Consider the following 247,917-nt stretch of genomic DNA (forward strand, 5'->3'; position numbering starts at 1 on the left):
AATGAGCAAAATATCAATGAGATTTATAATTTCACTGTCAATCGGGTTGATCGAGCACCCAGGAACGAGGAGTCGACTAAGAATTCCGTCATTTCGATAAAGTGAGACTGGAAATGGTACAAAGTACTCAAAATTAGGTAGTTTTGCGTTTCCGTGTGCATTATCATGTCATTACTGTCAAACTGACGACTAAACGATAACTTCTGATTGCTGCTGACTTGTGACTCACTAACACACAGGAAGATATTTTGCTGAATCGGATTCATGACTGTAATGCTGAAACGCTCGCAGTCTCATCAGAGAAAAAACTTCAAGCTTTGTGAATTCTTCAATCGTTGTGGGATCTTCGTAGCCAGTGCGTGTACGGATGATTCAATTGACGAGGAAATTCGTGTATTCGGATTGATCCGGTCCCGTTTCGGCCATCGTTGTGAGTATTGTGATGGATTTCTGGAAAAAGTGAACTAAATCCGTGCGTGAATGATGATAACAAAAGGCCCATGGTCAACAACCAAAAGAAGTAGTGAAAAAAATTAAGCTGCGTTGCGAGCTCGGATGCAATTTTTTTACAGGTCATTCATTCATTTGTTCTCAAACGAAAAAGAAAAAACAGTGTGATGACGAGAAGGCAAATCGGTGAATCTTTGTATATACTGAATATTCACTGGTTGGCACTGATGTGACGCGATCTCTGCTTCTGGGTGCTTCCACGGTGAACGTGATTCTGCTGGCAAAGTAACAACAAAAACTGGTGCAAAATCTGAAGTGTTCCCGTTTGGGGTTACGCTTCGAATCGACAAGTTTGTTCTCTGCGACAGAAAATTCAAGTGTTCCTCATAGTTATCCTGAAGACGAGTGGCGGTGATGGTAGTGGTGTTTGAATGAAAGAAAAGAATTTGGTTTCTGTCATCCTGCCTGGTGATGTGAAAATGACTTGGTCCATTATCACTGAAATTTTATTTTCGTGACTGTGTTTTGGTAACAGTAATTGAATCATCATATCAAAATAGTTATACAGCAACGCTTGAGATCTGCTGAACAAACAAAAAAATAGGTGAGTAGGTAGTTGAGTTATGTTGAATCGATTTATGTTGACTTTTTTTTGCCATGTGAAAAGTATACGTGTGTAAATCCTTGTATTGGCAAGATGGACCGACATTGGTCTTAGTCAGTCTGGAGGGACAAGCACAAAAAAAATCCTGGTCTAAATGGTTTAGCCTCCATCTGCTCAGGGTGGAATAAACTATTATAGCCTATAAACAAGTCTTTCAAAAATTGCATATAAACGTGTGAGCTGTGAGATCATAGCTGGTCTAGCCAGGAAATGCATTTGGCAGCCTTTGTACAGCATATGACGAAAGACGGAAATGTTATTCCTAGTTAAAGCTTTACAGGTTACAAATAAAAAAAAAATCACAATTTTTGCGAGTGCTCTGTCGCAACTAAAATGAAAATTATTTGATTTTTTGTAAGTAGATTGATTTTGATGCTGTTCAGCATAGTTCCGTTGATAAACGTCGCAGAAGAATCTTTAGTTTTGCTACGTAAAATCATCAACTTTCAATTTCAACATTCGGTGAACAACTGTTAACTTTATATATCTGGTATCCGGTTTCTCATTTATCGCTAAGAATGTATAAATTCCAATTGTTGGTTTCTAGTTTTCTACAATTATTATTTAGTAATTTAATAACTGTTATTGTTTGAACTTTTCCTTTCTCAAGTTTTAATATCGAATTTTCAATTCAAAATCCAATTCCTACATTCCACTGTAGAAATTGCACAGACTAGAAAATAATGCCGGTTTGCGGCATCTCAAGCGATACTTCTTTGGATTTCAAATGTTTAGGTTTATTTTGCAATGTTAAATCTGTAGGTGTGCTACTTCGAAATTTGCCATTAAAAATTTGAAATATAAAATTCGAAATTTATAAATTTAAATTGGAATTTGAATTTGATATTTGAGTTTGGAATTAAAATTCGGAATTTCAAATTTTGCAATATCACTTTTCTAGTTTACGTGTATCGTTTTTCTGCTTTTCATTTTCCTGTTTTCTTTATTTCGTATTTTCTGTTCTCCATTTTTTTATTTCATTCATTTTTCATTTTATTTTTTTCGTTGTTTATTTTGAATTTATATATTCCTTTTTCTAATTTATATCTTCCAACTTCTAGTTATAATTTTTTAGCTTTTATTTTCTATATTTTATTTGCCATATTCCATTCTGTATTTTCTATTTCCTATGTTCTATTTTCTTTTTTCTATTTTTATTTGCAATTTTTCATTTATTTAGTTTTTTCTCCTTTCTTTTAGAAGCAAGAAAACAGTAATAAAGAAATTATACAATGAAAAATTGTAACTTCAATATAGAAAAGAAATAAGAATAGAAAATAGAAAATCGAAAAGGGTATACGAAGGATAGAAAGTAGAACTTCTTCTATTTGCTAATTTCCTTTTTCTATGTTTTTTATTTTCTGTTATCTATTTTCTATTTGCTACTTTATATCTTCCATTTTCTATCTCTTGTGTTTTTTAGTTTCTACTTTCTATTTTTTTATACCTTTTCCTGTTTTTTGTTTTCTATTTAGTATTTTTTCATAAATATCCTAATTATCATGCGTGTGTGTTAATTAGCGTGTTAATTGGCAATCAAATTTATGTGCTGGAAGACTTTAATCAGCTTTCCGGAATGTCTTTCTATACTATTATGCAACGGAAAGATGTAAAGGATCATTTTAGGACGTAGTAAAAGACCAAATTTTTACCAAAAAAAATTTGGTTTGGCAGACAATATGCAACTGTGGTCGAATAAGCCAAAGCTACATCACTACCGGAATGGTAAACAAGCGAATATATCGCGAAGAATGCCTAAAACAGCGATTGTTACAATTCCTACGCAGCCATGACGCTCCCTCGCTATTATGGTGTGATTTGGCATCTTGTCACTACGCCAAAGATGTTTTGGAATGCTATAAAGCGAATGGAGTCCATGTTGTACCGAATTAGACGAATCCACCTAACTGCCAGGAGTTGCGATCTATCAAGCTGTGTTGGGTTCTCGTGGAGAAAGACCTCTCTCAGTATAAACAACAAGCAACAACCAAACAAAAATTTCGAAAATCAAGGATAAAAGCAACAAAAATCGTATGCAGTGAAGTCTCTACAGATCTTAATGGCTGTAGTGAACTCAAAAGTTCGTAGTTTCTTCATGCAGCCTAAATAAGTAACTGTTTAGTTTAGTTTAAGATGGCTAATAATAATATATTGAAAGTAGTTTTGTTTTATTTAAATCTAATCTAATATTATTGCGCTATGAAACGAGCAGGGGTCCACTAGTATTTGTATAATTTTCCTTTGAATCTTGAATAAGAACAAAGAGTTTATTTGGGCAAAAACTAGCAAAACACCAACGCACTATTCTGACGGTGTTTCATTGCCATTTCTGCTTGAAAGTGCAAAACCAGAGCAATGCACGTCACGAGTTTTTTTTTAATGAAAAACACCATTAGTGTCTTGTCCGTGCACATGAGTTATTGCTCAGATGCAATAAGAGAATAGAAGGATCTGAGCTTTGTTGTTCTCTCTGTCACGTTTGGCGCTGTGAGAACTTGTATGCACACCTTCGGGAGGGGTTTCAGTGGCTTTTGCTAATGGCAGTTGAAAGAAAATTGCTGTTTGAGCTGCAACTTCGAAGCGGTTTTATTAATGAAACTATTGACTGGTTTGCTTGACGTGTTCAATTTTAAAATTCAAATCCAAAAGTATATCGTTATTTCATTGGAATTACGAATAGGACCACAGGACCTTTCATTTGAACCTAAGTTTGTGAAAATCGGTCGCGCCATCTATGAGGAAAGTTAGAACATATATTTTCTTTTTTTTTGCACATTTTACCCCATAACTCCCGAACCGGGAGTCGGATCCAAATAATATTCACGAATTCTTTTATGGGACCACAAGACCTTTCATTTGAATCTAAGTTTGTGAAAATTGGTTTAGCCATCTCCGAGAAAAGTTAGTGCAAAAAAACGTTACATACACACATACACACACATATACACACACAGACATTAGACGATAAATCATCATGTCAGATGAGGCACATTTCACATGAAATAGATGCTTAAATAAGCAAAATTGTCGGTTCTGTGCCACTGAAAACCTTCAATCAATTGAGAAAAAGGCCTCATCACGACCAGAAAGTTAAGGGGGAGTAAGGGATAATTTGAGTCAGAAAACACTTTTTGAAATTTTTACGGAGAAACAACTTAAACAAATTGAAAAAACTACTATAATATAAAAATGGAAAAATTTCAAAAATTTCGGGGGAGGCGTTTTATACCAAGAAAGTATGTTCCAAGTTTGAAAAGACTAGGTTTAGTAGGTTTTGCAGCATCGTGTTCACGGACTTCCAAAAATTGGTTTTCAGATAAACGCGTTCAATTTTTTTTCTCAAAAAGGATTTTGACAGTTTTCTGTTCCGATTGATTTGAAATTTTGACACAATATTTTTGAAATGTTAAACTACAAGAAAATGTAAAAAAAAGGATTTTCCTAAACTGTTTATTCCTTACTCCCCCAAAGTTTGGTGTGGTGTTTGTGCGGATATGATGATTGGTTCCTATTTTTTCCAAGTCGATGATGGAGCAACGAAAACTGTTGAAGGCGATCGTTATCGAGCCATGATAAATAATTTTGTGATGCTCATTGTTCGTGGAAATGGTTCGAATGGCTACTGGTTTCCACAGGACGGTGCAACATACCATACAGTTCGACTAACAGTCCATTTGTTTTCGACCATTGTTTCCCGGACGAGTCATATCGAAAAACGGTGATTTTGACTGGCCCCCGAGATCACCCGGTTTGACGCCACCTTGCTTTTTTGTTTTTATTTGAACAAGCCAAGCCAAAAACCATAGCTCAACTCATAGACAACATACGACGTGGAATCGTCGCCGTATCGACCGATACATTAGCTAAAATGATGGTTCTCGTATCATCGATGACAAACTTCAACTGCTCATTCGGTTGAAGAATGTTCGTCGACGACACTATCAACGTTCTCGTGATCCTGCTATGAAAAACATAGTTAAAGATTTACAAAAAGAAATTAAACATAGATTTACTCTTTTACGAAATGAAAATTTCGCTAAAGAAGTTGAACAAATTAAACCATATTCTAAACCTTTCTGGAAACTTTCTAAGGTTCTTAAGAAACCTCAGAAACCAATTCCTGCTCTCAAGGAAGGAAATCAAATACTTCTTACAAATGGTGAAAAAGCTCAAAAACTAGCTCAGCAGTTCGAGAGTGTCCACAATTTTAATTTAAACGTTGTGAGTCCTATTGAAAATGAAGTCTCACTGAAATATGATCATATTTCAACCCAAGTGTTATCACACGATGACATTATTGAGACGAATTTTGATGAAATTAAATCAATTATTAGGAAACTCAAAAACATGAAGGCTCCTGGTAATGATGGAATTTTTAATATTCTTATTAAAAATCTTCCCGATGTTGCCTTGAGACTCCTGGTTAAAATTTTCAACAAGTGTTTTTCATTAGCTTACTTCCCAAAAAGATGGAAAAACGCTTAAGTAATTCCTATCCTCAAACCTGATAAAAACCCAGCAGAAACATCAAGTTATCGACCAATTAGCTTACTTTCTTCTATCAGTAAACTTTTTGAAAAAATTATCTTGTTGAGAATGATGACTCATATAAATGAGAATTCAATTTTTTCACCAGAGCAGTTTGGAATTCGTCATGAACATTCAACTACTCATCAACTTGTCAGAGTAACGAACATGATAAAATCAAATAAATCTTCTGGGTTATCCACTGGAGTTGCTCTTCTAGACATAGAAAAAGCATTCGACACTGTTTGGCACAAAGGTTTAATAGCAAAAATGTCTGATTTCCAGTTTCCTATTTATTAGATCAAAATGATTCAAAATTATTTAACTGATCGTACTCTTCAGGTTAGCTATTAGAATTGTAAATCTGAATTGCTACCCGTACGAGCCGGTGTTCCGCAGGGTTCGAGTGTAGCTCCAATCTTGTATAATATTTTCACTTCTGATCTTCCAAATCTACCCGTTGGTTGTCAGAAATCGCTATTCTGTGACGACACAAGTCTGTTAGCCACAGGTAGAAATCTAAGAGTGATCTGCAGTCGCCTACAAAGAAGTTTAAATATTTTCAGTGATTATCTGTCAAAATGGAAAATTAAACCAAATGCAGCAAAAACGCAATTAATTATCTTTCCTCACAAGCCAAGAGCTTCTTTTCTTAAACCAAACAATAATCACATTCTCAAATTGAATGGCTTGGAATTGACATGGTCTGATCAAGCTAAATACTTAGGTTTAACGTATGACAAAAAACTCACTTTCAAGGATCACATTGAAGGAATCCAGACAAAGTGTAATAAATATATTAAATGTTTATATCCTCTTATAAACAGAAATTCTAAGCTCTGTCTAAAAAACAAATTGTTAATTTATAAACAAATTTTCAGACCAGCCATGCTTTATGCGGTACCAATTTGGTCAAGCTGTTGTTCCACCAGGAAGAAAACGCTTCAAAGGATTCAGAATAAAATTCTGAAAATGATTCTGAAGCGTCCTCCCTGGTTTAGTACAAATGAGTTACACAGACTCACAAATATAGAACCATTAGATGTAATGTCACATAATATTATAAGCAAATTCCGACAAAAATCGATGCAATCTTCAATTGAATCGATTCGCTCTCTGTATTAGTTAGTAAGTTAGTATATAAGTTCCTTTTCCCCATTACACAATACAAGCAGGTTTAGAATTTTCCCTACACAAAAATCTCAGAATTGCGGAAGCAAATGATGTCCTCATGGTATCAACCAAATCATATATATATAATAGGGCGGAAAAGTCACCACTTGTGGCTGAACACCCAATTTAAATCTTAATAATTTAATTATAACTCATATTCCAATAAATAGTTATTTAAAAAAAAAAAAAAAAGCTGAAATGATGGAAAACGCCGATCAATTTGGAACTACAATTGGAACAGTTTTGAACTTAGTTAAACCTAGACTTACCATCTCATGCTTTATTTCGACTAAACCAATTAAACGAAATCTAACAAACGAAGCAAACCGGCATTTCGGTTACTTCTGCATATGTAAGTCAAGCTGAACAGCATGAATCGGCAGTATAAAACATGTAGGACGATTATTATTATTATTATTATTATTATTATTGACATCACTACACAACTGGAACGGTATTACTGCACTACCGGCTGTGAAAATTGCATATTTTTTTCAAATAAATTTGAATTCAATGACATTCGTTTATTCTTTCGGTCACACTTATCACTTATCATAGAATAATTAAAATTTTCATCAAACGCAGCACCGTATTTTACCAATATCACACACCAGTAGCAGACATCCGTAACCGTTTCGTTTTCTTTATAGCGTGTATGAAATAGAATAAAGCACACATCGTTCGCTTTGTGTCTTCTTCTTCGACTGTACCACCACGTACCGATATTGTATATATTGTCAATCTATATGACGATTTGTAAACTTTAAAAATAAAATTTCACAGTAGCTTTGAAGATAATATGAGTCTTAATTCAAATCAAGATTTGTGAAAATCGATTCAAGCATCGCAGAGAAACCGAAGTGAGTTCTATTTTTGGAGTTTTTCTTCACCACTTTCGGTGCTTCCGGAACAGGAAAAGGGGGGGACCACTAGTGCCGAATTAAGTTTTTATGCCTAAAACTAACTAACTCAGCAAACTAGAAGAATTTATCAGTCAGTTTTATGGCCTTTGCACTTCTTTTTGACCATCGTTTATAAAAAAAAAAACTTCAGTTCCGGAACCGGAAGTCAGATCCGGATAAAATGTTTAAGAAATTTGTAGGAAACTATAAGACCTTTCATTTGAATCCTAGTTTGTGAAAATTGGTTGAGCCGTTTTAGAGAAAATTGAGTGCACACTTTTTCTCTAGTTTTAACATATTATCATGTAACTCAGGAACCGAAAGTAGAATTCGAATGATATTCAATGGCAGGCTATGGGACAAGAGACCTTTCATTTGAGTCTTATTTTTTTGAAAATCGGTTCAGCCATCTCCGCGAAAAGTTCTTGCACATTTTTGTTACATACATACACACACACTCACAGATATTTGCTCAGTTCGTCGAGCTGAGTCGAGTGGTATATGACATTCGGTCCTCCGGGGCTCGGTTTAAAAGTCGGTTTTCACAGTGATTGTGTATTCTTTCTATATGAGAAAGGCAAAAATAGCTGTAACATAGCTCCTTGAATCAAAATAAATCAATTTTGTACATTCGCCATATCGTTTTTGTTCGTGTGTTTTCGGCCTAACTAAAGCAAATAAACCTAGCTTTGTGTTGACCGAGCAAACGAGGCGGTTACAGGTTTGTATTCAAAATACCGTCGCTTCGGACAATAAATACTCTAAGGTCTTTTTCTATGCGGTTTTTTTCATGCGACTTTTTTATGCGAATATTCAGAGTTATGCGGTTTTTTTATGCGAAGTTTCAGAGTTATGCGGTTTTTTAATGCGAATTTTCAGAGTTATGCGGCTTTTTTATGCGGTACGTAAACTCGCATAAAAAAGACTTCAGTGTAAATATTTTTGATATATTGCCAAAATTTATAGTTTTCTTATTAATGTGAATTACCCTTTCGAAGTTACCCTTTCGGTGAAATGACTCATTCTGCGAAATTGCTTCCGGCGAAATCACCCGCTCCCGGTATGCTTGCTTTGATCAATTGTAATAAGCTGGCACGCTCGTGGTGACATTTCCCAGATTCTCTATCAACTCAGGGAACGTTTCAAACCCGTATTCATTTTTTCGTTTTGATTGAGTATTCGTATGAGCATGAACTTAGCGAGGGACCTCTCGCCGATGATAACGCAAATAGGTGAATAATTTGTTGCTAATTAGTTACGATAATTTCGAATTTGTTGCCCAATTTATTTTATTTTATTTAAGTATTCGTTCCGGTTTTCGGTGGCGAACGAACTTCGGTAGCACGGCTACACCACATCAAATCAATGGAATCCATCCAGTATTGAGTGCGGCTGGGGGGATCCGGGTAGTAGTTTTACGATGCCCATCATCGCAACCAGACAAAAAGAGCACTCCCGAGAGTCATGTCTATCGCGCATTGCAAGTGATATCGGTTTCCTCGCCAATTTTGCTGGTTCACGAATCAATGAAAGATTTTTTACGCGGTGGTCATGGCCTACATTTGTTAAACTCCAGGATGAATGATCAGTGAATGTGGGCTTTGCAGGATCGGAATATTTGATGAACATGAACTTAGCGAGGCACCTCTCGCCGATGATAACGCGAATAGGTGAATAATTTGTTGCTAATTTGTTGCTAATTAGTTACAGTAATTTTAAATTTGTTGCTCGATTTTTTTAAATATTTTTTGAGTACTTCGCTAAGTTCATATGAAGTTAGCGAAGCCACACTTTCAAATATGCTTCAAAACAGATCGAAACCCAGTGAATAATTTGTTGCTAATTAGTTACAGTAATTTTTAATTTGTTGCTCAATTATTTTTTAAGTTTTTTGAGTACTTCGCTAAGTTCATATGAACTTAGCGAAGCCACACTTTCAAATGTGCTTCAAAACAGACCGAAGCCCAGTGAATAATTTGTTGCTAATTAGTTACAGTAGTTTTGAATTTATTGCTCAATTTTTTTTTAGTTTTTTGAGTACTTCGCTAAGTTCACTTGTTTGTTTTGAATCATATTCGAAAGAGGGGCTTCGCTAACATCATATGAACTTAGCGAAGTACTCAAAAAACTTAAAAAATAATTGAGCAACAAATTAAAAATTACTGTAACTAATTAGCAACAAATTATTCACCTATTCGCGTTATCATCGGCGAGAGGTGCCTCGCTAAGTTCATGTTTATCAAATATTCCGATCCTGCAAGGCCCACATTCACTGATCATTCATCCTGAAGTTTAACAAATGTAGGCCATGACCACCGCGTAAATTTTTTTTCATCGATCCGTGAACCGGCAAAATTGGCGAGGAAACCGATATCACTTGCAATGCGCGATAGACATGACTCTCGGGAGTGCTCTTTTTGTCTGGTTGCGATGATGGGCATCGTAAAACTACTACCCGGATCCCCCCAGCCGCACTCAATACTGGATGGATTCCATTGATTTGCGGTGGTGTAGCCGTGCTACCGAAGTTCGTTTGCCACCAAAAACCGGAACGAATACCGCGATTGGGGTAGGAACTATAAATGGATATGTAGATGTTATCGAAACTTTTGCAGGTGGGCGAACCGACGCTTGCAGCGATTTGCAACGTGGAGGCTATAAATACAAACGCAAATAGCCGTGTGGGCTGATTCTGGGTGGAATATAGATCAATGTCAATTTGCTGATTAAAAGGCGATACGGCACCGTACGCCGGTTTTCTTCGATGGCGAATGCATCCGTGATTGGCCACATGGGAATGCCTAACAATTGCAGTATCCCAGTGTTTATCGATTGATTTATGTCTTCATTTTCAGATGTTTACACACGATAACATGCTTTAAATGCATTTTTTGCAGATGATTCATTACCTTTTAAATAGAATCAAGCACATAATCCAAACATTAAAATGAGGGCATTTGTTCGGTTCAGGGTTCAACAAAGAAATTCAATCCATTACTGATTTTTGTTTTTCGCGGCTTTTCTGGGGCAGCCTCTGCCTTGCACTCTCTGCCGCTAAAAGTACCATCGATCTCGTTCCAAGTAACGACTGCGGTTTAACGACCGAAAAAAAAACGCATCTCCAGTGCAATTTTTGCGCATCTTTTATTTTGCAAGGCAGCAGGCGCAAAAATAAACAGCTCTTTACGGGTACGCTATTATCCATTGCCAACAAACAGTCCGCGCCAACACAGACTTGTTTATGCAATCGCCTTGGCCGTCGGTTCCCACCTCACTTCACCCACATTTCAAAGGTTACTACTACTACTCACTAACTGTCTGTTTCAGGTGTTGCTGCACTTGTTTATTTTGAGCCGCCGCCCTTCTTCCCCGGCTGGTGCTGGTTTCCCAAACTCCTAGCTTTCATTTTGGCGAACGGTTCTGCTGTTTTTCTTTTTTTTTCAGCTCCCGCCCAATCCCAAAGCAGCTACCAAATTCGATACCATCATCTATCTTTACTCGCAGAATGAATGCGCCGGAGAGATCCACTTCTTTTTGGTTTTGTTCCAATTGTTTCGTCTTTCCCCGATTGTTTTGCCTGTAAAATAAGAAAAAAAAACAGTTAAATGAATGTGCTGCTTTTATTAGCAAGCACTCCATCCGTCACTTGTATCGTGGTTTTTTTTTCTTTTCTTCTAAAAACGCAAATTTCGGGTTTTGTTTGCTAGACACGATCGAACAATTTTCACATTTTACTGTTGAATTGTTGTGCATTCTTGCGTCGGTCAATGGTTTCCCATAGGAGTAAATTGGGTCGATTGAAGTACGCGATGACGGAATTAGCTACGGCCGGAGTTCGGGCTAGTGAAGTCATCCAATGATATAGTCAATGTGCCCTATTCAGACTAGTACAGTTATCCTAAAGAGTATTCCAAACTAAACTTTTTTCGTTGGTTGTATTGTCAAATGATATATTTATATCTTAGAATTATGTTATTTTAGAAATCTCCTCATTGATAACGTAATTTTAATCAGTCTAAGAAACTGTTTATATATTTATGTTAAAGTTCATTGTTTGATCTAGGTGAGAGGTTTCCAAACTTTTCTGGTCAAATGCCCATTTTGGATAAATAATTTTTTCTACTGCCCTTTAAGTTGAAAGATTTAAAATTTTGATGGATGGATTAACATTTAGCTTTTTTGCAGTTAACTTGAGTTTTAAATATAAAATAGAAAGAAAATATTATGTTTACAATTCAACAAGGTTTAAACAACATGTTAATCCAAGATTCTATCGAGCAAACATTTGGTAAGAGAAATAGAGACACAATCTCCAATATCTTTGCCTAGTCGGAGAATCAATAGATTTGATTAGTAGGGAAAAGGCTTGATAAGTGTTTGCGTACGGTATAAGATCACAGGCTTGAGATCAAAACCAAAACCGCGAACATTCAGATCTTAGGCCCTCTGCTATTTATTTTGTATGTTAATGACATGTTTCCTTCTCACTTAAATATGTAAAAGTAAAGAGTGATTTTCCAAGAGGTGTAAGATTTGATTTTCAAAAAAAAATACAACAAATTTGAGAAAGTTGATGAAATTTTTATTGGAATCGATTGAGCGATCAATATAATTTAATGTTTGAAGATTTTCAAATGTTAGCCGCGGATCCACTTTAGATGGCCCATGCCTTAACATGGTTCAACAAAAAAAAATCATACGATCTAGACTGTGAGAAACTGTTCACCGAAGGCGCCTCTTAATTTGGTCATGGTTTCGCGTTCCGTGTGGGATGTGGCACCGTCTTGTTGGAACCAAATGTCGAGCATGTCCAATTCTTCCGTTTTGACTAAAAAAATCGTCAAGCACACACACACGGTAGCGCTAGCCATTCACAGTAACGTAATTTACCCGCCCCATTTTGGCACTGAATTTCACCTTAGAACACGTTCATACCAAACATTTTAGAAAACTTAAATTATGAGTTATTTTTGGATATCTCATACTACTGAAAATTTTATCATAAATTGCTTAACATATTACCGATGCTATGGGATGCTGCTGCGTTTAATACAACAAGAGATATTCACGATTAAGCGCCCCGTACTAAAGTAAGTCGTATTCACAACAAAAGTTCAATTCAATATTGTTCAGTATAACAATTGAAACACAATCATTAAACGTAAATTTAGGTACTCAACAAGTAAAAACAAAAGTGCGTAATTTAGGTATTATTTTAGACTCTGAACTCATATTCACCGAACACTACAACATCAACTACATTCATCAGTAAAGCAAATAGTATACTAGGACTTTTTGAACGTTCCGGCAATAATTCTCAGGACCTGTACACTATTGAATTATTAAACATCGCGTACGTAATGCCAATTCTAGAATATTGTAATGTAGTATTGAATCCGAACAACGTCAATCATGAAGAACATAAACTTAGCGAGGCATCCCACGTCAAATAATTAGTTTTTGAATTACGGTAATTTTGAAATTGTTCAATTTTTTTTTTTGAGTATTTCGCAAATTTCATATGAAGTTAACGAAGCACATCCATTGGGTTATGATTTGTTTTCAAGTTTATAAAAAAAATAGCAACAAATTACAAATTATCGTAACTAATTAGCAACTAATAAGCAACACATTATCCACTGGGTTTCGTTTTGCTTTCAGCTTATTGAACCCTAACTAATTAACAACTAATATGCAACAAATTATACATTGGGTTTCGATTTGCTTTCAAGCTTATTAAAAAATTGAAAAAAAATATCAATGAATTCCAAACCACCGTAATTAATTAGCAACAAATAAGCAACAAATATTCACTGGGTTACAATTTGTTTTCAAGCTTATTTAGGAAGGTTGCTTCGTTAACTTCATATGAACTTAGCGAAGTACTCACAAGAAATGAGCAACAAATTCCGAACCAACGTAACTAATTTGCAATTAAGAAGCAACAAATTATCCACTGGGTTTCGATTTGCTTTCAAACATATTTATGAGGGGTGCTTCGTTAACTTTTTATAAACTTGATGAAGTGCTGAAAAATATAAAAAAATTGAACAACAAATTCCAGGGTTGTTACGGTCGCGCGGATTTCGCGGTTTTCGCGGATTTCGCGATTTTCGCGGATTTGGCGCGGTTTCTGCTAAGATTTTGATGCTATGGCGCGGATTTAGCGCGAATTTCAGAAAACATCATTCCATAAAATTCTTTGCAAATTTTTGAAACTTGTGAGTTTTATGAAACCCTAAAAAATTAAAGATGGGCGAACGTTTCAGCAATTGGTCGAGATGGCCGAATTTTCCCTTGATAAAACTAAAATTTACTAGAAGGAGGTTCTAGCCAATGTTTTCTTCAGTGGACAAAATTTCGATTTTATGCTTTTCGATCTCGAGTGATACAAGTTGCTATTTCAACATTTTGCACCCAAGGATATTGATGTCAGATGGAAGATATCGTCTCAGTGATAATACATTCAATAATGCAAAGATTGCGATTTGCGATGCGATTCTTCAATAATATGGTAACAAATTTTGTGTATGATAAAAATCGAATTCTTAAAGCAAAATTTACACGACATGCTTACGAAGCGAAGTCTGACAATAAAAGAAACGAAGAAGTTCTGGGATTCTATTCGTGGTGATAAGAAAGTGTTCTAATAGTTAGTTGGTTCCACTATCCAACATTTTCAATTGTTCTTTCCGTTCTGGAATTTTTCCTGAAATATGGAAGAAATCATATGTGAACAAGGGTATAGTATCCAACTACTTTGGAATTGTTGCTTTGTGCGCTGTATCGAAGCTGTTTGAAATTATAGTTCTGGATTTTATAACACATAGTTGCTCTGACTACATGTCAGAGACTCAGCTTGGATCCATGCCAAAGCTTTCAACTTCCCCTGCTGCGTTCGACGAAATAAATCATCACATAACGATCTCCAAGTTAGGTAGACTGGGATTAAATGGATCATTTTTTAATTGGCTTCGATCATATCTAACTGGTAATGAAATGATAGTGAAAAAAGGAGCCTGTTCAACCTCACCAAGTGCTGTTACATCTGGAGTTTCTCAAGGAAGTCACCTTGGACCGTTCATAATTTTATTGTATCTCAACGATTTAAATTTTTCGATCAAGTGTATGAAACTATCGTTCGCTGATGACTTTCGTATTTCATATTTCAAAATTGTTTAAATGCCACTAAATGCTCCGTCGTCTCTTTTTGTAGCAAAAAGTCTGTATTCAAGTTCGACTATAATATGCCACAAACTGTTCTCGAAAGCGCATCGTCTGTTAAGGACCTGGGTGTTCTGGATGCAAGTTAAATTTTAAAGAGCACATAGAACTTTCAATTGTTACAATTTGACATTCGACGTCGTAGTTTTCCTATTTTTTTCTTCGGATTCCCTATGTTAGAACTAATTATGGATATAACGAGCTCATTGCTAGCATGTTCCGCATATTTAACAAATGTTTCAATTCTTTCGACTTTCATTTATCACGTAATGTTATCAAGAAATCGTTTCTTATGTTACTGTCTCATTAGATGTAGTTACTATAGAAGCACTAGATTTAAGCAAATGTATCATTTGGATGATTTTGATCTATTGATGCAAAAGATGAGGAGTTTTTATGCCTGCTGGAGAACAAATTTGACAGAAACTAATTCCAGTGGGCTTTTCCCTGATTCAAATAAAAGAAGAAAAGATGATTACCTCCTCAGACATTCAGAGTGAAATCTGACAACAAAAGAAGGCGCTATTATAATTGCAACTGATACTAAAAAGAGTGAATCAGATCATCCTGATGTGGTCTACCTAAAAATTCTTCTTACCAAGAAGGAAATGTTTGCCGAGCAAAAAGATGTCGAAACAAAAAACAAATATCTTCGATGAAATGTGTAAGCATTTTTATTTTTACTGTAACATTTTCCGTACATCAGAGAGTATTAATTAAGGATCAAGAATAAACCAAGTTAGCTTGTGTATTACGTACAATTTATTCAGTACGTATGTTACAGATTAATATATGCAGTGCAACGAGTTTATTAAAGTGACTTGCAGGATTGAGTTTCAAACAATCTTTTTTAACAATAATTTATTCTCGAATGCATGTTAAGCCTGACATTTTGTATGATATATCAGTTTTAAACAATTTTTCACCAACGTTTGATGGAAAATTGCTTACATTTTATGAATATAGATTTTAATCCCTTAATAAAAAAAGTTGACAACACTGCTTCAAATCATTTGTATTAGATTGCGCTACACAAAATAAGCAAAACTAAATATTTTCTGTTACAAAAGTAGTAAAAATAAATAGTTTTACGACAACATGCCATTTCCATTGCCTTTCGCGTGTTAAATTAAAGGTTCCTATTTTACGGGTTTACTTATAAAAGCTACGGAAAAAAATTCTGCAAGAGGAAATCCATATAGGAATGTGTTTGTTGCTAATCAAATGTGTCAGTGGAAGTAAGCGTTAACTGAGACAATTTTTCTCGAGCAGTTTTAAGGAAAACCGAAGAGTCCTAGACTAAGACACTTTTCTTGAATTGCAATTTTAAGCAGAATGAACTGATTGGTTTATTTTTCAACCATATGGAAGATTTATTGATTAAAATCAGTAAAATAAGCGCCGGAATTTGTTTTTACGCACATATTGTTGACATTACTCATACGCTTGCAAAAAGTCTTGCTCCTTAACTAAGGGCATCGAAAAAGATGAAGAATAAAAATGAAATCGTTTTCATTGGGTTTCTCGAAGTAACGTGCTGTATGCGGACTTATTTATTGTGTTCATATGACAAACTTATGCAGATTTTTAAACTATATTTAAGTGAATTTTCAAGTACTGCGGAAAGTATCACCTGCATAAAAATAGTTGTCTAACGCTTCACTCGAATTTTAGTTTTCAACTTCGCGCGGATTTCGCGTGTTTTAGTGTTCGACTTCGCGCGGATTTCGCGCGTTTTGATTTTGAAATTTTTCGTAACAACCCTGAAATTCAAATTTACCGTAACTTATTTGCAACTTTTTACCAACAAATTATGCACCTATTTGCGTTATCATCGGCGAGAGATGCCTCACTAATTTCATGTTCACGTAACAATTGGTTTTGTACGCTATTCGTAGACTACATTAGGCCACATTTCCACTTCCCCGTATAAAGCTCGTTGCATGCTTATCAATATAGAAACACTTAAAGGAACGTCAAGAAATAGCAATGCTTTTCTTCATTACCGACATTATTTCGCATCGTATTCAATCTGCGACATTACTTCCACAAATAAATTTTTATGCACCTATCCGACACTCAAGAAATTTTTTTAGAAAAGTCTTTTAGTCTTATTTTAAAAGTCTTATAGAACAAATCATGCAAAAAATGGTCCAATCAACCGAATGATGCGTTGTTACAATCAAAATTGTGATAGAATTGAACTCATTATGTACAACAAATTAGTCAAAAAATGTGTAGTTCACATTTGTTTGACGAATAAATAAAATAAATAAATAAATAGATCATTGCCGGGAAGTCTTCTGAGTTGTGTTTCATCACATCCAGAGAAGTTGAATTGGCAGAACGATTTTCCCGAATCGGAGAAGAATTGAAAACAGAAATTGGTGTCGCAGGGTTTTGTATTCCGTTTTTTCTATTGTACAAGTCATTTTTTAGTCTGCTTTTCCGCTAGGTAATTCATTAAAACGAAACATTGGGTGTGTTATCATTTAACACATGGATCAATAAGTCCCGAGACCTCCCCAGAGATCGCGTTCGTAGTAAACCAGTAACCACGTCTTTCTAGATTTTAAGTCGATCCGACCAGAAACAGCTGAGTTATCGAGGATGGAGTAAAGTCGTTTTGTACTTTGTTTAAAAAATGGAAAAACCGAGTTTCGTGTTTTGATAAAACATTGTTTTTTAATGGGTAAAACACCGTGCAATCGAAACAATGGATTGAAAAATGTTATCCGGACTCTTGTCCATCAAAAGCAACGATTTGTCGGTGGTTCGCCGAGTTTAAACGTGGTCGTACCGACACAAATGACGCGGAACGCTCGGGTAGACCTGTTATAATGAAAGATCGTAAAGTGAAGCTCCGTGAGATTGCTGAGATGACACAGATAACATATGGAAGTATATTTACTATCCTTCATGAAAAATTGAGCATGAAAAAGGTTTTTTTCAAGTGGGTGTCGCGATTGCTTTCGATGGAACAAAAACAGCAACGAGTCCATGATTCAGAAAGCAGTTTATCGCTATTTACTCGCAACAAAAAGATTTCTTGCGTCGTTACGTGACCATGGACGAAACATGGATACATCACTACACTCCAGAGTCGAAGCGGCAGACATCTGAGTGGCGCACAGCTGGCGAAAGCCGTCCGAAGCGTCCGAAACGCAGCAGTCAGCTGGCAAAGTCATGGCGTCAGTTTTTTGGGATACGCATGGCGTGATTTTCATAGACTACCTCGAAAAAGGTAAATCGATCAACAGTGATTATTATATTGTCTTACTGGTGCGTTTGAAGGAGGAAATCGCAAAAAAACGACCACACATGCAGAGAAAAAAAATCCTTTTTCATCAAGACAATGCACCCTGCCACAAGTCGATGAAAACAATGGCGAAATTGAACGAATTGGGCTTTGATCTGCTTCCCCACTCCCCATACTCGCCAGATTTAGCCCCCAGTGACTACTGGCTCTTTGCTGATCTTAAAAAAATGCTCCAGGGAAAAAGATTTGGCTCAAATGAGGAGGTCATCGCTGAAACTGAAGCTTATTTTGAAGCGAAAGATAATTATTATTGAAAAATTGGAAAAACGTTGGAACCATTGTATCACCCTAAAAGGTGATTATGTTGATGAAAACAAAAGTTTTGCAAAAAAAAAAGTTGTTTCCATTGTTAGTCTCGGGACTTATTGATCCATGTGTTAAAGTTCGGCTTATACATATATGGCCAAAACTGTGTATTTTTTCTAGATACGTAATACCTTCCCTAAAACTTTGATATAAGACTCAGACAAAAATAGCTGACATTTTCATACAACCTATTAGCTTTCGCAACTAATCTTCCGAAAAGGCAGATTGCAGTCAGTATTATGTATTTGTAAATTATCTTCGACTTTATAGGTGAAGATTTTTATTAACAATTATTTTTGCATATTAACAAACATAACAAACAGGAATATCTAAATTTAAGATTTCAAATCCAAGTCCTGTTTGCAGTTTTCCTGTAGATCTCCATATTTAGTCTGTCATTGGGCGAAGATACGGAGCTTGTGTAAACTTTCGACATCCCATATTGTATTTAAACTTCAAAAGTTTGCATGTGAAGCTCAAAACTATTTGTCTTAATTATATTGTTCGCTTTGCAATTTCTAGTTAGTTAGAGTACGGTATATCGCCTTCAACCTCAACAAGCATCATGCCTACTGTTTAATTTTAATATTTGCTTCTCGGTTGTTAAAGTGGCATCGAAGCAAGTTTAGCAATGCGTCTCAATTTGGCTCGCGCATCTCGAAAATCGAAGCTACTCGCACGCAACGTAGTTGAAATTTATCAATGTGATCAAACTAACTGTTGCTAATGTAATAAAAGTATTCGGAGAACGTTTGTCGAACTGAACGGAGGGAAAACCGATCGCCGGATGTCGCAAAATCGTAGAAACGAGTAGCCCGAAACCCAACTTTTGCATCCAAGATGTTACAAGCAAACTTGATACGCCGGATACAACCGTGCATCGAAATAAAAAACTAACTGTCGACTTACAGGAATGTGAGGACTCCAAATCGGATGATTGGCAAATCAAGTCGGTCGGTCGCGCGAGCAGTTCTGTCGAAGTTTTATTACAGGGTACAGGATGATGAAAACTTCATCAGAACTTTCGAACTGGAATATTCTATGGCTACTGGTACGGATAGTTTAATGGGTAAAACAATTTTCCCGGTTAGGAGTTAGATACGGGTTCGAGTCCCGTCTCTGCGATAACATTTTCGCGGTTTTCATTACTTAACTGCATTCGCATGTGAATTTTCCAATCTGTTTTCCCCGTTAGATACTGATCATATTTAAAACTAGTTCATGACAGCTCTATGACTTTGAAAAACGACTAAAACAAAAATCGTTCTCCGAAGAATTTTTACGGTAAAATGTGCCGCATACCCAAATACACCAACATCGAGAATCGGACTTCGAAGCAGCACTGGGTGGATTTCACTGGATTTAATCACCTACGTCAATATCTCACATGTCGAAATGTAAAATATGATACGTAATTCGCCAGCGATGGTCAATACCGAAAAACTCCCGGCTCAATAGTGGTGGAAATATTCATACTTCGTATGTTTGCATAGTTATTTATAAACTGCGGCCGTCTGTAGAAACAGGTCAACGGCCAGATTCAACATATTCACCGGCATGCCAAAAACTCTCAACCGAAATGGATCCCCAAATCTTCATCTGCTGCCAATTCCTTTGTCCCGTTTTCAAACTGACATACTCTCCGGCTGTATCGCTTAAGATTTCATATTTTCTTGTTCCATTTCACTTTCTCCCGGGTACTATTTCAGTTTTTCCCGTTCATATGGACATAATTTTTCACAATAGGATCGCCCGCCGCCCCCTACTTTATTTGTGTGGTGGCTGGCAGGCAGATTGTCTTCGTCTATTCGAAGTTTCCACGTTTCTTTCATTCGTTGAACAACAACAACAACAACAAGTGCTAGACCGCTCACTCGTTCGCTCGCTGGCATTAGATTATCTAAGGCAGGCGGTGCAGTGTAGTGGTGAATGATAACTTAAATGAAAATGGAAATGCCAGACGCGGGAGTTAAAGTAAGGTCGGGGGCAGCCCCGATGCGGAAATCAACATGTTTGTGCTAGTTTTTCCGTTATTTTTCGTTCGACCGAACTGAACATGATCTCCGTACTGCTGCACCCCGAACTGTATGCTGTACTTTGCGGTTGACTATTTTAACAGCATCCGATAATGATTATAGCAGTAGCTCTGTATAAATAATGGCGGGGCAAACACCCCCCAATCGGGCAGTGGCAGTGAAACTGTAGTCGAGTTTCTTTCGATCTTCACGGGAAGTGGGAAGTGGCGTTCGAAGTGCACTCACGACTCGTCGAACGTTCACACAATTGTGCGAAGCTTGGAATCGGTTTAGTAGCAGCCAGCTTCGCTTTAGCCGACGTTGTTCGTCAGACACATGGCCAACAGACAATAATCGCAATTTGCATTAGATATAGAGCGACCGGAGACATGCATGACGTGGTGGGTGGTATGCGTGTGTGCGATGAACACAATCTGGCCTCGACTGACTGTTTCCGGCAGAGTGACATTGGATTGGGTTCAGTTTCCGTTTTCGAACACGGAGTAGTAAATCGCTTCGGGCACGGACACGGGAACAGATGGAACGGAGAAAGACAGGTTAGTGTGATAGTAATGCCCTTGGGAGCAATCGAGAGGGAGTCGACGTGGTTGTGTTTGATATTAAACCGATCCGCCCCGACCCGAGAGTAACGAGATATTCGGAGGGTAAATAAATCGATAAACAGATCCGACGGCAATGACTTGTCGCCGCTGGTATGGGTGGATTCTGCTCTGAATTATCCCTAGTGGATTGTATTATTTCGTTGATTGGCGAATATCCTCAAAGGTCAATGCAATCAATGATCGCTGTGTGTCACTGCTCCTATACACCGAGTGAATAATGTTTTGAATCATTTAATATTTATACTGAATCCCGTTTATTATAACATTTACTTCTCTTTGCTTGCTTCCCTCTATTTCACAAAAAATTCATCGCCCGAGAAAAGCTGCTTCAGTCGATGACCAACATGAGGGCCGGGTTTTTCGCGGACCCACATCCAAAAAGCATGCGAAACCACCATCGAAACGTACCAACGTCACCTGGACAGTTCCTCGTGATCTCATCCACCAGTCACGGCCGGCCACCAGTTGGAGGCTGGATCTCCCAATTACTAAATTAACCTAGATTCAAATAGTTATAAAAATGACTTTGGAATATTAGAACTAATGTAATGTGCCTTAATAAACATATCATAAAAATATAACCATACAGAAAGGAAAATGGGGTATTTTAAACCTTGTGAAGCTGAAGGAGACCGCTCCTAGTTCCAATTCGTGATTGACCGAAACAGTGCAAATGCACAACGAACCAAGAAAATTATGCTTTGGAGAGACACATCATTTTCACTGTGCGTACCCATTCTAAATTATGCTAAATGTGCTTTAAAAACGTCTAAAAACGTTTAATCGCCGTCGGTAATATCGACTATACCCGAGATTAGGGGATTTTTTTTAACTATTTTGTACGTACTCGATAAAAGTGCTGAGCTTAATAAAATTGTAAAAAAGCGAGCGGGTAATGTCACAGACATAACTGGAAGACGTGAATACAAATAAAACTGATATGCTTCTTCCGCACTTTCGAATATTGATAATCACTCGTATTAGTTGATTGATTGTGTCAATTTTGCAACTTTTACTGCTTCGCTTCCAGATTTGCAACGGTGCATCTATACTAAAGTATGACTTATTGACGTCGAAAAATCTTAAAATCATATATTAAGTTTTGTTCCGAAATTCTGAAATTGGATCCCTGAATTAGATTTCTGGATTCGAATTCCGAACATAATTTAAGGCACTAAATTCAATTCCAAAATGTAGTTCCAGAACCCTGTTTTAGGATTTAGTTCCATAGTCTTAGTTTTAAATTCTGAGTTTGACTTCTTGAGCTTAACTTTAAACATGAAGTTATGTTCAGAATTCAGAGTTTCAAAATTCAGTTGTACAATTAAGTAACAAAATTCAAGCCAAATGAGACTTTACACAACGCAGAAGGTATGTTGTTGCTGCTGGTGGTTTAAGGTCTGAGGACAGAGGGTCACGTGTTGAGTTTTGAATCGACCACGTGGCTCGTTCAATTCTCTTAGAGCATCGTATTTCTCTTGTACTCTCTCGTATATGAGCAAACTGTACCGGGTTGCCAGCATATATTTTATTATTTTGATGAGAAGTTTTATCACATTAATCTATCGTATGGGTTGGACATTACATGGATTCCAATGAACAATGAAAAAATATTCAACTTTCACAAAGATTGAATGTCTGTGTGTTTGGCAGCCTTGTCGAGCCAATTTAATTTCTCTCTCCTGTTTCAGAATGCTATCAGGAAACCAAAGCGAAAAAAATGGTGGATGCATTGAAACTGACTTTGTTTCACAGAAAAATACAAGACTTTCTTTTTATCGCGATAACATATATGTTTTTATGTTCTAATCGCATCTAAACTAAATTATCTAGACTTTGTCACGGTAGATTTATGATACAAGCCTTCAAAGCCGAGATATTCGATGAACAAGTAGAGGTATGCATTTCCGAGCGTTCCAATTTTCAGCAGTTCTTCAGCCAGAGAAAAACAAAACACGACTGCTAAACTCAATGAATCATTCTGAAAATTTCACAGAATATTCTCAACTAAATTTCGAAGACATTGTCAGGTGGGTTTTTCTATTTTCTGCACCGTTTCTAAGAAAATTTAATTTGAAATGGGAAAATAGCAAAAAACCTACCACTTTACGGCACTGTCCTCAACCCTTAAGGCCCTCATCACGACGACAAGTCCCGTCTAACACACTAGAAAAAAATATCGGTATTATACCATGGTTTATTTTTCAAACACCTTTTAACACCGGAACTGATATGTATTCGACTACCTCAAAACTGTCGTCTGTGTGTGAAAAAGGCTAGAAAAAGTGATGAGTTGTCTTTTTGTTTCCGAAATTTTAAGAAAACTCAGTGACGTCTCGTCCTCATGTGCACCTCGTGCACAGCACAACCGGTCAAACTGAAGGAATGAAATGATGAAGGAATGAAATGAAAAAAACATGAAATGATTTTTTTAGAACTTATTCGATGAAAGCAGGTCGGATGGTACCGAATATAAATTAATGAACGATTTTGTCCACAGCACAATATGGACAAATTCAGCCTAAGCTGCATGCGCTTGCTGGTCAATGACAGTCAAACGATCTTTTTATATTGCATTGTCGTAGCGCTCTGAACTCGAGCACTTTTCCTCGTGCACCGAAATTGCGCGTATTTAAATACTTCCAACATACAATTTCAAGTATCTCTTGTCGCTGTGTAAATGTTTTTTCCGTGCACATGATTTACTGCACAGATCCAAGAAGAGAAGGAATTACTCAGCTCAGCTCTGAAATTCGTTGTTCTCTCTGTCACGTTTGGCTCTGTGAGAACTTGTTTCTGAAAGAGGCTTCAATGGCTTATGCTTATGGCAGTTGAAAACAAATTGCTGTCTCCGTTGCTTATTGGCAGACTTTCTCGATGTTTGGAGCGCCGAATACTTCTGTTATATCGATGATACGAAATAAGTTAAATAACAAATCCCCATCCGAAAGTATGTCGGTATTTCATTGTATTGAAAAACACAAGCGAATCTCCATTCCTCAATCTTTAGTTTCCACTTACAACGAACTGTCACAACTGATTCTACCTCATGAGCAGTGCACAACTAGTCAATTTTGTCATGATCCGATGATAACACAAATAGGTTTGTTGCTAACTAGTTACGGTAGTTTTGAATTTTTTGCTAATTTTTTTTAACTATTTCAAGTACTGCACTAAGTTCATGTAAAGTTAACGAAGCACCCTTACCAAATAAGCTTGAAATCCCAAATCTAAACCCAGTGGATAGTTTGTTACTAATTATTTACGGTAATTTTCAATTGGTTACTAAATTTCGAAACCCCAGTTTATAATTTGTTGCTTATTAGTTGCTAATTAGTTCATCTTAGCAACTAATAAGCAACAAATTATAAACTGTTCATTATTCATCTTTTTTCGTATTTTTACGTGTCGGTTTTGCATGATACGATTTGTGCGATGATTCGTTCAAGTCATGCGGTTGGAATTTAGCGGCATTTTGACATTTTGACTCTGGATTTCTCTTTAGTACTCGTTCATACCAAAATTTTAGAGAACTTCAATTTTGAATTATTTGTGGTTGACTCACAATACTGAAAATTGTCTCATAAATTGTTGCACTCATTACGGATGGTATCTCAGAAGGTAGCAACTCAAATAATTCATGTTTTCATAAATATTACTAACGGATTTTTCAAAAAACTTTTATTTGAACCTTGAATAAAAACAAAAAAGTTTGTTTAAGCATGCACTACAAACTGAAACAATTTTGAGAAAAATTTAGAAGAATTTTTCCTTTGTTTCGCTCTAAATGACGGGTTATAATTTCATACACATGTAACCCTGTATTTCCGGAAATTCTATACTTATTTATGGGAACAAAATACCTTTAATTTAAATCCAAGTTTGTGAAAATATACACACAGACATTCTTCGTACTCGACGAACTGATTCGAATGGTATATGACACTCGGACCTCCATTTAAAAGTCGGTTTTCACAGTGATTGCATCTCAATCTATATTAAAAAAAAAAAACAAATAAGTTTCGTAGTATTTCATAGTGCTTTATAGTACCGCAATATGACATTAGTAGAAGTTGAACCCGAACCAGATCCGTGCCCGATTAAAAATAAAAACTCGAATCCGAATTTTTCCTGAACTCGAGCCTGACCCGTTCCTGTTCAAAAATAAAACTTCGATCTCTTCCGCTAAGAAAAAAAAAACGTCCAATGGAAGTCCTCCGTTGGTCCAACACGTTGAACCGTTGATCCAATGAATGCTCAATAAATCGTCCAACAGGAGGCCGATTCGGGACCTTCGTTTGCCGATTTTGAAGATCCATTGTTGCGTTATTTTCAATATGGAGGAGTTGGACTGGTTTTACTGGATTGGACTGGTTTACTGGAGAAATTTGAAAGATTTTTTTAATTAACACTACATACCTGTAGAATACTTCTACTTCGCATACATATTTCTACACTATTTTTGTAGGAAAGAAAACATCAACAAATCGTTCCAAAAAACTGAATGAGTATTTCGTTCAGTATGTGTTCTACAAACGCTCTATGACCAACCGATCTAACCGCTTTCTCAGTGGGCTGACCCGAATTCTCCGGGTTAGTTTTCGGGTCGGATTTCTGGTAATTCAATGTTCGAATTCCTAAACCCGAATCCAACTTGTATCCCTTGAAAAAAATTATCCGTTCTTGACCCGAACCCGAAAATTTATATTGGTTGATCTGGGCAGCCGGCTACCGAGAAAAAAATATTGTATTTATCAAACAAACAAGTATTTTCCTACTACTTATTGAATGGACCGATGTATGTAATCTCTGTTGTTTACATTGTAATATTACCGCATATCTGCGTAATAGTTGAACTTTATCATTCAGTTTATAATCTTGAAGAAGAAGAAGAAGAAAAATACCAAACAGGAACTTTTCTCCGAAACTAACCGAAAATTGATAAGTTGAATGAAGGGACAATTTTGTAAAATAGGGGTCTGTCGCTGACGATGTCCAGCCAGTGACTGGCACCAGTAAAGAAGGTGACAAGCGATTATAAATACACTCGCCTACTCAGTACTTGAGCGGAAAATAGGTATAAAGCGAGTAGACTGTGTTTGATGGACAGAGAAGATGTTTGGATGTATGGTATCGGTCGGGTGACGGCCAGGATGTAGACCATGTTCGATGTATGTCTGACTGCATTGTAGAGTGTCTTTGACAAGGTTATGACAATATGATTTGTAATATTGCAATGCTAGTACTATTTGGAAAGCAGGACCGATGATTACACCAGTCCCTAGACCGCACCAAAAATAACATTTATCGGAATGCATCGGTAATTGTGAACGGCATGTGAATTATCTTTGCTCCAAATACGGCAGTTCTGCATGTTGACGTATCCATTCAAGCAAAAAAGCGTCTCATCCGAGAGAACTTTTCGCTATAAACAGTTTTAATTGAACACTGGATTTGGGAATAGATTTCCACGATTTGGAAGCGTTGTTCTGGAGTTAACCTATTCATGATAATTTTCCTAACTATTTTGAGTTGAAACGTCACTTTACCCTGACAAAACAACTTTCAGACAGTAGAGTAATCCGTATTGAAAAAAAATATCCGTTACGGTTTGGCGATTTAATATTATTACCAAAGAACTAAAAAATCGACCGAAAAAGTTTGAAAATGACTAAAACTATAATCATTATTGGACACTAACGAATGATGGCAGAGCAGTTGAATGTCACTTGACGAGCCATTTCCGATTGTCTGAGCGCAATGGGAAAAAATCAAGAGGTTGGTAAATGGGTTCCACACAAACTAAACAAACGACATGTGGAGATGCGAAAAACTCATTGTGAAATTATTTATTAATTTTGGTTGGTTTGATGTAAAGGACTACATCAAACCAACAAAAAATAATAAATCGTTAAAAATAATTACGGTTTGATTTTCCCGTACCAATCTGCTTCTGGTAGGAAAGAGCAGACTATCAAACAGTCTTCAAAGGGTTTGTCGCTGATGATAGCCAGGCAGCGACTGGCACAGTAGAGAAGACAACAAAAAGCAACGTCTTGGCATTACATTCCTTTTGAGGAATTTGGCCTTTCTGTTTTAACAGACTTCGCCGCCGATTCTTAGCGTACAGAATCATTGCAATGCTAGTACTATGATCCTACTTACTGACACTATGAATCCTTTCAGATCGGGGCTTGAACATATGACAACTTGCGTTTAAGACCAGCGCCGTATACATTGAACTGCCAACCCGGGCAGCAAGTGATTGTAAATGTACTGTCCTATACAGTGCAGTGCTTGAGCGGAAGAATAGCGAAAGAATAGGTATTTGGATATATGATACCGGGAGTGAGGCGGCTAGGATTTAGACGATGTTCGATGTACGCTTACCAGACCCAGTCGTGTGATAGAGCCGTGTTTATCACAGCTTCAGGATGACGAAATGGTAACGCGTATGCACGGTTTGCGTAAAAGCGCAAGTTCGAGTTCAATATCTGAGCGTATCTTTTTCCAAAAAATAATCTTTTCTGTAAGTTTCTCATTCATTTGGCTTCTTCAATATATGTTTCCACTCAGTCATTGCAAAAACTCATTGTGAAATGTTTCTTTTACGTTTCGAATGATAGAATTTTTGGCATTTGTAGGTTTGTTCAGTACAATGGGAAAAACATATCAACTCTTGTCGGTACCATATCCAGTGTATTCGTATATCAGTCCCATTTATCGACAAATTTTCCAAATTGAATTGAAGACAAAGCAAAATCATTCTGCAGCATGACTACGCCCTTGTACATTCAGTCAAATTGGTTAAAGAAACAATTTCTACAACTTGATTAGGAACTCGCACCACACCCGCCATATTCATCAAACTTGTAACCTTCTGATTATAATCTCTTTTGACCGATGGGACAGCGACTGGCAGAACAACACTTCCAAACTTTCAAAAGGTGTACGGAATGAAGGTTTTTTTTTTGAGAACAGCATCCATCAATTGCCCAAAAGATGAAAAAGTGAGTTGAAAGCGAGGCACGATATTTCGCCAAATATTTTAAATTCTTCATATGCTGACACTGCCACCTACTTTAAATCCATCAAGTCCTCAACTTGGCTTGTAGATCAAACTGCAGACTGCCTCATTTCGTGCTTTCGCGGCAGTAAACGAAAAAGTAAGTTCACAGTAATGTGCTGATCTAGAATAAATCAACTTTCATGAATGCTGGTTCTGCTTATTAAAATGGTACTTTTTTGGTTCTTCAAAATGAAACCCATACCATATGGCTCAAAATTTTGCTTTTCAACCGAGCACATAAGCTTAGTAATTCATTAATTATGAAATCCATGCGAAGCAAAGAAATCAAATTATGATTCTTTCCAGTATCCTTGACCTTTTGCTTTACCACTTTTTTTTGAGCGTCAACATTTTGGTATGACCAGTTTGTTATTATTACACAAGTTTACGTGCATTTTTCTCAATGTAGACAAAATAAAAAGCATCCGCTCGTTCTCTTTTTGTTCACCTGCTCCATTGAAAATGTCGTTGAAAAAAGTTTATTTCTTACACCGAACTTTTTCCCTGTCGATACTGGTTTGTTAAACGAATCGTTTCTCATTTCATTGTGGTTACGTTAAACTTTTTCTCCGATCATAACCAGTATCATTGTTGATAAAATTGTTGTCTTAATATATTCCAAATACGAATAAAAAATTGCAGAATCTGTCGGAACGGAAGGTCAAGTTCCACATCCCAATGTAGTACCGGAGCTATAATTCTTACTCGCAAAAATCCTTTCCTCGATACTCGACATTGCAACCTACAAACACACACACACACCCAGTAGGCACCTGGTAACGAAAGCATTTCTGTCGGCCAACTGGGTAAGGGTCATGTCGGTGTTGCCGCGATTTTTGGGCCATGCCCGTCAACGATTGCACCATGGTCACGATTGCCGAAACTTGCTGCTGCTATTGTTGTTGGCAAGCGGTATGTGCGGCAGAGGTCTGGAAAGACGTAGACGAAATTTCCTTGCGGTGGGGCCACGTTTTACAAGGCTGTACATCCTTGCCCATTTCCGTTGCTTGTGCATCCTCGTCGTTTCGTTGGAACCCGTCTATCCAACTTTTCCTGGTTTCCTTGTTCATTCAAGCCGTCGCACTTCAAGCCAAGCTCTCGAATCTGCGAACACATACAGCGGGGATCCGTAGGGCGCATGTGCACTGTTTTGATTGAAAAATTCGTTTTGTTGTTTGGCTTCGGGTTTCGGGCTTTTATGTAATGTGCCAGTCAGGCTACCGCCTATTCGCGTCTGCGAGACTGATAGCCGAGGTTCAGTCTTCTGGTTCTGGCGTTACACTTCGGTCGTACACAGTCCGTTCGGTTTCCACCGCATCATAACTAGGTCGTGTTGTGCTGGGCAAATTATGAATGAAAGACACGGACACTTTATATGAAAGAACCTGTGTCCGTTTTGTTTATCAGTGAACTACGAAACAAAAAGAATGACGATGGCGGCGCTCCCTTGATTACGTAAGAAAAGGGATTTCCTCCTGTGCAGGTGAAACGGCGACCTGAACAACTGCGGCGAAGAAAAGGATTTCCGTGGTTTTCATCAACCACGCTAACTACGCTTTTGCTTCCGTGCGCTTGAAATTATCTAGCAGCTACGTGATTTGTGGGAAATACGCACGCGGGGGTGTCGCTTCCGTGAGCTTGATTTATCGTAAACAAACGAATTATTACACTTCCTGGCCCGTTTCTTCGGCTCCGAATATTAACCAGAACGGTGAGTAGGCATTCTATCATTTGTTCACTTTTAGCAGTTTTGTTTATCTATGATCGAGGAACCCACAATAAATAATCCATTTCACCGTGCGGTCGATTGTTGTTTACCGTTTGAATTAGATTTGCACATTTCGTGAGAAAGTTCAAGGATATTTCATGACCATTTTTTCCTATGGTAAGCATTGTAGACCATTGCAATAAGATTTTTATCTTATTTTAAATGATCTTTTGTCTCTCCCATATAGAAAGGATATGCAATCACTTGAAAAAAACGACTGCTAAAATTTATGTATTTATACAAATCGACTCATTTCGTCGAGTTGAACAATTTATGTGTGCGCATATGTCAATTAATCTCACTCAATTTTCTCAGGAATGGTTGAGCCGATTTGCACAAACTTAGATTCAAATACTAGGTCTTATGGTCCTGTATGAAATTTCTCAATTTTAAAATCCGACTTCCAGCTCTGGGACTACAGGGTGAAAGTGAGAGAGGAGCACAGGTTTACGGTGGGCTCGTTTAATTTCGTTTGAACGGGGTTTAAACCAACCAGCTGGAATTAAAACAAAATCTTTGTCTCTGTAATCCATATTCGAATAGACTTTTTTTTAATTTATTATATGTTGATCCATGAAGCTAGTCAATAAATTCTTCTTTTTTCGGTTTTTAACGATATCAAACTAACAAGAGATTATAAGAGGAGAAAGAATATGAGATCATAGAGCCATAGTACTCAAGGAAGAGCAAGGATGTGAAGAATAAAGTGCGGAAAAGTGAGACGTGACAAGGGTCATTTAAGTAAGCAGAAGGCTTCTCGTATCTAAACTTATACCTTCTACCAGAGGAGTCGAACTTAGGCATCTTAGCGATACGAGTCATCCGAGTCTCTGATATGTCAGAAAGTAAAGGCAAAGGTCGTTTGCCATTTACTGTCCGAACCGGCAAAAGTAAAGTTACGAGAAGTTGTCACATTCTGCCCACGACGGTTTCTCACACAATGTGTTTCATTGTGTTGATGTTTTCGCATACAGTTAGTTATAACACCGAATTGGAAGATTTGTCCGAAACTATTGCTTGAGTCCCTGGAGTTGTAGCGTATGGCTATGCGTCCCAGGGTGCAAGCGACACACGGACAGCGCTCCATTCATCGCTGTGTGTGATGGAATCCTATCAAATTTTTACTTATTACTTTTTTATTTATGACTTCTGGTCAGTCAGTAATTTTTATTTTTTTCGGTTTTAACGATATCAAACTAACTAGAGATTATAAGAGGAGAAAGAATATTAAATCATAGAGCCATAGTATTCAAGGAAGAGCAAGGATGTGAAGAATAAAGTGCGGAAAAGTGTAGAAGGTAAAAGTTTTTTTTTTTTTTTTTTAATTGCCCACCACACTCCCCCACACCAAAAAGCTCAACAAGGAGCCCCCTGGTAATGGACGCAACTAATCTCAGTTCATTAACACTGTCAAAATTTTAATACGAACAAAGAAAACCAAGAAGAACTGAGATTAAAACAATTTATTCTAAGATGTGCAATTAACAAATTTATTGATGTGGAATCCCAGTGGAAATAAGTTTCCTTTTAAGGGATCCACGTTTAATATCTAACATTGAATAATATAATACTGTTGACGTTTAACTAACATTGATATACAGATAGATTACGATTGTTTAAACTTTACGCTTATTGTATAAAAATTTCATTCAGTCTTTGTCTAAAGTAGTGCTTCAATCTAGATCTAAATATGGTACGGATGTTGATTTGTTGTATGTCAAGAGGAAGTGCATTAAACTTTGTAGGACCAACAAACAGAATACGCCTTTGGCCCAGAGTTGTGGTTGTTCGAATGCGTTGCAAGTGGCCATTACGGCGCGTCGCGTACAAATGGTTTGGAGTTGAAAACTGTATGTTACGATGTGTCGTGGCATGCAAGGTGTCATGAACGAACAACAAGGTTTGCATGTCACATAAGTAAGCTATTGGTAGAGCATTATGAGCTTGGTCGGAGTACAATGAAAACGTAGAGAACAGCAGAGATCTATTAAAAATAGTTTTAAGACACCTATTCTGAAGAATTTGTAATTTTTTCAGATGAGAGCTAGCTGCACGGCCCCAGACCGATACAAGATAATTAAGTTGTGAGTGAATATAAGCATAGTTCAATGACAATAAATTAGCGTTGAAATATTTGTCAAGGACATCTAGGTCACTGTTCATCGAGCTTATAATGGTACTGATGTTATGATGGGGATAGAATAAGGCTGTATCATCGGCAAAGAGTCTTGGAGTACCGTTAAGATTCAAGTTGCCTAAATCATTTATGTATAAGAGAAATAATAAAGGTCCTATATTACTACCTTGTGGTACACCAATTTTCGTAGGAGCGAGGTTGCTACGTTCCCCATCAATGGATACAAATTGTTGCCTATTTGTCAAGTAACTACGAATAACGCTGTTTGCAATGCCTCTGATACCATAACATTCGAGCTTTTCGAGTAAAATCGTGTGGTTTAACGTGTCAAAAGCTTTTTTAAGGTCAAGAAATAAGGCACCGACAATATTCTTACGATCTATTTCACTCATTATCTTGTCAACTAGTTCTATAATAGCAGTTTGTGTGCCAGAACCTTGTCTAAAACCGTATTGAAATTGGTAGAAGACGCTATGTTTATTTAAAAAGTCAAGCAATCTGGTGAAAGATACGAGAAGCCTTCTGCTTACTTAAATGACCCTTGTCACGTCTCACTTTTCCGCACTTTATTCTTCTCATCCTTGCTCTTCCTTGAGTACTATGGCTCTATGATTTCATATTCTTTCTCCTCTTATAATCTCTAGTTAGTTTGATATCGTTAAAAATCGAAAAAAATAAAAATTACTGACTGACCATAAATAAAAAAGTAAAAAAAAATAGAAAAAAATAAAAAAAATAAATTCTTCTACCATGCAGGTCTCATTAGTTTATAACCAAACAAACTCATTTAAGTCGATCCGAGTTCGATTTAAAAAAATCATATCTCATTGAATGCGGTTGACCTTTATCCAGTTTCAAAAATGAAGTATAATGAAAGTTCAGAATGTCCAACCGTCATAAAATTTACGGAATAGATATGTGCGAAATTTTCAAAACAGATTTTCAAGCAATTTGAACTCGTAGGGCTAACTTATGATCTAAAAAAACGTACTATAACTGTCACCAGGTTCCGGTTATGGAAACAGATTGCAAAAAGCTCCAATATGTAACTTGCATCGATTTCTCATGAAGTGTGAATGAATCCCAAAATAGAGAGGCCTTCACCTTGCCTGTCGATATTTGAGTCACCGAACGCCTTGATCGGTCCATTCAACTTAGGCATATAATGATGGATCCATGCTTCATCCATTGTAACATATGAACGTAAAAATTCCGATTTATCACGCTTAAACACAGCCAAACACATTTGTGAACCAGCGCACAGTGTTACAGATGCTGCGAAAACTCGGATTTTTTTACTCTTATGCAAAAATTATGTTATTTATTTGGATCAGGGTCATTTCGCCAAAAGCCGTTTCATCGAAAGCCATTCCGCCGAAAGGGTTTTTTCGCCGAATGGGCCACTTCGCCGAATGCCATTTTGCCGAAAGCCATTTCGCCGAAAATTTAAAATAGAGACAAATGAAAGATGATAGGCTTAACACCTGTTTTGTTGACCTACAATTGTACTTCTTGAATAAATGGATTTGACCTTGATTGTTTATTGTATTCTTGAATAAAGATTGATTCATGAACCTCAGAACAGAATTCCCAAGAAAGCTTGTTGACTATTAGTTACTAAGCATCAAAGCAATTGCATACACGTATTTACCAGGCAAATGTATGTGATATTTTCCGTTTACTAAGTGAAAATGAAAAAATATCTAACGCAGCTTCGCCACATTGTTTTGGTTCGTGTGCTGCTCGACTTATAGTCCCGGGTTGGCGGTTCAATGCATAGGGCGCTGGTCTTACAAACCAGTTGTCGTACGTTCGAGCCCCGACCTGGAAGGATTCGTAGTGTCAGTAGAATCGTAGCACCAGCCATGCACTGGTTCTGTACACTCCGAATCGGCTGCGAAGTCTGTTGAAACAGAAGGTCAAATTCCACTACAGGAATGTAATACCAAGGCTTTGCTTTGCTGTCCGACCTCGCTACTATTCGTTCGTACCTAACTAAACTAAAGAAACCTATCTTTGAGTAGTCCGGGCAAACGAGGCGGTTACAGGTTTGTATGCAAGAGGCCGCCGCTTCCGACGGCGGGTCGGCGGCCAACTCAGCTAGCGTCGCCTCGGCGGCTTTGTGCTGTCGAGCCATGTTGGCTTTGATTATACACACAAAAAAATGATAATATGATGTATTCGAAATTACCCTTTTGGTGAAATGTCCTTTTCGGCGAAATGACCCTTTCGCCGAAATGACCCTTTCAGCGAAACGACTTTCGGCGAAATGACCTATTCAGCGAAACGACTTTCGGCGAAATGACCTATTCGGCGAAATGATTCGCTCCCATTTATTTGTATATTCATTATTATCGGACATTACAGTCTAAATGATTTGAGTCACTTCCGGTGAAACTCTCAACGGGTGGGCACGTTGCATCGTGTTAGTCCGGAGAAAATTCGAGTATTTCGCAAGAAAGGATTTTCAGCCGTACTGTGACGATTCGACGCAGCCACACAGCGAGATTTTCGCTTGTAGTCAAGTGAAAATAAAGTCCATTGGACTATAAACGAAAATTAACTGGCAATATAGCCTTAGTTGCTGTGCCATCAATTCGGCGTCATCTCAAGTGAGGTGACGCCAACCAGAAAAAAAGAAGAAGAATGATTTGAGTGGGGAAAAGCCCGTTGAAGTTTACCAACAACATCCCAATTGCACTATTCTCAAAGAAGCATAAAAATCATTATCTTTTCCAAAACCTCAAACTAACGCATAAAACATACATAACTATTATTTATAAATAAAAGTTAATAGATAATGTACATATTACAAAAGTTGTAGTATACGTAGATCGGATGCGTAGACTACATCTACAAAACTTCAAGAAATCAAAAATCGTTGTTACAAAATTTTTGAATGAAAAGCTCGACAACAATTTTTCAAATTTGGGTTCTGTGATAGCTAGTTCGTTCCTTTTATAGAAAATGTATGACTCAAAGACGATGTTTTGTGTCTAGAGTTTCAAGTGGTCTGAATTTAGACGTAGTGTGATGTATTGATTATTTCTTAGATGTAGAGTAAAAGGACTTAAGTATATTTAATCGAACAAAAAAGGTTAAATTTGAAACAAATTGTATACATAAAACATGTCATTAAATGTGTTATCGAAGCAATTTTGAGTCATGGTTTTGCATGATGCTCTTTAAAGCGAGTTTAGGGTTCCCTCTTTGTATTTTTTATGCCTCTCAGTAGTAATTATTTTTACAAAACCATGTTTAGTTCAGCAAACAATGAGTGTAGATTTTGTTCTATTATTCAGCAGTAGCTCGGTAGTATTCACACAACAAAATATTAAAAAATATGTTAGAAATTCTCATCATGATTTTTGTAGAATTTCGAGGTTACTTTAGGGAGGTTTTGAATATCTCTAATTATTAATTTCATCATTCTGTTTTTGTAATCTTATTTTGGAGTATGTTTTTGACCAACATTTGATGTTTTATGGTGCAAAACTTATTGCATATTTTTGTTTTCATTTAACTATCTGAGGTGGAACCTACTTGATAATGAAAAAAACTGTTTTTTTAATTCTATTCTATGTATTTTGGTCGATACACCTGATGTACCCATCTCTTGAGGTTGGGGACATAAAATAGTCCGAGTGAGCCGAACCCGGCGAATAAGATAGAAGGGGAAGCATTTGAAATTCCAGGTTTTAGAGTCCCATACAAAAAAAAACAGAATATTATTTGAACACGATTTTCGGTTCCGGAATTACAGGGTGTTATGTTCTAGAAAATGCTGATATGTGCACTCACTTTTCTCGGAGATGGCTTATTCTATTTTTACAAACTTAGATGCAAATAAAAGGACTAAAGATGCCGTAGAAAATTCTTGAATTTCATATTGATCCGACTTCCAGGTCCGGAATTAAAGGGTGATTAGAAAAATTTAAATTTCAAATTACTTGCTCAATTTTCCCATAGATGTCGTGACCAATTTTCACAAATTTAGATTGAATTGAAAGGTTCCATTCCATATTTCTGATAATCATCTACATCCTATTACCGGTTCAGAAATTACCGGATAGCGTGTGAAAAAATTTTATACCTCCACTTAAAGCGGCGAAGCAAAAGAGAGAAAATTGATTTTTAATTGTGCTCAAACTGTTCCAATTTGTGGGCCATGTTTGGTTTGTTCTTCCGGAAATAGTGGTCTAAAACACCAAAATGTATTTGTCGAAATACGAATGGACTTTAGGGTCCTCCTACTTAGTATTGAACATCAGGAACTACAACTTTTTCAGGCACAAATATTCTGAATCAAATCAGCTATAATTAGCTAAAACTACGAATTTATACCTTTAAATTTCACGTCTAAATATCTTAAAATGCCAGTTTTATTGCTCTTGAGCTACAAAATAGTTTCTGGTGTTTGAATGAATTCATCGAAAAATTGAAGTTTGGTTAACACCTTTAAACTGGTATAAAAAGTGTTTTTAGAATGACACTTATCAAAATGACGATCATAGGTGGTTTATAACTTTTATTTAGTGAAACCACACTTTCACGAGTTTTGGTCACTATCTGTCGTGTGATGCTTAGTTGCATATAACCTTTTTCAATTCTTATTTACGATTCGTCTTCGGCTCGTCAGTGCATTGGCAGTTCATATTGTACTGCTGCACAGTGATGGGAAGTCGGACAAATCCTTAGAAACTGTTATTCTATACTTCACATTCACATTCTCTAACAGATAGCATAACTTAATTTTTATTCCAATAATCTTTCCAAATATGCGTTAGAAAGTAACTGTAATACCGCTTTAGTATCAGTATGTGCCATTTAGCTGAAGCGTAAACAGCAATACTTTGTTTTGGTAGGAAAATGTCGAATTTTGTGATCAATTAATTGTTTTTGTGGGGAGTTCTTCTTAATTATTTCCAAATGAAGAGACAGTCGCTGAAAGAAGTCATCGTATTTTTGTGGAAGTGTATTGTGAGCTTGCTCTAGCTGAGCGAACGTTATGAAAGTGGTTTACACGGTTTAGAAGTGGCAATTTTGATTTGGAAGACGAAGAACGAGCCGGAGCGTCACTGAAGTTCTAAGATGAAGAATTGGAACCATCGACAACGCAAGAAGAACTTGCAAAATTATTGGTAGATACTTAGCCAGTCATTCACTAACATTTAAAAGCAATGGGAATGATCCAAAAGGTAAGCGATTGGGTGCCGTATGCATTGACCATCCTGTGATTGGTAGAATCGGGAATTTTAGTGAAAAACCGGAAAAAAAATTACAAGCTCAAATATGAGTAACAGTTGTTAACATCATGATTTTTTTTCATCAAGTGTAAAGTAGGAGGCAGTTCTCAATTTTTTTTTTGTTCAGTAAAAGTCTTTGGGGCCTTCATGTTTTCAAATTTGTAAACGATGGCCTTATTTCATCACAATTCGCCTTAGTGATGTCATCTTGAGACAATATTTGTGTTATGCTCATATTTTTGTGAGATGTCAATAGATCTCACGAAATTAGAAAAGTTGTCGACTTTGATCTAATCCACGGTTAGCAGGGAGTATTTGAGTTCCTTCTTTTAGAGCTAAAACTGGCCCAGTATCGAATCTTAGAAAGATTATGAATATGGAATCTATGTTTAATTTTCTTTGGTCCCTAACTATTCCATAGTGGGATCACAAGAGCTTTAATATTGATGAAGATGAAGGAGAATTGAATTTAGTTTGAGCCTTTGGAACTGATAGACTCTTAACGTAATAACAATTCAAATTAGTCATGTGCATTTCAGCACAAACCGGTACCGAAGCGGTACCAAAATCCCTGAATGACTACAATCTGTTGGTCAATTTGTTTTGTTCTTTCGGTACGTCAGGATAGACGTCGGTGCAAATAAGTGATTTGCCAATAGCAGATACTTTACGTCTGCCTAGCGGATTATGTTGATCCGCGAGGTGGCATTAGCAATTCGACCTAATATGCTAATGCACTGATGAGCTGAATGCGAAACGTAAAATAAACCAAAATGTGGGCTTTAAGTTGAGGTTAAAAAATTTATTCAATAAAATATTAAATGGACGTTTTTTTTAAATTTTGTTTTTCAATTGAAATTTATTCAACTTTTTTTACAGCGTATATTTTTTCGTAAAAGTGCCCAATCGGTTTTCTACAATTTCTTCTGGGACATCATTTTTGTACAATTTAAGGTCTCGAGTCGAATTGGTCTTTGTGTCTATGCAAAATAAATGTTTTGCGATACTGAAAACGTTTGCAAAGCTTCATCCGAATCGGAGTATGATGAAGTCTGATGACTTGCCAATCATTTCTGGAATTGCTCTGTTTTTTTCTATATGAGTTATATTAACTGTAAATTCTTCATTTTTAAAAAGACCCTAATCAGATTTACGTTGATTTTCGAAATTATTTTTAAACGAAAATATTCCAAAAAACTCTTTTTAATCCACCTAGTGGTGTAATGATGCCTGATGATAGTTCCGGAACCGAAAGTCGGACCCGGATGAAATAAAACAGCAACCTATGAGAGTATAGGAACTTTTATATGAGCCTATGTTTAAGGAAATCGATCAAATCATCTCTGAGAAAATTAAGTGAGTCTCGTTTTAGAGCTTTTGACCACTATTCCCGGTACTTCTGGAGCCGAAAACTTGGAACCAGCATAGCCGAAGTCGGTTCGTATAGTAAGTAACTAATATAGCCTACGAAATAAAATAAGTTTTGAGTAAAATCTAGACAAATGTTATCCTTTCTTTTCCATCGTCGCTCTAAATGACGGTATTTTGAACACACTTTACCCTATGAAAACATGATGGAATTCAATAGCAATCTATGAGATTTTTTATTTTATGAGTGACATTATTTGACACATACTCACACACATACACGCACAGACACATACATTGCTCAGCTCAATGAATTGTGTCGAATGATATAGGACACTTTCTATATGAGAAAGGCAATAAGTGTACTTTTATAGAAAAGCATCGTTATCATGATTTTGTAATAACACTAATAAGTAGGTACAAATTAAATAAAAGATTCACAAATTTACATAATTTTCACCTGAAATATATAGATTTAAATGATTCAACTATGCACGCTATACGAAATTGAACAAAGCTCACTGCGAACGGAGCAAAGTCGCACGTATCGACGCGTACCAATTTTGCATCGTCATTTTGAATGACGATTTAAATGTTTTGACAATTTCCCTATAATTTCGGAACCGGAGGTCGGATCTGGACACACAGAATCTTTAAAGACAATGAGAGCCTTAATTTGAATCATGATTTGTGAAAATCGGTGGAACCGTTGGTGAGAAATTGAAGTGAGTTCCGTTTTTTAGAGCTTTTCTTCACTATTACCGGTGCTTTCGGAAGCGGAAACCGGGAACTAATCGTCCCCATATAGTTTTATATATTCACTAACTAACAAAATCTGTCAACTAGATGAATTTAGTAGTAAGTTTTATAAAAATGTGCACCTCGTTTCGCTATCGCTTGTGAAAAAATACTCATGAAATTGAAAATTTTCACTATTCGCACTATAATACCGAAACCGGAAGCCGGATCTGGATCAACTTTTTTCTTTGGATATTTTGAAGAATATCAGAATCTTTCATTTGCTTTTTAGTTTGTGAAAATCGGTTCAGAAATTTTCGAGAAATTACGCATTTTTTCATAAATTTGCACATATTTCGTTGTAATTCCGGAACCGGAAGTCGGATCCAAATGAAATTCAGGAAAATTTTATGAGATTATAAGATTTTTTATTTGAATCTAAGTTTGTGAACATGGGTTCAACCATCTCTGAAAAACGCGTGTGATTTTTTTTTTGTGCATATCACCCTGTGATTCTGGAACCGGGAGTCGGAAATTTAACAGCAGTGTATGGAACCACAAGACCTTTCATTTGAATCTGAGTTTTATGAACATCGGTTCAGCCATCTATGAGAAAATTGAGTGATATTATTTGTCACATACATACATACATACATACATACATACACACACATGCACACACACATATGCACACACAGACATTTTGTGATCTCGACGAAGTGAGTTGAATGGTATGCGACACTCAGCCTTCCTAGCCTCGGTTGTAAAGTCGGTTTTCACAGCGATTGCATAACCTTTGTATATGAGAAAGGCAAAAATTAAGGTGGAATGTAGCGGAATGCGAAAACCACCTCAATACGAAACAGCAGCGCGCAAGCAATAAAATAATGCGGAAAAGTTTACGTAAACTTTTTCAAATTTCGGTTGTTTTAGCTAATATTTTATTATTTTGAGTCGCATTTTCAGATTCTTTGTGAAATTCTGCTACAAACACTACTTTTCAGTTCTAAAATCATCCCCGTGGAACGGAACAGTAACCGTCTATACATTTCAAAAACCAATTACGGCTCGACAAAGCAAAATTTCAAAATTCTAAGAATACTTAGTTATGATAAATTTGATTTCGAAAACTTAAGTGTTTTTGGTTTTTCGAAAAACTGTCTAGTTTTTGAATAATAATGATCAATTATTCAAAAACTAGACAGTTTTTCGAAAAACCAAAAACACTTAAGTTTTCGAAATCAAATTTATCATAACTAAGTATTCTTAGAATTTTGAAATTTTGCTTTGTCGAGCCGTAATTGGTTTTTGAAATGTATAGACGGTTACTGTTCCGTTCCACGGGGATGATTTTAGAACTGAAAAGTAGTGTTTGTAGCAGAATTTCACAAAGAATCTGAAAATGCGACTCAAAATAATAAAATATTAGCTAAAACAACCGAAATTTGAAAAAGTTTACATAAACTTTTCCGCATTATTTTATTGCTTGCGCGCTGCTGTTTCGTATTGAGGTGGTGTGAGAAATGCACGGTGGGCACGGTGGCATTATATCGTGAGCAAAAATTTCATATAAAATAATGACGCGAATTTATGCAGCATTGAGTTTTGTGTTGAAATAAAAACGAGTTGCATGCAATACAATGGGTATTGTAAGAAATCGTTTATTTTCTAAGTAACTGTCACTTATAATGCTAAAAATGTCTAACTCTGTTGGGCTCAATGCATTGAAGCAAAAATGCTTGGCTGTGTAATATCATATAATAGGTATAATTTTAGATTGTAGCAATGTTTATAGCGAAACTAAAACTTCAACCTTGACAGACTATTGAATTCAATCGTTCTTTTAAAGAAGAATCCATGCTTGCTACTAAACTCAGGCATATACATGGTTAGCAAGTTAGTCAATACATATACATGTAACCTCATGTTAGTCATTCATAATTAATAATTATTCATAGCTGTAGTGTAAGAGTAATCACTATCAATAACGATTGAATTAGCATATATTCAAAATGTGAAGGATTCAAAAATCCATTACGTCCAGTCTTTTTTACAAGCCAACATAACGTGAGGTAAGCCCACTGCGCTCAATCACTGTAAAAAGTTCTGGTTTCAATGTGTCGGTTTTTCTTGTTACGCTTTGTGCGACGGTTCGTTCAACTGAAGCGGATAAAATTTTGCGCGCAATTTATGACGCTACATTTCACCTTAATGTTTCCTTCAACTCTTTTTCTATTAATTCTCTACATATTGAACATTTAATTTTTTTTCTGTGTATAATTTTGAGTGCCCAATCGACAACGCCTTTTTGGACACTATGTATGCACAAGTTTCCACTTTCAAGTTTCGAAGATTGGAATAAAATACTTGGAAAAATAAAAAAAAAAATTTTTAAAATTATTTTTGAGTCAAATCGGCTTTTCTATCTGCGAAAAGTAATAGTTCGCCATACTGAAGACGTGTACGAAGTTTCATCCGAATCCGAGAAAGTTGATCTTATTTTTGTCACTCTTTCTGCTGCTTAATTATTGAATTATTCTCCCGATTCAAATGAATTTGGATTCAGTACAATTTGATGGTTTAGCCAAACGAACGCTGTACGTCTGTAAATTACGTTACCTTTTTAATTATATAATATATAAGGTATGGCCTTTTTAGCGTGAATATTTTTCAGCGTCGATTTGGAAAAAAGGTACATTAAAAAGTGTCATGATTGCAAAAAATAGACTTCTGTTGAATAAGAGCAATTGTTGATGACAAACAGTCGGGGTTAAAGAAATAGCTATAAAAAAGTATATATCAACAACTAATACTGTCATTACTCATTTGGATCTTGAATAAATTATCGATTGTAAGTTACAATGAGATTAAAGTTGTTACACAACTTGTGTTAGCAAACCTCACATTAAGGTGATTACGGACTCATTCTAAATGTACATAAAAATGAATCGTATGAAAGAAATGATCGGTAATTAGTCTGTCGTCTAAATGTGCGGTAATTAGTCTGTCGCTTCCTTGCACTAATCCGAACGTAGAAACTTGGGTGCTCGATGACAAATTATGCAAATTTCAGTCATTAATTACTTCGAACAAATAAATGAGCGTCTTTCTTTCTCAGATATCATAAGAAGACATTTATGAATCTTTATTTATCATTTCAAAAATTAAGCAGAATAACAAATTAGTATATTTCATAAGTATTTAATTAGTACTGCTGTAAACGATAGTCAATTGAATGGCCTGACTTGAAACAATGAAGGGAATTTCTGTGAGTTAAATTAGCGGCGAAATTGGAAATCTCCTTTATAAAGGGTTGGACCAATCATTTTTCCAAACTATCTGCAGGAAACACATGAATGTCAGTAATTTATTGTTTGGCTTCGTTCATCAAAGGTACATTGCGGTAGACCATCGAGAACTCTCCATCCTGGGACTATAAATTATTACTGGACAACTGCCGCATTAGTTAGCCTCTTCATTTGACCTATCCTGTCCCAGTAACTTTCCGCCGGCAGGATTCTTCCGCCGTTCAAGTGCACCGGACGAAAACCTTGCTCCATAGATTAGTCGATTTATTTCGGGCAACAATGTTGGGCACGTTGCATGCTGCTCATGTTCATACAGTATTTTTCGGTTCTATTCACCGCGTCTTTTTTTTGTGTGTGTGCAGCAACTCACCTGACCGAAACAACGTTTTACCTTGACGTTCGTCGGTAAACATTGTTTTTTTTTCGGATTCGATTTCCCCCCACAAAACCCGATTCGTTCACCCTAGCGCTCAAAACGCGTGTTCTGTAGCCTCCGCACGTGCTGCGTTTGAGTGCTGGTAGCTTGGAATAACGATTGCGATCAATCGAGTGCAGCTTAAATATGTTGTGATTCGCAATAAAACATAGCTGCACCTTCGTAAACTTTCGGTACCAGTGCTTCTACGCATTAGAAATCGGAGTAATGTGAATAATGGGAACTAGTACTAGTTTTAAAAAAATCATCAAAAACTCAAGAAAATGAATTGAATAGATAACTTCAACGGGTTTGTCTAATTGTGTTTCACACTCACTACATTTTGAGGTGTACCGACACCAGCAGCGACCACCAACCGTGTGTTTCGATAGCCAAGGTCGAAAACAATTTGTTTGGTTTTGATCAATTGCTGGCTTCATTTTTCATTGCTTTCCTACGATTACTGCCGCTGCTACTGAATGCTTACAATCAACCTTACTACGGCACCATCAATTGTTTATTGTTTCCCTTTTCTTTGACCTTCTTCGACCCCCGCACATCGCGTGCTTTGTTTGTTTTTTTTTGTTTTTGTTTTTTTTTTTCGATGTCGAAGTCGATTGGCTGGTCAATACGGGTCTGTCGATTAGCCGGTTCACTGAATTGGTGTGTTTGATGTGTAGTAATAGTAATAATAGGATTTTCACGTTGGGAGGTTGGCGTCAGGTTGCTGTGTTTTCGCTGCGAGGAATAAATAAGCGGTTTCGAGAATTTGAACTGCGGAGATAATTATATTCGAGTTCACTTGCAATCGAATTCGTTTTTAGGTGAAAACTAATTTTGCAAAATAGAAAACTTACTTGGGATTGAGTTGAATTATTGGGAAAATATTCACATTTCTTTATGTCTTATTTCTAATAAGATCAAAACTCTAGTAATCTAAATAGAACATGACAAATTTTGATTTATCACTAGAGAGACTCTTCAAAAATTTACTAACACACAACGAGAAATAGCTTGAAAATATATAGACGAATAACCTGGACATTATTCAAATCTCGAAATTTTCTATAATCCTTAAAGCTGCTCTTACGATTGAGCTGCCTTGGAGATATGGAAAGTCACCTACTTTAGAGAAAAAACCTATTTTAATCTATCTAGTGGTGTAATGATGCCTTTCTCATACAATTCATTATCTCCTATATAATAAAGTAAGATTATTAAATTAATACAAATTAAAAAGCTCCACAAAGAAACCCTGACGAACAAAAATTTTATTACTACTACATTTAAATACTGCATTTGAATTTAAGTTAGCAAAAATCGATTCAACCTTATTAAAGAAAATAAAATGAGCTTCAATTTAAAGACTTTGACCACTATTTCCGGAGTTTCGAGAAACTAAAACTAAATAGATAACTGCTATATATTGTATCGTATTGTATTATATTTTATTATATTGTGTTATATTATATTATATTATATTATATTATATTATATTATATTATATTATATTATATTATATTATATTATAATATATTATATTATATTATATTATGTTATATTATATTATATTATATTATATTATATTATATTAAGCAGTTTAAGCTAGTACATCGAAATTCTTTATTATTTGGCCGGAAGTTTTTGCTGGAAGGCGTCGAGTCTTCAAAACCAATTCTGCCCTTCTTAACAGCAGTCATGAAAGCTATCTGATAATCAAAGCTGATGGCCATGACCTGCAAATTGTAACAGTTTATCACCTTGTACTATTAGTAGGGGAATAGATGGTCGGACAACATATTTTTATGGGTCTATCAGTTCTGTTAATTTGAGTTTGATTTGATTTATTAGTCAATTTAAAGAATTCGTTACTCGTCACATGATTAATTATGGACAGAATGCTTTTGAAATTAATATTTTTACGCCAAGCATCTCTGGAACCGAAAGTTGGATCTAAATAAAAGTCGAGACACTCAGTTGAATTCAAGATAGTAAAAATCGGTTGAGTCGGACCAAAAGACTTTTCATTTGAATTTAAGTTTATGGAAATCGGTTCAGCCAGTAGAAAATTGAGTGCCATTATTTTCACTTTTTTGGTGCATTTCACCCTGTAATTCCGGAACCGAATGTCAGATCCGAATTCAGGAAATTTGTATGGGATCAAAAGACCTTTCATTTGATTCTAAGTTTGTGAAAATCGGTTCAGCTATCTTCGAAAAAATTGAGTGACATTGTCATTTATTGGTGCATATCACCCAGTAATTCCGGAACCGGAAGCCGAATCCAAATTAAATTCAGAATGAAAGAGTGGCATTATTCTCACTTGTTTGGTGCATATAACCATGCAATTCCGGATCTGGTTGTCGAATTCAAATGAAATTCAAGAATTTTAGTTCAGCCATCTTCGAGAAAATTGAGTGATATTTTCATATTTTTTTCATATGAAATTCAGGAACTTTATAGAGGATCACAAAACTTTTCATTTGAATCGAAGTTTTTGAAAATCAGTTCAGCAATCTTCGAGAAAATTGAGTGACATTTTCATTGTTTTGGTGTATATCACTCTATAATTCCGGAACCGGAAGTGGGATCCAAATGAAATTCAGGAACTTTGCATGAGAGCATTAGACCTTTCATTTAAATTTAAGTCACCTTCGAGAAAATGGACGACAATTTTTATTACTGTTTTGGTGCATATCACCCTGTAATAACACCATACGAATTTTCACTTGAATGCAAGTGTGTGAAATTTGTTTCAACCATCTCTGAGGAAATTGAGTGACAATATTTGTCTCACACACAGACAGAGACATTTGCTCAGTTCGTTGAGCTGAATCGAATGGAATATGACATCCGGCCCTACGGGCTTCGGCTGGAAAATCGGTTTTTACAGTCATTGCAATTCAATTCTATATCCAAATGTCCGAACCTTCTACTTAATACTACTCATAAGGTATAGTACAACGTTAGGACCGTTGGGCCATTGCGTGAAAATACATTTTTTCTTCCTGCCTCCTATTGTGTGATCTTAGACGTAGAAGTAGACGCTTTCGGAATAATTTTTTTTATATATACGTGCTTATTGATCTTTGCTTAAAAATACATGAAAAACGGATCTCTCCACTGGTGACAACCAGTACCAATGGAGAGATCCGTTTTTCACATGTGCAAATTGATTGCCAAGTCATACATTTTTTGGCAAAGTTTGAAATCTTCTGCTTTCTAATGTCTTCTGGGACATGGAACTTACGATAGGTAGTTAAAAACATTCTCCTCCCAAGACACTTGTGGAGTGCGCAGTAGCATATACGGCCCCTAGTAACAGCAAGTGTTGGACTAAAAACTCTTCCCATGCCCTACCCGACCTTCACTCGGATTTGGCTGGTGCCGGAAATGATCATTCTATTCAAGGGTTGCCAGAAGATGTACATTGAAAGATGATTTGCCAATCCCTGGTCCGTTCATCTAGAAATTCTTTTCACAATTTTAGCAGATCCTGATCAGTAACGGATCAAGTAAACCCATATTGTGATACATTTCCGAGTATAACTGCTGGTAGCGTTTGAAATAGACTATTAGTCGTTAGGTGGATTCAAGCTTACCATTATATGCCTGGAATTGATTAACAATTAGAAATTGACTTACAAGTTGCGATTAACACATTCGTTTCGAACTGATCGGTTGAAGTTAAGCTCAACTACAAAAGAGAAAAATAAATTTCGGATGAGAGTCGTCGTCTCCAAAATATCTCAAAGCTTTATCATTTTCAAGTTTGTTGAGGAGACAAAAACATAAGATCGTAACACAAAACGGCCAGAGACAAGCCATTTTAAGTATTGTGCGCGAAGCTAGCTGTACGTGCATTTTTTTCATAATTCCACACAATATATGTTTTTTTTTTCTTTTTTGCGACATTCAGTTAGTCGTTTTAAGTTTGGTAGTAACAAAAAAAAAGTAAATAGTAGAATGATAGCAGAAAAAAAGAGTTTAAAGTTGAAGGAAATAATGGTACTCCAAATTTCTAATACTCTTCTTGATTTATTTTCTTTTCTTTCTAGGTAATGTATGCATAAACCTGAAAAGAGAGCACAATATATACAAATGTTTACAGTATTTAACTGTTTTCTAAGCCGTAAGTATGAAAAAAGTAACATTCTTTACATGAAAATAAAGTAAAACTCATATTCACAAGGATAGGCAAATTACTAAAAGTTCATTCAACTGATCGAGAGAACCGCACAAATGTTTGAAAAAATAAACAAATAAATAAACTTTATTGGAATACGCGCACTCACGCTGTAAAATTTTTACGATGTAGATTGGAAAATAATTATTCCACAATTCAATTCAAAGTGCTCCTGTGGCGTGTGCATGTGTGGCCTTGGGCCTTGTCTCGTTCCGCCAGGGTGGCGGTACCGTATCAAATGTCCGGCCCGGATTTATGTATTTGTTAACACAGTCTTCCGTTTTGGTGGATTTTTTTCCTGTGTGAATGTAAGCTTGTTGTGGCAAGTTGTGCCCTTGCATCGTAACGACCGTCGGAAGCATTGAAATGTGTCCGGAAAGTTCCACGGGAAAAATTTTCTTCGGTTCATTTTCGCGGTTGATTTTTCTGCTTCAAACCGGTCGGTCAGTCAGTCGGGCGCTTTCGTGTCGTGTGTCATGTGAGACGAATTAAGTGGGATTGTTTGCTTGTTCGTTCATTTCCGATTGGTGTGGCGAGCTGGAACTAGGTCATGACTAGGATACCGCATGGCGGTATTATCTACTAAAATCTAGGAATGACGGGATCAGTAAAGTACAATTTTCGCTTCCATCGCCATGTGCTTTCCTATTCAATGCCGAAAGCGTGTGTACTTTCGGGTCGCAACCAGTGACTGTTCACAATTTATTGCCAAGTAAGCCGTATAATCCAAACCTCTTTTTTAGGCTACAACTCGACAGTTTCTGAAAAGTGTAATTCAATTATCTCTAATTAAATATTTGGTACTGCACCGTTATTTCAAATCTCGAAACGTGCTCAATACGTTTCCTAAAAAATGGAGTCATTTATCAACTATTGAACAAAATTCAAATTCTTTTTTTATTTAGTTTCTCATGATCATCTGTTTCCCCAAAATGCAACCTAGCTTGATATGCTAAAACAGTCGAATTTCTCCGACTCGATTAGACCCGTAAAATCCAAATTTCGGCTAGCACCACCTTAACGAAGATAAATTATTCATTCGCTGTTTATGTATAAATTCAAGCACATTTTCTCCGGCGTAGCGTTTTGTCGTAAGTGACCCGAATTCAATGCATATATTTATATAAAGCGCTGGAAACTATGCATGACTGCTCTGCTCATCATACGTGCAGATCTAGCATTAGCAAATGATTCGCTGATATGTTTATGTGTGCGAGACCATGAAACCAGATTATTGAAATGATATGTTTATGGGTTGCATCATACTGACAGCAGAAATGTTGGTTAACGTGGCAGAACTTTAGTTTGATATATTCGCATGGAACTTGGTGTCACTTTTGCAAATATTTATTCACACCGTCACTTTTGCAAATATTTATTTGAACCGAGGCCAGGAGGGTCGAATGTCATACCTATTCGACTCTGCTCGACGAATGTCTGTGTGCGTATGTGAGTGTGACAAATATTGTCACTCACTTTTCTCGGAGATGGTTGAATGATAATTTTCACAAACTCAAATTCAATTGAAAGGTCTTATGGTCCCATACAAAATTGCTGAATATCATTCAGATTCGACTTCCGGCTCCGGAATTACAGGGTGATATGCACCAAAAAAGTAGATATAATGTCACTCATTTTTCCCGGCGATGGCAGAACCGATTTTCACCATCTTAGATTTTACTGAAAGGTCTTAAGATGCCATAAAAATATTTCAATTTTCATTCGGATCAAACCCCTGGTTTCGGAGGTAGAATAATTATTGTAAAAATAAATGTTTCAAGAATATTTTTTGCATAAGCTTCCTCTTCATATAAGCTAGTGAATTTCGCTAGTCAGTAACCAAACGAACATTGATAGTCCCACAAATTATTTGCTTATTTGGGTGTTTTCTAATTATAATTAACGACTAACTTAAAACTAGGATAGTATCATTAGGTAATGTCGTATTGCGGTCGCAGTGGTCTACTTTGACAGATCCAACCTTCAGCTGGCGATCGGCAGTGGAAGGTAAAATGAATATAGCATGAGAATCTTCCAGATGATGTTGGTAAATATCTTTGTTGGCCGCATCCTTCGGGCGGCTTGGGTCAACGGCCAACACCCCCAGGCTACGAAGACCCAGCGGGTGGCCCGTATGTTGATCGTCGACTGAAGCAGATTTCCGTGGGCGATGATGATGATGAAAATCTTGACTCTTATTTCGTGGCACAATATGTTAACATTCTTGTAAAAAACTACAAGAATCAGCCCCATGGGGTTGTTCGAGCCATTGACGTGGAACAAGGCAACCAAAATTTCTAATGATTGACATTTTCAATTATTCGTCACACTTTTAATCCGCAATTGCACGAGAGTCTGCATAGATTGATCTTTATTAGGAACCAACACCGAAAAAGCGAACCCAGATTATAGACTCTATTTGTCGTGATTTGTATTTGTTTTGTAGCCGACGAAATTACATCAGTAGCCCAAATGTATGAAATTATATGTTTGTGATACGGATATCGATATTTAAGCTTCTTTTCGCCAAGCTTGTGTTAAAGTTTTGTATGCAAGCAATTATTTTTATAGCGTTTCTTTACCATTACTACCATTTTGCGATTTCGGTTGCAGCGATAAACTTTTCCTCGTTATCAATCGAACTCATCTTATATAAATTAGAAATTAATCTTATGCACTAAAAATTTACCCTGGGGTAGTTGTCAATTTCTCAGGCTAAACGACATAACATGGAATTTCATCCGATCTTGCATGACACAAGATCAGAGCATACCAATCAAAGCTTCAAATCGTTGTATGGCACTTTTTGTCTTGCTGTCTAGCAACAAGCTACCTCTAGCATGCTACGCGTAGGGCTGAAACGTTAGCTATAATTTCGCTTCTATTTATAGGTTCGCGTGCTTCCAACAGCTTCGCTTTTGCTTCGATTGACCAATCAGAGCGATGCTTTCCCTTTGATATATCGCTAACTCTTTCAAAACCGTCGTCTATGGCAGGGAAATCCGATATGCCGGAGCAGACAAAATAGGACACTGCTCGCTACTAATCAAAATTGCAATCATTCATAATTGAAAATACGTGGCTTAATACATTCAAATCGAATCGTAGAAATATTTCCAATCAAATGGTGTAATAATATAAATAATTGATACAAAATATACTGAGCTGTAATTGTTCAAAACCTAACCACATTTCTACGTGTATTTTTCTTGAGTTTCTAATTTGCACCCCTATATAGAAAACAAAAATGTGTTCCACATTAAAAACTACCATAAAGGGCTGTGTTTTGTGTTTGCAAGTTATTAGACCAACGCTTGACTGAGAAAAATCCCAGTCTTTCTGTGCGAAATGTGACTTGTAAAGTCAAAACCATACGTACAAAAAGTTAAGCGGAGGCAAACGCTGAAGGTGTACAAAGGTGTACAAATGGATCATTTTCAACAGCTTCCCGGTCTGACTTTACACCGTAATGCAAAAAAAAACACGTCGCCTAGAATTTCTGGACAAAGAAGTATTTGATTTGGCAGGCCATATGTTGTCGTGGTCGAAAATCTAAAAGTTTCGCTTCCACCAGTACCATCCATGAGAATGTTTATGACAAAGAATGTCAGCGAAAGCGGTTGCTACCATTCATTAGAAGCCACTGTTTTGGCCTCTCATCACTATGCGGAATCCATCCAGGAATGATATGAAGTATGAGAGGTCAAATACGTACCAAAAACAGCCAATCGACCAATCTGTCCGGAACATCCAATATATATGACTACTGGGGTCCAGTGAAGCGAAGCTCTTTGAAACTGAGAAGAAAACAAAACGAAGCGATGATTTAAGAACGGATCAAGAATCGTAAACGCAGGCTTATCTGCGGATACCGGAATCTGAACCTAATGGCGGGTTATTCGAGAATAAACAACCGGTTTTGTTGTTTTGTGTGTGAAAATTTTGCAGCTATAATTTTGGTGTCCGAAATTTAACGTCAACTGTCTATATAGATGTATGTAAAGAGCAATGATAGCAATGCTTCTTGTTGAGCAGAAGATAACCAATTGTGGCTCTCCTAGTACGATGTCATCCTGACGATATGAATTGGTGTCTATTAGCCCCTCGGATCAAATAAAAATTCTGACCCTATACAAGGCAAGGTTGGTAACTAAATAAAGACCTAAATTTTTTGATAGTTGAATTTCATTATTCAGAATAGTAATATATTTATTATTCCGATCTCTCAGTTTTGTAACAATTAATTAACTTCAAATTTCTCTGGGCATTAACACAACCTTGAGACAGATTGAATGTTGTTGTCACGGTGTCAGGGCTTGTCTGTATCCTTACTCAATGGAGAAGGATGCACACCAATGGTGCCATGGGTGATGTCTGGCAAAAAGAGGTAACAGTACACAGAAGGGGTGCCAAACTTGACAGACACTAGCATTGCTAGAACAAATACTACGCTACGAATCATGTCTTTTTTGCTACCTTTGGAAGCCACAAACGGGGTAAATAACATCATCCAAAATCGGCACACCTAGTAATTTGGTTGCATGTGAAATGTAGCTCTCTCTCTCTCTCTCTCTCTCTCTTTGATTGGGTCATAGAATGCTTGGTACTTTCGCAGACATTCGTTATTTTCAATCAGTTCCATAGTAATACTACACTCACTCTCCAATTATCATTCATACTCTCAGGAATCAGAACAAATTGGCTCAAATGGCACGTTCCCCTTGATATTTACAGATTTGTGCCTATTTCCACTTTCAAGAATGTAGCTTGAATGCGTTTTTTTTAAATGTTGTGTATACATTTTCTGACATATTCTCATGCGTAACATCGACAAAGATAGAAAGAATTAGAGCAGATTAGAAAGGTTCGTAGACCAAACATTTTGATATCATTTCTGAATAATTAAAGTAGTAATCATTTCTGGATAGGTTAAGCAATAAAGTAATAAACGAAAGCAGGGTCAGAACCGAAACGGATACAATACGATATTCTCCTAAGTTTCACTAACGAATACATTAAAGTCAAGGAGACAGTAGGTGAAATGATGAAATACCGATACGATACAGACGGAGGAAACAATGATTGACTCAATGGTGTATCTAAGGGGGGGTTTAAGGGGGCACTCGCCCCGGGCGAAACGTTTATTGGAGTTCAGCTTTGTTTTTTTTTCTCACTAGGTTTAAAATTCTCTGATGAAATTGCAATAGAAGAAACTCGTACCATTCGTTGCAAATTGGTTTCCTCAGGGATCCTATCCTCCATTCTATTCCTCCTTCGTTACTAATGCTCATTTGGGCATAATAACCTAGTTCGTCGGGTATGGAAAGTGTGGAGCATTGCTCAGTGGTTCAAAAGCGCAATTTTACGCTCTTAATTGATAACTCATAGGATCGTGGTTTTTGAGGTACAGTATCTGCAGCAAAGTTACTCAGAATGATAGACGCCATCTTTTGGTAAATTTTATTTATGTGATTAATCCCCCTAAAAGTGAGATAAAAATTTGATTTTAGCTCAGGGCCAACATAGGGGCTAAGTTACTTCGACAAATTTGTGCAGAAAGTTATTTCAAACAAGTTTGCTGAAGGTACTATTCCCGTAACTTGAGTGTAATTCAAGATATAATGTATTTTCTGAAAAGGGTGTCCAAAAACCAGTTTTTGTAAGAAAACATATATATTTTCAATTTATATGAGTTTTTCATATTATACAAAGTTTTTCATCTTTAAAAACTACAAAACTTTCTCGAACATACTATGCTGCTATCATTTCAGTTTAATGAAATAGGGCAATTTTTCATGTTTTTTAAATAAAATTCTAACTTGTCTATTATCAAAAGGCGCAGGAAGGTGCAGATGAGACTACTTACATATTAAACTACTTCAAAAGAGCTTTCATACCGTGGTTGAATTACTTGTCTGCGATCGTCTGCAGGCGAGATATGTTCTTTTCAAATATCCTTGTCCTTGACATTTGCAATGATAAGGTTCATTATATGTCAGATCAGATTTCAGTATACATTCATTACTATGGTACTTGCCACAAAATATTATTTTTTGTGCACATTGAAGTCTATAAACTGAATAGCTTAGTAACTGTTTTGTCACGACTTTTAAAAAAAAGCAATCATCAAATCAAATGAGGTTATGTCATCTTCTGGTAGAGAAAAGTATGATCAAAATTCATTTTTTAGTTATTTGTGTTTATTTTATGATAGCTGACAATGTTCTTAACCAGCTAAAAGACTAACCAGCTTAACCAGCTAAGGACAAGGATATTTGAAAAGAACATATCTCGCCTGCAGACGATCGCAGACGAGTAATTCAACCACGGTATGAGAGCTCTTTTGAAGTAGTTTAATATGTAAGTAGTCTCATCTGCACCTTCCTGCGCCTTTTGATAATAGACAAGTTAGAATTTTATTTAAAAAACATGAAAAATTGCCCTATTTCATTAAACTGAAATGATAGCAGCATAGTATGTTCGAGAAAGTTGTGTAGTTTTTAAAGATGAAAAACTTTGTATAATATGAAAAACTCATATAAATTGAAAATATATATGTTTTCTTTCAAAAACTGGTTTTTGGACACCCTTTTCAGAAAATACATTATATCTTGAATTACACTCAAGTTACGGGAATAGTACCTTCAGCAAACTTGTTTGAAATAACTTTCTGCACAAATTTGTCGATGTAACTTAGCCCCTATGTTGACCCTGAGCTAAAATCAAATTTTCATCTCACTTTTAGGGGGATTAATCACATAAATAAAATTTACCAAAAGATGGCGTCTATCATTCTCAGTAACTTTGCTGAAGATACTGTACCTCAAAAACCACGATCCTCTGAGTTATCAATTAAGAGCGTGAAATTGCGCTTTTGAACCACTGTGCATTGTAACCCTCGACCAGAGTAAAAGGAATTAAAAAAATTAAATATAGTTTTAAATTTGTAATATTGTTCCCATATACCCATTTAAAGGATTTAGGAGAAGGAGTGGCAAAAACGGGGCCATTATGGTTTAATAATTGTTTTCACTTTTTTTAAAATGAGATATTGCGAATACAAATTTGCATTTAAGTGACTTATGTGAAGAATGTTTTATCGTTCTTTATAAACAATAATCGATACAACAAATGTTTAAAATGAATGAACCGAGGACATTAAATATAAGGAAAATTGATTTTTTTTTTGCCTTACTTGAATTTTTACAAAACGTTAACTGGAAACCACTGCAAGAAACGGATAACGTAAATGAAATGGCATCCTTTTCCTATAACACATTAAGTCAACGGCTACGGCATGCAAATTTGCCTTTCGTAAAATGGTCGACTAGCCCTCTTTGGACAGGACAGCACTGCTTCGTAAATGAAATCGGGTTCGCAATTCTTGGCAGCGCGAACATCGTTTCTGGCATAGCTCTGAAACAAAGCTTACAGTGAAAATTATCGTAGATTAAACGCGGTGTTGTACAAAGCCTACGTTCTGAACTTTTGTAAAGTCGAAACGGAAGTACTCATCAACTCCTTCAAAAGTTTGTCTCGGTGGTGTTGAATCCAGGCAACACAAAAGTTTATTGACTGGCTATGCTCTTGCTCATATGGTAAGATATGGTCGGCTCATGTGTATCATCCCCGTTTTCTAATCTATCCGGAGTTACTCAAAGCAGCAATATGGGCCCACTTTTGTTCGTGCTGTTCTTCAATGATATTCATTTGCAAACTTCAATTTTACTTAAAATTATTGTTTATCAAATGTAAAAAACTACAATGACTTCATTATCATGGAACACTTATCCACCGGGTGACGCTAATCTTCTACAATTTTCGGTGTCCACAAATTAACAAAATACTTGTAAAGTGTTATGAAATTACAAATGATACATAGCAAAAATACTTTTATCCTTTGAGTCAACTGTTTATTGAATTTAATATGAATTCAATTCATTTTATGTAGGAAAGTGAAGCTACAATAAATTTCTAACACGATGAAAATCATGTCAAAAAGCTCACACAATTCATGTTGTATTTCTCAACAGCAAGACTGAAGAGTTATTTCGGTGTAAGGAGTGTATCGATAAGTAGTTAGCAACATTCAAACAGTTATTACTCTGAAATGGCTCAATTTTTTGCAGCGTGTTTTGCGGTGATATGTTTGTTTACATGTCAATAACAGCTGCACAATCGATTGGTTTCGGTAAGACCCTTTCCATGAAGGATTTGCCTCGATCCGGTAGGAAAACGGGTCCCAGCCAGCCCGGCCGGGACTTAAAAGTGGTTGAGTACATCAGGAAAAACGCATCGGCGTCGACGCGGGATTTGGCCAAGCAGTTCAACACCAGCATCGGGATGATTCAACGGATCAAAGTTCTAATCTCCCTGAAAACGTACAAGAAACAGAAGGTGCCGAAAAAGTCTCTGGTACAGCAAGTTCAGGCCAAAACAAGAGCGCGAAAACTGTATAACCGGATTCTACAGATTAAAGACGGATGCATCCTGATCGACGACGAAACCTACTCTCGAGCGCTGCCCGGACCGCAATATTATACGAAATCGGTGTACCAGGACCTGGACGACGCTGACACCACGGTGGCGATGGAAAAGTTTGGGCAGAAGGTGTTGGTCTGGCAAGCAATTTGTACCTGTGGTTTGCGGTCGTCGATTTTCTTCACGAAGGGCACAATTAACGCCAAGGTGTACGAGGAAGAATGTTTGAAGAAGAGAATGCTGCCACTGTACAGAAAGCATAAGGCTTATCCTCTCTTCTGGCCGGATTTGGCTTCAGCCCACTACGCCAACTCCGTTCTACAGTGGCTGTCAAAAAATAATGCACAATTCGTGGAAAAGGACATCAACCCACCGAACTGCCCGGATCTTCGGCCAATTGAAAGGTATTGGGCAATTGTCAAGCGGCACTTTCGGAAAGAAGGTACAGTGTCCCAAAACATGCAGGAATTCAAAAATAACTTGACAGCTGCCACCAGGAAAGTCACAAAAGTAACTGTGCAGCATTTCACAGAAACTAGGATTTTCTTCAATATAATCAGTGAAATGCATAAAAATGTAATTTTTCTACAATATATCTAAAACTGATGTCAAAATATGTTTTTATTCGCTTTTTTATGCAATAATCAATGTTGCTATTTTTCGATACACTCCTTATTATGAATCATTCTTGTTTCTAGCCACATTGTACTTCCCCAATCAACAATTGTCCGCAGTAATCTTATCTTATGACGTTTAGCCGAGTGTTTGCTATCACTAAAGTTTCTATCATTGCAAAGAATGATTCATAGAGCAGTAATAATAAACTGGTTACGTGGAATGCGGATGGATGTCAGATATCGCTTTTATGTACTTAACGTTCGCGCTGAAAGCAATGTATTACACTTTTTTTAAATTTAAAAACGATTTTTTGATGTTCGGTTATATTTTCTGAATGCTGAAATCAGCTGATAAAGGTCGTTTTAACCAAAACTCTGCATGCATAAAATCCATTCTACACTAGTATGTGAGATCTCTTCCTATGAACTATATCCAAATCCAGAAATGGATAACAAATCATCAGACTTGACATACTCCAATTGATCTACCATCCATTGATGAATCTTTGTACGTGCATTCAGTGATAAACCATTTATTTTTGTGCGTGTGTATAAACCGATAGGGTTTAAAATAATAAATTGATTAAAAAATAAAATAAAAATGGTGGATATTTTTCAATGATCTTCTTTCGATTTGTTAAAACTCAAAAACTCTAAATTGTACACAAATGCACGGAACGACCGAAATTAGCTCTGCGCCTAATTCGTATTACTGTTTTTGAATTAGTTGATTTTAACAACAAAATTTCCAAAATAACTATAAAATTAGTTGAAATTTAGAATTTACTGTGCTGAAAAAAACTCTTATTTTTAGAGAAAGTGTTTAGTTAGCGAATATTTTGGACACAAACCAGCAATATTTCAATCCAACACGAAATTCTCATTGACAACTAATTTCGTTATTAAAATCAGAAACTTTGATTCTATTTATCTATCACCGTCATTACTGAAGGACAGCAGTGTCAAAGCAAAACAATCCATTAAAAAGCTAAAAGGGACAGTCTTGTTGAAACTGCTCGCAAATTGTTTAGATGTTTTTCGCATGTGCTACGATATATCCCTATATAATTTTCTAAACCGATATGTAAAAATGACGTAAACTGTTAGTGGAAAGTGTATTTATTCAGAATTTGTGCGCAGTTAAAGCGATTGTGGGTAATAATGTTTTTACGCGAAACAGTGAAGTGAGTTTCGAATGTTGCACTCTAATTGTACACGTCAAATGATGTTTTTTTGTATCTTCTCATTCCGGGCTACGCCGTCCGGTGTACTACTTGTATTCGGTTTTTGTTTTCCGAGTGCTCAAAGTTTTCAATGAGAGAGTCGATTTCGCGAAGTCGAAAGAAGAAAACAGCGATTTAGAAGTAAAATTTTCAAAAAGAAGTTTATGTTTCGCTTATGTCTTTTTCTCCAATACAACATCGTATTTATACCTGCAAATATAGAAAAGATAACCGCGACTGAAATTTTTTACGGTAGTAGTGTGCCATCTAGTGGCTAGTAGTCATTAACGTGTTAACGAGCGCCATATAGCTGCTAATTGCAGAAACCAATTCAACCATTTATGTTGGTTGAAAACAACGTTTTATTTCTCTAATTCAACTAAAAAATTAGTTGAATGGATATGAAGCGTGCCTTAGCTAAGAAATGACAGCACGTTTAATTGGTGAATTCAACTAAAAAAATAGCCATTTCAACAAATATTTTATTATTATTAAGAAAATTAGAATTAAAAAATCTAAATTCGCAAAAGTAAGATTTTTTTAGTTGTCTCAAAAAATAACTAACTAAAATCAGAAAATCAACTAATTTTTTCGCCAAAATGCTAATTTCGGTCTTTCCGTGCATGGTATTCAAAAGGAAGTTGCAGAAATTTGGTTAGGTACAGTAAAAATATACACTTTTTATGTATTCTTTTGCAATAATTAGAAAATAATCCGAGCAAATAAGACTGCATAAAAACACATCTTTAATTATGTTTTGAAATGCTTTTTTTTTAAACCTGGTGATTGAATAAACATTTGATGACCATTTTCTTCAATTTTCTAAAATGATTTAAATTTTTTTAGCTGTCACTTATTCATTTTCATAGAGTCACTAAACAAACAACGTTAAGTGTTGGTTTCAATAACAGATTTGAAATAAAAATATTCCTAACAAAATTAAAGGTGCGGTTTTATTAAACTTGTTTTTAGTGTATATTTTTTTAGAGTGACCAAATGATTTTTCCTGTGTTTTTTTCGTGGACACCATTTCTGTACAAGCAATGAGTTACCGATTTGAAGAAAGTGCTTGCAATAAATGCATGCACCCTGGTTTGCCATGCTGAAGACGTGTTCAAAGTTATTTCCAAATCGGAATGTGTAAAGTCTCATGGATTACTTGCACATTGCTTCGCAGAGCATTTCCAGAAATTAAAAAAGAAAAAGTTTCAGAATCAGGTCTGCTTAGATCCAATTTGGATGGAACTTTGTCCACGTCATTAGTATGGCAAATCATTGGAATTACACAGGTAAAGAGATTGAAGAATGTTTCTTTCAATTTATTGAAAAAAGGTCCGAAAAAAACAAATTTTTTTCTATATTTTTATTTTAACCCTGTTAGTGGAATCAACATTTTGATTTGAATTTGTCAGTAGAATCAACAAATTTTAACGCATTTGCAAAAGTCCAAGTTGCTGATTTTAACACTAGAATATAACTTGAGAGCAATGACCTTTCTCATTTAAGTATTCGTTCCAAAGATGTTTAGATATATCTTTCAAAGATATTGCGCAATTCATCCAATTAATCAACTAATGAGAATTATTTCGGTATACAGAAGTATGAAGCACACTTCCACCTAGTTTTATTCGTATATGTAATTTGTTTCGAAGGCTAATATTTTTTTTTAGTTCTCGAGACGAACAACAAGGTTGGACCTCATCTTTCTATGGCAATAGATATGATTAGCACTGTATTTTCTAAATTTAAATCAACCTGGAATTCTGGACCCGATGGCATCCCAACGACTGGTTTCCTGCTCCCAATATCAATACTGATCAATATCTCCTTGAATTTAGGCTTGCTACCAGACTTATATGTATTTCCAGTATCCAATCATAGGAATCATATATATATATATATATATATATATATATATATATATATATATATATATATATATATATATATATATATATATATATATATATATATATATATATATATATATATATATATATATATATATATATATATATATATAACAGATCGGCTGAAAAGTTCGTATCGTTTCTATGAGAGGGCGCCACTAGAATTAAATCTATACCATTTTCAGTTAGTACCAACCTTCAAAAGATACGTGTATAAATTTGACAGCTGTCTGATTATTAGTTTGTGAGATATTGCATTTTGAGTGAAGCTACTTTTGTTATTGTGAAGAAATGGAAAAAAAAGGAATTTCGTGTGTTGATGAAACACTACTTTTTGATGAAAAAAAGTGCCGCCGATACCAAAAAATGGCTTGATGAGTGTTATACAGACTCTGCACCGGGCGAAGCAACAATTCGTAAGTGGTTTGCAAAATTTCGTACTGGTCATATGAGCACCGAAGACGATGAACGCAGTGGACGTCCAAAAGAGGCTGTTACCGATGAAAACGTGAAAAAAATCCACAAAATGATTTTCAATGACCGTAAAGTGAAGTTGATCGAGATAGCTGACACCCTAAAGATATCAAAGGAACGTGTTGGACATATTATTCACGAATATTTGGATATGAGAAAGCTTTGTGCAAAATGGGTGCCGCGTGAGCTCACAATCGATCAAAAACAACAACGAATTGATGATTCTGAGCAGTGTTTGGAGCTGTTATATCGAAATAAAACCGATTTTTTTCGTCGATATATAACAATGGACGAAACATGGCTCCATCACTTCACTCCGGAGTTCAATCGACAGTCAGCTGAGTGGACTGCACGCGATGAACCGAACCCAAAGCGTGGAAAGACTCAACAATCGGCCGGTAAGGTTATGGCGTCTGTATTTTGGGATTCGCATGGTATAATTTTCATCGACTACCTGGAAAAGGGAAAAACCATCAACAGTGACTATTATATAGCGTTTTTAGAGCGTTTGAAGGACGAAATTTCAAAAAAACGGCCTCATTTGAAAAAGAAAAAAGTTTTGTTTCATCAAGACAATGCACCGTGTCACAAGTCGATGAAAACCATGCTGAAATTGAACGAATTTGGCTTCGAATTGCTCCCTCATCCACCGTGTTCTCCAGAATTGGCCCCCAGTGACTTTTTCCTGTTCTCAGACCTCAAGAGAATGCTCGCTGGTAAAAAATTTAGAAGCAATGAAGATGTAATCGCTGAAACTTAGGCCTATTTTGAGGCAAAGGACAAATCGTACTACAAAAATGGTATCGAAAAGTTGGAAGATCGCTATAATCGCTGTATCGCCTCTGATGGCAATTATGTTGAATAATAAAAACGAATTTAGGCAAAAAAATGTGTGTTTCTATTAAACGATACGAACTTTTCAGCCGAACTGTTATCTCCAGCATTCAAAAAAGGAAACAAATTTGACATTCGTAATTACCGAGGAATAGATACTAAATTCTGGATTTTCTCACTGATAACTGTAGTAATTACATATCTGAAACTTAACACGGCTTTATACTCAATCGATCAACTTCTCCACGAGCCTTATGTCTATTATCATCTGTTCGTTAGAAACCCGTAAGTAAGTAGATGCCCTTTACACAAATTTCTCGGCAGTTTTCGACTAAATTAACCACCTAATAGCAGTAGCTCTGTTCGATAAATTAGGATTTTCCTGTACATATTACCCTTTACTGTCCACTCTAGAGTTCCACAAGGCAGCCATTTAGGATCGTCCATGTTTTTACTCTAGCTCAATACCTTGAGCTTTTATGTAAAGTGTCTAAAGTTGTCGTTTGTTGATGATTTCATTTGATTGTATAAACCAGAAGGTACTCCTTCCTTACAATAACAGTTGGATGTATTCGCAAAGTGCTGCAATCTTTAATGCAACAAAATGCTCAATTATATAATTTACTCGTAAACGTATACAAATTTTGTATGATTAGAATCTACTGAAAATTTTTCTAAAGCCAGAACCCTTCGTTAAAAATTTGGGCGTGATTTTGAACACCAAGTTGAATTTAAAAATTACATAGAATGTATAATTTCCAAGGTCTTGAAGCTTCTAGGCTTCATCTTTCGTATCACAAAAAACTTGCCTATCATATATTGCTTGAAATTACTCGAAGCTGTGGTCTGGTCACCTCATTATCAAGTTGACATCAATCGCATCGAAGCCATCCAACACAAATTTGTTCACTTCGCATTTCGTAATCTACCGTCGAGAAATCCTCAAAATCTTCTATTTTATCAAGACAGTCGTAGGATTATTGATCTCTGCCTGCTATCTCTTCGACGCAAAGTTAGCAAGACAGTTTTCTTTGTTGATTTGTTACAATCGGGAATCGATTGTCCCAATCTTCTACAATTAATGAATTTCGATATCCATCATCGAAGCCTTCGTTTCACCCCTTCTTGAAAATTCCTCGTGCCAGGATCAACTACGGTTATAACGAAGCTTTCTCTAGTATGTGTTTCTTATTCAATGATTGCTCGAATGTGTTCGACTTTGACTTATCACAGAACACTATTAAACGATTATTTCTAAGTTAGTTATAGTTATCCATAGTGCCTAAGAAAAGTTTAGTGTTACGAATTAATTGTATCAATTCTCAACTGTTGATACTTCAAAAAATGATTAGGTTTTGTGCCTACGGGAGATGGACCGATTAAGAATCCACACTTTCGGGCTTTTCGTTTTGAATTAATCAATAAATAAATAAATATCCAGTTAAGTCTCTGACATTCATTCAGTAATAGCCGTTCAACCGAGAAGGTTGTGTATAGAAGCGTACAGTTTAATAACGCTGGTTGGTTTACACGCGTTAAATACGACAACGGTTGAACTACAGGTAGAGACCTGTTGGCAGCAGCCGTTAAAACGTATAGTCGTGCTGCATAAGAGAGCCCTAGTGCTGGGCCAAGCTGGTGAAGGAAACAACAAAGGGCGTTTCCCAAACTCTACCCAGGCCGCAATATACAGCCACAAGTGCTGAGCAGGAGAGTGCAAAGGCACATCGAAGAGGAAGAGTGCAAAGGCACATAGAAGCAGGAGAGTGCAAAGGCACACCGGTGCGAAGGCACTTCGGTGCAGAAGCATATCGGTGCGGAGCACTAGGAAGAAGGAGACAAGACAACTCGGTCTTTCCACTGCCATACAACACGCAGGTATACACCGGTGACCTGCGCTGGTTACAGCTGGCGAAGACGAAAGCAAATCGGAATTCGAGTGGTGCTGGATGTCAGGTAGCAGTAGCATCACATCATATTCTATCGCTACAGTGAGCTTCAGCATTGTATCAACGTCCAGATACATCCAACAAGAACATCTAGAGCAACGAGGATCTACACGGCAGTGCAACGGAGATAGACAACAATTTCAAGGTAGAAGTTTTTTCTTTTCCTTTTGATTGAGTGCTGTGTAGTGTTGGTTTTAAATTTTATTTTAAAGTTTAGTTAAAAATTTTAATGTAATGGATGAATCCATGGACGTAAATCCTAGCATGAATCCGATACCCTCACGAACGAAAAAATATCAGGAGAGCTCTTCTGGGCCTTGGATAGTCTTTTTTAGACGTATATCAAAGCCATTAAACATTTTTCAAATTAATAAAGGTTTGACATCACGATACTCTTCAATCAAAGAGATCATAAAAGTAAATAACGATAAAATTCGTGTTGTGGTAAATAATTTGAAACACGCGAATGATATTGTCTCTTCGGAACATTTCAATAAAGAGTATAAAGTTTACATACCCTCCAAAGATGTCGAAATTGACGGTGTTGTTACCGAAGCGAGTCTTTCGGTAGATGATTTACTCAAGCATGGTGTTGGTCGTTTCAAGAACTCTATGCTTGAGGGTGTGAAAATACTGGAGTGCAAACAACTGTACTCAGTAGTTCATGAAGAGGAAAAAAAAGTTTATCGCCCATCAGACTCGTTTCGAGTGACATTTGCCGGGTCTGCGTTGCCGTCCCATGTCTATGTCGATAAAATTCGCCTCCCTGTTCGGCTTTTTGTTCCAAATGTAATGAATTGTACGAACTGCAAAAAATTCGGCCACACAGCTACTTACTGTAGTAATAAACCAAAATGTATTAAGTGTGAAGGGCCTCATAAAGATAATGATTGCAACAAGGAAATTGAAAAATGTATTTATTGTGGGAATAGTCCTCATGATGATATTTCAGTATGCACTGCATTTAAAGTGCACAAAGACAAAATTAAGCTTTCTTTAAAAGCACGGTCTAAGCGCACATATGCAGAAATGCTTAAAACGGTCATTGATGTCCCCCCTTTGGAAACCGAAAACGGGTTTTCAAATCTAGAGGAACCAGAGGACTCTGACTCTGACGAAAATAGTGAAGGTAATTCGTTTATCACTACCCAAGGGTCAGTTAAGAGAAAGAAGTCTTCCTCCAAATTACCAAAAAAGACACCTAAAATTTCATCTTCAAAAAAAGATCCCCGTGTTAAACAAAAAAAGTCAAAACCAAAGACTGTGCCTCCTGGTTTGTCAAATTCACAAACCAATCCAGGATCTAGTACAGAAAAAGATAATAATCCAGTGGGCTCCATTTCACAGCCACCAACAGGATTACTGAAGTTTTCGGAAATTGTTGAATGGATTTTCTCAGCATTCAATATATCTGAACCCTTAAAGACCCTCATAATGGCATTCCTTCCAATAGCTAGAACCTTTTTGAAGCAGTTATCAGCTCAATGGCCAATTGTCTCAGGTTTTGTATCTTTTGATGGATAATTTATCACCCGTCGCAAATGATACAATCACTGTCCTGCAGTGGAATTGTCGAAGCATCATGCCAAAACTTGATTCATTTAAAATATTATTGCATAGTCAAAAATGTGATGTATTTGCTTTATGCGAAACATGGCTTACTTCAAACATAGCTTTAAATTTTAATGATTTTAACATTATACGTCTCGATAGAGACTCTCCGTATGGTGGAGTGCTTTTGGGAATTAAGAAATGCTATTCCTTTTATAGATTAAACATCCCTTCAACTTCTAGTATAGAAGTTGTTGCTTGCCAAATAAACATTAAAGGCAAAGATATTTGCATAGCTTCGGTTTATATTCCTCCAAAAGCACAAGTTGGACAGCAACAGCTTAATGAAATGGTTGAAGCCCTTCCTGCACCACGATTGATTCTGGGGGATTTAAATTCGCACGGTATTATGTGGGGTTCCGTTTACAATGATAGCAGATCATCTTTAATACAAAACATTTGTGACAATTTTAGCATGACGGTATTAAATATGGGTAGCATGACACGGATCCCAAGACCTCCGGCACGCCCAAGTGCATTAGATCTATCTCTTTGCTCAACATCAATTCGACTAGATTGCACCTGGAAAATACTGCCTGATTTACACGGTAGCGATCATTTACCAATCATCATCTCAATTAGCAGTAGCAATTGCATTGCTACTTCCGCTAGTATTCCATATGATTTGACAAAAAATATCGACTGGATTAAATACCAAAGTAGTATCTCTAGTATTTTGAATTCAATGGAAGAGCTCCCTCCACTTGAAGAATATGACTTCCTCATTTGTTCGATTCTGGAGGCAGCAGAACAATCCCAAACTAAACGCTTTCCTGGGCCAACGACTAACAGAAGGCCTCCCAACCCCTGGTGGGACAAAGAGTGCTCAGAGGCTAAACTCGCAAAACAAAATGCTTGCAAGACGTTTCTAAAACGGGGAGGAGGAACTCCTCAGAATTTTGAAAAACTTATGGTTTTAGAAACCAAGTACAAGAGCATACTTCGAGCCAAAAAATGTAGCTATTGGAGACATTTTGTCGAAGGTTTGTCAAGAGATACCTCAATGAGCACTCTTTGGAACACGGCCAGACGAATGAGGAATCGTAACGTGGGCAATGAGAGTGATGAATACTCGAACCGATGGATATTTGACTTTGCTAGGAAAGTTTGCCCAGATTCTGTTCCTACGCAGAGCATTATACGGGAATCTCCTCCAAATAATGGTTTTATTAATAACCCATTTTCAATGATGGAATTTTCTATAGCACTCTTGTCTTGTAACAATAACGCTCCAGGGTTGGACAGAATTAAATTCAACTTGGTGAAGAATCTGCCCAACCTCGCAAAAAGACGTTTGTTGGAATTGTTCAACAAGTTTCTTGAGCAAAATATTGTTCCACCTGACTGGAGACAAGTGAAAGTTATCGCCATTCAAAAACCGGGGAAACCAGCTTCCAATCACAACTCATATAGACCCATTGCGATGTTGTCCTGCATCAGAAAATTGTTCGAAAAAATTATTCTACGACGTCTCGACACTTGGGTCGAGACGAACGGTTTGTTGTCAGATACTCAGTTTGGCTTCCGTAGAAATAAAGGGACGAATGATTGCCTTGCATTACTTTCGTCTGACATCCAAATTGCCTTCGCTCAAAAGCAACAAATGGCATCTGTATTTTTAGACATTAAAGGAGCATTTGATTCAGTTTCCATTGATGTTCTTTCAGACAAGCTTCACCAAAATGGACTCCCAGCGGTTATAAATAATTATTTGCACAACCTTTTGTCAGAGAAACACATGCATTTTTCACATGGCGATTTGGCAACATTCAGAATTAGCTACATGGGTCTCCCGCAAGGCTCATGCCTCAGTCCGCTCCTCTATAATTTTTACGTAAATGACATTGACAGCTGTCTAGTAACCCCATGTACACTAAGACAATTGGCAGATGATGGCGTGGTTTCAGTTACTGGACCCAAAGCTATTGATCTGCATAAACCATTGCAAGATACCTTAGATAACTTGTCCGATTGGGCTGTTCATCTGGGTATCGAATTCTCTGCGGAGAAAACAGAGTTAGTCGTCTTTTCAAGAAAGCATGATCCCGCGCAGCTTCAGCTCCATATGATGGGAAGAATGATCCAACAGGTTTTAACTTTTAAATACCTCGGGGTGTGGTTCGATTCCAAATGCACGTGGGGAGGACACATTAGGTTTCTGATAACAAAATGCCAACAAAGAGTAAATTTTCTTCGAACAATAACAGGATCTTGGTGGGGTGCTCATCCGGAAGATCTAATAAAATTGTATCAGACAACGATACTTTCAGTGATGGAATATGGATGCGTTTGCTTTCGTTCCGCTGCAAACTCTCATATTATCAAACTGGAGCGAATTCAGTATCGTTGTTTGCGAATTGCTTTAGGGTGCATGCATTCGACACATACAATGAGTCTTGAAGTTCTGGCGGGAGTTCTTCCATTAAAAGATCGATTTTGGGAGCTTTCATCACGCCTGCTAATAAGATGTGAGGTGCTGAATCCCATGGTAATTAATAATTTCGAACGACTAGTCGAGCTTCGATCTCAAACAAAATTCATGACAGTATATTTTAACCATATGTCACAGGAAATCAACCCTTCAAGATATATTCCTATCCGTGTCAGCCTCCTAAATGTCCCTGACTCAACTTTATTTTTCGATACATCCATGCAGCGCGAAGTGCGTGGAATCCCGGATCATCTACGTTCGACGGAAATCCCAAAAATATTTTCAAGTAAGTTCAGGCATATTGACTCTGAGAAAATGTTTTACACGGACGGATCGCGAATTGAAGAAGCGACAGGGTTTGGTATGTTCAACAATAATGTTTCGGCCTCATTTAGGCTTCAAGAACCTGCATCTGTTTATATAGCAGAGCTAGCAGCAGTTCATTATAGTTTGAGTGTAATCGTCACATTAATTCCAAACCATTATTTCCTCTTCACAGATAGTCTGAGTGCAATTGAAGCCATTCGCTCAAACATGACTGGCAAGACTGAACCGTTTTTCCTGGGCAAAATAAAACAGTGCCTGAACGACATATTGAACAATAATTATCTAATCACTATAGTCTGGGTCCCGGCTCATTGCTCCATTCCTGGCAATGAAAGAGCCGATATTTTAGCCAAACGTGGTGCTATTGAGGGTGAAATTTATGAGAGACCAATTGCTTTCAACGAATTCTATAGCTCGTCTCGCCAAAGAACACTTGCCAGCTGGCAAGCATCTTGGGATAGAGATGATCTGGGTCGGTGGATGCACTCAATTATTCCGAAAATATCGACAAAGGCATGGTTCAGGGGACTGGATGTGAGTAGAGATTTCATTCGTGTGATGTCCAGACTCATGTCCAATCACTACACGTTAGATGCACATCTCCTTCGAATTGGGCTCTCCGAGACTAATCATTGTGCTTGCGGAGAAGGTTATCGGGATATTGATCATGTCGTTTGGACATGCGTGGAGTATCGTGATGTCAGATCTCAACTAATAAATTCTTTGCGTACCCAAGGTAGACTATCCAATGTCCCAGTTCGAGACATTCTTGTTTGTCGTGACCTTTCATACATGAAACTTATTTATCATTTCATAAAGAAAACTGGAGTTTCAATTTAATAAAGGCCCCTTTCAAGACTTAGTTCTGATCCCAGCTGCGTCCATGAGTTCAACCAATAGCTAAATTAGAATAAAAATAATGTAATGATACAAACAAACTCGAAACAGTTTATGAAATTATTAACAAAATGTCTGAAAATAACAGCTTATTTTATAATTTATAGAAGTTAATCGTTTGGTTCAAATAATATTTCCGAGTAGATTTCATAATTAATGACGAGTTACCTAAGATGATATTTAAGTAATAAGAGAATATGTTTTAATAAATGCAAAACGTTGTGACTATGTTAGAATTAAATTAGGATAAGAATATTATGTAAAAGTGATGCTACGGCGAAGAAAAACTTATGTAAACTGCCTTAAGAAATAAACGTATTTATGAAAAAAAAGTCTCTGACATTACCCACCCGCTTTCTTAATCCGAAATCACTCTGTTAAAATTCAACTGTGTGAAAAAGTGTTTAAAATCAATGCAATTTCGTGACAATATAGACACATGAAATAAGTTTTATGTCCTCTTCCGTGTGCAAAAAGTTTGATCGCAAATATACTTAAAAAGATTACACTAAAAAATGATTTATAGTCTTTCGCATGAAAACGCCAACGTCGAACTTATATGTCGGCGAGGGTCATTGCCGAATCATGCATAATATTTCTTTCGGTTCGTCAAAAGGGTAATTTTTTTCCAGACCGATCTCGCTGTCGTTTATTCGCCATGGAGTTTAGTTTTTGGGAAACCGAGCACAATGACACAGATTTCTACCACTCAATCTAACTAATACCGTTTTCGTTTTAAAACCTACACGCGGGCGACTCTGACTCCGAGTAAAACGAACACGTTGTACGCGCCCTGAACAACAACTCATGAAAAAAAGAAAAACCTGTTTTAATCCACCTAGTGGTGTAATGATGCCTTTCTCATATCAATCATACTATCATATATAATACTGTGGTATTCTTCAAAATAATTCTCTGCGATTCTTGAAAGAATAACCGAAACCGTTTGACCGTCTACTGATAAAAACTGTCAATTGGAAAAGATTTGAGGTCGATTTAGAATTTTTTTTAAAAGTTTTTCCCCATTATCAGTGATGGTATACAATTTTTAACACACTTTACCCTATATTTCCGGATCCGGAAGTCGGATCCGCATGAAATTCAGGGATTACGCATGGGACCACAGGACCTTTCATTTGAATCTAAGTTTGTGAAAATCGGTCGCGCCATCTATGAGAAAAATTAGAATACATATTTTCATTTTTTGCACATTTTACCCCATAACTTTCGAACCAGAGGTCGGATCCAAATAATATTCAGGAATTTTGTATGGGACCACGAGACCTTTCATTTGAACCTAAGTTTGTGAAAATCGGTTCAGCCATCTCTAAGAAAAGTTAGTGCATTTATTTTCACAATTTTTTTGCACATTTTACCCCATAATTCCGGAACCGGAAGTCGGATCCAAATAATATTCAGGAATTTTGTATGGGACCACAAGACCTTTCATTTGAATCTAAGTTTGTGAAAATCGGTTCAGCCATCTCCGAGAAAAGTAAGTGCAAAAAAAACGTTACATTCACACATACGCACATACACACACACACATACACACACAGACATTTTGCGTACTCGACGAACTGAGTCGAATGGTACATGACACTCGGCCCTCCGGGCCTCGGTTCAAAAGTCGGTTTTCACAGTAATTGCATAACCTTTCTATATGAGAAAGGCAAAAATAAACAAACTCGCATGGATGCGTGATGCGACCCGAGAAAATTTTCAGAGCGAAACTACGCGATTGGAGTCCGATCTAGAGCGACCCCAGGTTGCTAAAACAAACATCTCAAAAGTTGTTTGGGCGACTCTGGGTCATCTTTCGGGCTGCTCTGATCAATAAACGAAAACGGTATAAGTGTAAAAAAATTACAGGGTTGTGTGCGAGACACAACCGATCACGATGACATTAAAAATGCACAAGCAACCTTTTCTACGACATTATCGAATCGCACTGAGTGTGAAACGGCAAAGCTGCCATTTCAAAATCTGTGTTTCAAATTGAAAAATTTGTTTATCATCTGTGATGCATGTTTTCGTTTTAAATCTGTGAGAAACGTTCTTGAAATCTGTCAGTTATGCAGAATCTGTTTAGCAAAATTTAGGAAAATCGGTGGTTTTATAGAAAAATCTGTGAATATGGTAACCTTGTAAGTCGATTCGGTGTAATTGTTGTACCATTTCCGTAGGTTGACATTTTCCACAGAAACTCCAACGGTGTAAAACACGAAACGTACAAGACTGATTTGATTCATACTGTGCCAACGATGCGTTATTTTTTCATGCATTACTGAACGAAATGCGAGATGTCCAGCAACGATCAAAACCGTCGACCGTGTTAGAGGAATCAAGAGGATTGGCTCGTACAAACATGGGTCAATTAAGTCGATTTTTCAATGATGTACTATTGCAATACATGTTTAAGTTGAATGTTTCCGTTTTGATGGGCAGTTAAATTATTAGGTGCCTAACTTTGCTTCCGCCTATTATTATTGTATTATTCAAAGTATTGTTCGCGCTAGCGACAACTTTCTCCCATCTTTCCGGAAATTCTCGGATCCCGGCTCGAAAAAAGGAGTCCTTTTTTGACGCTATCCATGAAGCAATCCATTTTTCCAACTCTTCGAAGGATTGAAAATGTTGATCTGCCAGGCCGTGTGCCATCGAACGGAATAGGTGGAAGTCAGAAGGGGCGACATCTGGGGAATACGGCGGGTGGGGCAAGACTTCCCATTTCAGCGTTTCCAGGTACTTTTTGACCACTTTTGCGACGTGAGGTAGTTGTACACAGGATGTATAAATCCATCAACAAATAAGTGAGTTATTGCGATATGACAGGAAATCTAACGCGACTAGTTTTGATTTTTTCATTGATACCCGGCCCCGTAAAGTGAAGCGTAAGGCATTTTTAATGCCAAAACAGTATTGAAATAATAAATATTTTCATTCCAGAAATCAGAACTATAGAAATCGAAAATGGAATTCACGCATCAATCGTTTTTGTTAACATCACTCGAGGTTTATATCGCTGTTCATCAAAACAATTGTAATGAAGAGCTGCGAAATCTTACCACAGCGACAGAAAGCTTGCCAGACCTGATGTTTCGGACTGCGTTTTGGTTGCTTATGCTTCTCATTGGTTCGAAGATACAAACGTTCTTTAGTACGTAGAACAATTGAACGTTGTCCAAACGAGGATTAGCAGGATCGTTTTCTCAGTGACAGTCCAGGTTCTGTGCACCATGTATGCTACATTTTTCGACGTCGTGGTTGTTGGTAAAAATCGACGCATTCTTGAAATCAACTGATGGAGACCAATAAACGGCTACACAAGTGGTGAGAGAAAAATGTGAACAAAAGGACGCAGCCATGGAAATTGATCGATTTACAATTAAAGCCAACTGGCAGCGGTTTTCGGTTGTGTTCATACCTACTTCCTTGGACAGTTCAATAGTTTTAAATGCATCCAGAATTGAATTCAATTCTTGAACAAGTGGCTCCTGTACTAAAAAAAGTATCCTGTTCATATTAGACAACTGATATCCCAAATTTCAAGCTATATTCTAATGATTACTGCTATTTGTTTTGGTTGCTGAAATCAACACGGCTTCGAATCGTAACAATTTGAATGCAAAAGAAAAAACATGCAAGCACATTCATCAATTTCGATAAAAGCAATGAGCAAACAAAACACTAACCACTCGACTGAACGTCTCAACTTCGATATACATACAACAAATCATTAATTTTGACTATTCCTTTCAACGAATTCAAACATTTCTTCCTGCTGTCAGCGCAGGTGTACTTTGCCTCTCGTATAGGTATAACGATTTATGGGAAACGTGTTGAATCGCAATGTTGGACAAAAAACTTCAAGCTTGGCCTGGTCTACGCCTGCCACTAACTATTAGTTGCAGCAGCTGGGTAATGAATGGCCTGCAAACTACCAGTGTTGGTTGATCGGAAATGTGCACTCCTCAAATCGGCACCGTTTGTTTCCTCGATCCGACTTGATTGTATGGCATCCTGGCAGATTGAACGTACAACGTCCAACTGTACTATCATTTTAATCAAGAAAAACTTTGTTTCTGAAGGCGAAACTTTATGAGGCAAGAAAGTTCAATCTTCTCGTTATTCCTACTTGGTATAAACTGGCAAGAAAGAAAAAAAAATGAGAAATGATTGCGGCCGAAATTCAGTTGGCACAGTTTAAACAAGCTGTGCTCACATACAAAGGAATTCAAATATAGGCAATTTGGTGCGCAGTTATTACTGGGATATAAGTCAGCTAGCATTTTCAACACCTCTAACCTTCAATTATTCCAAAAAAGCTCCGCCTTGTTTAAAATTTATATGATTCAAAGCACATCAACATTCATCTCCGAGGTTGCCCCGAACTGCACATCTTTTTGCTTCCGCTGGAAGCAGATTAACATTCAAGGGTACCACCAATGCTGCATTGGTCAAAAGTGAAAAGGGGTACCCAAAAACGGAACGACGATATCGCAATGCGTCCCTCATGTGGAGGTCACATGGCCACTCTCTACAGTGCATTTATTATTTTTGTTGGCAAACATGTCTACTGTGGATGGGATGGTCAAGAACTGTGAACAAATTTTCCCTGCAAGGACATGCAGGTAGTAAAAGTGCAAGTCTGCAGTGTCACGTTCTCTGCAATGGAATTTGGACTTAGTCGGCACCATCACTCGTCGTATCTATTCAATAAATCTATGACATTATTGTATTCGTAGACAGGTATTTTGTGATATGAACGTAGCTCTTTTGGACTGTAGAGAATATTCACTGAGGCTTAGTTTTATGTAGGGAGTTACCAACATTAGGCAGATTTTAAACGAAAGAATTAGATTGATTGATATATTGATTTTATACAATTTTGACATCGTATTTTAAACGACTATTTGAAACCCTTACACACTTATCATCGTGTAATTCTAGAGCCGGAAGTCGCATTCGAACAAAATTCACGAGATTTGTATGGGATCTCAAGACCTTTCATTTGAACCTTGTTCAAGGTTTGTTTTTGTTCGATATAGGCATCTCCAGTGTTGCTAATAGAGCGAGAACCCAGTGCATGCAGTGCGAGGCGTATTCTATCTTACTCGCACTCCTCCACGTACGCTTATGAGTCGCTCACAAAAAGGTGCATTTTAAACACGGGGTTTTTTTTTTGGTACGATGGGTGAGAGTCAGCAGAAGTAAATACTTACTGCGAGTGGGTTACTGCTGCGAGTCAGCTCACTCTATTTCAGATTATGTCTGATCGCTCGCCGAACGTCTGAAATGTTGACTACAAATGCACTTGGTAGGACGCTCTATTCTTGCCACCGGGCTGGTTTGAAGGCTTGTTTGTGTTCTCTCCAGGCAAGTCCTGCGCTCCTGTTACTTCTGTGTATGAAGTTTAAGTAAATAATAACGCTATTATTATTATTATTATAATGTTGATATTTTTGAAACTGCTGCATAAAACGTAATGCTTTGTTATTGTTTTTCCTTATTGTCATTATAATTGTTTTTAATCACAGCATGATCGAGCTTGACCAGACTGCATATTAATTCTCCGCGCATAGGACCAAAACCAAAAACGGTATAAGAGTACTGCAAAATTGAGAGTGGGAACAAGAGTGCGGGTATGTATGAGGAACAGCGTTAGTAAGAGTGCACGCCGACGAGTTAGCCAACGAAAGAATGAGCGGTGGAATAAGCACCATAGGAGTGCTCGGTGTTTCATCGTCACTCACAGAAGAGCACTGAGATAAAAAAAGGATGAAAATAACCACGAAGAGCACACTCACACGAGAGTTTTAGATGTATTGATGGCACACGAGTGAGAACTATCTGCACAATATGAACGAGCTTGGCAACACTGGCCATCTCTGACCAAAGTGAGTGAGTTCCATATGACCACTATTTCCGGAATCGGATACCAGGAAAACCGGAAACCGGTTTGATTGGCCGACTAGTGGCTATCGATTAGAATAGAATTAGCTTTGATTGTTTATTACGTATTTTTGCTTCACCGATTTAAGTGACGGTATAGAATTTTCAACTCTCTTCATTCTGTAATTCCGGAATGAAATTCAGCAATTCCGTATGAGACCACAAAACCCTTAATTTGAACCTTATTTTGTGAAAATCGGTTCAGCTATTTGCGGAAAAGCCTAATGAGATTACTTGTCACATACACACACAAAAATTGCTTAACTCGACAAACTGAGTCGACTGGTATACAACACTTGGTCCTCCAAGCCTTGGTTCAAAGGCGGTTTTCACCAGCGTTAGTAATACCTTTCTATTTAAGAAAGACAAAAAACATTAAAGTATGACTTTTCTCGAAGGATTGGCTTCCTGTTCGTTCTGTTGTTTGGGTATGGTTGGTTTTGACAGTTTGATAGTTACTTTCCGATACTGATTCAGATCTTTAGTAAACATTACTTTTGTGCAATTTCTTTTTAAACGAAGTAAGTTTTTCTCAAAGTTCTAACGGGTGTTTTCTAGGAGTTTTGTTTTTTTATTCAACATTTTTTTTTGTAATAAAATTTTTATTCTGGCCTTTTTGCGTAAAAGCTTTACGTGGGCGATTGGCTTACATTTTTGTTACTTAAAATTTTGGATGAGTTTCCATTTCCATCCAACGAGGATCGGGGGTCACTTCGTCCGCGGCTTATCTCATCATCCATTGCTTCATCGTCGGCGTTGTGTGTGATTTCCGTTTTATTTTCGTTGTCCTTGTTGATCGTAGTCTTGGCCTCGTTGAGAGTTGCTGTAGATGCGCCTTGTTGTACATTGGTTGCAGTTGCTGGTTGGTTGGAGGGTAAGTTGTTAACTGCAGCTGGTGTACTTTGTTCTATAGGGGATACTGATGGTTTCGTTGAGGGGGTGCTTTATTGTTGTTGATGGCTGTCACAGGTGTACTGGGGTTGCTTGGGGTTGGTGTGAAGGAAGCACCGTTGTCCTTTGTTGTGGTTGTCTCCTTGTCCAGTTTATCACATGGCTTACCGTAGTGAACAGCTTTTTGGCAATATTGACATGTGGCCATTTGATTGTCATAGGTAACGAGTGATTTGCACGGAATTCTTGTATCTTGACCGAAAATCACATAAGAAGGTATAACCCTCTTCAAGTGTATACGTAACAAACGTACGCCATTTAGAACATCGGGGAAAAAGTTCTTCCACTTTTCTTTTTCGATAGAGAGAATCTCTCCGTATTGGGACATAGTTTTGCGAATATAAGAATCGTTGACGCTTGAGGGAAGATCATGCACACGCACTTCTATAGCACTATCTTCCATATATATTGGAATGTTGTACTTAATGTTCTCGTGCTCCACATAGTGCACATTGTTATTGTCTTTTGCGAATTGAATTGCACCCAACTCTTTATAAAACTGGATGTAAACAACATTATTCGTCTTATTGCATTGAAGTAAATGCACACGATTAATGTCAAGATGCATCTGTTCCTTAAGCAAACCTTCAAGTTCACGTATCGAAGGTCGAATTTTGCACTACCTGAAGTCAACAACAATTGTATTCTTTCGTGTCGGCGGTAGCTTTTGTTCGTTTGGTTCACTCATTTCGAGGTCGTTCTATTGTTCACTACACAATACTGTACTTGGATTCTTCCGTCCTGAACGTAAGCGGTTTTGTTATATCGACTGACTTGGATGCGATGTGAATGCGAACTCTTTTATTCAATATGTATTACTCTGTTATCGGAAAGTTGGTTTTGACAGTGTAACGTGACGTCTCTACTCCGTATTGTTTGGCAAATCATCACGATTAGGTTAACTGCAGAACAACACTTCCAAATCGTAGAAATTAAAACTGTTTATTGAGCACTTCGTGAATTTTATGATGCGTACAATCGTCCGTCTGAGATCGCCATAAAGAACGTAATTACCAAATTTCGCAAAGCTAATCCACACGCCGTCCTTATTTCTTTAAAAATAAGGAAGGCCGACGCGTTACCGTGAATGGAAATCGATACAGAACCATGATCAATAAACTTTTGTTGCCAAATCTTCAAGATTTAGATTTTTACGAAATGTGGTTTCAACAGGATGGTGTCACTTGACGTACTGCGGCCGAAACAATTGACTTATTGAAAGAACATTTCAACGACATTATTTTGAGAAATTGACCAGTGAATTTACCTCCGCGTATGTGTGATTTGACGCCACTCGATTCATTCCTTGGTTTATGTGGATAAACCAGCAACTATTGATGATTTGGAAACCAATATGCTTAAAAAGGGATCTAAAATTGGACTTCCACAATGACCTTCGTGAAAAATAATTGTGGCGACCATATGCCGGAAATTATATTCAAATGTTAGATGCCAATTATACACCAAATGAAAAAAATGGCCACATCATAGTTGTGTATGTGTTTTATTTAAATTTCAAATCAGCAAGCCCTTAAAGAAAACACCCTTTAATTTTCTCTGTATTGCAATTGTTATACCACTTGTTATCATTTTATTTTCAGTACATAATAAATCCAAATAACGTTCCATCCCTCAAATTATGAATAGATTTATTAAGGTAACTACTCAATAAAAAAAAACAAAAATCGAAATGTCAAATTATAACCAATCATTCGCAAAATGCTTCACAGCCTCCGATTCGGATGAAACTTTGCACACGTTGTCAGTATGACAAAACATTTGTTTTTCACTGATAGAAAGACCAATCCGACCAATTGAACAGTAAAAGCAAAACCTTGGTATTGGTTGGTGCTACAATCCTACTGGCACCAAGAATCCTTCCAGGTCGGGACTCGAACACCTGACAAGTAGATTGTAAGACCAGTACCTTAGGCGTTGAACTGCCAACTCGGGCGAATGTATTTTTACAGGCACTTTTCTGAAACCATTGTAACTCGAAAACTGCAAACTTTTCAAAACATGGTGTCCAAGAAGATGAATCCAGGAACCGGAAAAATAGTCTTCAAAAAGACGGTCCTAGGAATAAGAAATCGGTTGAGCACTCTGAAAAATATACATTGAAAAAAAACTGACTACTTTCTCGAGCATTCGAAAGTTTACAAAAAAAAGTTAAATAAAAAAATCGCATCTTAAATTTTTGCCTTTCTCTATAGAAAGATAACAGAATTGCTGGAAAACCTCGGTTTTGATCGCAGCTCCAGAGATTGTTGTATACCATTCGATTCAGCGCGACAAGGTCGGAAAATGTCTTAGTGCGCATCTTTAAAAAATGTCTATCCGTTCAATTTTTTAGGAGATGACTAAACCGATTTTACAAACCTAGGTTCGTTTGAAAGCTACTCTTGAGATGTCAATCTAGTTTGAAGATCAATTGGGTGTCGCTTCCGATCCAGAGATATAATAGTATAAGTAAGATAACCGACAAAACGCAACTTTTTCTCCGTTAATTTTTCCGGAGATGGCTGAGCCAGTTTTCACAAGCTTATGAACGTTCAAAAGCTACTTTTCGATTGTAAGTCAAGTTCGAAGATCAATTAGCTGTCATTTCCGATACCAGAGATATTATGGTATTAGTGACGTAACCGACAAAACACAATTTGTCCCTTTCTCTTTCTTGGCTCAGTTTTCTCAGAGATTACTAAACAGACTTCAACAATCCTTGGCTCGTTTTAAAGCTTCTATTGCATTATTAATCAAGTTCGAAGATCAAATTTCTGATACTTCCAGTCCCGAAGATATAATCGTATAAATGACGTAACCGGCAAATTGCGTTTTTTTCTATTCGCTTACATTTTCCATAATGTGAACAATTATCTAGTTCAAATGTATTATTACTGAAATTTTTTTTCGAGAATGGTGTCAGATATGCAACGTAAGCACAGTAGTCTGCTGTTAAGAACTAACCAAATCAATCTGGAAACCAACCCAAATTCGCGTCAGCAATGAAAATTATGCTATAATGAGATTGTTAGAATGACAAAATGAGCGCATTATCACATTACTAGGTGGATTAGGAAAAAGTTTTTAATACAATATTTTTGTTCTACAATCCCACTAGTTTATATGACTATTTGAAACTATGAAGTTATGCAAGTGTGAACTGTAATTTCGTGTTTTTGATGATAAATAAGGTAGTGAAATGTATTACGGTCCATCTAGCTGCTATTGCATTTTTTCCGGATCCAACTTCCAGTTCCGGAAGTAGATAGTGAACTGCATTTAAAGTTCCGCACCGTCACTTAGAGCGAATTTGCAAAAAAACTGATAAATTTTTATAAATTTGACTCATTTTTGCCTTTCTCGTATAGAAAGGCTATGCAATCACTGTGAAAATCAACTTTTTAAACGAGGCCATATGAAAATCAACTTTTTAAACGAGGCCATATATATGTCATATACCATTCGATTCAGCTCGACGAACTAAGCAAATGTCTGTGTGTGTGTGTGTGTGTGTGTGTGTGTGTGTGTGTGTGTGTGTGTGTGTGTGTGTGTGTGTGTGTGTGTGTGTGTGTGTGTGTGTGTGTGTATGTATGTATGCAACAAAAATATGCACTCTCTTTTCTCAGAGATGGCTTTTTTCACAAACAATGATTCAAATGAAAGGTCTTATAGTCGCATAGCCTGCTATTGAATTTCATTCCGATCCGACTTCCGGTTCTGGAGATATAGGATGATATGTACCAAAAAAGTGAAAAAATATGCACTCACTTTTTTCAGAGATGGCTGAACCGATTTTTACAAACTGAAATTCTAATGAAAGGTATTATGGTCCCATAGCTTGCTATTGAATTTCATTTGAATGTGACTGCCGGTTCCGAAGTTATATGATAATATGTGAAAATTTGAGAAAAAGTTTACACTCAATTATCTCTGAAACAGTTAAACCGATTTTCGCAAACTAAGATTCAAATGAAAGGTCTTAGTATATCCTAAAAATTTGTGGAACATTTTATCTCGATCCGAATTCCGGTTCCGGAACTAAAGCGTGATAAGTAGAAAATTGCCAATTTTATTAGTATTTTTCCACGAACGATGGTTAAAAACAGGTATAAATCCCATAAAACTGTTCTTCTAGTTTGCAGAGCTTGTTGGTGTGTGGGCATGAAAACTTAATTCAGCACTACTGGTCCCCTCTTTTCCTGTTTCGAGAGCACCGAAAGTGGAGAAGAAAATCTCCTAAAACTAAATTTACTTTGATTTCTCTGCGATGCTTGAACCGATTTTCACAAATCCTGATTTGAATTAAAGTTCATACTGTCTTTAAACCTACTGTGAAATTTCATCCGGATCCGACTTCCGGTTCCGCAGTTACAGTTAGAGTGGCAATATGTACAACAACGAAAGAAGAAGAAAACACAAAACGAACAAGGCGTGCTTTGTTCTATTTCGTACACGTTGTGTAGTGATGTCAATAATAAAAAAAATAATAATAATCATAATTATAATAATAATCCTATCTACATGTTTTATGCTGCTGATTCATGCTGTTTAGCTTGACTTACATATTCAGAAGTAACAGAAACGCAGGTTCATTCCGTTTGTTAGCTTTCGTTTAATTAGTTTAATCGAAATAGAGCATAAGATAATAAGTATGAGTTTAACTACGTTCAAAACTGTTCCAATTAGTAGGTCCTATTTGTTGGTCTGAATCCGGTTTCGGAAGAATTGGAAATAGTGATTAAAAACTGCAAAAAATAAGGATCTCACTGACTTTTCTTGGAGATGGCCAAATCGATTTTCACAAACTTATAGGTTCAAAAGAAAAGTCTTACAGCTTCATATGGAATTCCTTAATTTGTTGTGGATACTACTTTCGGTTCCGGAACTACAGGTTAAACAGGATTTATAGAGTTTGTGAGATTAGATCCGTACACACTTAGAAAATTTCGCAAAATTCGGTAATATTTTACCGAATTTTCAACAGCTGAACGTTCGGTAATCAGTTCGGTAATTAAATTGATTACCGATCGTTCGGTAATTGCTGAACTGTCAAACAACTACCGTAAACTGTAAACCAAATGGATCTAACTGATTGTTCGGTAATTTTTTGTTTGTTTGTTTTTCTTTGGATGAAATACTGGATTTCAAAAAACAACACAAATTTACAAAAACGAATGGAGAAAATTCCAACCTCTTGTGGCTATGGTTTTATTCCATGAAAAAAAGGGTCAAATGTTCCAGCTGACCGGAATTATGAGCGCCTTCCGAAACACGTCACAATCCGTCGAGTCCACCAGAAATTACCCTTGAACAATTTGTGTAGGCAGCAAGTGATACAAAATTATTTTCTGCCTATAAGTAAACAAAAAGCTTTTAGTGGTTCTAATGTTTCAAAAACTTTAGCACCTGTACCTCAATCCATTCGATGAACTCGTCAAGATTTTTCTCGTTTGGTTAATAGAAAATTTTAATAACTGTTTGACAGTTAGTTTCACAACAATCAGTTTTCACAGAAGTTCGGTTATTGGAAGATAATTTTACCATACGGACGGTATGGTTTTTACCGTACTCGACGACTATTCAGATTTACCGTATGAATTGTACATCTATTTACGAAATCCTGTAACAAAAATTTACGTAAAACTGATCGTCCGGTAAAAATTTGCATAATTATTGTAAAATAAAACTCATGTACCGAAATATCGGTAATTTCTATAGATTACCGGAATTTCTCGTCAAAAATATTACCGAACAATGGAATTTAATCTTAGTGTGTACAAATTATCCTATTTCTATTCAATAAACAATTGTTTTTGCGAATTTCACGGTTATATTTATGATGTAATGAGTAATATGAGAAAGGCATCATTACACCACTAGGTGGATTAAAATAGGTTTTTTATTTATTTATTTAGGAACAAGGGAAAAGTCCGCTGTAGCTGACATTTCCCGTACTCTTTCTCATACGGGTAGAAAACCTTCTCATCTTTTGTATCAACAAATTACACATGTCCAAATGATATGTAACTGTTCATAAATTAAAAAGGTTATTTTCGCTTATTCCAAAAAAAAACCTTTGTAGTTTTCATTTATGTTTCAAATGAATTTTCGGAAGAAAGTGATGTTAGTGAAAATGTGAGCAAAATGAGAATGTTATCATTACATCACTAGGTGGACTGAAACAGGTTTTCAGAATGTTCAATCGATTTTCTGCAACTTTTCATATGACACCATGCTTGTTCAAATAACAGCTTCCAAGTAACAAGCATTCAAATATAATGCGGCTCAATACAACAAAAACCTGAGTTCTTCGAATTTAAAGTATGAATATCTCGAGAACGGATCTAGGAGAAAAGGCATTATTTGCAAATTCATTGCTTATATATTAGGGTGCCAATAGAAGTATATGTAGTAATAAGTCTGTGCGATACATTTACTCTAAATGAAAACAATGATTAATAATAATGAAAAATCGTGTTTCATCCTTTCAATTTAATCAACTTAATTTTTCATCACGACACAGGTTTTGCAAATGTCTGTACCCTCCCATGGTTAGTGGGTTGACGGTATTGCATCAGATACGATTAATTAGCGTTACAATTTAATATAAATTCATGTTACTACTTTTAGCTTAATTATTGAATTTAATGAATGAGAACGGAACGGAATGGAATGTCTTGAATAAGATGTTGATTGCATTACACTCCAACATCCGGGGTTAGAGAGGCCGGTAGCGCTTAACTGTGCTCTGTTTTATTTTTCATTTTTATACTACCGGCCCTTATTACCAGTATCATGTGGAAATTAAATGAAGTTTCACACGATGACAACTCAAGTTCATCTTTGACGTTTATTGATAATATGAGTAGCATGGAATACTGTGAAATGAGATGGAATATTATGTTAAAGAATAAAATAATATAGACTGAACATGTGAGCAAACCACCGATAGCTGCCAAACGATGTTCATCGCGTTATTTTTTTTTTTTATTTATTTCTTCGTCAAACAAATGTAGATTGCAGACAAAAGAAAAGTTACAATGGTTTCTTATATGCTATACATTATTTCGACGATTTGGTTTCAATTTTTCTGTTATTTGTTTCCTGGACATAGTTAGATTTGTTTTATTTTTTTTTCGAGAATATTTGACGACTTCTGAGATGGCGACTAGAAGCATAAAATTTTAGTTGTGAAATTGAGAAATAATGTCGTTGATAAAATAAAGCATTGTAGCTTTGCGGCGTTTTTCGAGTGTTTGTAAGTTTATGAGCATACAACGCGCTTATACGATGGAAGAGGAAATGTAGTCCAGTTTAGTCTACGAAGCGCATACAGTAGAAATTGTTTTTGAACAGATTCGATGCGTTCTACGTGTACGGAGGAACATGGGTTCCATACTATGCTGCAGTATTTCAAAATTGGCCTGACGTATGTTGTATATAATAATTTTATTGTGTAAGGGTGACTAAAAACGTTTAATGAAGTCTAACATACTATTTGCTTTATTGACAATTGTATTAAAATGCTCCACGAAAATAAGTTTTAAGTCTAAAATTACGCCTGAGTCTCTAATAATTTTACATTTTTCTACAGCTTAGTTTCCTAAATATATGTTAATAGTAGGAGACATGATTTTTCTACTAAACGTTACTGAACTACATTTTTTAACGTTTAGTTGGAGTAAGCTTTTATTGCCCAAATGTTGAATACGTTAATTTCATATTGGAATACTTCAGCATCTACAGCATTTTTTATTTCCTTAAAGAGCTTCATGTCGTCTGCATATACAAGTACTTTTAGATGTTTGAGTAAGAAGGAAATGTCGTTTACGTACAAGATCAAAAGAAGTGGGCCTAAATGTGAACCTTGTGGAACATCTGAAGTGACATTCATTGTCCCTTTGCTGCGTTGAGGTTTTTAAGTTCATTGAATATTTCTTGCTTTGATAATTGATTGACAATGATGTCATTAAAAAGCTCCGATATAAAGGAAAAGTAGTCACGTTCACGATCTGTTTTGGCATATAATGTAGGGGAGACTGGGGTTAGTTGAACCACGGGGATACATGAACCATTAGGGATATTTCTTCACTGACTAAAAACTTTTCTACGATCGTAAGGTGTACCGGTAACCCTATCGGTAACCTAACCTCACACATATTTGTGCACGCTTCTGACGCGTGTTGTTACTGTTATTAATTATAAAAGATATGTTTAATGTGTTCCACCTGTGGTACATAACTACATAACATTAATTGTTATCGTAAATACATACAAATTCATTCATTTTCACAAAAAGTTTGAAAAGATACAAAATTTCTTGCCGTCTTGAAAACACTTCCAATCTGTTAATGATTTGTGGGGATACATGAACCACTTTTTGTGGGGTTACATGAACCACTTTCGTCAATGCTGCTGGAGGTTTTCTACCACATGCGATGGTATTTCCACGGGATAACTTCATTCCTAAAATGTTTAAAAACAGTGTGCCGAATACACTCGACCTTGCAAATAAAACAGGATGCATGAATGCAGAATAGTTTTTAGAGGTGTTGAATCATTTTATTAAATTTTCGAACGCGTTGAAAACAAATCTGAAATCACTAAATTTCGAAAACCACGAAGGCCCCCTGTACATTGGGATTTTTGGATTTAGCAAAGAAAAATGGCATTACAATTTTAACTTTACCACCACACAATAAGATGCAACCATTAGACAGAACCTTATTTGCAGTTCATTTAAAACAGCTTACGACCATTCTCTGCATGCAGATCTTTGCAGCACCCATTTACAATTTACGAGGTTGCAGAATGCGTGAATGCTGCGCATGACAATGCAATTAGTCCAACGAATATAAAATCTGCATTTCAAAAGACAGGAATTTTTCTTTTTAATCCACAAACATTTTCTGCATCAGACTTTCTAGGAAGTAAGTTTACCAACAGAAGCTTTAGCACCACATGCTCTTTAACATTGACAATATTCCGTTGGCATCCATAGTGCCAAAAAAAGCAATAGAATGCTAAATAAATGTGAATTTCTACAAGGACAATCTCCAGAAAACATACGAGGGTTTCCAATGGCTAAACCAAGAAAGTATAAAACTCGAGGAAAAAGTATTCTCAAACAAAAGCAGACAAAGTCATTTCATACGTTATACTGAATAAATCTGATTTTTTTTTTATTTTTTTAAAAAAGAGACATGTTCAAAAATATAAGAAAAAATTTTACATATATATTTATTCTATATATATTTATTCTTTCCTTAAAGGTGGTTCAATTATCCCCATCTGACATAATATTGTAAAAAGCTGCTATTTATGTCAAAAAGCGAATTTACATTTATTGATTACATTGAACATCGAAAAGAAAGGTTCGTTTTGATTAACCGTAGGTGAAACATATTTTACCCCAAATAGTTTAAAAGATATATCAATTAACAAAAAAGGTGGTTCAAGTAGCCCCACTCTCCCCTATATATTTCTTGGAAAAATTTGCAAATGAATTACAAATTTCAGTGCTATTATTTCCAGTAGTTCCGTCTAGGTTCATCTGGGAAGGAAGGTTGTTATTCTTCAGTTTTGTTTTAACAAAGCTAAAGAAATTTTTAGGATGTTCTTTGATTTCGACTTTAAAATTATATTCTTCGTGTGTCGAGTTGATTGCTATTTTCAGGTCATTGCAAATGTCGAGGTATTTTTGTAGATTGATAACTTGTTTTATCTTTTCTATAAGTCTTATGTGCTTTCTGCTTTCTGTTTTTCAGGTTTTTCAATTGCGGGTTGCTATTGTGATTTCTTCTTCTTCTTTTTACTGGTACAATTTCCGAAATTAAGTTGTTAATAATTAGATAGAATTTTCCACTTCTTCATTGACGTTTCCTTCTATACTCAAAATATTTTGCCAGTTTAATGTACTTAGTCTAAATTTTGCTTCTTCAAAATTTGTTTTGTGATATTCCGGCACTTCCTCGTATTCTATTTCGTTAGGGAGAGACATGTTATGCATAAAGATGGAGTATTGAATTGCTGTGTGAAATGCTTCATTTTTCCAGAGTGGGTTTGGTGAGGCATTCACACAGAAGTTTTCGGTACAGTTTGTGAAACGAAGATCAAGATATGAATTTTGTTTATTTTTAACCGAATTTATTTGATTCAAGCCGAATAAAGAGATTTTGTCGAAAAGAGACTGAAGTGTTTCATTTTCTCCTGCAATTGGAAGTAGAATGGATTCATTTTGTTCATCGGTGATGAAGTGAGCGTATGGGTAACTTTACTTCTGATTCCATATTCGACATAATTTTTTCTACGGTTTGAAAGAATAGCTCGAAAGTTGTTTTGTTAACATTTTCAGGGGAAAAATACACAGAGGCAAAAATATGTTTTTGTCATGATATAAATACTTTGGTCCAAATATCTTCAAATTCTTTGTGTTTATTTGTTTCAATTTTGTCGGATGAAAAGTCAGCACTTACTGCAATGAAGACTCCACCTCCAGATTTTTTGTTGGATAGTGCTAAGTTACGGTCATGCCGGAATACTTTATAGTTATTTCCAAAAATTTCTTCGCATTTTACGCTTTCGTCCCAACTACTTTCAGTTCCATGAATAACTGAGAAAGAAGATGATAAAATATTTTGTTTAATTTCCTTCATTTTGGCTGGGCTTTTCATGCGATTGAAATTCTGACAGCAGACAAGAATTTCAAACGCATTCTGTTGTGAATGCGAAGAAATTTGAGGATTTGAATGAAGTGTAGTGTCACTATGTATGTATGTATGTATGAAGGTATGTATACATGTATGTATGCATGTGTGTATGTATGTGAGTATGTATGCTTGTGTATGTATATGCATGTGTAAATTGCACGTGTAAATCAAATTTACTAACTCAAAATTTCTGTTCCATATGTACACTGAGAAAACTGGAGAATCGAACTGAAAAAAGCTCTAAAACTTAGAGAAGAATGATATAGAATATCTAGAGAGAAAGAATAAAGAAAAGATATATGTGAATAATGCAGAAATATTGCAAAGAAGATGAGTATGTAAAAATATCCCGGAATCAAACGAAGCCCGGCTAAGATTTTATGCGTTTCAAGAACCCGAAAGGTAAACCCATTTAAAACATTATTATTATTATTATTGTTATTACTATTACCATTATACCATTACTTCGGTATAACTGAAAACACTACCGGATATTCAAACGACACAGACCATTACAAGAAGTGATAGAAAACACGTGAACACAATACACATGATCACAAAAACAGATCTAGGACAATGACAAATACTACAACTAAATCCATCAGACATAAACATGAGCACAAATTATAGTAACAATTTTATTAAATCTGTGTTAATCAGCACAAAAAGACAAAGACCAAATGGGAACATCTGTGTGTTGATTTAAAATAATCTTATCAAGAGTTTAGTGTAGAACTGAAGCAAGGGTCTGCTGCCACTGTGACTACCTACAAAAAAAAGACACAGGTTTTGCAAAGGTCTGTAAATTGTTTCAACTGTAAGTTGTCTAGTGCAATAAGAAAAAAAGAATGTGTAGGTTAGGTATTGGTAAGATGCAATACTTTAGTAGAAGTCGTTACTAGACTGGTTGGTATAGATTTTGTAAACTTTAAAATTGGTCTGAGGACAAAGGACAACGGCATATTGGTCTAACTATGTTAACATTGGATATCGAAACCGAAAGAGATGGAAATTGAAAAAAGTCACGTTTCTTGTCTTATCATCCTATTTACACTCTTGGAGAGAAATAATGCCTAACAAACATATTCGCTATCGTTGGTCTTTCGCGAAGCTTGATGTTCAGAAGGAGATATGGCCCATTTACAAAATTTATTCAATTAATAAGAAATGTATTGCAGTCACAAACTCAAGATGAGAAATTGTTCAAAGAAAATATTTCGCTTTGCTAGAATAGAACCCTAAGATCGTTAATTGCTTTCATTGACATTTTTTCTTCTTTTTCTTCATTACAGAAAAAACACTTCCCGATACCGAGAACAAAGCCACGCAAAAATTTGCGGTTTAGTTCGGGCGAAGTTAATTTTCGCACCAAGTGAGATTTGTTGTTGTTTTGGAAGATAGCAGTGACGGATAGGTGCAAAATATGTGAATCGATTGCCGTAACAGCACTCGGTTGTGTGCAAGAAAGAAAACGAAAGGAAACAACCGAAGAGGCAGCTGAAGGAAAATGGTATTATGTGGTCAATTGTGCACCCCGTTCCGCCCCTGATGAATCAGCACTCGGAAATGCTAATGAAGAAGATACGAGAAGTGGTGTTATGATTCGGTTTTTATTACCGTTGTTTACCTGGGTCTCGTTTGGTGATTGTTGCCCGCAAGGTGAAATGATAATTACGCCAAGTGCAGCTAGCAGCACCGTGTCGAGCGAAAAACGGAAGCAGAATCCATCGATTGTCGGCGTCGACAGCAGCCACTGCGGTTCCAGGGACACTCCCAATCGCGTGTGAAACGTTTCCGCCTGGTATATCCGCAAGCAAGGCAACTAGTGAACCTCGAAGACAGAGAAGAAGAAGAAGAACAAGAAGAATCTGGTGCAGGATCTTTTGTGAAGCTTATATAAGTGTAGCTTGATTTTTTTATATTCCGATTCTAGTGGGTGAAAGCTGGGTACATTGTTTTTGCCAGAGTGAATGACACTGATAGGGCCAGGAGCCCCAGGAATGGCATTTATGATGAAGAAGAAAAAGTATAAGTTCACGGTGGAACTTCATCTGGAGGAACTGGTTGAGGTACCGTTCGTCAATGCGGTGCTTTTCGCGAAAATTCGACTGCTGGACGGTGGATCCTTTCAGGAGCATAGCAATAGGTAAGTCAATGTTATTGACACAACTTTGCTAAGAGGAGATACCTATAAATACCTTTTAAATATACGAGTACAAATTGATTCGGTCTTTTGGGGTAAAAAATGCAGTTTTTGGGGTCAAAAATGCATTTATTTCTAATTGAAGCACTTTAAGATTAATAAAAGTATCGTCCGTCGCTAGTTACTTCTTATTCCTCACCTCTCAGGTAATATTCGAACTCCATCTCGAAAAACTGTCTCGTCTTCTGAGGTGATCCAAGTTTGAAGCCAATTTTCGATTTCTGCGAAAGAAGTTCACCGATGGCCTGCTGCATCGTACAACCATTAATCAAAAGGAGCAATGTCAAGAGAATAGGGCAGGGCTGCGGCAAAATGTCCCACTTGAGGATTTCCATATATTTTTTCACGACTTTTGCGACATGAGGCCGAGCGTTGTCATGCAGGAAAATAACTTTATTATGTCTTTGTTCGTATTCCAGTCGTTGTTCTCTTAATGCACGGCTCAAACGCATCAATTGCTGCTTATACTGATCGCCCACAATAGTTGTAGTACACAACACTATTTTGGTCCCACCAGATGCACAACATGACCTTCGAACCATGAATATTCGGCTTTGGTGTTGATGTCGAGGTCGATGACAACAATTGACCGGGTATAGCGTAGTATTTTTTCTTCTTGGGGTTATCATAGAATACCCAGTAACAATACGATGTAAAAAAAAACTTTCTTTGTTGACGATTTAATAATTTTTAGTTGGTTTGACGTAAAGTCGCCATATCTAAGTTCAGTTTTTGCAATGACTGAGTGGAAACATACGCGCTACCATTTCGCCACCCTAAGGCTAGTGATAGACACAGCTCTAACATATGACAAAACAGATAACTAAAACTTCCCGCAAATGCTGCTTAATTACCACATAACATGCAAATAACTTTAGTCCTGGACTCAGGGAGGTTAAATTTATCGAATTTCGATGACCCATTTCGTTAACTCAATCGAAAGCATGTCCCGAGGTCACCGTTCCATCGATCAGCTCCACCTAAATGCAATGTTTGCATTGATTGGATTCAAACATTACATAAAGACTTGATTTGTATAAATAATGAACACAATCTTACGGATCTTACCAATGCTCCAGTTTACATCCAATGCCTGTTACTTACCTATTGTATCCAATCCTGCAGTCTTTGTAACCAGCCAATCACATCCTTGGGATATAATAGATATAGCACACATCTAAATATTTTAAAACACGAATAATAAGAATAAAAATTATTTATACCCTAACAATAACTCTCACTCATAAGACGTATTTTGCTTCAGACGTCAAATTATTCAAGGATGAGATGTAAATTGATAATTTATGGATAATGCAAGGAAGGCGGTTTTTATCAAAACAGGTTCATAAAAAGACTGGATAAATTAACATCAATTTAAAACCACTTCTTAGGACTTAAAGCTGATACACTGATGAAAGTTTCAAATACCGATCTACTAGCGGTATCTGTGTCTGTTACTATCTCTTGACATTAGTGGCAAAATATTTAAGATTTTCTAATGGAATTAATTTTATTTTGAAGCGATCACATCGAAGGGTTTGAAGAATTTTTAATAATTTTCACTTTTCGAAGGACCTATTACATACGAATCATTTCGCACCCTCTCATTCTGCTACTAACGCAGAAAGTGATAGCACCCAGTCGACACCGTTCCATTGACCAAATGTCATGAGATAGGAGCTTGTGAGCACTTAGTTATCTCACTTTTTGACGACTAACATTTATGGACATGTAGACATTGTCACAACAATACGCTTCAAATGCTTTTTTCCAACATTGATCTAGAATAATTTGTTGCTACTTAGTTACGGTAATTTTGAATTTGTTGCTCAATTTTTTTTATATTTTCGAGTATTTCGCTAAGTTTATATGAAGTTAGCGAAGCCCCTCTTCCGAATTTGCTTCAAAACAATTCGAAGGCCAGTGAATAATTTGTTGCTAATTAGTTACTGTAATATTGAATTTAAAGCTCAATTTTTTAATTTTTTTTGAATTTTTTTTAAGTACTTCGCTAAGTTTATATGAAGTTAGCGAAGTCCTTCTCCCAAATATTCTTCAAAACAAATCGAAGCCCAGCGAATAAATTGTTGCTAATTAGTTACGGTAATTTTATATGTGTTGCTCAATTTTTGCCTTTCTCTATAGAAAGGTATTAGAATTGCTGGAAAAACCGACTTTCGAACGGAGCCTCGGAGACCCATAGTGTTATATACCATTCGACTCAGCTCGACGAGATCGGAAAATGTCTGTGTGTGTGTGTGTGTGTGTGTGTGTATGTGTGTGTGTGTATGTGTGTGTGTGTATGTGTGTGCACTTTTCGAAGATATTTGAACGCGCTCAATTTTCTCAGAGATGGCTCAACCGATTTTAACAAACTTAGGCTCGTTTGAAAGCTACTATCGGGGCATTGATCAAGTTCGAAGATAAAATGGCTGTGACTTTTGGTTCCGGAGATATGATTGTATAAGTGACGTAACCGACAAAAAGCGTTGTATTTGAACGCGCTCAATTTTCTCAGAGATGGCTGAACCGATTTGAACAAACTTGGACTCGTTTGAAAGCTACTGGCGGGCCATTGATCAAGTTCGAAGATCAAATGGCTGTGACTTTTGGTTCCGGAGATATGATTGTATAAGTGACGTAATCGACAAAAAGCGTTGTATTTGAACGCGCTCAATTTTCTCAGAGATGGCTGATCCGATTTTAACAAACTTGGGCTCGTTTGAAAGCTACTGTCGGGCCGTTGATCAAGTTCGAAGATCAAATGGTTGTGACTTTTGGTTCCAGATATATGATGGTATAAGTGACGTAACCGACAAAACACGTTGATTTTTACCGCTCTTGTATATATAAGGGTGCCAAAATTTTGGGATCAACTCTATTTTCGTAAAGTTCTAGTGCTCAAAAGTTTAAGCACCTCGAAAAAAGCCTTCATGCAAAATTTGACCTAAATCGGACATGCTTAAGGGGTGCTGCCCGGTGGTAAAGGTTTGACAATTATCGATCTTGAAAAAGCACCATAGGGGGGAGTACATGAAATTTCCAAAATCGAAAATTTTTTTTGATGCCAAAACTCTTAAAACTGCATAAAACATCGAAATTTAGTGTCATCTCAAAAAAAATTTTTTTTGAAAAAATCAACTTTCTGGGACTTAGAAAAATTTTCATATTTTTTCTAAGTCCCAAAAAGTCGATTTTTTCCAAAAAATTTTTTTTCGAGATGACACTAAATCTCGACGTTTCATGCAATTCTAAGCCTTTTGGCATCAAAATTTTTTTTTCGATTTTGAAAATTTCATGTACTCCCCCCTATGGTGATTTTTCAAGATATATGAAAATTTCACTAAGTGGACTAAGAAGGCTTTTTGCCTTTCTCTATAGAAAGGTATTAGAATTGCTGGAAAAACCGACTTTCGAACGGAGCCTCGGAGACCCATAGTGTTATATACCATTCGACTCAGCTCGACGAGATCGGAAAATGTCTGTGTGTGTGTGTGTGTGTGTGTATGTGTGTGTGTGTGTATGTGTGTGTGTGTGTATGTGTGTGCACTTTTCGAAGATATTTGAACGCGCTCAATTTTCTCAGAGATGGCTCAACCGATTTTAACAAACTTAGGCTCGTTTGAAAGCTACTATCGGGGCATTGATCAAGTTCGAAGATAAAATGGCTGTGACTTTTGGTTCCGGAGATATGATTGTATAAGTGACGTAACCGACAAAAAGCGTTGTATTTGAACGCGCTCAATTTTCTCAGAGATGGCTGAACCGATTTGAACAAACTTGGACTCGTTTGAAAGCTACTGGCGGGCCATTGATCAAGTTCGAAGATCAAATGGCTGTGACTTTTGGTTCCGGAGATATGATTGTATAAGTGACGTAATCGACAAAAAGCGTTGTATTTGAACGCGCTCAATTTTCTCAGAGATGGCTGATCCGATTTTAACAAACTTGGGCTCGTTTGAAAGCTACTGTCGGGCCGTTGATCAAGTTCGAAGATCAAATGGTTGTGACTTTTGGTTCCAGATATATGATGGTATAAGTGACGTAACCGACAAAACACGTTGATTTTTACCGCTCTTGTATATATAAGGGTGCCAAAATTTTGGGATCAACTCTATTTTCGTAAAGTTCTAGTGCTCAAAAGTTTAAGCACCTCGAAAAAAGCCTTCATGCAAAATTTGACCTAAATCGGACATGCTTAAGGGGTGCTGCCCGGTGGTAAAGGTTTGACAATTATCGATCTTGAAAAAGCACCATAGGGGGGAGTACATGAAATTTCCAAAATCGAAAATTTTTTTTGATGCCAAAACTCTTAAAACTGCATAAAACATCGAAATTTAGTGTCATCTCAAAAAAAATTTTTTTTGAAAAAATCAACTTTCTGGGACTTAGAAAAATTTTCATATTTTTTCTAAGTCCCAAAAAGTCGATTTTTTCCAAAAAATTTTTTTTCGAGATGACACTAAATCTCGACGTTTCATGCAATTCTAAGCCTTTTGGCATCAAAATTTTTTTTTCGATTTTGAAAATTTCATGTACTCCCCCCTATGGTGATTTTTCAAGATATATGAAAATTTCACTAAGTGGACTAAGAAGGCTTTTTGCCTTTCTCTATAGAAAGGTATTAGAATTGCTGGAAAAACCGACTTTCGAACGGAGCCTCGGAGACCCATAGTGTTATATACCATTCGACTCAGCTCGACGAGATCGGAAAATGTCTGTGTGTGTGTGTGTGTGTGTATGTGTGTGTGTGTGTATGTGTGTGTGTGTGTATGTGTGTGCACTTTTCGAAGATATTTGAACGCGCTCAATTTTCTCAGAGATGGCTCAACCGATTTTAACAAACTTAGGCTCGTTTGAAAGCTACTATCGGGGCATTGATCAAGTTCGAAGATAAAATGGCTGTGACTTTTGGTTCCGGAGATATGATTGTATAAGTGACGTAACCGACAAAAAGCGTTGTATTTGAACGCGCTCAATTTTCTCAGAGATGGCTGAACCGATTTGAACAAACTTGGACTCGTTTGAAAGCTACTGGCGGGCCATTGATCAAGTTCGAAGATCAAATGGCTGTGACTTTTGGTTCCGGAGATATGATTGTATAAGTGACGTAATCGACAAAAAGCGTTGTATTTGAACGCGCTCAATTTTCTCAGAGATGGCTGATCCGATTTTAACAAACTTGGGCTCGTTTGAAAGCTACTGTCGGGCCGTTGATCAAGTTCGAAGATCAAATGGTTGTGACTTTTGGTTCCAGATATATGATGGTATAAGTGACGTAACCGACAAAACACGTTGATTTTTACCGCTCTTGTATATATAAGGGTGCCAAAATTTTGGGATCAACTCTATTTTCGTAAAGTTCTAGTGCTCAAAAGTTTAAGCACCTCGAAAAAAGCCTTCATGCAAAATTTGACCTAAATCGGACATGCTTAAGGGGTGCTGCCCGGTGGTAAAGGTTTGACAATTATCGATCTTGAAAAAGCACCATAGGGGGGAGTACATGAAATTTCCAAAATCGAAAATTTTTTTTGATGCCAAAACTCTTAAAACTGCATAAAACATCGAAATTTAGTGTCATCTCAAAAAAAAATTTTTTTGAAAAAATCAACTTTCTGGGACTTAGAAAAATTTTCATATTTTTTCTAAGTCCCAAAAAGTCGATTTTTTCCAAAAAATTTTTTTTCGAGATGACACTAAATCTCGACGTTTCATGCAATTCTAAGCCTTTTGGCATCAAAATTTTTTTTTCGATTTTGAAAATTTCATGTACTCCCCCCTATGGTGATTTTTCAAGATATATGAAAATTTCACTAAGTGGACTAAGAAGGCTTTTTGCCTTTCTCTATAGAAAGGTATTAGAATTGCTGGAAAAACCGACTTTCGAACGGAGCCTCGGAGACCCATAGTGTTATATACCATTCGACTCAGCTCGACGAGATCGGAAAATGTCTGTGTGTGTGTGTGTGTGTGTGTATGTGTGTGTGTGTGTGTGTATGTGTGTGTGTGTGTGTGTATGTGTGTGCACTTTTCGAAGATATTTGAACGCGCTCAATTTTCTCAGAGATGGCTCAACCGATTTTAACAAACTTAGGCTCGTTTGAAAGCTACTATCGGGGCATTGATCAAGTTCGAAGATAAAATGGCTGTGACTTTTGGTTCCGGAGATATGATTGTATAAGTGACGTAACCGACAAAAAGCGTTGTATTTGAACGCGCTCAATTTTCTCAGAGATGGCTGAACCGATTTGAACAAACTTGGACTCGTTTGAAAGCTACTGGCGGGCCATTGATCAAGTTCGAAGATCAAATGGCTGTGACTTTTGGTTCCGGAGATATGATTGTATAAGTGACGTAATCGACAAAAAGCGTTGTATTTGAACGCGCTCAATTTTCTCAGAGATGGCTGATCCGATTTTAACAAACTTGGGCTCGTTTGAAAGCTACTGTCGGGCCGTTGATCAAGTTCGAAGATCAAATGGTTGTGACTTTTGGTTCCAGATATATGATGGTATAAGTGACGTAACCGACAAAACACGTTGATTTTTACCGCTCTTGTATATATAAGGGTGCCAAAATTTTGGGATCAACTCTATTTTCGTAAAGTTCTAGTGCTCAAAAGTTTAAGCACCTCGAAAAAAGCCTTCATGCAAAATTTGACCTAAATCGGACATGCTTAAGGGGTGCTGCCCGGTGGTAAAGGTTTGACAATTATCGATCTTGAAAAAGCACCATAGGGGGGAGTACATGAAATTTCCAAAATCGAAAATTTTTTTTGATGCCAAAACTCTTAAAACTGCATAAAACATCGAAATTTAGTGTCATCTCAAAAAAAAATTTTTTTGAAAAAATCAACTTTCTGGGACTTAGAAAAATTTTCATATTTTTTCTAAGTCCCAAAAAGTCGATTTTTTCCAAAAAATTTTTTTTCGAGATGACACTAAATCTCGACGTTTCATGCAATTCTAAGCCTTTTGGCATCAAAATTTTTTTTTCGATTTTGAAAATTTCATGTACTCCCCCCTATGGTGATTTTTCAAGATATATGAAAATTTCACTAAGTGGACTAAGAAGGCTTTTTGCCTTTCTCTGTAGAAAGGTATTAGAATTGCTGGAAAAACCGACTTTCGAACGGAGCCTCGGAGACCCATAGTGTTATATACCATTCGACTCAGCTCGACGAGATCGGAAAATGTCTGTGTGTGTGTGTGTGTGTGTGTGTGTGTATGTGTGTGTGTGTATGTGTGTGTGTGTGTGTGTGTGTATGTGTGTGCACTTTTCGAAGATATTTGAACGCGCTCAATTTTCTCAGAGATGGCTCAACCGATTTTAACAAACTTAGGCTCGTTTGAAAGCTACTATCGGGGCATTGATCAAGTTCGAAGATAAAATGGCTGTGACTTTTGGTTCCGGAGATATGATTGTATAAGTGACGTAACCGACAAAAAGCGTTGTATTTGAACGCGCTCAATTTTCTCAGAGATGGCTGAACCGATTTGAACAAACTTGGACTCGTTTGAAAGCTACTGGCGGGCCATTGATCAAGTTCGAAGATCAAATGGCTGTGACTTTTGGTTCCGGAGATATGATTGTATAAGTGACGTAATCGACAAAAAGCGTTGTATTTGAACGCGCTCAATTTTCTCAGAGATGGCTGATCCGATTTTAACAAACTTGGGCTCGTTTGAAAGCTACTGTCGGGCCGTTGATCAAGTTCGAAGATCAAATGGTTGTGACTTTTGGTTCCAGATATATGATGGTATAAGTGACGTAACCGACAAAACACGTTGATTTTTACCGCTCTTGTATATATAAGGGTGCCAAAATTTTGGGATCAACTCTATTTTCGTAAAGTTCTAGTGCTCAAAAGTTTAAGCACCTCGAAAAAAGCCTTCATGCAAAATTTGACCTAAATCGGACATGCTTAAGGGGTGCTGCCCGGTGGTAAAGGTTTGACAATTATCGATCTTGAAAAAGCACCATAGGGGGGAGTACATGAAATTTCCAAAATCGAAAATTTTTTTTGATGCCAAAACTCTTAAAACTGCATAAAACATCGAAATTTAGTGTCATCTCAAAAAAAAATTTTTTTGAAAAAATCAACTTTCTGGGACTTAGAAAAATTTTCATATTTTTTCTAAGTCCCAAAAAGTCGATTTTTTCCAAAAAATTTTTTTTCGAGATGACACTAAATCTCGACGTTTCATGCAATTCTAAGCCTTTTGGCATCAAAATTTTTTTTTCGATTTTGAAAATTTCATGTACTCCCCCCTATGGTGATTTTTCAAGATATATGAAAATTTCACTAAGTGGACTAAGAAGGCTTTTTGCCTTTCTCTATAGAAAGGTATTAGAATTGCTGGAAAAACCGACTTTCGAACGGAGCCTCGGAGACCCATAGTGTTATATACCATTCGACTCAGCTCGACGAGATCGGAAAATGTCTGTGTGTGTGTGTGTGTGTGTGTGTGTATGTGTGTGTGTGTATGTGTGTGTGTGTATGTGTGTGCACTTTTCGAAGATATTTGAACGCGCTCAATTTTCTCAGAGATGGCTCAACCGATTTTAACAAACTTAGGCTCGTTTGAAAGCTACTATCGGGGCATTGATCAAGTTCGAAGATAAAATGGCTGTGACTTTTGGTTCCGGAGATATGATTGTATAAGTGACGTAACCGACAAAAAGCGTTGTATTTGAACGCGCTCAATTTTCTCAGAGATGGCTGAACCGATTTGAACAAACTTGGACTCGTTTGAAAGCTACTGGCGGGCCATTGATCAAGTTCGAAGATCAAATGGCTGTGACTTTTGGTTCCGGAGATATGATTGTATAAGTGACGTAATCGACAAAAAGCGTTGTATTTGAACGCGCTCAATTTTCTCAGAGATGGCTGATCCGATTTTAACAAACTTGGGCTCGTTTGAAAGCTACTGTCGGGCCGTTGATCAAGTTCGAAGATCAAATGGTTGTGACTTTTGGTTCCAGATATATGATGGTATAAGTGACGTAACCGACAAAACACGTTGATTTTTACCGCTCTTGTATATATAAGGGTGCCAAAATTTTGGGATCAACTCTATTTTCGTAAAGTTCTAGTGCTCAAAAGTTTAAGCACCTCGAAAAAAGCCTTCATGCAAAATTTGACCTAAATCGGACATGCTTAAGGGGTGCTGCCCGGTGGTAAAGGTTTGACAATTATCGATCTTGAAAAAGCACCATAGGGGGGAGTACATGAAATTTCCAAAATCGAAAATTTTTTTTGATGCCAAAACTCTTAAAACTGCATAAAACATCGAAATTTAGTGTCATCTCAAAAAAAAATTTTTTTGAAAAAATCAACTTTCTGGGACTTAGAAAAATTTTCATATTTTTTCTAAGTCCCAAAAAGTCGATTTTTTCCAAAAATTTTTTTTTCGAGATGACACTAAATCTCGACGTTTCATGCAATTCTAAGCCTTTTGGCATCAAAATTTTTTTTTCGATTTTGAAAATTTCATGTACTCCCCCCTATGGTGATTTTTCAAGATATATGAAAATTTCACTAAGTGGACTAAGAAGGCTTTTTGCCTTTCTCTATAGAAAGGTATTAGAATTGCTGGAAAAACCGACTTTCGAACGGAGCCTCGGAGACCCATAGTGTTATATACCATTCGACTCAGCTCGACGAGATCGGAAAATGTCTGTGTGTGTGTATGTGTGTGTGTATGTGTGTGTGTGTATGTGTGTGTGTGTGTATGTGTGTATGTGTGTGCACTTTTCGAAGATATTTGAACGCGCTCAATTTTCTCAGAGATGGCTCAACCGATTTTAACAAACTTGGGCTCGTTTGAAAGCTACTATCGGGGCATTGATCAAGTTCGAAGATAAAATGGCTGTGACTTTTGGTTCCGGAGATATGATTGTATAAGTGACGTAACCGACAAAAAGCGTTGTATTTGAACGCGCTCAATTTTCTCAGAGATGGCTGAACCGATTTGAACAAACTTGGACTCGTTTGAAAGCTACTGGCGGGCCATTGATCAAGTTCGAAGATCAAATGGCTGTGACTTTTGGTTCCGGAGATATGATGGTATAAGTGACGTAACCGACAAAACACGTTGATTTTTACCGCTCTTGTATATATAAGGGTGCCAAAATTTTGGGATCAACTCTATTTTCGTAATGTTTTGCCTTTCTCTATAGAAAGGTATTAGAATTGCTGGAAAAACCGACTTTCGAACGGAGCCTCGGAGACCCATAGTGTTATATACCATTCGACTCAGCTCGACGAGATCGGAAAATGTCTGTGTGTGTGTGTATGTGTGTGTGTGTGTATGTGTGTGTGTGTGTATGTGTGTGCACTTTTCGAAGATATTTGAACGCGCTCAATTTTCTCAGAGATGGCTCAACCGATTTTAACAAACTTAGGCTCGTTTGAAAGCTACTATCGGGGCATTGATCAAGTTCGAAGATAAAATGGCTGTGACTTTTGGTTCCGGAGATATGATTGTATAAGTGACGTAACCGACAAAAAGCGTTGTATTTGAACGCGCTCAATTTTCTCAGAGATGGCTGAACCGATTTGAACAAACTTGGACTCGTTTGAAAGCTACTGGCGGGCCATTGATCAAGTTCGAAGATCAAATGGCTGTGACTTTTGGTTCCGGAGATATGATTGTATAAGTGACGTAATCGACAAAAAGCGTTGTATTTGAACGCGCTCAATTTTCTCAGAGATGGCTGATCCGATTTTAACAAACTTGGGCTCGTTTGAAAGCTACTGTCGGGCCGTTGATCAAGTTCGAAGATCAAATGGTTGTGACTTTTGGTTCCAGATATATGATGGTATAAGTGACGTAACCGACAAAACACGTTGATTTTTACCGCTCTTGTATATATAAGGGTGCCAAAATTTTGGGATCAACTCTATTTTCGTAAAGTTCTAGTGCTCAAAAGTTTAAGCACCTCGAAAAAAGCCTTCATGCAAAATTTGACCTAAATCGGACATGCTTAAGGGGTGCTGCCCGGTGGTAAAGGTTTGACAATTATCGATCTTGAAAAAGCACCATAGGGGGGAGTACATGAAATTTCCAAAATCGAAAATTTTTTTTGATGCCAAAACTCTTAAAACTGCATAAAACATCGAAATTTAGTGTCATCTCAAAAAAAAATTTTTTTGAAAAAATCAACTTTCTGGGACTTAGAAAAATTTTCATATTTTTTCTAAGTCCCAAAAAGTCGATTTTTTCCAAAAATTTTTTTTTCGAGATGACACTAAATCTCGACGTTTCATGCAATTCTAAGCCTTTTGGCATCAAAATTTTTTTTTCGATTTTGAAAATTTCATGTACTCCCCCCTATGGTGATTTTTCAAGATATATGAAAATTTCACTAAGTGGACTAAGAAGGCTTTTTGCCTTTCTCTATAGAAAGGTATTAGAATTGCTGGAAAAACCGACTTTCGAACGGAGCCTCGGAGACCCATAGTGTTATATACCATTCGACTCAGCTCGACGAGATCGGAAAATGTCTGTGTGTGTGTATGTGTGTGTGTATGTGTGTGTGTGTATGTGTGTGTGTGTGTATGTGTGTATGTGTGTGCACTTTTCGAAGATATTTGAACGCGCTCAATTTTCTCAGAGATGGCTCAACCGATTTTAACAAACTTGGGCTCGTTTGAAAGCTACTATCGGGGCATTGATCAAGTTCGAAGATAAAATGGCTGTGACTTTTGGTTCCGGAGATATGATTGTATAAGTGACGTAACCGACAAAAAGCGTTGTATTTGAACGCGCTCAATTTTCTCAGAGATGGCTGAACCGATTTGAACAAACTTGGACTCGTTTGAAAGCTACTGGCGGGCCATTGATCAAGTTCGAAGATCAAATGGCTGTGACTTTTGGTTCCGGAGATATGATGGTATAAGTGACGTAACCGACAAAACACGTTGATTTTTACCGCTCTTGTATATATAAGGGTGCCAAAATTTTGGGATCAACTCTATTTTCGTAATGTTTTGCCTTTCTCTATAGAAAGGTATTAGAATTGCTGGAAAAACCGACTTTCGAACGGAGCCTCGGAGACCCATAGTGTTATATACCATTCGACTCAGCTCGACGAGATCGGAAAATGTCTGTGTGTGTGTGTATGTGTGTGTGTGTGTATGTGTGTGTGTGTGTATGTGTGTGCACTTTTCGAAGATATTTGAACGCGCTCAATTTTCTCAGAGATGGCTCAACCGATTTTAACAAACTTAGGCTCGTTTGAAAGCTACTATCGGGGCATTGATCAAGTTCGAAGATAAAATGGCTGTGACTTTTGGTTCCGGAGATATGATTGTATAAGTGACGTAACCGACAAAAAGCGTTGTATTTGAACGCGCTCAATTTTCTCAGAGATGGCTGAACCGATTTGAACAAACTTGGACTCGTTTGAAAGCTACTGGCGGGCCATTGATCAAGTTCGAAGATCAAATGGCTGTGACTTTTGGTTCCGGAGATATGATTGTATAAGTGACGTAATCGACAAAAAGCGTTGTATTTGAACGCGCTCAATTTTCTCAGAGATGGCTGATCCGATTTTAACAAACTTGGGCTCGTTTGAAAGCTACTGTCGGGCCGTTGATCAAGTTCGAAGATCAAATGGTTGTGACTTTTGGTTCCAGATATATGATGGTATAAGTGACGTAACCGACAAAACACGTTGATTTTTACCGCTCTTGTATATATAAGGGTGCCAAAATTTTGGGATCAACTCTATTTTCGTAAAGTTCTAGTGCTCAAAAGTTTAAGCACCTCGAAAAAAGCCTTCATGCAAAATTTGACCTAAATCGGACATGCTTAAGGGGTGCTGCCCGGTGGTAAAGGTTTGACAATTATCGATCTTGAAAAAGCACCATAGGGGGGAGTACATGAAATTTCCAAAATCGAAAATTTTTTTTGATGCCAAAACTCTTAAAACTGCATAAAACATCGAAATTTAGTGTCATCTCAAAAAAAAATTTTTTTGAAAAAATCAACTTTCTGGGACTTAGAAAAATTTTCATATTTTTTCTAAGTCCCAAAAAGTCGATTTTTTCCAAAAATTTTTTTTTCGAGATGACACTAAATCTCGACGTTTCATGCAATTCTAAGCCTTTTGGCATCAAAATTTTTTTTTCGATTTTGAAAATTTCATGTACTCCCCCCTATGGTGATTTTTCAAGATATATGAAAATTTCACTAAGTGGACTAAGAAGGCTTTTTGCCTTTCTCTATAGAAAGGTATTAGAATTGCTGGAAAAACCGACTTTCGAACGGAGCCTCGGAGACCCATAGTGTTATATACCATTCGACTCAGCTCGACGAGATCGGAAAATGTCTGTGTGTGTGTATGTGTGTGTGTATGTGTGTGTGTGTATGTGTGTGTGTGTGTATGTGTGTATGTGTGTGCACTTTTCGAAGATATTTGAACGCGCTCAATTTTCTCAGAGATGGCTCAACCGATTTTAACAAACTTGGGCTCGTTTGAAAGCTACTATCGGGGCATTGATCAAGTTCGAAGATAAAATGGCTGTGACTTTTGGTTCCGGAGATATGATTGTATAAGTGACGTAACCGACAAAAAGCGTTGTATTTGAACGCGCTCAATTTTCTCAGAGATGGCTGAACCGATTTGAACAAACTTGGACTCGTTTGAAAGCTACTGGCGGGCCATTGATCAAGTTCGAAGATCAAATGGCTGTGACTTTTGGTTCCGGAGATATGATGGTATAAGTGACGTAACCGACAAAACACGTTGATTTTTACCGCTCTTGTATATATAAGGGTGCCAAAATTTTGGGATCAACTCTATTTTCGTAATGTTTTGCCTTTCTCTATAGAAAGGTATTAGAATTGCTGGAAAAACCGACTTTCGAACGGAGCCTCGGAGACCCATAGTGTTATATACCATTCGACTCAGCTCGACGAGATCGGAAAATGTCTGTGTGTGTGTGTATGTGTGTGTGTGTGTATGTGTGTGTGTGTGTATGTGTGTGCACTTTTCGAAGATATTTGAACGCGCTCAATTTTCTCAGAGATGGCTCAACCGATTTTAACAAACTTAGGCTCGTTTGAAAGCTACTATCGGGGCATTGATCAAGTTCGAAGATAAAATGGCTGTGACTTTTGGTTCCGGAGATATGATTGTATAAGTGACGTAACCGACAAAAAGCGTTGTATTTGAACGCGCTCAATTTTCTCAGAGATGGCTGAACCGATTTGAACAAACTTGGACTCGTTTGAAAGCTACTGGCGGGCCATTGATCAAGTTCGAAGATCAAATGGCTGTGACTTTTGGTTCCGGAGATATGATTGTATAAGTGACGTAATCGACAAAAAGCGTTGTATTTGAACGCGCTCAATTTTCTCAGAGATGGCTGATCCGATTTTAACAAACTTGGGCTCGTTTGAAAGCTACTGTCGGGCCGTTGATCAAGTTCGAAGATCAAATGGTTGTGACTTTTGGTTCCAGATATATGATGGTATAAGTGACGTAACCGACAAAACACGTTGATTTTTACCGCTCTTGTATATATAAGGGTGCCAAAATTTTGGGATCAACTCTATTTTCGTAAAGTTCTAGTGCTCAAAAGTTTAAGCACCTCGAAAAAAGCCTTCATGCAAAATTTGACCTAAATCGGACATGCTTAAGGGGTGCTGCCCGGTGGTAAAGGTTTGACAATTATCGATCTTGAAAAAGCACCATAGGGGGGAGTACATGAAATTTCCAAAATCGAAAATTTTTTTTGATGCCAAAACTCTTAAAACTGCATAAAACATCGAAATTTAGTGTCATCTCAAAAAAAAATTTTTTTGAAAAAATCAACTTTCTGGGACTTAGAAAAATTTTCATATTTTTTCTAAGTCCCAAAAAGTCGATTTTTTCCAAAAAATTTTTTTTCGAGATGACACTAAATCTCGACGTTTCATGCAATTCTAAGCCTTTTGGCATCAAAATTTTTTTTTCGATTTTGAAAATTTCATGTACTCCCCCCTATGGTGATTTTTCAAGATATATGAAAATTTCACTAAGTGGACTAAGAAGGCTTTTTGCCTTTCTCTATAGAAAGGTATTAGAATTGCTGGAAAAACCGACTTTCGAACGGAGCCTCGGAGACCCATAGTGTTATATACCATTCGACTCAGCTCGACGAGATCGGAAAATGTCTGTGTGTGTGTGTGTGTGTGTGTGTGTATGTGTGTGTATGTGTGTGTGTGTATGTGTGTGCACTTTTCGAAGATATTTGAACGCGCTCAATTTTCTCAGAGATGGCTCAACCGATTTTAACAAACTTAGGCTCGTTTGAAAGCTACTATCGGGGCATTGATCAAGTTCGAAGATAAAATGGCTGTGACTTTTGGTTCCGGAGATATGATTGTATAAGTGACGTAACCGACAAAAAGCGTTGTATTTGAACGCGCTCAATTTTCTCAGAGATGGCTGAACCGATTTGAACAAACTTGGACTCGTTTGAAAGCTACTGGCGGGCCATTGATCAAGTTCGAAGATCAAATGGCTGTGACTTTTGGTTCCGGAGATATGATTGTATAAGTGACGTAATCGACAAAAAGCGTTGTATTTGAACGCGCTCAATTTTCTCAGAGATGGCTGATCCGATTTTAACAAACTTGGGCTCGTTTGAAAGCTACTGTCGGGCCGTTGATCAAGTTCGAAGATCAAATGGTTGTGACTTTTGGTTCCAGATATATGATGGTATAAGTGACGTAACCGACAAAACACGTTGATTTTTACCGCTCTTGTATATATAAGGGTGCCAAAATTTTGGGATCAACTCTATTTTCGTAAAGTTCTAGTGCTCAAAAGTTTAAGCACCTCGAAAAAAGCCTTCATGCAAAATTTGACCTAAATCGGACATGCTTAAGGGGTGCTGCCCGGTGGTAAAGGTTTGACAATTATCGATCTTGAAAAAGCACCATAGGGGGGAGTACATGAAATTTCCAAAATCGAAAATTTTTTTTGATGCCAAAACTCTTAAAACTGCATAAAACATCGAAATTTAGTGTCATCTCAAAAAAAAATTTTTTTGAAAAAATCAACTTTCTGGGACTTAGAAAAATTTTCATATTTTTTCTAAGTCCCAAAAAGTCGATTTTTTCCAAAAATTTTTTTTTCGAGATGACACTAAATCTCGACGTTTCATGCAATTCTAAGCCTTTTGGCATCAAAATTTTTTTTTCGATTTTGAAAATTTCATGTACTCCCCCCTATGGTGATTTTTCAAGATATATGAAAATTTCACTAAGTGGACTAAGAAGGCTTTTTGCCTTTCTCTATAGAAAGGTATTAGAATTGCTGGAAAAACCGACTTTCGAACGGAGCCTCGGAGACCCATAGTGTTATATACCATTCGACTCAGCTCGACGAGATCGGAAAATGTCTGTGTGTGTATGTGTGTGTGTATGTGTGTGTGTGTATGTGTGTGTGTGTGTATGTGTGTATGTGTGTGCACTTTTCGAAGATATTTGAACGCGCTCAATTTTCTCAGAGATGGCTCAACCGATTTTAACAAACTTGGGCTCGTTTGAAAGCTACTATCGGGGCATTGATCAAGTTCGAAGATAAAATGGCTGTGACTTTTGGTTCCGGAGATATGATTGTATAAGTGACGTAACCGACAAAAAGCGTTGTATTTGAACGCGCTCAATTTTCTCAGAGATGGCTGAACCGATTTGAACAAACTTGGACTCGTTTGAAAGCTACTGGCGGGCCATTGATCAAGTTCGAAGATCAAATGGCTGTGACTTTTGGTTCCGGAGATATGATGGTATAAGTGACGTAACCGACAAAACACGTTGATTTTTACCGCTCTTGTATATATAAGGGTGCCAAAATTTTGGGATCAACTCTATTTTCGTAATGTTTTGCCTTTCTCTATAGAAAGGTATTAGAATTGCTGGAAAAACCGACTTTCGAACGGAGCCTCGGAGACCCATAGTGTTATATACCATTCGACTCAGCTCGACGAGATCGGAAAATGTCTGTGTGTGTGTGTATGTGTGTGTGTGTGTATGTGTGTGTGTGTGTATGTGTGTGCACTTTTCGAAGATATTTGAACGCGCTCAATTTTCTCAGAGATGGCTCAACCGATTTTAACAAACTTAGGCTCGTTTGAAAGCTACTATCGGGGCATTGATCAAGTTCGAAGATAAAATGGCTGTGACTTTTGGTTCCGGAGATATGATTGTATAAGTGACGTAACCGACAAAAAGCGTTGTATTTGAACGCGCTCAATTTTCTCAGAGATGGCTGAACCGATTTGAACAAACTTGGACTCGTTTGAAAGCTACTGGCGGGCCATTGATCAAGTTCGAAGATCAAATGGCTGTGACTTTTGGTTCCGGAGATATGATTGTATAAGTGACGTAATCGACAAAAAGCGTTGTATTTGAACGCGCTCAATTTTCTCAGAGATGGCTGATCCGATTTTAACAAACTTGGGCTCGTTTGAAAGCTACTGTCGGGCCGTTGATCAAGTTCGAAGATCAAATGGTTGTGACTTTTGGTTCCAGATATATGATGGTATAAGTGACGTAACCGACAAAACACGTTGATTTTTACCGCTCTTGTATATATAAGGGTGCCAAAATTTTGGGATCAACTCTATTTTCGTAAAGTTCTAGTGCTCAAAAGTTTAAGCACCTCGAAAAAAGCCTTCATGCAAAATTTGACCTAAATCGGACATGCTTAAGGGGTGCTGCCCGGTGGTAAAGGTTTGACAATTATCGATCTTGAAAAAGCACCATAGGGGGGAGTACATGAAATTTCCAAAATCGAAAATTTTTTTTGATGCCAAAACTCTTAAAACTGCATAAAACATCGAAATTTAGTGTCATCTCAAAAAAAAATTTTTTTGAAAAAATCAACTTTCTGGGACTTAGAAAAATTTTCATATTTTTTCTAAGTCCCAAAAAGTCGATTTTTTCCAAAAAATTTTTTTTCGAGATGACACTAAATCTCGACGTTTCATGCAATTCTAAGCCTTTTGGCATCAAAATTTTTTTTTCGATTTTGAAAATTTCATGTACTCCCCCCTATGGTGATTTTTCAAGATATATGAAAATTTCACTAAGTGGACTAAGAAGGCTTTTTGCCTTTCTCTATAGAAAGGTATTAGAATTGCTGGAAAAACCGACTTTCGAACGGAGCCTCGGAGACCCATAGTGTTATATACCATTCGACTCAGCTCGACGAGATCGGAAAATGTCTGTGTGTGTGTGTGTGTGTGTGTGTGTATGTGTGTGTGTGTATGTGTGTGTGTGTATGTGTGTGCACTTTTCGAAGATATTTGAACGCGCTCAATTTTCTCAGAGATGGCTCAACCGATTTTAACAAACTTAGGCTCGTTTGAAAGCTACTATCGGGGCATTGATCAAGTTCGAAGATAAAATGGCTGTGACTTTTGGTTCCGGAGATATGATTGTATAAGTGACGTAACCGACAAAAAGCGTTGTATTTGAACGCGCTCAATTTTCTCAGAGATGGCTGAACCGATTTGAACAAACTTGGACTCGTTTGAAAGCTACTGGCGGGCCATTGATCAAGTTCGAAGATCAAATGGCTGTGACTTTTGGTTCCGGAGATATGATTGTATAAGTGACGTAATCGACAAAAAGCGTTGTATTTGAACGCGCTCAATTTTCTCAGAGATGGCTGATCCGATTTTAACAAACTTGGGCTCGTTTGAAAGCTACTGTCGGGCCGTTGATCAAGTTCGAAGATCAAATGGTTGTGACTTTTGGTTCCAGATATATGATGGTATAAGTGACGTAACCGACAAAACACGTTGATTTTTACCGCTCTTGTATATATAAGGGTGCCAAAATTTTGGGATCAACTCTATTTTCGTAAAGTTCTAGTGCTCAAAAGTTTAAGCACCTCGAAAAAAGCCTTCATGCAAAATTTGACCTAAATCGGACATGCTTAAGGGGTGCTGCCCGGTGGTAAAGGTTTGACAATTATCGATCTTGAAAAAGCACCATAGGGGGGAGTACATGAAATTTCCAAAATCGAAAATTTTTTTTGATGCCAAAACTCTTAAAACTGCATAAAACATCGAAATTTAGTGTCATCTCAAAAAAAAATTTTTTTGAAAAAATCAACTTTCTGGGACTTAGAAAAATTTTCATATTTTTTCTAAGTCCCAAAAAGTCGATTTTTTCCAAAAAATTTTTTTTCGAGATGACACTAAATCTCGACGTTTCATGCAATTCTAAGCCTTTTGGCATCAAAATTTTTTTTTCGATTTTGAAAATTTCATGTACTCCCCCCTATGGTGATTTTTCAAGATATATGAAAATTTCACTAAGTGGACTAAGAAGGCTTTTTGCCTTTCTCTATAGAAAGGTATTAGAATTGCTGGAAAAACCGACTTTCGAACGGAGCCTCGGAGACCCATAGTGTTATATACCATTCGACTCAGCTCGACGAGATCGGAAAATGTCTGTGTGTGTGTGTGTGTGTGTGTGTGTGTGTGTGTGTGTGTGTATGTGTGTGTGTGTGTATGTGTGTGTGTGTGTATGTGTGTGCACTTTTCGAAGATATTTGAACGCGCTCAATTTTCTCAGAGATGGCTCAACCGATTTTAACAAACTTAGGCTCGTTTGAAAGCTACTATCGGGGCATTGATCAAGTTCGAAGATAAAATGGCTGTGACTTTTGGTTCCGGAGATATGATTGTATAAGTGACGTAACCGACAAAAAGCGTTGTATTTGAACGCGCTCAATTTTCTCAGAGATGGCTGAACCGATTTGAACAAACTTGGACTCGTTTGAAAGCTACTGGCGGGCCATTGATCAAGTTCGAAGATCAAATGGCTGTGACTTTTGGTTCCGGAGATATGATTGTATAAGTGACGTAATCGACAAAAAGCGTTGTATTTGAACGCGCTCAATTTTCTCAGAGATGGCTGATCCGATTTTAACAAACTTGGGCTCGTTTGAAAGCTACTGTCGGGCCGTTGATCAAGTTCGAAGATCAAATGGTTGTGACTTTTGGTTCCAGATATATGATGGTATAAGTGACGTAACCGACAAAACACGTTGATTTTTACCGCTCTTGTATATATAAGGGTGCCAAAATTTTGGGATCAACTCTATTTTCGTAAAGTTCTAGTGCTCAAAAGTTTAAGCACCTCGAAAAAAGCCTTCATGCAAAATTTGACCTAAATCGGACATGCTTAAGGGGTGCTGCCCGGTGGTAAAGGTTTGACAATTATCGATCTTGAAAAAGCACCATAGGGGGGAGTACATGAAATTTCCAAAATCGAAAATTTTTTTTGATGCCAAAACTCTTAAAACTGCATAAAACATCGAAATTTAGTGTCATCTCAAAAAAAAATTTTTTTGAAAAAATCAACTTTCTGGGACTTAGAAAAATTTTCATATTTTTTCTAAGTCCCAAAAAGTCGATTTTTTCCAAAAAATTTTTTTTCGAGATGACACTAAATCTCGACGTTTCATGCAATTCTAAGCCTTTTGGCATCAAAATTTTTTTTTCGATTTTGAAAATTTCATGTACTCCCCCCTATGGTGATTTTTCAAGATATATGAAAATTTCACTAAGTGGACTAAGAAGGCTTTTTGCCTTTCTCTATAGAAAGGTATTAGAATTGCTGGAAAAACCGACTTTCGAACGGAGCCTCGGAGACCCATAGTGTTATATACCATTCGACTCAGCTCGACGAGATCGGAAAATGTCTGTGTGTGTGTGTGTGTGTGTGTGTGTGTGTGTGTGTATGTGTGTGTGTGTGTATGTGTGTGTGTGTGTGTATGTGTGTGCACTTTTCGAAGATATTTGAACGCGCTCAATTTTCTCAGAGATGGCTCAACCGATTTTAACAAACTTAGGCTCGTTTGAAAGCTACTATCGGGGCATTGATCAAGTTCGAAGATAAAATGGCTGTGACTTTTGGTTCCGGAGATATGATTGTATAAGTGACGTAACCGACAAAAAGCGTTGTATTTGAACGCGCTCAATTTTCTCAGAGATGGCTGAACCGATTTGAACAAACTTGGACTCGTTTGAAAGCTACTGGCGGGCCATTGATCAAGTTCGAAGATCAAATGGCTGTGACTTTTGGTTCCGGAGATATGATTGTATAAGTGACGTAATCGACAAAAAGCGTTGTATTTGAACGCGCTCAATTTTCTCAGAGATGGCTGATCCGACTTTAACAAACTTGGGCTCGTTTGAAAGCTACTGTCGGGCCGTTGATCAAGTTCGAAGATCAAATGGTTGTGACTTTTGGTTCCAGATATATGATGGTATAAGTGACGTAACCGACAAAACACGTTGATTTTTACCGCTCTTGTATATATAAGGGTGCCAAAATTTTGGGATCAACTCTATTTTCGTAAAGTTCTAGTGCTCAAAAGTTTAAGCACCTCGAAAAAAGCCTTCATGCAAAATTTGACCTAAATCGGACATGCTTAAGGGGTGCTGCCCGGTGGTAAAGGTTTGACAATTATCGATCTTGAAAAAGCACCATAGGGGGGAGTACATGAAATTTCCAAAATCGAAAATTTTTTTTGATGCCAAAACTCTTAAAACTGCATAAAACATCGAAATTTAGTGTCATCTCAAAAAAAAATTTTTTTGAAAAAATCAACTTTCTGGGACTTAGAAAAATTTTCATATTTTTTCTAAGTCCCAAAAAGTCGATTTTTTCCAAAAAATTTTTTTTCGAGATGACACTAAATCTCGACGTTTCATGCAATTCTAAGCCTTTTGGCATCAAAATTTTTTTTTCGATTTTGAAAATTTCATGTACTCCCCCCTATGGTGATTTTTCAAGATATATGAAAATTTCACTAAGTGGACTAAGAAGGCTTTTTGCCTTTCTCTATAGAAAGGTATTAGAATTGCTGGAAAAACCGACTTTCGAACGGAGCCTCGGAGACCCATAGTGTTATATACCATTCGACTCAGCTCGACGAGATCGGAAAATGTCTGTGTGTGTGTATGTGTGTGTGTATGTGTGTGTGTGTATGTGTGTATGTGTGTGCACTTTTCGAAGATATTTGAACGCGCTCAATTTTCTCAGAGATGGCTCAACCGATTTTAACAAACTTGGGCTCGTTTGAAAGCTACTATCGGGGCATTGATCAAGTTCGAAGATAAAATGGCTGTGACTTTTGGTTCCGGAGATATGATTGTATAAGTGACGTAACCGACAAAAAGCGTTGTATTTGAACGCGCTCAATTTTCTCAGAGATGGCTGAACCGATTTGAACAAACTTGGACTCGTTTGAAAGCTACTGGCGGGCCATTGATCAAGTTCGAAGATCAAATGGCTGTGACTTTTGGTTCCGGAGATATGATGGTATAAGTGACGTAACCGACAAAACACGTTGATTTTTACCGCTCTTGTATATATAAGGGTGCCAAAATTTTGGGATCAACTCTATTTTCGTAATGTTTTGCCTTTCTCTATAGAAAGGTATTAGAATTGCTGGAAAAACCGACTTTCGAACGGAGCCTCGGAGACCCATAGTGTTATATACCATTCGACTCAGCTCGACGAGATCGGAAAATGTCTGTGTGTGTGTGTATGTGTGTGTGTGTGTATGTGTGTGTGTGTGTATGTGTGTGCACTTTTCGAAGATATTTGAACGCGCTCAATTTTCTCAGAGATGGCTCAACCGATTTTAACAAACTTAGGCTCGTTTGAAAGCTACTATCGGGGCATTGATCAAGTTCGAAGATAAAATGGCTGTGACTTTTGGTTCCGGAGATATGATTGTATAAGTGACGTAACCGACAAAAAGCGTTGTATTTGAACGCGCTCAATTTTCTCAGAGATGGCTGAACCGATTTGAACAAACTTGGACTCGTTTGAAAGCTACTGGCGGGCCATTGATCAAGTTCGAAGATCAAATGGCTGTGACTTTTGGTTCCGGAGATATGATTGTATAAGTGACGTAATCGACAAAAAGCGTTGTATTTGAACGCGCTCAATTTTCTCAGAGATGGCTGATCCGATTTTAACAAACTTGGGCTCGTTTGAAAGCTACTGTCGGGCCGTTGATCAAGTTCGAAGATCAAATGGTTGTGACTTTTGGTTCCAGATATATGATGGTATAAGTGACGTAACCGACAAAACACGTTGATTTTTACCGCTCTTGTATATATAAGGGTGCCAAAATTTTGGGATCAACTCTATTTTCGTAAAGTTCTAGTGCTCAAAAGTTTAAGCACCTCGAAAAAAGCCTTCATGCAAAATTTGACCTAAATCGGACATGCTTAAGGGGTGCTGCCCGGTGGTAAAGGTTTGACAATTATCGATCTTGAAAAAGCACCATAGGGGGGAGTACATGAAATTTCCAAAATCGAAAATTTTTTTTGATGCCAAAACTCTTAAAACTGCATAAAACATCGAAATTTAGTGTCATCTCAAAAAAAAATTTTTTTGAAAAAATCAACTTTCTGGGACTTAGAAAAATTTTCATATTTTTTCTAAGTCCCAAAAAGTCGATTTTTTCCAAAAAATTTTTTTTCGAGATGACACTAAATCTCGACGTTTCATGCAATTCTAAGCCTTTTGGCATCAAAATTTTTTTTTCGATTTTGAAAATTTCATGTACTCCCCCCTATGGTGATTTTTCAAGATATATGAAAATTTCACTAAGTGGACTAAGAAGGCTTTTTGCCTTTCTCTATAGAAAGGTATTAGAATTGCTGGAAAAACCGACTTTCGAACGGAGCCTCGGAGACCCATAGTGTTATATACCATTCGACTCAGCTCGACGAGATCGGAAAATGTCTGTGTGTGTGTGTGTGTGTGTGTGTGTATGTGTGTGTGTGTATGTGTGTGTGTGTATGTGTGTGCACTTTTCGAAGATATTTGAACGCGCTCAATTTTCTCAGAGATGGCTCAACCGATTTTAACAAACTTAGGCTCGTTTGAAAGCTACTATCGGGGCATTGATCAAGTTCGAAGATAAAATGGCTGTGACTTTTGGTTCCGGAGATATGATTGTATAAGTGACGTAACCGACAAAAAGCGTTGTATTTGAACGCGCTCAATTTTCTCAGAGATGGCTGAACCGATTTGAACAAACTTGGACTCGTTTGAAAGCTACTGGCGGGCCATTGATCAAGTTCGAAGATCAAATGGCTGTGACTTTTGGTTCCGGAGATATGATTGTATAAGTGACGTAATCGACAAAAAGCGTTGTATTTGAACGCGCTCAATTTTCTCAGAGATGGCTGATCCGATTTTAACAAACTTGGGCTCGTTTGAAAGCTACTGTCGGGCCGTTGATCAAGTTCGAAGATCAAATGGTTGTGACTTTTGGTTCCAGATATATGATGGTATAAGTGACGTAACCGACAAAACACGTTGATTTTTACCGCTCTTGTATATATAAGGGTGCCAAAATTTTGGGATCAACTCTATTTTCGTAAAGTTCTAGTGCTCAAAAGTTTAAGCACCTCGAAAAAAGCCTTCATGCAAAATTTGACCTAAATCGGACATGCTTAAGGGGTGCTGCCCGGTGGTAAAGGTTTGACAATTATCGATCTTGAAAAAGCACCATAGGGGGGAGTACATGAAATTTCCAAAATCGAAAATTTTTTTTGATGCCAAAACTCTTAAAACTGCATAAAACATCGAAATTTAGTGTCATCTCAAAAAAAAATTTTTTTGAAAAAATCAACTTTCTGGGACTTAGAAAAATTTTCATATTTTTTCTAAGTCCCAAAAAGTCGATTTTTTCCAAAAAATTTTTTTTCGAGATGACACTAAATCTCGACGTTTCATGCAATTCTAAGCCTTTTGGCATCAAAATTTTTTTTTCGATTTTGAAAATTTCATGTACTCCCCCCTATGGTGATTTTTCAAGATATATGAAAATTTCACTAAGTGGACTAAGAAGGCTTTTTGCCTTTCTCTATAGAAAGGTATTAGAATTGCTGGAAAAACCGACTTTCGAACGGAGCCTCGGAGACCCATAGTGTTATATACCATTCGACTCAGCTCGACGAGATCGGAAAATGTCTGTGTGTGTGTGTGTGTGTGTGTGTGTGTGTGTGTGTGTGTATGTGTGTGTGTGTATGTGTGTGTGTGTGTATGTGTGTGCACTTTTCGAAGATATTTGAACGCGCTCAATTTTCTCAGAGATGGCTCAACCGATTTTAACAAACTTAGGCTCGTTTGAAAGCTACTATCGGGGCATTGATCAAGTTCGAAGATAAAATGGCTGTGACTTTTGGTTCCGGAGATATGATTGTATAAGTGACGTAACCGACAAAAAGCGTTGTATTTGAACGCGCTCAATTTTCTCAGAGATGGCTGAACCGATTTGAACAAACTTGGACTCGTTTGAAAGCTACTGGCGGGCCATTGATCAAGTTCGAAGATCAAATGGCTGTGACTTTTGGTTCCGGAGATATGATTGTATAAGTGACGTAATCGACAAAAAGCGTTGTATTTGAACGCGCTCAATTTTCTCAGAGATGGCTGATCCGATTTTAACAAACTTGGGCTCGTTTGAAAGCTACTGTCGGGCCGTTGATCAAGTTCGAAGATCAAATGGTTGTGACTTTTGGTTCCAGATATATGATGGTATAAGTGACGTAACCGACAAAACACGTTGATTTTTACCGCTCTTGTATATATAAGGGTGCCAAAATTTTGGGATCAACTCTATTTTCGTAAAGTTCTAGTGCTCAAAAGTTTAAGCACCTCGAAAAAAGCCTTCATGCAAAATTTGACCTAAATCGGACATGCTTAAGGGGTGCTGCCCGGTGGTAAAGGTTTGACAATTATCGATCTTGAAAAAGCACCATAGGGGGGAGTACATGAAATTTCCAAAATCGAAAATTTTTTTTGATGCCAAAACTCTTAAAACTGCATAAAACATCGAAATTTAGTGTCATCTCAAAAAAAAATTTTTTTGAAAAAATCAACTTTCTGGGACTTAGAAAAATTTTCATATTTTTTCTAAGTCCCAAAAAGTCGATTTTTTCCAAAAAATTTTTTTTCGAGATGACACTAAATCTCGACGTTTCATGCAATTCTAAGCCTTTTGGCATCAAAATTTTTTTTTCGATTTTGAAAATTTCATGTACTCCCCCCTATGGTGATTTTTCAAGATATATGAAAATTTCACTAAGTGGACTAAGAAGGCTTTTTGCCTTTCTCTATAGAAAGGTATTAGAATTGCTGGAAAAACCGACTTTCGAACGGAGCCTCGGAGACCCATAGTGTTATATACCATTCGACTCAGCTCGACGAGATCGGAAAATGTCTGTGTGTGTGTGTGTGTGTGTGTGTGTGTGTGTGTGTGTATGTGTGTGTGTGTGTATGTGTGTGTGTGTGTGTATGTGTGTGCACTTTTCGAAGATATTTGAACGCGCTCAATTTTCTCAGAGATGGCTCAACCGATTTTAACAAACTTAGGCTCGTTTGAAAGCTACTATCGGGGCATTGATCAAGTTCGAAGATAAAATGGCTGTGACTTTTGGTTCCGGAGATATGATTGTATAAGTGACGTAACCGACAAAAAGCGTTGTATTTGAACGCGCTCAATTTTCTCAGAGATGGCTGAACCGATTTGAACAAACTTGGACTCGTTTGAAAGCTACTGGCGGGCCATTGATCAAGTTCGAAGATCAAATGGCTGTGACTTTTGGTTCCGGAGATATGATTGTATAAGTGACGTAATCGACAAAAAGCGTTGTATTTGAACGCGCTCAATTTTCTCAGAGATGGCTGATCCGATTTTAACAAACTTGGGCTCGTTTGAAAGCTACTGTCGGGCCGTTGATCAAGTTCGAAGATCAAATGGTTGTGACTTTTGGTTCCAGATATATGATGGTATAAGTGACGTAACCGACAAAACACGTTGATTTTTACCGCTCTTGTATATATAAGGGTGCCAAAATTTTGGGATCAACTCTATTTTCGTAAAGTTCTAGTGCTCAAAAGTTTAAGCACCTCGAAAAAAGCCTTCATGCAAAATTTGACCTAAATCGGACATGCTTAAGGGGTGCTGCCCGGTGGTAAAGGTTTGACAATTATCGATCTTGAAAAAGCACCATAGGGGGGAGTACATGAAATTTCCAAAATCGAAAATTTTTTTTGATGCCAAAACTCTTAAAACTGCATAAAACATCGAAATTTAGTGTCATCTCAAAAAAAAATTTTTTTGAAAAAATCAACTTTCTGGGACTTAGAAAAATTTTCATATTTTTTCTAAGTCCCAAAAAGTCGATTTTTTCCAAAAAATTTTTTTTCGAGATGACACTAAATCTCGACGTTTCATGCAATTCTAAGCCTTTTGGCATCAAAATTTTTTTTTCGATTTTGAAAATTTCATGTACTCCCCCCTATGGTGATTTTTCAAGATATATGAAAATTTCACTAAGTGGACTAAGAAGGCTTTTTGCCTTTCTCTATAGAAAGGTATTAGAATTGCTGGAAAAACCGACTTTCGAACGGAGCCTCGGAGACCCATAGTGTTATATACCATTCGACTCAGCTCGACGAGATCGGAAAATGTCTGTGTGTGTGTATGTGTGTGTGTATGTGTGTGTGTGTATGTGTGTATGTGTGTGCACTTTTCGAAGATATTTGAACGCGCTCAATTTTCTCAGAGATGGCTCAACCGATTTTAACAAACTTGGGCTCGTTTGAAAGCTACTATCGGGGCATTGATCAAGTTCGAAGATAAAATGGCTGTGACTTTTGGTTCCGGAGATATGATTGTATAAGTGACGTAACCGACAAAAAGCGTTGTATTTGAACGCGCTCAATTTTCTCAGAGATGGCTGAACCGATTTGAACAAACTTGGACTCGTTTGAAAGCTACTGGCGGGCCATTGATCAAGTTCGAAGATCAAATGGCTGTGACTTTTGGTTCCGGAGATATGATGGTATAAGTGACGTAACCGACAAAACACGTTGATTTTTACCGCTCTTGTATATATAAGGGTGCCAAAATTTTGGGATCAACTCTATTTTCGTAATGTTTTGCCTTTCTCTATAGAAAGGTATTAGAATTGCTGGAAAAACCGACTTTCGAACGGAGCCTCGGAGACCCATAGTGTTATATACCATTCGACTCAGCTCGACGAGATCGGAAAATGTCTGTGTGTGTGTGTGTGTGTGTGTATGTGTGTGTGTATGTGTGTGTGTGTGTATGTGTGTGCACTTTTCGAAGATATTTGAACGCGCTCAATTTTCTCAGAGATGGCTCAACCGATTTTAACAAACTTAGGCTCGTTTGAAAGCTACTATCGGGGCATTGATCAAGTTCGAAGATAAAATGGCTGTGACTTTTGGTTCCGGAGATATGATTGTATAAGTGACGTAACCGACAAAAAGCGTTGTATTTGAACGCGCTCAATTTTCTCAGAGATGGCTGAACCGATTTGAACAAACTTGGACTCGTTTGAAAGCTACTGGCGGGCCATTGATCAAGTTCGAAGATCAAATGGCTGTGACTTTTGGTTCCGGAGATATGATTGTATAAGTGACGTAATCGACAAAAAGCGTTGTATTTGAACGCGCTCAATTTTCTCAGAGATGGCTGATCCGATTTTAACAAACTTGGGCTCGTTTGAAAGCTACTGTCGGGCCGTTGATCAAGTTCGAAGATCAAATGGTTGTGACTTTTGGTTCCAGATATATGATGGTATAAGTGACGTAACCGACAAAACACGTTGATTTTTACCGCTCTTGTATATATAAGGGTGCCAAAATTTTGGGATCAACTCTATTTTCGTAAAGTTCTAGTGCTCAAAAGTTTAAGCACCTCGAAAAAAGCCTTCATGCAAAATTTGACCTAAATCGGACATGCTTAAGGGGTGCTGCCCGGTGGTAAAGGTTTGACAATTATCGATCTTGAAAAAGCACCATAGGGGGGAGTACATGAAATTTCCAAAATCGAAAATTTTTTTTGATGCCAAAACTCTTAAAACTGCATAAAACATCGAAATTTAGTGTCATCTCAAAAAAAAATTTTTTTGAAAAAATCAACTTTCTGGGACTTAGAAAAATTTTCATATTTTTTCTAAGTCCCAAAAAGTCGATTTTTTCCAAAAAATTTTTTTTCGAGATGACACTAAATCTCGACGTTTCATGCAATTCTAAGCCTTTTGGCATCAAAATTTTTTTTTCGATTTTGAAAATTTCATGTACTTCCCCCTATGGTGATTTTTCAAGATATATGAAAATTTCACTAAGTGGACTAAGAAGGCTTTTTGCCTTTCTCTATAGAAAGGTATTAGAATTGCTGGAAAAACCGACTTTCGAACGGAGCCTCGGAGACCCATAGTGTTATATACCATTCGACTCAGCTCGACGAGATCGGAAAATGTCTGTGTGTGTGTGTGTGTGTGTGTGTGTGTGTGTGTATGTGTGTGTGTGTGTATGTGTGTGTGTGTGTGTATGTGTGTGCACTTTTCGAAGATATTTGAACGCGCTCAATTTTCTCAGAGATGGCTCAACCGATTTTAACAAACTTAGGCTCGTTTGAAAGCTACTATCGGGGCATTGATCAAGTTCGAAGATAAAATGGCTGTGACTTTTGGTTCCGGAGATATGATTGTATAAGTGACGTAACCGACAAAAAGCGTTGTATTTGAACGCGCTCAATTTTCTCAGAGATGGCTGAACCGATTTGAACAAACTTGGACTCGTTTGAAAGCTACTGGCGGGCCATTGATCAAGTTCGAAGATCAAATGGCTGTGACTTTTGGTTCCGGAGATATGATTGTATAAGTGACGTAATCGACAAGAAGCGTTGTATTTGAACGCGCTCAATTTTCTCAGAGATGGCTGATCCGATTTTAACAAACTTGGGCTCGTTTGAAAGCTACTGTCGGGCCGTTGATCAAGTTCGAAGATCAAATGGTTGTGACTTTTGGTTCCAGATATATGATGGTATAAGTGACGTAACCGACAAAACACGTTGATTTTTACCGCTCTTGTATATATAAGGGTGCCAAAATTTTGGGATCAACTCTATTTTCGTAAAGTTCTAGTGCTCAAAAGTTTAAGCACCTCGAAAAAAGCCTTCATGCAAAATTTGACCTAAATCGGACATGCTTAAGGGGTGCTGCCCGGTGGTAAAGGTTTGACAATTATCGATCTTGAAAAAGCACCATAGGGGGGAGTACATGAAATTTCCAAAATCGAAAATTTTTTTTGATGCCAAAACTCTTAAAACTGCATAAAACATCGAAATTTAGTGTCATCTCAAAAAAAAATTTTTTTGAAAAAATCAACTTTCTGGGACTTAGAAAAATTTTCATATTTTTTCTAAGTCCCAAAAAGTCGATTTTTTCCAAAAAAATTTTTTTCGAGATGACACTAAATCTCGACGTTTCATGCAATTCTAAGCCTTTTGGCATCAAAATTTTTTTTTCGATTTTGAAAATTTCATGTACTCCCCCCTATGGTGATTTTTCAAGATATATGAAAATTTCACTAAGTGGACTAAGAAGGCTTTTTGCCTTTCTCTATAGAAAGGTATTAGAATTGCTGGAAAAACCGACTTTCGAACGGAGCCTCGGAGACCCATAGTGTTATATACCATTCGACTCAGCTCGACGAGATCGGAAAATGTCTGTGTGTGTGTATGTGTGTGTGTATGTGTGTGTGTGTATGTGTGTATGTGTGTGCACTTTTCGAAGATATTTGAACGCGCTCAATTTTCTCAGAGATGGCTCAACCGATTTTAACAAACTTGGGCTCGTTTGAAAGCTACTATCGGGGCATTGATCAAGTTCGAAGATAAAATGGCTGTGACTTTTGGTTCCGGAGATATGATTGTATAAGTGACGTAACCGACAAAAAGCGTTGTATTTGAACGCGCTCAATTTTCTCAGAGATGGCTGAACCGATTTGAACAAACTTGGACTCGTTTGAAAGCTACTGGCGGGCCATTGATCAAGTTCGAAGATCAAATGGCTGTGACTTTTGGTTCCGGAGATATGATGGTATAAGTGACGTAACCGACAAAACACGTTGATTTTTACCGCTCTTGTATATATAAGGGTGCCAAAATTTTGGGATCAACTCTATTTTCGTAATGTTTTGCCTTTCTCTATAGAAAGGTATTAGAATTGCTGGAAAAACCGACTTTCGAACGGAGCCTCGGAGACCCATAGTGTTATATACCATTCGACTCAGCTCGACGAGATCGGAAAATGTCTGTGTGTGTGTGTGTGTGTGTGTGTGTATGTGTGTGTGTGTATGTGTGTGTGTGTGTATGTGTGTGCACTTTTCGAAGATATTTGAACGCGCTCAATTTTCTCAGAGATGGCTCAACCGATTTTAACAAACTTAGGCTCGTTTGAAAGCTACTATCGGGGCATTGATCAAGTTCGAAGATAAAATGGCTGTGACTTTTGGTTCCGGAGATATGATTGTATAAGTGACGTAACCGACAAAAAGCGTTGTATTTGAACGCGCTCAATTTTCTCAGAGATGGCTGAACCGATTTGAACAAACTTGGACTCGTTTGAAAGCTACTGGCGGGCCATTGATCAAGTTCGAAGATCAAATGGCTGTGACTTTTGGTTCCGGAGATATGATTGTATAAGTGACGTAATCGACAAAAAGCGTTGTATTTGAACGCGCTCAATTTTCTCAGAGATGGCTGATCCGATTTTAACAAACTTGGGCTCGTTTGAAAGCTACTGTCGGGCCGTTGATCAAGTTCGAAGATCAAATGGTTGTGACTTTTGGTTCCAGATATATGATGGTATAAGTGACGTAACCGACAAAACACGTTGATTTTTACCGCTCTTGTATATATAAGGGTGCCAAAATTTTGGGATCAACTCTATTTTCGTAAAGTTCTAGTGCTCAAAAGTTTAAGCACCTCGAAAAAAGCCTTCATGCAAAATTTGACCTAAATCGGACATGCTTAAGGGGTGCTGCCCGGTGGTAAAGGTTTGACAATTATCGATCTTGAAAAAGCACCATAGGGGGGAGTACATGAAATTTCCAAAATCGAAAATTTTTTTTGATGCCAAAACTCTTAAAACTGCATAAAACATCGAAATTTAGTGTCATCTCAAAAAAAAATTTTTTTGAAAAAATCAACTTTCTGGGACTTAGAAAAATTTTCATATTTTTTCTAAGTCCCAAAAAGTCGATTTTTTCCAAAAAATTTTTTTTCGAGATGACACTAAATCTCGACGTTTCATGCAATTCTAAGCCTTTTGGCATCAAAATTTTTTTTTCGATTTTGAAAATTTCATGTACTCCCCCCTATGGTGATTTTTCAAGATATATGAAAATTTCACTAAGTGGACTAAGAAGGCTTTTTGCCTTTCTCTATAGAAAGGTATTAGAATTGCTGGAAAAACCGACTTTCGAACGGAGCCTCGGAGACCCATAGTGTTATATACCATTCGACTCAGCTCGACGAGATCGGAAAATGTCTGTGTGTGTGTGTGTGTGTGTATGTGTGTGTGTGTGTGTATGTGTATGTGTGTGTATGTGTATGCACTTTTCGAAGATATTTGAACGCGCTCAATTTTCTCAGAGATGGCTCAACCGATTTTAACAAACTTAGGCTCGTTTGAAAGCTACTATCGGGGCATTGATCAAGTTCGAAGATAAAATGGCTGTGACTTTTGGTTCCGGAGATATGATTGTATAAGTGACGTAACCGACAAAAAGCGTTGTATTTGAACGCGCTCAATTTTCTCAGAGATGGCTGAACCGATTTGAACAAACTTGGACTCGTTTGAAAGCTACTGGCGGGCCATTGATCAAGTTCGAAGATCAAATGGCTGTGACTTTTGGTTCCGGAGATATGATTGTATAAGTGACGTAATCGACAAAAAGCGTTGTATTTGAACGCGCTCAATTTTCTCAGAGATGGCGATTTTAACAAACTTGGGCTCGTTTGAAAGCTACTGTCGGGCCGTTGATCAAGTTCGAAGATCAAATGGTTGTGACTTTTGGTTCCAGATATATGATGGTATAAGTGACGTAACCGACAAAACACGTTGATTTTTACCGCTCTTGTATATATAAGGGTGCCAAAATTTTGGGATCAACTCTATTTTCGTAAAGTTCTAGTGCTCAAAAGTTTAAGCACCTCGAAAAAAGCCTTCATGCAAAATTTGACCTAAATCGGACATGCTTAAGGGGTGCTGCCCGGTGGTAAAGGTTTGACAATTATCGATCTTGAAAAAGCACCATAGGGGGGAGTACATGAAATTTCCAAAATCGAAAATTTTTTTTGATGCCAAAACTCTTAAAACTGCATAAAACATCGAAATTTAGTGTCATCTCAAAAAAAATTTTTTTTGAAAAAATCAACTTTCTGGGACTTAGAAAAATTTTCATATTTTTTCTAAGTCCCAAAAAGTCGATTTTTTCCAAAAAATTTTTTTTCGAGATGACACTAAATCTCGACGTTTCATGCAATTCTAAGCCTTTTGGCATCAAAATTTTTTTTTCGATTTTGAAAATTTCATGTACTCCCCCCTATGGTGATTTTTCAAGATATATGAAAATTTCACTAAGTGGACTAAGAAGGCTTTTTGCCTTTCTCTATAGAAAGGTATTAGAATTGCTGGAAAAACCGACTTTCGAACGGAGCCTCGGAGACCCATAGTGTTATATACCATTCGACTCAGCTCGACGAGATCGGAAAATGTCTGTGTGTGTGTATGTGTGTGTGTATGTGTGTGTGTGTATGTGTGTATGTGTGTGCACTTTTCGAAGATATTTGAACGCGCTCAATTTTCTCAGAGATGGCTCAACCGATTTTAACAAACTTGGGCTCGTTTGAAAGCTACTATCGGGGCATTGATCAAGTTCGAAGATAAAATGGCTGTGACTTTTGGTTCCGGAGATATGATTGTATAAGTGACGTAACCGACAAAAAGCGTTGTATTTGAACGCGCTCAATTTTCTCAGAGATGGCTGAACCGATTTGAACAAACTTGGACTCGTTTGAAAGCTACTGGCGGGCCATTGATCAAGTTCGAAGATCAAATGGCTGTGACTTTTGGTTCCGGAGATATGATGGTATAAGTGACGTAACCGACAAAACACGTTGATTTTTACCGCTCTTGTATATATAAGGGTGCCAAAATTTTGGGATCAACTCTATTTTCGTAATGTTTTTTAGATTAGCATCACTGATTACAAATAGGCAACGCAAATGTCAAGCACTGGTTTGGAAAAATGATGCTGACTGTGTGACATAAACACTGAAGCATGCTTTTGTGAACTACTCGAATCAATCTGAATCAATTGGTGTCAAAATTAGTATCCAAAATTATTTAATAAAAGTATGAAACATATTTTCATGAGACTGTTATGAAAGAAGAGAAAGGCATTATCACACCACTAGGTGGATTAAGAAGGGTTTTTTAGATTAGCATCACTGATTACAAATAGGCAACGCAAATGTCAAGCACTGGTTTGGAAAAATGATGCTGACTGTGTGACATAAACACTGAAGCATGCTTTTGTGAACTACTCGAATCAATCTGAATCAATTGGTGTCAAAATTAGTTTTAATAAAAGTATGAAACATATTTTCATGAGACTGTTATGAAAGAAGAGAAAGGCATTATCACACCACTAGGTGGATTAAGAAGGGTTTTTTTAATATATTTTTTTGAGTACTTCACTAAGTTCATATGAAGTTAGCGAAGTCCTTTTCCCAAATGTATGTTTGAATTTGAAGCTCATTTTTTTTGATTTTTTTTTTAATTTTTTTGAGTACTTCGTTAAGTTTATATAAAGTTAGCGAAGCCCTTCTTCCAAATATTCTTTAAAACAAATCGAAACCCAGTGAATAATTTATTTCTAATTAGTTACGGTAATATTGAATTTAAAGCTCAATTTTTTAAATATTTTTTCAGAATTTTTTTGAGTACTTCGCTAAGTTTATATGACGTTAGCGAAGTCCTTCTCCCAAATATTCTTCAAAACAAATCGAAGCCCAGTGAATAATTTGTTGCTAATGTGCTGCTAATTAGTTACGGTAATTTTAAATTTGTTGCTCAATTTTATTTTGAGATCTTATGAAGTTAGCAAAAGAGGGGCTTTGCTAACTCAAATATGCTTCAAAACAAATCGAAGTTAGTTAGTTACGGTAATTTGAAATTTGTTACTCAATTTTTTTTTAATTTTTTTGAGTGCTTCGCTAAGTTCATATGAAGCTAGCGAAGCCCGTCTCCCAAATATTCTTCAAAACAAATCGATGCCCAGTGAATAAGTTGTTGCTAATATGTTGCTAATTAGTTACGGTAATTTTGAATTTGTTGCTTAATGTTTTTATGTTTTTGAGTACTTGGCTAAGTTTATATGAAGTTAGCTAATCCCCTCTTCCATATATTTTTCAAAACAATGCAAAGCCCAGTGAATAATTTGTTGCTAATTAGTTACGGTAATTTTGAATTTAAAACTCAATTTTTTTAATTTATTTTTTATTTTTTTGAGTACTTCGTTAAGTTTATATGAAGTTAGCGAAGCCCTTCTCCCAAATATTCTTCAAAACAAATCCAAGCCCAGTGAAATATTTGTTGCTAATTAGTTACGGTAATTTTGAATTTGTTGCGCATTCTTTTTAATTTTTTCTTGAGTACTTCGATAAGTTCATATAAAGCTAGCGAAGCCCTCCTTCCAAATATGCTTCAACACAAATCGAAACCCGGTGAACAATTTGTTGCTAATTAGTTACGGTAGCTTCACATGAACTTAGCGAAGTAATAAAAAAAATGATAAAATTGAGCAACAGATTCGAAATAACCGTAACTAATTAGCAACAAATTATTCACTGCGCTTGGATTTGTTTTGAAGCATATTTAAGAGAAGGGCTTCGCTAGCTTCATCTAAATTTAGCAAAGTACTCAAAAAATAAAAATAAAACTGAAAAAAATTGAGCTTTTAATTCAAAATTACCGTATCTAATTAGCACCAAATTATTCACTGGGCTTCGATTTGTTTTGAGGCATATTTGAGAGAAGGGCTTCGCTAGCTTCATATGAATTTAGCGATGTACTCAAAAAATTAAATTGCAACAAATTCAAAATTACAGTAACTAATTAGCAACAAATTAACAACAAATTATTCACCTATTGGCATTATCATCGGCGAGAGGTGTCTCGCTAAGTTCATGCTCATGTCGAAAAAGTTTACTTTTTTCAAATGACAGTCTTGATCAATTTTGGAAAAAAAAAAACGAAGTATACAAACTGGCTTTTTTGTGACAAAGTCTACATGTTTAGAAAGTTCCCTTAATATCTTAGAGAGTGCTGCACACTCCGAGTAGGGTTTGACCAAAAATTCGTCTAATCGAGTACTACACTGAAAAATCGATTTTCGAAATTTGAAGTCGATTTACAAAACATAAAAATACGATCTAGACCAGAGGTTCCCAAACTATTTTGAGTCATGTACCCCCTTACTAAAATTAACTCAGGCCTCAGACCCCTTCCTTTGAAAATTCAATTTCTTACTTTTTTAATATTCATGTAAAATACTTACCAATTTCTGCGCATGGTCAAAAAAACACAACTTTTTGAGCGTAAATATTTAAAATAACAACTTATATCAAACAATAGAAGGTCGATTTCTAGATCTCGTCGACCCCCGTAGTCAGTTTTCGTTTACGTAGACTCCCGCAAAAAGGATATCGACCAATTTGGGAACCCCTGATCTAGACGAACTGATGTGAATGGTATGTGACACTCTGGTCCTCGGCTCAAAAGTCGGTTTTCACAGTGATTACATATCCTTTTTTATGAGAACGAAAGAAAAATTCCAAATTGAGCTTAAAACTTTCCCAACTTGTAGGTTATGTTAGTTGCTGACCAAACCATGCGACTTCGGCTATATGGGCTATCGGAAGAACGAATCTCACTCCATTTTCTCAAAGATGGATCAACCGATTACAAATTTGCTTAGGTCTATGATCCCACAGGCTTCCATTGATTTTTATCCGGATCCGACTGCCAGTTCCAAAACTACATGATAAAGAGTGTTTAAAATCACAAACCGTCGCTTAGCACGACGATGCAAAAACGGAAAAATTCTTCTAAACTGGGTTCAACACTGCTTCGATTTCGAATCACGCCTGATCTTACCCGTTTCTATTCAATGAAGTTTTTTTTCTTCGAAGAACCCTACAGTGATATTTATGATTAAATGAGCAATATAAGATGGGCATTTGTATGGTTGCTTCATAAGCGAATGGCAACAAAGCAAAATGACACTATCACAGTTCTAACGCAGATTTGTAAAATACGCTACCAACTCCATTCACTGCAGCACTGCTGAGTGATCCGGTTTGCTTCAAGATATTTCTAGATCTCGCTGCCCGAATGATGGATTCAGTCATCCTTCATCGGTAACGGCACATCCGTTTTATGGTTTTAATCTGAACAAAATTTTCCGCAATCTCATATGTGCCACAAACGGCATGTTGTTTTCTGCTTCGACGTTTCCACCATAAAAATGAGTTATGGGTTCGCGAACTAGTTCAACCGACAACGCTTCGGCTGCTTCATATATGATGTCCCGTAGAGCGGGTCAGCGAGTGCCATTCGTGCACGGATGTTTTTAATGGACCTCGGATTTCACAAAGCTTCCTTCACGCTGCGAAACATTAAACCTTGCGCGAGGCAAAATTAGAACCAGGCCTTGTCTGCCATTCCCAAACAAGGAAACGGGCTAGTGAATGCAATAACGCACACAGGAGATGTGTTTTTTTTTCACGGACCAGTTTGGTATTGTTTTTCCCAAGTAGACAACGATGTTTGAACAGCAATGTGGTTTATTGAAAAAAAAAAAAAACGTAAGGAAAGTGCAAATATTATCGAGTCCATCTCTATGGACCACCGACCAGTGCACAAGATGCTGCGCTCGGAACGTTGCGAACATTGCCAGCAAAGTTGTTATTCACTTTTCGATTCGATTACTATGCCAAACCGAGTGCAACCGGTGTTTCATGGTCTTTGCAGTTTCATCGAAACATTGAAATTGCTCAGATTCACTTTCCATTAACGACGCTGCGAGCGAATTCTTTGTTCGTTTCGGTGCAGGTTCAGTTGAATATCAGCAGACTGTTTGCAGTGCAATGCTGTTCGCAACAGTCCGCAGTGAGTTGCATCAAATGCTGAAAACAGCACTGAAATTCATTTCACCTACATTCTGAAACGAAACTCGTAACGGTGGCGAGAATGGCTGACCGTCGCCAGTCGGCGGAGAATGGTCCGAATTGATTTAATATTTATTGCAGACAATCAAGTTTAATTGAGTTTGCTTCGAATACGAAATACAATATCGTGCTCGATCCCAAACAAATTTGATGTGTTTCCCCCTCCTGGTGTGCGTATGTGGGATGATAATTTTATTGGTCAATAATCATAATTTCACTGTTGTTCGCTACAACCGTCGGGGGTCAAACGCTGCTGGAACCCTTCGCCAATGTCAAAAGCTGAAAGGGTGCGCGATATTAGATATTTATAGTAAATTAGTCCTACAAATGATGGATATAATTTTCGAACTTTTGAAAAACGTAACGTAAACACGTAAGCGTATTTTGTATCGCAATATGGTTTCAAAATTCAATAATTCCAGTATTTGTATTATGCACGAGTTTCATGTTTCCTTTGTTTTGGTTGCCAGAATATGCCAAAGTAGAGTTTAAACGACATCCTAGATTGTACAACAAGTTTGAGAACGGATTGAGTCAACTTTGACTTCTGGCTAAATGGCCTTGAAATGAATCGTTCTCATCGCTTTTATACAATCTGATAAAAAATAATTCTATTCAACGTAGTACAAGAGAAAGTATTTTTTCCCAATTTAAAAATATGTATTTCTTATTTCGCAAAAAATAAACCTAATATGCTGAAAGACTAATCAAATACACTGAGGTCTTTATTTACGTAAATTTTAGGCGGTTTTTTTACGCAGCTCTTTCACGCAGATTTCTGAAGTTACGCGGATTTCCGAAATTACGCGTTTTTTACACGGATTTCCGAAGTTACCCGTTTTTTACGCAAATTTTTATAGTTCTCTTGTTTTGTTTTGGAAATGCGTGATCGATTGTTCATGCATTTCCAAAACAACACAATAGAACAGAATAACTTTGCAAACTTGCGTTAAAAAAGCGGATAACTTCGGAAATCCACGTAATTTTGGAAATCCGCATAAAAAACGGGTAATTTCGGAAATCTGCGTGAAAAAGTCGCTTAAAAAACTCGTCTAAAAATCGCGTAAAAAAGACCTCAGTGTATTTGATTAGTCTTTCAACATATTATTATTTTCAACCCTTTCAAAAAAATATTTTTCGAGATTACACTAGATCTCGACGTTTTATGCATTTCTAAGACATTTTTCATAGAAAAAGTCAACTTCGTCGAGTACCAAAGTCGATTTAATTCAAAAAATTTATTTTGATATTACACCAAATCAAGACGTTTCATGCATATCTAGGACATTTGATAATTTATTTAGTTTTGCATTATATCCTATGCGGATTTCCGAAGTTTACGCGGACTCCCAAAATCCCGAAGTCGATTTGTTTTTCAAAAAACATTACACCAGATCTCGACATTTCAAGCATTCTCTTAAAAACCGCTCAAAAATAACCGCGTAATTACGGAAATCCGCGTATCTTCGGAAATCCGCATAAAAAAACTGTAAAAACTAGTAAATTTTTTTTTTTGATACCAAATGTTTTAGAAACACGAATAAAACGGGTACGATGATTAAAAGTTATGAAATCATGAAACATATCTATCCTGAATAATAAGGCATGATGAGAAAGCATGTTTCATGATTTCATGATTTTTAATCATCGTACCCGTTTTATCCGTGTTTCTAAGACATTCGGTATAAAAAAAATTCCTAGTTTTTACAGTTTTTTTTATGCGAATTTCCGAAGATACGCGCATTTTCTTAGTTACGCGGTAATTTTGGAGCGGTTTTCAAGTGATTCGTATCCCCCGCGTAAAAAACGACCACAGTGTAACACATGGATCAATAAGTCCCGAGACTAAAGCAGAGATGGCGCTCGTAGTAAACTAGTAACCACGTCTTTCTAGAGTACTAACCTTTGCTTGAAACGGGTCAAAATTTTAAGTCGATCCGACCAGAAACAAGATCAACGATCAACAGTGATTATTATATTGACTTACTGGTGCGTTTAAAGAAGGAAATCGCAAAAAAACGACCGCACATGCAGAGAAAAAAAATCCTTTTTCATCAAGACAATGCACCCTGCCACAAGTCGATGAAAAAAATGGCGAAATTGAACGAATTGAGCTTTGATCTGCTTCTCCACTCCCCATACTCGCCAGATTTAGCCCCCAGTGACTACTGGCTCTTTGCTGATTTTAAAAAAATGCTCCAGGGAAAAAGATTTCGCTCAAATGAGGAGGTCATCGCTGAAGCTGAAGCTTATTTCGAAGCGAGAGATAAATTTTTTTATAAACATGGTATTGAAAAATTGGAAAAACGTTGGAACCATTGTATCACCCTGATTATGTTGATGAATAGAAAATTTGCAAAAAAAATGTTGTTTCCGTTGTTAGTCTCGGGACTTATTGATCCATGTGTTATGTTGAAAAATCTTCAGTATCGCACTGAACTAAAAAGTCTTTGATTTGCTAAAAATATGCTGCATAATTTATTACTGCATAATTTGTTGTTGCATCAATCCATGGTCATAATTGTTTCAATTGTTAAAACTTTTAATAATACTGTTTCTTGTGAGAAAAAAAATTATTAAGTACTTGCTCACAAATTCATATTTTCACTAGTCTAAATATCGTAAATTATGAAAATTATGGTGTATAACATCATGCTAGTAAAATTGTAAAAAAATAAATTATTTGAAGCAAAAGGTTTCTACACTTGACGCAGTACATTCACTTCACTGCGTTTTTTTTTACAGATTTCTTGGTGGTAAGATCTTCTTACGACTAAATTGTTTAAGACTAAATTTATCGAAATTCGTTGAGTCATCTTCGAGAAAATTCAACCGGTGAAAAATGTGTGGTTACTCGGTTACGTCATTTATACTATTATGATTTCAGCACCGGAAGTGACAACCATTTTATTTCTGAAAAAATTCATACAAAATTCAATAGTAGCTTTCAAACGAGCTTAGGTTTGCTCAAATCGGCTCACCAACGCCTAGAAAATTGAGCGTTAAAAAACAACGGGTTTTGTCGGTTACGTCACTTATACCATTATATCTCCGGAACTGAAAGTGACAGCGATTCGATCTTCGAACTCGATCTACAATGTAATAGTAGTTTTAGGCTTGCTAAAATCAGTTCAGCCATCTTGGTGAAAATTTAGTGGTAAGAAAGTCTTTGAAAGGTGCACACTTAGAGAAATTTTCCGATCCTGTCGAGCTGAGTCGAATGGTATATAACACTCTGGGTCTGCGGAGCTCCGATTAAAAGTCTGTTCATTCAGTAGTTCTATTACCTTTGTATAGAGGAACGCAATACTTACAATCTGTCAATTTAATGATAGAAAATCCTGAAAGCGAAATTTTAGTAAAAATATTTTTTATAATAATAAAAAATATTTTCTCTTGCTCCTAACTTAGGATTCTTGCTATTATAAAGAAGTGGAAAGTGTTCCATTAGTTTACATAACATATAATTTGGGACTCGAACCTGCGTTCTTGTGCATACGCGCTACTATTTCGCCACCCTATGCCTTGTGATAGACACAGCTCTAACACACAACTAGGCATGGTACAGCGTACATCGAACATGGTCTACATCCTAGGCGTCTCAAAACCATTTTCTCTGTTCATCAAACACTAGTCTTCTCGCTCTATACCTATTTTCTGCTCAAGCACTGAGTAGGAGACTGTATTTATAATCGCTTGTTACCTTCTCTACTGCTGCCAGTCGCTGGCTGGATATCGTATCTTTTTCTAAAAAATCATCTTTTTTGTAAGTTTTTCATTCATTTGGCTTCTCCAATATATGTTCCCACTCAGTCATTGCAAAAACTGTACTTAGTTATGGCGACTTTACGTCAAACCAACTAAAAATTAATATATCCTGTATATTGTTGTCTGTAAAACTATGTTGATCCCTCATTTAAAATATAATTTAAATTACATGAGAATTGTGAGAAAAATGATGCGGAAAAAATACCTTGTTACTAAGCCGAAATAATAGAATAATAGATTACCATATTTTTTTCTTTCTTGAGCTTGAGCTTGAGCTTGACCGACCACCCCTGGGTGCTACTCCGTTACTGATCGAGATTAGCTGAAATTGTACAGAGAATTTCTAGATGATCCGACCTGGGACTGGTAAATCATCCTTCAATGTACATCTTCTGGTAACCCCAGAATTCATTGATCAGTACCGGTGCCGGCCAGGTCCGAACGTAGATCGTCTAAGGAATGGGAAGGGATGTTAGTCCAACGCTTGTTTTTACTAGAGGCCGTATATACTATTGCGCACTCCACAAGTGTCACGGGAGAAGGATATTTGTTGGTAATATTCGCGCGCGACTCAGTATGTTCCGGTTTCAAGATGCTCGGATGCACCACTAAACTCACTAACTTCCCGAGTGAACGTTTCAAAAATATCCGACACTGAAGTCCCAGAAGAAGTCGGGAAGTGATTCACAGTTCTTATTCGTGAAAACTAAAGCACAATTTGAAATACTATCGCGTAACGAATAAAAACCTATTTTTTCTTAATGGAATTATCTGCTACAAAATAAACGAGTGAATAGTATTTAGACAAAATAGTTGCTTCATTGTAGTGATATATTTTGAAAGTTTTTGTAAAATCACTTCAAATCACCAGACAAGGGTCAACAGATTTCACACGCGACTTGATTTTTATTATTTCCGCTTCATTATTTAAATTATTTACTAAAATTACCAACATATTTCACTGTCACATAAAAAAGGCTTCTTAGAAGATTGTACACATATTTTTCATGCATCACAGGAAGGGGTTGCTTGTTAATAAATTTTCGAATAATATGATCCCGTTCATTGCTCTGGGTAGCCGACTACCGAGAATACGTTGCAATTTTATCGCGTTTTGTATTAATATGTAAAAAGCAAAGTCATTTCATTTCTTTTGTGGAATTTGGCCTTTCTGTTTCAACAGACTTCGCAGCCGATTCTTAGTGTACAGAATCATTACATGGCTAGTACTATGGATCCTACTGACACTGAGAATCCTTCCAGGTCGGGGCTCGAACATACGACAACTGGCTTGTAAGACCAGCGTCCTATGCATTGACCCGCCAACCCGGGACGTATTAATATGTGCTTTCTACAAATATACGAAATTTCTTCCGAAACTCGTAAAAATTCAGACAGCCATAATGCTAGCGAGATATAACTCGATCACCATGAATCGAACAACAACGCCTAACGCAATTCGAAGTAATGTCGATGTCTTCTCCCTAACCAAAATAATAAAATAACAAATTGATCTTTAATCGCATTCTGAACTATACTTACGTACGTCCTTGTTGAGCACGGTCGCAAGAAATATCTGCACGGTTATAAACTTTACGCGCGCATTGTAAACTTCGCGTTCAACCCGAATAAAAATAGATCCATTGATCAAACGTTCCCCGACTAATCGTTGGAGTTTAGTCTAGCTCGAACCACCGCCTTTTCAATGTTGGGTTTCTTTCGTAGACACACATTTATAGCCGGAAAATATTATATAGTTCAGTTGTGCGTAGTAACTTAGAATATACCGTACCGGAATGGATATCGTTTCGTAATGTTCACGTAAAATCGAAAGCGTACAAAAGTGCTCCATGCATTACGCTCTATGTCTGTTACCTTGGTCCGATTTATTCTTAACATTCGAGTTTTATAAGATTTTCACCAAATTTTCAGGCCGTAAGGAGAAACAATCGAAATTAGTTTTGGTGTTATTTCGCTTTTAAATCTGCATGCGTGAACCTTGGTCTAAACCCCAGCCTAAAGTTTTTGCACGACTTCAGAATCGACAGCTTTTTTTTTGCATATTCATCATTTTTCATGTTTGAAATTAATACTCGATTTTTCATGTTTGAAACTAATTTGGCATTCCGGAGCAGTTGCTGTCTTCGAAGCACTTTTCATCGACGTCTTCGACGCACCAGGCGTCGCACTTTTCATCATATGAATTAAAGTGCATCCCCCAGCTGATGCTCGTTTGGCTGGAACTTGTCTTGACATGTATCTCGAAAATTAAGCAATAAAGAAAGAATTGCCCATAAGTTATGATTGGATGCTGTTGAAATCCAATCTTTCAATATGACATATGAAATCTAACAACCTTGTTCGACATCTACTGGTGTAGAAAGCGGCACCATCTTCTGTGAAACGCTTGGAACTTACTTCTAATCCCGATACATGTTACAATGCAAAATAGACGCATGTTATATTATTAAAGATCAATCTCATCTCCCCTATGCTCAAAATCGCTCATGTGATTTAGTATCTATATTGAACAACACAGAAACCTATTCGTTGATATCCTTTTAAAAACGTAAAATGTTAAGACACACTTTTCTCGCACGGAAACTGCCAAACTTCTTCTAAGCTGTAATTAAATTCAAATTTCCCTAACTCACCTCTAATTAGCTTTTTTTGTCATCACCTGAAGCCAAATTGATCATACTCTCAAGTGCAGCTAAATGCGACCTTGTGAAATCGCGCGCTTCTCTATAATCACCCGTTAAAGGTGATCTCACCAGCCTAATCCGCCCTCCTGTGCCGGTGAGAGATCGTTGGCTTTGTACATAAGTAGTTTGAAACACTTGCCCGGTGCGGATATTTTATCGGTGCGTGTATGCTGGTACGTACGTACGAGTAGATAAATCGACTTTAATAACCCGCTTGTCTCTGTTGATGCGGTGTAAGTAAATCATTAAGATTCAGTCTGGATACACGTGACCGGACTTGAGCGGTCGGTTTTACGGTGATGCCAGTTCATTGCTATCGGTTACGACTGCACATACACGCACACGGTGATTTGATGGATGAACTTAATCTTGATAAATGTAGTGCTGCTCGACAATGACTGCCAGGCTGATGCATAGCTCTAACCGTAATTATTAATATTTAATGGCATTTATTGAAGTTTGACGAATGCATAAGGAAAAAAAACAATGTTTTGATATTATCTCATGATGATTCAAGCTTCCTAAGATAACCTCGCGGTGATGCAATGCTTGCATCGGTTGATGTCACTGATCTCAGATCAGAAGCATACACCGTTACTGTCCGAGATATTCTTGGTTAAAGGGTAAAATAATATTAGTTTGTAGTTCAGAGTTTTAAATATTTTTACGGCTAACAGTATTCCGAGAATCTTTTCAGTTATCGGGTGCAGTCTCGATTTATATTTTATCAAACAATACTTTGTGTCTTTTATCAAACAATACAAACTTCTTTATAAATTCTTTGTAATAATAAGATAACTGTTTCATCTGGATTGGATTAACGAAGCGTTGGAAATATGTACCTAAAAATCTATGAAACAAATTATCGAAAAATTAATCTTCAATATTTTTGTCAGACACGTAATTGCTGAGAGACTAGTCCTCTAAGTTTATAAAAAATTCCTAAACCAATATACCAACAAACTTTTGTGCGTGCTCATAAAACCTTTCGTGAAAGAGCATCAAAATCGGAAAGTTCGACGAAATCAACATAGTTTTTTTTTCTAATTAAGAAAACCGCATCGCTCCTTAATAACGCATGATAAAATCTCTAACTTTAGAAATCCACACAGAATGAATTGAAACATTCAACAGGAGACCAGCTCCTGTGCATTACCAAAAAAAAATTCCGTAAATACGTTTATTTCATAGGCAATATACATAAGTTTTTCTTCGCCGTGGCATCCACAATACATAGTACTTTAAACCTAATACATTTCGAATGTCATATTAATATTTTGGTATTCATTAGTTAAACCGTGTTTAGTTTTTATCAAACGACTTGCTATTATAAATTACATAAAGTAAAATACATTCATTTTGTACATGATCTTATAACTATTTCAAGTGTGTTTGTATCAGTTCATCACTTTTATTTAATACAAGATAGCTGGCTATTGGTTGAACTCATGGAAGAGAAAACAGTCTAACATAAAATAAAATTTAGATTGGAACTCCAATGGACTTAATGAAATGATAAAGAAGTTTCATGTATATAAGGTCACAACAAGCAAGAATGTCGCGAACTGGGACATTGGATAGTCTACCTTGGGTACGCAAGGAATTTATTAGTTGAGATCTGACATCACGATACTCCACGCATGTCCAAACGACATGATCAATATCGCGATAACCTTCGCCACAAGCATACTGATTAGTCTCGGAAAGTCCAATTCGAATGAGATGTGCATCTAACGTGTAGTGATTGGACATGAGTCTGGACATCACACGAATGAAGTCCCTACTCACATCCAGTCCCCTGAACCATGCCTCTGTCGATATTTTAGAAATAATTGAGTGCATCCACCGACCCAGATCATCTTTATCCCAAGAAGCTTGCCTGCTGGCAAGTGTTCTTTGGCGGGACGCGCTATAGAATTCGTTGAAAGCAATCGGTCTCTCATTGAAAAAAATTTTAATGTCTTGAAAGTTTGCAATATCATTCAAAAGCTTGATTTTTTAAAGTTTGAAAACAAATATAAATCAAAATAAAAGTACTACCATAAATTAATATGCAAGTTTGGAGGATGACTTTGCTTCCGCCTTTTTTTTCAAAATTTAAAGCTTTATTGCGAAAAAATGCTTACGGATGTATTATTCAAAGTATTGTCCGTCGCTAGCGACAACTTTCTCCCATCTTTCCGGAAATTTTCGGATCCCGGCTCGAAAAAAGAAGTCCTTTTTTGACGCTATCTATGAAGCAATCCATTTTTCCAACTTTTCGAAGGATTGAAAATGTTGATCTGCCAGGCGGTGTGCCATCGAACGGAATAGGAGGAAGTCAGAAAGGGCGACATTTGGGGAATAAGGCGGGTGGGGCAGACTTCCCATTTCAGCGTTTCCAGGTACTTTTTGATCCACTTTTGCGACGTGAGGCCGAGCATTGTCGTGTTGGAGGATGACTTTGCCATGTCGCTCTTGATACTGTGGCCGATTTTCTTTTAGCGCGCGACTAAGGCGCATCAGTTGCGTTCGGTAGCGATCTCCCGTGATGGTTTCACCCGGTTTTAAGAGCTCGTAGTAAATTGTTATTTCTCTTTGAAGGTTTTTTCTCTTCCATCATCATGTTTGTCTTCGACATTGAAATCACCATTTTCAAAATGTTAAAACCACTCCCGACACGTTCTTTTACTCAGAGCAGCATCACCGTAAGTTTCTGAAAGCATTCGATGCGCTTCAGTTGCATTTTTTTCGAATTGTAACAGAAAAGTAAAACTTCCCGCAAATGGCGAGAATTGGGCACATAAACATACATTTTCGAGCGTGAATAATACGAAAACATGAAACAACTGTCACTGAAACGGCAATGACAATTCGTTAGGCACTGTAAACCCTCACTTTAAAGGCATTATCATCTATGTATTTTGACCAACCTCAGCCGGTACAGTCACCTATCGGAAAACGGCGGAAGCAAAGTTGTACACCTGATAGTTTCAAAGAAATAATTGTATTGTTAAAAACAAACAAAAATGTATGATTATTACAAACAAAAGCGTTAGTTGAAATAACTAAATTTAAGTTAATTTATTTCAACTAAAAAGTTTGTAAAGTTGAAGCGCTACAAGTATTAACTTTATCTAGAGTTCGTTCATTTAAAACTAATTTTTCAAATTGAATTTATTGTGAAATTTTTGGCAAAAATTAAAAGATACATTAAAATTTTAACTTTTTTCCGAACTTTGATTGAAACAAATTGAGAAAAATCAATTATCATGTTTTGTAGTTTCAAGTAGCAATATTTGCTATATCAAATCAGTTTCACTTTTTTCAAATTTCAAATTTATTTGTCTTCGATTAGAGTAAAAACTATCGCACAGACTTATTATTATCTATCTAGTCTAAAAACATTAACTTAACAATATTTTCGATTTAAATGTGTCTTTGTTCATAGTAAAATCAAACAGATGATAAACTCTATTGAATTGATTACAGCAAACATCCATTGGATTATTTTGTCCATACTGTGTGCGATGAGCTGATCGTCGTATGAAGTCCATTCTTCGCAAAGATCTTCCCGGAACATTGATATGAATCCTTGCCAGAAGTGTGGGGCAGTCGATGTTATTATTAAGCAAATCAAAAACGAAAAGTCGTTGATGAAATATCCGCCGGTTTTGCAGCGTGGGTAAGTTGATGAGAACACAGCGATCTTCGTAACGTGGTAGCTGAAGCCGATTAAGCCAAGGAAGTCTTCGAAGCGCGAATCGGACAAAACATTTCTGCACTCGTTCGATCCGGTCGATGTGAACGTTGTGGTATGGAGCCCAGATTACAACTCCGTATTCTAGAATACTGCGCACTAGAGCAATGTAAACAGCCTTGAGACAATAAACGTCGTTAAAGTCTTTAGTGTTGCGTTTGATAAGTCCCAGGACGGCAAAAGCTTTAGCAATAACCATCGAAAGCTGTTCGGTGAAGCGTAACTTACGGTCGAGAACTACGCCTAAATCTTTTACCGAAGAAACTCTTTTGACTGGATTCGCCATCATTGAGTATTCAAATAAAATTGGAGACTGAACTCGTGAAAATGTTATGGTATTACATTTATTAACATTAACACTCATGCCGTTTCTATTACACCAATCTATGACACATTCAATGTCCATTTGTAGCGCACAACAATCTACAAGGCTTGTGATGATTCGGTAAATTTTTAAATCATCGGCATACATTACTTTAAACGACGACAGTTCATTGCAAAGATCATTCACAAACAGCACAAACAGAAGTGGTCCGAGATGACTCCCTTGTGGAACACCTGATGTAATATCGAAAGGATCAGAATGTACAGTTCCGACTCGAACTGAAGCACTACGATCTGTAAGATACGAAAGAATCCAGTTTGTTATCCAGTCAGGGAATCCATTTCGTCTCAATTTTTCAACAGCGAGTACATGAGGAACACAATCGAAAGCTTTAGAAAAATCGAAATACACCGCATCAACTTGTTGTCGTTTTTCAAGCTTGTCAATCAGAGTAGAAACGTAGCTCATTAGATTCGTAGTAGTTGATCGTTTTTTGACAAAGCCGTGCTGATCGGTTGTGAGGATGTGCTTTACTGACGGGTAAATAATATCCAACAGCATACGCTCGAAAACTTTTGGAAGGCAACTAAGGATAGAAATGCCTCTGTAGTTCGTGACGTCATGTATGTTTCCGGATTTGTGAACTGGTACTATTACAGCTTCTTTCCATTTCGCAGGAAAATAGCCTTCAGCGAGAGAACGATTAAAAATAAGAGATGCCGGCAAGGCCAAAGCAGATGAGCATTGCTTTACAAAAGATGGCGGAAGGCCGTCCGAGCCCGGTCCCTTTGATCCATCAACTAATCGTAGATTATTATGCACCTCGTCTTGGGTGAAAACAGCAGCGGGTAGATTCACATTATACAACGGTAGACTATTCAAGTAAGATTCTGACAAAGGTGGTGAGTTGTTACTTAACACGCTTTGAAAGAAAGACGAGAATAGATTGGCTGAGTCAATAGATGTTGTTGAAGATTGGTTTCGATAGTAGATGCTTTCTGGAAATCCTCGGGAAGACTTTTTACTTCGCAGATAAGACCAGAACTGTTTCGGGTCCTCCTTAAAACTGTTCTCCAGTCGAGAAACGTAGAGTCGAAAACACGATACGTTCAATGATTCAAACTGATGCTCTAATTCACGCACCAACAGTTTATCTCCTTCACTTTTTGTCCGAAAAAATCTTCTACGAGCCTTTCTTAACCGATTTCGAAGGTTGCGCAGCTCATCATTCCACCAAGGCCGCTTGTTGTTCGAGTTGCACACGCGTCTCCTACGCGGCACGAGATTTTGAAAAATAAAATCTAATTCACGATAAAACAAGTCTACTGCATCATCCAAAGCGCCCTGTCTGAGTATATCCATCCAATTTACACGAGAGATTTCCGCATTCAGTAGTTGATAATCGCACTGATTGAAGTCATAATAAAAGTCTGCATTGTCATTCGTCAATAAAGTGTATGAAGCTTGAATTGTGAGAACAAAAGGGTAGTGGTGCTGATCCAGTTTCATCAAAGGTAAGGGCGGTTCAAAAATTTCACAGTCAGTGGAGCAACTAACAAATGCCAAATCTAAAAGTTTTCCGTTTAAATTCGTCAAATTGTTAATTTGTTGCAATCCTGTAGCGATCATGGATTCAACTAATAACAATTCTTGTTCTGAAGATGCGTTATTAGGAAGAAAACTTCCAACTTCCTCGTCAAAACTCCAACGCAACATTGGTAAATTATAATCACCTACTACTACAATTCTATCACGGTCAGTCAGTTTATTAGAGAGCTCATTCACACAGGCTGCATGTTGCTCATATAAAGAGGGTTCGGAGTTCGGTGGTAAATAAACAGCACAAATAACAAACGAAATCCCTCCGCACGTAATACGAACCGCTATCTGCTCAAGACAATTCGCTCCTTGGACAGTCATGATACTGCTCTGATTGCCTTTCTTAATTGCAATCAGAACACCGCCACCTCGAAGATACCGGCTTGTAAAATTGTTGCGATCACATCGGTAAATGATATACTGGTCAGTGAGTTCTGCATCAAGTATATTCTCGTTTAGCCAGGTTTCTGTAAGAACAATGACATCGTAGTCGGAGGCAGAAAGAGACGAAAAAAGTTCATTTGTTTTGGTGCGCAGACCACGTACGTTTTGATAATATATTGATACAGATCCATTCGAAGGGTTACTTGAGTTGTTTAAAACAGTGCTATCATGTATCAATGGAGAATATGAAGTTAAGTTAGCGCATCTAAGCGGACTGGATCGCGAGTCTGCCGTTGAATCACTATTACTTAGCGGGTTGAAAGTGAAAAGTTGATCGTGCTTTAAACTCGAATTCCCGGAAAGTAATTCCCTTCTGCCAGGTTGATGTTAGTAACGAAAGAGATTTAAACTGCATACCAACTCCGACTTTGAATGACACAAAGGAAAGTTCGTCAAGATTTTTGCCTTTGGGAACTAACTTGTGCACTTCGATAGTCTCATTAGTGTCCAGGTTTCGTTGTACTAATTTGCGTATATCCTCCTCAGTGGCTTTAGGATCGAAACCGGACAAGTACAGCCAAAACAAGTCATCATTAGGCTTGCGTACTGCCAAAGGTATCGTTAAATTTGGATCAGCATCTTTAGTGCCTACTGATGTATCCGAAGCTGACTGATCGAAATCAATGTCTGTCCGGGGGCGTTTCCGGGGATTATCACTAGACATACCTTTTTGTCCGGTTTGCTGAAGGATGGTTGGAATTTGCTGCAGAATTTGATTTATTTTCAAACTGTTTTGTTCCATCTCGTCCTTTAACTCCAAAAGTGCTTTGTTGTGTTCTACACTCATGGCGGCTATGGCATTGTTTGTTGACGAAACTGTATGACGGAAAGTAGCATTTGCCATCATCTTAGTGCAAGCGTTGCACATCCAGAAAAGATTGGAGCATTTGACGATTGAATCACGAATCGCATTTGATTGTTTCACACACTTAAGATGGAAAGACGATCTACAAAATCCACTGCACACAATTTCTTCTGCTTTTGATACTTCGCAGGCGCAAGCACAACAAGCTGAAGCGGAATCCATTGTTAGGTTAAGGATGGATATTCAGTTCTAAAATCTCTCTGAAATTGCTGGTTCGATGGCTTGAAACAAGTGTACTCCAGATGAAATTGATGATACGTAGATCGGCGGTTTTGATGAAAACGTAAGTTGTGATGGAATGGATATAAACATGCAAAAAACACTGATTAAAAAGAGAGCTCGATATTCAAACAACCAGACTGTTTACCTCAACTGTCAAAAAGTCTTTTGTCACTATTTCAATAAAAAATCATTGTGTGAAATCCAAATTTGATCATTTATACTTTTTTTTCTCTGCGTATGAATTGTTGCATGTGTCAGATACAACAATTTGCCGAATATGTTTTGAAAATTCCCAAAAATACAAATATTTCGTGTTATAAATTGAAAATATCATTTTACTTACGCACTTAAATATTTTTCTATTTTGTTTGTTTACCTTTATTATAATAAATAGGTATAGAATTCAGTCAACCGAAAGAAAAATGTGCGGGAAAACATGTCAGTTTTATTCGTATTGCATTAATTATGGTTTCGGCTTTAGCGGTCTGTTAAAAAAAACGGCTGTTATATACTGTCCGACGTTTCGACCACTGGTTATGGTCTTTTTCAAGGGAAACTGTAAGTTTATTGGTTATAAAAGATATTACAAAAATATTAAAAAACATAATAACAAAGCTTCTTTCGTCACTTTTCTAAAAAATACAAAAATCATATGTGCGATCACAAAAACCTGTTCATTTACAATCATTAAAATATTTTAATTAAACTGATTTCTTACGTTGCACTAATAACGTTTGTTTTAAACATTAGCCTGTTTTACCACTATGCACTACCTAACGTCACTTTCAAAGATGGTGGGTAAATGATGAGATGGCGCTGAATTCAGTGGACTTATTTGCGTGACTGAGCTTGAGCGAGAATGGTGAGATGATAATTTATCATTCTGTTGTGCTTTTGATCTAGAGATCTTAGAGTGGATCTTAGAAAGACCTTAGACGAGGAACGATAAGATAGTGAGTTTTTTAATATTTTTGTAATATCTTTTATAACCAATAAACTTACAGTTTCCCTTGAAAAAGACCATAACCAGTGGTCGAAACGTCGGGCAGTATATAACAGCCGTTCTTATTAAACAGACCGCTAAAGCCGAAACCATAATTAATGCAAAATATTTGTACGGTCGTACTAATCATCTTTATTCGTATTTACATCATCCAGTTATGTCTCTGCCTTTACTCGCCCGTCTTATTTTGCTAGTGTAGTAAGTATAGTGTGTCTTCATTCATACATATCGGTCCGGTATTTCCATTAAATATTTTCTTCAAACATGCTTATCACACGTTACTAAACCGTTTTGTAATAATCGCGGTGGGAATTCACTCTAAAACATTTCCACTTCGTTCAAGCGAAAATCTGAAGTATAATGTAACCGGAGCGAGAGGTGTAATCAAAAGACTGCAACATGCATTTAAAGATAAGTGAATTGAGCACCGTTTGATGGTTTGCATGGGAAGGTAACTCGTCGCTTTGTGTTGTACAATCATCGAAAAGAGATCAAACTAACATTGAAAATTATATATTTTGTGTACTTTAACTCATGACAGCTTAAACCAAAGTACAACATATTTTTTTTGTTTTGATTCAGTTAGATTTGAATGTTCAAATGATTTGAATGTTCAAATGATAAAACGGAATTGTAAATGATCCATTGTCATTGAAAAGTTTTTTCGGGTTGAGCATTTCATTAACATTTTATTATTTTTCCCTCGTATTCCGGATAGATAAGTATTTCGTTTACCTACTTGTAGGGATCTTCAGTGTTTGAATCAGAATCTGATTCAGTATACTAGACGAAATACGTATCTGTTAGAATGAAAAAATAGAATATATACGCTCAGAGACAGGACTTGAACCTGCGTTCTTATGCATTCCGTGCATACGCGTTACCATTTCGCCACCCTAAGCAGTGTGATTGTGTGATTGTCTATCGGCTCTAGCACACGACTGGGTTTGGTTAGCGTACATCGAACATGGTCTAAATCCTAGGCCGCCTCACGACCGGTATCCCATACCAAAACATCTTCTCTGTTCATCAAACACTAGTGTTCTCGTTCTATACCTATTCTTCCGCTCAAACACTGCTCAAGCGACTTTATGTCAAACAACTGAAAAAATAATAAATCGTGTTATATTTGATTATGGACTTTTTGACTTGTTTAGAAAATTTTATTAGCAGGAAAGCATACCAAGAAAATATAAATTAACGTGATTGTTGTGATAATCTCGGCGACACTATCGTTGGAACCCAAGGGCAGTACACGAACAACTATAAATTGCCACCTGGAAGTACAAATCCCATCGAAAATTCGCTAAGCATGCCTCACCAAACACACGCACGCCATCAATCTTCTGAACAACCGATGAGAGCAGAACACGATCGAAAACACCACAAAATATGCAACCGATTTGACACTAATTTCACCGTTGGAATGTGCTCTTTATACACCACTTGACGCTCTACACCATTCCGGCTGGCGATGGACGCACGCGAATCGAATGCAAGGCGCAATTGAATGTTCCGGGCCGCTTTTTCCTTGGAAGAAGTATTTTTAGTTTGTTGCGAGGAAAATCTCAACGCGGAACGAAATTCCTAGTCACGTTCGTGTAGAAGGAGGGAACATGCTGTTTGGGCGATCTACCAAACATCATTTTCCGTTTCGCATTAGTGAAGAAGATCGATCCAGCGCTCGGTGGGTGAAACCCCGCGGCACCACTCTCACAAGGTGTCATTGATGCGGTTACTACACGCAACACAGTTTTGCGTCCGTTTCGTAGTTGATTGAAAGTGATTTGTAGTTACACGAAGATAGCGAAGCTTGTTTGGTTTATTCGATCGTGTTTTTTTGTCAAGGTCTTCACTAACACTGACGGGAATGGCAACAAGCGTTCGATTCAGCGATTTTTTTTTTAAATATTTCGATTGTAGAAGTTTTAACCTCGTGGTCATTCGCTTTTCGTAACTTTAATCGTACGTTTTAAGGTTTAGACAAGATGTTTTGCTTTGCCTTGCTGGTCCTGTATTTCCTTATGACCGCATAGTGCAATTCACCGTTGTGCTCATCACGAACCGCTGAGTTTCTGGTACACAAAGAAACGACTTCTTAAATCACTGCTTTATTCATTTTTTATTCAATCATGAAAAACCGAAGATTTCAGACGGGAATTTTTATAAACATGTCGATTATGAACATTTTGATAGTTTCTAATGGTAAAAGTAAAAATATATATCGATCTGTTTCGAATATCCACGAAACTTTTTTTTTTTTTTCCATACATTTTTTCTGTCACAATATATAGTCCTCGATAATAATTCTCTGAGAATTTTTATGACCCTGAGAAGAGCCGTTTAGCATGGTCCTGCACACGGGCCTGGGATATCATATGAATACTGGTTCGTTATTTATGATTGGAAGAAATTAATTACTTCGTATAAAAACGGATATCACGCTAGCTTAATTTTAATATTCGTTCTTGTATTGATTACTTTATTGTCGATTAATTTACTTAGACAGATATCAAATCCTCAGTTATTCTTAGGGATCGATTTGCTGGTCCTGAAAAGAACCAATTAGTTAATCAGTCTATTGGAAGTACATTGTATAAAACAGGAGTGGGTCATTTCGCCGAAAGTTTCATGTCTCCTGTATACCGGATGTGGCGCAGCCACATAACCGAAGTAGCGAGGTCGGACAGCACATGAACCAAAATGATATTTTCATTTTCACTTAATAAACGGAAAATACCACATACATTTGCCTGGTAGATACACCTATGCAATTGTCAACAAGTTTTCTCGGGAACTCCGTTCTGAGGTTCATGAATCAATCTTTATTCAAGAAGTACAATTGTAGGTCAACAAAACGGGTGTTAACGCTATCATCTTTCATTTGTCTTTATTTTAATTTAATTCCAATTACGACTTTAAGATGATTTCAGGATTCGGCGAAATGGCATTCGGCGAAGTGACTAATTCGGCGAATTAACCCTTTCGGCGAAATTACCCTGATCCGTATAAAACATGTTAATCAAAGCGTATATAAATAAATATTACTTGAGTCGGTAAATTGAAAAGATCGTATTGGAATAAACCAACTTCGAGAAAAGTAAGGGACATTATTTTCATTTTTCAGAACACATCACCCTTTAAGTCCGGAACCGGAAATCGGATCCAGGTGAAATGCAGGGACTTTGTGTGGGACATTAGCTCTTGCTAACTCAACTTCAACGTTGTATGGAACCTTGACACTTCTTTTTTTTATTAAAGCTTGTGAAAATTGGTTCAGCCATCTCCGAGAAAATTGAGTGACATTATTTCCAAATATTTCGTGGAACCCTGTAAATTCAGAGCCGAAAGTCGAACCGAAATTAAATTCAGGGATTTTGTATGGAACCTTCCTTCCAGACCTTCCATTTGAATCTAAGTTTGTGAAAATGAGTTCAGACTTATCCGAGAAAATTGAATGACAATATTTGTCACATAATCACACATTCATACATACATACATATACAGTTTTCACAGTGATAATAAAAGGTGATTAATAAAAGGATTTTATTAAAAAAAAAACACAAACTTAAGAAAATTGATAAAACCTTTATTGGAATAGATAGAGCGATCAATATAATTTAATGTTAAAAGATGAATTCATGCAAATATTGGCCGCGGCTCTGCTTTAGATGCGTAAAGTCCAATTTGGGAACACTCTATCTAACATATTGATCGGTATTTCACTAATAATGCCACCGACTCATAATTTTCACCAAACAGTGACTTTTTTGGGATGCCTTGTTAGCTCTTGCAATACTTCTGGCTGGTCTTCACTCCAGATGTGGCAATTTTGCTTGTTGATACATCCATTCAACCAGAAATAAGCTTCGTCGCTGAACACAATTTTTCGATGAAAAGGTAGATCTTCCTTCAATTTTTCCAGCACCCATTCATGATTAAATTATAGTCCAAACGACGGTTCATGATTAAGTTATAGACCAAAACTGAAAAAGTTTGACAATGACACAAGACACGATTCTCGCGTGATCTGTCAAAAATAGTTTTGTTTAAAAGATACCAGCAAATAAATCACCCTTAATAATCACTTTGTATGAAAAAGGCAAAAATGTTTTCGACTTCAAGCAGTGTCACATTCGACCTTCGCTCCACAATCTGCAAACTTTGCTTAAGAAGCAAATCCACCTCGGTATGAAGTAAGCACGTTTGCTTCAACCGAACAAAATCAATAACGTTATATACAGTCAACTCTTTATGAATTGCATTTCGCTGAATAGAACAATAATGTGCGTAGAGCATGGACAGATAACGTACGATACTATAAACGCGGCTGACAAGGAAATTATTTGAAGTACTATGTCATAGTGTAACTGCTATTAAGAAGGCCAAAATGGGTTTTGAGGACCCGGCGACTTCCAGCAAGAACATCCAGCCATATAATAAAGAATTTCGCTGTACCAGCTTAAACCCGCCTGATGGTTTGTTTGTTAGAAGGGTGCGTCTTACTCATTTCAGACCTTCAGGAAGAAACACAACTCGTGACTTAGGTTGGCAATCCACTCCATCATCCAGTCATTCACTTGTAATTGAGCATAATACAATATAATATAACATATATAATAATATAATATAATACAATATACTATAATATAACATTACCATTATAACATTATAACACATGGATCAATAAGTCCCGAGACTAAAGCAGAGATGGCGCTCGTAGTAAACCAGTAACCACGTCTTTCTAGAGTACTAACCTTTGCTTTAAACGGGTCAAAATTTTAAGTCGATCCGACCAGAAACAGCTGAGTTATCGAGGCTGGAGTAAAGTCATTTTGCAGTTTGTTTAAAAAATGGAAAAAACCGTGTTTCGTGTTTTGATAAAACATTGTTTTTTAATGGGTAAAAACACCGTGCAAGCGAAACAATGGATTGAAAAATGTTATCCGAACTCTTGTCCATCAAAAGCAACGATTTGTCGGTGGTTCGCCGAGTTTAAACGTGGTCGTACCGACACAAATGACGCGGAACGCTCGGGTAGACCAGTGGAAGCCGTTACACCGGAAAATGTGAGTGAAGTGACAAAAATTATAATGAAAGATCGTAAAGTGAAGCTCCGTGAGATTGCTGAGATGACACAGATATCATATGGAAGTGTATTTACTTTCCTTCATGAAAAATTGTGCACGAAAAAGGTGTTTTCCAAGTGGGTGCCGCGATTTCTTTCGATGGAACTAAAACAGCAACGAGTCGATGATTCAGAAAGCAGTTTATCGCTATTTACTCGCAACAAAAAGATTTCTTGCGTCGTTACGTGACCATGGACGAAACATGAATACATCACTACACACCAGAGTCGAAGCGGCAGTCATCTGAGTGGCGCACAGCTAGCGAAAGCCGTCCGAAGCTTCCGAAAACGCAGCAGTCAGCTGGCAAAGTCATGGCGTCAGTTTTTTGGGATACGCATGGCGTGATTTTCATTGACTACCTCGAAAAAGGTAAATCGTTCAACAGTGATTATTATATTGACTTACTGGTGCGTTTGAAGGAGGAAATCGCAAAAAAAACGACCGCACATGCAAAGAAAAAAATTCTTTTTCATCAAGACAATGCACCCTGCCACAAGTCGATGAAAACAATGGCGAAATTGAACGAATTGGGCTTTGGTCTGCTTCCCCACCCCCCATACTCGCCAGATTTAGCACCCAGTGACTACTGGCTCTTTGCTGATCTTAAAAAAATGCTCTAGGGAAAAAGATTTGGCTCAAATGAGGAGGTCATCTCTGAAACTGAAGCTTATTTTGAAGTGAAAGATAATTTTTTTTATAAACATGGTATTGAAAAATTGGAAATACGTTGGAACCATTGCATCACCCTAAAAGGTGATTATGTTTATGAATAAAAAAAAATTGCAAAGAAAATGTTGTTTCCATTGTTAGTCTCGGGACTTATTGATCCATGTGTTATTAATATAATACCATACAATATAATATAACGTAATATAAAATAACGTAAGACGATAATATAAGAAAATAATATGCTATGATGAAATATAACAGTGAATGTCGCTGTGCAGTACTGCAGGAAATATGATTTCCTTTTAATAATAACAATAATAATGATAATAATAATAATAATAATAATAATAATAATAATAGTGATAATAATAATAGTAATAATAATAATTAAAATAATAATAATAGTAATAATAATAATAATAATAATAATAATAATAATAATAATAATAATAATAATAATAATAATAAAAATAATAATAATTAAAATAACAACAATAACAACAATAATAACAACAATAATAACAACAATAATAACAACAATAATGACAACAATAATGACAACAATAATGACAACAATAATGACAACAATAATGACAACAATAATGACAACAATAATAACAACAATAATAACAACAATAATAGTAATAATTATATATAATATTTTGTAATATACTATGATAAACATGGCACTTTTGAATGGACTTAAGCTTATAAGCCATTTTGCACCCTCTCATTCTGCTACTAACGTAGAAAGCGATAGCACCCAGACGACGCCGTTCTATTAATCAAATGTCATCATAAACACACGGTGAGGCATGAGATAAAAACTTGTGAGGACTTAGTTATCTCACCATTTAACAAGCATTTGAAGTACTATGTTATAGTACGGATAAATTCTTTCCATCTAAAAGGGAGTATAGAGACAAATAAGCGTCATTGGTTGGAAACATTGGTTGAATTCTTCAAAGAAAAATGCGACGGAGGCTTATGATTTGTTTCTGGAAACTCATAAGGCAGAATATTTTGATAAAAACGGCTTGTCGCGGAAAAGAGACTTACGTCATTCGAATACCACTAGCTTCGATCTATGCGGAACACTTTTACCGGAATACGCTTCACTCTATTCCGCTTCACAAAATTGACTCTATTCGTACGTGTGTTGTAAACTTTTTTTTTGTGCCGTAATTTTTAAACGGTAGTCACCAAACCATTTCCGATCGTCTACATGCCATGGTTAGAAATAGGTTTCTTTTGAGCTAAATGATAGACAGCAGAAGAAACGAAAAACGATAAGTGTAATTTTGCTTTCTCAGCAGGAAACGAAGATGCACCGGATCGTGCCGGGAGATAAGAAATTGATTTATTTCGAGAATCCCATGCACATCGACATCCACTGCGAAACCTAATCACTTTGGAATGGAAACGATTCTGTGCAAAAAGATGTCTTGTACTGTAAACCTCTGAAACCAGGGGCAATTGTAAATACTAATACGCTACCGACATCAAACGATGAAATTAAATTAAGCATTGTTTGAAAATAAAACAAAGAAACACAATCGTTTCACAGATTGTTTCGAAAGACATCAGAAAGTCATTTTGTAGCACTGAACTCAGGTAGGAACTTTTGACCCACTCACCATACTCTCCAGACTTGGCCCCTTTTGACTCTCATTCGTTTTCATTGATTTCTCACGCACTTAACTGGGCCGCTTCTAAAGGTGAACAGTTTTTTCGAACTCCGTGTTTGTGAGTTGGTGAAAAATGTATATCTTTCGAGGGCAACTACTCTGATTAAGGCATCTTAAACCTATTATATCAAATCAACATGTATTTTCATTCAAAGAATCTCGCATCATTACCTGACACACCTGGTATATGAAAATGTAAAATTTTTATATCTACTGTGCAATCTGTAATCTGGTGATATTTATATTGTTATTTTATCTATTGTACAAGAAATGTTCGCTTTGATATTACTTTCGAATCGAGTAGATGTCATTCAAACACTGCTAAGTCATGATATTTATAAACAAAGAATTCCATTTGTGGTTCTGTTCATATATGCTAGAGTGAAAACTAAATTTGTTTACACTATTTTTTCTATCGTACAAATGGCATACGCTACGATCATGTGTAAGTTTACTTTTTGCGAGTAATCGCAAGTATAAAAATAGCTTTCATTTCTTGTTTATTTTTAAAGCACTAATGTACAATGTAAGATCGTAGACACGAGTTGTGATGAATCGGACACCGATTCCGTGTATTGATTTAAACCAACGGCACACGTTTCGAATCGTCGTCATTTGGCTAATATTTTCGTGATCGATAAACATCAAACCACGTGTTTTGATAGTGGATAGCATCGTTTGTCTCAAATTAGAAAATAACTCAGAAGATTTGTCCTTGGGTAGTACGGTCCAATCAATTCCACATACCAGAGCAAGGATGGAGCGTAATCATACAGGACACGATTGTGAACAAAAATGTGTTCTGGGAAATACACGTAACCGAATGGATCCATTGTTTGCTATAATCCTTGGTGTTTAGTTTCTCTACATTCATCTGGTAGACGATTGAGGTTGAAGCGAACAGTGTGCTCTTACGTGACAATCGCACCACATGGTATTTATTCAACTTAGCGGTGTCTTTTTTGTATTAAATTGTAAGTCTGTCAGGTGTGGTGTTTGCTTAAAATATCGGCAAACACGTTTTCCTTATCAACGATTGTATAACTAGCTTTGGTTAGACGACGATCAACGTGTATGTAAGTTCAGATGATTGCTATGGCTGAGCTTCTTTGGCAAGAAAATCCCTGTGTCTTTCCCGTTTTACTTCTATTTACTCATTATTTTACCTGGCAAGTTTAACTCCGGCATTCATGACCCTCCTTATCCCTTTACTTTAGTGTGCCAAAAATAGTTTCGAAACTCCCTTTCGCGTGTTTGCTGAGTTGATTTTAATTTTAAAAGAAACAAGCATTCTGAAAATTTCAATCCTTCCACATTATGTGGTTTTCTCTGTTGTGCGGCTTACATACCTTTATTACCACCTCTATACATAGAACCTTGTGTGGAAGTTGTTGGTTGTGGAGAACCACCTGACACAACCATTTCTTCTTTGGCAAATGTGCAGGCAGCATTCTCTGGAACCCTGCCTACCATGGATTATTTACGGAGCAGAAACATGTATTTGTACAACTAACCAAATAGCATAAAACCCAACCACTGGATAGCCTTGAAGACAACCTTGCATCATTGGTAGATATTACCGAGTGGTTAAACCAGTTTGCTTCAGGCACACTTATGGACACATTGGCGCAGCCTCAAATTGAAACGTTGGCCAACGTGGTTGTGTTGTGCTGTGAGCATTGGTTCAACTCTACACAGAAGCTCAAGACATGCCGAAACCAATCTGCATCTACACGTTCATCTGTGCCATCTACTGTGCAATGCATTCGTTAATTTGAACGGCAGTCGCGCTAGTTCTTTCGCTGTCTGGGGGGTTATTATCTACAGTTCAGTGATTTCTCGAATATCGTAGTCAGGTTTCATGCAAAATTTTTTAGCTCCTAAATGAAACGACAGTCACTGTTTGCCGTTTTTGAAAATATAATAGTTTACTAAGCATGAAACCATCGCTAGAAGCCGATCAAATATCCGTCGAACTTAATTATTATCAAATTACTTTAATAAGATGTAGTCGGGTCAATGAATGAAATAAGAGCTCTGATCATTTTGTGATCACCATCATTTACACATGTCACAAATATTTCAAAAGCCAGTTATCTATGTCCTTGGCCATCCTAACCCTTTTTAATATTATTGTAACCCTTGAAAATAATCTTAAACTATTACGAATTTCCAACGTAATAGCGATAACGACAACACTTCAAATTGAGCTACTAAGTTACACTAGTAGACCAACTTTAACTGTTATGCGTTGAAGAGTCGAAGACGAAGAGAGAATGTGGTTCGTATAGTTGTAAAATAAATTCGACAGATCTGCAAAATGTTCCCTGCGTTTTAAGGTTTGGTTTGGGAGCAGATAGTCGTAGGGAGCAAACATGTGGTTAGTAAGGTGAATTGAACAGCAATCGGAGCCTTAAACTATTGATTTGTAGTAAATGTTTCAAAAATTCGTTAATAATTTCAAGTCGAAAATTCTGTGTTCGGTTTAGACTCATATTTTTGTCCGATTTCGCCCCGCACAGACTGTTCATTTTCGAGACTCAATAATAATTTTATTTTCCACGTAAACGAAAACACTCAATAATCACTGGTTTCGGCACGAAATGAACTTTTGAAAGTCAATCCATGGATCAAAAAAATCGCGGATTCTTGAGATATTTATTGAATCTCTATCTACGCTGTTTAATGGGTCCAGTATTCATCAACAGTTACCAATCAATATAAATAGTTCCCCATCAGTATGGCCAAACACGCTTCCGAATTGCACTCGAGTTCATATTTTAGTGTCGGAGTCAGTATGTACAACGCATAGTGCACAGTGGTCCGAAACAGGAAATTAGCGAGACGAAAACATTTTCTCTATTAAATATTATTTTTTGATGGTTGGTTTCTTCACAAAGCTTGTTCGTAATCAAATGACGCTTTTTTTATGTAAAAAGTCATGTTTGGATTGAAAGCTTGAATCGAACTTTTTTACTTAAATTTAAAATAGATGGCAATATTACTACAAAGTTGTAGGAAACTTGATTTCGACTGGGGTGATAATCGTGAAAAAACAGGAAAACGTCTGTCTCAGTCTTATAATACAAACGAATGTTGTTTACTGTCCGACATTTCGGTCTTTGGTATAGTTTGGAGAATAGTCGTTAAATTAAGTAGTTGTGACACTGTACGTAATTCATGCAAATATTTTTGTTACGCAGTCAATATATGTTAAAGCATGTTCTTAAATTGACGAGACAACGTATCGTCAGACATCGACATTTTGACTATAAACGATAGACTTTATTTTCCTTGAAAAAGACCTACACCGAAGGCCGAAACGTCGGGCAGTAAACAACATTCGTTTCTATTATAAGACTGAGACAGCCGTTTTCCTGTTTTTCCACGGTTGTAGGAAACTTCATTTTAAGCAACTTTGTTGAGGAAGCCATTTTCTTAGCTCTTCATTTGATCGAGCTACGTCAATTTTTCGAAGTAAATGTAGGGTGGCTCTTAAGAAATCACTTTTTTCTATTCTAACTTTTTTGTGAGCAGTTTTATAAGAGAATTGTCTTCCAAAGAGTTGTCAAGCTAATTATTGCGAACAATTTTGCTAAACTATTTTTTTTATATAAGCTATCAATAAAAAGTTTTGATTGATTTTTCATCAAAAACTACTCAATTTTTTAATATAAATATTCAACAGATGCAAGATTGAATCTTACACGGTTTCTGGAAATTCATAAAATAAGGAAAGTTCGAAGAGACATCTGAGATGGTGTTATTTTTTTCACTCGTTTAAATTAGTGTTTAGATTGCCTTACAAAAAATCGAAAAAGTCAAGAAACTTGTGAACGCCAAACGTAGCAACATACCATCTTCAGCAAAACGATGGTTTCAAATGAGCCCTAGAAGTGTTTTATCGAAAAATAATAAAAAAGTAATTTCAATCGAAAATAGATTTTTTGTTCAACAATTTGAATTATGTAACTTGATCAAATAAAAAGCTAGGAAAGTGACTTCTTCAGCAATGTTGCTCGAAATAAAATTTACTACAACTTTGCTGCAATAATTCTGAAAATCAGTTTTTCCAGATTCCAGATTTTAGTTCTAATATGCACCTAATATGCATCTCATGATATCCTACATCAAAAGATGCGTCAGTTGATTGCAAACAAATTTTTTTAACACACCAACTACAAAAAATAATATTTAGTAGCGAACATATTTTTGTTTCGCTTATTATCTTTTTCGGACCACTGAACAGCGTCGAAAACAAGACAGTAATGGCATTTCACTAGTGTGATACACCAGCGTGTAAGTTTCATATCTACACTGGAGATTCAACCGGTTAATAATGCACAAAAAGAAATCGCACTTCTTCTCAGTGTCGAGTATACAATCATGCCCCCACGTGCTCTCGTCCAAATACACCGAAGTGACCACTGGCGCGTGCTGGTGAGGAACACTTCTGTGATTTAGTTTTTTTGATTTATATACGGTAGCGCTGCCTTACTATGAGAATTTTTCTCGCAGCAAGGAAAAACGAAATTTCAACGATAAATTGTATTTTTGCTGAATATGCGTGCCCCACGTTTTTCTTCTTTTTAGAAATTTAATAGACATATTGGAAAATCCGCCTTTTGATCGGAGCTCCTAAGACTGGTGTTAAACGTGTTCAACACCATTCGACTCAGTTCGACGAAATCTGAAAGTGTGTGTGTGTGATCTTGTGTGAACACTTTTCAAAGATTTTTCTATCCGAACAATTTTCTCGGAGATGGCTGAGCTAATAGGCTCTCAAAACATTTGGGGAAGTCGAAGCAGTTAGTAAGCACCTAGGTGAATGGCTACACGGAAAGAAATCAATTATATGTGGTATGATTAGCAAATCTTAAAATCTACTGTACTTACTTGTAGAAAGTAATTCATTAGAAACTTGTAAATCCTTTTGAGAGGTAAATGTTTCATATTAATCTTTTGAAATGATGATTTTAGAGATTTTTAATGCATCATAAAATTTGCCTTATGATTTTCACTACTAATTTTGTTTATTGATTCACCGACTGATATAGTGAATAGACATGATAAGAAATCATGAACGAACTAAGCACGGCTACACTCTTCTGTTGCAATTACCAAAGTAATATTTTGTATAAATACATCTTGTATATTCGATGTTTTTGCTGTTTGGAATAACATTTTGAGAACTAGTAGAAACTGCAAAAATATTCGATTATAGGATTAGATGAAAGTTATATTATTACCTTGCTCAACCACATTGTTCAATTTGTATTGTATTAGTCTATCTAATTTATTTCCTATAAACATCTAGATTACATGGTTTCCTACATGGTTCAAGATAAACCGCTAAGCAGACGTTAATTTAATAATATTGGCCAAACATTATTAGTACCGCACCGAAGTGCTATGTATAATCTGACGTCTCGGATTAAAAGTGCATGAATGGTTGGAATGACTTTTTAGAATAGCTATCGTTTCCTATATTTAGTAAATATAGTTAGTAAATTGTGTGTAATTGTTGTAGCATATGAAAAGTATTGAACAAGTACCAAAGAAATAGGACCAAGAATTTCTAGAATAGCGTTGTTCGGAATCGTTATTTGAATATGATGCAAACCATTATGAAACATTTTATCGTTTAAATATTAGGTATGGAATAGCAGTCCAGTCAAATGTTTTACAGAATTCAACCATGACCGCCACATATACTGAAACTTCTCATCTATCAGTAACCGGTGCTCTTTTAATTATTTACTTATGATAGCAGAACTGTCTGGGAATATCATTTGCAAAAAACTGACTAAAAGGCAGCGTCATCTGCAAATGCTATTGAATCATTAATTCATTTTACACATGTGACATACTAATTCCCCAAACACTGCTATGCACTGCAGATCTCCTACTCGGAACAGCCGCAGTGACGCTCGGACGTTTTTCGTCTCTTCCCGCTTGGATGGAAACAGTATTCCCTAGTACGGTTCATTTTAATATCGTGTGTTAAACAGAAACAAACATTTTAATTCTGGTAGCATCACGCAGCCCACCTGGGTTCGATTCCCAACCCCGCACATATGATCAGAAAGATTTTCTGGTCCGAAGAGGTGAATGACCTTAAGGTGTTAAAACCTCTATAATTGAAACAAAAAAAAAAAAAAAATTTTAATTCTGGTTGAAAGAAGGTCGCATTTTTTTATCGTTAAAAAAAGTCCACTCCCGGAGCACAGAGTAAGAACATTCAACGATATTGGGAGCGCAGATCAAGCCACAATAAAACAAAATACTTAGTTGTAGCTTTGTTGAAATTCTCAATTTGAACAAATGGCATGTTTGTATCCACACGAACATACCAAAAGGGCAGTTCGGGAATTTCGCTGTGTGAATCTGTTCACTCAACACTACTCATCGACCGGAGAATGGGCAGCTATATCTCCTCGCCACATTAGCGCTTCGCAATGAATAATGACTTCAACAAATTATAATAGAGGCTGAAATATCGTTCATTGCGGCACGATTTGCTCAACCCAAACAAAGTATGTTTGCTTTCGTGCCGTTTACGTTACGTTTGTTCTGAGTTTATCATATTTTCTTCAAAGAATAATAAATATAGCCTGGATACTATGAACGTCTTTCCCGGTGAAATGATTGTTTTTGATTTGTGAAATGGAAATTTGTGCGCGATCATTTATTCTTTGTACGGAAACATTCGTTAAAATTTCTAAATGCATACAAATCAAACCTGAATAACATTGCAATTCGGCAATCATAGAAATCTTCATTTTGTTTATTATTTTTAATATTAATATTATATTTAGCTCATTTTTCGTTTTGTCTTTGAGTACTCAGTGCTTGAGCAATCCATATTGAACTGCGATGAGTTAACTAGGCTTACAGGTTATCCAGAATACAGTCAGTGCCTATTAGTTTTTAGCTGAGTTCCGTAACATCATCTGTTGGGTCTAATCATTCGTTCAATTGCTTCGGCAATTGCTTTTTGCAATCCTTTCGGTAATCGACCGCGTATTTTCGTAGCATTCCCAAAAATTAATTCTGTTCTTAATGCATGTTTCTGTTTTTGTATTAGTTAACTTTAACAACAAAATTGCCCAAACAACCGATGGATTAGGTATAATTCTGTCTTTATATATATATATATATATATATATATATATATATATATATATATATATATATATATATATATATATATATATATATATATATATATATATATATATATATATATATATATATATATATATATATATATATATATATATATATATATATATATATATATATATATATATATATATATATATATATATATATATATATATATATATATATTTATCATCATCGGACATTACAGTTTGAGTGTAGCAAAACATTTCAATTGACCTATTTTCAAAGAATCATAAAAACCACTATATTTTCCAATACTCTAAAATTTACATATAATACATAGATAATTGTCGTTGTTAATAAATAAAACTTTTCATTTATCATTCGTTAATCATACAAACACCAATAGATATAGACAGTGTTGGTGATTGCCGAAAATTTGACAGAAGCTGCTATATTGCTTTCAATATTTTATACAACATTTTCAATCCGGTAGAAGATGCTACAAGAATTTTGCAACATTTCTTCGCTCCATTTCATACTCAGAGTATTTCACGTCCTTAAAAAAAAATTACAGTCTGGTAATGATCGTTGCTGTGTGAAATTTCCCAAGAGAGAATCGCAAGTTGACAATTACTGCAGAAAATCGAGTCGATGATTCAACTTGATGATTCTCTTACTAGGTTCCAATATTTCAAAACCCTTGTGTGGAACATTCACAGACATTTTCGTAGACACAACATATACAAAGGTTATATGCACATAGTTAGAATAAGCGGTAATAGTGAAATGATTCAATCGCAATTATCAACTGCCTGTATAGAATCGGATCGCGATACGAGAATAAGTGACCGTTTGTTGCTTCAGAGAAGATCCCCATAGCGGCGTGCCAATCTTTGATTCTCAGAAATGTCATCGAGAGAAATTCGCTCTCGCACTGGTGTCGATTCTATGTTAAATGAGCCATGCGGGGTTTTTGTTGTTTCGATGATTTCCGTCTCTCTTTGATGGCACTGATTCAATCGTTGAAGAATTGCCAGTGAACGTTCTTTGATACGATAAAAGCCATCCTTGGATATAGATTAAGAAAAGATAAAGGTACAGAAAAAGGACTCAAATAGACTTTTTCAAACAGATCCCACTCATCAACTTGTAATTCCCGAATCGAAACTCGGTTACGCACATATAAAGACACATACACATATGTTTGTCAGTTTTTATGATATTTCACTCGGTTATGTAAGTTACAAGAAATTATTTCAACTTTCGGTTCAGCAAAAAGGAGAATTTCGACTCTTCAAATGAGCAAAATGACTCAAAATTTCGGGTAAAGATTGTAGATCTATTTGTACTTATTTTGTTAAAATTTCAAGCGTAACGCATCTAATATTGATGTGTATATAACTTCAGGGGTATTTCTGTTATGATGGTTTTCCTAGAAATGGAACCTAGGCATTTTGTCCCAAAATAAGAAATGATTTTAAAAACGAAATGAAATAAAATGATTAATTTTTATTTCTAAGAGTCGACTATGCATTTGAAAGAAACGGAAATTGTGTATCTGAAAGCAAATATATGTTTGTCTAAGAAAAATATATCCAAGTTGAAAGTTTTTTATTTAAATGCCTAGTTATTTGAGAAGTGTAAAGTTTTGCAACAAAGCCCACAAAATAATCATACAGGCAGCACTGGCAAATGGGCTTGTAAAAATCGTTCCACACAATTCCGAAAGATACAAACGAAAGATCTTGTGGTCCTATACAAAGCTCCTGAATTTTATTCAAATCCGATTACCGGTTTCGTAATTACAGGGTGGTATTTGCAAAAAAATGAAAATTTGTGCATTAACTTTTCTCAGAAATAGTTGAACAGATTTTTACAAACTTAGATTGGAATGAACGGTATTAAAATACCATACAGAATCGATGATTATGTTCTTGATACGACTTCCGGTTCCGAAATAACAGGGTTCTTGGTGATTACTGTAGCAATGTTTGCTTTTAAGGGTGTTTTTCCATGAATGACCCTGCCATTCCTTAAATTAAATTACACTAATTTGTAGATCAATTGTGTCCAAATCAACTAAATTCAGTTATATCGGTCTCCAGTTTCCGGTTCTGGAAGCATCGAAAATAGTGGTCCAATATGGTCCAATGGTCAGAAGTGGAGATCAATCCGATTCCTCAGAGATGACTAAATCGATTTTCATCAGTTTAGATTCAAATGAATGGTACCTTTCATCATATGTAATTTTTGGATTCATTTTTACACCACGATCTTAACTGTAACGTTGCTAACAATAAACTGTCAAAGTTAGGATTCGATCAGTGGCGCGACATGTGTCGACAAGTTAAGCCCGTATTCGAGTGAGTTGCGCTGCGGTACACTTCGCGTGTGCGGGTCGTGATTGAAAAATTCACTGTTCCGAAAGTATTAATCTTTCCACCCTGAACCTTTGCCAAGATTGAGTTAAGCCCCAAAGGTTTCTTTTCTCAAGTAAAAAAGAAAAACAAATTAGGCCCAAGTTTGAAATTTTGTCGTGAATACGACTTACTTTACTATGGGGTGCCTTTTCAAAATTTACCCTCTGAGAGAGTGATAAGTTTTTGATCGTGAATATCTCTTGTTGTATCTAACGAATCAACATAATTTTTGCTACATGCCATCGGGAATATGATCACAATTTTATGATAAAATTTTCAGTTGTGTTACATAATCTCCAATAATTCAAAATTACACTTTTCTGAAATGTTTGGTATAAACGAGTATCAAAGAGGATAATTCATAAGGCGCGTTTGCTTTTCTCGTATTTTTAAAGCTCATAGCTCAGTGATCTGTGAAGGGATTTATATAATCTAACTACCAATAGAATCGAAATTTTTCAACTTAAACGTGTATAGCAAAAGCATTGAAGTATTTCAATAGTACACTATTGAAAGACTTGTTTCATTTGACCCATGTCAACACCAGCCAATCAGAACGCGTTCTGAGGAAGAGATCAAAATATCTGCTGCTGTACAACAAATGTTGAATGAAAAATGTTCCGAAAAGTGACGAATATCGTAGTGAGTTCCTCAATTTGGTACTTCTGAATGCTAGAAACGAATCCCTACAGCATATTGATAGTTGATTTCAATAAATTATGCAAATCCGAAATGAAATAATCAACATTAAAATTCTGAATGCGGCTATTTTTATAGCCGTTAGGACCGCCCATTAGTGAAAAAGCTACAAACGAAATCAGGTAAAAACAAGCCTCTCAACAAAAATTGAATCAGTTTGGATTCTATCGCCACTGCGAGCAGATGTATTTGTGTCGTCTGCACAACTAGTTTCGCTTTCGACAAGAGCGATTACGTCATAGCTGCCAATCATTAGCATTGGTGAAAAAACAACGGTGGAGAGCATTACACAAAATCAGTCGTTCTAATGGCTCTAAAAGTTTTCTAAAGAACTATTAGCATTTGTTGTTCGCAAATCGAAAGGAAATATCCTCAGTTTAGTGCAAATCTAGAACAGTTTGGTTAGATTTTTGCACGTTTCGCTGTGTGAAATTCACAGTAATCGAGATCAAGTGAAGCCTTCTTTGTTTTTTGCGAAAAATGTTCCAGAGTTTAATGTTGAAGAGAATTACGCAATTTGACCCTTATGAATGCTAGAAAAGAATTCCTACAGCATATTGATAGTTTCTATCAATAAATTATGCAAATCCGAAATGAAATAATCGACATTAAAATTCTGTATGCGGCTATTTTTATAGCCGTTATGACCGCCCATTAGTGAAAAAGCTACAAACGAAATCAGGTAGAAACAAGCCTCTCAACAAAAGGTGAAGCCTTCTTTGTTTTTGCGAAAAATGTGCAAAAGGGGAATGCTTGCATAATTCATACAATTGATCAACTAATTGATATTAGGAAGTGTTAAGGAACATGTCAGTTGTTTTCGTAACTTAAAAACTTAAAAAAATCATACTAAGGAAACTAAAGAAAATTTTGCAATACTATCGCGTAAAGAATAAAAACTTCCCTATTTTTTTAAATGAAATTAAAAACAAAAAAATGTGATACAAAATGAACGAGTGAATAGAATTTAGACAAAATAGTTGATTCATTGCATTGACATGTTCTAAACAGTTGTTATAAAATCATTTTAAATCACCAAACAAAGGTCAACAGATTTAACGCGCGTCTTGATTCTTGATTATTTCCGCTTTATTATTTTAATTATCTATTAAAATTATTAATTGGTTATATTGGTTGATCTGGGCAGCCGGCTACCGAGAAAAATATTAATTTATTGTTTGAAATATTATTTTCAAGTGTTTTTTACTATGTATTCAATATACCGATATATGATATCTCTGTTATTAACTTTGTAATATCAACGGATTTGCGCAATAGTTATCAATTCAATTTATAATTCTGAAAGACAATCAATAGCATGGAAGAAGAAAACATTCCAAATAAAACTTTTTTCCGAAGCTAGATGTAAATTGATAGGTTGAATGAAGAGATAATTTAGTAAAATAGAGTAATCAGAAGTGAAACATTGAAAATATCTGATAACTGAAAGGAAAAAGAAACTCCTGCAATTATCGCCTTTTACGACATGAAAGCAGGATCCCAGTGGATCTATTCTTGGTTCATTTTTTTCCGCCGGATTCCACACGGCATCTAGGCTGGTACTGTCCGGAGAGAGCTAATAGGTACTATCAATCTCCTAGTGGACCTCAGCCCCTTAGTGGACCCCAGCTCCTATACCTCGAAAATTCCACATACTATATAAAAATAAAAAAATACGTGTCGAATATTTTCGAGTTCTTTACCGAAAAAAAAAGTTAGATGAAAAACAAAAAATTTTTTGGGTGGCTGATTTTGCGTGGAATGCCCCATATACATTCCGGGTTTTTCTAACGATTTTTTCGTTGATATAGTAACAATAACAGTTCTAATTTGATTCAATCAATGTTTTTCTGAAACTACCAACATTTGTTTGGAACAACCATATTCTAGTTAAAAACAATTGTTTTAAATCTTCGATATCTCGAATTACAACAACTATTATTTTGATTTGACCGGGATTTTTCGGTGTGTTTAGTTTCAGTACCATTTGTAAAACAGAAACGATCAATTATTTTACCTAAGCTTCCATCTACTTCGATCGTTCTACCATGACATTGTAAATATTTGATGTATCACTTTGAATAATTTCATCCCAAATCTGTATGTTCACACTTACTAATAACAGCAGTTACTATAAAAAATGTCCGTTCCTTCGACAACACTGTTTCTTATTATCTTTCCCTTTCCTTATTCTCTTTCCCTCTGACGTCTGCTTTTGATAACAACTAACGTTTTACTTTTTTTTTCTCTTCCATCCACAGGTAAACTTACGCCTGTTCGTCAAAGTATCGCTAATGCAAGTTTTTTTTGCGTATCGTTCTCGATGGAGACCAAGTGCTGACACACTGTGAGTAGCAACAAATCTCGTACGGACGATACGAGAACAAATACGAGAAAAAAAAACATCGAAACACAAACAAAATGCATCGAAGCTCTCCACCCGATACAGCCTCAAGTTCAAGGCAGTACACCCACGGTGCTGCCCGGTACAACATACACTCAACATGATGAGTAGTAGCCACCCATAGTTACCTCGATGGGGTTGCATATTTAGATTTTTTTTCCGTTGGTTCCGGTTCACGGGGAAGCCCGCTGCCGTAGTATGCCATCAACGTATGCAAAATTATTCAAGAACACCGAATGACCTTAGAAACGCGTGCGCGGTTTATCAGCTGTCAGTGCCATGGCAGTTCGGCTAATGGATCGACGCACGGTTGCACCGCCAAGTAAGCAGATGGCCCTGCCGGTTCGCACGCCAGTCTGTTGCTGGGCTGTTGTGAAACTGTAACAAAACAAGGAAGGTACCCGGATGGGTTGTGTCAGTATGTCAGTCCGATATTTACAAGATTAAGTCCGTCCATGGTGAAGGCTGCCATTTCCTTCGTGAAGATTTTCTATCGGTTCGAGTCGTATCTTTACTCAATAAATAGCAGGATTGTGTCATACACCACGAACGAATAGCGAGGAATTTATTTGTTTTTCATCGATAGGGGGTGACCGTTGAAGGCTATTTGTGCTTTGTATTCGCAATGCACTTTCGGTCCGATGTGTAGGAACTGTTCACAACAGTGCATGTTTGGATGTATATGATGCATATGTGCATTCATTTTACTTGTTCGACAGCGAATGATGTCACTGGATAGTAGCATCATCGCGTGAACAGCGGTGACGAATTAATTTTATTGTCTGCTCCAATCAAATATGCATTGTATTTACGCTGCACTTATATTCGTTTTTTTTTTGTAATCGATCAAGATATTGATATTAGTAGCTATCGTATTAAAGCATGAGTATTGGCACTAATTCAATTGGAAGTAGCATTTCCTCGCTGCTAGAATTAAGTGAATAATAAGCGTGTATTATTATTAGACGATGATTTAAGTTCAATTTTTTCCCCTTTATGGGCTACTCTGGCCGAGGGGGGTATTAGACGATGATTTAAGTTCAATTATGTGTTAATTACAAACGATTAAAGTATTGTTAGGCTGATTAGGTTGTTTTCATTAGGATCACAATTGCATCTCAAGTTCAGTGATCATTGTCATTGTAAAACTTATAAACCTTCATATTGTATTATATAGTTGTAGTTGCATACTACTGCACAATTGGTTTGAACTGCACACTATGTTTTAAAGATAACGTATTGAAGTCTTTTCTCTTTCCATTGTTTAAAAACATAATATTTTAGGAAAAAATAAAAGCTGAACTTTTATTTAGATTTCATTGTTATTAATGCTTGTCCTGTTTGCGAACCTTACTTTTTTGAGTTCATGGCAGAATAACGATTAATTAACCATGAATCCACATACTTTATAGGATCAACGATGTTTAGTGATGGCCCATTGATCTTGATAACCAATAGTGATGAAACTTTTTTGGAAGAGAAGAAGCTTTTTGTTGAGTCATCATTAGATTCTGTATTGATGAGGGAAGTTTAAATGAAAGGTTTCATGGTCGGGATCACAAGATGATGAGTGTTAACAATTCATGCAATCATATAACCAACGTCTTAAAAAAGTTACAAAATTTTCCTATCTGATCTAAAAGCTCTTTCGAAATTCAGGTTTTGTAAGTTGTAAAATGTAGGATAATGGATGTTGAAAATTTTCAACTTCCTTATGGTTGATGATGCGAAAACAGACATGTCTAGTTAGTTGATGTTTAAACTCAATTACTGACTGATAAGTATGATCATTTTGATATTATGTGCCCCACAAAAAAGTTCAAGTTGTAAAAAACAAACCTATAAGGTAAGGTGTAATCTATCAAAATAATCCCTCCTTGGAAAACTGTCAGAAATATATCGGCCCGCAATAAAAATATGTTTATCATAACACAAATGAAATTAATGATGACCCATTCGAATTTTAATACTTGTGTGCTTGTACAGATTAAATTTACAATTCTGAAGGATGTCTGAATGAACTAATATAATTTTGTTTGCAAAAACCAAAACAAATCTTATTTAATATCGAATCAAAAATTGCATCAGTACCATAATTCATCATTGTCAATCGCTTTCGAGTTGCCCGTTTTCGTAAGTCTGTAAGCAATAATTTTTCATAAAACTTAACTTTAAAATCAAAATAGTGTGTATCTCAGAGACCGTTGAACCGATTTTTTTCAATTCATATTCAAATTGAAGGCTTCATAATGCCATAGGCTGCTATTGCATTTCATCTGGATTAGACTCCTGGTTCCGGAGTTACGGGGAAAAAGGTGCAAAATAGATTGAAAAAGTGCACTCGATTTTCTCAGAGAGCACTCATCTAATTTTCACAAACTTAGGTTCAAATGAAAGGTCTTGGAACCCTACCGAATTTCATCCGGGTACGACTTCCGGTTCCGGAATTACATTAAATTGTTTAGCTGAATTATGCGCAAGATTTAGCTTGAAAACTCCGGAAAACAATTTTCTCGTAGTCAAGCAATATTAAATAATTATCAATCTATTTTCTTGTAAAACGGCCCACAAAAAAGTTAAAATTAAAAAAGTGGTTTTTTAAGAGTTCTTTACAGATTTCCCTAATGGAAGAAAAGACACAAGTTGATGCAATCTATACCGATCTAAAAGTTGCATTTGATCGAATAGACCACGGAATACTTATAACAAAACTATCTCGACTAGGCGCTTCGAGAATGATTTTAAAATGGTTTAGCTATGCGACAGCATAGATAAGATATATGTGCAGCTTGGCTCTTGTACTTTTTCTGCGTTCACGTTCACTTGTGGCTAGAGTAATCAACGGCGATATTGGCTCTCCAAAGATTTTATATCTTTTCGACTTCCGTGCTTCTCAGCGATCTCTACGCTCGACTATTCTACTTTAACTCAGCTTCTATCTTAATACATTCGGACTACCTATAACATCAGGTATCCGAGCATTTTCCAAAGTTGAGCATCTATTCGAATTGGATGAACCATCGCATAAACATTATCAAGTGTTTCTTTAAAATTGACCGTTTGTATCTCGTATTATTCATTAAGATTATTATTGGTCAGTAGAATTATTTTAACAAATAAAAAAATAAACAAACTGATGGGCTTCGAGAAATTATTCAAATCCAGTTTTTGCATATTATTTCTGTATGAAAAACGTGTTTAATCCATCTAACAGTGAGATGATACCTTCTTTTTATAAATCAGCATGTGTTTTTCGCGTGAATATTTTTCGTTATGTTTCGTTTTCATGAAATTATTTCAATGACCGTCGTTTTAAATGAATTGTAATTAAAAGTTTGGAACTGCAAGACGAATCGAAGATAGAAATTGTATGAAACCTTAATGTTACTATTTTCAATCTAAACGTGTGACGATCGATTAAGCCTTCCATGAGATGTAAAAGTCTTTTAAGTTTTGCCTTTCTCATATAGAAAGGTTATGCAATCACTGTGAAAACCGACTTTTGAACCGAGGCCCGGAGGGCCGAGTGTCATATACCACTCGACTCAGTTCGTCAAGTACGCAAAATGTCTGTGTGTGTATGTGTGCGTGTAACGTTTTTTTGCACTAACTTTTCTCGAATATGGCTGAACCGATTTTCACAAACTTGGATTCAAATGAAAGGTCTTGTGGTCCCATCCAAAATTCTTGAATATCATTTGGATCCGACTTCCGGTTCCGGAATTATGGGGTAAAATGTGCAAAAAATTGTGAAAATAAGTGCACTAACTTTTCTCGGAGATGGCTGAACCGATTTTCACAAACTTAGATTAAAATGAAAGGTCTTGAGGTCCCATAAAAAATTCCTGAATATTATTTGGATCCGATTTCCGGTTCGGGAGTTATGGGGTAAAATGTGCAAAAACAAAATATATGTTCTAACTTTTCTCATAGATGGCGCGACCGATTTTCACAAACTTAGGTTCAAAAGAAAGGTCCTGTGGTCCTATACGTAATTCCTGAATTTCATGCGGATCCGACTTCCGGATCCAGAAATATAGGGTAAAGTGGGTTAAAAATTGTATACCATCACTGAAAATGGGGAACCTTAAAAAAATTTCTAAATCGACCTCAAATGTTTTCCAATCTATAGTTTTTATCAGTAGATCAAACAAACCGATTTCGGTTATTCTTTTAAGAATTGAAGAAAATTATTTTGAAGAATACCACAGTATTAAATATGATAGTATGATTAATATGAGAAAGGCATCATTACACCACTAGGTAGATTAAAACAGGTTTTTTTTTAATTATTTATGGTACTTCCAGAAACGATGTTCAGAGACCAGCATAACCAAAAATAGATCGTTTGTCCATGAATTAGTATGACGAATAAATTGAAGTAGTTTCGAGCCCAGCTTTGAAGATTTTTTGGTATCGTCATCTTCTATGACGGTTTGAATTTTAAAACTCTTCCCCCTGTGATTTCAAAATTGGAAGTCGGAATCGGATAAAATTTATCAATGTTGTATGGGACCATCAATTATTTCAATTTGACTTTCGGACACTGTTCAAATGAGTCTAAGTTTGTAGTAATAAGTTAAGCCATCTCCGAAGAAAATTATTGAAATTATTTTTCCCACAAATTTGTTTATCTCGACGAACTTCTTCGAATAGTATAATGGTGTAAGAAGTTGTGTTCTTCTTGCAATTATTGTTGCTAGCAGTATAAATCAATATAAATATGAAATTGTTTTGAATCAGAAAATACTGCCATCTTTCTAATACACACGTTCGAACGATTATGCTGCCAAAAACGAACCGTGCTAAAATAGGAATGTCATGAAATAGAGTGCTGTGCATAGTCCTTTAGGAGCTAAAAAACAATTGTTAAACAGCATTGAAAATCGTATTTCGATTTTCTCCGAAACATCACTTTATCATAACATAAAACTTTGTTTAACTCAAAAAGTAAACATCCGATTCTTCCGATCTTCAATAGCGTTCAGAGTGACGGGAGACCTTTCATTTGAGACTAATTTGATCAAAATCGGTCCAGTCATCTCTGAAATTTCAACCTCTTTGTTGACAACACACACACACACACACACACACGGACATTTGTTCAGTTCGTCGAGCTGCATGGATTGGTATATGAAACTCGGCCCTCCGGACCTCGGAAAATTTTTTCTAAAGTTTGAGCGATTTCTATACCTATTTTTTGCCTTTCTCATATAGAAAGGTTATGCAATCACTTGAAAAACCGACTAGTGAAAATTGACCCCGAGGGTGTGTGTGTGTGTGTGTGTGTGTGTGTGTCCAATAATCTCACTAGGTTTTCTCGGAGATGGCTGAACCGATTTTGACAAATTTAGATTCAAATGACAGGTCTCATGGTCCCATACAGAATTCCTGAATTTCATCCGGATTTGACTTCCGGTTCCGAAGTTATAGGGTAAAGTGTGTTACATATTGTACACCGTCTCTCAAACCGGCGAAACAAAAAACGTAAAAAAATTTCTAAACTGGTCTCAAAACTACACAAATCGATAGTCATTATCAGTAGGCAACTAAACAAACCGATTCCGGCTATCCTGGTTCCCGGTATCCGGTTCCGGAAGTACCGGAAATAGTGGTCATATATACCAAAATGGATCTCACTCACTTTTCTCAGCGATGGTTTGATCGATTTCCACAAACTTAGATTCAAATGAAAGGTCTTGTGGTCCCATACGGAATTCCTGAATTTCATCCGGATCCGACTTCCGGTTCCGGAGTTATAAGGTAAAGTGAGTTACATATTGTACACAAATTTAAATTTAAACCGGCGAAACAAAAAACGTAAAAAATTTTCTAAACTGATCTCAAAACTACACAAATCGATAGTTATTATCAGTAGGCAACTAAGCAAATCGATTCCGGCTATCCTGGTTCCCGGTATCCGGTTCCGAAAATACCGGAAATAGTGGTCATATGTACCAAAATGGATCTCAATCACTTTTCTCAGCGATGGTTTGACCGATTTCCACAAACTTAGATTCAAATGAAAGGTCTTGTGGTATTCCTGAATTTCATCCGGATCCGACTTTCGGTTCAGGAATTATAGGGTAAAGTGTGTTCAATATTGTACACCGTCACTTAAAATATTTTCGGATGCAACAAATATTTAAATCGTAATTAAGAGTGCGTACTAGAAGAGTTTGTGTGTCATGTTAGTTGGTGGCTGTACGAACCGACTTTGATTATATCGGTTCTCGGGTTCCGGTGCCGAAAGTGCATATAATAGTGAACCCATTTCGTTTTCTTAAGGATGACTTACTCAATCAAAGCACTGTTTTATTCTGCATGTTATGCATGTTTCTTTCAAAAATCGAAGAGAAAAATTTTGAATAGAATACCACAATATTATATACATGGGAAAGGTATCATTACACCACTAGGTGGATTAAAACAGGTTTTATATTTATAAAAAAGGTCAAACGAAAAGGTTTCTATTTGCGTGGTATCCATAAATTTTCAGGAAGGCGGTCATGATTTGTAGAAAGCATACTTTGAATATTTTTTGTCATTACAAATGCCTTACTTTTCACTATACGGGGTCGGGTGTCAATTAAAAAATACAAAACTAGCCGCATAACCTTTTTCTGTCATAGTTTTGAATGATAATAACTCAGTTATTTATTGATGGATTGAATAATTTAGCAATCAATCGATTCGGAAACATTTAACTTGAACACGTATGGCAACGTCGTTTCAGTATTTCAATAGCATCATACTATTAAAAAATTGGTTTGAAGCGACCTATGTTTTCACGAGTCAATCACAGCATGCCATAAGATGTCATCCGTTCGATTTCTTCCACACGGCCGACGGTTTCGATCGTTCCTTTACACCTCGAATTTGCTCAGTAACAGTTCTCCTTCGGTTGTCATAGGAAGATTTCGCATCATGTATAAAAAAAATACCGCATCGTTCTGCGTAGTATGAAGTTTGGCACAAAGAGGAATCTATAAATATGTACTATGGCACTATTTCCACTTTCGTTGGTGGCTCCCTGCGAACGAAATATTTGGACATTTTTGTACCAATCACTCTGTATCTTCGGAACCGGGAGTCGGATACGACAGAAACTTCATTTGAACTTAAGGTGGAGAAACTCGGTTCAGTCATCTTCGGAAAAAGTGATATTATTTCAATGTTTAAACACGCATCACCCTGTAATTTCGTAACCGGGTGTACAATATACCCCATAATACCTTTATTTTGATTCTAGATCTGTGAAAATCGGTTTAGTCATATTTGGGAAAACATTATTTGTGATATTATTTTAATGCTTTTATGCATATCACCCTGTAGTTTCGGAACCGAAATTCGAACTGAAATGAAATTCAGGAACTTTGTATGGACCAGAAAATCCTTCATTTGAGTCAAAGTTTGTAAAAATCGGTTTAGCCATCTCCGAGACAATTGGGTGACATTATGCGGCACGGCCCTCCAAGCCTCGGGTCAAAATTCGGATTTCACAGTGATAGCATAATGTTTCTTTGCGAGAAAGACAAAAAAAAATCGTTTTGAATCGCTCATCCAGCTGATCCCTGCATATAATGTTATGAATATGAAAGCAAGTGCATAATCTCGGTTTAATACTTTATGGGAGCGTTTTCTATACTATTTATCGTGCAGCGTAATATATCAAAGTAAATACTTCGGCTCCGAAAATAGTGATGCCATTGTATCGAAATATGGGTGGGGAATTGATCTTAAAAGAATCAATAGAGAAAAGTGCACCATACCATACCATGGGTGTATTTATGACCCAAGCTAGTCTGTTGACACATTCGAGTAGATTTTTCCTTATCATGTAGTTAGCTCCTAAGCAACACCCAGTTTCGAATCGACCCTTTCACCATTCCGCAAGTTTGGTTACTGGATTATCCATAGTTTGACCTAAACTCAATAGTAAAATTGATCCAATTCCGTTCAACAGGTCCAAATAAGTGTCTCAAGTTTTACCAAACCGGTTACCGTCTACAACATGTCAGCTTGTACCTTTCACACAATGCCAAGCGGCGCTGGCGGGCTGACTTGGATGGCTGGCTGTGTCCATTCAGAAAAGCACGGTAGAAATATAACGGCGCTGCTGCCACCCCTGGGCGCGTTGAACCCTGCGAGACATTGAACTCTGCGTCCACCGGTAGAAAATATGTTTTCCTGTGTTATTGATAGTGTAGTTACTGAACGTTCGTTCCTCCAAGTAGGTGCATCACACTAGGCGAGTGCCATTTCGTTCGGTATCAGGCGTAAGCATAGGAAATTATTCACAGCTTAGCATACCAACTTGACCGTAGAATGGTGTGCTGCTGGTACGAGTTGTTGTTTGGTTTGATACAATTCTTTTTCGGTTGCAAAGTTACATGTTTACCTTCCGTTACGGTTGCAGTGTTCATTACAGTTGTCGAACCGTCGAAGATAAATTCACTAACACCGTCTAGGAATACAGAGAGTAAAACACGACGGGTGAGGCGATGGTGGTGCGACGCGTTAGATAACGACATTGCCAGCTACGGTAATCCGAACGACACAGCGAATCGTCACGTGATGTCGCAATTAAATCGTATGCATGCGGGACAGTTACGTTGATCATATCCCATCCGACTCGGTCACGATGGCAAACAATCTACCGAGCATGTACTTTCAGCATCGGCTGATGTCGTTCATTGATGGAACACATGCCGAATGATTGAACCTTGTTTGCATTAGTTAGCCGGATACGGTTCAGATAATAAAGCTTTAGCTGTTCTGCTGTAGGCTGAAGCTGGTGTTTAGGCAGTACTTTACGATTGAAAACATGTTTTATGGGAAATTTATTACTTTCAAGTGAACGGATAAACAGCTCAGAAACATAATGTGACAGGCAGAGCACAAAACCTGTCCTCACTTTTTCCGTTATCGGGCAATACATCTAGATTAGATTCGCATGTGTATTAGGAGGAAGCCTTCCAATAAAGATTGGAATGTCAAACTCGACAGTGTATTGAACTTCGGCATTTATTGGGTTGATTGTTTATCAATATTTACTCATGGCAAAGGTAAAAATCGATAGGTTGTTCAGGACATCGTTCTGGTGAGCTGATTCAAACCTGCACAGCATGACCAAAATTTTACAATTAGTTGTGATTTGTAGCATGAAAAATTTACTTAGAGACTCGTTTTTACTTTTTCCCGTATCTTTATGTTGCCTGATTTTTTTTTAATTTTCAATTGAATTACTCTGAATGTGATAGAAAACCACTCAGAATGTAACCCAATTATGCAGAATTTCGTACATATTTACCTTTTTTAACAACTTTCCTTTTTTTATTTCTTCCGAAAGTCTATTTCCAGTCGGATATTGATAAATACTACTTTAAACTTAGTTGGACCTTTTATATGAGTCAGAAATTCATTCAAATAAATTGAAATCAATCGGTTATTTATAGTATGTTATATATTCAAAGATTCAATACTGATCAATATTAACTGTATCGTGGTAACATCACATTCCAAAAACCTGTTTTAATCCACCTAGTGGTGTACTGATGCCTTTCTCGTATCTCACATATTCTAATATATAAATGTGTTATATTCTGCAAAATAATTTTATTTGATTCTTGAAAACAAAAATGATTATCCATAAACTAACAGTTCGGCTGAAAAGGTCGTATCGTTTAATAGAAACACACATTTTTTGCCAAAATTCGTTTTTATTATTCAACATAATTGCCATCAGAGGCGATGCAGCGATTATAGCGATCTTCCAACTTTTCGATACCATTTTTGTAGTACGATTTGTCCTTTGCCTCAAAATAGGCCTCAGTTTCAGCGATTACCTCTTCATTGCTTCTAAAATTTTTACCAGCGAGCTTTCTCTTGAGGTCTGAGGACAGGAAAAAGTCACCGGGGGCCAAATCTGGAGAATACGGTGGATGAGGGAGCAATTCGAAGCCCAATTCGTTCAATTTTAGCATGGTTTTCATCGACTTGTGACACGCTGCATTGTCTTGATGAAACAAAACTTTTTTCTTCTTCAAATGGGGCCGTTTTTTTTTTTAAATTTCGTCCTTCAAACGCTCTAATAACGCTTTATAATAGTCACTGTAGATGGTTTTTCCCTTTTCAAGGTAGTCGATGAAAATTATACCATGCGAATCCCAAAATACAGACGCCATAACCTTACCGGCCGATTGTTGAGTCTTTCCACGCTTTGGGCTCGGTTCATCGCGTGCAGTCCACTCAGCTGACTGTCGATTGGACTCCGGAGTGAAGTGATGGAGGCATGTTTCGTCCATTGTTATATATCGACTTTCTCATATCCAAATATTTGTGAATAATATGTCCAACACGTTCTTTTGATATCTTTAGGGTGTCAGCTATCTCGATCAACTTCACTTTACGGTCATTGAAAATCATTTTGTGGATTTTTTTCACGTTTTCATCGGTAACAGCCACTTTTGGACGTCCACTGCGTTCATCGTCTTCGGTGCTCATATGACCAGTACGAAATTTTGCAAACCACTTACGAATTGTTGCTTCGCCCGGTGCAGAGTCTGGATAACACTCATCAAGCCATTTTTTGGTATCGGCGGCACTTTTTTTCATCAAAAAGTAGTGTTTCATCAACACACGAAATTCCTTTTTTTCCATTTTTTTCACAATAACAAAAGTAGCTTCACTCAAAATGCAATATCTCACAAACTAATAATCAGACAGCTGTCAAATTTATACACGTATCTTTTGAAGGTTGGTACTAACTGAAAATGGTATGGATTTAATTCTAGTGGCGCCCTTTCATAGAAACGATACGAACTTTTCAACCGATCTGTTAGTATAACCTAAAGAGTGCAACAGTACTCAGGTCTGTTAGGCCATTTCTGAGTAAACGAAGCTCCACTGGTTGCAGGTACTTCCGAAACCGGAATCCGGGAACCGGTATAATCGAAGTCGGTTCGAGAAAAGTGACTGGGATCCATTTTTGAGTCTATTGCAACAATTTTCGGTTAATTCGGTTCGGTTGAAAGGAAACCGGCCGAAATTAATTTGTCAGGCCGTCTGCTGACAATGACAACCGATTGGAATAGTTTTGAGGCGAGTTCAGAAATTATTTTACGTTTTTTACTTCGTCGCTTTTAGTGACGATATACATATTTTAACAATCTTCACCCTGTGATTCCGGAAGTCAGATCCGGAAGAAATTCAGGAATTCAATATGGAACTAAAAGATCTTTCATTTTAATTTGAGTTTGTACAAATAGGTCAAGCCATCGCTGAGGAAAGTGAGTGAGATCCATTTTGGAATATATATGCATTATTTCCGGTGCTTCCGGAATCGGAAATCGAGAAATAGGATAGCCGAAATCGATTTGTTTGGTTGTCTACTGATAATAGCTACCGATTTGAGTAGTTTCGAGGCCAGATTAGAAATTGTTTTACGTTTCATGTTTCGTCGCTTTAAGTGACGGTATCAAATTTTTAACACATTTTACCCTATGATTTCGAAACCGAAAGTCAGCTTCGGATGAAATTTGAGAGTTTTATTTGGGACTATGATTTGAATCTAAGTTCGTTAGAATCGGTTCAGCTGTCTCTGAGAAAAGTTAGTGCACTTATTTTCATTTTTTTGCACATATCACCCTCTAATTTCGGAACCGGAAGTCGGATTCGAATAAAAAGAACTTTGTATGAGGTTACAAGACCTTTCATTTGAATCTAAGTTAATGGAAATCGGTGCAGTCATCTCCGAGAAAAGTGAGTGCACAAAAATTTTACATAAACACACACACACACACACACGCATACAGTCATTTTGCATACTCGACGAATTAAATCGGATGGTATATGACACTCGACCCTCCGATTTTCAAAGTAATTGCATAACCTTTCTATTTGAGAAAGCCAAAAAATATTACTGTTTTGTCTATTGTAAGTTAGTGTCATGTGCATTTAGTGATAGAACCATGTCGAAATTCTTGCAAAGTAAAGAGCATTTGCAGAAATTCTTGATTCGTAACGTTTTTTTTCAGAAATGTTCTGATGAATCCCATTAAAATCCTATTGAATCCTTTTCGACTTGTGAACATTGGTTCAAACGGTTCAAATGTGGAGATTTTAATGTAAAAGACAAATAACGCACAGGTCAACCCAAAAGATTTAAAGATGTCAAATTGCTAGGATTTTTGAATGAAAACAATACCCAAACTCAAAAACCAAGGCCGGAAAGGTTAAACGTTAGTTGCAAGCCAAATCTGATCGACTACTTGTAATGGGAAAATGGGTTCCTCATGAACTGAATGACAGGCAGCGAAAAACGTTGAGCAGAACTTGCTTTCTCGGCATGAAACAATGGTGTTTCTGTTCCAGATCCGTGATCGCGAGATGAGAAATAAATTTATTTTGAGAATCCCCAACACCGAAAAGCATGTGTCGATTCTGACCAACCATCGACATCAACTGCAAAACCCAATCGCTCCGGAAAGAAAATAACCCCCCCCCCCCCTCACACACACAGTGAAAGCGGTCGAGAACATCATTTCTGAACTCAGATCAACTTTTGCCTCACACGCCATTCTTTCCAGACTTAAGTTTAACGTGACCATTCAACATATGTCAAAAATATTACATTTTTATAGCAATATTTCGTTGTTATCTTCTTCCTTAGAAGAGAGGCACTCTCAATGCTATCCAGCGCATGAAGAGGGGCAGCGATACGTTATTGACGCTTCCTTCCATTGATTCGGTGTCTCTGTTGTTAGCATGAACATCGTTATTGCTTCTATTTGCCTAACTAGACGTTGTGTTGTTATCTGGATCTGACATACCTTATTCTACGTTGGTTGCAAGTGATGGTTTCGTTGATGAGAGTGTTTCATTTTTGTTGATGGTTGTCACAGAAGTACTGGGCTTGTTTGGGGCCGGTGAAGCCGAAGTACCGTTATCCTTGAGTGTTTACCATAAAAAACAACGTTTTGACAAGTAGCCATCTGATTATCATAAGTGACAGGTGATTGACACGGAATCCTTGGTCACTGAACGAAAGTCACATATGAAGGTATAACCTTTTTTAAGCGCATGCATAGCAAACGTATGCCATTCAGAATCCTGTGGAAAAAGTTCTTTCACATTACCCTTTCGATGGAAGGAATCTCTTTGTATTGGGACATCATTTTCCAAATAAATTAATCGCTAGTGACTGACGGAGGATCATACAAACGAACATCTACAGCATTCTTTTTAGCATTAGCATTAGCATTAGAGACCGCCCGTGTGTTGCTACTCCGTTATTGATCTGGACCAATTGAGATTGCAAAATGATTTTTTGAAGTAACATATTTGGGAATAACACATTGTTTCACACTGTGCAAACTGTATTGAACCATGCATGCTGATCAATACCGACGCCGGCCACGTCCGAATGCAGATCTACTTGGGAGGGAAAGTATTGTTAGTTCGATGCATGTTGCTACTAAGAACCGAGGAATCCTCTGCACATGCATCACAGGAGAGGATACTTTGTTAGTAAATGTTTTAATAATGTTATCATGTGTTTATTGCTCTGGGTAGCCGGCTACCAAGAATGTTTTAAAGTATTATCGTTTTATGTGTTACTTTGTGCTGGCAATATAATGCACGAAACAGTCAATCTCCGAAATTGACAAAACTCCGGACAGCCGGCTGTCGAGTATGCAGTCACTCGTTTATGCATCTACCTTTCGCGTTTTTTTTTTAGTCATGCAAAAAAAACACATTCCGATTGATAAAAAAAAGGTATCATCTCACTGCTAGGTGGATTAAGCACGTTTTCATTAATGAAACTACGTGATACAAAATAAACGAGCGAATAGGATTTAGACAAAAAAGTTGATTCATTGCATTGAAATATTCTAAACAGATATTATAAAATCATTTTAAATCACCAAACAAAGGTCAACAGATTTCACACGCGTCTTGATTCTTTATTATTTCCGATTCTTTATTATTTTTATTATTTTAATTGTTTATTGAAATTATTAATTGGTTATATTAGTTGATCTGGGCAGCCGGCTACCGAGAAAAATATTAATTTACTGTTTGCAATATTAATATCAAGTGTTTTGCCTTTCTCATATAGAAAGGCTATGCAATCACTGTGAAAATCGACTTTTTAACCTAGGCCCGGAGGGCCGAATGTCATACACCATTCGACTCAGCTCGACGAACTGAGCAAATGTCTGTGTGTGTGTCCGTCCGTGTGTGTGTGTGTGTGTATGTGTGTGTGTATGTAACAAAAATATGCACTCACTTTTCTCAGAGATGGCCAAACCGATTTTCACAAACAAAGATTCAAATGAAAAGTCTCATAGTCCCATAGCCTGCTATTGAATTTCATTCCGATCCGACTTCCGGTTCCGGAGATATAGGATGATATGTACCAAAAAAGTGAAAAAAATATGCACTCACTTTTTTCAGAGATGGCTGAACCGATTTTCACAAACTAAGATTCAAATAAAAGGTATTATAGTCCCATAGCTTGCTATTGAATTTCGTTTGAATGCGACTTCCGGTTCCGGAGTTATATGGTAATATGTGAAAATTTGAGATAAAGTTTACACTCAATTATCTCTGGAACAACTCAACCGATTTTCGCAAACTTAGATTCAAATGAAAGGTCTTATAATATCCTAAAAATTTGTGGAACATTTTATCTGGATCCGACTTCCGGTTCCGGAACTAAAGCGTGATAAGTGGAAAATTACCAATTTTATTAGTATTTTTCCACGAACGATGGTTAAAAACAGGTACAAATCCCATAAAACTGTCTGATAAATTCTTCTAGTTTGCAGAGCTTGTTAGTTTGTGGGCATAAAAACTTAATTCGGCACTACTGGTCCCCTCTTTTCCTGTTCCGAAAGCATCGAAAGTGGAGAAGAAAATCTCCTTAAACTAAATTCACTTCGATTTCTCTGCGATGCTTGAACCGATTTTCACAAATCTTGATTTGAATTAAAGTTCATACTGTCTTTAAACCTACCGTTAAAATTCATCCGGATCCGACTTCCGGTTCCGCAGTTACAGGGCGATGAGTGTCAAAGTTTTCAAATCGCCATATAGAGTGACAATATGTACAACACCGAAAGAAGAAGAAAACACAAAACGAACAAGGCGTGCTTTGTTCTATTTCGTACACGTTGTGTAGTGATGTCAATAATAATAATAACAATCCTACTACATGTTTCATGCTGCTGATTCATGCTGTTTATCACGCAGTAGTAACAGAAACGCAGGTTCGTTTCGTTAGATTTAGTTTAATTGGTTTAAACGAAATAGAGCATGAGATAGTAAATATAAGTTTAACTACAGTTCGTGCTCGCATCGCATCCGACGCAGTCCAAAATTTCTTACGGTCGCGACGACAGAAACAAAGACAATACAGTGCAGTGAACAATAGAGTGTACGAAATGGGCAAATACGATTTAACAAAGCCTGAAACTTGGCCTACAAGGCCAAATTCAATTTGTATTGATTTCAAGCGCTGCAAAGTTAGACCTGCAGCAACCGAAATTGAAATCTTGCTTAAGGATCGAATGCATCTAAACGTTAATGATGTTAGTGAGATTCAATTCAACAAGGCGTCGAACTGTGTGTACATTATGTTTAAACGTGAAAAAGATGCAATTGCATTTGCTTCGGTTAATAACGGGGTGCACAGTATTGACCATGACAATGTTAAATATAAAATCCCTGTGTACATGGTGGACAATGCCATAGAAGTACGCGTGCACGACCTTCCCCCGCAGACCAGCGAGGGGTATGTTCGGGAATGTATGTCGCAGTACGGTGAAGTTCTTTCCATCGAAAGGGAAGTATGGCGGAATTTTTTTCCGGGTATCCGGAATGGCGTGCGAGTAGTACGTATGCAACTACGTAAAGCAATTCCATCTTACATCATTTGTGGGATACATCCGTGTAAAACGTTGATTACGTATGAAAATCAATTGGTTACATGTCAGTTTTGTGAACAACCTGCACACTACGGCAAACCTTGCACTGAAACTGCTAAAACAAACAAAACAAACAAAAACAAGGACAACCGCTCAACAACGGAAACTAGTGAATGCAGTGCTCCTGTTTCAAAAACACCTTCACCATCTAACCAACTATCAACTGCAATCAATGTACAAAGCGCATCTGCGGCAACTGCAAATGAACCCAAGACGGCGATCAACAACGAAAACAAGGAAACGGAAACCGCTCACAACTCCAACGATATAGCAATGGATGATACGAGTAACGGACAAAACGACCTCCAATCTTCGCTAGAAGGAAATGGAAGCTCCTCTCCCCCTAGAAGAAGGGTGACAACGAGATCCAACAATAAAAAAATAATTTTATGTAACAAAAACATGGGTAAATCGGCCACGTAAAGCTATACGCAAATTGGCCTGAATAAAAATTGTTAAAAAAAAAAAAAAAAAGTTTAACTACGTTCAAAACTGTTCCAATTTGTAGGTCATATTTGTTGGTTGCAAACGAACCAACTTCGGCTATTCCGTTCATCTGAATCCGGTTTCGGGAGAATTGGAAATAGTGATTAGAAACTGCAAAAAGGATCTCACTCACTTTTCTTGGAGATGGCCGAATAGATTTTCACAAACTTATAGGTTCAAGAGAAAAGTCTTACAGTTTCATACGGAATTCCTTAATTTGTTGTGGATACTACTTTCGGTTCCGGAACTACAGGTTAAACAGGTTTTATAGAGTTTGTGAGATTAGATCCGAACAAATTATCCCATTCCTATTCAATAAACAGCTGTTTTTGCGAATTTCACGGTTATATTTATGATGTAATGAGTAATATGAGAAAGGCATCATTACACCACTAGGTGGATTAAAATAGGTTTTTTACTATATATTCAATATACCGATATACGTTATCTCTGTTATTAACTTTGTAATATAAACGGATTTGCGCAATGGTTGATTTTTATCATTCATTTTATAATCCTGAAAGACAATCAATAACATGGAAGAAGAAATCATTCCTAATAAAACTTTTCTCCGAAGCTAGACGGAAATTGATAGGTTGAATAAAGAGATGATTTAGTAAAATAGAGTAATCAGAAGTAAAACATAGTAAAATAGAGTAATCAGAAGTGAAACATCTTATAACTGAAAGAAAAAGGAAACTCCTGCAATTATCGCCTTTTACGACATGGAAGCAGGAACCCAGTGGATCTATTCTTGGTTCATTTTTTTCCGCCGGATTCCACACGGCATCTAGGCTGGTACAGTCCGGAGAGAGCTAGTAGGTACTATCAATCTCCTAGTGGACCCCAGCCCCTCGAACATCTACAGCATTCTTTTTCTATACAAACTGGCATGTTTTATTTGATGTGTTTATGCTTGAGCCAATTTATCGAAAATCATCCCTGGGTTATGGAGCTACTGAATGAAGAAATGGTTACCCAATTGTGTGCGCGTTATACAGTCCTGAACTTGCACTCAGAGACGACTTTCGATGCTTAGAAATTTGAACGTTTTCATTGTCTTTAGTGAATTGAGTTGCTTCTAACTCCTTATAGAGCTGAATGGGCACAACATTATTTGTCTTCATTTAGAGGTTAGTCAAATTTTGTGCTAGGGCACATAACCGTTTACATTATTTTTACGTTTCGTCTTTAACTCATCAGTGCAGAGCAGTTCAAATTGATCTGCTTAGTGCTAAACTCGGCAGTTCAATTTGAACCGCTAAGCAGACGTAAAGTTTCTGCTATTTACAGCGGTAAAGTTTCTGCTATTGCTTAGCGATTCAAATTGAACTGCCGAGTTTAGCACTAAGTAGTTCAATTTGAACTGCTCTGCACTGATGAGTCAAAGACGAAACGTAAAAATAATAAAAACGGTTATGTGCCTTATCACAAAATTTGGCTAACCCCTAAATGACCAAACCTGCATCGGCCAAAAATAGTCGAAAACACGTTTTCCTTCGGCACGTCAGAAAAGACATTGCACTCCGTTGCAAAACAAAAAGTGTTCTGTAAATAGCAGAAACTTTATGTCTGCTTAGCACTAAGCAGTTCAATTTGAACTGCTCTGCACTGATGAGTCAAAGACGAAACGTAAAAATAATTATTCGTCTTGTTCAATTCGAGCAAATGCAGTTGTTTAATACCAAGATACATTTAATCCCTAAGCAAATTTTCAAGTTCTCGTATTGAACATCAAATTTTGCACTGCCTGAATTTGTGTTCTTTCAAGGTAAGTCCAGTGTCGGTAGCTTCTGTTCATTTGTTTTGCTCATTTCGAAATCGACCAATACACACACAATATTGTATATTGTTTCTGCCGTTCCGACCATTAGCGGTTTAGTTTTATCAGCAGATTGTCTTGGATGAGATGTGAAAGCGAACCGAAACTTCTAGAACCTCGAAACGTCGCTTGTGTTACAACTGAATAAAACTAACGATGTTGTGTATATATCAATTTTTTGTCATGAAATTTTCCAATCACACAATATTACATATTCTTGCACGCACATTCGCGTGAACTGTGAAGGTGACGCTCTGTGTAATAAAAATTTAATATAAATTGCTTTTATTTTCAAACGAAATAAAGTTCGTTTCGGTTAAAATTTCCATTACTTTTCGGGCCCAACTCATAAGTATTATTCTAGATACATTGATCTCAAACTATTTTTAGATACACCGGGACCAAATCACACCCCTTCGGTTATGTTTCTGTCAATAACGTCCCGATTTTTGTGTTACCAACGCAAAAAGTAATAAATTGAAACGGTACCTTCAATTTAGTTATCCGTGTTAGTAACCATAGAAATGAATTAATCGGTTACGTGCTATTGTCGTCAACCATAAACAACTCGTACTTATTTTTTTTATTTTGTTACAACCGTAGTGCTGTAGCGTGATGGGGGTCTTCTGCAATTAATTGGTTCGTCGAATACACAATACATCAAAGTGTCGCTAGCTAGTCACATGTAACCGCTCTGCTACCGTGACCAACAAGTCATCGTCCGAACGGGCCGCTATTGTACCTCGAACTCTACGCCACGATGTGAGCCCTGAATGGCTTTGCGGCATCCATTTACCATCAGAGACACATGCCACACTGTACAATTACCGATGTGCGATCAAATCCAATGCGATTCCATAGTACTCCTCTATTTTGATGTGCGTGATTGAATATGCTTCCGAGGTTTCTATTATTTATCGTCCTGTCTGTTGAGCACTACGATGTTTTATGCATCCTGTTTAATAATGTAATCTGCCGTACTATTCACAATCTGTTCGCATATTTACAGAGAAACTAATGAAAATGTGAGCTGACCTGACAGTGTCACAGATGTGCAGTGAACTGTGCCTCAATTATCACGTCAATCTTGTATCGTACGTATGCCATAAAATCATAATTTTTCCATGCAAACTTTATAGAAATTATCATAATTCTGGTATTTGTATGCTCGAAAAATTTGAAATTCTTTTGAAGAAAACTTTCAGATGGGGTACGTAGCTTATTTTATCAACAAATCATTTGAGGTAGTTTACCAATGAGCTAATCCTTTTCTGCCTAAAAAAATTCATCTAAAGAGATAACTCTCGAATAGAGCATCCGTTATAACCCGTAAAAACTTGTGCATATCTGTATGTTTACTAGTCGTTCAGCTGTTGCTTAGATGCAGTAGTGATTTGCCTATCTGTGCATACAATAAACTATGTCCAATCAGCTGAAAAGTTGGCGATTTTATAAGTTTTTTTTTGTGTGTGTTTAACTGCTTGAGCGAATTAATCGAAAATCTTGCCAGGGTTTTGGACCTACTGATTGAAGGAATTGTTAGCTGCCTTCATCACTATACAGTCCTGAACTTGCACCCAGAGACGACTTTCAATGCATACATTAGAAAAAAATGGCTCGGTGCACGAAGCTTCGAGAAAAACGGTGAGATTTTATGCAGAGGGGTTAAGGAATTCGAAGCAGCGGAACAAAAAATGCTTCGAAATAAATCAAAATTACGTGGAAAAGTAAAATAGACCCAAGGATGGCTTTTATCGTATCAAAGAACGGTCACCGGCAACTCTTCACACGGTTGAATCAGTGCTATCAAAGAGAGACGGATATCGTCGCAGCAGCAAAAAACAGGCATGGTTCATTTAACATAAAATAGACACCACTGCGAGAGCGAATTTCTCTCGATGACCTGTCTGAGAATCGACGGTTAGCTCGCTGCTGTGGGGATTCTCTCTGAAGCAACAAACGGTCGCTTATTCTCGTTTCGCAATCCGATTCTGTATGGGCAGTGGATAATTGCGATATAATCATTTTACTATTGCCGCTTATATAACCTTTTTTAAGCTGTGTCTATGAAAATGTCTGTGAATGCTCCACACAAGGGTTTTGAAGTATTGCAACCTAGTATGAGAATCATCAAGTCGAATCATCGATTCGATTTTCTGCGATAATTGTCAACTTGCGATTCTCTCTTGGGAAATTCCACACAGCAACGATCATTATTAGACTGTAAATTTTTTCAAGGGCCGTGAAATACTCAGAGTATGAAGTGGAGCGAAGAAATGTAGAACAATTCTCTCGCGGTTCATGCACTGACAGACTCGAGTTCTTGTAGCATCTTCTACCTGATTGAAAATGATGTATACATTATAGATAGCAATATAGCAGCTTCTATCAAATTTTCGGCAATCACCAACACTGAATAGACCGATTTTATTGTTTTTATGACAAGAAGGCTCGTACTTTGCAATGTGTCTCGTAAGAAAAAAAGCACTCAATAAGTTTAACGCTTCGAATGTCAAATTATATAAATACCATAATTTAAACATAAATTTCATTCCATAAGTATGCAATGTAATAAAACATTCATGTGTAATATTTCATTTAATATTCGAGAACCAGCAGAACAAGTGCGAAATGCAGACTTTGATTTATTACTGTGAAGCAATGCTGTTACATGTTCATGGTCCGTAAGCCGCATGGTGTAGAACTTCCCAGTTGAAAACCTCCAACCAGCTTTTGTCGTATGTGAATCGAATTAACAGTGCAACATCACCCTAGATTTATCATTCTAATTGAAAGTTTGGTGTATGGGAAAAATTCTACCAAATTTATTTTCAAATACAACTTATTTTAAGCGACTCAGTGCATTAGCAGTTTATTTCCAACTACTAACGCCACCTAACGGTTTAACGTATACCACTTAGCAGACAATAATTAATACTAATAATTACTGAAGTGACGAAAAAAAGAATCTTAATGACGACTTTTGTAGTGTAATAACATAATAGCTTTCAGCAGCTAAACATATTAGATACAAGCTACAACAAAATCAAAGAGAATTGATTTTTGTCATTTCGATTAAACATTACTTCTGCATATGTAAGTCAAGCTAAACAGCATGAATCAGCAGCATAAAACTTGTAGTAGGATTATTGTTATAATTGACATCACTACACCACCGGCACGGTATTACTGCAGCTATGAAAATTGTATATTTTTTCAAATAAATTTCAAATCATTGACATTCTATTATTCTCTCGGTCGCGCTTATCATAAAATAGTTGAAAATTTTACCAACCGAAGCACCGTCTTTTACCAATATCACACATCAATAGCAGACATTCGTAACCTTTTCGTTTTCTTTATAGCGTGTACGAAATAGAACAAAGCACGCATCGTTCGTTTTGTGTTTACCTCTTTCACGTTGTACGTACCGATGATGTACATATTGTCATTCTATATGGAGGTTTGATAGCTTTGACACTCATCGCCCTGTAACTGTGGAATCGATCGTCGGATCCGAATGAAATTTCACAGTAGCTTTTGACACAATGTGAGTTTTAATTTAAACTAAGATTTATAAAAATCGGCTCAAACATCGCTGAGAAATCGAAGTTAGTTCTATTTTTAAAAGTTTTGCCTTTCTCATATAGAAACTCATGTAGAAAACCGACTTTTGAACCGAGGCCTGGAGGACCGAGTGTCATATACCATTCGACTCAGTTCGTCGAGTACGCAAAATGTTTGTGTGTGTATGTGCGTATGTGTGTATGTAACGTTTTTTGTATTAACTTTTCTCGGAGATGGCTGAACCGATTTCACAAACTTATATTCAAATCAAAGGTCTTTTGGTCCCATACAAATTCTGATCCTGAATATTATTTGGATCCGACCTCCGGTTCCGGAGTTATGGGGTAAAATGTGCAAAAAAAAGAAAATATGTGTTCTAACTTTTATCATAGATGGCGCAACCGATTTTCACAAACTTAGGTTCAAATAAAAGGTCCTGTGATCCCATACGTAATTCCTGAATTTCATCCGGATCCGACTTCCGGATCCGGAAATATAGTGTAAACTAAGTTAATTTTTTTTACCATCACTGAAAGTGGTGGAAACCCTTGGAAAGTTTTCTAAATCGACCTCCAATCTTTTTCAATTGATAGTTTTTATCAGTAGATGGCCAAACAAACTGATTTCGATTATTCTTTTAAGAATCAAAGAAAGTTATTTTGAAGAGTACCACAGTATTATATATGATAGTATGATTGATATGAGAAAGGCATCACTACACCACTAGGTGGATTAAAACAGGTTTTTTTACTACTTTCGGTGCTTCCGGAACAGTGAAGAGGGGGGGGGGGGGGGGGTTCTGTAGTGCTGAATGAAGTTTATATGCCCACAAACTAACAAGTTCTGCAAACTAGAATATTTATCAAAGTTTTATGGGATTTGTATTTTTTTTGAACATCACACTTATCACGCTTTAGTTATGAAACCAGAAGTCGGATCCGGATAAAATGTTGTAAAAAAGTTATCTATAAGATCTTTTATTTGAATCTTAGTTTGTGAAAATCGGTTGAACCGTTTCCGAGAAAATTGATGCTCATTTTTTCTTTAATTTTCACATATTACCATGTTACTTCGGAACCGGAAGTTGGATCCAATATTCAATAGCAGGCTATGGGACTATAAGACCTTTTATTAGAATCTAAGCTAATCGATTCAGCCATCTCTGTCAAAAGTGAATGCATATTTTTTCCATTTTTTTGGTGCATATCATCATGTATCTCCAGAACCGAAAATCGGATCGGGATGAAATTTAATAGTAAGCTTTGGGACCATGACATGCCTTCGACTCATTCGTGCATTAGAAGCTTATAAAGCAAAGTCTTGGCATTACATTCATTTTGTGGAATTTGGCCTTTCTGTTTCAACAGACTTCGCAGCCGATTCTTAGTGTACAGAATATCATTGCATGGCTAGTACTATGGATCCTACTGACACTAAGAATCTTTCCAGGTCGGGGCTCGAACATACGACAACTGGCTTGTAAGACCAGCGTCCTATGCATTGAACAGCCAACCCGGAATTAGAAGCTTATGTTGAACTGTTAATGCCACCTCGAGTTTTAACATTCACTAAGCAGAAGTAATGCTCTTTTGTAAACAATTTGTGCTACAAAGTGGCTAACGAAAACAAGTGGCGATTTTTTTTATTCTGTACTGATGATTTCAAGACGAAACATAAAAACAAGAAAATTAGTGATGTGTACTTCGCACAGATCCATGTGGAACCAATATTAAATAAAAATAAATAATAAAAATATTTTAAGTTACTGTCTCACTTGTGGTGCCTCCTGAAAATGGATTTAATTTAATTTAATTTATATCGTTTATTTATAACGGCTTTACGGTTACGGTTTCGGTCGTTCGCCGGGAAAAATAGATTTCATTTTCACAATTTGCGAGTGGATCTCACAGTACCTGTATTAAGTTTTCGTGATTTTAGCCTGTTTTGAATAAATAATATAGCTTTCACCTACCGATTTTTTTTTAGGAATATTTGTTCAAAAATTAGAAGTTTAGTTTTAATCGCTACCAACACGAAACAGATCGAACTGGAAAATTATGAACGAAAAGTTGCGAAAAGAAAAGAATGGACTATTGGAATGAATAGTTTAGCTGCTTTCCCAACATTTCACTAAACTAACATGTTATCTCTTAAATGTCGTAGGTGTTCATGGTTTTTTAAATATCAACAGAACTATCTTGGCGACATATGAAGGAGTGGATTTAGATTAAATTGTAACATTAGGTATGCAGTTGTCCTGTATGCTGAAAACCGATTACGAAATCTGTCCGAGCGGATGTTCTACTGTGGGAAGTAATACCTCGACTAGATTTTGCTTTTACACTTTTGGTAAAACGGTACTTTTTCCACATTTTCTATCCATTTCTGTTCTATTTTCTCTGAGATGACAAACAATCCCAGACGAGCCGATAATGGTATAAGTGACGTAAACGACATATCACACCTTTTCTGTCTGATAAATTTTCTGGAAGATGACTGAACCGATTTCGATAATTTTAGGTTTGTTTGAAAGCAATCCACAGATCAATAATCAATTTCTGAAGATTAATGCTGAACAGCTTCGATTCCGGAGATATAATCGTATAAATGACGTAACCGAGAAACCGCACTTTTTTCAATCGCACCGTTTTCTCGGAGATAATTCAGACGGTTGGAACAAGCTTGGACTCATTTTGAAATTACATTTTGGTAACAGATCATGTTCAAAAAGATTATTCGGAGTTCTTTTAGTTCTGGTTATATAATCGTATAAATGACGTAACCGTCAAATTAGGGATCATTTGTGCAGCTTACAAATGGATCAAAGATCGTCTGTAAGCGTTAGAGCATGTTTATGAGAAATCCTTGTTTTAATTTGGAAATTATTGAACGTGCCTACTTTTGATTCAAAAATAGCTCAATTGTGGAAATGTTATGAATGACTAGAAAAGGGCATTATCCCACCACTAGGTGGAATAGGAAGCGGTTTTTAATTCGATTGTCCCAATAATGTGTTCATTGCTCTGGGTAGCCGGCTTCCGAGAATGTTTCGAAATTCTTTTGCATTCTGTAAAGTCTCGGTATAGCTTTTCATTGTTTGGATTTTGATAATTTAATTTGTTTCAAAAGCCTCAGCATTCGATTGTTACCATACAAAGCAATCGGCTGACTAATGCCACTACGAATCCTTCCAGGACTCGAACATACCTCAAACGGTTTGTAAGACCCGCACCCTTTGAGTTGAGCCGCCAACCGATATATGACGGTAAGATACTACATCCATCATAAAAGTCAATCTTTTTATATGAACCTGTATAACAAGTGTATAGAAATTTACATCGTACATTTACAATCAAATAATTTCTACGATTGAATTTCCCCTCAAGACTTAAATCGCTACGAAATCCTTACACAGAAAACAGTCCGCAGTTGCAAATTGAATTCTCATTTCCTTTTGCTACGCCGTAGGAAATGCTTTGACAATTATCTTTTCATTAGTCTAATTTATGTGCTAGCCCTCTCAACGTAACAACATTCGTGCAGCAAATTGTCGTCACGTTGCTATCTGAATGTTTACCCTACTGTAGCGTAAACGGAACTCAGCACTGTATCGCGTATGATTAACGGTAAATCCAATTTAATCCCAGCGATAAAAAAATATTTTTTTACTGCCAGGCTCGCTTTGCAATTCGAACAATTTGTTCGGCTAATGTTAGCCTGTCTCAAAACTGGCATTCAGTTGAGCTAAAAATTATAACGCCTGGAACGGAAACTCACCTCAACTGTGTTGAGAATTTTTCTCAACTATTAAACAACTAGCCTGACTTATCTGGTTCACAGACTATCGTTATCAGAGCATTGTGAAGTCGGCTTTTAACTTCAATTCATCGTGGAGAACTGATCTCCGTTGATAATAATACATTTATTATTGGTTCATAAATACAAACTAAAACCGCAATTCTGCGTTTGACATCCGAGAACATCGCATTCGCGGTATCGTTCTCATCGCTGTTATTATTTTTTGTATTACAATAATATTCTTCTTTCACCGGTCCCCTTCCACCAGCGAACCCCGATCCGACGAAATCGGTATCATCTTACATATCATAGCCGTATTCATTGTTGTGTTCAATTAAGAAAGAATTTATATCAATTTATTTCACCCAGTGCCGGTCGGGCACATGGAACTGAGCGAGTAGCGCCTTGACACAATTCGAAGCATATGCATCCTCTCAAGTAGAGTAGAGTTCGCAGTTCGGTTTGATTGTCGGATGATGCTTCTACACCCGATGCAAAGTGCTCCACAAGTGGACTGCACTCTTGGTAAGCATTCTTGATCCCAAACGATAAGAGGAGTTTGCATAATGAGAAAATGATTTCTGTATGCCAGGTAACAGTGTGGTTTTACGGTAGATTTATATCATCATTACTCAGTTGATTTTCTACGAGTATTTGTTAGAGTTTTTTGAGAGGATGTTGCCCCACTTAGGATGTTTGAAGTGATTTGAAGAGCTTTAGCACTTGCAACACTTTTTAGAATGTTCTGTGTAACTTATATAGTTCCGTACTGTTGGATTATGTAGTATTTAATTATAAGGATAATTGAAAGTACAAAGTGATATTTTAATTGTAATTTTAATTGAAGGGAGCTTTTCCTATAAAAAGGAGTTTTTGCACGAAATGAAGGAAGCGTGGAATAAAAAATAACCATTGGTTTTTGTATTTTTCCATTTTTATTTAGGTATTATTCTTTAGTAGAGACTGCTACCGCGAAAATTTTATGTAAAACCATTGAGTTGTTCCTGAGATATGGTTGCTCATGTTATTTTCGCAGGGTGTGCATTGTAATGTCTCAAAAGTTGATTCTGGAACAAACAATATTTTATGATTTTATTTGTTTTCTTGTACTCTTGGAAGCGCCGTTTTTGTTTTTCCATGAATTTTTTATGAAAACTACAAAAAAATTGGATAATTTTGATTTTTTCCCGTTTCTGTTTTCAATTAATAATCATTTCTATTTTTTTACAATTTTCTCACAGATGTTCCGTTTAAAATTTCACAAACTTTCATCCGATTTAATTTTGTTTTAAATCGGTCAAGCTTTAATGATCGTACATACCAATTTGACAGTTTCTCCCACTTTGAGTAACCATATATCAGAAACAACTCGATATTTTTACATAAACTATGCGTTGTTGCAGTTTCAAATAAAGAATAATAACTACACAAGAATTTAAGATTACGAATTTCGCGGGAAAATACAAAAAATGCAGTACATTTGGTAGTACGAATTTTATCTAACAACTGCGAATAAAAATCATAAGCAAATAATTATCAGATGATAATTATTTGCTTATTAAATCTCAATAGGTTCTCCTTTTAATTCCCTTTTTTCGAAGGTAATTTATAGTTCAATATGAACTGGAAAAATACACAAATTATTTATCAAACATATTTTGCACAAAAACGGATATATTTGACGATGGTTTTGATATTCTGTATTCATTCATTTTAAAAAAGACAATTTTGTTTTGTTTTGAATCAACAATATTTAGCAAAATTGTTGTGACGTGCTCTGAACAATAATGAATAATGAAAAAACCAAAATGAAAAAAAGAGAAAGAGACAAATCTTTTTATTTGTTTGCGTGTATTTCTATTCGCTACGTATTGTCACTGCTCATTCCGACACTTTGTATTGCGGCAAATAAAAATTCAATGCATTAAAGATTTGAATTTCTTCATTGTTTTTTATGTGATAAATTTAGTACATTTGAACGGGAAAATACAGTACATTCAAGGGGAAAAAACAGTAGGGGAGAACGAGGCAAAAATGGCCACTTTTTGTTTTGCACAAAAAAATGTTGCGGAACATATTTTCACTCGGAATGTTTTATACTGTTCGAAAGCTAACAGAGGTATTTTGGATACTTCATATATTTTGGCCTACCTAACAAACTTTATGGATTTAATCGATGTTAAGTAACCCATGTTGCATCAATTTGAAGGTAATCATTACCTATTGCGGAAGGGTTTTTCAAAGATATTACAACATTTGGTGGATATTTTTACAAGGTGGACCAAAATAAAATTAATTCTAAAGTGGGCCAAAATACCTCTGTCACCCTACAACCTTCAGTTACAAAACGCATTCGGTTTGTGGTACAGCTCCCCACTTATACGGACGCAATCTGGCTCGGAGTGTACCAACCTCATCTCAAAATGGGTGGAGCGGAAATGGCAGTCACATTTTGACACCAGAATCAATTATTAGACATGACCAAATATTCTGTGTACATGAAATTTATTTGCCTTAACTATTTCGTTCATTAAAAATGACGTTTCATTTCAAAATTACTGATTTTGTCTCGAAGAAGTTGTAGGAAATCGATAAACGTTAAATTAAACAGTATGTGCCTATACAAATAAAAGTTTTTTTTTTATTCAATAATGTAATATAATTTTAGGCACACTGCTTAAGCTCTAAGATGCCAAGGGTATTTTCTAATCTTAATTAACGACAAACCTAAAACTAGAATAGTATCATTAGACTATGTCATCTCGGGTTCTTGTAAATTCAGCTTTCAGCAGGCGAGCGGCAGTGGTCGATGAATTGAGTGTTGCTTGAGTCTTCCAGATGGCGTTAGTCCGTGTGGGTCCGCGGGAAACACCCCCAGGCTACGAAGGCCCGGCGGGTGGCCCGCATGCTGGTTTTCGACTGGAGCGGTCTTCCGTGGGCGGTGATGATGATATTGCCGAAGCGAAGAGAGTTAAAGAGAAGTAAATATTGTGGAAAACGTGGTAAAAAGGGGATGTGGGAACAAAATGTCTGAAAACGACAGAGATCTTATTAGTTCCCATCGAGATGGTGAAGAGACAGGGAAGGGGGAACGAAAAAGTTAGTGAAAAAAAGATCTTGATGGTGGACAGGGACGAGGATCGAGAAAATCGGGCGGATGTTAATGTCAAACCTGTACGTGGAGATTATACTTTCTGAGCGAGGAATAACACATTACACTTGTATATCAATGTGTTTAAGGTACTGGTATATGATAAGCATATATAAACTATCCCGACTCGCCAACACATCCCGAACCGGAACCTCAGGCGGTCTACCTCGGGCCCTAAGGGATTCCAGTAGCTCCGATCTGACGTCGCGATACTCTACGCACGACCACACGACATGCTCGATGTCCTGATAACCGTCGCCACAGGTGCAGAGACCGCTCTCCGCAAGCCCAACACGCCGGAGATGTGCGTTGAAGGTGTAGTGGTTTGACATGAGCCGCGACATAACACGAATGAAATCGTGGCTCACGTTCATCCCCCTGAACCAAGGTTTCGTCGATACCATAGGGATAATGGAATGTAGCCATCGTCCCAGTTCGCCATTGCTCCATGAAGTTTGCCAACTTTCGAGAGTTTTCTGACGAGAGATACTGAAAAATTCATTGAAGCAGATTGGTCTTTCATAAATATCACCTTCTAATGCGCCCATCTTAGCCAATGAGTCTGCCTTTTCATTGCCCGGAATGGAACAATGCGAAGGGACCCAGACTAACGATATTGAATAAGACCGTTCAGATAAAGTTCGCAAGTGTTCTCGTATTTTCCCCAGGAAACATGGCGGATACTTTCCTGGCTTCATTACCCGGAGAGCTTCTATTGAGCTTAGACTGTCCGTGACAATGAAGTAATGGTCTTTGGGCAAGGTTTCAATGATCTCGAGGGTGTACTGAATAGCAGCTAATTTTGCGACGTAAACTGAAGCCGGATCACTGAGTTTGTACGAAGCGGTGATGTTCTGATTGAAGATGCCGAAGCCTGTGGACTCGTTGATGTTTGATCCGTCAGTGTAAAACACTTTTTCACAGTTGACTGTCCTAAGTTTATTATAAAAAATATTAGGGGCTACTTGAGGGCGTATGTGATCCAGAATTCCACGAATCTCTTCTCCCATGAATGTGTCGAAAAACACAGTAGAATTAGAAGTATCCAAGAAATGAGCACGGTTGGAAACAAACAAAGAAGGATTAATATTCTGAGCCATGTAATCAAAATACAAGGACATAAACCGGGTCTGAGAATTGAGCATTGTCAAAGTCATTTACGAATTGATAAGTATGATAAGCTTAAAAATGCTCAGATGAGTCAGGGTGATATTTTCGAAATTTTCTTTAGGAGCACTGCATGTCTTTCAAAAAAAACCCTGTATGTATGTATGTATGTATATATCTATCTATGTATGTATGTGTGTATGTATATATGTAGGTATGTGCAATATACATATTAACTAAATAAAACAAACAAATACACGATGATGACGAAAACTGCAACCAAATTCATAAAGCTTGCTTCAGATAGAATTGGAACAAAGACAATTGCCTGTATTTCAGTTATTTATTATTGAATTCAAAATCTTTTTTTATACAAATGTACGGTTTTCTTCATACTTTAAAAAAAAATACGGATAAAATTATTCGTCACGGTTTCGAAGGAATTCTCGAATTTTTCCTGTAACACGGCTCATTAGGCGGCGCACACCTACATCTTCATCAACATCTGATTGATGTCTTTGACAACCTTTCCCTTTGCCTTGAGAGTCTCCTCTTCATGGTTGCCCAGTATTTCTCAATAGGGCGGAACTGGGAGCAGTTGGGTGGGTTAAGGTTTTTCGGAACGACTTTGCTGTTATGACAGCTTGCCAAATCTAGCCAAAACATTACGGGATGGTCGTGGGATCGAATGAATGGCAAAATTCGTTTTTGGAGACACTCTTTTTGGTATAGTTCAATAACATCGGTCTTATTTGTAACGAAAACTTTCGTTTTTTTGTCACAGCTGCAAATGCCCTGCCAAATCATAAATTTTCTTTCAAATTTGTCGGCAAAAAAAAATTAAAATTTGGCTGGAACATCCCCCCGAGCCGTTGCCCAGTACAATTTTTGACCTGGGATTAGCCCGAAGTTAGTCTTGACATAGGTTTCATCGTCCATCAGAAGACACCCGTCGAACTTGGTCAGCCCCTGATCATATAGTTTCCGAGCATGAATTGTGACCATACTATTCTGTTTTATGGTCCGATTTGGCTGTTTGCTAGCTCGATTCGACTTGATTCCTTCCCGGAGTCGAGTTCTCCTCACGGTACTATGGACAGCACCGAATTTTCTGGCCAAATCACGGTCCGACAGATTAGGATTCCTCTTAATCGTCTTCAAAATCTTACCAAGCAGTTTCCGGTCGATAGTTCCACTCCGACGATTGGCTTGAGACTTCCGAATCGTCGTCAATGTTTTTTTATACCGTTTGATAACGCGCCATACGGTATTTCTGGGCGATTTTAGGACACAAACATGAACACACTTATCAACAATTTTATAAAATCTGTGATGACAGTGACTGTGACAGTGACCAAGTGGGCACCATAGCCTAGGAACGTCTGTGTGTTGATTTAAATAGAAGCTCATGGAAGCAAAGCTTATCAAGGGTCCAGTGTAGAACTGAAGCAAGGGACTGCTGCCACTGTGACTACTTACATATGAATATTTTGCATTATATATTTTGAAAATATGTGAACATGTAACATCTTTATTTGAAAGAAAAATACACTAATCAAATTAACGTCAAATGTTGGTTTTACGTTAAGGCTTAAAACGACATTTTCAAAAAAATATATTGTTCTGCACGGATAAAAATCTATTGCCGGTACCATGATTTTTTAATCATGAACCATGTGTTCTCATGAAATTTCATGAGCAAAATGATTGATAACAAATGATGATAATTTACATGAAAGATGTGTTATTGTTCATGATATCAATCATTTTGCTCATGAAATCATGACTTATTATTCATGACAGACATTTTATCATGATTTCATGATTTTTTATCATCTCTTCATTCAAGCAACACTAATGTATCCATCTAAATCGAGGCAAGTCAATTTTGATTTGGCAATATTATCTGTTGTTAATTTATAGCATCGCTTACATGCAATCATTACACTCTAAACTAAACTTTTGGTTTACCAAAAATTCCATCAATGTTTACTCATGCAATGAAAATGTATACACAAAGCCTACCTTGAGCCCTATATTCCTCCGAAAGCCCAATTAAACATTGAATTGATCTGAGTTATTTATTTCCTATACTGTCACAACATGCTCGCCAAACCGACCGATTTGGCTATTATCTCGCACAGCATTGGAATGTCAGCTTCTCCGAACGAGTATCATATATCAAACTTGTCGCCAGCATTGCTACTTTAGACACATCACATTGCCTCCCGATTTGCTACCAGCAGTCAGCAGAAAATGACACGACGGTGCGCCACATAAATTATAAACCATTTAATACACGCAGCAACTTGTGCCAGCATTCATTTTTCCTTCTTGGGATTACCCACCTTGCCTGCGATAGGCATGCAACAGTCGGTATCTTGTGCACTTGCAGGTACCGATTTCCAGTGAAGACGCGCACTAGCAGTGTTTATGTTGCAAAAAGCGCGCCAATTTCTTCGCTGGAACCGGGTGCTACCTGATGCGGTGGTTTCTAATAGCACGTGCTTTTGCCATACAAGTGCATCCATTCCAAGGTATCGCGGTGAACAGCTTTCACTTTCGATGTTCCTTTACTTTACTAAATGTACTCGCCTTGCCAGACAGCTAATCTAATACGACTTTCGTTTTCTGTTCCGTTTTTTTTCACAGAGAGGAGGTGAAGAATCACACCGTCAAATGGGGCCAAAAGTTCGAGTTCCCCTGCAAGATGACATCGAATGCGTCCACCGGGGTGCTGGATCCTTGCACGGTACGAATATCGGTGCGGAAGGAGATTAAAGGTGGTAGAAGTTATCAGGTACGATTCGGAGCGTTACGTTTCATGTTATTATACATTACTATAACTGGTCGATCGTAATTTGTCCGTTACAGAAATTAGGATTTATAGATTTAAATTTAGCTGAATTTGCGGGTTCTGGACTAACGTCCCGGAAGTGTCTCCTGGAGGGTTACGATACCCGACATCGACAGGATAACTCCATGTTGAATGTGTCGATACGAATGCACATGATTCAGGGTGATATTTTGTTCAAAGTGTAAGTAGTGTCGTCGACGCGGTTGAAATAGAAAGAATAGTTTCATTATTCGAACAATTTCTGTCATCTGCAGTCCTTCGCCAAGTCCAAAATCAAAAACGACTCCCCAGGATAATCTCGGGCTTGGTCTGCAATCTGTGTCCGTTGGGGGTTCACCTGCGGTGGTAGCACCGGTAGCTGCCAATCGTGTCTCTACCAAAGACGATTCATCGATCACGTCTGGTTCGTCCGGCTTCGATTCGTTAACCAAGAAGAAAACTCCCCTGTTCGCGACAGCTGGTAAATATCAATTCTATCATAAAAGGAAAAAAACAAATGAGACCTGTCTGACTTCCTGACTTCTTAGATTATCAGCAATCCATCGAGCTGGATCCACAGTCCTTTTTGGTGACCGATTCCGGTATATCTGAATCTTCCGAACCGCCATCGTCACTGTTAGACTCCACTGCCTCTCAGGCGACACTTCCTTCCCTGCAAACGCACTCCATGGTCAACAACGCGCAGTGTCCCGTGGGCAGTGGATCAGTAGGATCTGGTGGAGCAACGTGCGCAACGGTAGCCACGGCAACGTCCGGAACGGTACCCGGGAACATAGAACTGGGTCATTCCCGTAACTCGAGTAACACTAGTCAAGTATGTTCGGTAGCCATACCATGTCCGGCAGAGTTTCCGGTACAACGTTTATTTCCGTTTCTTTTAGATGTCCAAAGGGTCCGGTTACAGTAGTTTCTCCCAGAGTCAACACTCGCGGCAAAGCTCCGAGGGCGACTCGGGACATCAAAGGTAAGTTGGTAACGATTCAGTTTTCCGTTTCAAGTTCAAACATTTTACGATTCCTCTTTCTTCAGACACTGTGCAAAACTGTTATTTATCTTTGTGTTTTTTTTCTGTTTTGGTTTGTACTTTCTCACTATCTACTGAACAAAGCCTCACACGATTTTTTACTCCCACCAGATTCGTTTTTATTTTCTGTTTTAAACAATTCTGAATTTCGCTTGTATCATTGAGAGATCGAATATTTTTAGCAGTCAAATTGTATAAAATCGCGCTTGAACGATCCCGCATTTTTCGCCCATTCGAGATCGTCTGCTGCTTCTCGCTCGCAGTTAAGCAGGTGCTCCATACAAAATTAAGCCACAAACTGCCTTTAAGCGAATCCAATCCCACCTGTCGGAAATTGACTGTAGATTTCGCTATACCCTCGTAAACACTAGTTTGCACCTTGTATGCTCGTGGTACCCATCTTTCTTCTTTTCTCGTGTACCGGCAGTCTATGGTCTATGAAATGTAGGCCCATATTTGAGCTTAGATAATAACCATAACCATCGAACAGGGTCACATGTTTTTTAATTTAAATTACTGCAGAATGTGTGTGTGTGGGAATAAATTTCGAGAATGATTTTTGCTAAAAAATAATGCTAATTTACTAACTCTAGACATACGCATAAGCCATGGAAAACGTCCTACTAGTAAGCCAAATATTAAGTGAAGAAGTAAGTTTTCATCATTTTAATACGAAGTTAAAAATTTATGATTAGTGAAATATAATTCATTGTCCATAAACTTCGAATAAAAAACATTCTCGTTTCTATAACATTTCTAAGGCATCTGGAATTTAATAAAATGATTTTCTAGAATACTTGAAGGTTGGACTCGAACATACAAATAACTGGTGTGTAAGATCAGCGCCATATGCGCCGAACCACCAGCCAACTCGTTACTCAGCTTTCTAACCAGAAATTCACACTTTATAACAAAAAAAAAACGGGTTTTGTGCACTAAAAAGTGTTCGATTTTTGAATGAAATGAGATACATCATTCGAAACCAGTGGTAATCGAATGACACAGCATACAAACTACAAGACAGGGGAGGTAGAATTTCTCAACCAATATTTCCCAAATAGATTCAGACTAGGATGGTAATACGTAGCAAAATGCTTTCGTGATGCAAAAGTTCCTTTCTGGTAGATACCAATTGAACAGAAAAAATAGCTTTTTGTATCACGTCAGATAATGTCCTTTTGCCTCTAGCAAGGATACTCGTGCTGTGAAACTTTCAGATCCTGGATTTTGACGCCAAATGAACACGAGCCTTTTGAACTGCTCCCACACTTATATGTTCCACCCCATATATAACAGAAGACTTGGCTCAACCTTACTTCGTTTCATAATAAAGATTAGATTCAAAAATTCATTTTTGTTGAAATCAAACGTTAAGAGATTTTTGCATCTGGTAATTGGAAGGTATTAAATTGAGACAACAAGCCGGGTGAGGAAGAATTTTTCCAACAAATGTAAACCAAATATGTGGCATGCAGTCAAAAAATATCGTGATGAAGTGCCTCGAACTTGGACCTCACGAACATTCCATTTGAGTGAATCCCAACGACCTTTTGCGAAGGTTCCAATTTATCGTATTTAAACATTTCCGACGGTCTTTCCCGTCAACGCCATATTAGCACTATTGAACCAATCAAGTCACTTACGACACTTCGTATCACCAATTCATGCCATTCTATCAGTCTACACGAGCAAATGACTTGCTTCGACTGAATTTTTCAACACGTTTAAGTTTCCCGCTGGTTTGGTTTAGAAAACAGAAATGTTCCGAACTTTCAATATGTCACATCTTTTGTAAAACGTTACTTATAGACCTTGTGCCCGATTTAGCAAATTTCGCAATGGAACTTTTTTGAGTAGACCCAATTTGCGAGCAAATTACACAACCATACAAAGTGCTTTTGATCTATTCTCCCCCACCATTATTTGGCTAAAGACATTTGAGGTATATTTTGGCATTAAAACCAAACAATGGGTTGTGGTTGGTGCCAAAATATTTAGACTAAAGCTTAGCAGTTCTAAGTTTAGGAGAATGTCTGCAAATTCGTTTCCTGCTACGGTGGTAAATATTTTTTTGCACATATCTCTCGTCTAACTTTTCCTATTTGAGTGCTTAACACAAATAAAAATGCTTCAAGAATTATAAGTTTTGAATTTTGAAAACAAAAATGCTTCTTGGTTCACTATTTTCCATTCTATATTGAGAGCAAAAGTAAGCGTCGATTCAAAGTTGCAGTTTACACATATTAAATAATAAATATTATATCGAGCTTTCGAAGGTTGGCAATTTAGTATACATTCTGCTTTTAAACTTTGTACATAAAATAAGTATCAAACTGTTACATGAATACAAGGATTGCCAAATTAACCCCCAAAACACACATTCTGCAGTATATTACGAATAATCTATCTTTTCTACCCTGTGAATACCGTATCCTTAGGGTATTGAATCTGGTGTCGCCGAAAGTACAACCAAAAATCGAGAATATCGTCCACTCTCCACCAACTGCAACCTAACACTTATGAATAATTAATACATGAACGGTTACCAATTTTATCTTTTTGTTCGAATTATGTGTGTGTGTGAGCGTACATAAATAATCTATCCAAACTATGAACAATTAATATTCTCTTAACAGTGCTCATCTGATTAATATCACTATGAAATTAACTCCAGTCTACATCGCAATAACTCAAGGGCCAATCACCAAACCTGTAAATGTGTGCACAGTGAGTTGAGCGCAATACGGATCGGTTACTAACTCTGACATCATTTCAGCATACTAAAACGGCAGAGCTAAAATGTCCTAGATATGGATATAACTCTGGTTGATCTAAGCAGAAGCAATCTATTTTCTCTCTACTCACATCGTCTGGCGGGTCGAGTTTCGAACGACAAGCCGAGTCGGCTTGGATACTCCCTAAATCTGGTTGGCGGTGCATCAATTCTCCATTGACGTCATCGTTGTCATGTTTTGGTCCACTGCAACTCCCTTGGTTGTCCTGCTCCACCAGCACCAGGACCACCTATGACGGATGGTATCCCATTTAGAGTGTAGACATTTCAGCTATTTCATCATTTGACGCTGGTCGTCGTAGTAATATTTTCATCCTATACCACTCGGGACCAAGTGCAAAACTACACCAACCATGATGACGTTAATAGAAAGTAAAGGCGACACTAACGACGACGACGACGACGACTAGGAAGAATGCAAATATGAACCGTGGAAATTGTGTGCAATAAAAAAAGCAGTGCCTTTCGCTCTCCTAGTGGAAAGTTTTATCTCATCAGCAGCGAGTTCCTTTGGGGAGTAAGATGCTTCATCAGCATCATTCCGAAAGCTGCTTGACTGTCATGGTAACTTGGTATAATATGAAAGCATTACTATCATGTAACATGTTGTGTTCTCTGAGGATTGGGCTTGGACAGTCGAATCATTTTTTTTTTTAATGTCATTTTTTTGTTCCTTCGTTTCCCGTTGCTGCTACAATTTAATGAACCTTTTATTTGGATGAAATCAAGCCTTTTAGTAAATGTCATTTCATCTAAGTCGAAGGATTGTCGTTCAATTGATTCAAACCATATAAACATTATTTTTGCGGAACCGGTAAAAAATTTCATAAATTACACTATTTGGACGTAGATCGTTTCTTGATATCACTACGACAATCGTTCATCAATCAAAAACGAAAACCAGTACGTGGAAAAACAAGACGGAAAAATGTGTTCTTAACATCAGCGGAATCAAGAGGAGTGATATGTCTTTCAATTTCAGTATTAAGCAAATAAAAAGATCCTGAAACGTGAAGATAACAATTTAACATTCGTAAGTCGTAGTTGTAATTGAATGTTTTTTTAAACGGTTCTTGCATCAGTTTGGCAATGACTGAGTGGAAACATATATTGGAGAAGCCAAATGGATGAAAAACTTAACAGAAAGGATGATTTTTTTGGAAAAAGATACGCTCAGACACAGGATTCGTGCATACGGACTACCATTTCGCCACCCTGAACCTTGTAGTAGTAACAACTCTAAAACACGGTCAGGCATGATAGAACGTACATCAAACGTGGTCTACATCCTGGCCGTCACCCGACCGGTACCATACATCCAAACATGTTCTATGTTAATCAAACACTAGTCTTCTCGCTCTATACCAATTTTCCGCTCAAGGTTCTTGCATGTAAAAAAAATTCTCTCATATATTTTTTTCATATGCTCATTAGATCGCAAAAGCCTCATATCATAATTTACTTTGTGATAATTCTTGAAATAAAGGGTGATTTTCAAGATCGATAGAACGATCTATATAAATTAATGTTTAATGATTAATGATTATGCATGCGCAAGATCCAATCTCCAACATATCGGCCGTTATTTCACGAATAAAGCCACCGGTCCATAATCCACACCAAACAGTGACTGTTTCAAACTTGACTTTGTTTGTTAAAATGGAAAAAAAATGTTTCAAACTTGACTTTGTTTGTTAAAATGGAATAAATAATTTTCTAACCTTCAATTATTGGTTTCACAAGCGTTCTTAAATATATGTTTATGTAAACGGATTAATGTTAATGTTAAATATTAATATTATCGTGAGATTTTATAAAGTACCTCCTACATAAGGCAAAGCGGGAAAGGAAAAACCTTTTATTCAAAGCGTTCTGAATAATTATTTAACGTAACGAATATTAATGAATATTTCATTGAAAATGTAAAAATAGTCATTAAACCAAAGTGTCCCCGCTTTGTCCCACATTCCCCTACTAAACACCATTCTGTGATTAGAAAGGAATTCATCAGATTTGAAAAGGACTAAGGTGATTGGATTTGGTTCCATTTTTTCGACTGTCTTCGTTCCATTTATTCGACAGATACGACTGATATAAACAGGTGGTGACGACAACATGGCTTGCTTGTATTGGTATCCAAAGCTTTGATTCAATGCTAACTAGTTCGACCGGTGTGACGAAAACAAGCATGTGGCGTAGTTTTTAGTTTTACCTGGCTTGCTGAAGAGAAATTGATTTCACTAACACAAAAGAGCTATGTTTGCCTCACCTGTTTCTAGCTCATTGCCGCTGAGTGACATTTTACTTCATACCGCTCTGTTGGATAGGAATAAAACAAATTTGTTGTGGGAAAAACCTTTTAATGGACAATGTTTTCTTTTGCTATAATAAATAGTTTAAAGTTTTTGCAAATAATCGATTATCTGATGCTAAACAATTGATTCAAATCTTAAAATTATTCAGTTTCTTTCTCCAGTACAATCACTACTGTCTCTATACTGACATCTTTTCAGAATGATTACAACACTTTTGTTTCGAAAAAAGATCTTGATGAAAAATTATTTAAACACTCCTATCCTTGATCAACATTTCCGTTCTTCCGAAAAATTGAAAAAGTACTCTTTGCAGTGTTTCTAATCCATTTTAATTTTTTCGAATTAGCCAGTAAATAATTGTGAACCATATTCTTCAGAACACATTCAAATTAGTTCGCAATCGTGTTTCGTTCGATACAGTAAACCGCTTACTTATAGCCGAAATATGACAGAAAGCAATAACATATGTAGTGAACACTTTCAATTTCTAGATGAGTATGTTCTATAATTTTTTTGATCAAATTCAATCATTATTTATTTCAAGCATTCGACCTTTGACACGAGTAATAAAAGTGTTTCTTAAGCGAACACGTTTTGATTATAAGTGAGAGCACAAAATTTACCAAACGAACACAATTTTCCACCGATTTGGAGGTAACTGAATTCAGAGCCGATATCAACAATGTACACTATTTCGAATATGATCATGTCAAGTGTAACTTTTTAGTGCTCCATTTGCTCTACAGAAACATAAGGCAGTGTATTTAATAGTAAAATTCAAAGTATGTCAATCTACTTTTCTCTGCAAAATCATACACCCTCATTGAACCAAACTCAAAATTGAGTGACACACCAAATAAAAATTCATAAACAGCTCACGTACTCTAAACTTGAGTTACCACCTATCTATTCATTTTTGAGTTAAGGGACGAAGCTGTCAAAATTTTCTACTGAAAATAAGAAATTTTTTTTAATCTATGGTAAGTTTAACTCAAAATTTGAGTTCTTTGCAATCAAAATGAAGAAATTCTTATTCGTAAATGTTTATACACAAAGTCATTCTTTTTTATTTCAAATATGACACAACAAAAAGATTTCGAAACATTTCCTCTTCACTGGTTTGGAGTCAGAATTGAACGATTTTGAAATTCTCATTTAGCATAATTGATACCACAAAATTTCTGTTGAAATCATGGATGTCTTGAATACGTAAAAACTGACACGCTCCCATCACTTTTCCGAATATCAGTTAGTTGATTGATTGTATGAATTGTGCAAGCTTTCTCCTTTTTCACAAATAGAGTTTGAAGCGATGCACCTACATTAAAGTACAGATTAGTTACATTAAACAGCTACTATTCTACAACTATATATTTCAAACTTGAAACAATTCCTTTTTAATTTACTGTAGTTTATTTTTAATGAAGCTATGAAGTTCGAAGATATCAGATTCTTCTGAAAAATGAACCACTCAACTTTTATATGGATGCTCTTGTATAGATGCAGACATCTCGCGTTCTGATTGGCTGGTGCTATCATGGGTTAAATCACACAGGTTTTTCAATAGTGTACTATTGAAAAACTTCAATGTTGTTGCAATACACGTTCAAGTTGAAAATTTTCTATTCTATTGGTAGTTAGGTTATATAAATCCTTCTACGGATCACTGAGCTATGAGCTTTCAAAATACGAGAAAGGCAAACGCGCCTTATGAATTATCCTCTTTGACACTCGTTTATACCAAACATTTCAGAAAAGTTTAATTTTGAGCTATTTGAGATTATGTCACACAACTGAGAATTTTATTAAAAAATTGTGATCATATTTCCGATGGCATATCGCAAGAATTATGTTGATTCATTAGATACAATAGGAGATATTCACGATCAAAAACTTATCACTTAAAGTAAGTCGTATTCACGACAAAACTATGTATTCCTGCATTCTTAAACTCGATAAGAATCAGCCGATATCAGTAATGTGTACTATGCTGACCATACAAACGTTGAGTGAAATATAGCAGTGTTTCGTCTGCCCCACCAGAAAAAATGCGAGGTTTTTTCACAATCTAGTTTATTATAGTCCAATTTACTTTTCCTTTCGGGTTCGGCTACGACTACTGTTGCTAATTTACCTTTGTGTTTCTTAAAATTTTGATACCTGATAGTTGTCTATCGAAACAACACAGAAAAAAATTATGAATTTTACATGTGACATAAACCTTCAAACAATATAATTCATAACTACACTCTTAGAAATAATGAAATTTACGCTTGACGTAAACTCAAGTATGCCGTAATTTCTTCAGTGATGGCACAATATTACATCTACTAACATGTAAAAATAAACTTTGCGTCTGTATCGATGTAAGCTTCAGCTAAATTAACTGTAAAGTTAATGATATGAGTTATTTTCACATGATTTAAATTGTGAAAGTAAGTGAATCGCGACGCTCCTTTTAAGATGTAAACTGCATCTATTAAGATGTAAACTTTTCTAAGTGTGTACTTGATTTTTTCAAATGACGCAATATTCAACGCGCACAAAATTTTACACGCTCCGACTGTAATTTACACTCGGCTACCAATGACCGCAGTATGGATTTTTATGTATTAATTATTCAGCCAGCACATATGTGTTTCTGTGGTTCAGTCGATTAATCGATGTGCTTCGTGATCTAATTTTCCTCGGTTCAAGTCCCGTTGTTGATGTCGATTTTTTGTTTTTTATTTTATTCGAGTTCAAGCCATGTAATTTTCAAATCACACAATTTACATGTTCTTGAATATAAATTTGCGTGAAATATGACGCTCTAGTTATGTACATCGTATAAAATGTAAAACCACAAGTTTTTTCGAACTGTGTAGTTTCGAATACGCAAATCGCATTGAGAATGTCACTCGTCCATAAGGACCGAAATTATCGTATTCTGCGGCAGCTAAAAATATGTAAAAAATCCTCACTAATGGGAAGTAAGTGAAAAAAGTAATATAAGACAAAAACTGTTAGGGGAGACCGGGGCTAATTGCGCTCATTGATTTTTCTTAAGATTTGGCACCCTACAATATTCGTTCTTAATTTTTCTGTGAACCTTTATAGTCCGGTTTAGCTCTCTTGAGAGTTCGGTTTAGCCCCGTGGTTCCTAAATAATGGATTAGTCACTTCATCGTAATTTGGTACAACAACTAATGCGTGTTTTTCTTAGTCAGAAATTGGCAATAGTAGCTGAAGGTTGAAACTACATAACAGTATAAATAAATTGGAAAAAACCTAGATCTACTGAGTGTTTTTTTCAATTTCGGTTTCACGCCATAGGGTGTCCGGTTTAGCCCTACCGTTTCCGAAATTTTGAATTTTATGTTGGTCGCTTGACTCTTACTTTTTCTAATGCAAATTTTTCAAAACCACAAATTGGGAATATTAGTTGAAGGTTGAAGAAACACAACGGATCAGATAACTTGGGTCAAAATTGTGTTGCAATGGATGCTTTTTTCCCGGTCTCCCCTAGTGACAAAACATGAGTGAAAACGACACAACCAAGTGATAGAGAAAATGTTTAGAAAAAAACCTTACTCTGGACCTGCGTGAAACCCCTGTTAAACCTATCAGAAATGAAATTTATGTTATTATAAACGCGATAAGGAAACGTAAAGTCAAGTTGAAAGCCACTCTATAAGCTCGAAATTTTGGTTAAACTTTTTGGCTTGGGATCGTTTGAAGTGTATTTGGTTACGAAGCAGTATCAATTTTGTTCATTTTTTTTTCAAAATGCTATGTACGAACACGATAGTTCGTTACAGTTCACTGGTACCGAATGCTGAAACGATTATTCAACATTGGATGGTTTTTGTTAGGTATGCTGTCAAAATTTCATATTTTCAAAAAAAAACAGGCAACCAAAAATCTAGAAGCTGAAATAGAATTTTTACATTAACCTGTTAATGGGAAATATTCCTAAGCATTTTGGTCGTTTTTTGCAGTTCAAGTCTTAAGATGTACATCGTTTGAGTGCACGACTTGATCGTTGTAATAATGATTTGTAAAATGAGAACGCTTCGTTTCAATTATAGAGGTTTTAACCGGGGTTGGGAATCGAACCCAGGCGGGCTGCGTAAAAGGCATCAACTTACTCATCACGCTATACCCGTCCCCTTAGGTTTCCTTTAAAACTGAATGTTTCAATCAACTTGCTTGTATCTTATCGGAACACTTGCGATAACGGTTTTAATGCGGAAGTGCGAAGCCATAAACATTTTCTTATCAGATTAGACGTAAATTTCGTCATTTGTGAAAAAGCACTGATAAAAACCATTCAATAAACGAATATCCGCTGATAACCTTAATAATGAACGTATCAAATGAGTGGAATGAACTTAATCGCTTTAAAAGAAAATAAATTTCATTTGATTCCACTGTATTAAAAAAAAACTTTGCTATCACGCCCCTAATGTCACGAGATAATAACAGACACAATTTCGGTGTGCTTTTTGCAACTTTCAGCAGTGTATCAGTTTTAAGTCTCAGCATAAATACTGCATTTTCCAATAATGGTCCTTTAGCTAAGGTTCTCAATGAGACGATTCAGGTTCACGAAGCCGGAACTTTTACTTCTTTCACAATCGGATTGTATGGAAAATAAATCTTATGTTTTTGTCAACTAAATTCTGAACGCTATAATCGTTTCTTCTTCATTCCCAACCAACCACTAAAAGCCCTGTTCGTTCTCTATAAACTATATATCTAATTGTGTCCCAGTTTTATAAATAAATTTCATCCCAATGCGATCGATAAAAATGATACTCTTCACTCTAACTTATGACAGAACGAATCCAGACCAAGTTCCAGACACATTTAGTTTTATGTGTCTTATGTTTCTCGTGGAAGACACGAGCACTGAGCTGACATCTTTCGAGGCAATCGATAAAATGTCGTAGCGAAATATTGCTTGAATCAAGTCGATTGGTGTCCTTTTCTTACACTGTCAAAAGCAGTCTCCCAGAAGTTCACCAGGGTGTCGGTTCTGTGCAATCTATCTAGTCTCAAGTTTTTGTACTGATACCAGCAAATTTAAAGTGGGTGTGTGCAGTGTAGGTTGGATGGTTCTTTTTCTTAGCTTGGCTAGAAAGCATCTTTCTTCTGTGCACTGGCTGATTAACAAAGGATGGACTAGTTTTCACAGAGCAACGATTTGTGCTTCGAAAATTGCGATTTCCGTCAAACACAGCTTCTAGTATTTCCCATAGCTGTGTAGGTTCTGTAGAGCTCGTTCTCGATACTCATCACATCGAATGGAAGTCGTTCTTCTGCATTACACAAATATGATTGTTGAGAAATATTGCAAGCCTTGCACTCAATAAATTCTGATTCACCCAGGACATCTTTCGAACATCTTGAAATTGTATACAGTACGGCGATTGGGATATTGGGATGAGTAAATTGATTCCAGAAATTCAGTTAATTTTCTTTTTATGTGAGACATATCCTTGCGTTCATTATGGGAGTAAGCATAATGGAAATGGTACTCAGGTTTCAAACATTAAAATAGAGAGGAAGCGCAGAGCAAAGTTTAATTAGGAAAAAAGTTTTTGCATAATAATGCTACATTTTCCCATGACGAAGTACCGATAAAATTAAATTAGAAGTGCGTAATTTTTAACGCTGCAGTTGTTCATATAATGATTTTAAACAAACTAATAAACGTTATATGGAATCTATTCAAATAGATAATGATCAGTATATAAGAACTGCTATAGTACAATTTATTACTTATATTGTCTGTAAAGGGAGACCCGGGCTGGCGGTTCAATGCATAGGGCGCTGGTCTTACAAGCCAGTTGTCGTATGTTCGAGCCCCGACATGGAAGGATTCTTAGTGTCAGTAGTATCGTAGTACTAACCATGCAATGATTCTGTACACTAAGAATCGGCTGCGATATCTGTTGAATCAGAAAGGCCAAATTCCACAAAAGAAAAATAATTCCAAGACTTAGCTTTTTATCTGAAAAGGACATTCTCATATTCGACACAGAGCAAATTATTATTATCGGTTGGGAATCTGATTTCTTTCTGCTCTGAACCGAATCGGATTTATAGTACTTTTCCAATTTCGTATACTATTGGTTGAGTTTTACAAAATTAAAAAAAAAACATTTAAAAAAGATTGACGATCAACTATGTTCGTCCCAAGTGTCGGTGAATCAGGAATCAGAACAAATTGGCTCAAATGGCACGTTCCCCTTGATATTTGGAGATTTGTGCCTTGCCATCAATTTGTTTTTAGCATCATTTTCCCGATATATAAGAGGGAAGGATTGAAAGGAAATGGTAAGGGTTGGACTAGGAGGATGGGAAAAATTGACGACACAAAAACACATAAAAGCAGAAGTAAATTCTGCACCCCTAAGGGATGCTGAACAATCTGCTGAGGATCACATTTAGTGGAAGCAGAAGGAAATTCTGAACCTCTACGAGGTCCCGAACAGTCTGCTGTTAATAAAACCTCCAACCCCCGAGAGGATTTAGAGATCTTACAAAAGCGACACCATTCTCGGAAGAATGCAGAACGACTCGCAGTATGTACGAGCAGAAGTAAATTCGGCACCCCCCAAAGGATGCCAAACAATCTGCTAAACCCTATTTAAGGTGAATACAGAAGGGATTCATTCACTCCAGGAAGAACGATGAACCCTTCTGACTATAGCTCCTTACCACATTGGGTGAGAAACGAGAGAATATCCTTCAATTTTAGCTCCGCATACACAGACTCAACCATGTATGGAGAACCAAAAACCCGGATACGTAGCTGCGTCAATGCGGGACAGTTACATATCAGATGATATGAAGTACCATAATCGCATTCACACAAATCACACGAATAATACTCAGCACGTTGAATAGTAGCCATGTGATAAGTGAGTTTGCAATGTCCAGTCAGAGCTCTGACCAGAATACTGCAATGATACTTGGAGAAATGCAGTAGACACTTTGACATTTTCAGATTTAAATCTGGTAGAAATGCTTTTGTCTGAGCGCAAGTTTGCAAGCTGCGCCAGTAAGACGGTATGCACAAGATAATGCTTCTTGTTTTAGGAACACATGTAGTGGTTTAATGCACAGTAGCGCCTCTAGAGCAGCATTAGGAGTTGTCGTGAATGCTCCTGTCATCGCCATTAAGACCATCCTTTGGAGATGATTTAGCTTCGACTGAACTGTCGCGACTTCTCCTTTCTGCCACCATACAAGACAACCTAAGACCTGCTAAAATTGGTCTAACAATAGTTGTGTAGATCCAATGAATATATCTGGGTTTGAGTCCCCATGATTTTCTAAAAGCTCGTCTGCATTGGCCGAAAGCCATGCAAGCTCCTTCAATCCTGAAGTCAATGTGAGCAGACCAATTCAGTTTTGAGTCAAGAATAACCCCGACGTATTTAACTTGATCGACCACAGTGACCTCTGAACCAAAGAACTGCAACGGACGAGCTCCTGTAATTATCCTACGATGAGTGAAAAGCACCATTGATGTTTTGCCCGGATTTACAGATAATCCAACCTGACAACACCATTGTTCAACAGATCGCAGGGCTTGCTGCATTAAATCAAAGAGAGTGTTAATGCTTATACCGGTCATCAATATATGATAATCGTCGGCAAAACCATAAGTCGAAAATCCAAGGTTATTAAGTTTCCTTAACAAACCATCACCGACTAGGTTCCATAAAAGTGGGGATAGTACACCACCTTGAGGACACCCACAGACACTCAGCTTTCTAATCTCTGCTTGCCGAAGCGATGAACAAAGAAGTCGATTGCTAAGCATTGCGTGTATCCAGTAAGGGAAAAACCCAAGATATTCCGTTCACGACTGCAATGTTTAACCTCCTGCAGCCATTCAGCCATCGGTACGGAAATACACCTTGACTTAGGAGTTCCTATTTTTGTGGCCTTTTACGACATGGAACAGGAAACCAGTGGATCAATTCTTGGTAAAAAATAATTCCGCCGGATGCCACACGGCTTACCTGTTTGGTGGACTTATACCATCGGTACAGGTGGACCGTAGCGTTATTCTTAGCCAGTTGGGAAACCGCTACCGACACTACACGGCTATCTAGGCTGCTCAGAGAGGGAAAGTTGACATTGATGGTCAACTTCCATGGATGGCCGAGCAGCCTGTACTTTTCCAATTTCGTATACTATTGGTTGAGTTTTACAAAATTAAAAAAAAAACATTTAAAAAAGATTGACGATCAACTATGTTCGTCCCAAGTGTCGGTGAAGTCGTTGGTGTTTTTCGTTCTTCGTTCTTTATAGTGATATTCTAAAATTTGTATTAAAAACCACAAAATTTTAAAAATCTGCTTAAAAAGGCGAAAATAGAAAATAAAAATTTGATGCCAGATGTCTGTTTCAGAAATGCGAGAATCTTACAACCTTGATCAAAAAATTCCCGGAAATTAACCAGAAAATTAAAAATTACAAAATTATTCATCAATATAAATATTGTCCCTTTCAAAGTACTCCCCATCGACTGCGACACACTTAGGCCAGCGCAAAGTGGGGAAAAAACCCAGGAAATCCTCAAAGTAATCGGGAATCATGGAAAAAAGCAACAAACAAGAATGTTTCTTATGTAAAAAAAATCCAATTCCATGGAACGGTTTGTAATGGCTGCACGAATCGCCATCTTGCTCGTTTTATCCCAAATGCCCAGTAGTTTTAGGGTTTTCTTTACCATTTGTTCTGTAGCTTGAAAAGAAATCGAGTGCGGTCTACTGAAATTGCTTGATTTTATGTAAAAATGTCTGTAGAATCGAATGGAAGAGTGTACACTGGCCGCACGGAACGTTTTGGTGGCTGTTTTACCCCATTTCCTCCAATTCGATGATATCTTATTGTAAATCGTCCTTAAATTTCTTTAATACTTATTGAAAGTTTACTAAATCTAGCTTATCTTATGTATCAGGAATCAGGAATCAGAACAAATTGGCTCAAATGGCACGTTCCCCTTGATATTTGGAGATTTGTGCCTTGCCATCAATTTGTTTTTAGCATCATTTTCCCGATATATAAGAGGGAAGGATTGAAAGGAAATGGTAAGGGTTGGACTAGGAGGATGGGAAAAATTGACGACACAAAAACACATAAAAGCAGAAGTAAATTCTGCACCCCTAAGGGATGCTGAACAATCTGCTGAGGATCACATTTAGTGGAAGCAGAAGGAAATTATGAACCTCTACGAGGTCCCGAACAGTCTGCTGTTAATAAAACCTCCAACCCCCGAGAGGATTTAGAGATCTTACAAAAGCGACACCATTCTGCACTCCCGGAAGAATGCAGAACGACTCGCAGTATGTACGAGCAGAAGTAAATGCGGTACCCCCCAGAGGATGCCAAACAATCTGCCAAACCCTATTTAAGGTGAATACAGAAGGGATTCATTCACTCCAGGAAGAACGATGAACCCTTCTGACTATAGCTCCTTACCACATTGGGTGAGAAACGAGAGAATATCCTTCAATTTTAGCTCCGCATACACAGACTCAACCATGTATGGAGAACCAAAAACCCGGATACGTAGCTGCGTCAATGCGGGACAGTTACATATCAGATGATATGAAGTACCATAATCGCATTCACACAAATCACACGAATAATACTCAGCACGTTGAATAGTAGCCATGTGATAATTGAGTTTGCAATGTCCAGTCAGAGCTCTGACCAGAATACTTCAATGATACTTGGAGAAATGCAGTAGACACTTTGACATTTTCAGATTTAAATCTGGTAGAAATGCTTTTGTCTGAGCGCAAGTTTGCAAGCTGCGCCAGTAGCTGGCATGTTTGGATGCAGCCCAAGAACGTATCTTGTGCTTTATCCAACTAGTTGAAAGTGGTAAAGCTGGTTCAGGACCAACGAAATCATTCGTTGCACCAGCTCTAGCCAACTCATCAGCCCATTCATTTCCAGTAATACCAGAATGGCCGGGTACCCATATGAAGTAAACAGCATTTGAAATGCTGAGGTCTTCAATTTGAGTTCGACATGCGATCACTAGATTCGACCGTGAGTCATTCGAACTGAGTGCTTTTAAGGCTGCCTGACTGTCGGAACAAAAATAAATACGTTTACCACAGATCCTCTGCTGAAGTGCCGATTGCTTGGAACACAGTACAGTATCTACCAAGTGAATGAGACTGCTCCAGCCTATTTCACGACAGTAGATACCAGCACCAGCACGACCATTCAACAGAGAACCGTCCGTAAAACAAACTATGTGTTCATCAAGTTGTCGTTCCAGACAACCAGACAACCACTCCTAACGAAGAGTATAGCTCACATTGAATGTTTTAAAAGGAAAACAGCATGTGAGAGTTAGGTCACTAGGAGCGAGTAAATACTCATCCCACGGAACCATTTGAGACCACAAGCGAGTGTGACTGGTAGCATATTCTAATGGGTTACTGTTCCAAAGCCCTGTAACCCTAAGACGGTATGCACAAGATAATGCTTCTTGTTCTAGGAACACATGTAGTGGTTTAATGCACAGTAGCGCCTCTAGAGCAGCAGTAGGAGTTGTCGTGAATGCTCCTGTCATCGCCATTAGGACCATCCTTTGGAGATGATTTAGCTTTGACTGAACTGTCGCGACTTCTCCTTTCTGCCACCATACAAGACATCCATATGCTAAAATTGGTCTAACGATAGTTGTGTAGATCCAATGAATATATCTGGGTTTGAGTCCCCATGATTTTCCAAAAGCTCGTCTGCATTGGCCGAATACCCTGCAAGCTCTTTTAATCCTGAAATCAATGTGAGCAGACCAATTCAGTTTTGAGTCAAGAATAACCCCGACGTATTAAACTTGATCGACCACAGTGACCCCTGAACCAAAGAACTGCAACGGACGAGCTCCTGTAATTATCCTACGATGAGTGAAAAGCACCATTGATGTTTTGCCCGGATTTACAGATAATCCAAACCTGACAACACCATTGTTCAACAGATCGCAGGGCTTGCTGCATTAAATCAAAGAGAGTGTTAATGCTTATACCGGTCATCAATATATGATAATCGTCGGCAAAACCATAAGTCGGAAATCCAAGGTTATTAAGTTTCCTTAACAAACTATCAGCGACTAGGTTCCATAAAAGTGGGGATAGTACACCACCTTGAGGACACCCACAGACACTCAGCTTTCTAATCTCTGGCCTGCCGAAGCGATGATCAAAGAAGTTGATTGCTAAGCATTGCGTGTATCCAGTAAGGGAAAAACCCAAGATATTCCGTTCACGACTGCAATGTTTAACCTCCTGCAGCCATTCAGCCATCGGCACGGAAATACACCTTGACTTAGGAGTTCCTATTTTTGTGGCCTTTTACGACATGGAATAGGAAACCAGTGGATCAATTCTTGGTAAAAAATAATTCCGCCGGATGCCACACGGCTTACCTGTTTGGTGGACTTATACCACCGGTACAGGTGGACCGTAGCGTTATTCTTAGCAGTTGGGAAACCGCTACCGACACTACACGGCTATCTATGCTGCTCAGAGAGGGAAGTTAACATTGATGGTCAACTTCCATGGAAGGCCGAGCAGCCGGTTTTGTGTAGGCCAGCGCAAAGTGGGGAAAAAACCCAGGAAATCCTCAAAGTAATCGGGAATCATGGAAAAAAGCAACAAACAAGAATGTTTCTTATGTAAAAAAAATCCAATTCCATGGAACGGTTTGTAATGGCTGCACGAATCGCCATCTTGCTCGTTTTATCCCAAATGCCCAGTAGTTTTAGGGTTTTCTTTACCATTTGTTCTGTAGCTTGAAAAGAAATCGAGTGCGGTCTACTGAAATTGCTTGATTTTATGTAAAAATGTCTGTAGAATCGAATGGAAGAGTGTACACTGGCCGCACGGAACGTTTTGGTGGCTGTTTTACCCCATTTCCTCCAATTCGATGATATCTTATTGTAAATCGTCCTTAAATTTCTTTAATACTTATTGAAAGTTTACTAAATCTAGCTTATCTTATGTAAAAAAAAGTCTGTAGAATCGAATGCCAGAACTTACACTGGCCGCACGAAACGTTCTGGTGACTATTTTACCTCATTTCTCCATTTCATGATATCTTATTATAAATCGTCCTCAAATCTCGGTAAAATAGTCATCAAAACGTTTCGTACGGCCAGTGTAGGTTCTTCCATTCGGTTCTATAGACTTTTTTCTATAAGATAAGCTAGATTTACTTCCAACAAGTTTTATCATAATTTAAGACCGATTTAAAATAAAGTACCATAAAATGGAGGAAATGGGGTAAAATAGTCATCAAAACGTTTCGTGCGGCCAGTGTAGGTTCTTCCATTCGATTCTACAGACTTTTTTACATAAGATAAGCTAGATTTAGTAAACTTCCAATAAGTTTTACCGAGATTTAAGGACGATTTACAATAAGATACCATGAAATAGAGGAATTGATGTAAAATAGTCACCAGAACGTGGTTCGCTTAAAACTTAAGGGTGATTTAGATCAAAATTTCACATATTGGAGAAATTGGGTTAAAATAGCCACCAAAACGTTTCGTGCGGCCAGTGTGGGTTCCTCTAATCGATTCTCCAGGCATTTTTTCATGAAAGTTGGTTATTCCAGAATACCGCACTCGACTTCTTTTCAAGTTACAGAGCAAATGTTATAGGAAACCCCAAAACTGTTGTACATTTGGGGTAAAACGAGCAGGATTGCGATTCGTGCGGCTATTGTAAACCATTCCATTGAATGGCTTGGACATTTTTACATAAGAAACGCTTTAGTTTGTTGACCTATCTCAATTAGTTCATGAGTTACAGAATTCTTTGCTGGTTTCCATAAATTTTTTTCCCACTGTGCAGCGCTTGATCCAAACCTCGAAACATTTTTTATATTCAGTTCTTGGTATGGCCATCAGAGCCATCTGCGATTTTTCCATCATCTCATCTCGGGTGCTGAAACGTGTTCCACGGAGCGGTTTCTTGAGTCGACCGAATAGGAAAAGTCGCAGGGAGCCAAATCAGGTGAATTCGGTGGTTGCTGAATGATATTCGTTTTGTGAGTTGTTTGCCTACGAATCTGGTCTTTTTCGGCAAATTACTTCACGCAAACGTCTCATGATGACAAAATAATACTCCTTGTTGACGATCTGGCCTTGTGAAAGGAATTCATGCTCGATGATTCGGCTTTATGATTCTCATACTAGGTTGCAATATTTCTAAACCCTTGTGTGGAGCATTCACATACATTTTCATAGACACAACTTATACAAAGGTTATATGCACATAGTTAGAATAAGCGGCAATAGTAAAATGATTCTATCGCAATTATCCACTGCCCATACAGAATCGGATCGCGAAACGAGAATAAGCGACCGTTTGTTGCTTCAGCAAGAATTCCCACAGCAGCGAGCTAACCTTTGATTCTCAGACAGGTCATCGAGAGAAATCCGCTCTCTATGTTAAATGAATCATGTCGGGTTTTTGTTGCTGCAATGATATCCGTCTCTCTTTGATGGCACTGATTGAATCGTGTGAAAAGTTGCGAGTGAGCGTTCTTTGATACGATAAAAGCCATCCTTGTGTCCAGTTATCCAGCTGAAAATTTGATAGAATATCAATGACAGATTTGGAAACATAAAAAACAATCTAATCGGGTGAATGAGAGCGTGGTGATGTGGTGTGATACCGGGAACTTTTCGATCAAGGTAGTATCTCGAAAAAAAAATTAAGATTTTAGGATTCAAAAATTGTTAAATTCCCATTTTTTCAGATAATACATCTTAACTTAACTAAATCTTAACTAAAGATGTATTTCTAAGACAGTTGCATTAAAAAAAACATTCGCATTACTTAAAAAATTTCATTAAAATTGTTATTAATTGCTGTAAAATCGTTATTAATCGAATCGATGATTGAGTCAGAAGTTTTGAAAAAATGTAAATCAGACTTAGATTAAATCAACTTTACAGAGTTGGAAAAAGAATAGCTCAAACAAAAGAATATTTGTTGGTTTTCACATACTATAAATTAAATAAATGTGATCATAATTTTATAATTCTTCTTCGAAAGACGTTCGCCCAATTTGTTCAAGCTGCATCAACCAAAATTGCAATTATGTGCACTGAATTCAATCAATAATTGAAATAATTGTTTAATTATGTCGTGTTCGATGCTCATTCCTACTGTTGATGGTCATCCCTATATTTCTAAAGCGGTAGTGCAGAACACCTCAACAAAGTCCCTAGACAAAACTTGAGCTAAATCGGGGATGGAAAAATAAAAATATGAAAAATTTTACACGGCACGGCATTTAAAATATGAAATTTTTATCTTGACAAATCACCTACGGGAAAGAGTATATGCTATTTCCAAAATCGAAACTATTTCTTTTGATGTCAAATGTCTTGGAAACGTATGAAACATCGAGATCTGGTGATATTCGTTTTCAACTCATCAGTGCATAGCAGCTCGTGTTAAACTGCCATGCCACTCAGCAGTTCAACATAAATCACTGAGCAGACGTAAAGTTATCTCTACTTGAGATTGAGATACTTTAAATTGTATCCAAGCATAGTCCCGAACCTTAGTACAAACCGGTTACTTGTAACCAAAAACTCGGCTTCGTGTAACTAAAAACTCTAGATGAGAGCTCTAGTCTCATAAAAAATCAGAAATTGTCAAATGTTCAAAGAGTACAGCTGATCTTCCGATTGACCCGAGTTAACGACATCAAGTTATGAACATGCTTGCCTGCAAGTTCGCGCTTTGTGACTAGACTTTTTAGATAAGTTTTTCGTCCAGAGATTGTGGTAACCTGTACTTTGTGACTAGATTTTTCAGATAAGCTTTGCGTCCAGAGATTGGGAGAACCTGTTCAAGGTGGTTGTGCCATGCTTTTCCTCCTAGGCACGAAAGAGGCAGTTTCGATGCTTTGGGTAATTTTCGTTTTGTTATCAGGTCTAAACATCTCCGCGGCCCACTTCATAAGACGTCGTTCCCTACTTTTTCGTTAATTAATGTTTCTCAACTTTTATTGGTATTGTTTCCCAACGAGGAACGTTGCACCTATACCAAAATCCAGAAAGTAGCTGAATCTGAGACAATAGTTTGTTCAGTTCAAACATTTTACCATATGGATTGCGAAAAGTAGAGATTATAGAGTTTGTAGAACGATGTTGTATTTGTAACTTGGGTTTTTACAAGCGTTACCGGATCATGTTTAGATTGGCATGAATTCCCTTTCGGATAATTTTAATCTTGGCTTTTGCAAGTTGTGAGTAACACTGAGGTAAATAAGCAACTGCGTCGAAGCCGACCGTTTATACTACATGGAATGAGAAGTCCCGGGTCTAACAAAGAAAAAATCGATTTTCACCGTGAAAACTTTTTAGTATAATCTTCATCCAACCCATCGATTCTCCAATATTTTGATGCTCTGTGAAAAAAAAAAGATTCGAGGTCTTCAACATAGGCTTCCGTTTCTGCAATGACCTCAGCATTTGACGAAAATTGTTTTCCCTGGAGAAACCTTTCCAGGATTGGATATAGATAATAGTCGCTGCGGGCCATGTCTGGAGAATACGGGGGATGGTGGACCAATCCGTATCGCAAATCATTCAATTTCATCGTTGCTGTTTCATCATAACATGAAACTCGTATTTTTCCATAGCTTGATGAAAACTAAAACTCGTCTGACACGATCAACTGTTATTCAAACACTAGTGGATAGATTGTCATGAAATTTGGACTTTTCGTTCCATTTGGTACGATCTCGCGCAGAAAAGTGAATTAGGATATTTTTATTCTATTTTGAAACCCCCGCTTCATCTGCTGTGTAACAATTTGCATGTACCATGATTACTCCTCTTAAACTATGTAAACTATCGAATGTATTTCAATCAAGATTTAATCGTATCAAGATTCAACAAATGGTTTTTCTACCTCAGTTATTGTGGGGTACGACCACACTGCTGCTCGTTTAACTATCAGGTGTGGAAATTTATTCGTAGTGTTTGTTTTGCAAATTTTAGTGATGTATTATGAGAGTACCATTACAGTACCATTTTTCAAAATATTGTCGTATTCCTGGTGAAGCTCGAATACTGCTACTCAAACACGCCATGCACCCTAGGTCCGAGCAAATGGTAATCGGATAGAGTATTGGATCGGTGAATATGGCGGATGGGACAGAACTTCCCAATTCAGCATTTCGGAATAAGTTTTTATGATCTTTGAAACACAGGATCTTGTATCTTCATGAAGAAAAATTACTTTATCGTGACGATCTTTATATCGCGGACACTTATCCTGCAATGTTTTGTTGAAGCAGCTCACAACAAATAACACTCAGTTGATCCCGCATAATGCACAGATTCCATAAATAGTCTGCCTCGGAGATGATGTCGATGTACGGCGTTTGAGATTGTTTTAGAGTACCCACATTACTTCACCGATACAAAACTCCCTTCCTTATATGCCGTAGTAGAAGAATCTCACAGGTTAACCGTCGTTCGACGTACCTTGACTTCAACTCATGTTGTCCTCACAATCCCTGTTTTTGTACCATTCCAAGGGCTTCGAGGCATTTTCCAATCATCTAAAAGTCGTTCCAAGTCAAAAATTTCCATTTTTCAACCGCTTGAACCGATACTGGTGAAGATGTGCTATGTCAGTGGCTTCCAGGAGAATATTTACTTTTGTATGTGCGCGACTATGAACAGTTGTCTAACGTAGTTTCGTAAAACACTACAAATTGATTCCAACACCTGGTGAACCATATAAACTAGTTTTGGGTGCTCCGGGTAAAATGAATAAACCTGAACAGATGTGATTTTATCGGAAGTGGTCCACCTGTGCTTCTGACGGCGGGTCGCCGGCTTACTCGCAACCGGCGAACCTACTGCTGAAAGATTTTCGCTGTTTGTTGATCGAATCGGCTTTCAACCTAAAGACCCATTTCATTAAATCTGAGAAATGCTCTCATATACTCAAATATATAATGCAATCTACGCCAAAAAGAAAAGCTGTACCGCGTTTATAATCTTGCAGATTGAGTGAATTACTGCCATTGTTTTTGCAATATCATTCTAAAAGTTGGTAAGAAGTTGGCCTTGATACTACATTTCTTTTGTGGAATTTTACCTTCTATTTCAACAGACTGTGCAGCCGATTTATAGCGTACAGAACCATTGCATGACTGGTACCACTGACACTAAGAATTCTTCCAGGTCGGAGCTTGAACATACGACAAATAGCTTGTAAGACCAGAGCCCTATGCTTAGAACCGCCAACCCGTGGCAGAAATAAAAGTTCGTTATAGTTATAGCAAAGTAACAAATAAAGAATTCCTCGGCAAAAGAACAGCATCTTTGTTTCTGTTTCAAGACTAAGGAGTTTTCCTTAGTATTTGCAAATGAGAAAGTTGGGCTTATCTGTTGAAAACGACCTACTATTACGCATCGAAGAAAATTAAAAACAAATCTCTTTAGTTCCAATTCCAGTCTAATTTTACTATTTCAAAATATTAATCCACTATTATTTAACTGTTATTACTAAAATTACAGGTTTTAACTATACAGCAATCTATTATATGACATAAATATTTATCGACGGTAAATCTGCAACACACTACATTTCCACGGTTCACCGACAGCATTCTGAAACATGACCTACCTCAAAATGTCTCTCATTTATGGTGTCTTCTGCTGTCCCTGTTCCCTTCCAATCGAAACGTTTGCTTTTTCCGTAACTTCTTGTTTTACTCTTATTTCATTGTATCGCTTTATTTGCTACTATTTTTCTCTTATTATTATTTTTCTCCCCACTCCCAAAGGTTGCGTTCGTCATTGCAAGCTAAGAGTCAAGATGCTCCGAAAAAACCTAGCTATTCTTCCGTAGTTAATGGTAAACGTTTTGCTAATGTTAATAAAAAATTCATCACCAGTGTCGCTGGTCCCGGAGCGACCACGGCAGCTGTCAATGGCTTTCGCGGTGGAGATGGCAGCAGCAGCAGTGAAGGAACACCCACCAAGGTCATGACCACCCAACGGTTACTGAGCAAGCTAAGGATCCCGCAAAGTCCTAACTCGGATTCAGGGGATGAAACATTTGTCACACCGGACGTTACGGTCATGTCGGACGAGGAAGCATCGAGTGAGGACAGGACCGATTCTGGACTTGATGAGTTTGGCACTCCTACGTCGGATATTCCGCTGGCGAGGTTGATGAAAATGAAGAGTATGAATAACCTCTCCGCGACGAAAAGTAACATATTTTTCCCGGAGATCGATTTAGACAATTCATCGAAGGATAATGGTCGATATTACGGTACACCTGGCCAGCAGAGTTTGAGTCGCATGAAGTCGTTGGGGAATCTTTCGGCTTACGAACGAGAGTTTGGAGCGACTCCGGTAGACTTGCTCAAATTGAAAAAGGACTTCGAATTAAGAAGGTTCAGTTTTGCGAAAATGAAATCATTATCCGATCTGAACGACGAAAGTGAAGATTTGCTGGCACAAAGAAGAAAACAAGTAACGAAAGAGAATGAAGTGAATTCACCTTCTCCCATTGAAGAAAAAACAACAACGTTCCAGAGAAATGGAATTGATCTTGCGCATCGTTTCCAACCGTTTCAAATAAGAAATTCCTTCCATAGTGGCATCTACCGCAAAAAGGCCGGTATTGGCTATACTCGCTACATCGGTATCGAGGATGATACGCCATCGCCACTGACTAAGATGTGCTCCATTCCCACTCTGAGTGCCACCGATCGCATCGATCCCAATCCATTCCTGACTCCCAACATATGTCGGAAACGATTTTCTTCATCCAGTAACAGTCCCGATGAGAACGATCAGTCTCCAGTGGAAACTCGAGCGGCCAGAAAGCTTGTTGTCGATGGCGATGTTGTTGATTCAGCTTCGTATCAGCTGCGAGCCCCGTTCGAGCGCAATTTCCGTAAAAGTTCTCCACCAGAAGACGTCCGGTCCTCCCAACCGATGGCACCATTCCGACAGTCCGATAGCAACTTTTACAACATCATTCGCAACTATCCGATCGGAAAATCTTCCTCGGTTAATTTGGAATGGCTCAAGCACCGATCATCGTACAATAACTTTCCGTTGAGCGTCAAACCTACCACAACAATATCGAATGCGGGATCGGCAGGACCACCGCAAGTAACGTCACCGACGAAAGCGCTGATCCATCGAACAGCACCAAGTTCGCCATCTTCAAATCCATACAGTACTCGCGTCTATCATAGGTAATGCTTTCAGCAAAGAACAAATCACGTTTCCAGCAAACCAAATAAAAAAACCCATTTTGCTTTCCTTCATTACTATCCTCCAAAAAGGCAACTGCTTATGCTAAATTTAATGAAATAAAAAAAAAACAATAAATCGCATCTCAGTTCGTTTCGTTTGATGTCTAAAAGCTGAAGGCAACAGAGTGAAGAATTGCTGCTCCCGGGCGATAGGTGCAGGGAAGAAACTTTGCATCGTGCACGAAATTCGAATTCATTCCAAACGATTTTTTTTCCCGGCAAACTTGGAATTTCGTTCCGAGCGTTGGACGTTGTTGCCTTTAGTCATTTTCGTTCTATTTTTTTCATGAATTTTCCTTTCGCCTGACAATCCGCAATTATACTCTCGCAACTCCCCGTGGGCATTGCGACAAGCTTATGACAAACGTCATGAATTTTGCGGTCAACAATTTGTTGCTTCAGCATTGCACTTAGATGTTAACGGGTTACAATTTGATTCTGTGGTGCGTTGTCTTTATGGCTGTTTTGTTTTTCGTGTTTCATTGCTTTAAATGTTTTTTTGTACAAAATTTATATTATCACATTTTATATGTCAATCTCTGAATGTTAGGTGGTTTTTTGTTCAGTTTTGGATAGGCTAACGAAGTAATTTTTGGTTATATTTTAGCCCGACGCTCATAACTTTGGTTGTAATCAAAATGAAGTACATATTCATATTTTGTGTGTTAAAGATTGGACTTCATTTTGATTGCATCCACCAATATGTACTCCGGACCAAAATATATTAGAGTGCCCAAAATACCTCCATTACCCTATCATCATACAAAACTAGCATTTTGGAGATGCTATGTTCCAACTGGATTTCATTGATAATTTAAATTCTTAAGGATAGCTTTAAAGTTTGCATTGGACTTATTCTTATGGTTTTGTTTGATTATACCAAGCTTTCATTGTTGGCAAGAAATATTTTCATTTTTCGAGCTTTTGGGCAGAATAAACGTACTCTCGAGTCAGAATATGCTTCCTTAAGATAGAAAAACCAAAATTTGCAAATGTCACTATTCCCATCACTACAGGGTGATTTTTTAAGAGCTTGAGAACTTTTTTAAACAATAAAACGCATAAAATTTGCAAAATCTCATCGGTTCTTTATTTTAAACGTTAGATTGGTACATGACATTTACTTTTTGAAGATAATTTCATTTAAATGTTGACCGCGGCTGCGTCTTAGGTGGTCCATTCGGAAAGTCCAATTTTGGGCAACTTTTTCGAGCATTTCGGCCGGAATAGCCCGAATTTCTTCGGAAATGTTGTCTTCCAAAGCTGGAATAGTTACTGGCTTATTTCTGTAGACTTTAGACTTGACGTAGCCCCACAAAAAATAGTCTAAAGGCGTCAAATCGCATGATCTTGGTGGCCAACTTACCGGTCCATTTCTTGAGATGAATTGTTCTCCGAAGTTTTCCCTCAAAATGGCCATAGAATCGCGAGCTGTGTGGCATGTAGCGCCATCTTGTTGAAACCACATGTCAACCAAGTTCAGTTCTTCCATTTTTGGCAACAAAAAGTTTGTTAGCATCGAACGATAGCGATCGCCATTCACTGTAACGTTGCGTCCAACAGCATATTTGAAAAAATACGGTCCAATGATTCCACCAGCGTACAAACCACACCAAACAGTGCATTTTTCGGGATGCATGGGCAGTTCTTGAACGGCTTCTGGTTGCTCTTCACTCCAAATGCGGCAATTTTGCTTATTTACGTAGCCATTCAACCAGAAATGAGCCTCATCGCTGAACAAAATTTGTCGATAAAAAAGCGGATTTTCTGCCAACTTTTCTAGGGCCCATTCACTGATTTGCAAGCGTTGCTCGTTAGTAAGTCTATTCATGATGAAATGTCAGAGCATACTGAGAAAATAATAATGCATGAAAATCATAACCTCAAAAAATCTGAGCAAATACTAATGCATGAAAATCCTAACCTCAAAAAAATCACCTTTTATAACCTACGGATACTAGACATAACATACGTAAAGAAATACGTGCTCTACGCATTTATTAACGTAAATTATGACTAGTACCGTTGAGTCATGGAGACGCGATTTTATCGAATGGTGATAGTATGAAAATAATTACAATAAGATGAATTACTTCACTAGAATGATATGAAAAAATGTTCTCTAGTCTGTCGAATAAAGACAATTTAGCTTTAGTAGCAAGTTTAAAATGAAAATGTTGCAAATAATGTCTGGATGCTTTTCTTTCAATTTAATTATTCAAAGAATTTTATAATTTTATGAGTCGTTTTAGTTTCGTACACTTTCTTTTCGGACTCCATTTTTGTATAAATAAAAGTTTCCGAGTTACCGTGAGTTGAAGTGATATTCGCCCTTATTAGAATTCACTCCAGAGTCGAATCCTATCGCGCATAATGGTAATGGTCTGCCATACTAGGGACTTGTGCAGAGTTTGGTCCAAATTGAAGCACGGTGATCCGGATTTCTGCTTTTAATTTCAGTAAATATTGAGCTCCCAAAGCTGTTTGAATAGGAAAATGTGCCACTTAAGGTCTGAGGACAGAGGGCCGCGTGTTGAGTTTTAAATCGACCACGTGGCACGCTCAATTCCCTTTGCGCATCGTATTTCTCTTGTACTCTCTCGTATATGAGCAAACTGTACCGGGTTGCCAGCATACATTTTATTATTTTGATAAGAAGTTTCATCACATTAATCTATCGTATGGATTGGACATTACATGGATTCCAATGAACAATGGAAAAATAGTCAACTTTCACAAAGATTGAATGTCTGTGTGTTTGGCAGCCTTGTCGAGCCAATTTTATTTCGCTCTCCTTTTTCAAAATGCTATCAGGAAACCAAAGCGAAAAAAATGGCTGATGCATTGAAACTGACTTTGTTTCACAGAAAAATACAAGACTTTATTTTTATCGCTATAACATATATGTTTTTATGTACTAATCGCATCTAAACTAAATTATCTAGACTTTGTCACGGTAGATTTATGATACAAGCCTTCAAAGCCGAGATATTCGATGAACAAGTAGAGGTATGCATTTCCGAGCGTTCCAATTTTTAGCAGTTCTTCAGTCAGAAAAAATACAACACGACCGCTAAACTCAATGAATCATTCTGAAAATTTCACAGAATGTTCTCAACTAAATTTCGAAGACATTGTCAGGTGTTTTTTTTTATATTCTGCACCGTTTCCAAGAAAATTTAATTTGAAACAGGAAAATAGCAAAAAACCTACCACTTTACGGTACTGTCCTCAGCCCTTAAAGCCATCGTCCAAGTACCAAAAGCTGTCCATGCTTTTCATAAAAAATCAACGAATTTCATATAACCGATTTCGTTGTATTTTGACGATTTGGAAGTACTAAATGAAATACAACTTTTTCCTCAACGATGCTAATTCAATTTAGAAACAGAATAATGTTAGTTTTGTAAAGTTTTTCACAGAATAAGATCAATTTTGCAATGAACTGAAGAAAATCCGCTTCAGTTTGAATGTGTGTAATAATTGTGAAAGATCACAAAAACACTCGTTTTTCAGGGTTATTTTTGATAACACTTGGAAAATCCTCCGAGTTTTTCCGTCATTTTTGCCTTGCAGATAGATAAAAGTTTTTCGAAGGTCTGTATGTTTTTGGTTTTGGCCAATTTTTCAAAATTTTCATCGAAAATTTCCTAAAACCACCCGCGCGCATGGTACTTGGACCATGGATGGCCTTAAGTCAATTTATTCTTATTACAGGAAATTAGGCAAGCTCATTCAAGAAGTCATCAAACTTAGTACATTTTTTCGGTATTTAATCCGAAAGCTTTCCGCAATTAAGGTTTATCCATGAAAGAATATTGACACTACATATTATTTTTCTCTAGACAGGATCTGCATAGGGACCGTATGACATCTGGTGGCGCAAAAATTAGTTGAAAGTAGATCCACTAGGTTCTTGTTTGCATGTCGTAAAAAGCGATATTTACAGGAGTTTCTCTTTTCACCAGATTTAACTAAACGAATTTAACATTTGGCTACTTAATATAATATATTGTATAAAGTTTCACTTTGTTCAACAACTAATTTTCTCAAAGATTTCAATTCTAAATTTTTCGAAAGAATTATTTTTTTAAGCTTCTAGTAATAGTTTCGTTTGGAAGAATAATTTTTAGTTTTCCATGATGGCTCTCATGCTCCACAGATTATAGCTTTAATGTTGTAGTCGATTCTATTCCTTTAATAATTTTAATAACATGTTCTGCTACCCAAGTAGCAAACATTGTTCTAGTACTCAATTCATTAATTCTTCTCGTAACGATTATGCGATTGGAAAAGAAAGATATGCTATAAATTTCTTGTTTCACATGTTTCACAACAGTCATATTTTCTAAGTGGAAACGGAAATTGAAACTGCTCAAATGATCTTGTCGTACAGTCAGTCGAAAAACCGGATGTGGAACTTAATCCATTCAGGTTTTTGAGTTGGTTTCACAAGCAGTAATATGAATGAAATTTACATCTCTTACAAAAACGTGTTAAATCAATTGTCTGATATATCTAACAAAAAATCGTTATAAAGCAATTGTGAAACATGCCTAATATAACAAGTTTTATTTGCTACTTGGGTGTTGCGTTAAGTTCAATTTATACCAGGAAAATGTTGAATCATCACACTCTTGACATCCGATTGTGCAGATTTCTAGTTGTTTTGTTTTCTATAAAGCAGAAAATTGGACAGAAGATGTTACTCTTTATACGACAAAATTTATTAATACGTAATTCGCCATGTGACAGTTTCACAAGCATAATTTAAATTTCTAACGAATATAACCAACATATGATAAAAATGAGTAAAAGTCATGATTAATAAGTTAAATCAGTTGAACAGATTCTGACGTTTTGCTACACAGGTGAACCAATATCTTCTAGAGTAGGGTTTATTCATAATATTGCTCTAAAATTCTAATCACTTGTAAAACCTTCAATTACCATATCTGATATAATGCTTCGTTTATTCTTAGTTTCATTTATTTCACGACACGGAAAGACCGAAATCAGCATCTTGGCGAAAAAATTAGTTGATTTTCTGATTTTAGTTAGTTATTTTTTGAGACAACTAAAAAAAATCTTACTTTTGCTAATTTAGATTTTTTATTTCTAATTTCCTTAATAATAATAAATTATTTGTTGAAATGGCTATTTTTTAGTTGAATTCACCAATCAAACGTGCTGTCATTTCTTAGCTAAGGCACACTTCATTACCATTCAACTAATTTTTTAGTTGAATTAGAGAAATAAAACGTTGTTTTCAACCAACATGAATGGTTGAATTGGCTTCTGCAATTTGCAGCTATATGGCGCTCTGCCACCGAGAAAATGTTAAATCCGTAATGACTACTAGCCACTAGATAGGCTTACTACTACTGAGTTGTAGGCTTACTACTACCGAGTAGTAGGCTTACTACTACCGACAAAAATTCAGTCGCGGTTGTCTTTCCTATATTGACCGGTATAAATACGATGTTGTATTGGAGAAAAAGACATACACGAAACATAAACTTCTTTTTGAAAATTTTTTCTACTACATCGCTGTTTTTATCATTCGACTTCGCGAAATCGACTCTCTCACTGAAAACTTTGAGCACTCGGAAAACAAAAACCGAATACAAGTAGTACACCGGACGGCGTAGCCCGGAAGGTTGGAAGATACAAAAAACATCATTTGAAATATACAATTAGAGTGCAACATTCGAAACTCCTTTCACTGTTCCGCGTAAAAACATTATTACGCACTATTGCTTCAAATGCGCACAAATTCTGAATAAATACACTTTCTACTAAGAGTTTACATCATTTTTACAAATCGATTTAGAAATTTATATATGGATATATCGTAACACATGCGAAAAACATCTAAACAATTTGCAAGCAGTTTCAACAAGACTGTCCCTTTTAGCTTTTTAATGGATTGTTTTGCTTTGACACTTCTCATGAGTTTTTGGTTAATAAACTTGTTAATAAAACCCATTTCATTTTTGTTTTCTTGTTGCTGTCCTTCAGTAATGATGGTGATAGATAAATAGAAACAAATTTTCTGATTTTAGTAACAAAATTAGTTGTCAATGAGAATTTCGTGTTGGATTGAAATATTTCTGGTTTGTGTCCAGGATATTCGCCAACTAAACACAATCTCTAGAAATAAGAGTTTTTTTCAGCAAAGTAAATTCTCAATTTTAACAAATATAATAGTTATTTTGAAAATTTTGTTGTTGAAATCAACTAATTCAAAAACAGTAATACAAATTAGGCGCAGAGCAAATTTCGGTCGTTCCGTGGATCTTCATACAATATGAGTCAATCAAACATGAGTGCAAGTAGTGCAAATCTATTCCTGGATAACGTATTAGATTCTAAAGAATACAAGAAGTAAGTTTTACATTTTTCGTTTTTTTCGGAACCGTAAAACTCGCAACTGAGGCTCTATTCAGTAATTGCGCTTCTCAGCAATTGCGCTGGTCATTGGTGGTAAAAAGTAGTAATCGGTAGGAACTACCTCTGCCGCATGTGAAAGAACTTAAAAATTCAGTATAATTTTATGCTGCTGTTTGTTGTATTCTAAAAAATGTTTCTTTAAAAGCTTACTGATTCAAAATTTAAATAAAACACACGCCAAATTATGAAATGGTCCATTTTTTTTTATTTGGTAGATAATTTCTTGGCATTTAACATTTAAATATGATTTCGGGCATATGGCCGCCACGACTGTTTTTCACAAAGGTCATTCTGGAGGTCCTATTTTTGACCACTTTTTCAAGCATTTGAGGGCTTGCAGGTTTATATTTATCGAGTGGCGTCAAATCACACGAACGCGCCAATTCACCGGTTCATTTCTCGAAATAATGTGGTCGCCTCTCTCGGCGAAAGACCGATTTAAATTGTTGGATAAAGTCGAGGTTAAATAAACTTTCAATAATGTCGTCGTTGAAATGTTCTTTCAATAAGGCGATTGTTTCGGCTGCAGTCTGACAAATGACATCATCCGGTTGATACCGCATCTCCATATCTTGAAGATCTAGCAACAAAGATTCATTGTTCATGGTTCTGTATCAATTTCCATTCACGGTAATGCGTCGTCATTCCTCATTTTTTAAAAAAAAAGGACCGATGATTCCACCAGCCCACAGACCGCACCAAAAAGTGCATTTATTGGGATGATCGGTAATTCTTGAACGGCACTTTGCTCCAAATGCGGCTATTTTGCTTGTTGACCTATCCTTTCAACGAAATTTGTGCCTCATCACTAAAGAGAGTTTTTCGGTAAAAAAGCAGATGTTCGTCCAATTGATTGAGCGACTAATTACTGAATTCACGGCGCGCGGCTTCGATTCTTACACCAATATTTTTTATAATTTTCTTCTGAACGTAGTCTTCTCATTCTTGTCAATGGCTTGGCATCCAAAAGAGTGAATGTAGACCGAAATTTGGAAATTACGTTCTTTATGATGATTTCTGATGGACGATTACGTGAACCATAAAATTCATGAAGTGCTTTATAAGCAGTTTTAATTAGGCACTGATTTTAAAAATAAATTTCCACTATTTGAAAGCGTTGCTTTGGAGTTAACCTATTCATGATGATTTGCCAAACAATACTGAGTAGAGACGTCACTTTACACAGTCAAAACAACTTTCAGACAATAGAGTAAACCCTGTTGAAAAACAAACCACATAAAGAAATACGTACGTATGGACCTACCCATGATTTTTCACACGTTAAAAGAATCAGCTCATCTCCGGTGTCTATTAGACGCAAAAATGGATTGTATTTGTATCCGGTAAGAGAAGTTTTCGCACGCACTTTTACGTCTCTATGGATATCAATCGTTCAATCTATGTGAGATCAATTTGGCAGTTTTTTAAATTTTCCTTGCCTCTCGTAGCGAAAAGGTACGCCTTGAAAGTCCAACAGTGATTGCACCTTCACATCATTGAATTTTCGTAGGGGTTTGCCATATTTCTTATCTACAGAAAGGAAGTTACTTTTGAAATATCGGAACTATTATTTACACATGTTTTACATGTCCCACTCTGACAAAAAAATGCGCAACTCCAACGCATATTTGATCCTCCGGTAATGAGTTTGTCAAATATACTCAACGAAACATGTAATTCAAGTTCCTAAATGCATCTTTAAAGTTCAAATATTGTTAAATGAATATATTAGTAATCTTTTATGCATCGTTATACATTCCGAACATGTAGATTACATACTAGAAGGTTTAACAATTTGACATTTCTTATTTTATGAAGAAAAAAATATTTTCATTAGGACTACAGTTTTACAGTTTATCTCGGCTTATTTCAAAAGCAATATTCCTTAATTGACTTTCTTAAATACTCAATAGCATGTTTTGCTTATAGTTTTCGTCAATTTACCAGCTTCTCTAGTGATTCAGCTGACCCAAGCTGCCGCGTCGAAGTATATTCAAAAGTCGAAACAGTTTGTGAATAAGTTGGCGAATCGTTTTTTGAAGAGGTGAAAAAATGTCGACGACGGCAGCATGAGTCATTTTGGGATTTTTCGGGTGCGAGCACAAAAAAACTGCTGAGATTAAATTGTAAACAATAGTCGGCTGATTTATTATCGCATTACATGAAAGACACTACTGCCCTCTGTGTTAAAAAAAAATTACACTATTCCACTTTACCGATCGCGAGTAATCGTGACCACGCTCTTATGCAACAGACTGTATCTGTTGGAATGTTGTAATTTGTCGGTATGATAGATGAGATTCAATGTGTTGTATGTGTTTCCATAGCAATAGGGTTGTGGCCAGCGATGTCAGATCTACGGAAATCTCCGTAGATCTACGGATTCGAACATTTTCTACGGATCTACGGATCCGTAGACAAAATCTACAGAAATTGGATTTTTTCTACGGAAATCTACGGAAATTTGAATTTATTAACGGAGAACTACGGAAACTAGTTTTGTCTGACGAGCAAAAAAAAAAAGCTTTTCACCGCGAGAGCTTCCGAGGAAAATGCCAATCTAAGGAAATGACACTACTATTATCTGGCATCGCTGGTTGTGGTGACCAAGTATGCTTGGTTCTTCTAGTCAATTGGGCTGGCTCTTCATGCGTTTTCATATGCAGGATAGTTTAATTGGCAAATCAATTTCCCGGTTTCGGAGCTGACTACGGGTTCTAGTCCCGTCTCTGCGGTAACAATTTCGTGGTTTTTATTACATAGGTGCATTCGCATATCATTCTTTAAATCTGTTTTCTCCGTTAGATATTGATCAAATTTAAAACTAGCTCAAGACGGCTCTACGTCTTAACAAGATTAAAACAAATAATTAATTAAGTTCAATGCCTACTGAAGAAAGATTATGAGATTTAAGCCCTAGATAACTTTATCTTTTTCCCAAATGAAGTTAAGATGATTAAGTATACGTTTACAGCTAATATAAATACATTCTGGCAAGTAACATTTAACGTGCATCGAAAATGTAGATCGAAATTGACCTAAAACTCTAACCAAAGGAAAATTGTGATAAAACGAGGCTACGAGTGATCATTGAAATATTTTCCAATCAATTCTCTATAGTATTTTACCAATGAAAGACTAGTTTTAGTCATGTTCACTCAGCTTCGTTTTATAATATACTGTAATCAAGCTAAGCTGAGCTGAATTAGCTAAGCATATACGACTTACCGAAGCATATTCCATGATAGCATTGCTGACGAATCGTCAAATAAAATTCAGGATAAAAGTTGCGAATGAATTGAGCTCACCACCGCCCATTCAAAGTTTAAAGAAATCAAGTGGTAGAACGAATTTGAGATAATTGATTTGTTATCAAAATTTCAAAAATTTTAACTATGCTTGGTAAACAAACCAGTAAATTTCCTAACGATATTCACAGGATTCTAATTCTAGTGTATAAATTATAAGTCAACAAAACCGACCGATCACGACTTAATCGGTCTACCATTAAAACTTCTTTTCGACTTCGTCGCCACTTTTGAAAATCAATCAAAACCAACTACGTACCAAAGTTTCGTGGAATGATTCACTGTGAGATAAAGCGGACAAAGTTTGACTTGCTGTGCTCGAAGCCGGAACAAATTTAACATAGTTTTAATGATGTATCGTACCGTGCCGAAGTTCCATGATGTCGTCGTTTGGGCTAGAACCATTATTCAAGAGTGCTCATAAATATGAAAAGTTTTACATACGGGACGGTAGTAGTTCTCTGGAAAATTCATCACCAAGGACAAATAAAAGTTGAAAAACACATGCACTGCCATCATTCGGGGAAACTTTTCTCATTCAAAAACTGTGCAGTGAACACTGGATCAAGGTCTCCTTGGAGGGGGGATGCAACTTCCGACCCCATCTCTTGCCAAATAGCAATCCTTCACTCTGTGCTGTTTTTGTTCCATTTGACGTTGTTGCTAGTTAACTAAACGAAAATATCGTTATTCAACGTTAGTCAAGTGATGTTTGTTTGCTTCAAATCTCGTTACTTGTTTTTAGGTTGGAGGATTCACCGAAAGCTAGAAAGTAAGGCCGTACTGGAACCAATTTTATATTTTTATTTAAGTTTATTATACGTTCGTGTCGTTCAACACACTAATCAACATGAAAATTCATCTGCAAATGCCTCACATTGAAACTACGTTCATTCCGGAGTTGGCACCAGAGAAATATTTTCACTTCTGAAATCGTGTATTACGTGTATTACAATACGTTGCCGGAGAGATCTTCTGCTTCTCTAACATCTGGGACTTTTCATTTTCGTCCGATAGTTTTAATTGTGTTGTTTTTAAATGCGCTTTTTGAATTGTAGCTTTTCACTAAAACAAATTCACGACCAATCGCTTTTGCTGCTGTAGCTTTTCATAAAGTTCCGCACATGGCAGATAGTGCTAACTAATTTTCACTTTATGTGTGTGTGTGTATAACTCATCTAAAAATTGAATTGAGTTGAATTTTGATTCTCTTCTTTTTTTTCATTTATTTTCTTCAATCAGATTCCGATCACTAGTACGTGTGATTCTGAACCTAATCATTAAAAGACAGACGAATCAGTCGACAAGCATTAACAATAGCAATAGTTCAGCCCAATTAAAGTAAGGAACTGTGTGCAAAAAAAATAAATTGGCGTGTGAATTTAGATCATTCGCATTTCCATTCGATCAGTGTGTAGTTTACGTCTGTTCTACGATTATTCCAATAGATCGTACACTACCTCGCTACATACACTCATCAAGTTTTCAATCTATATTACACACAATAATCTAGAGCATCATCACCAATACACAATATATGAAGCCAGTAGTTTGAAACAGTGTACAGTGTAGATATTAGTACTGTAGAATATTTTCAGCAAAAAATACAAGCGTCTTTCGTTCCAGAAGGATCGTATAATTATACTATTTTTTTCTCCGGTCCGTCGACGTTAGATTCTGGTTTGTGAAGTATTAAAGCAGACGATTTAGTTTTCCTCTGACTAACAACTGAAAATCGAAAATCTTCGTAATTCTTACGAGTCAAACACTAATTTTATTCTGTTTGTCAATTTCATCGGGGTGCTACTCAACCTTTTTCTAATCGACATGATTTACTGATTGCGTATAAAACAATGAAACGTTCCTAGGTCGGCGATGGATCATTTTGGAAATGATGCCCAAAAATGAAGTCTTAACTGTAACTGCTTACACAAACACTGTATCTGTAAAAAGGCGGGAGCCTAATGTCAGAGACATAACGGAATGCCGCATAATTAAGAATAAAACTTCACTCTTCCGAATGTCTTTCTTCGTTCTTGTGTTTCTTCGTCTCTATAATTGAAACGGTGAACCTATACTAAAGTGCGACGAACATATTCGCCCTTGTTCTGAATAACGTCGTATCGATTTTACGATCGTATTTCATTAGTATTCCTAATAACGCTAGCAAAATCAAAGGTAGCTAGGATTCGATCGACACACATTCGATCGAAAAATCAATACGTCATTATTCAGAATAAGGGTGATTTTTGTTAGTAAGCGGCATAACAACGAGATTGACGTAGGACGACATTCCAGTCATATACAAATTCTTTGGCTTCATTCTACTCAAGATCATGCAGCTAACATTTTGTAATTTCTCAATAAGCTCCTCATATAACAGTTGAAACTTGTTAAAATTGACTAGTTTCACAATTGCTACGAAACGGTTATTTTTGTTGGATTGTGGAATATGTGATTTCACGTGTTTTTTTTAACACATGCGAAAATCATTCGTATTATTGATTGTTGAACCAACCGAAAACCTGAAGTGATTTTGTTCAAATCGGTTTTCAAACTCACTGTACAATATGTTCATTTGAGCAGATTCATATCCGATTTTCGCTTATCAAATATTACTGCAGTGCAGTGTGGTAAAATATCAAAATTTCGAAAATCGCGACTGCTATTTTTCAGAAGTGATTTTCAGACAGCAAATTCATCGATCAGAAATCTCACTGAAGAAAAGTTCAGTACTGATTTTTTGACAACTCGATTTTCACTGAAACTGGTTTCACATGGCGAAAAATCAGTTGTGGAAATATCACTAGCGAACATTCTGCTCGATGATATTTAAGAAGAAAAAAAACCTCTCTGAAAATGCTCAGTGTGTGTAGGGTGCTTGATACGCAAATCAATAATGGTGATGTATTTGAAGTTTATTTGACACTACCGTGGCAATGCAGTAATATCATTGATAAAAGCAGAAAGTGCTGTGAAAAATAGTAGTTAGAATGACGATATTAGCCAATTTAGCTTGAATAACGCCAAAAATATTAGCCAATTTAGCTTGAATAACGCACGCAGAAGTAAAAGGAGAGCAGACTACCGCTATGCCAATTCAAACGCGCCATTCAAACACTGCGCCTACTGCGTGTTCGAGACATGCTGCGCTCCTGTTACTCATATGAATCAAATTAATGCTAAATAGCGTTGTATTGGGTTTAATCTAAATAGTACAGTGTAATCAGCCAGCTGGAATTAAACCATCTTTTCGTCGCTATAATCACTGGTTGGAATGTGGAAAATATATTATTGTTCATATTGACCACCCTATGTTCAGTGAAATTATTGCATTCATTATATCTCAGTTGCGAATTTATTCAGCAGGGATTTTTTTTATTGATGAAATTACAATAATTAAATCTTGCACGAATCACTTCACAGTCGAACTGAAGCGTAGTGGAGATTCAGCATCGAAATATCATCGGGTACTCTTCTTCCTTTCGATTATCTCCTTACCGATATTTCTGTGGGTAAAGATTCGTCAATCAAGCTTCGCTGACACAAAATATCACTTGTAAACTTTGAGGTTCAGAATTTTATGGATACTTGTTTCATGAATCAAAACATCGGAAGTGATTTTTCCAGTCACTAAGTTTTTTTAGAAAATCTCATGAAATGATTTTTTCACGAATGATAGTAAATGAACTGAACAACGTGATGCACATTATATAAGCAAAGTGCATATTTTCATTCGCACAATAGTTGCGAAAACAGATAAGAAATACAACACAAGAACAATATTTGTTATTATTGATGTATTATAACAATGATAATATCCCCTAATAATACACTTTGTTGCAAAAACTTATTTCTAACAAGTTGCAGCAGAAATATACTCATAGTTTTTGTTGTAAAATAGTAACAAAATTTGTTACTGGGGAATGTAATATTATAAATATTGTTTATTTCTCCGATGTTTAATACTGCTCAGGGATTTTCCTTCAATACAAAGGATCAGCAGTTGAAAGGCGGTGCGAAAAATTGTTTCGCGACAGAACTGCACTTAATGTGGATTGATTCAACACTAATGCGATTTTCATATCAGCTGCACTGAATTCGTACCGTTTCGTTGCAAAGTTTCGTGATTTATCATTACAGTGCCGTTATTCCAAGTATTGTCCATCGTAATCCTCTACTTTTTGACAATTACCGTGTTGAAAAAATATTTTTCTTTGAATCAATAAATTAATCGATCCAATTTTTGGTCATATCATAATTTTCGAAGTGCACGCCATAGATAAGAACGAATGATAATCGGCTGAAGCAATGTCCGTCGAAAATGGCGGGTGGGACAGAACTTCCCATTAGAGCATTTTCAAATAAATTTTTCGTGATTTTCTAGACGAGGAGTCTTGCATTGTCATCAAGCAAAATTAATTTGTCGGGACGATCTCTATATCGCTGCCGCTTTTCCTGCAATGCTTTGTTCAAACGCATCAATCGTCGTCTGTATACGATACCAGAATTGTATGACACGGGTCCTAATCGAGCAACGTCATCAAATTTTCATCTTTCAAGTCTAAATTTCCTTTTTTAAACCGCTCAAACCCCCTTTTGCATGCTTGCTCGGTGAGAGAATGTTTACTGTATACTTCCACTAAAATACGATAACTTGCCACGGTACTTTTCTTCGTGTTAAAGATATGTAGTAAAAGTGCTATGTCAGTAGCTTCCAGGAGACTGTTTAGTTTCGTATTGGCTTACGTCATTACTCGTAAAGCGCTACGAATTAATTCCAATACCTGGTAAGAGGTGATCTTTAAAAAATAGCCTCGTTTTTACTCTAATCAAAACGGGCCGTCCTAATGACCGCAAAAAGCAACACGTTGATTGTTTTAATTTAAATTTCCATATTTATGGACCAGAAAATATTTTAAAGTTCTATGAGATTCATTCGTAGCACAAAGATGGATTGTCAAGGCTTTTCAATTTTCGAGCGTGGGTCAAAAAAGCTATGGGTTGCCTCGATTGTTAGAACTTACTACTGTGGAATTTTATGTAATACTATCGAGTTGTTCCCAAGCTATGGTTGCTCAAAATGAGATATGTCTTTCAAACTCGTGTGCACGATGACTAAAGAACAGCTTGACCGATTTAAACAAATTTAATGTTCGATTAAAGCGTATCAAATCTTAAATTTAAACATTCTTTGTTACAAATCAAAAAAAAATTACATTTTTCAGATGACCGAATTCCTCATAAAATTTTGTCAAATGACGGACAATTAAACTTGAAGAATTAGACTGAATTTTACTGGTTCTGACTGTAATTTCCATTCGGCTATCAAGTGCGACTGTATGAATTTATATGCACCACTTACCAGCCAAGCAGATGTGTGCTTCCATGGCTCAATCGTTTAATGGACGAACTTTGTGATCCAATGGTTCTCGGTTCAAGTCACGGCGGTCGTTATCAGTATTTTTTTTTATTTCAATGAATTTCATCTCATGGAATTTTCAAATCTCACAATATTACATGTTCTTTCACGTAAATTTACGCGAACAGCGACACTCCATCTATGTATATGCATCTTATAATATGTAAAATCACAGGGTTTATTCGAAGTGTGTAGTTATTTGGGATAAGTTTACCGGTTCTAAATAGTACCGATAAGTTAAATCACTTCGTCGTTAGGAATTTTCCTCGATTGCGAATTCTTTGATTGTGAATTCTGTACCTGAAATTGAATTCTGAACCTGGTACTGAATTCTGGACCTGGGTTCTCAGCCAACTGGGCAGGTTAAAAGAATAAAACGTATTAAATGTTTACCTTTCCACCTACCCAATAAGAAAAAATGAAAAGTTGTTCAACACATGAAAACCGTCACCCGAGCACGAAAAACGCGTCTCGTAAACTCGTAAATACGAACCTTGGTGGGTGTCCGTTCGCTGAAGCCAAAGACATCATATTAACAAGATATCCAGCTCTCACATTTCCTGAACAAATCATTGGCAACATCATTTTTTGCGAACATGGTGCCCTCAGGCGAGTCCGCATCAAATCTCGTACATAGAAGCAGGGGAGAGAAATGTCAAATTCGTGCGCGCCAAAATAGTAGCACTGCGCACCCATACAATTAGCATGATATGTTGAATGTTGAATTGAAGATTGATTTCGCTCCAAGCTGACAGGGTCTGCTGAAGCAGTCAACTAGCGTTGGTAGTTCAGGCGGGTTTGATGCTTTGAAAGATTCATAACAGAAATGTACTTTCCTCCATCTGGATTCACGGTTTTCTTAGTCCGTGTGGCATCGTCGTTTAACGCGTTTTTCACTGGGCTTCTTCCAAGTAATCGAAAAGGTAATCAAACCTGTAATCAAAAAGTCGGTGAAATATTCTTGAAAAGTTACATATGTAGTTTAAACTTTGCGTCTACTTAGCAGTTTAAGTTGAATGGCAGTTCAATTTGAACTACTAATGCATTGCTTGGCCGAAGGTGAAATGTGAAGAAAGTGAAAATAAACCGATTACTCTGTAACCAAAAAATCGCTAGATGTTTATATGCAAGCCCACGAATAGCTTCCTGTGATATGTCGTCATTTTTTACTTTGAATTCTACAGCACCTCCACCTGAACTTAGCATAATGTGATACTTCGCAAACACTGCGAGAATCGTTCTGGGAAATTTAACGACAATACCAATCTATTGATTTTTAATCATCATGCGAACAAAAAATTGATTTGAAGCACGAGATATTCTACAACCCCTGGCCATATTATTAGACCCATGCTGAAAAATCCTCTTTTTTGTCAGTTTGAACACATCATTATTAGATAGTGTTAATTAAATATTGAGGAAGTTCATATTTAATGAGTTTTTTAATGCTATTATTTACAATAGATTAAACATATATTATAATGAAAATAGTAAAGTAAACGGTTTTCCACTACATTCAGTATTTTTTATGGCCACCTGTATACGACTTGGCGGACTATTAGTGCAATTCTCTATCTTTTTCCTTATCACTTCGTTATTTTTCCAGCTGTCATTGAGTACACGAATGCTAGGAGCAACTTACAAACTTCACATTTCATAATGTCTTAAACATTTTCTATTGGAATCAGGTCAAGAGCGATGAACTTTTTCTTTCTGAATACGTTGATGAAGGTTTAGAACGGTGGCATGGTCCACTGCGATCTCGTTGAACTATTTTTTCATCGTTGGAAGTAACAACAATACTTCAGAGAAATATAAAATTTCCAGCATGGATCTAATAATATGACAGTAATGTAATCTTGTGTAACTGAATGTAAGGATACAATGTTTTTGACAGACATCCAAGCTTTCAATTTAAACAGTAGATTTGAAATTTCTGTCCAAAATGTACTGGTGCTGTTAGTTTTTGCTGAATTTCTAAAATTGAACTTTTCATCGCGTACATTTACGACAATTTGATTGAATACATGTATTTAAAAAAAACGCGGTTATCTATAAAATGTGACTTTAGAGATGAATTTTAGACCACTTAGTGGTTGCCGAAAACTAAATTAGATAGTAAGCCAGGAAAGCAAAACTTTTTTTGAGTATTCATTTGGTCGCCATTCCTTCGTAATACGAAAGCAATGAAGTATATTTCGGAAGTTGTTGTTAAGTTCTTTATTGACTACTGATTGGCGTTGGTATTACATGAAATTATGTTTATTGAATTTGGTGACAATTCTGAAAATGTAAAACTTAAACAAAAAATAACTTGTATTATAAAAAAAAATTCTTTAAAATGTTTGAAGATTCTATTCTATTTTCAACACTAAAACATAAAACTTAGAAACATGAATCATGCCACTTACTAAATACATGTCTGTATTGATGCATTTCTCATGAACTGGCAATTATATCAAATTATCTGAAAACTGAGATATCTTTGGTTGAGTGTCTAATAGAATACCTTATAAAGCAAACATTCTCATTCAGACACCAAAGAAGCCTTCGTGTAGTAGACGCAATTCACATTTGTCCACGAGATGAAGGAAAATCTGACTGATCTCATCCGAAATATGCAATTTTTCCGAAATTGTTGAAACACATTAAACTAGAAACAAATTGCCACGTAACATGAATTACCGAAAATTTGTCAATTTTGTTATGTGGATAAATCGTGAGCCACAAATTGAGACAATTTGATCAAATATTCATGTAAAACGTTCGTATTCGTAATGAGAAAATATAAGATTTTATTGTAAAATATAGATAAAATAGCGATGTTGTTTTCTCGGAGCCGCAGTTTCTGATTGATCATGTTTCACTACGTAACGCGGCGTAATGGCGATAAATTACGTAATAAACATTTTTAAAAAGTTTGAAACTTGAAGCTTTTTTCATATATAAAGGATCTATTGATAATAAAAAATAGTTTAAGAGCATTAAAATGTATTAAGAAGCTTAAAAATACGTGGTGGTTCAACAAGTTATGTTTTTCAAAATAATAGCCCATGAGCTAACCATTGTTTTAGATTGGTTTTAGAGATGATTTTAAAGTTATCAACCTGTTTTGTTTCACGCAAAAGTGCTAAAACCCAAATGTAGTTATTAAAACAAAACAAAATCTTTTGAAACCCTTAAAAGTCACTTGATTATCACTGAAAGTACAAAATACGTATGATCGGTTCGAATGCTAATGAAACATTTAGATTAAGCTGTAATAATACTTTGACAGCTAGAACTGTGGTTCGAAATACCCCATGGCTCAAAATTCCCTACTTTCTCCTAATTAGAAGGAAGACTCTCCGATTTTTGCTTTACCTGTAATCAAAATTCTCTTAGTGTTTCTATTCAAATGTAACTGATTTATTTATTTAATTTTTGATTTTCTCTACGATTCGTTTTCGATTCGTCAGTGCATAACAGTTTATGTTGAAATGTTATGCCACCTTCAACATTGAGTAGTTCAACATTGATCGCTAAGCAGATGTAAGGTTAATGCTACAGAACATTTTTAATTGTAACAGCGAAGTTCATTGTCCTAACTGAAGTCTCGAACAAATTCATTTATATACTCTTTAGCAGCGAGAAGACCTTTTGGGTTGAAACTAATTCTATATCTTTACCAGGCTTAATTTTATCGATTTTAGTTCAAACCTCAAAAATGCAAAGAAAAAATTCACAGCTAAACTGAAATACGAAATTTTCCGATTCTTCGAGAAAACGTTTTCAATGAATGTAAAACTTCCTCTATGGAATAATAAATCATTGCATAGAATTGATTCTGATATGAAATAAACATTAAACGATAACCCGCATGAGCATGGCTGCTAGACGGCTGACTAAACGCTGCCAGCGGCAAATTATGACTGGCAGTCATTCTGGTGACCGACTGCCTCACCGCTGTCAGATATACACCTCAAACGATACAACCGTATCCACCAGGATTTTCCACATCGAAATTTTTTACATTTTCAGCGAAGGTGAACAGATTGACCCGTACTAACTTGTGGCTACCTGAGCAGCCATCGCCACCAGACGGTTACCAAAATTGATTCAGTGACGGCTGTCAAATCCATGTTGTCAAAACATAGTCGCCTCTATCTTAGTTAGCCGAGCGTTTTCATCTTTTTACCTTCGCTGAAAATGTCAAAGATTTCGATGTGGAAAAATCCTGGTGGATACGGTTGTATCGTTTGAGGTGTTCAGAATGGCTTCCAGCCATATTTTGACCGCTGGCAGCGTTTAGTCAACCGTCTGGCAGCCATGTGTATGCGGGGAAACAATCGGCTAACTAAAATACAGACGACTATGTTTTGCCAAATTCGATTTGACAACCGTCACAAAATCAATTTTGGCAGCCGTCTGGTGGCCATAGCTGCCCAGGCAGCCAAAAGGCCGAGCGGGAACTTATACTGTTGACATATTCGAATTCACCAGGTACCAACTTTGTATCGAGAGTATAAGTCTTTAAGTACACTAGAAAAGAGAAGTTTAGCAGTCAAATAACTTCAACTACTGAAACTTGAAAGTTTTGTAAGGCTTGTATAACGTTTGTACTGAAAATCAAATCATTTTGAAAATTCTTATTCTAAAATAATTTTTGTTTGTTATTAAAATTGTTTGGCTTCTACATTTTACATTTTACCATTCGTGCCCACCGTTACACAAAAAAAAAACATTCAATCTAAACGTGAATTGATATAATTGAATGAAAACTGATGGATTTAAATCATTCCTGATCAGTTAGTGTTTTCGGTTGCCTTTTACTTTTGAAACAGCGTAATATTTTTCGTTTGATCCGTGAATTCCTGTACAACTGATTTCATTACTAAAGCCAAACAGTTCAACAAACGCTTCTTTTCAATTTTGATTTTTGGTTCAGAAAAAGATAGTTTAATAAACACAAATTAAGTTCCAAAACACCGATGAGTACGTAGATTACACCAGTCAGTCGCGCGCTCATGAACGCCGTCCATAAATCCTCACACAAATCACATCTGCTTCTATAAATGTTATCCTTCCACCTTCTCTAGGAATATTTGCGGTTTGCACCGCCGCCTTTTGGATGGCAGTACTCGTCAATTAACCTCACTAACCCTCGTAACACCAGTGGCATCAGCGGCGGCACCGGGCAGCGGTCCGGCCGTACCGTCGACCGCTTCCATCAGTCCCCAGTCGTCAGCTGCGTTGGCTGGTTTGGGCACTGACCACGACCGGGCGACCGACACGCAAAGTTTAGCGTTCTGTGATCCCGCTTCTGGTGCCGGAACTAATAATGGCCTGTCCAGCACTAGCTCCACTACTAACACCGGCATTGTTGGTGGCGGGAACTCATCCACACTAGGCCTTGTTACGCCAACGTCACTAGCTTTAAGGCGTCCCAGTGCTAACATGTTGGTCCCACTGAATTCTCTTTCTGTCTTTCTATGTGCCTGTCCTACTTACTCTGTTCCTAATCTTTAACCAATCTGCGTATCTTCTACTTCATCCTCGTCCTCTGGAAACTCCACTGACGCGCTTGCTTTCTACCCTTACCTAGGCCGTATCCCAAAAGCCCCGGCATGACTCCTCCTGTAGATAGCTTGCATGCAAATATTTGTATTATAGAAAAAATGTATCATAGCACAATCCTTCATCCTACTCACCATTTCTATCATGTAAATGTTGAAATATATAGTTGAAATAGTTTTGTTTACATATTTCTAGTAAGCTAATGTGCCTGAAAAATTTGTTAACGAATTCGATTTTTTCTATCTTTTGTTCGCAATGGCAATGCATACAACCTTGATATCACACCCATCAGAAATCCCAGTTCTAGTTCTATTCCAATGAGTGAAACGGGTTCGCTCGATCGGATGAAATCGGCGGCAGAACGACGGAAGAAAGGAGCGCTGGAAGGTGACAGCGGGACGGTGCCCAATGTGTCCGGCCGAGTGGAAGGAACCCGTGTTAACACCGGTCTGATAATTGACGAACTACTGAAAAACACCAAGCTGGACCACCTGGAGGAATCGGAGTGTGAGTATGATAAAACAGAAATTAGAAATCATGAATCCCGATCATCGATCCGTAAAAAGTTTATATCAAAATACTGTTTTCGTAGCAAGTGCTGGTTTCGTTAGTAGTTAAAATAACAAAATTTTCTAACAAGTATCAAAAAGAGAAATAGCTAAGATACGATATGTTGATCGGAACATGAGGAACCCATTTTCCCACCTTCTGAATATATCCCATGACGCTCAGAATTCGCTTGGCAACTAACGTTTGAACTTTCAGTCATTTGTTTGTGATTTTGGGCATTATTTTCGTTTCACAATCCTTGTAATTCGACATCCTTACAATTTTTTCAGTTGACCTGTGCGTTATTCGTATATCACATTGAAAGCCCCACTTTTAAATGGTTTAAACCAATCATTCCCAAAGAGGTAGATATCGCCCCCAGTGCGTGGCAACACAAGGTAGCGCTTAAGACATTTCACAGCGCTGCCGCAGAGATAGGGCGAGTTTGGGAATCACTGATTTAAACTAACGTTCTCAAGTTGCGACCGATAAAGCAACTACGAGAATTCAATGTTATTCAGCAGCATTTTTTTCAAAACAAAATAATAAATCAACACAAATGCTGTCGATTTTGTACGAATTTTCAAATTTTCCCTACAATAAATATTGTCGAGAAATTATTCCTAGGGTTACTATCTAATTAGTTTTAGTTTTAGTTAGTTTAGAAATACTATGTTTAAGTGCAATGTGTCATTTGGATGATTGTAATCTGTTGATGCAAAAGATGAGGAGATTTTATGCTTGTTGGAGAGCAAGTTTGACAGAAACTAACTCTGCCGGGCTTTTCCGTGCTCCAAATGAACAAATAAATGAATATTACACTGGCAATAACATGGCCTATAGGCCTATAGGCTACTTCCATGTTGGAAAAGACAAGAATTGCAGGAGTTTTTCTTTCCTACTTTCGTTTACCAAATTTCTTCAATTCCTTCATTTTTTCAAAGCTGAAAACTCTTTTGACTAAACTATTACTTCGTTCAAACAACATTTTCGGTTTTAATATTTATTTCTAGTTTCTCGAAAGAATTCTTAGTTACGTTACGAGTCAAGCCGGTTACGGACAGCCTGATTTATGCTGCGTTTCACAGTGGCAGTCGGTAAAAATCTTTCCTTTGAGCCATTCATACAATAAACTAAATGAAATATAACGAGTGGATAATATAATATAAGATTGGCGTGCAATTTGGTTTCTAATTCGACAAAAAATATTGTGTTTGACATTCCATAATAATCCCATTCTCGTTTTGCAGCCCCAGCCGGTCTCGCGCTGTACATCAGCAGCGACGGAACGACAACTCTCGGTAGCCACGAGGTCAAATCACGAATGCCGGCCGGAGTGTTCAAACAGGTGGTGATGGAAAACCCGAGATAGTAGCAGCAGTAAAGCCGCCTAGCGATGTCCAAGTACTCCCGCACTCGTCACAGTCATGAACTGCAATATTATCCCGAGCGTCATGTTTCGCATATGCTTTTCTGCAGTCATTTAACAGGAAATGTGCAGATCTTCTAGCGCAAGTAAAATGTGAATAAACTACTACAAAGTTGAACTAATCGCTTCGATACTATTACCTTTTTATTTGAAAATGAAGATTTTTCTTTTGTTTTTTTTTCTCGACAGTCTGGTTAGGATTTCTTCGGTTTAGGCATGAATACGTAAAGCTTGGTCGTTAGTATTATTATTATTTATTACCTTTAGTTCGAAATCTTATGCCATCATCAATGTGTATTCCACACAAGCTATTCTATCTGTGACGATAAAAATGCAAATAGATGCACATTTTAAAAAGAGTCATACCATTTAACAAAGCAAACATCTGTGAAAAGATATCGAAATATGGTGTGAATGTTTTCCTTGGTATTAAATTTTATTCTATAATTTTAATCAGTTAGTTAATTTGTCCTTATGTGTACAGAATAGTTCGGTCAAACTATGCGAAGAGAAAAAAATATTATTGTTGTGTAAATACATTGTAAAGTATTTAATGGTAAAGTAATCTTTAATTAAGAAGAGAAACTAATTGTTGTGATTTTTAGAAACGGCAAATTTTCCAATTGTATTGGGTGAATCGCGCAACTAGAATTGCAGGAAACGTAAGCAAAAACAGTGGACTATTCAAATAAAATATCCATTAAAAATTGCAGTTTGGAAGCATAATGACATTGTTTGACGGAAACGTATCCTATTTTTAAAATCAAAAAATGAGGCAACGGCAATGGGAACACGTTTAGTAGAAAAATAAGAAAAAAAAACGCATCGTGAAGATCAGAGAAAAAAACAGTCAAAGATTTAAAACGAACCATCATATGAGTAATTTCTGGTGACAAATTAGCGCTCCACACGTTGGACAGGAAATAAAACAAAATTGCATGTATCACAACTCAACAATAAACACAAAAAATAAAACTAGAAACATGAGGCTCAATTCAAAACCAGTACATTGGTGTCCATTTTTATTTGCATTGAGAAAGATATCACCCAGGCAAGGTTGATTGTACATATATTATGGCATGCTATGAAGTTTATAGCACCGATAGTAGAGTCTCCGCTACGCACTTACACCGCGTATATTATACAAGAATATGTGATGAAAAGCTTTCTTTACACTTGGCATCATTGCTCGAGTACCCTACAAAAGTTTTTTCTTTTCACAATGTCCGGGTAGCAACATCAACAGCCAATCAGCAAATAGTCCATATTGGAACAAAAGCAGCCCTCTCAGTTGTCAGGTCTTGTCTTAGTAATAAACATAATTTTTCATGAAAATTTCGTAATGTATAAGCTGTTACGTTGACAGCATTTTTATGGAATATGTGTGTGCCATTAGGATGTCCGATACCGAGTCGATACTTTGAGGTATCGATACTTTCTTTCAAGAATCGGGTATTTTTGATATCGATATCACATCAGAGCGATACTGCTAGTATCGATACTTTTGGTCTCGATACTTACAGTATCGCAACGGATTAAAGTCAATTCCCATTACGACGGATTTATTATAGATTAATTCAATAGATCAATTATAGATGCTTTAACCTTAAGGTCATTCGCCTCTTCGGGACAGAAAAAATCTCTAAGGCTATGTGCAGGGTTGGGAATCGAACCCAGGTGGGCTGCGTGAAAGGCATCGACTAACCCATCCCGCTATACCCGTCCCCAATGGAACTGTTTTTTGCCTTTCTCTATAGAAAGGTATTAGAAAAACCAACTTTCGAACGGTGCCTCGGAGACCCATAGTGTTATATACCATTCGACTCAGTTCGACGTGATCGGAAAATGTCTGTGTGTGTGTGTTTTTTCTTCGGATTCGACGAAACGCCAGGCTCGTGCATAGATTGGTATGACGTGGACTAGCCGTCGTTTAAATTCGTTCTCGACAATCTCGCTTCGTCCTACAAGTGCACTGAAAGAGAGTGAAATGAGCGAAAACCATCAACAAAGTACGCACATAAAGGCCATACTCTCAGAGGATTCAATCCACGACGTAAAATACACTGGTGGCGTGATAAGACAGTTTTGGTTGTGTTGGTAATTTTCTCACGAAAATAAGTATGGCGCTCCGGGATTCAAGCATGTAAACATAAACAAACGACCATTTCAGATCGGGATTTTATTTCTAAGTTACTCCGGTTGTCGCGCAGCCTGGCGAATCTTTGGCAAAAATTGAAAATCTGGACATTTTTTCTTCAAGGGCTTGCAAGGTAACGTCGAAATATAGAAAATTGTACACACATCCGATTCTGTTCATTTCGTTGGAGGAAGGATTTGGCGGATCGCACTGTGGTATCTATTACAGTTATTATGGATAATGGAGTGATTGGGCTGTGGGTGGCATTTCAAATGCAGGTGATGAAAACGATTGAAACATCCCGAAACAAAACACCGCATTTCACTGTCAATATTTTCGCAAACAGAACCAACTCTAAATATTTTCATAAAAGCAACTCCCGGAACGTCATTTGTTTATGTTTTTTCTTCTTCACGTCTCTCTGTTATTCCAAAATAAAATGACAACCGCACTAACACATAGAAAAAAGTGATCACCAGGTATTTTACATCGTGGATTCAATCATTTCAATATTTCACACACATTGCACTCTCTCTCTCTCAGTGCGCCTGTGGGACGACGCGAGATTGTCGAGTACGAATTTCAACGATGGCTAGCCCACGTCATACCAATACATGCGCGAGCCTGGTGCTTCCGTTCCGTCCGTCCCTGGTCCCACGGTAATAGCTATAGGAATTGTTTCTATTTCTTCGCGTTTTGCCTTCGGCTCATCAGTGCTTAAAGCAGTTAAAATTGAGCTGCCACCTCGTTCAATTGTGGCCAATCTATGTGGTAAGAAATATGCGTATATTAGTGGCACAACAAATTTATGCAAAAACCTTTCTGTACATCATAGAATAATGCCACAGTCGACAATTTTATTTTATTTCAAAATGATTGCTGCGTAAGTATCAATTGATACTTACAGGTGTAGTAGTTCGTAATATGTATATAGCACCCTTTCAGTCGGCTTAAATGATACGGTAAAAAGATATAAACCTCGAATGAGTTGCCAGATTTCAGTCGCTATAAAAGCACTCGACTTAATTGAATAAACCCTCTTTGTAAAACGTCAGTCATCGACTCAACAGTCAGTTCTCTGCTAAGTATTGAGAAAGCCATCACGTAGATTTCAGTGGCGACGAGAAAAAGTAATTTTTTAATAAAATCCGGGGGGAGTTTTTACCCGGTAGTGAGTAAGCGAAAAAGATATATAAAATCCGGGGGTATAATTTTGCCCGGTAGTGCGCTGGTGATAAAATAGTGTTTAAAACGCTTGGTGTGCTGGACATTTTGTTTGCAGGCCGAGCGCGGAAATTTGGCCGCTGCGTTGCGGATTTGTCTGCGTGACCGGCATTGGAGGATTTTGAGCGAAAATATCTCTGGAAATATTCTGATTTTTGGATACTGGGAAAAACCGTTCCCAAAGCCAGATTTTGGATACACGACAATCTGCTTGTTGGTTGCTGCTGCTGCGGTGCCGTTTTCGCTGCTACCCCGAGCTGAGATATTTTTTTTGAGGAAATTTTTTTTTGTCTGGATTGCGCAAAATTTTGTTTAAGATCTCGCTCGGTGGTCGTTTGGTGACAGCTCACAGGCATCAACTCCGTTTGGCGGAAGGAAAGCATCGGTCGAGAGCGTCAGTTATTTTTGGCGATTTTCCGCCAGTCCGTCTGAGCAAGCGAAGACGTGAGGATGACGATATCAACCAACACAACGCAAAGCAGCGCAACAAGCAAAATGATGAAGATTTTTATGGATTCGTTCATTTTTGATGGATTTGATTCGTCGGAGGAGATCATCGAAACTCGGAAATCACAAGTTCCAGTTGAGGTCGAACATGGCCATCAGAAGAACTGCTTATCCAGTGATCAAAAATCATTGCCTAACATTAGGCGTTCGAGTAGATTAAAAGTTAAGAAAAAAGATAAAAATTTTGTTTACCAATGAATTCATATTATCAAATTTTGTATATAAAATGAATTGTTTCATTATATAATGTACATAATGTATTAAAAGTTTAGGATTGTATTAATTAACTGAAGAGGCAAGAATTGTAGTAGTTCGTAATATGTATATAGCACCCTTTCAGTCGGCTTAAATGATACGGTAAAAAGATATAAACCTCGAATGAGTTGCCAGATTTCAGTCGCTATAAAAGCACTCGACTTAATTGAATAAACCCTCTTTGTAAAACGTCAGTCATCGACTCAACAGTCAGTTCTCTGCTAAGTATTGAGAAAGCCATCACGTAGATTTCAACAGGTATCGATACTTTATTGTCTTTTGATACCTTGTATCGATACCCAAAATTTTGGTATCCCGATACCCTAGGTATCGAGACTTTACCTTCCGAGTACCATCCCTATGGGCCATGCCGTTTTTTATGGTTACATACTAAGAATATCTTAGGTCTATTTACTATTTTGTGCCTCAATGTTAAAAGTTTATGCGCTCTTATTTTTATCGTGAATATTCGGGTAAAAAAGGAATTATGACTGAACACCTTGACATTTATGCGGATTTTGCAAAAGTCGGCATGATTTACAAATAAAATTTGGTGATTCATCACTTTTTTTGGTAGATATCAGCTTCGCTGCAAAAAAAATAGTGCTAGTGTTCCGAAAATTAGTTCTTCATTTTCTATTCTGATTTGATGTCAGTGTCAATTATTGACAGTAAATTTTCTCTAATGCTTATTACATTTGAACAATAAAGAAAAAATTTCTGTATCCTAGAGCGAAAGTGTCATAAATGTACAATAAAATTTGATATGAGTGAAACTGTCATCCGACGAACACTCAAACACAAAACTAGTCTAATAATTCAAAGAGGTATTGATTATATTTGTCATAAATCAGTTACTAGGAATACACTTCAAACCGCAAAATTTTTTAGTTTCTTTATTATTGATCATCGGAGCTGGGAAATCAAACTTGAGTTTTGAGTTGTTTCGTTTCACTGTATATTCATTCTGTGCCCAAAACATGTCTGTCACCTTATCGTTGTACGCGTACAGCGTTCTATAGAAATCATTGTACGGAAATCACATGTCTGTCAGCGGTATTATGAGGTTATGCGAGGGGACCATTAATGTTTTCGAATGAAATCGTTTGTTAAATGCACCCTTTGTTGAAGCCTATACTGCTTCTAACTAACTGTTCTAGAAAAAACCTGTTTTAATCCACCTAGTGGTGTAATGATGCCTTTCTCATGTATATATAATATTGTGGTATTTTATTCAAAAATTTTCTCTTCGATTTTTGAAAGAAACCAAGTGATTGTTTATGCATAACATACAGAATAAAACAGTGCTTTGATTACGTAAGCCATCCTTAAGAGAACGAAATGGGTTCACTATTATATGCACTTCCGGCACCGGAACCCGAGAACCGGTATAATCGAAATCGGTTCGTACGGCCATCAACTAACATGACACACAAACTCTTCTAGTACGCACCCTATAATTCCGGAACCGGAAGTCGGATCCGGATGAAATTCAGGAATTCCGTATGGGACCGGAAGACCTTTCATTTGAATCTAAGTTTGTGGAAATCGGTCAAACCATCGCTGAGAAAAGTGAGTGAGATCCAAATTGGTATATATGACCACTATTTCTGGTACTTCCGGAACCGGAAACCGGGAACCAGGATAGCCGGAATCGGTTTGTTTAGTTGCCTACTGATAATGACTATCAATTTGTGTAGTTTTGAGACCAGTTTAGAAAAATTTTCACGTTTTTTGCTTCGCCGGTTTAAGTGACGGTGTACAATATTGAACACACTTTATCCTATAATTCCGGAACCGGAAGTCGGATCCGGATGAAATTCAGGAATTCCA

General features: G+C 36.9%; 1 protein-coding gene across 12 annotated transcripts; it reads left to right on the top strand.

The window, feature by feature from the left end:
• Window positions 1–272: 272 nt before the first annotated feature.
• Window positions 273–242,968, top strand: LOC131427691 (uncharacterized). 12 transcript variants are annotated; one of them, XM_058591108.1, is made up of 14 exons: window positions 29,524–29,983; window positions 47,311–47,384; window positions 87,100–87,953; window positions 193,563–193,710; window positions 193,785–193,948; window positions 194,022–194,227; window positions 194,295–194,581; window positions 194,649–194,731; window positions 217,754–219,184; window positions 229,751–229,777; window positions 230,248–230,346; window positions 239,506–239,865; window positions 240,276–240,490; window positions 241,783–242,968. In XM_058591108.1, the coding sequence occupies exons 3-14, from the start codon at window positions 87,778–87,780 to the stop codon at window positions 241,902–241,904; spliced, it is 3,318 nt and encodes a 1,105-aa protein (XP_058447091.1). In that variant the 5' UTR covers window positions 29,524–29,983; window positions 47,311–47,384; window positions 87,100–87,777; the 3' UTR covers window positions 241,905–242,968. The 12 variants fall into 12 exon arrangements, with proteins under 12 accessions (XP_058447093.1, XP_058447089.1, XP_058447092.1 ...); XM_058591110.1 differs by lacking the exons at window positions 29,524–29,983; window positions 47,311–47,384 and adding an exon at window positions 273–430 and having other exon boundaries at window positions 87,741–87,953; XM_058591106.1 differs by lacking the exons at window positions 29,524–29,983; window positions 47,311–47,384 and adding an exon at window positions 274–1,054.
• Window positions 242,969–247,917: the final 4,949 nt, after the last annotated feature.

This window comes from Malaya genurostris, chromosome 2 (genome assembly GCF_030247185.1).
Source record: "Malaya genurostris strain Urasoe2022 chromosome 2, Malgen_1.1, whole genome shotgun sequence".
Taxonomy (NCBI): Eukaryota; Metazoa; Arthropoda; class Insecta; order Diptera; family Culicidae; genus Malaya; species Malaya genurostris.

Coding starts and splice junctions, on each gene's coding strand:
- LOC131427691 (XM_058591110.1), top strand. CDS start 87,778: ATGACACTGATAGGGCCAGGAGCCCCAGGAATGGCATTTATGATGAAG. Junction 193,949..194,021: donor GGTGATATTTTGTTCAAAGT/GTAAGTAGTGTC, acceptor TGTCATCTGCAG/TCCTTCGCCAAGTCCAAAAT. Junction 194,732..217,753: donor GGCGACTCGGGACATCAAAG/GTAAGTTGGTAA, acceptor CCACTCCCAAAG/GTTGCGTTCGTCATTGCAAG.